Genomic DNA, 288358 nt, shown 5'->3' on the forward strand with positions numbered 1-288358 from the left:
CACCTTTAAAGTACTCTTTATTTGAGGCAATACACCTATAGAGATGTTTTTTCCACTGCTCAAAACAGTGCTTGAGCTCCTTGGTTTTGATGTCTTTTAGTGCTTCTCCCATTTTTTGTTTCACCTCTTGCACATCAAAGAACAAAAAAATTGTTTGAGGTGAGATCAGGTGAGATCAGGTGGGTCAGGGGGCCATGCTGTTTTTGGTCGAAACCGCTGAACACTCAGTGTGATGTGGGCAGGTGCGCTCCTAAATCACCCATCATAAAATGTGCAAATGTGTTGAGTCTTCAAAAAAATTCCCTGAAGTTGAGTGCAGCATCTCAAAACAACACCAAATGCTACTGATACAGATGGGTTCCTAGAACACTCACCTAGCCGAGGAAGCCTGTACTGCAAGGGGCCTGCCCTCCAGAAGATAATTCCAGTTTTGTTTTGTCTTTGTTTTTGCATCCCAGTCACATGCCCAGGCTGCCTGCTGCAGGGCACTTTTTGTAAATCAAACCATTAGCTTCTGCCAGGTTCTGCCTTCTCTGCAGGAACACCTGATATGCTTAGATATGGGGACTAGCCGTTTTCCAGCTCCTGTAACCCAGAGCCTGTTAAGGGATGGCATTTTGCTTGTGTGTGTGTATGTGTACCGGTGCATGCTATTATTCTGTCAGAAGGACACACTGCTTAGAGCAATTTCTCCTGATCCAGGTGGGCAAAATGGTGTGAGAGGCAGTCACAGTTCTTCTGTATGATAATAAGTCCTTTACTGCAAGAGGGCTTTGGGAATAAAAAGGCCCTTGAGTCCAGGCCCATATCAGCACTTCTCTGTGACTGGCTGAGGCAGATCTAGAGCCTCATATGCGTTTGCTTGGCAGCCCTGGGGAGTCTGACCTCGCTCCCCGTGATTCTTCGGGGGCACTGTCACCACTCTCCCTCACACGGACTGTAAGGCGTACAGGTAAGGCTGCACCATCAATATTCATTCACTCTTGAAGCCAGTGTGATTTTCATGACTCCTTTGGTGGCAAGTGACAGAATCACAACTCAAAGCAGTGCAAACAAAAATGAAATTTCCTTGCTCCAAAGGTTAACAGGGAAATGGAAGGGGTGAAGTTGGTTTTAAGGCCAGCTCAGACCCCTGGGAATGCAAACTGAGCAGTCGCTACTTTCTCTCAATCTCCCGCCCTTCTCTGTTGAGTCTTCACCTTCACATGGTCTCTTCCTATCCAGCAGAGAAGGCCTTTGCTGCTCCAGGCCTGCACACCTTTGTAGCAGAGGTTCCAGGTGACAAAAGCAGGCCTCTCTCCCTGTGGTCCCCACCAGCCCAGAGCGGGCACTGACAGCCTGGGTAACCACCCGATCTAAGAATGAGGAAGATGCCGAGGGGTCAAGTGCATATCGCCTCTGCAGCTGGGTGCTGTCGCTGAGGCATATCATTCCTTCCTTGCCACCCTATGAAATGAGTGCTCTTATTTCCATTTTGTAAGTCTAATTTTACATGGTGTGTTAATTTGCTAGGGTTGTATAATAGAATACCACAGTCTGGGTGGCTTAAACAATGGACATTTATTTTCTGACAGTTCTGAAGGCTGGAAGTCCAAGAGCAAGGGGTGAGTAGGGTTGGTTTTCTTTGAGGCACTTCTCCTTGGCTTGCAGATGGCTGCCCTCTTGTTGCCTCTTCATGTGGTCTTCCCTCTGTGCACGCATTCCTAGTGTGGCTCCCTGTGTCCTAACCTCCTGCTTTTACAAGGACACCAGTCAGATTGGGTTATGGCTCACCTGAGCAGCCAAATGTAACTTAATCATATCTTTAAAGACCCTACTTCCAAGAACAGCCACATTCTGAAGGAGTGGGGGTTAGGGCTTAAACATAGGGATTTTTGGGCGGGGGGCACAATTCAGCCTATAACCTGTGCCTTGGTAAAGGGTGAGGCTGAGTCTGGCCATGGTGCTAAAATGTCCCTGAAGAAGCTCATGGAGGTGCCCACAAAGGCAAAGACTTTATAACCCAGAGCAGCAAGGGAAGGCATGGTACCCAGTGCAAACCTTAGGAAGGCCCAGGGACTTTTTGTCACATGGTGCGGGGACCCAACTGGTGGTGCAGGGCAGTCCAGGCTCCCTGAGGTGGGTGGGGTCAACCCGGCCCTGATGGATCATCGGAGTGGCTGTGTTCTCTCTCTGGGGCATCTTCCGCTACTGTTCTCTTGGGCTCCCCAAAGACGTCAGGAGGAAATTGAGAGAATCCATGTCTTGTCCATCTCCATTCTCATCAAAGACAGCAGTGTTTCCCAAAGTGTGGCATTCAGACTACTGGTGAAGATGTGAGTTGCACCAAGATGTTACGTAGGCCAAAATATTTAAAGACTTGATGAATGTGTCTGAATTTATGTTTAAAACACATAACCAGTCCTTATAAACTTAAAATTTTAATGCTATTACTTAAAATAGAAACATTAGGTATAAATTAATTGAAAGAAAAATATTCTCTAAGTAGCACTGAATAAATCAATGACCTTATGAAAATCTTGAGGGTGGTATTTGAATGACTGAAAATTGCCTGAGAAGGAAATACGTTTGGTTGCGGGCATAGATGTCGCTTGACTTTTGTGGCCTGGTCTGTCTGCACACTTGGCCCTAATTTGCACTGAGGGCCAGTCTCGGGGGTGACTGCAGGCCTTTGGTTCCTCCTGCCTGTGTCCCTCCCTGTCAGTTGGACCAGACCCAGTGAAGAGGCAAGTGGGCTCTTGGGTTCTGGATTTTACTTACTTTTAAAAAGAGTCTCACTTTGGGGCTCTGAATGGCTTGGAAGGAGCTCATCGCTGTGTATATAAAAGCAGGTGTTCATCACTGCGTTGTCAAAGCTTTTAGCAACTCAGAGTCTGATATGGAATGGAGTATTTAAAACTTAATTCCACATGGAGGATTAGCAGAGTTGGCATAATTTTGCCATGTTAATTGCTATGAACTTTAGCAGTGCTTTGTTCTCCTTAAGCTGCCCTTCTGCTTCATGCTTGGCTCTGTTTGGTGGCCAGCTGCAGCTGCTGACACTGTTCACAGGTGGTCCTCATTTTTTGCACCAGGTGCCCGATGAGGATGAGCATTTCCAGGTGCAGTGGCACTGGCTGCTGTTCGAATGCTCAGTGGGCCTGTTTCCTTGGGTGCAAAAGGTGGCTGTTGTATTGACATTATGCTCTAACCTATGATTTCTATCCACCCCCATGTATTTTGCTTTATTAATGTAAGATTGCCCCCCAGTGTCCAAAAAAGTTATGTGCATGGGGAAAGGGTACCTTTCTAGAACTTAGAAAGTCCGACACAAAACGGTGTTGTGTTTGGCCATGAAAGGATGGTTGTTTGGAGCAGTGCTTCTCAAACTTCACTGGGTGTGTGAATCATTAAAGAATTAATGATTATTATCTTATTAAAATACGGAGGTGGGGCAGACTGAATAGGTCGGGAAGGAGACAAAGCACTTCTCACAAGCGCCCCGGCGACTCCAGTGCTGCGGGATGGGGAGCACACTTCAGGAGCGAGGCTCGGAGTGCTCCTCTCCGTACCTGTGTCCAGGATGTTACAACCACAGTGCAAGCCCGGCAATCTACACAAAGTCTGAATGCGTAAGAGGTGTCGTTCTATACCCTCTGCACGTTCTGGCCCCTCCTCACCTTCCTTCCTCTTCTAATCTCACTCTCCTCTTCACTTGCTTCCCTTGGCACTTTCAGATTCCCTAACCCATCAAGCTCATCCCACCCCGGTGCCATTGCAGATGCTGTTCTCAGAGCCTAGAGTGCTTCTCACCCCACCTTCCCCCCTTCATCCTTCAGTAAATATGCCGAGTGAGGTCCTTTCTGCTCCTCTCTCCAGCACCCTGTCTGTTGTCGCTGGACCATTACCTTCATGTACTATCTCTTGTTTTATTTACTCAGTTATGGCCTGTGTTCTCCTCTGGACCAGAGCTCACACTGCCTTGCACGTTGCAGGATCCTCAGTGCTTCTGCCTGGCAGCTGTACTCCATAAGTAAACATGTGTTGAGTGCAGGCATAGGTGGGGAGTGAAGGAACACCCTTGAGCACCTTTTGTACATTGGAGTTGGCTGTCTGGAGGTGCTGGGGTCAGGTGATACTTAGAAGACTCATAGAATGAGAGGTCAGGAAAAGAGCCACTTTTGAGCCATATTTCTTCTTCAGAGATATCAAAGTATAAAAAAGTGTCTCTCTTAGACTAGATGAAATATAGTAAGTCTTACATTTCTTAAGCAGAGTTTTGCGAAAGTAGTATATGAATCACTGAATTAAACAAAGGAATGCAGGACTTTTGGCTGTATGCATTGTGAGTCTGTAAGGGGAGGTACAGTGGCTGTGGCAGAGACTCTGTGATGAACTTACCTGCAGGCTGTTCCTTGTCTCTGTCCTGTTTCTCTTCTTTGTCAGCAGGATGCCTGCCCCCCACTAGAGAGGCTGGAAATGCCCAATGCTCAGTTTCCCAGCCTTCTCTGCAGCAAGGTCGCAGGTCTATGTCCTAGTTCTGGCCAGTGGGAGCTGCGGAGAAGTCTACTGAGGAGTTCTGGGAAAGTAAAATTTCTTTCCTTTTTTTTTGATGTGGCTGTGTGAGGACATGATGGCTACAGTTACAGCAGCTTTTTGTAAACATGAGGGGTCACACTGGAGGACACAGTGAAGAGATGCAAAAGAAAACTTGGGCTCCTGGTGGAATCACTCGGCTACTTAATCCACTAACTCTGCACCTTGGACTTCTGTTTGTGCAAGACAATCTATTTTCTCATTGTTTAAGTCACTTTTAAGAAGGCATTCTTTACTTGGAGCTGAAAACATCCTGACTGATAAGAGTGGACAAGCTGGTCCCTCCAGTTGGGCCGACTGGACTTGGTTCCTGGCTTTACCATGGTAATTATGTATCCTCGTCAAAACTGTTTCCTCATCTGTGAGCTAGAGAGAAGAGTAATGACTATCTCTTGGGCTGCTACAGAGGCTTAAATGAGATGGTGGATGTAAATCCCTCCACACAGAACTTGGCTCATTGTTGGTACTTAATAATGAGGAACTATTACTATTATCGTTATTATTTTTTTATTATAGACTCTTATTTGTCATTGGAACATCCTCTACCATCTCACAGGACTCCATGTTCTGTAGGAATCAATCTGGGTGATGCTAACCATGTTGAGTTTTCTTATTCTACAGAAGGAGAAACTAAGGCCAAGGGAAAGCTGTTCTCTGGACTCTTTTATTTTGAAAAAATGTTCATGGTTCAGCCTCATCCCTTGTCACTTATTTCCACTCCCACTACAAACAACAGAAGGACACAGGTCTGGGGTTGAAATCATGTGCCTTTATGGGAAACAAAAATACCCACAACAATAACAAAAGCCCTTCAAATCGTGCCAAGTTCTCAACCAGTGATAATGAGGCAGTTTCAATGATTGCATCTGGCTGGGGACGTTTCTAAAGGGTCAAGAGAATTAAAAGACATTGACCATAAAGAGAAGTAACAGAGAGGGTTGATATTTTAAATGAGAGCATATTAGACCTCCTTTCTGGCTCCACATCCTTTTGCCCTTTTGTTATGGTCTCCTCCCAGCTTACAAAGTCATTTCCCGAACTTTGCTCAAATGCAGTCTCTTCCGAAAGCTCTCCTTCATCTGCACCAACTGCAATGCCTTTTCAGTAATGCCACAACCATTTTCTCATGCCATCTCCTATCACTTCCGCCTCACATCCATCGTGTCTGAGCACATGCCTTATGATACCTAGTGTTGGTAGGCATGTCCCCCAGACCAGGGCCCATGTTGAGCATCTCAGGGCTCCCACCGCCCTCTCCCACTCAGAGCTCAGTATACAACAAGTGCTCGGCATCAGCAGTGAGTGTTTGTTGAAGTCAGTTCTACCTTTGCCATGTTACATCACCAGCCTCTTGAGAGTCCTTATTGTCATTTTCACTTAGTATTCCTTCCTCCAAGACCTCAAAACTGCCTAACTCAAGGTATCTCCAGGAAGGTACAGCCCCCACTGAACATCACCAACTCAGGGTAGAAGGTCTGGAAAGGGGAGGAGAGAAGGCTAAGCATTCACCCCTGTTCCAGGAGGCAAGGAAGCAGGAAAAGCAGCCCCTGGGGAAATCCAGGATGATTGTGAGTGGTGTTGACCAATGCTTCATTCTGGAATCTCATTAAGCAGTCATTCTTCAGAAAGTTTCTGCAGTGAAACTTGGCCAGCTTTGCAGTGGGCATCAGGGACTGGTTGGGTTACCTTGCCAAACCCAGGACCAGCAGGCACAGACCAGGAACCTCTCTTTGAAACATGACCTATGTTACCTTGAGAGGGATGTTAGAGGTTGTCTGTCTAGTTGTTCGGTTAGAGCTATGGGGGGAACGTTAGCCCTGCGGTGTGTTGAGTTGTCAGGCACATAGATCGTAGTAAGGCTGAAGAATACAGCGGCAGTGTGGACCTCCCCTCCAAAGTGGGAAGGGTTGGGAGGTGCTAGAAGCAGTAAGGGAGAGAGGAGGGTCTCAAGAGGTCCTGCAGCTCCGGTTCTAACAGGTGCCTGCTCTATCTTCTGCTCCTGGCTCCTACTCCTTTTCTCTGGTTCTCCAGCGCCAGACAAAGGGGCCAGTTAGAAGTGGTGGAAGAAAAGGAAGTGGCTTTTCTTTTTCTACTGTGAGTCATAGACTTGGATCAGGGAGAGGTTAGGGTCAAGGACAGAAGAAGGATTGAAGAGCTGAGGCCCTGCCCACTTCTGTTTACTGCCGTGAGGAGTTGGTCTGAGCTCCACACTTCTAACTGCATCCCCCTCAGAGAGCACTGAGCTCTGAATTGTGGGTGATGAGAACATTCTACGAGGGCTCTGCAAGGTGCTCAGTGTCTTTGGGAGGGGGCTGTGGATCCTCCCATGGGAGGGCCCCTCTGGGGCCAATAAGATGTGAAAACCAGAAGGTCAGCATCCACCCTGGAGACTGGGGAATAGAGCCAAATAACAGACAGAAGAGACTTCTTCAGGCACCTCCATTAGGAAAGAGGGTTGGACCTTGGGGGACTCAAGTTAGATGTTAGATGTTTCAGTATAAAAAGGATCCCCATTAAAAGGATGGGCATCCCTTCACAAACCCCATTGCATTAGAAAAGAGAAAGTAAGGAGCATAAAAATATCTTGATGATGCGGGCTTGCCTGACAGTCCAGAAAAGCGAGTCTCATGGCAGGCAGTGTGTCCCATTACACAAGGGGATTATACAGAGCTTCAGTATAGAGATTTTACATATATCTTTATATAAACACATATATATTTATAGAGCCTCTGTCTAGAACAGCCGGGCTTGCTTCTTCAGTTCATTCCTCTTCCAGAGGGCCAGCCGGTCAAACTCAGAGATGGTCATGCCAAAGACTTGGTAGAACTCTTCCTGGGATAGGTGGCGCTAAAATGAAGTGGGAGGGGACAGAGAAAAAATCAGCTTGAGGATGTGAGATGCAGGCTGGGGGCAGGTGAGGCAGGAGGGGTCGTGGTGCCTGGCATAGTGTCTGACCCACAGCAGGTGTGTGACGAATATTTGTTGAGTGGATAAATGCACAAATGAATGTTTCTTCGGAGGGACCTCTGGAGCTGGTCTGACTGCAGAGGCTGCTCCTGCTTCAGATTCAGGTGCGACTATGCTTCACCTAAGTGCCCTAGCTGCATCCTGGTTGACCTCACCTTTCTGCATCCCTACTCCATGCACTCATTCTGTGTTCAGGAGTGTGTATGGATTAATGTAACACCTCTGTCCTTTGGAAGAAAAGGGAGGTATAGCCAAGATTTTAGGGTGAATTTCCTCTTATTAATATTTTTATAAATGATCTGGATGGCTGTTCCTCAGGCTGGTCAATGAAACAATACTACTGTTCATATTTCTCCACCCACTGAAATGGCCTTTCATCTCTTTCTTATGTGAAAACAAACAGGCCATAAAACGAAACAATGTTCTGAATTCCAGGCCAGTTCCCCCACCCCCACTTCCTGACTGCTCTGCCTATTCTCTCCCACTTCCGCTCAGTCTAAAAAGTTGGTCTATTGTTAAAAGCTTTGAGATTTAGAAATACACGGCACTTAACATTTGGCAAAATGTTAACAATTGGTGCATTTAAGTGAAGGGTAGATGGATGTTCATTTTACTATTGAAACTTTTCTGAAGTTCTGAAATTTTCAAAATAAAATTTAAAATTATGTTTCAGGAGAGAAATAGATGGCATATATCCTGCCTGAAAACTTGCTGGAATTGCTGAGATGACCTGTGGGTAGCAATTATATTAGCTAATTGACTCAGTGCAGTCCGCTGGTGCAGGGGCCAGGGCAGTGTCCTTTGCCCAGTGATCTCAACTCGGGCAACAAGCTAGACATTCCTGTGAGCATCTGAAAAACACTGATGCCTGAGCTCCTTCCCCAGGCTGCAGTTTAATTGGTCTAGGGTGGAGCCCTGTGTTGGTATTTTTAAAAAGCACCAGAATTGGTGATTCTGAAGCTTAGGGAAGTTGTGCTTCCCAGGTCTGAGCTTCTGGGAGTCCTGGAGGGTGTAGGAGAATAATTGGTCTTCCAGGATGAACATTTCCATCCCTTAACGCTGCCGCTCCCCTGAGCTGCCACGGGAGCTGTCCCCTTCAGCACTGCCAGACTCTCTCACTGCCAGACCCTAGAAGGAGGCCCCAGTTCCACATGTGGGCTGAATCATCTGCTTCCTTGCTGTTACCCCAGCACGCTAGAGCAGGAAGGACTCATGCAGCTTTCCGAGCCACTGACATCCCCCTCCTACTGCCCCAACCCTCCCTCTAGGCTGGGTGAATTCCTTGGCTGTCAGGTTAAGGTGGTGCTTGTCCTGCCCCAAGGAGCACTGAGCCTCCTCTCAGAACGAAGCCTGCATTTGAGTTTGCAAACATTTCCTGACGCCTTTCCCAGTCCAGGCCATGTGGAAGATGACAGACGATCTTTGGCAGGCAGAGGAAATGGATCTGCACGCTAGACAGACGGCCGGGGGAGGCTGGACGACAGGCGAGTGACACATCCTGGGGCAGGCGCAGGGAGGTTTGGGGCACAGGCATCACTAACTGGAAGGCAGCCCTGAGGAGGGAGGAGGCTGGCGAGATGGGAAGGGCGTTTGGGGGAGAGGCAGGAAGAGGCCCTTGTGTGGAAAGGACAGAGTGTGCTCCTGCGTCAGAAATGACCAGGCACTGGAACTACACACCAAATATACTGGGCAGTTCAAAAGCCCAGTGCCACCACTGTGCCTTCATGTATGCTGTTCCCCCTGCATGATGTCTTCCCCTTCTCCATCCATCCAACCAAACCTTCCTGCCTGCAAGTCCAGCTAAATCCTTCCTTTTGGCAGAAGCTGGTCATCTGGCCCAGCCTTAGTGGTCTTCTCTGAATCAGAGCGATCACACATCGGCAGGGTGTTTACTCCCCAGGACACTGCCTGACTCAATGCCAAGGGCTCTTTGAATATTGTTTCATTATGTTACTAGGCTATTGAGGGAAGCACGACCATCACCCCACTTTGTAGAGGAGAGAACTAAGGTTTAGAGAGGTTGTCACTTGGCCAAGCTGCCCACCTAGGGGTGGCAGGATCAGGGTGGGAAGCGAGGGTGTCTGCCTCGGGACCTTCTTATAGTTTTACCTCTGCACAGTGCTGCACCCACCCACCTCATCCCAGCACTGGTTTTCTATACAATGCTGCCTAAAACCAGTGCTGAATTTCTTATCAATGAGACGACAGGCCTCTGAGCAGGGACCAAATGTAGCTCTCCTCCTATGTCTTCAGAAGAGTCACCTCAGGCGGGACACACTGAACCTGTGTAGCACAGATGCTAACCGAATTGAGGAGGCAGCACAGAGCACCATGGGACAGTCCTGGGCTAAGTACACTGGGGTGGAGCCTCTGCTTTTTCAACAAGCTGTGTGACCTTAAAGCCACGCATGTCACTGGCCCTTCCTGAGCTGGGTTAGACCAGGCAAGGGCTGGAGTCCCTTTGAACCCAAAGGCTCCTGATCAGTTTTCTCCACTGACCTCCAAACGTGTCCGGTCCACATCCTTGGGCAGCCGGTTTCTCCCTCTCGTGGTCACCAGCAGTAGTTCGTAAGGGTAGATCTAGGGAGAAAGGAAGCGGTGGGGTTTGCTGGTTGGGCAAGGGTGGTGGGCTCGTCCCTTTGACCAGATTTTATGTCTGGCCTCCCTCCTCTACCCAAAAAGGGCCGGTGGTTAAAGACTGGAGGGACGGTCGGGTTTGCCTTTTTGGGGTGGCCTGGCAGCCTCAAGTTGCCTTTTCCCAAAAGGCAAGGCCCCAGAGTCCCTTGATCTGCTAGGGATAAGCTTGGTGGCATTTGGTATGAATGTGGACACAAGTCTTCCTGAATGCAAATATCTTAAATGGTGATTTGGAAGCCTCCAGAAAGTCTTTGAGGTCTATATGGAACTGTCTGATTTTAGGAGGCAAGAGTCATGGGGAAGGACTTAGGGAAAGTGGGCCTGGGAACTGGATATGCTGGCCTTGAGAGGAACCCTGGGGCTGTATATTGATGTCCCCGTTCCCAAATAGACAGTGCTGTTATTCTCCTGCTGGTCCCCAGTGTGGCAGCTCCTAGTGTCTCAGAGACCTCCTGGGTCTGTGGGCTCCTTTACCTTGTACTCTGCAAGGAGAAAAGACACACACACACAAATGGAAACATATTGGTCTTTGCTTTGCATCACTGTACTGGCCTCTGTCTTAGAGACCCTGTCCTTGCTGAATTCATTCCAAATCAAGTCTGGTAGGAGTACCATGGGTGGCTGGAGAGAGGGGTTGGGCTGATCCAGAGATATAGTTTTAGGGGAAAAATGACCTTTGAGATATTTAGAGGGGAAATAAGATGAATCTAAACCACATGGGCAAGACCCTCCATCTTCTGGGGGTGGTCCTCCAAGGTTTTAGGTGAGCTGCCCTGCCACCCCAGCCTGCTTGTTGGAGCTGGGGGAGGCTGGCGGGAGACCATCCCTGGCAGACAGTCCAAAGCTCACGGAGTGTTTGCTGGGAACAATGTGCATTGGGCTCTGAGTGTTTCCCCGCACCCAGAGCAGACGGGCAACTCTATCTCAGCAGTCCTGGGACGCAGTGCTCTGGATGGTTCTGGGAACCCAGATGGGGCAGCTGGCCTGGAGATCATCCAAGGCCAGGGATTTGAAAGGATGAGGGGTGAGCAGTGGAAAAGGGAGGGGCTGGGAAGTGAAAGGGAGTGGGAACTTGGGATTTGGATGGACCCCAGCACAGAGCCTGAATGTGTAGCAGGCATTTGTTGAGGGTCATGCTGCAGCCACGAGCAGAGTACCCACCCCTGCGAGTTCCAGGGCGCCCCCCCTGCCCCCCGGCACTCACCTCGCATGCCCCAGTTGACGGCATTCATGCTGTCGTAGTGGAAGAGGTCTGCGCTGGGCGTCTGCAGGGGAGACAGAGCCAGGGCTGGCCTGAAGCAGGCTCACCGCTGCCTCCTGGGAGTACTCACCTATCCCCAGAAAACGGACCAGGGCACCTGGGACGGGGGCCCTCGCAGAAGCCTCAGTCTCAAGTTGGGGTAATTTACCTCGCTGCCAAATCTCTAGTGCCCAGGACCAGCACATAATAAGCACTCAGTAAGTGTTCACTTATTGGCAAATTACATCTCATGCTTTCTTTCATGAGACCTGCCCTGGCAACCCTGTTTAAAAATGCAGGTTGCCCTCTCCTCAAATTCCCAATCTCCTTTATTCAGCTCAACATTTTCCTCCTTGTCCCCATAGCACTTATTACTTTCTACATCCTGTTAAATTTGACTTGTTTGCTATTTACCACTTGTTTTCTGTTTTTCCTACAAAAGTGGAAGCTCTAAGGGGCAGGAGTTTTTGTCTTGCTTGGTCACCGATGTATTCCAGGCACCTGGAGTGCTGCCTGGTGCGTATAAAATACTGATGATAAATACCTACTGCGTGAATGAGTGTTCAGGCTCGGAGTGTGCAGAGGACAGGGCCTGTGTGTGCTCCGGCAGGGCAGGCTTATTAACGCCAGCTGCCATTCCCCAGTGGTGCTCATATCCCTTTGTGTGCTTGACGCTCCCACAGAATAACGGGTCTCCGGCTTCCACCTCTGTCCTTCTGCAGTCTCTAGTCCGTACAGCAGTGGATGGACCCACTACACCTCTGAGTCAGGTCAGGCACAGTTACTGGAAACCCTCTGAAGTCCTTACTGGTGTGCAGGGCCCTACTGACCCTCCTGTCAGGCTCCATCCCCATGCTCACTCCGTGCCGGCCACACGTCCTCCCCATCCAGGGCCTTTGACACTGTCCTACCCTCTGTCTGAATGGCTCTTGCTGGTATTCAAGCAGTGAGGTCCCTCTGAGTCCTTAGGACTTGCTTAGATCCACCCCCTGCTGACTGCCTTCTCTCTCTGCCCCGAGGCTTTGAGTTCCATCTCAGCACTACGATTACCTGACTGCAAACCACACCTTTTCTTGCTGGTTGCCTGTCTCCCCAACTAGAACTGAAGCTCCCTGGGAACAGCAGCTTTATTTACTGCAGGACCCCCAGCACCTAGAACAGTGCCTGGCACTTAGTAGGTGCTCAGTTAATAAACATCTACCTCAATGTTCCTGCTTTCCCCCATCATCTGTCTAGTCACGCAGCTCCTCCTCTTGCTAATAAGATATTTTTTTATTCCATTTTGGTCCTGAAGCCAGCTCACTGTTTCTGTGAAGGTTTTATACAGCAGGCCACTGAAGAGCTTAGAGGGCTCCAAGCCATGACAGGCAAGTGGAGCAGGCAGTCGGGTGTGGCTGTGAACTTGGGTCCTGGCTCTTTACCTACTGGGTGTGAGACTGAGCAAGCCACCCCCCCCACACTCCGCTCCATGCCTCCATAGTAACTGCTTTGTAGGGTAAATGAGTTAGCACTTGTACAGTGCTTAGCACAGTGCCAGGCATCCGCCAACCCCTCCCATGGGGGCACCTTAACACTACAGGGAGGACAGCCATCACTGCCTTGGGTCCCTTCAGTTAGTCCACCTCTAGCCCCAAGGCCTTTGCCAGGGTTCCACCCTTAGTAATCACTGTAATCACCGCAGCAGCGAACTAATCCTGGAATTGCCAACACTGTGGGGGCAATGGCCCTGCACGGCCTCTCTTACCCTGTGCAGCCCATTTCTTCTGTAGGCAGGCAGGGAGGCAGACTTGGAGATGAGGGGATCTGAAGAGAAGGAGCAAAACAGTCACTAGGGGCCCCAGGCTGGGGGACCCTCTCCCTAAGCTCATCTGGCTGCAAATGGCCAGTATTACCCCCTAACTCCGAGGTGAAGTGGCCGTAGCCGGGGGCCTCCAGACCCTTCCATTGCTCTCCAGGTTATAACTGATCATCTTAGGGGTCCCTCCCCTGGCAGATTTCTAGGCCCACCCCAAGCACCCATTCACACGGTCTTCTGCCTTGTCTTGCACATATCTGGCCTTTTATGAGGCACTCCTCTCCTGCCCAGAGGGTGGCTCTGGACGAAGGCTCTGGAATTGGAGTTGAGCTTGAAACCCAGATGGGTGAGTTCTCACATGGGCGGAAGAAGCGCACCCTCTTTCTTTCCTGCTGGGAGCTACTGGGCATGTCAACCCTGGTTCTAGAACCAAAAGTTGAGGCCTACCAACTGACAAACACAATGGGGTGGACTGTTTGAGAGGAGGACTGTGCTGGCACATCCTCACTATCTGCTTATCGTAACTATGAGAGACCTGCACAGGCTCAGTTTGTCCCTCACAGGACACCCTGGGCTGAAGGTGGGGCAGGCAGAACATACCACTGTCAGCCAGGTAGTGGGACCGAGGGGCTGCAAGAGAGAAGAGCCAGAGATCAGTGTTCATGGGGACAGACAGGCATGTGGATAGTTAATGGGGCAAACAGGCATGACTCCGACACCTGGGCCACCCTGGCTGGAGGGGCCTCTTTCATTACCTCCTTTCCCACTGGTCAGTTTCCAATCATTGTATTGCACCTCATCCTTGTGCCCCCTCCCAGCTCCTAGCCCGGCACCTGGTACATAGCAGGAGCGCTGCGGTATCTGCTGCACCGATGCCGCTCAGTGGTGCTGCATTTTGAGCAGCACTGGTAGTGTACTGCACAGAGCCCAGAGGCAGGGGTAGAAAACAGCGCCTCAGTGGTCAAAGGGGGAACCAGGCCCCTCAGTTCATCCTGGCTCTGCTTTTAGTAGATACCTAACTTCTACAAGTTTCTTAATCATGCTTCCGTTTCCTCATCTATAAAGTGGGGAGGGAAGATGTCTCCTTTATAAGGTGTTCGTGAAGAATATATGACATAGTACAGAAAGGTACTAGGACAGTGTCTGGCACATAGGAAACATTGAATAAAACTGGATTTATCATCATTACAGCCCCATCATCTTTAATCTCACCCAGAGTCAAGGTGATTATCCTTGATTAAGTTACTATCCATCAACTATTGGTCTGCATCCATCAAGTATTGACAAGTGTGTCAAGGTGATTTTATTCTTGACCAGGTTATTATCCCCCAAGTATTGACTTGAGACAGGATTTCCTGGCAGGACTGGCTCCCACAGGGGTAGGGACAGGAGGAAGATGGCACATGTATGTGCCCAGGAACAGGGAGGAGATTACAGTGAGAGACTCTCAGGGCAAAGTGCTTGACCCAATGCTCTGCTTGTGTACCTCTAGTGATAGGAGAATCACTATCTCAAGAGTAGTAGTAGTACCTTATATCTTTGAGCCATTCAAACGATTAGAAGATCATTGGAAGTCACTGCTTCAGATACCCAACAAGCAGAATCGACTGCTCAGGGCAGAGCATGGTCTTACTTAGTGTTCCACACAGCCCCTTGCCAAGTCTGTATTCTAGAACCCAGTGAGACTGTAGGAGTCAGATTCATTGACGGAGTGGGGAGGTAAAAGCCCACATCCAGTGGCACTTACAGCCATTGAGGGACATGTCATAGCCAGCCGTGTGCAGGGCCTCCCGGCTGCTGGTGGAGCTCCTGGGCGGGGTCCAGGGATCTGCGTAGGAGCTGGACCGGGCCTTCATCTCCTCTTTCAGAATCAGGCGGCCAATTCCACTCTGCAGCTGGGCAGTGAAGGAGAAGTAAGATGAAGTCAGGAGGAAGCAGAGAGCACTGAGGTGGAACATGCTTAGGAAAGGCTGAGTGACTGGACTCTCTCTGGTGACTCTCTGTCGTTTTTGCTTCCCAATGTCCCTCCCTCCTTGCAGCACCCATGTTTCTTTTTGGGAGTTCATCTTTCTTTCACAAGTGGCCCTCTGGCCTGGCTGGGACTCTGACAGTGGGCACAAAAAGCAGGTCTGGCCAGCGACAAAACTGCATTGCCTTGGCCACAGTGATAGGTGGAGTGATGGGCAGGCGGCTCCAGCTGGGCCAGGAGCGCCTTCCCTGGGACTCTGGTTGGAATCGCTAGCACCCGTCTTTCAAAAGAAGTTTTTTTAGAGAGGTGAAATTCATATAATATAAAGTTAACTATTTTAAAATGAATAATTCAGTGGCATTTAGTACAACTACCATCTCTCTAGTTCCAAAACTTTTTTATCACCTGCAAAAAGACCCTGAACCCATTAAGCAGTCACTTCTTATTTCCCTCTCCTCCTGGTCCCTGGTCATCACCAATCTAGGTTCCGTTTTTACAGATTTACCTAATCTGGATATTTCATGTGAATGAGATTGTACAATACATAGGCTTTCGTGTCTGGGTTCTTTTACTAAGCATAATGTTTTTGAGGTTTATCCACATTGTGGTACGTACCAGGACTTCATTCCTTTTTATGGCTGAATAATATTCCATTATATGGATATACCACACTTAAAATCCATTTGTGAGCTGATGGGCATTCAGGTTACTCCCACCTTTTGGCTGGTGTTATGAACAGGTGTGCACATATGCTGGAGAACCAGTTTCCAGTTCTTCTGGGTATATACCTAGAGGTGAAGTTGCTGGATCACATGGTAACTCTACATTTAACTTTTTGAGGAGCCACCAGAACTCTCCCCAGCAGTGGCACCACCTTCCACTCATGGTAGCCATGCATAAGAGCTGCTGGCACCCACTTGCCACGATGTGGAAAGAACTTGCCTGAGCACGAGGCCAATGCAGAGGCAAACCTGCACAAGCGCAGAGAGAGACAATGTCCCTATGGCAGTTTCTTGAGCAGCTGGATCTAGTTATACCTGAAGATAATCTGACCATTTGACTTTTCAGTCCTGCCATTTCTTCTTTCCATCAAAGAGTGAGTTTGAATTTGATTTCTGTCACTTGCAAATGAAAATGTCCTCAGTAATGAACCCTTTAAGCATCTTATTCAGCAGTGTGGCTGGCTCACCTTGTGCATGCTGCGGTCAAAGTCGTCCTCCTCTCCTCCAGATGAGAACCTTCGGGCTCGGGGCACTGCCGAAAGACAGCTGGGGTCAGCTCCTGCATGTGTGCCCCTCTCAGCCTGCTCCGGAGGGAGGGCCAAGGGGCAGCAGAGGAGCTGGGACAGGTGGGGTTTCCTCCACGCACCACCACTTTCCAGCTGAGTGACCCTGCATAGGTGCACTTAGTGAATGACCTGCCACTCCCTGACCACGGGCCTCCCTGAATGGAGATGCCCAGCACCCCTTTCCATTCTTGGGCCATGAGGTGCACATGAAGCTGCTGCCCAAACAGAGCTAACCAGCCACCATGCTGGGACTCTGCCTATGCTGGTGGGAGAGAGAAGTCCTTTTTCTGCCCAGTAGGAGGTAAGCCCGGACCTGCTGGAGCTCACTGTGCTGTGATGAGGGCAAAGTCAGCCTGAGAATGGAGCAACCCAATGCAGGGGACAGGACAAGTCCTGAAGATATCCACTCACTTCTAGATCCTGTTGTGCCACAAAAACTTTCAGTCACATGATCAAGAAAATCCCTAATTTGGCCTCAGCCATTTGGAATTGGTTTTTCTTTCTTTCTTTTGTTTGTCCAGTGGACACTTGTCACTGTCCACTTTGGGTTACCGTTGGGCTGCTGTCTCATCCCCTTTCTAAATGCAGACTTCCTTGAGAGTAGGGAAGGGGTAGTGTCATCTCAACTCCTCGGAAGCTTTGCTTAGAATGGACAGTCAATTAGTAAAGGTATGTATGAATCAAAATGGCACTTGATAAAAATGCCTCACCATACTGGAAAGAAATAGCTTGGGATGCCTGATTGGTGGGGGTTGCACCTTAAGGACCACTAGGACCTCTTGTCAGGGTTCCTACAAGCACCTCCCATCTGCTACACCCTCCCCTTTCAGTCCTCTAAACCAGTGTCCACCCCACGGCCCGAGTGGCATCTTACAAACACAAGTCTGATCGTGCTGTCACTTTGAATGGCTTCTTGCTGTTTAGGGTGAGGACCAAAATCCACAAGGCCTGCTGGGATCTGGCCCCTCATCACCTCCCCCACCCCACTCTAAGCTCGAGGTTAAGCTGACAGCCTTTTCTTTCCTTGGTGGAACTCACCCTCCCGTCCTGGATCTTCGCAGATGCGTTTCTACACTCGGTGGGCTTGCCTCCTCTTTACTCTTCCTGTAGCAGCAGAGTCTGCATCTGAGCAGGCTTTGTTATCTCTGGGCTGGACCGCATGCCCCTGTCATGAGCTCTCCTACCTCCTGTTTATCCCCCCTATATATCGCCTTCCTCTCTAGTTAGGACCCAGTTTTCTCCACAAGGGCAAGGACATGGCCTAGTCTGTTTGTCAGTGCTTACTTAGGGCCCATGGCGGGCCCTCAAAACATATTTGCTGAATGAATAAATGACTGATCAAGTTAAGGAGTGGGTGACTGTCCTGGCCCCTTGCATCCCTGGTGTAGGTGACAGGGCTCTGGCCTTGTCCCCCCCGTGGGGCACACTACCTTTTGGGGAGCCATGGTAGGTCCAATACTCAGACTCTGTAGCATAGTAGGGGTCTGGAGAGTAGGCTGGACTATACTTAGAGGCCTGGCTGATGTCTTCACTTGTTTTGCTCTTGGTTGCTGTTGACAAATCACCTGCAAAGGACCAAAAAGAGAAAGCTTCAGGGAGGCAGAGCATTCTAGACTAGTGTCCTCTACACTCTATCCCATGTCTCAGCCAGCCTGCAGCCCAGGGGAGTGAGGCCACTTTGAGGCCAGGGTCTGGGGTGTGGAGAGCACTGGAGCTGGAAAAGTACTGAGTCTGAGGCTCGCATTTGCCACTCGGAAAGCTGAATACCAGAGAGGGGAAGGCACTTGCTCAGGACCACAGAGCAAGTGAGACTAGAACTGGATCAGACCCTAGCTTAGGACTCCTTCTACCACATTCCATGGACTCCCCAGTGTGCTCCTAAGTGAACAAATACTAAGGCCACGGCTTCTTCAAGGAAGACTAGACATGTCCCAGCTGAGCCCTTGCCCTAGGCTTCCTTCCCCTCCAGAAGCCTGCCTTGTTGTGGACAGGAGCCACATATCTATGGTGGGAGTTGGCCAGCAGGGCCTTGCGGCATGTTGAGTCAGATTGGCCTTCTCACCCCGAAATGCCAAATCCTTCCTGGGGAGATTATGTGGGTCGAAGGAGGGAGCACCGGACAGGGAGTCAGCAACACTAGGTTCTGCTCCCAGCTCTGCCACTTAACTCACTTGTAACGCTGGGAATATCCTGCCCCTCTCTGCCTCAGTTTCCCCTTCTGTGAGCATTAGAATTGGTCTGTTGGCTCAGGTGCCATCCAACTTCAAGCTTCCACGTGAATTCTACAGCATGGGGTGAACACCAAAGTTTTATTGCAGCCATAAAACCTTCTGGATGGTGACTTTAGCATGTGCCAAAGACTGGCTAGAGGCTGACCTGGGCAGAGAGAGGCCTGGGGAAATGAGCTTGGCTTCAAGGTAATTCCTCAGGGGAGAAGCTATAGGGACAAACTCGACACTCTGGGCAGCCAGGGTTGCAGAGGTCCTGGGATTGCCCTCAGCCAGCTCCAGGCTCTGTGCTGCACCCCGCCCCCCTCCGCCTCCCTCCTACTGCACCAGCAGCACTTGCTCCCAAAGCTCCAGTTCTTTTCGATGTGGGTCCCACCCCAGTTAATCTCATTCAGCTCTTTCATCTGCCCTCTAATTCACTCAAACCACCTCCACCCCAGACCCCATACTTTTGTGCTGCCCCTCAGGGTCATCTGGGAAGTTCCACGCAATCCTGAAGGTTTTGGATCTGGGGGCCTTTTTTGGATATAAAGTCAAACTAACTTTGTCAGGGTTGGTGACTCTCTGTTTCCACTTGGGGCACATGGTATGACCTCTACACCCACACATAGATATGCACGTGCTCACAGACCCCCCCTTGATCCCTGCCCAGCCCCTCCAAAATAGAGGACATTTGTTTAAATTATTAGTACTCAGAGCCACTATTAATACTTGTATTTCCCATTCTACCAGCTTGGTGAGTTCAGATCTAAACACAGCCACTTCTGATGGCTCATGCTCCACTAACTGTTATCCAGTAGACCCATAGGCACATAAAGGTGACAGGGTGGCAGCTGTGCCTCTGCATCCTCCACTAAGAGATTCGCTTATTCAGATGAGGCTCAATAATTGCTTCTGTAAGAGCCGCCAGTTCTCAGTGCTGAGTGACTGGGTGTCAGTGTCCTGGGTGCACCTCTCCCAGGGGTTTGCTGACAGGGGTGGGGGGTTGGGAAAATGGTAGCAAAGGATTTAGGGAATATGAGGCCTTCCTTGCCCTTTTAAAATGTCACCAAACTCTTCTCCAATGTCACCTGGAGCGATGGGAGGGCAGTCAACCCAGCCTTGCATGTGTCCCTCCTGGTGACCCATGCAGAGCCATCTGCGCGGACGTTAACTGCCCCACACCCCTTGCCTGGCCATGCCCTCTCTGCCTTCGACCGTACCATGCCGTTTGTAGATCGGAGGTTTCCGGTAGATGTTACTTTCTCCAGCTGCCGGACAAACCCAGAAGAGACAGTAGGGAGGAGAGAGAGAGAGACAGGAAAAAAGAAGACAGCAGTTGGTCAGTGGATCTCAGAAGAGAGAGATGGACAGCAAGATTTCCCAAGTGTCCACCATCTTTTCCCTGGTGGACTTCCTCTTCCAAAGCTGAACTTCCAACCTCATACCATCGGGTTCCAAGAACAGGGAGGGGAAAGGAATGGGTGGATTCGAATGGTCCTGGGGAAGGGACTTGGGGCTTGAATGGTGGGCATGCAGGCAAAAGGTAGGCATGTGCTCAGCAGGGCCCCATGCAGGAAGGTGTCCACTGCCTCCACCCGGCGACCACGCCTCATTCCACGTGAAAGTGCCCAGAATGCGGCAGCCGCGGTTCAGAATGATCCCCCTCACTTCCTCAAAAACAGACAGGATGGGACCTCTCTGGGGCAGCTGAGAAAGGTGTAGATGAAACAGCAGGACGAGCTCCTGGGGAAAAGTGGGAGAGGAGGGAAAACCTGGGCCCAGAGTTGGGAGACTAGTCTAGGCCCAGCTGTGCCATAATTTAGAATGAGATCTTGTCTAAATCACACTTGCAGGGTCACCTATCACTGTCCCTCATGCTCACTACCTCTAGCTACACTGGCCTGCAGCCAGTTCAGTGTTTCAGGGCCTTTGTCCTTGCTGTTTGCTCCACTGGATGTTTTTCCCTGGGATCTTCACAAAAATGCTTCTTCCTCATCTCTTGGCTTCAATGTCACTGCCTCCAAGAAGCCCCTCCTGACTATCCCACCTAGCCCAGCCTCCCCCACCCCAGTCTCTCTGTCACACACCCTGTTTTGTTATGTTTCTAGCACCTACCATTGCCTGAAATCACCCTTTTACTCATTTGTTTACTCATTGATGACCTCCCTCCCCACACCGAGACATAAATACCATGAAGGCAGGATCTGGGCTTGTTTAAGCACAACTGCAGCCTCAGGTGCCAGAGGAGTGCCTGGCTGTAGAGGAGAAGTAACAGGCTCACAGAAACTGAGTAACTGGCCTGAGGTCACCAGCTTACACATAAGAAGCAGGATGGAGATTTGGTCCCAAGAGTTTTGATGCAGAAGTCCCTATTTTCAGCCTGATCCCAGCTGTGTCCCACCATGGCCCCTAGACATCTCAGGCACTTCCCTGGGATGCTCCCTGGCAGCTTCCTGACCAAGGCTGATTCTCTCAAGTGAGTGGACTAAAGACTGGGTATGTTGGGGCCGGAGGGTGGATTACTCAGAGTGACTGGTTAGGGAGGGTCCCTAGGAGCCAGATTCTCCTCGGTGCCAGTGCAGGGTGCCTGGCGATCCCGGGAAGCATGCATCCATGCCGGGCATTCTGGGCTGGCAGCCTACCTGGGATGTGAAAGTGCTTGGGAGCCTGGTAAGAGGTTGGAGTGGAGGACCTCACATCTAACTGGCTATGGTATGGAGAGCTCCGGCCGCTCTCAGGCCCTGGAGCACACAGGCAGCGGTCCCCAGAGAGAAGAGAGGCAGAGAAAACAGGCATTAACATGGTAGTGGTTCAGGCAGCAGTGAGGTGATGACGGCCAGGACGGCGGGGAGGCGGCTGTGCGCTCATGCACTATTGGCGGGAACAGGCTTAGCACTGTTTTCTAGCTCCGCCCCAAAGTCAGAATTTGTGGGTCGTTAGAGTCAACTCCACCAAGCTTCAAGAAGGCATTTCACCCCACCCTCCCCACCTACCTCCTCCCTTAATTGCTCTACTTGCTTCACCTGCAACCTCAGGTCTGGCTGTGGACAACCTGACTGGCCTCGGTGGGGCTGGGCTGTTGAGCGAAGGCCAGGGCACAAACCCATTTCTGGTCCTCTGGTTCCATCCTCTGGATGGACGGGCCTAAGGATGAGGGCTGTGTCTTCTTCCAGATAGGGGCATTGGGCTGCCTGCCACTCCCCTCTCCTAGAAGCTCACCACCCATTTTCCCACAGCCTGTCTTCCTTTCCCCTGCCAAGGGCATCTGCAGGGGCTCAGTGAGGCCCAGCTGGTCACCAACCAGGGCGGCCACAGGCCTGTGGAGGCCATTCTGTGATGGGGATCTCGAGGAAGCCCTGTTCTGTCTCTGCAGCTGGGGACATCAAGCCACTGTGTTGTCTCCCTGGCTCTTCCTGTCCCTTTGGGGACTTCCCCCTTCCTTACCAGAGCGGTAGTAGTGGTGAGGTGAGCGGGAAAAGGTGGGGGACATGCCCTGGCGGCTGTAGGTGGGGGAATCGATGTATCCTGGGCTGGAGGCCCGCCTCTGCCGGAGGTCCAGGTTCTCGTAGATGTCCTGGGGGAGGAAGTGGGGCTGTGAGCAAGGCCACCAATGAGGCGGGCCTACGGCCCAAGGTTCTGTTAGGCAGATGGGGGAGTGACAGGGAATCCAGGATTCTTGGTACTGCCCTTCTGAATACAGAGGTCCCCACCCTGGGTTACAAGCACAGCCCAAGGAAGGGTGCAGAGAATTTTCAGGGTCTTCACCCATCACTCAGAGGCTCTTGAATGGAACCTGTGGGTCAGGTCCCTGGAACCCTGGCCAAGGTTCTCAGAAGCATTGGGGGTCATCTCCGGGTAGAAAGGGCCCATAAGGTTTGCTCCCAATTGTTTCTGCCCTTTATGCCACCACCACTTCCTCCAGATTGTACTTCTGTCTGCATATCACTGCCTGGTTGGGTCAAGGGCTCATGTCCCTTGGGAGGGTTAAGGAGGGGTGAATCAGGGGCCTATTTGGTCAGCATAAAGGGACACCATTATATAAAAGGTCTCCCCATACTGGCTTAATTACCTGAGAGTAGGGAGATAATGTTCCCAGCGACTTAGAAGTGAAAAGTTTGAAGGCAGTCATGAAAGAAGAGAGAAGAGGGTGGGAGAGAGGGACAGACAGCAGTTAAATGGTTCAGCAAAGAGAGGTCCTCTGCCACCCCTTGGCCTCCCTCTCCAGGTAACACCCTCACTTAGAGTTCCAGGATATTGGCTGTGCTGACAGGTAGCAGGAAACCTTGAGACTGTGCCTTCCTTTTGCAAATGGGAAACCCACGGCCCAGAGGGGGAATGGAATAGCTCAGGGCCCCTCAGGAAGTGGCACAGTCTTTTCCCAGACTCAGGCTTCCCCACTGCAAGCTCAGTCATTTCCCAACATTTTGTCTCTTTACCAGTTCATGCCCCTCTGTGGTTCATGAGGGTAGTGCCCAGGGCAGGGGATACAAAGGCAGGGCCAAGCAAGGGCCAGCATGGCACCCTCGGCATGGGAGTCGGGCCAGTGGGTGGTGCGGCAAGCTGGAGATGGAACATCCCATCTATAGAGGGCAGCTCAGCCCCAGCACCTCAGGGCCAGGCTGGGATGCCAGCCCTATGTTAATAAAGCTTCTTAAGTTTCCAAGACAGGTTGGAAAGGCAAATTCTTATGTGAAATCTCCCAATGTTTAAATGTTGGAAACCAATTTACATTTTTAAAAGGTATTTTGTGAGTGAAACAAAACAAATTTCAGGGCTGGGTGGGGCTTTGGGGCCTAATGTGCCAATCTCTGCCCTCAGGAGAATCAGCTTCTACCAAACGTGTGGTCCCCTTTCCTGGTCCATTTCAGGGGCTAGAACCCAGAGAGTCTCAGTACTGGCTCTCAAACCAGATGGAAGCCAATTCCTTTAGAGAGGAAGGGGATTGGGGGGGGACGACACAGTGGTGGAACAGGGACAGGAACCCGGGTCTGTGCCCCCAGGCCTGGGGTCCTTCTGAATGTTCTTTCATTCAGCAACCACTTATTTATTTCAAAATCCAGCTGACGCTGAGATTTTATGAGTTTCTCTTGTGTTCTGAGCACAGGGACTTATGGCCAGGTGAAAAAACCAGAGAACCTACTAACCAGGGATCACCAACCCAAATAATCACTAAGTGTGGCAGAGGACAAGAGCCACGGGCTGTGTGTGAAATTTCTCCAGTGTAAAAAAAACAATTGTTCCAATGAAAAGCAGTCACAGGTTCTCAGCTTCAATGCCAGGGCTCTTGGGGAGTGGTGGGGACTCGGGAGAACTGGAAGCCCACCTCCAGTCTACATAGCAGGCACTGCTTCCCACCTCTGGATGGTGGAAATACTGGTGTGGTGTCACCACCTCTAATTTTTCAAGAAAAGCCCCATTTTTGGATGAAATCACCTGATTTTTAAATGTTGACTGTAAACTCCAGCTTAAAAGAGTCTCAGGAGCAACATTGTGGAAAGCAAGGTGTCTGTGACAGCGGGGACCGGGGACCCCATGGGCCCTCCTCTCCTCTGACGGCCCCAGAGAGAGGGGCAAGATGCCGTACCTCTCCATAGCCACATCTCTCCAGCATCTCATCGGACGTGTATCTGGAATGAGGTTCGTAGGAAATGAGGTCGGGGCGTTGTACCTCGTAGATGGATTTAACCTTGGGGAGAGCTGCCAGGTCTTTGTAATTAAGGATCTCATTATCCACTTTAGCCTGGGGAAGAAGGAAATGGACAGGAAAGAAGCAGAAAGATAAGAGGGAAAGGAGAGAGGAAACAAAACCCAGGCATAGGGAGAAGGAGCTTCTCCAGTTTCCACTAAAAACAAAGCTTTAGGATGGAAGACTCACAGGATGTTAGAATAAGACAGGTCTGAGAGGCCATCCATTCCAACACTGCTTGTGTGCATATGATGTGTGACTCTGTGAAGTGTCAGTATTATTCCTATTTTCCAGATGGGGAAACTGAGGCTCCAAAGATTCTGCAGCTCTCAGCACTTAGCCAGTAGGTTCAAATCTAGTCTGATCTACACAGCCTAGGCACTGACAGTCTTCTGACCCCCCAGAGTGAAGATACCCCATTCACAGCTTCCTTGGTGAAGATAGTGAAGATGGTAAACACAGAAACAATCATGACAGAAAACACTAGCTAACATTTGGTGAGAACTTACTATGAGCCAGACACTGTTCTGAGTCCCTTGTATGGACTAACCATTAGTTCATACAACTCACAACTCTAATAGTAGGACTAATATTAGCTGCACTTTTGAACAAGGAAACAGGCACAGAGAAATCAATGAACTTGCCTAAGGTCACATAGCTAATAACTAGCCAAACCAGAATTCAAACCCAGCCAGTCTAACCTGAGAACCGGCCCTCTTTGGTGGCCTCTTTTAGTTCTCCAGGGTGGGGAGTTCACTGGCTTACAGCTGTCAAGGGGCTGCACCCAGAAAGCTGCTCCTTACGCTGAACTGAACTGAGCCTCTAACTACTTCCTGACTTTGCCTGAGTTCAGTTCTCTAGAACTGCATGGATGAAGAGACCACTTCCTCTTGCATGGGTCAGCCTGTGTCTCATGGTTCCTAAATCTGTGTTCTTTCCATGTTTGTATCCTCCAGTGGTTCCTTCTGTGGCCTGGTTTCCTCTGTGGTTAATGAGGGTCTGTCCCCCCCATAACTACTATGGCTCCTAAGGTCCTGAGGTGAGGAAAGTTAAGAGAGGCCATGACACAGGGAATCCAAGGGCATTATGTTGTCCTCATAACGTTCTCCCGATGCTTTGAGAGACAGGTAAGTCTCAGGGCCAAGACTACTGTAGAGAACAATTTTTATAAAGACCTTAGAAACATTGGTATTTCAAACACTTCCCAAAGCCCTTCACTATTTCATCCCTGTCCCATCCCACTGCTGTTTGGGCACTGTGCCATTCACTCCCCTTTGCCCCAGGCTTCCTCCTCGCCCCAATCTAGACTCTGAGGCCCTGTGGATTGTATCACAGGCTCCTTTTGTTCAATTGGGTTTGGCCCAAATGGGGCGTCTGCAGAGTGGGAGGTGAATGAAGAGGCTGTGTACCTGTCTTCTTTGCACCTGCTCTGCCTGGTGGTGACTGGGCACAACTCCTTCTGGACTGCTCTTCCACAGCTCCAGCTGTTACCCACCTTTCCCTTTGCACTGAGGGTGGTGACAGCTCCCCACTCCTGCGATCCCTGATGCTGCCCTCTGTGGGCATCTGCTGCAAATGCATCTGTGCCAGTTTGGGGTGTGGGTGTGGAGGGCACCTTATTAGGAGAGTCTACTGGCTGAAGTAGCTGCTGCCTTTCATTCTGGGATGTAGATCTTGACCTTGAGAGCTCTTGGCGTCTTGCAAACTTGTTTCAACCCATCAATATTTATCTGAGCACTTTACTACAAACCTCAGAACCATTAAATTTATATTTCCTTCTACAGCTGCCTTGCTGACAGGTTATAAATGAGTTTACGGTGATTGGACAGAGGCGTCCTAACATAATTGGCCAGAAAGGAAGGAAGAGACCAGTGGAGCTGGTCCAAGTCTAGTCACCTGGAGATGATTCTAGTAGTCAGTGGGGCGGGTATAGAGCCAAGTTTGAAAGAACCTGTCCCCTCCAGATACATTAATAATCCTATTTTAACACCAAACCTCTGTATCTGTAAAAGTTAAACCAATACTCTATCTTTATGCCTGCTATTACCTGTCCCAAAAGTGGTTGGATGGCTTCTTCTCTAAATTTGGAAGCCATATTTGGAATGGTCTGACTTAAAACATGGCTCACATGACATGCACACTCATTCCCCAGGGTAGCTGAAGGTGAGGTGCCATTAAGGGGAGAGCAGGAGAATATAGAAGGGCAAACACATGCCTATGCTCAGATGTGGGGGTGACTGATCTCAATGTATAAGCCCCCAGCTGGAGGGCACAGTGGCAGGTGTCCCTGTTGCTGTTGTTCATCTGGAGTGGAGCTGCTTCTCTCAGGGGCAGCCCTACGAGCTCTCTTCAGGCTGCCAAGGTGAACAGCATCAGTGCTGAAGTTACTTCACAAAAGTTAGCAAGGCTCCTCAGCAGCCCAGGGGAGACCAGCTAGGGATGCAAGGCATTATCGTGCAGCCTCGGCATATCCTGAGCTCCCATACCTTAGTAACTCTCCTGGAGACAGCCCCACTTTGGTCAATAACCTTCTCATGGTGGAGGACCTGAAACTAAGCCCATTAATCCTGACGTAGTCTGGCCCCATTCATAGCACCAGGGGGGACGATCATCTCTCCTGTTCTGGACAGGAATCTTCAGTGAGGACAGCCCATGATCATAATCACTTGTCTTTGTGGGAGCCGCATGGCAGCACTGACCCATATTGAAGTTACAGTCAATGATCACTGTTACATCTTTTTCTTTCTTTCATTTGAACAGAGGAAGAAAGGAAACAGTTCCATCACTGGCATTATCCAGTGATGAAGGAGGACACTGGATGTGCATTTGGAGCAAAACAATGATCTCCCAATGATGGGCAGGGCCCACCCGGGGCTGGCTGTGTCTCCAGACCCTCATTAGGGTTTCCTGCTCTAGGTACCTCCCTGCCCACATTCTGGTCTTCTTAGTTCCTTTGGCTTGAGAAGGGCTGAAACAGTCTGGCGTCAGCCATACCGAGGTTCGTGTACCATCAGGACCCTCCTCTGCTCTTCGTGGTCCTCTGGCTCTGCCTCCTCCACCTCCTTTATCTTACTTCTATTCATCCCTCAGGTTTGAGCTTAAATGTTTCTTCTTCCGATTCTTCTCCCAACTGGTCCTAGATTGTCAGGTCTCCCTGTTCATCTGCAGCATCGTCAGAGCACCCTGCACTTTTTCTTCCTAGCACTTTATCGGAACTGCCCCTGATTATCCATGGAATTAGGAACTCAGTTGTTATGCTGCAGGTTGGTGCGGTTCACCACCATCTCCTCAGTGCAGAGCACAGCACGTAGGGGAGTAGATGCTCACTCAGCATACATTTGCTGAATGAATGAAGAAAAAGTGAGTGAATAAATTACATATCCAAGGGACCTCTAAGGTCCTCTGACTCAACTCTTGCCCCTTTTGCCACATCTGTGGCAATGAGAGTGTCTCTGTGTTTGAATGCCTCTAGAGATGACAGCTCAGACTCATGGCTGAGGCTGACTCCATCCCTGGACTTCTTACATGATTAGGAAGCTCTTCTTTTTGTTTGCAAATCCTCCCCAGCCATGTTTCCACATCCATGTGGCTTCTTCCTCCTTTCTGCCTCTTTATCACACACCACTGTCTCCACATTGACATCCCATGTAATACCTGCTCTAGTTAGAGCCCTGATCCTAAATTTTCATTTTGCCCTTCTGTCAGGCAAGTAATGGGGGAAGGATGTGCTGTTTCAGAGCTTGTCAGGGCTCCTGCTTTTGCTGCAATTATTCGTGTTCCTACTGATCCCAGCATTATCCCTGTAAGTCTGTCTTTACTAAGCCGCACGCCCCCTAAAGGCAGGAGTTGTGTCTCTCCCTGTCCCCCACTGTATCCTCAGGACCCAGCGCAGAGCCCAGCATGTGACAGTCCACACTAGATAACAGTAGATATCACTGGGATGAAAACTTGACAGCTGCCCTTGGAACCTCTTTTAGATTCCAGGCTGAGGGATAAGGAAGTCCTTTCAGTGGCTGCAAAGTGATACCTACACAGATGACTCGGTTGGGTGACCCAATGCTGGATCCAGGGGGTGAGATGGAAGTTTCAGACGTCCGTCGGTGCTGCGGGAGAGACGGGGACAGAGGGTGAGAAGCTGTGCTCTGATTCGGGGGGAAGGGGGAGACAGGGTGTATGCGTGCAGCTTTCAGGGGATGTTAGCAACACTATTGAAAGCACTCTCTGGCTATTTCTGCACTTTTTCTTTCTTTTCTGCCTTTTAAAGTGATGTCTGTGTGAATATAACCAGAAGTGCACAAGATTTTAGGCTGTCGGACTGAATATGAATTTGTTTATATATATATATATGTCATCAGCCTCTTAGATAGTAAGTTACTCATAAAACTTTTTATATGGGTTAATCCCAGTCAATAGTGTATTTACTTTAAATGAATAAAGTTTGTTAGTTCTCATTCCTTAACAGTTTGCTTATATTGCACAAAATATAAAAGTAGGTTAAACTTCATGTAATTGCATAATATACTGATTATTTATCATATATTCACTGCAAATTTACATTGACCTAAGTGATAAGCTTAAAAAATCTCTCTCTAAACAATGGAAATGAGGGACTGATGGCTTTTTTAGCAGAACAATGCTATGTCAATCTTAGTGCATCTCAGAGAGTGGCAGCCTATTGTGGTTAAACAGTAAACAGATCGGACAGCAATAAGGACCAGTAAGATACTGTGTGATTTTAGGAGTCTCGAATTCCTGGCCTGTCCAGTGAAGGGGTTGGTCTCGGATTGCTAAACTCCTTTTCAGGTCTCTGGTCCTACCATTCAAAGCATTCTAAGCAGGGCTATACAGCAATGGTTCCCAAAGTGTGGACTGTGAACAAGTGTATCTCTGGGGAGATACATTTAGGTGGAACATTCCATAATACAGAGTCCTAGAGTGAGAGAATAAAATTTAAAATTCTCTTCAAGCCTCTCAGATCAAGAAGGCAGTCTTAGTTTGATGCTAATACATTTCAGAACTGCCTTGACCATTGCTAGCTCCCCAGCGTGCCACCCTTTTCTTTTTTAAACAAAGAGATTTCAGGCAACATTATGTAGCCAGACTTTCCAAGATGTGTTCTTAAGAATTGTTTCATTTTCATTGAATTTATTTTATGGTTACCTTCTATTTACAACAAGTAATACTGGTTTTCCACTTGGTGATATAAAGCTGTGTTTTAAAATAAATTTAGTTAAGTAACAATTAGTGAATTGATTTAAAGAACAAGAAAAATATTAAGCACATAATGATGCAGGTGGCACATAGATACGGCAAAAAGCATCAGGGCTGTAGAAGGATGACTGAAATTTGAGAAATGTCACCAAAAAGGAGGAAATTGAGGAAGAAAGGGATAATTAGGACTTCTTACACCTTGAAAGGGAGAGAAGCCTTAGAAGAAACAAGAAAAAAACCTCATGGTTCAAAAAATTATCTATCAGTTAACTGGCTCTTTCCCCAAACTACGTTAGACGGATGAGATGGCAAAGGAGACGACACTATATGCATGTGGACTTAGCTGAGACTCTAGCAGGGAACTTTAAATGCAGTCCCAAGGGACCGAGTTGATATCTGGTGGCCAGAGTGTAGGGACATTCTAGAGGTCTCTGAGTGGCCTCCCAGCCCCACCACACCCCAGGTATCTCCTCCACAGCACCAAGGACCAGGAACTCGGTGAGCCCTGCTCTGCAGTTATTAGATCATGAATCCAAAGTCACAGGACCCTCTGGTGCTTTTCAGAGCAGAGTAATTCCGAGGGATGCGGGACCTCCGCTGGCCCGGCGTATGCCTGGAGACTCTGGCTGTGTTTCTGCCTGGTTGTATTACTGTGGGCAAATCGCTGCCTTCCTTAGACCTTGGTTTTCTCAAGTAAAGCAAAGATAAAATGCCTTGCCCCACCCATCCCACAGGGTTAAAGAAATGAAATCAGACAGTGACTTTGAAGATCTTTTGCAGACTCTCAATCTCTGAGACAATATTAACTACTATTGTTAATAAATGACCTTAGGTTGGGGTATATCGGGGAGGCTGCCATCTTCGGAAGCCATGGTTAGGGTATAGGCTCGCCCCAGGAATACTTAAAAACTCACATTAAGACATTGCTGTATAGTTTTCACAGTGTTATCATGTCCATATTAACCCCTCCAAAGCCCCCTGAGGTGGATGTTACCATTAAGGAAATCCGAGGATACAGGCACACATTTTGGGAGTGTGCACACAAAGAATGAGTTCCTAGTAAAGCACGGTGCCCCCGAACCATTGCAAAAAGTAGGCAGGCTTGCTTACCTTTAACTTCTTCTCTGCCCGGGCTGCCTGTTTGCAGATTGGGTGCCAAACCTCAGAACCTAGGGGCCAGGAAAATAACAAAGGCTCAGACCTGTCACGCCTATCAGCACTGAAGTCTCTCCTCACCTCCCCCACCTCTGTTTACTCCCTCAACAGCCTGTGTGCCCTACACAGCAACCAGGAGGGTCCCTGGTTTTCCTGGCTCTCTGCTGCTGCACAGATCCAACCACCCATGCAGTTTTTCTGCCCTTGAAAATCCTACTCATTCCTTAGGGGTCAAGTCTCACATGACATCTTCTTGCAAACTTTCTTACCTGCCAGCTGAGAGTGACTTCTCTCTCCTCTGTGATCCATAGTTCTTTTGTATCTCTCTCAACACAGCTGGCCTTAAATCATAGTAGCCTGTGGATTTATTACCCCCACTAAATTAAGAGCTCCTTCCAGGCAGGAGCTGGGCTTTACTCATTAAAGCTATCTAGCTGCTGGGTCTCCCACAGCATCCAGCACAGGACATCGCTGATAGAGGAGTCTATGTAAGTGTTTGTGGGGGAATAGATGAGTGGAAGATCGGCAGTGAGTGACACATAGCAGGTGGTCAATAAATGTATGCTGAATAAATGAATGGCAGTAGAGGTGAAATAAAGTGATAGACTGTGGTGAATTCCAGCCTGCTTTCCTCTTCAAAGACTTATGACAGTCTCCCAGAGCTATCAAATTTAAGGGGAAGAAGTGTCAGGATGTATAGTCTGCTTAAGAGCATTGTCTTGACCTTCTAATTCCTAAGAGACTCCAGACTCTTCCAATTTAGTATATTGCATTTTATTGTGGGTGAGAAGCCAGTTGGCCAGCCCCAAACTGAGAGGCCAATTTGGGAAGGCATGAACAACAGGTGGCCAGTCACATGTTGGGAAGGAGCCCCAAATATTACACATTCCCCAAAGAAGGAACAGGTGTCCTGGCTTAGAAGAAAAAAATAGGAACATATTATCCCATTGGTGCCATTCCTTTTCTAACCAGCCCTAGAAGGAAAGGAGCCAGCAAATGGCTAGATTCCTGAGCACCCAGATGGCATTTGTTTGTCTGACTTTTTTAAAAAAAATATTTTATTTATTTATTTTTTGAGACAGGGGAAGGGAAGGAGAAAGAGTAGGAGAGAAATATCAATGTATGGTTGCCTCTCATGTGTCCCCCGCTGGGAACTGGCCTGCAACCCAGGCATGTGCCCTGACTGGGAATTGAACCGCAATACTCTGGTTCGCAGGCCCGCGCTCAATCCACTGAGCTACGCCAGCCAGGGCTGTCTGACTTTTTTAGGGTATACTCACCACTGTAGTTTGTTGCCTGGAGCCCCAGGGCTGTAGTACTGGCTGAGTGACAGGGGGTGGTTTAAGGTTGCACAATCAGACCCCAGAGTGCAGTGCAGGGAAGATGGGCCTGGAGTGGGGAGCCCTGGTTCTTGTTTCTGCTCTGCCCCAACACCTCCTCCTTACGGGTCCCTGGTTTTTCATTTGAATAACGACGAGGTGGGGTTTGGATGGTCTTGGAGATTATCTTTATCTCCAAAATTCTAATTTTAGGGCCATTTTGTCATTTGTGAGATAGGGATCTTAGATTCTTGTTTGCTAATCTTCTTGGATGTTCCCTAATGATTCAACATGAGTTTAATTCCTTCTACGTGAAATGCAGTGGCTCTCAAAGCCCAGTAGGGGGACTCTGAGTCTGCAGCTCCATCCAGAACCTCAGGGTGTGTCTACTACAAAGGGGTGGGTGGGGACCCTTGCTTCGGGGAGTTATTAGAGAGAGCATTTCCGGGCCCTGTCTGAGTTGCGGCTGAAACCAGGAGGAGTTGTTTACACTGGGGCTCTGGCAGGAAGCACATGTTTCAGGTCACTGTAGGAAGAGGATGAGGTGGACACAGATGTCTAAGGTCATGGGATTCAGTGAAAGAGGCATAGGAAAGGTAAAGGGTCAGGCACAAGTCCTCATGGGGGGAAATCATGTGGAAAGAAAGGGAGGGGGTCAGATGAAATGGTCTCTCTGCATCACTGGTATATCTGTTCTGAAACAAAGCTGAGCCACAGTTGGCTTCAGCTCTCCACACACAGGAAAGCAGGTTTATAAGATGTGAGGGCTGAGAATTGAAAGAGAAAAAGAAAATATAATAGAATATGAAAAAAAAGAAGTTTGCAAATTAATTTTGGCAGACTATCATTTAAATTAAAGAGGGGAGAAATTTGTTGGTAGTTAGCAATAAACTTCAATAAGTGAAGGTAAGAAAAGATGATTTGTTCACGAAGACTCCTATGAATTGTAGTCTGCGGACTTCTGCCTTTGGTTAATAGCTCTCCAGTGTGGCACTGACAGAAAGGGAACACCCGGGGTGAAGGGGAGGTTATTCTCTTCACTGGGCTTTATCCCCACAGCCTAAAATAGTGTCTGGCTCACACGGGTTTAATGAAGAAACAGAGGAATGACTGATTGGTTCCCACCTTTGTGTTTTAAAAAAAGACAGTGAAATGCACCCAGAAGATGATGTAACCATAACAGAAGAGTTAAAAGAATTAAAAAAAATATTTTAATGCTTCTCTGTGGGAAGAGGGATGAATTCATTCACCATGTCTTGTAAAGGAGAGCAAGGAGCAAAGGCAAAAGTTTTGGGGAAAGAAAATTTAACATCTGAAGTTTGAGTGGGCTTATGCTGCAAGTGGGCTTCCTGCCCCTGGAAGTACTTAAGCTCGCACTGGGTGTGTGAATGCTTAGCAGGGATGTTGTTGAAGAGATGCATCAGGTGGTGCTCACACTCACAGACGTTTACAATCCCTCCCAACCACGGATATTTTATGTTTCCATCTTAACAGACTTCTCTGTATAGAAAGATAATTATTTACCCCTACCCCATGACCTTGACTAGACTATAAGTTCTATAAGCAGCAGGATTCATATCTGTCTTATCTACAGATATTCCTGCAGGGACAGCAGATCCTTAACTAACAGACACTGAGTGAATGAATACACAAACGTGCTATGCTGTTTTAGGCCAGTTGAATTCTCTAAGCTGGGCTCAGAGATTTGGACAAGTGGTAGAATCTGGACTCTGCTTTGACAGCTACGATTTCAGACTGGGTATCTATAAGAATATTCACTAGCTTGGGGTGTGTTGCAGTGTGACTCATGGACCACCTGTCTGGCAGCCTGGAAACATGCAGATTCCTGGGCCTGCAGAGGTGCCCCTATAGCCAATTTTCTGAAGGTGGGCCCTGGGAATATGTGACTTTGAACAAGCTCCCCAGAGGATTTATGACTGTAAATTGGAGAACTGCAGGGTTACATAGTGGCTAACACTCCACATTTGTTCCCGTGGAATGTCATGGAATAAAGAAATAAATTTTACAAGGTAGGACTCTTTAACTTCCTGTAAAAACTTGACACTTTGCTTGTCCAACTTCTGGTTCCATGAGTCACTGAAACTGTCACTCACATTTCCAGGTTCTGCAGTTACAACCTCTGTAAAGGTTATGGATGTGAAGCATTAGCCATTTCTGCACCAGCTGAATCGAAGATAGAGATCTCATTCCCTAAGGCCGTGCCTGCGCCAGGAACTCAGGCTGTTCACGATCCCCAGCAGCGTCAGCACGCAGTCTTATCTGACTGGCTATGGCGCCTGTGGCATTTGGGACTGACTTCATGTTTGGTAACCCACTCACCTCTCTGTTGGACGCTGAAATTCCATTTGCCAACTCTTTCATTTTTTTTTTTTTTTTTGCATTAGTGGGTATTTCATGACCAAACTGAAGCTGGGTGCCATAGTTTCCCAGAATGCCTCTCTGGGGTTACACACAGAACAGCGACTGGAGCTGGCCCACTGAGGGTTCTGTTTGGGCCACACAGTGTTTTCTTAAGTATTTTTTAGTGTAAATGCTCTGAGATCCTGCAGGTGGCCAGGGACCCTCTCTGCTGGCTGTCTTCCGGCTCTGCTCCCTCACTTAAGTAGTTTAAAGCAGGTGGTTGAATTTTCAACCCCTAATCCATGTCAGCTTGTTCTCTTACAGCAGGTTTCCGCTCTGGATTTCTCTTGGCCGTAGTACGGTGAAATTTCCGAGTTCTGCCTTATGTGGGCAGCACTCCCTTGGTGCATAGACTTGCTAGGACTTTGGGACGGCTCCTTTAAAAGCCCTGCCTCTAGATAAACAAGTGTGGTGTATCCATAGAGTGAAATATTATTCCACCATAAAATGGAATGAAACATTGAGACATGCTACAATGTGGATGAACTGAGAAAGTATCATGCGAAGTAAAAGACACCAGATATGAAAGGCCACGTATTATACGATTCCATCGATATGAAATAACCATAATAGGTAAATCTATAGAAGCAGAAAGCAGATTGGTGGTTGCCAGGAGTTAGGGTGAAAGGATATGAGGAGCAATTGCATAATGGGTATGGGTTTTCTTTTGGGGTGAGGAAAATGTTTTTGGGACTAGCTAACGGTGGTAGTTCACAGCACTGTGAAGGTACTAAATATCACTGACCTGTATGCTTAAAAATGGTTAATTGTATGTCATGTGAATTCTTCATAGGTATGTATGCACAGGAAAAATAGTACATATAGGTTTCCACATTATCCGTGGTTTCAGACATCCACAGGGGTCTGGAACGTGTGCCTGGCGGATAAGAGCGGACACTGTACATGCAGAGCACTTAGAATGGTGGCTGCCTTTTGGGGGGCACAGTGGAAGAGATAGTGGTTTTTGTTATTATTACTTTCTCTCCCCTACTGAAAATCTGTTTGCCAGGATCCAGTGTGGGTAAGGGGAAAGCAGTAAGGAAAGACTGCTTTCCTGGTGGTGGGTAGTGTTTACTCTCCGACTCCCGGAGCTGGGGCCTGGGTGAGCGAGGGCCTTGCAGCAAGCTGTGCAGGTGGAGTCACTAAGCAGAAGCCTGACTTGGCTGCCAGCATGCCCTTCTGGGAGGTTGGGCTCGTGCCCAGGGATGAGGGCACCTCAGGAGAAGTGGAGAAGACCAACTTGCCTGCAGCTGACATGATCAAGAGGGCTTGAAGCTTAATGAAGAGGTTGAGGGGCAAACCTGCTTAGGTACAATGAAGCTGGTCACCATGGAAGATATGAAGTGGGATGAGGAAAGGAGAATGGCAGTACCGAGCAATTTACAGGAAATAGTAATTGCTGCAAATACCCATTAGGACAGTCAATAAAATGTATTGAGTGCTTAGTATGGTCAGGCACTCAGTATTTTTGTTACTCTTATTGTTACTATTATAACTAATATTTAGAGAGAGCCTATGCCAGCCCTTATGCTATACATTTTATAACAACAGTACTTAATTTAAAAATAATGTTAACTAATATGATAGTAATGATAAAAATAATCTTGAAAAATAATAATAACATTTATGAGCACATATGCTTAGCACTTTTAATAATGGTGATACTATTAAAAAGCCAGCATTTATTAGTGCATGGCACCATGGGGAACCACCATTTCGGTATTCCTGGGTGTTGATCATGAGCTCGGACTGGCAGGGCTGGTGGGGCCGGGCTCTGTGCTAAGCCTCCACTGTGCATTCACTCCTTTAACCCTCACAACAGTTCGGTGACACGGGGCCTGGGATTACTCCTGTTCTCAGATGGGCAAATTGGGGTTCAGGGAGCTTAGATGCCTGGCCACCCTGTCCCTTGCTTTTTCCCTGCCCTACCTGGGTGTGCATGTATGACTGAAGTCAGGCTTCTTGGAGCCTCTCTGGTGTGTCTCCGTTGAAGCTTTCAGGGAACGCTGCCCCTCTGCACCCACTGTGGCTGGGGCTGGCCATGCCATCCGTCCCCTGCATGGAGGCAGCCAGTCTGGGGCAGGAGACTGTGAGGCCACACACAGAAAGCAGCAGGGAGAGCCACCACCTGCTGACACCACGGGCCTCTGGACCCAGCTGTGCCGCTGCTTGGGGCTTCTCAGTTCTGTGAGCTGTTTAGTCCTCCGTTTCCTAATGTCGATTGCGCTGGGTTTCTGCCGCCCAAGAAGTCCAGACTAATAAAACATCTCATTGAGCCAAAACGCCAGTATCTGACAGGCTCTTGACTTGCCCAGCAGGCAATTTTGTTCCCCAGAAAATAGAGGCGGCCACCGGGGAAATTGCTCCTCTGGACCTAATTTCGATCAACACGGACAAACTGGCTGGTGAAGTGGATGTGACGTGTAACTGGTGAGAAAACAGTCACATTGTCCTGAGTCAGTGGCAACTCGGGAGGGGCAAGTTGAAAACAGATGTTAAAATACAAACTTAAAACTACTGTGCTATAATATTATAGGATTCAACATGTTTGGTAACCCTAAAAATAAAAAATGCAGCTCATTAAAAATTAAAACATACCCTGTTTAAAATGAAATATGCTTAATTAGTAGAGTCAGACTTTAGGAAATATTACTTTAGCATAGTAGCAGGATATATTTGAATAATCTTAAATTATAGCAGGATTGGGAAAACAAAAGATTTAAAGTGTTTAAGCATAACTCCTACAACCTAAGCTGTCAGTAGGGAGATCCGATTCAAAATAACAATGCTAAATTAGTAAATTATTGCAGCCAATATTACGTCAGTGCCTTTTGAAGTGTGGTGGGATGAGACACGTAGGTTACAACTGAGGGCCGGCATCTCACAACCCCTAACAATGGGCGACACTGCTCCCGAACGCCTGGCAGCTCCATGAGCCTCCTCTGTTGTGCTTGTCAGAGGACAATGAGGCCCCGGCAAACCACTGATCCAACTGTGCCAGAGACACATCTCCTGGTGCCAGGACCTTGCACTTTCTGGACTATTAAAAAAACCTGCGATCTCAAACAGACTCAGTTCTACAAGAGCAGAGTTTTGTGCACTTATCAAAGAAGACTTTCAGAGCACCGTTTGGGATCCGCATTAACACGGAACTAAGGCCCTTCACTTTATTTTGGGCTGTGGACACCCCCAAATTGGATGAAAGCTAGAACCCTCTGCTTAAAGAAACATGTCTACATGCAAACTTTGGCAAGTTATTTCAGAGGATTCATCAAGTTCAGAAGGCCAACTACGAAACAGGTTAAGAATTTTAATAATAAATAAAAGAAAACCGACTTAAACAAACCCTAACAAGATAAGCTAGCTAACCTTGGCCCAGGGACATAAACCTCTCCAAACTTTCTTATTCTCTAAAATGCAGATACTACTGTTTGGTTCACACAGTTGAGATGATAAAATGGGATATTGCATTTAAAAGTTAGTGTGGTGCATAGTAAGTGCTTGGCAAATATCAGCTGATGGCATTTTACCTATTATTATTCTTAGCAGGACCTATAATTTGTTATAACACTTTCCTTAGCAGAGCACAGTTTGTCCTTGGATTTCATAAATGACTTTCTGGCTGGTGTGATGAATGAACTACACAAATGGTAACAGGGACCTGTTCAAATGGGCAGCTGACCACGCCTTTCCAGTGTTACTGTTTCCTCAGGTCCCTAGAACAGGGACATTTAGTGTAGACAGGAGGAGAGAAAAAAGCTCTACCTTCCCTTTCACCTGTGTATCAGCACATTTAGAACGGGAGCAGAGTCTCTGATGAACCACGCTTTGGGTTTCGAGAAACTGCCACTGGCCTAGACGCTGTAACCTTTGGGACGTCCGTGTAAGCGTTGCCCTGAACCCGCGGCATTCGGCTGTTATTTTGCCGTACCAAATCAGGGACCTGATTCCCTGGTAAAGCCCAAATGAAGGGTTTGGACAACAAACAGATTAGAAATTTGGCATCTTTACAAAAACAGTTAAAAGACTGAATAAACAACAGAATGTAAATAAGGGAAAACTTGCTCTTGTCTCCTGGGTCCTTGGAGGTTCTTGCCCAGACAAATGTCAGACTTTTCCCAATTAGAGTCCTTCAGAAAGCCATCGCACATCAAGCAGAGCACAGATAAAGTGGCCGAGAGCATCTCCCGAGGCCCAGTTGCTAGCACCGCGCATTCGGTGTCTGGCTGTAGAACCAGCGGACGTGGCTGGGTTTATGCCCCTGCACACTTCCTCCCTCGGCCTCTCCCACACCAGCGCTCTGACAGTCATCTCCCTGAATATTCACGAGGGCTCTGTGGAGTGTGCCTATTCTCGGAGCACTGGGCCTGCCTCAGTTTCTCCACTATGCAATACTTCCTCCCACCGTGGGCCTTTGCACCTGCTATTCTCTCTGTCTCTACAATCTTCCTTCCCCTCTTCACCATTCCACCTCCTACTCACTTTCGAGATCTTGACTGGATTAGGAGCCTTAAAACACGCTCCATTGTTCCCAAATTCCCCCTTCACAGCACTTGTCACAGCTTGTCACTGAATATTTGCACTTCTGTTTGAGTCAAGTCTGTCTCCCTTCCTGACAGTACACTGCACCCTGGAAGCAAGTACACCTGCCTTGTTCACCTCTCAGCCCCCAGCATGTCGTGGAGAGCTTGTCACATAGCAGGGCCTCAGTATGAATGAAAGACAGTATAATTATCCTCATTTTATAGGTGAAGGAAGGGACCCAGAGAAAGAAGTTATCTCTTAAGGTCACAGGCCATTAGCAAAAGGACTGACCCTTGAACCCAACAATCGTGGCTCTAAGCCAGTTCACACCACTCCTGTGCTGCCTAGGAGGGCAGTTTTCTTGCCATTTCTGGGGAATATCATTTCAGGTTTCAGTGCCACCATCAAGGGAGAGTGTCCAAGCCAATCACAGGCCCAGCTCTCAGGAGCAGCAGAACCTGCCCTGCCCACTCCCTTGCCTGTGGCTGACATCCCTCCCCCAAACGCCCACAGCCCAAGTAGCATGACTCTAGCATTGGACAGCCTCGTCCCCCTCATTCCAGGACCACTCAGCATCTCTCAAATCAGGTCCTTGAGGGCCCTGCAATTACTCCCACTCTCCCCAGAGCCAGGAGGGTAGGGATGGAGATAATTAAGGGGGAGGGTGACAGGCCTTCTTCCTCACCAAGAATATCTCCTGCCTTCTGGAGGCATTTATGTCCAAGGCTTAATTGTACATTCTCTCTCATGATCACAAAGCTTTTCACTGCACCACTTAACTCTTTCAGCATTCTGTGACACTCTGGTTAGAAGCAGGGCTTGGAAGAAGCTGATTCGTGAAGCCGGGAGCTCAGGAGTACAGGGACCTCGACTGACTTGCTCACTGCTGCAGTGCTGGGCACTCAGGCGATGCTCTATAGGTGTTTGTTCCATGAATGAACTGAGAGGTTACCACATGTCAGGAACTTAGCAGACCTCTATATGCAGGGACTGTTAAAAGCTGATTTGACAGGCTAGGAAGCCTAGGTTCAGAAAGTTAAGAGACTCGCTGAAGGTCAAGACTTAGGAAGCAGTGGAACTGGGATTGAAAGCAGCAAATAGGGAAAGATTAGGATTGGAAATTCAGGCAGGAAGGTGAGAGAGCAGATGATGTTAATTACTCTGCAGGTGTGAATGTGGAGGCAATCTCAACTCTAGGAAGTGCGTTCACCAGGGAAGGGGGAGAGGAATATCAGGCAACAAATTTTTGAGCCAAGTGCAAAGTCCAGATTCCCAAGGTGGACAGGGTACATAAAGATATCATGCTGTTTTTGGAGACTCAGGTGGGCTTCCTAGCATGTAGCACAGGGTCCTGCTGCAGAAACCACTCAGGGACCCAGGCACTGAGGGATGGATGCTAATGGGAAGGGGGAGGTCTAGTCCTTGCAGGGACCTGAGAGAGCAGACAGGACCTGGGTCCCAGGAAGGGAAGTTATAAGGCCAATCCTGTTCTTCCCCTGCGTGGTCTGGTTCTCACACAGCTGTCTTCCTCCCTTGGGGTCTCACTTTCCCATCTAAATAATGGGGGTTATTACCTTACAGTCTCAAGTGACCTCTTGGATCCTCCCACATTTATCACCTGTGCGACTATACATACAAGTACTGGTAATCTGTAGTCACAGCATCCTAGGGATGGCCACCTAGCCCGATTCAACACAGGAATTTCTGCTCCAGCCTTTGAGCAGGTGGTAAGAGATTCTGTTGAATAGCTCTAGGCCTGCAGTTCGTAACAGGACAATTTTGCCTCTGGGGGACACTTAGCAACAATATCTGAGATGTTTGTGGTTCTCACAGTGGGAAGGAGGTACGTTATTGGCATCTCATCGGAAGAGGCCAGGGGTGCTACAAAATACCCTGCAATACACAGGACAGTCCCCATACCAAAGAATTATCTGGCCTAAAAGGTCAACTGTGCCATGGTTGAGAAACCCTGCCCTAGGCAAAGGGACTGTCATTCCATCTCGCAGGACTCCTGGACCTGGGTGCTTGCGGCTATAAGCGGCTTGGTAGGAAGACACACTCTGCAGTTGCCTGCCTGGCCTCAGATCTGCACTGCAGGGAAACAGCAAGGAGGGGCCCTCACTCCTTTCCAAGACGGCTGGCTACTCACACATCTGGAGATGGCTAATCGTAGCGGTTCAGCCAACAGTGAATACCTGGAGAGCTTGTGGGGCCCATGTCCGGAGCAAGGACCCTGGGGAAGCAGGCCAAGACTCTAGGGCAAGCGGGAGGGGACCGGGTGTGAACAAAGGGGTTTGGGGAGTCAGGAAGGAGGGAGTGTGTTAGGTTATGGGTGGAGTCGGAGGCACCTGGGGGTTTATGAAGTACATGGTGACTAAACTGGGTCTAGAATGGTAGGGTTCTCAAAAGGGGCATGGAAAGACAATTGTTCTATTGAAGACAAGGCATGCAAGCACAGCCCAGAGGCATGAAGGCCGTGAGTTCATTGAGGGGCGGAACTCCAGGTCAGCCACAGAGACAGGCCTGGTGCACCCCCGCCCACCCACCTTTGCACCCCAGCCACGCTGGCTCCCCTAGGTCTCCAACACTTGCCGTTTCTTTACCCACCTCAGAGCCTGGAGGATTCTGTCCCCGCAGGTTGGCGCACCCCATCCCTCCCCTCTTTGCCTAGTTAATACCCACTCATCCTTCCGGCCCCAGCTCTTCCTCTGGCAGCCTTTCCGGATGCCCCTCCTCACTCCCGTGCTGTGCTCTCCTTCATAACACTTTTCCAGGGTGACACTTACTTGTGTGATGATGGACTGTGACCTACCCCCACCAGACTGTAGGGCAGTGGGTGCAGGGCTGTGGTTGGAACTCACTATGCACCTAGCACAGAGCCTGCACATGGTGGGGGCTCAGGAAATGGTTGTCGAATGGATGAAGAAACTATTGAAATTTGGCAGCTTAACTGCTGGATTAGTTCAAGGCTAGACAGGTAGTTTGAGACCTCATAAGAGGGCCCTAAATGCTAGGTTAAACTGGTGGGTAAGGAGGGGCCCCACTGACCTTTGGACAGGGCAGGGCAAAGAACACTGTGATATCCTCCAATGATAGACTGGGCACAGGATAGAGGGTTGAACAGAGTCTGGAGACTCGTTAGGAGACTGTTGCAAGAATCCTGGAGCCAGAGGGCTGGACTCTGGGAAGGGGTGGAGGGAAAGCAGCCCCAATTTACTTCTAAGAGACTACTTTTTTCTTCCATTCCTTTCTGTACGTCCTGAGAGTCCATGGGAAGAGCAGGCAGCAGCCTGGTGTGCGACACTCAGAAGTGTGGGGAGAAGGGAGGGGACATGCTGCAGGCGCTCTGCAACTCAGGCATCCCTCTGAGGTTTTCTGACCCCTTGGCCTTGTTTAGTGCAACCTCCCACCCCCAGACAGAGCCAGGGGAGCCTGCTCAGAGCACTGCCAGGGAAGCAGGCCAGCCAAGCAGCTGGTGGAGGCACACAGCAATGGAAGGCAGATTACATGTCACTTCATATTAGCCACACCGGCAACTTTCCCAAACCACCCAGAGAGGGGTGAGTTAATCGCAAATTTGAGTATAAGCCAAAAGCAAAGGTAACACTGAAATAAAAGGAGATTGTATCTCCTTTCCAGTCATGTGTGGATTGGAACACCTTACAGAGTGTCAGGTTTGCTTACCCGTGAGGTACATCTCCTCCCCTTCAGTGAACATTTGGTGGCAGCGTACGCATCTGGCACAGGTTGGGTGGTAGTGCTTCCCTCCTGCCTATGGAAGTAAAAAGGAGAAATAGGAGTTCAGACCTGGGGCTGTTGCCTGCTGGGCCAGGTTGGGTTTGAACATTTCCTGGGCAGGTTAGTGTGGTGTTTTCATGGCTCCGTGATTGGACGGGAGTCTGCCCAGGGGAGTCCAGCACTATCTAAAAGTCCACCCTGGAAACTTAGTAATTCTACCCCATGGGTCCCTTATGGCAGTTCAGAGGACTTCCCTGGATGCCCGCAGTACTGTTCTTGTGGTAGAAAGGCCCTTTGGAGGCCATTGGTCACACCTCCTTTCCAGATAAGGAAACAATCTTGCTTTGAGGACATCCCAGCATAGGGCCCTTCTTTGGGGCCCTTACCACTAGTGGGACAGCAGATGATTTTAAACAGTACACAGACCCAGGATTTAATAACATTGGATCAATGGAAAACAAACACCTCTTTTTTTTCCCCAAGGAGAAAGTACCAGTTTGGTACAGTATGCCTTTAACATCTATCCCAAACTTATTAATCTACCTTTTTAAAAATGAGAACAGGTGTGAGACTTGCAGTCTCCACAGCAATAGAAACTAGCTAGAACTACATTTGTTTTTTTTTGGTTACAAGCAATATGGTAAGTGATCCTAGTTTTCCTGTCATGCTATATAAGTTCAAGTGTTCTGACATGTAAGGAGCCAACTTAAAGACAAGTTGAAGTGTTAGTGAAGCAAGAGTACCTGAGGTTCACAGGCATGACATAAATTGTGACAGTGGCGTGAGAAGGACAGACTCTTAGCATGCAGTGGACAAATAAAGGGACCTGCAAACTCAGGGCCTCCTGGGAGCCTCTGACCCACAGGCCACTCCTGTGATCCTTGTGCCTGGGTGCCTCCGCCCCCATCCTCCACGCACCCCAGGCCAGCCTTGGGCGAGCCCCCTTCCCTATTCCCACTTTCCTTCTCTGCTATTATTTAAAGCAAAAATGAAAATGACTCGCAGGTGCAGATTCTCCTATAGGAGAAGGAATAGCTTCAGAGCAAGTTGTGACTCGAGGTCTCCCTGAAGCCAGTGTTGGAGCTGGACTCTTCGGGTCCAGTCACCAGCTCAGCCCTCACTTCCAGCTGACGGTTGTGACACTGCTGTCCCAGCCAAGAGGGCTGGGTGGGCCCAGGGCCCTTCAGGGGCAGCTCCAGGATTTCCACACAGGAGGGGCTCGGTGCTGTGACTGGGTTAGAAGGTGGGGCATGTTTTGAAGGTATGTTTTGCATGTTGGGGCGGGGTTTTTGGGGGGAGTATACCTGGGGAAAATTGATGGATACTGGGGGAGGTCCTTAAGTCACCTCCCTAACATCCAAGACATCACTTGGTCTGATACTAATGAGTTCTTCCAATTCAAAAATTATAATTGCATAAGGCTGAATTGAAGGCCTATTTCCAAACCTTTCTTTGGTGGGGCGCTTGGGCATAGGCTTGCCTATTTTGGAAATGCTTGGTTTAGTCTAAATACTTAGCAGGAATGTGAAAAGGGCAGATTTTTTAAAAACGAAAAAACCCCCTCCAATATTCCTTGTTTTAGTTTCAGTGCTTTGTGTGGCTCTGCCAGTGATAGAATGTCTCCACTGTCATCACAGCAGACTGAGTGCAAGCTCTGCAAGGAGCCTGCTGCTTCCCTAAGCTGAGACGTCACTGCCCTGGTTCCCCCCGCACTGCACCACGACAGGGGTAATCGGCTTAATTAGTGGCCTCTTCCTACTTTGTGTCTCTTTTTCACTTGAATAATAGACCTGTTTCTCCAGGGTGGCAAGAGCACATTGGCAAAACTGAAGCTTGGCATCTTCTTAAATATCATGCCCCACCACCCAGCCTCCGCTGAAAGAGGCTTTGCGCCCATCTCAGCACCCTGGCTGTGGATGGCATGAAAACAACTTGAGGTGGGGGAGGGAGGGCTTTGGTGTGGGGAAAGGGAGGCTGCCAGAGCAGCAGGCACCAGCACAGGGAGACCAAGTTGGTGAGACAAGGTGAGATATTCTGTCTGTTAACAAACTGAAGTCATGAAAACAGTGAAGAAATAGGGCGAAGATCTAGTCCCTGAAAAATGGGGCCATGTCAGAGAGGATGAAGAACCACATATAAAGTTAGAAAAAGCAGTGCAAGGGCACAGGTGTGTGGTTCTCCTTGGCGAGGGCACAGACTAGGAAGGAACAAGTGTGACAGGTGCTCAGCACACGCAGCTCTGTAACTGAGGAAGGGATTGTGGGGGTGGACTGGGGAGGGAATGGGAAGGGGAAATGGAATTTAATTAAGTGCCTATTGTGTACCTGGCAAAGTGCTGGGCCCTGTAGTGGGCAACTGTTGTTTTTTCCTGGCCAACATCCTTCCTCCTTCCAGAAATAGCATCAGGCCTTTCCTGGATGGGACTTCCCATTCTCTATGTCAGCCCCTGTAATTAAGTAGGGCTGACCCTACCAAGAGTCTATTCCAACTCTGGTCCCAGATACTGGCTCAGGGATGAGCCTGGGATTATCTAAAAGGAGTCAGTCCCAGGGTGTTTGTCGAGCTATTAGGAAAGAGAAGCTCTCTTTCCATTGGGGATGCTGGCTAATAGGAAGGACGTAAGCCTGAGTGACTGAGTGCTGCTCCAACTTCCCCATCATGAAGGAGTGCCTTCCTGAGAATAAAGCCAACATGGAAGGAAGTGGAGTCAAGATGGGGAGATAGTTCAAATGCATTTGTTTGAGCCCTGGATCCAGCTGTGCCTGAAGTCAGTCAGAACTACTCCTGGACTCTTTATTATGGGAGCTGATGAATTTTCTTTTTGGCCTGAACCATTTGAGTATAATTTCTGCACTTGCAACCAAAAAAAGTCCTGAGTATCTATACAGGAAAACACACTTGTATGTGTCTCCTTTACTCTCACACTATGACCACACTTATAGATGTGTGAGGTATTTTTTCCCTCCACTGAGCAATTCTTTGTGACATCAGCTGGGTGTCCTACAATTAAACTCAATTTGACACTATCTACCTGGAGAGAGAATGAGACCCTACAGGTTAAGGGCTCAGTCCCACAAGCCTGACCCCCTGCCCCTGACACACACTTCTGATACCATTCTCAAGTCCCCGGCCATCCCGTGTACTTTTGACTATAAATAGGGGTGCTTACAACCCCTGACTTGGGTTTTATAATTTGCTGGTATGGCTCACAGAAGTGATGTTTATGTTCAGCAATCTATTATATGCTTATGTTTACCATCTATTATAAAAGGATAGGATAAAGGATGCAGGTGAACATTCAGATGGAAGAGATACATGGGGCAAGGTCTGTGAAAGAGCTTCAGTGCCCTCTGTGGGCCCCACTCGCCCAGAAACTCCACGTGGTCACTGCCTGTGGGACGCTGGAGGCTTCATTGCTCAGGCAAGGCCACTGAGTTAAGGATGATTAACTCCATCTCCAGACCCTTTCTCCTTCTGGGAGGACGTGGGGTGGAGCTGAAAGTTCCAAGTGTCAAATCATGGGTTAGTCTTTCTGGTGACTGGACCCCATCTAGGGGCCCACCAAGAGTCACCTCGTTAGAACAAAGGCCCTCCCATCTCCCAGGGAATTACAAGGGAGTTAGGAGTTTGGTGTCAGGAATCAAAGACCAAATATTAGAACAAAAGCTGCTCCTAGTGCTCTTATCACTTAGGAAATAACAAGGGTTTTAGGTGTTCTGTGCCAGGAACCAGAAGCAGAGACACATATATTTCCTGCTATTTCACACTAGCATATCCATTATGTTAATGTGAAATAAACATATATATATATATATTGTCATTAAGAATTAAATAACGGTAGTATTCTCCATGGATAGATAAAGGCTCTAAGACTCAGAGAATGACTTGCTAAAGGTTTCATGACTATATGTGGTAAAATTGGGATCCTACTCTGTTTTACTCCAACAATGCATTTTTCATGACATAACGTTACTTCAGAGACCCCCAAGAGGCTGAGAGCTGTGGGCAGCAGTATGGGATATGGGAGCCTGGGGTGCCAGATTTTGCTCTCTCTCTACCAGAAATACTACCTATGACCTTGGAAAAGCATCACATGTCTTGGGGCTCACTTTTCTCATCTGTAAAACGAAGAGGGTGAACTGTTGACTGCTAAAAGTCTGTTCCAGCTCTAAGAAAAGAAATCAATATGTCCAAGATGCTAATGGAGCCTCGGGTGAGTGGAATCAATTGAAACGCAGTCACAGCCACTTCCTGAGAAGAGGAGGCTGCCACGATGCTGAAAGACGGCCATAGGCAGGGAAGGAGCTACCACTGACAGTTTCGGAGCAGCTTGGAAATGCTGGGACAAACTCCCACGGTGGCCCCGAGTGTAATCAAGGTTTTCTTCCTCCTGGAAAGGAAAGCCTGCTTTGATGGTCTCCCATCCCACTGACCCTTGACCCCACTACCATCCGGATGCCTCTCCTCCACCACCCTGCACACCCAGCACATGGTGCTCCCACAGGCAGCTTTCCCCACAGCCACAGCTTTTCTCAGCTCGTACAGCCCTTCACTGATCTGTAGAATCTGACCACCACGCAGAATGACCTCGAGTGGCCTCTCACTGCCCCTGCCCAGTTCTCTGCCCCCAACCCCTGACTTCTCTCCCTCTTTGCCTAATAACTCCCCAGTCTCCTTCTTCCACCTGTAAGCTGCTAACCCCCACGGCTGCCTTTAGCACCCTCCCTCTCTCTCCAAAATCCTGATGACTACTGTGGTGCAAATCCAAGCTGGCCTGAACTTTTTCTCTGAGCTCTCATCCGCATTTCTGACTGTCTTCTTGAAACCCTCTTGGAATTTCTATCACAACCTGTCCCAAATGGACTCAGCTTCTGCCCAGATTGGCTTCCTTCCCTGCTGCTCCCCCAGTTCTGCAGAGAGAAAACCATACTTCCTCTCATCCAGGCTTGATGCTTCGGGGCAACTATTGGCCTTTCTCTTTCAATCTTCATGTCTACCAATTGCCTCACAGTTGCAAAGTTATTGGAATTCAACTTCCATCATCTTGGAGGCAGGGTGGTTGGCCTTTTCACCGTCACTGTACCTCCTGAGTCTTTCCTGTGGGATCATGGCCTTCTCACTGGTCTCCCATATCCGGTGGGGTGACTTAACACATGTCCCTCCTCTCTAAGGTGCAGCTCTAAGTAGGTCACTTCTGTTAGGCCTTCCCACAGTCCCCTGTTGCCAAGTGAATTACCCACAACCTCCCCACCCTGGTACTGAGCCCTGGTACTGAGCCCTCAGAAATCTGTGCTCCTGTTTCACGGCTTATCTTCCATGTTGCGCTCCTATGCCCCTTAGAAATGCTTACTAGTTTATTAGCTCTGTGCATTTGTTTATGTCATGCTCTCTGACTCCCTAAAATCTTTAAAAACATAATCTTACCATGTTGCTCCTCCATTTAACACTCTCCCAGTGGCTTTCCATAGCACACTGTCCATTCTCCCTGTTCTCTGAATGGGCCAAGCTCATCCCCCCTCTAGTTTTTCACATGGTGGCCTCCTCATCCTTGGGGCTCAGCTCCAGTGCATCTCTTCAAAGAGTCCTGTCCTGGTCATCTCTCCTACTGAGCTCAGATGAGGCCGCAGAGTCCTCTCTCACACAATGCCGACTCCACATAACCACAACCAGCTGGCCACATCTGTCAGAATGCTCGCAAGGGCTGACCCAGTGTGCTGTCCCCCAGCCACTGTCAGATGAGAAAACTGAGGCCTAAAAAAACAAAGATGTTCACCCACAACCTGAGCATGAGTTAATGGCTGAATGAATATTAGAACCCAACTGTTCCTGCTATTAGGCTATTGTTTTTCCTTTACACTACACTCTTTCCTGTTTCTAATTCATTAAGGTAGGTGGTCCCAAAGCATAGATGGCGTCCTGTGCCCACAGGTATGGGGAGGAAGGCCAGGAAGGTCAGTGGACAGGAAGCTCAGGCAGGGGCTCAGAAAGGGTGATGCAGGTTGTCTCTCACTGGCAGAGCAAGCTGTGCATTGGAGGCAGAGGAGAGCTGTTGCCATGGTGATGGACCAGCCAGAGAAGGGCTTAAGGAGCAGGCTGCTAGACAAACTGGTTCTTAAATCAGCACGTTTACCAAATGCTTAAAAAAAATGCTCCCATCCTCTAGCAGAGTTGGGAAGAAAATAGTAATTTTTGCTCCATAGTAATCTACCTGTGTTTCATAGATTACTCATATTCTCATCACACTATTTTTGAACCAGGAATAATTTTGTCCAGCTTCTCATTTTGGGGATGTTCGGAGAGGTAAAGTTATCTGTTCAAGGTCAAGTAGCAAGCTAACCTGGGGCAGAGGAAGTCGGGGAGGGGGGAGAAGGGAGTGGAGTGACTTTCTTTATCCTCAGTGATGACTTTTTTGGAGCCACAGGCCATCCTGCTCAGACATCTTCACAATTACTTGTACCCACTCACCTCCAAGACCCTGCCGCTGATGTATCGGTCACATGTCTCGCATTTAATGCCAAACTGGGAGTGGTAGTCAGACTCGCAGTATGGAACTCCATCCCTGCAAGAGGAAATCCACACAAGAAGAGAAAGTTGGGGGGTCTGGGGGTGATGTGGAGATTCCAAGACCTGCAGCTGATGGGGACTGGGCCAAGATTAGAAGCACTGGAGAGCTCGTTGAGGGTGTGAACTCCCCAGACACCCCTCAGATCGATGGAATCAGATAACCAACCACGGGGACCCAAGAATCTGCATTTTGACAGCCCCCCCTGAGTGTGCCTGAGAACCACTGGTCTGCTGCTGGTCAGGTGTTCCTTTTTTACTCTCCTTCCTCCCCCTCCCCATCAGTTCTCCAGACCCATTCTCTTCTCTTGACCCCAAAGGGCTCTTCTAAAAAATTATTAAAAATTTTATTAAGAATTATTTTATTTACCATAGATAATACTTGTATTTGCCTTTGGTACATTACAAAGGCATAAAAGAAAAAGTCTTGACCCTCCTACTAGCCCCTCCCAGTTTCTCTTCCAGGAAAACCAGGAGGTAATCAATGTGATCAATATTTCGCATATCCTTAAGGGCTCCTCTTCTAATTAAGAATTTTACCTGTGATGAAAGAACTATCTGACTGCATTCCTGGGTCAGTAGGTAACGGGAACCTCTCCCAACCCCCTCCTCTGCACTCCATTTTTGCCCTGTGCTTATAACTTGTCAGGCCGTAACAAGATTGTTGTTAACTATTTCTATACGACCCCTACCACTAATAGCCACTGACGTGTATCTTTTGGTGTGTGGCAGGCCCTCCGATGGTGTTTTACAGAGGTTGTTTCATGTAATGTTTAAGGCAGCCCTGAGAGGTCGGAACTGTCAGTCCCTCCGTCGTGTGGAGGAGAAGAGCAAACTTGTTGGACCTACAGCTGGATTCATACCCAGGCAGTCTGGTTTCTCAGCCAGATTTTTGTGAGGATCAAAGGACACAACTCCAGGGTGTCCTTGGGCTTGGCATAATGCCAGCCTGTAGCGAGCACTTGGCATGTGGCAGGCAGAGGAACCCCTGTGGTGGTGACAAAAAGGGGTCTTCAAGGAGGATCCATGGGGCTCAGCTCTCAAGGGCCAAAATGGAGGTGGTTGGGCACACCTGGGCGTTCAGTTCAGTTCTGGGCCCTCCCTAGCTCCAAGGACTGGATCTGCTGACATCTCTGAAGTGCTATGAGAAGAGAGGGACACTCCCCCACTTTGGGTGTAACAGTGCTGGCTCACACAAACACTTGAGGGACAAGTGTGCCATTGTTCCATCTCCAAGTTGTTGCCCTGTCAGGATGGCTGGAAGCCTGCCCTGGAGAGCAGGGGCAGCTGGGGTTTTCCTGAAAGAGAGGCAGCAGTGAGGACAGATGTACAGCAAGGCCTGGAGGTGAGGCTGCTGTCTGTGGGTCTGTGAGATGAGCTTCCCCCTGTCCCTTCCAGCCCTTCTACTTTCTGTGGGCGTGGGAGGTGACTCTGCAGGGGATAAAGTCATTTGTCAGGAGGTAGGAACAATGAGCCAGCAAACTCTGAGTGTAAATGCCAGCACCACCTCATTTGGGTTGGTAAGGCCTTGGGGAATTTGAAATATACGTAATTCTAAAAAGAAGCAGAAAACAAAATTAATATTACTAGGTACTTATTAGGTATGAAACACAGATCTCTGAGCCTTTGCACAACACTGCCCTGTGAGGTAGGTCATCTTCTTATCTCCATTTTTTATAAATGAGGAAACTGAGACTCAAATTAAGTGTCCTGCTGAGGTCATACAGGCTGGGCTTCTAACCTGGGCATCAGTGTCATAGTCAGTGCCTCTAACTACCTGCCACTCTGCTGGCAGATGGATGAGGAGCCGGAGCTAGGCTGCAGAGGCCTGAGGTGTGGTGGGCAGTCCAGGCTGGGCCTCCTTGAGAGGAACTCTGAGAAAACCCTTACTCCCCCAGGGAATTCTGACTTAGGCTCCCGGACTCAAGGATTACCGGCTGGAGACTCACTAAGGGCACTCCTTACTTGGCAAGTACAGAGGGGAATGCTAAAATCCTACTAACATGGCATTCATATGGTCTCAGTGATGCAACCTCAGTTCACCTCTGCAGCCTCCCTACCCTTGCTTGGGCTGGGCTTCCTGCCAACAAGCTTTCTTTCTTTGCATTTTCAAATTTTATCCCCCTTTCCAAGGTTCAGCTCAGATACTACCATCTTTCATGAAGCTCTCACAGATTCTCAATTCCACTTCCTGCTAATTAGAAGTGATCCCTCCTCTCCCTGAATATTCCCAGCCCTTCCCTTGGCGCTCTGACACAGACCAGTGCTGTCTGGCCAGCATCCGTCTCCCCTTCTGCCAGTAGCAGTGCCTTGCCAACCCTCTCCACTTGCAGTTACTGGGGCCACAGAGGGGCTGCTCTCTGGCTCTAGGGGGTCACATCCTCCTGGAAAGTGATTGGTCAGAGATGAGAGTGTGACCCAAGGGTGGCCATGTAAGAGGCAGCTGTGGGACTTCTGCTGGAGTTCTTGTGAAAGAGGGCTTTCTCTCTGCTGGGTTTGCGAAACTGATAGAAAGAAAGCTTAGCGTTGCTGCTGGTCATCTTATCACTTGGGGAGGGCCTGCTTGAGAATAAATTCAACACAGAGGAAAGCAGAGGAGGGAGAGAGAGAGAGAGAGAGAGAGAGAGAGAGAATATGAATGAGTGCTAAAGTGCTGATGACATCTCACAAGCCCCTGGATTCAGCCATGCTGGAAGGTAGTATGCCTCTGGCCTTCCCATTGCTATGAGTCAGTGAACTTCAATTTTTGCTTTTAAGTGAATTAGAGTTTGGTTTCCTGTCACTTTTGAGCCAAAAGGTCACCAAGAACACAACTTCTCTTGAGTGCTCCCCACTACATATCCCCTGGGGTCATAGTTCTTTACATCTGTATTTTGTCTCCCCCATTAGACTCCAGCTCTCTGACTGCAGAAACCGGGTATGCTGTACTTGACTCACTCGCCATGTCCTGGCATGGAGCCAGAGACTGGTATCTAGGAAGTGTCTGGGCCGTAAAGTATCAAAGCTGTGAGTGTCTGTAGCCGTAATTTCTCTTAGGTACTTGAGTGTATAAATGTGGTCACTAGGCATCACAGGGAGGGGAGCTTGTCCAGTGCTGCAGGTCGCTAGGAGCTGGGCCCTCTCTCCCGAAAACCTGGTGTGCCCATCATCTCTCATCTTGATTCAATCCCTTCAACAGCTACATTATTGACTGTGGATCGGGCACCGTGCTAAAAGTGGCAGTGAACAAAACAAAGTCCCTGCCCTGGTGAGCACACACATTAAATATTATCACTGGGGTCAGTTACTCCCCTGAGCCTCAGTTTCCACAGCTTTTCAATGAGGATAAGTACCTCATAAGGGTAGATATGGGGTTTAATGTGATAATTCATCCACAGCAGTAAGTTCCCAGTACATAATAAAAACTCCATAAATGGTAGCTAGTATTATCACCATTGAGAAGTTAATGTGGATAAAAATATAATTGCAAATGAAGTTAGCCTGGATGAAGGAAACAAACAGGGTACTATAAGGGCCAATACTGGGGGGCTGGAGGTGGTAAGAGGTGGTAAGAGACCACCTCTGAGGAGAAGGTGGGTCCTGAGACCAGAGGGAAGGAAGGAACATGTGAAGAAGGGAGAAGAGCATCTCAGGCAAAGAAAACATGGTGGGAGGGCCCAAAGGTGGGTGAGATGCTGTTTGTGGTTGAAATGCAGTAGCTGGATGGAAATGAAGGGGGTTATTACTGGAGATTCAGACAAGGGCCAGATGGGGCAGCCTGGTGGGCTGTGGAGGCCCAGGAAGCCAGGTGGGGCAGGGGAGAGAGACCCACTTGCTGATGTACTCCCCGGTGAGGATCACGCTGCAGGTCTGGCATTTGAAACAGCTGACGTGCCACTGCTTATCCAGTGCCAGGAGTGACTGGCCGTGCTTGATCTCCTCCTTGCATCCAGCACAGTCTGCAAACACAAGAGGAAGCTGCTGAGCAAAGCATCCCGGGCTCCTTGGCCACTGCCATCATCTAAGCCCAAGTCAAGGACACCTCTCCATGAACACGTTTTCCCATGACACTCCCACCCTGGCACCAGCACCTGTCCATAGCTCCCTTGGGCGAGAGAAAAGGCCCCTGGAGCCCTGGCCTCTCTACAGTAGTATGAGGGTTCCTCCAGAAAGTTCCCTGCTTGTCATCCTGACCTCTGTTCATCCAAAGAGAACCCTGTGCTTCTTCTGGCCTGCTCTTATGTAGCTAACTAAGCTCCTGCTGCTGCCCGGGCCCTGGGGCCCTGGGGCCCTGGAGCACCTGCAGCACCTGGGAGCTTGCAAACATGCAGCAGTGAAGGCCCACCCAGATTTGCTGCCTCTCGTCAAGATCCCAGTTCACAATAAAGTCTGAGAAGCACTGCTCCAGGAGACAAGCTTAGCATCTTTTTTTTCTTCTTTAGGTTGGATGTTCAATGGCAAGGACTCTAAGTTTTGTAGTTAAATCTATTCTCTTGCCTAGCACCATTCTCAGCATGAGGATAAATGAGCAGGGCTTACAGTACCCAGGCAAAGGATAGGATTTACCATGCTGCCCCTCTCCCATGTACTTCCAAATACCATACATTTGTCTCCCCAAGCAGCAAAGATGAAAAAGTCTGATGAGACTGTCTCAAAACAGACAGGTACCTCTACCCTTCATTCCCATCACCCTGGAACATGTACTGGGGCCAAAGAATGTGGGGAGCCCAGTGACTGCCTGTTGATTAACCAATGTCTGGGGAGGGGCAGGAAATGGAGCTAGCATCCAGGGTACTTGGGAGATGCTGGGAATTGGGGCCTAGTCAATTAGATGGTCCACTCTGGAGGAGGAAAGGGTCATGTGGCAAAGTTTACCAGAGGACAAGCCTTCCTTTTGGCACCACAAGACAAGAGTGCACTTCGGAGCAGTGGGGAGAAGGACTGCACACACGTTGGGAGAGCCTGGCTGGAAGCCTCACATCCAGCTGGGAGCCAGTCCTGGGAGAGGGTGATGAGTCAGCATGTCCAGGAAGGGGGGTGTGCTGCTGCAGGCTGTGGGTAAATCTGGGCCCTGATGGAGTGGTGGGTGAGGCAGCTCCCACAGTACCAGCCTTTTGGCTACTTAGCCCCTAACATTTCTTAGCGGGACCATCTTCAGTTGCAAAAGGCTTCAAGTCCCAGGCTTTCAGAGGGGGGCTGGGAAAATATTTTGGGGGTTTATTTGTTTTTCTTCTTTTTCTCCTGGGATAAGTATACCCCTCAACCCCCATTCCAGTAATTACAGGTTTCAGAATGTAAGAGTTTAAAGAGGTTGGGCATCCCTTCCTCTTTTAAAGACACACAGGAGTCTAAAGTGACTTGCCCACACTTGGCGTAGAAGAACCTGAGGGTTCAGGTGTCTGGTCTAGCTTTCTAGGCCCCAAATTCGATACTTGTGTCTCCAGAAGCTCCTCAATAGGGTAAATAATTCCACAGGGGCTCAGAGTTCATAGTCATTTGGTCATAGTTTCACCCAAGGCAGGAATCTACAGAATTCTTGACAGGTGGGTACCATCCTCTGTTTAGTCACCTCCAGGGGAGAGCAGCTCAGCCCTTTTGAGAAAGTCTACTTTGCCTCTGGACAAGCAAGATGGTCAGGACCACCTTCTACATATGGAGCTGAGATCCAACTCCTTGTGACACCCTCTATTTCATGCAACCAAGAGTAAGCTGCTTCTTTTCCCACGTGACATGTCCTTCAAATATTTAAAGACAACTATAATTCCTCTCTTATTCTTCATTTCTTACACTTCACTTTTCCTTGCTTGAAATGACCATGCACTGATCAATTCACTGGTGCATCCCATGGATGTAGGCATATTATTGGCTGATAAGACAATTCTTTCCCTCTCCCAGAAAAAAACCCCACTTAGTTGAAGAGCTCCATCATTTTATGGCCACATTCTAGCAACGAGTCCCATCTCTCTAAGCTGTAGAGATCTATCTGGGATGAATGGAGCACCTCCAGTTAAAATTTAGGAGGTAGCATAGTGTAGTGATTAGAAGTTGGGTTGAGAGTTTAGATTGATAGGTTCAACTGGCAGAGGGGGGAATCCCAGCTCCCACACTTACTAATAGTTGTATGACTGCTAGGCCCAGCTTCCTCATCTGAATGTTTTCCTTGTAACATTGGTGTGAAGGTGAGCTGAAATTAGGCTTGTAAGGGCTGAGCACAGTGTGTGGACAAATGTGCCCAGTATGTGGTTGCTCTCATTATTATTCCATGTCCTCATGTTTGTAAGCCATAGTGTCTGCCTTCTCCAACCTCTGGCCTGAGGCCAGGATCCCTGCTGCAGAGAAGGCCTGCAGACCCCACTGAGAACTCTGGGGCAGCTTTTCTGCACAGCTTTTCTTTTCATGTTAAACGACTTGTTCTCCGTTGTCTGGCTTCCTATTTATCGGAACCTTCCCCCCCCTTTTCTTTTTCCTTTTACTCTTGGCCATGGGTGGAGCCTCAGGCACCCCATCCAGGAGCCCACAAGTCTTGTGTAATCACCACACCCTCTCCCCAGCTGGGTTCTGCAGAATTGGCTGTCCACCCCTCATGTGTTAACTCCGAAATCACAGCCTCCAGCTGGCAGGAGGTGTGATGCCACCACCTGCTCTTCTCAAATCCCTCAGTTTATTGAGGTCTCTAAAGACCCCAGACAGCTATTTTTAGTTTTTTATTACTTCATTTGTTTCACTTATATCAGCAAAAATGAATGAGTTCTATGAATCATAGCAAGCTCCCCACTTTGTTTGAGGCAATGGATCCAGGGACAGACCCCTTCCCAGTTTCAAATTGTGTCTTTGGTAGAGGGTGTTAAGGGGATAGGCTCCAGGGCCAGACTGCCTGGACTCCCACCCCGCAGTTTTATTACTTACTGTCTGTGTGACTTTGGGCAAGTTACTTATGCTCTTTGAGTCTCATTTCTGTCATCTATAAAACAATTACTCTTATTTCCCTCATAGAGTTGTAATGATTAAATGAGATGTTATATGTAGAAAACTTAGTGCATTGTCTGACAATAGTAACAGTCGATTAACATTAACAGTGGGGATGGTGGTATTGGTGGTGGTGAAGGTGGTAATGGTATTGGTGGCGATGTTAGTAGTGGTGGTGGTGATGGTTGTGGTGGTGATGAGGGTGATGCTGCTATTGCTGCCGATTCTTCTCAGTGAGATCTGTGCAAGGCCCGACACAAATAACAGCCCACTGTTGTGATGACCATCATGAATGTCAGGTGACGATGTTCATGATGGTGTTGGTGATGGTGGTGATGGTGTTGACAGTTACAGTGGTGATGGTGGTTGTGGTGGATCATGATGGTTGCGATGGTGTTGGTAGTGATAGTGGTGATGCTGGTGGTGATGCTACCAACAGTGGAGTTGCTGCCATTGCTCGTTCTTATCAGTGAAGTCTGTGGAAAGTTACATGATTCTTTTCTCTTAATAGTTTTTGAGTATTCTTCTTAACAACTTTTGAGTGGACACTACTCTTGCTTTCCCAGAAAGTCTTTATTCACTTTCCAGAGAGAAGACTTCACATTCCTGTACATCAAAAATATGCCATGTTACCCTGGCTGGGATAGCTCAGTGGATTGAGCGCAGGCCTGCGAACCACATGATCGCAGTTCAAGTCCCAGTCAGAGCACATGCCTGGGTTGCAGGCCAGTTCCCGGCAGGGGACTCATGAGAGGCAACCACACATTGATGTTTCTCTCCTTCCCTTCCCCTCTAAAGATAAATAAATTAAATTAAAAAAAAGAGTGATTTCTCTTAAAAAAATATATATATACCATGTTCTTTCTCCTTCTTTTTCCTTTCCTGTGATACATTCCTTATGTTAGCACTATCTAGAATCTGATTTTTTCCTCTATCCTTTGGGAACTCAGCAGACCTCCCAACATGCCCTCTAGTCATTTGCAGCATGGACAGTGACAACTTTCAGGCAGAAAATATTTCTGTGAAGTATGTGCTCAGTAGATCCACAAATTGATGTCTCGACTTTGTGAGTAACAAGATGAGCCAGAGTCCTGGGTATTCCTCCCAGGGTAGTGGCCATAGGCTCCCTTGTCTCCCATCACTCATTCTTCTTCACCTTCCTCTACCCCCTGATTTGCAGAATTATGGTGGTGGCATTGAGTAGCCAGCATCTCCTTGAGGACACTCTCACATACAAGACTCTCACACTCAGCTGAGGCACCACCCACCTGCCTGGAATCTGATGCACACAGCAACACACAACACAAGCTGAGAGAAATAATGACAAACTCAGGAATCTTCTCAGTTCTCCTTTGACATGTTTCTAGATTAAACCTCTAACTCAACAGCATACCTCACTTTATATTTAGAGAGCATTTTATACACTATGATGTATGTTCATGTGATTCCTATATACTAACTAATACATTTGCTTTCTACAAAGCTGGGTAAACTGAGCCTCAGGGAGGCTATGTAACTGCTTTGCATCACCCAGAAGTTTGGCAGGCCCCTGGCTCCCAGCTTTCCTCTCTCTACTGCCTCACAAGTGGTTTCACTGGTCTCTAGGCACCTCAGCAGCATCAGTCACGGGCTGTGGTCCTGCCTCCCAGCATCCTGGCTTTGCTGTCATTCTGCATGATGCTTTCAAGTAGTTAAGAAACATAATAGTGTGTGCAGTCAGCCACCTTGAAATGAAAACCTGCTCAGAGCAGCACTTGCTTTGAGCGTCACCAAGGACATCAGAGGAAGGGACGGCCATATGGATTCAATCTGACTGAGAAGGAAGGGTGGGGCGGGGGCCTTCCCATGGTCTTTCTCCCCCGCTCATGACACTGGGGGGACTCCAGTGGAGTCCCCAAGGGCCAGACCTGCTGCCACAGGGTGTTCCATGCCCACCCACCACAGTAGGAGGAGGCCCCAGCATGTTGACTCTGCTGGTGCTGTGGCTGACAGCCCCCTGCACTGACACAGTGATGCAGCACAGGAGGCTAATGGGTTTTCATTGATTTTGCTGACAAGGCCAATGAATGTCATGTAACGTGGAAGAACATAAGAGCCGAGCATGGTTTACTGAGACTGGGGGCCAGGCTGTGTGTGCGCGCACAGGCACATACCATCAGCAGTCTGACAGGTATCTGGGAACAGTGATTTAGACATCTTACCGCCAGACACACTTGAGTGGAATGGACATTCCACATATTAGAATGCCTGTTCCAAGGCCCACTCCTGATCCTCAGTTTTCCCCCGAATCCCTGGTTCAGTGACAAAACATAACGTTTACCATAGCGTGGCAGATGTCCCCCTCATCCCGATATGGTGACTCTGAATCTTAGGAACAGTGAATGAATCAGCCAGGAAGCATATTAAGAATGAAGATTTCTAGGTTCTTTCCTATAAATTCAAAGTGGGCCTGGAAATCTGTCTTCTTACCAGTTGTGCAGTGAAGCTGTGCAGTGTTCCATGGAACACACTCTAAAGAGACATTAACACAGCCCTTGTGGTTTACTCCCATATTTTCTCTTTTGTAAGACATGTCTGAGTATTCTTTTACAGTGGATTTTATAAAATAGAGAATGACTGGCGGCAAAACACTTGGTCAGCTCTGTTAGGGTGCCCTTGGGCACATGGATCCAAAGGGGAGATAAGATGAGGGGCCCACCTTGTCGCAGAAAAGCCCCACCCAGTGGCACAGGCCATCACTGTTTATAGTCAGGCAGCTGCTCTCCCTGCATTTGTGCTTAGGGAAGCTTGTCAGTCTGGGCTGCATGCCAACTAGGTCATGATTCAGAAGTCCTCCAGGGTGGGAACCTCCCCCACTTCCCTCCAGGCCTGCAGGAGCTGTGAACAGTGCTGAGACAGGGAACCCTGGGAAGCAATGCCCACAGACAGGGAGGTGCTCAAGAGAGGACTCACGGCTTGGTCCACGGATCTTGATGGGCTTACTGCTGGTCATGGACTGGGAGCACGTCTGACATACACATTCCTTCCCGCTGAAGGTCACTTTGTCTCCAATGGGGAAAGGCTTCCTGCCAGGGAATGGGGGACAAATTCAATACCTCTTCTCAGGAGGGGTCCTGTGCCTACCACCAGTGACCTGATAACACATGTGCTCACTGCACCAGATAAAGTCAAGTGCAGTCATAGGCCAGACTGACTGGCCAGGACCAGGACCAGAGGCCCTCCTGGGCTGTTTGCATGGTTTTAACACTGAGAGAATCATGGCACTTAGTTGAGCTTACATTTTTCCTCAGTAGAACAAAGTGGTTAGTAGTTCCTACTAGAGCCGTTCCTTCTCCCTAGAAGGACTTTTTCTTTTTTTTTTTAATTTTTATTTTATTGATTATGCCATTACAATTGTTCTATTTCCCCCCCTTCATTCCCCTCTACCCTGCACCCCCTTACCCCTACTATTCCCCCCCCTTTAGTTTATGACCATGTGTCTCAAGTTCTTTGGATTCTATATTTCCCATACTATTCTTGCCCTCCCCCTATCTATTTTCTACCTACCGTCTATGCTTTTGTACCTTCTCCCCCCTTCTCCTCCCACTCCCCTATTGCTAACCCTCCATGAGATCTTCATTTCCATGGTTCTGCTCCTGATCTAGCTGTCCTTTTAGCTTGCTTTTGTTTTAGATGTTGTTGTTAATAACTGTGCATTTGCTGTCCTTTCACTGTTCATATTTTTATCTTCTTTTTCTTAGATAAGTCCCTTTAATATTTCATATAATAAGGGCTTGGTGATGATGAACTCCTTGAATTTGATCTTATCTGAGAAACACTTTATCTGCCCTTCCATTCTAAATGAAAGTTTTGCTGGATAGAGCAATCTTGGTTGTAGGTCTTTGGATTTCATGATTTAGAATACCTCTTTCCAGCCCCTTCTTGCCTGTAAGGTCTCTTTTGAGAAATCAGCTGACAGTCTGATGGGAACTCCTTTGTAGGTGACTGTCCTCTTATCTCTTGCTGCTTCTAGGATTCTCTCCGTTTTAATCTTGGCTAATGTAGTTACGATGTGCCTTGGTGTGTTCCTCCTTGGGTCCAACTTCTTTGGGACTCTGAGCTTTCTGGACTTCCTGGAAGTCTATTTCCTTTGCCAAATTGGGGAAATTCTCCTTCATTATTTGTTCAAATAAGTTTTCCACTGGTGGCTGTTCCTTTCCCCCTTCTGGTACCCCTATAATTCAGATGTTGGAGCGTTTAAAGATGTCCTGGAGGTTCCTAAGTCTTTCCTCATTTTTTTGAATTCTCGTTTCTTCATTTTTTTCTGTTTGGTCGTTTTTATCCTCCTTCTGGTCCACTCCTTTGATTTGAGTCCCAGTTTCCTTTCCATTACTATTGGTTTCCTGTGTATCGCCATTCATTTCAATTAGTTTAGCCTTCATATGTTCCTCTAATTTGTGACTAAAATCAACCAGTTCTGTGAGCATCCTGATCACCAGTGTTTTGAACTGTGCATCTGAAAGTTTTGCTATTTCTTCATCACTTAGATTTATGGGCTCTGGGGCTTTGAGATCTTCTTGAGCCATTTTTGGTCTGTTCGCACCCATTAAGTATGAGGAGCAGAGCCTTAGGGGTGGGGTGGGGCCTCCAGGGCGGGGTCACTGGGTTGTGACACTGTATGTGGTGGTGGGGTCAGAGTGGGGAAATGGCGTCCCCCTCTCTTGCTTCCCGCTGCTGGGTGAGAAGGGAAGCCTGAGGTGTTCACCAGGGCAGGGTCGCTCAGGTCGCTGGGTTGTGACGCTGTATGTGGGGGTAGGGTCAGAGCTGGGAAATGGTGGCCATCTCTGCTGCCTCCCGTCACTGGGACCTGCTGGGTCCCGTCTCACTGTCCACTCCCTCGCTGGTCTATTTGTGCAGGAATGCGCCAGCACAGTCAACCCGCTGCCTTTCACCCTTGCCGGATCCGCAGGTGGCTCACTGGGTCGGCCCTTTGCAACCCCACACCTGGGATCTGCACGCCTGAGTCCATCTGATCGAGTTTTCCTGTGCAACCCGGCTCCGCCAGCGGCTGGTTTCGCCCCTCTTACTGGTCAGGCTGAAGAATTCGTTGTTATTGGACTTCCGAAAAGTTCAATTTTCTGTGTTCTGGCTGTGTTTTCTGTTGCTAATATTTTGTTGTCTCTCAACTTGGTTGTGTGAGAAAGCACAGTATCTCCACCTATGCCCCCATCTTGGCGGAAGTCCCCCAGAAAGACTTTTTCCATTCCAACCTGATTTATCCATGTATGTCTAACCATTCAACTTTTGAACTTCAACAACTCATTCAACTTCTGAACTTCACACCATCCAGGAAGTTTAGAAGTTGTCAGATAACCTCTTAGCTCAGAGGTCTCAAGCTCATACATGGCCTTCCTCCCTAGCTAAGTAGAACTGCATTCAGGTTCCCCACACTGTCAGTCCCATCACTTAGCTACTCTTGCATGTGAAGTTTGGGATGCCTGTGAAACAGACTCTGAGCATAACCCCTGATATGAGCTGCCAGTAGCTCCACTGCCCCTGTGTTAGCAACATGGACCAGCAGAGGGTGAGCTGGGGGGCAGGAGTTGGGGCAGTGTTTGCATCATAGTTCAGACACTGACTCATGGTAAAAAGACATGGCATGACCTTGGGGAGTCACTGAACCTCTACAGGGCTTGACAGAATTTTATACTGTATGGACCCTACTGTGCTAACCTCCAGTGGGTCTGCGAATCCAGGATGCAGGGCCCAGGTTTTAGGAGGTGGATGGATGAATGAATGAATGAATGAATTCCACTTCTTACACACTGTGCTGTTGGGCTCAGTCAGAAACTCTAATTGATAACTAACAGGGTTATTTTATGGGGAGAATAATGAATCTATAAATTCCCTTCCCATTTAAAAATACATATTATATATATTCCAATCCTGTTTTGCTTAGGACTTATCACTTAACCAGAGCAGTACATTAAATTTTAACATATTTGTGGGTAGGATTGAGGTTCTGTTTATTTTTTTTCTCCTTAATGTGGTACTTGGCATACAGTGGACCCTTAATGTACATTAGGTAAGTTAACAAGTGACTGGGATGCTGGGGGTGGGAAGGAGGGCAGGGTTGACTGTCCTTCGCCTATCAGATACTTTGAGAGGCTGGATGATTATCATTATGATAATGAAAAGAATAATAAAAGCAGACACAAACACGTACTAGTCATTCAGCTAAGACCTTTGCATGCATCATCTTATGCATTGATCTTCAGGAAAATCCAATAAGGTCAGGATGGTTTTGATGCCCATTTTACTGATGAAAAAGCTGAGGCTTAGGGAGGTGGGATCACATGCCAGGGTCATGGAGGAAGGCTATAAATAGATGTTCATGTAGCATGCATGGCTGAGGTATGGGAGCCTGGGCCAGAGGCATGGTTTCCAGACTGAGTACTGAGAGGCCAGGCTTCTCAGTGGGCCTTTTGCTGGGAGATGGGAGGCTGAGTGTGGGGGCTCAGGTCCTCACTATGCCTTCACTGCAGGACAAGTTAGTGTTTTACATTAGATCACATTTGACAGAAAGGGTTCAGCTGTTAAAAGGTTTGAAAACCCCTGGCCTGCTGGATCCTTCTGCCCCCAAGATTCTGGAAATCCAAGTGTCCAGCATAAAGCCCTGGAAGCCCCAGAACTGCCTAGGAAAGACCATTTCTTCCCTCCCCTGGGGGCTTAGGCAGAGGACCTGGCTTGGCTGCCCACCCACTCACCTGCACAAGCTGCACACGAAGCACTTGGGGTGGTAGGTACGGCCCAGGGCAGAGATGACCTCACCCGTGATGAAGTCTCGGCAGCTGTCGCAGCGGGTGCCATAGAGTTGCTGGTAGTCCTGGGTGCAGATGTACTCCTGGTTCTTAAAGAAGAAGCCAGACTGGGCCAGGCCACAGCCACACACTGGAGGAAACAAGGAAGGAAACAAGGGCAGGCTGAGTCCAGGGACCGTCTGCAAACATGAGGTTCTTGTTAGATCAAGGTCAGTGTCTCACTTGGTCATGAGTGGCCAGAGAATGGTGGCATATCAGATTCATGGGTTTTTGGGGCCAGTGTTCCTTAAAGTATGGCCTTAAGACCACTTGTATCATTATGGCTTGGTGGGCTTCTTAAAATGCAGATGCCTGGGCCTGAATCAGACCCCTAGGGGCTGGGGCCTGTGTATCTGCATTTTGACATACTCTCCAGCTTATTCTGATACACACCGCCTGAGACCACTGATGTTGTACAGTTCTCTCAATACATGGATAAAAATTTAAGGCCAGGTGGCTCACTCAATGTGACATGGCTGGTAGTATCATGAATTGGATAAAGAATCATTCAGTTAAAAATTCCCTGGGCACTTCTTACGTGCATGACTCTGTGCTAGGTGAATGGCGGTATGGGGACCATGTACCCCGAATCCCCAACTGGACTCAATTTAAAATGGCAATGGGGTGCATGATTTGAAGATTATAATCTGTACTTGTCATAGCTACAAAGGGCACATCTGGTCCCAAACACGAATGATAAAACACAATCGCCAAAATGAGAAGAGCTAATAATGTATGTTGAGAGAAGACCGTGTTGAACATAAATCAGTGGATGACAGGCCATGGGCCAGTGCGGGCAGCAAACTCTGTGAGTGGGGAGGAGCATGGTCTGTGGGGGAGGGATCATGAGAGGATTCTTGGAGGTGGCAGCATTTGAGTTGGACTTTAAAAGAACAGAATAACCTAAGGCACAGAGGCAAGAAGTTACAAGTGATATTTGTGTGGAGACAGGGCTGGGGAAGGGCTGGTGATTTTAGGGATTGGAGGGCAGTAATATATGAAAATATCGCCTGGCCAGTTGAAGGGGGGCCCAGGTCTAGCTGAAGAAGTTTAGGCTTTGTGGGATACTGGGAAGTCATGAATGGTTTTCCACCCAGGTTTTAAAAACTTTTAAAAAATCATTAAAAAATTTTAGATGTATACAAAAGTAGAGAGGAGGGTATAATGATTCTTCATCATTTAGTTGCAAAAATGATCAACTGCCTTGACAGTTTCTGGATAGAGGCAATGTGGTTTTATGAGGTATTTCATTAGGTCTTTGGGATATCCTTGGTGGACAATGTGAAGATGTATAGGGCAGATAATAGAAGAGCAGGTGGATATAATCACAGGTGTTTGAAGAACTGAATCATGTGCCACTCTCTTCCCTGAAAGGACTTAGAAGTGTGGGAAATGAGATTTCCTCCTGAGAGTGGTGAAGAAATCAACACATTAGGAGCAGAGCAGAGAGAGGCAAAGTTTCTTTCGAGAGATTGAATGGCTCTCAGGGCCACCAGAACTACTGAATGTATTGATCTGGTAGCTAAAGTGAGGAGGGGACGGCCAGGAAGGGGCTGGTCAACAATCAAAGGAAGGCCACTGGAGAGCCCGTTGGGATCTGTGACCAGCTCTCTTTTCTGAGTGCACTCACCAAGTGGCTGTCTGATTGATAGGTTGACTTTCTACATGGATTGCCTTTGGGAGAAAAGCAGCTGGTTAGAGCAATGTGGACTAGCACAATGGAGAGTTACAGCTCTTGTTTCCATTAATAAACAGGCACTGTGGTTTTCTACATTGGTTTCCTGATGACTTTGTTAGCACGAGTCAGCTTTCTTGAGCGTGATTAATGGTGGGGAAACCAATGAGACAGAGTTTCCAAGCCTGTAACTGTGAGGATCTGGCCTGGAAAAGGTGACATCATGCCAGTAAATACCACCTCATCTTGAATAAGGAAAGTTGTTCTGCAAAAGCAGCCAGGTTAAAATAGAAGGGACTCCCAGGTGGTTGCCAGAAATCTTTTGCAAGTGTTTGTTCACCTTGCAGGCTAGAGGAAGGCTTAAAGGGCCAAGGTGAGTGAGGAGGAGGGCAGCCCCAGATGTCACAGCACTGGGGGACCATGCATCCCAGCAGGAGACATGATGGTCTGGGAGTCAGCCCATCTGGGCTTTGGTCTCATCACTGTCACTACTCTCTGGTGACAGTGAACTTGGCCTTCTCTTGTCTTGGGCCTCTGATTACTTATATGTAAAATGACCTGAGCTCATTGACACTACATCCTGTGAGTCTAGAGAGAAGGAGAGCTTCCTTCAGGGTGTACCATCTGCCTCAACATTTTAAACTCAATGTGAGGTAGAGCTGAAGGCCCCTGGTGCCCACCCCCTCAGAGAAGCAAGGCAAATGGGTGAAAGTAGTGGTAGAGGTGGGAGGTGGGGAAGGGTTCTTCTCCCATCAGCTTCATGAAAATTCCTCACATCAAACAATGCTGGGTCTGGAGGGCAGGCAAGGCCAGAGTACAGGCTGTTCTGAGGCGTGCAGGTGGTGGATCAATTGACTTCATGGCTGTGGAATTGGTTAGGTCATGGCCTACAACCTCATTGGAAACACTGCCTGTTTTTTCCCTTCTCTTCTCTCCTTTGTTTCCCCTGCCAACTCCACCCCCAAAGCCACCTCTCCGGTGGAAACCGGGAGGCCACAAGAAAACCTGGAACAGTCAGTTCCTCCTTTTCCCCCAAAGAGCTAAAGGAGGAAGTTTTTGGTAGAAAGGATGTTAAGATTGATAAGAATCTCAGGGGCTCCTGGAAATACTTTACAGTGGGGACCATGGGGATAGAAGACAAGCTGGCCTCATGACAGATGTCTCTGAGGCTGAACAGAGCCCTATATCCAAGTAATAGGAAAGGTCAGTAAAGAGTGTGCCATGTGGAAATGAGGTAGAACCAGCATACCCAGGAAAGTCATTGTTACTCTGTGAGTCAAAAACATAAAGTCTACCAATTTGAAAAAAAAGCAGGTCATATGGTTTGACAGTGGGACAGAATATGAAAAGTGCTCTGAGGAAACCCAGAATGAGTGCTCACTGTAAATAAAATGCCCACAAAGGAGACCTGCACACAGCCCTAGTGTGTTTCAGTGGAAAATGGACTGTTCTGCGGGTCACTGGACTGCCCATGTTCCTATCCTACCACTCAGGTGCCGTGTGACTTTGAAAGAGTTGCCTCACTGCTCTGGCGCTCAGTTGCCTCATTTGTAAAATGAGGGGGCTGTATGGTAACTGAGGACACATCCAGATCTGAGAGTCCAGGATTGTTATATAATTCTGTTGATTTTCAATTTTGCAAATGAGACTGAGTTTTATGAAATTTCAAAATCTAAGCATTAGAAGGGCACCTGAGGGTGATCTAGCTAGTATTTTAAATATTTAAATTGTGAACTATGTTATGCATGCAGAAAATACATAAAATATGTATGCATAGTTTAAAGAGAATAATAAAATATACTCCCAGGTATCCACTGTCAAGTTTATAAAACAGAACATTACTAGCACCTTGAAAACCTGTTTGCCTCTCCCTAAAGCAGCCCCTTCCCACATTGTTCCAAACTGTGAGTTGTCATTCCTTCACTTTTCTGTAGACTTTTACCACTTGTGATGTATCTACAAACAATATAGGGTGGATTATGGATAAACATTTTGATACAAGTTTTATTCTCCTCCACCCAGTGCTAGAGTTGGTACAGGCGTGTTTCAGTGCCATCTCCTTCTCCAGAGCCAGTTTATTTCTCATTTATCTATACTTTGAGAGGGGGTTTTTTAAGGGGAAATCTCAGGCCTCCTGTTAGAGTCCCACTTTGGCCAGGATCTCCATGATCCATATAGCCACTAAGGTAAAAGTTCAATGTCTTCAAGGTTTAGCATAAACCATCAGAATTAAAGCTGGCATTGGCAGTCACAGTGGGATTTCTGCTTTTACTTTTGATTTTCACCTCTTCAGATTTCTTCCTTTCATTTCAGCATAGTAGTACATATTAGGAGAGTTGTAAAAGACATTCATAGAGATTTTGGATTTTTCAAATGAACAGGTTATTTAGAGTAACTAATCTCTGGTACAAAATCCTCTCATCTGTTTCATCTCTAACTAAGCAAGTTGACACTGAATATAATAGTCTCTGTTTTCCCCTCCTTAAAATTCTCATTAAGAGAGATTCTACCACCTCCTTGTGATAGACTGTAAAAATGTACATACAGTACAAATTCTCCCCTTCTCTGCACTTGTACCCTTGAAATCCGGTGCCGTAGATCCTCCTAGAAAAGGCAGTTTATTTCTCTGTGATCATGAATCTGGGTTGGCCACTTGGCTTATTTTGGCCAATGGGATGTGAACAAGCTGAGTCTTGAAAAGGTTTTGCTTATGCACTTGAATTCTGAGACCACCACGCAAAGGAGTCCGAGCAGCCTGCTGGAGGGTGAAGAGCCATCTGGAGCCACTCAGGTCAACAGCCTGCCAGCCACAGCCAGCTGGCCCACCACGTCATCATAATGGGACCCAGAGAGGCAAGCGGAGCCAGCTCTGACAAGAACTGCCCAGTTAACCCAGAGAATTATAAGCTCAAAGATTGTTTTGAATTATTGAATCCTGGCATAAATAAAAGGTAGTAAATACACTCCCTTAAGACTAAAATTGCAGACTTCCGGCCAAGATGGAGGCATAGGTAGTCACACTGTGCCTCCTTGCACAACTAAAATAAGGACAACAATTTAAAAACAAAAACAACCAGAACTGACACAAAATCAAACTGTATGGAAGTCCGACAACCAAGGAGTTAAAGAAGAAACATTCATCCAGACAGGTAGGAGGGGAGGAGACGGGTGTTCAGAGAGGACTCGCAGCAAGGTGTGGCTGACAGACCCAGTGCTGAATTGTGGAGCTAGAGATGTAAGGCTACAGCTGGCCAGTGAGGCTATGGCAGTGGCTGGTGGAACAGGCGGTCCAACATTCACACACAGATAAACCAGGGGGAATAATAAGGGAGCAAGACAGACCACACAACCCAGTGCTCCAGCATTGGGAAATAAAGCCTCAAACCACTGATCAAATACCTGTGAGGGTTGAGCTGGCAGCAGGAGAAACTCCCAACCTCATAGGAGAGTTCATTGGACAGACCAACAGGGTCCTAGAATGTACACAGCTGATAGTCAGCACCAGAAGGGCCCAATTTGCTTGTGGGAAGCAGGGGAAGTTACTGAAAGCTGGTAGAGAGTGGAGCGAGTGCCGTTGTTCCCTCTCAGACCCCTTGCCCACATACAGCATCACAAAGCAGGATGTGGGCTGCCCAAAGCAGGATGTGATAAATACTTAAGGCTCTGTCCCTCACTATGTAACAGGTGCATCAAGACAAAAAAAAAATGGCCCAAATGAAAGAACAGATCAAAGCTCCAGAAAAAATACAACTAAGTGATGAAGGGATAGCCAACATACCAGATGCACTGGTAATCAGGATGCTCACAGAATTGGTTGAATTTGGTTGCAAATTAGATGAAAAAATGAAGGCTATGCTAAGTGAAATAAAGGAAAATGTACAGGGAATCAATAGTGATGGGAAGAAAACTGGTACTCAAATCAACAGTGTGAACCAGAAGGAAGAAAGAAACATCCAACCAGAAAAGAATGAAGAAACAAGAATTCAAAAAAAATGAGGAGAGGCTTAGGAACCTTCAGGACATCTTTAAACATTCCAACATCTGAATTATAAAGGTACCAGAAGGGGAAGAGGAAGAGCAACGAGTGGAAAAGTTATTTGAACAAATAATAAAGGAGAATTTCCCCAATCTGGCAAAGGAAATAGACTTCCAGGAAGTCCAGAAAGCTCAGAGTCCCAAAGAAGTTGGACCCAAGGAGGAACACACCAAGGCACATCATAATTACATTACCCAAGATTAAAATGAAGGAGAGAATTCTAGAAGCAGCAAGAGAAAAGGAGATAGTTACCTACAAAGGAGTGCCCATCAGACTGTCAGCTGATTTCTCAAAAGAGATCTTGCAGGCAAAAAGGGGCTGGAAAGAAGTATTCCAAGTCATGAAAGTCAAGGACCTACATCCAAGATTGCTCCATCCAGCAAAACTTTCATTTAGAATGGAAGGGCAGACAAAGTGCTTTTCAGATAAGGTCAAGTTAAAGGAGTGCATCATCACCAAGCCCCTATTATATGAAATGTTAAAAGGACTTATCTAAGAAAAAGAATATAAAAATATGAACAGTAAAATGACAACAAACAATTATTAACAACCACACCACACCTAAAACAAAAACAAACTAAGCAAACAACTAGAACAGGAATAGAACCACAAAATTGGAGATCACATGGAGGGTTATCAACAGGGGAGTGAGAGGGGGAGAGAGGGAGAAAAGGTACAGAGAATAAGTAGCATAGATGGTATGTACAAAATAGACAGGGGGAGGGTAAGAATAGTATGGGAAATGTAGAAGCCAAAGAACTTACATGTACGACCCATGGACATGAACTAAAGGGGGGAATGTGGGTGGGAGGGGGTGTGCAGGGTGGAGGGGAGTGAAGGGGAGAAAATTGGACAACTGTAATTGCACAATCAATAAAATATATTTAAAAAGACTAAAATTGCAGAGTCACATCTCAAACCTCCTTGTAACAATTCTGCTGTCTTTACCTTTGTTCTGACCTCAATTTTGGGTGATGTAAAAATGGTCACTCACCAAGATACTCTTGTAGGTCAGCTTGCATTAAAGAGGTTTGAAAATTCTCAATGTAAAATTTAAACCACAGCAATTAAAACATGTCCCATATTTGCTTCCACAGAAAAATTAGGGAAGCTCAGTGCTGAGTCCAGTTAGACCCCAAGGAAAGAAATTTTTCTCAATGGCAGAGGAAGTCAATCTCAGATACATGAGGCATGGCTGGGAGCAGTCACTAAAATGAAAAGACCTGGGGATTTTAATTGATCTTAAATTCAATATACATCAATGGTGCAGAGTGGTTCCTCAGGAAGTATCAGTCACATCAGTGCAGTGCTTGCTGTATGGCAGACCTTGAGTGCTGGGGTCTGTTTTGGGCAGAATGGATCAAGGAAGACTCTGGAATGATGATACAAACTGGAATCATTTCAAATGAGGAGTGATTTAAGGACATGCAACATAATGGGGCATGAGGAAGATCTAGCTACCAGTATGTGAAGGGCAGTGACAAGAAAAAGCACACACAAAGTGCTCATCAAACTTCATAAAGACAAAACTAGAACCATCAGGTGAAAGTTACAGATTTTGGGTCAAACCCACAGGACAATCCAACATCAGAATGGCTGCTCTGTGGAATAAGATGCTTGAAAATGAATTCAAGACAGGGAGGTGGAGAGTCAGGGACACTGAGGAAGGGCCAGAGGTGTCTCTGGGCTCTTCAACTGAGTCTCTCTTACTATCTACTGCTAGCTAACCCTCTTCTTTAGGAATTGTTAGCTCAGTCATGTCTAGGATTCTAGAAATTAGCCACAGGTAAGCCATAAAGATTAGAGGTAACCCAACCTCCATCCACCCCCAAATTACAAACCTTACTGAAGTCAAGATGTACCCTCTCTTCTGTTAAAGTTAACCTTTGAGGACTGTCACACTTTCATAGAACAGATGTTCACCTCAGAGCCATGTCAAATTTTAGGCAGGACCACTTAATCTTTCATTCACTCTCAAACTGATTTTTAGGCACGGGGCAGGATTCTTCTAAGAAGCGTTAGGTAAGCTTGCAGGATTGCCACTTCCACCCTGGGATCACCAGCCTCCCTCCTTCTTCCACATCCCAACACTTCCTGTCCACTTCCCTCCCTCTTCTCACCACACCACTTAAGGAAGAATTATCATAACAGGCTCAAGGAAAGTCTCTTTCACTCTTTACAAATAACTCATCTGCCTCTGTTTGTTCTGCCTTATCTCTGTGGCATGTCCCTGGGGTGGGAGCATGGTCAGGAATCTGAGAAAGGAGCTAGGAAATTGGGCCTCCTACCTTGACAGGTGAAGCATCTGATGTGGAAGTGGTTATTGTGGACACGAACCACTTCCCCTTTGCAGGTGTCTCCACATCGATAGCACTGGATGACGTTGGAGCTGCTCCGGGGATTGTAAGGACTCTGCTGATAAGGAACTGCAGAAAGAAATAAAGAGATTCACCATCCAGAAGGCCCTCATTCTTTAAAAAGTCTTCCTTAAGACATTATAATCTTAACTTGAAGAAAAATTGGAAATGGTGCAAAGGATTAGCAAAGTACCTTCACTATATCACCAGGCTGAATACACCAATCTAAGGCATCATGAGAAGGGTGATGACATTAAGATGTGAGTGCCTAAACCTCTTTAGACAGGCAGAGACTTATGAGTGAGCATATACTTTCCTTGCAATGATAGAGGCCAAATTCAAAAGTGAAGAAAAAACAGGCACTAGAACAATTCAAGGGAAATAATCCAGAAACACCATTTCTTGGGTGATCTCTGGATCAAGGCCAGGACCCCAACTTCTCACAGGGGGTTTGGGTCCTGCAATTGACCTGTGGGTTTCAAAGAACTGGATGGCTGACACTACTTCCAGTGGGCCTTTTTGTTAGGCAAGATACATCCCCCCCATACCCCAGTTTTCACATCTAGGAAAAGAGTGTGGTCAATGGTAGTGCCAGCTTCCTATGAAAGGTACAAAGGGAGGCACTCTGGTTGGAAGAAGGTTGGCAAGGGGACTCATCTTAAAGGTGCCTTTGAATGGCATTTTCCATAACATTGAGAAAATGTCAACAAGGGAAGAGGTGGCAGAAATGTGAAGGGGCTGAAGCCACAAGTGGTGGAGCTCAGTGGGCAGCATCTCACTACGTATAACAGCTCTTCTGGCCCATTGAGTCTGTTGTGCTCTTGCTTTGACCTTCTTGTGGCTGCTTTTCTAACTCTCCCTTCCCTGAGGTAATATTTTGCTTGACCATTCTAAAATCTGGTCATCTGGGATTTAATCATGGTAGGCACCTGTCTAGAACTCAAAAACCTTAGCATTGGGAGGGACATTGGCAGCTGTGTGGTTCAGCGTTGCCATGTGTAAGTTGTTGGGACAGCCATGCTGGTGAGGAATCAAGTTTTCTCTCTTGTAGGCAGACCCCAGTGGCACCATGGAGAGAATGCCTCCGTGACTCCATTCTCACTCAGAGTGGAAGTAGTAGTCTCAGAACTTCTGCTCATACTCTATTAGGGGAAGGCTCACTATTGTCCTGGCTATAAAGATGACCACCTGATCACAGGAATTGCTGTTTGCTTATTTGTTTGTTTATAGAAGAGCAAAGGCTATTTATTCAGAGCTCTCAATAACTGGGAGCTGGCCTCCACTGCTGGCATTTTGGTAGAGACCGAAAGGCAGGCGGAGGAGTGGGCAAGCTTTCTGGTGGGAAGAGGGAAGGAGCCAGGTGTTCCCTATGGGCCTGGGGAGTTCTAGGTGGCCAAATACAAGTGGGGTCCTGTGTGACTGACTGGTTAGGGGTGCACATTTGACTCTCTCTAGTTGGTCCTAAGTTGAAGCAGAGACAAAAATTAGGAATGAGACATGGGTGTTACACTGATTTTTGACATTCAATATTATTGTATATTAGTTTCAGATGTACAGCATAGTGATTATGCATTTATACAATTTACGAAGTGATCCTCCTGATAATTCTAGTTAGTACCCACCTGGCAATACAAAGTTTACAATATTATTGACTATATTCCCTATGCTGTACTTTACATTCCCATGACTATTTTGTAACTATTAATCTTTCCTTCTTAATCCCTTCATAGTGTCTACCATTTAGACATGTAGACTTACTGTCTAAACTCTCATATTGTAAGTTACTCTGGACTTATGGGAACTGTGAACTGCAAAGGAACTTAGAGATCACCTGGTTCAGGGGCTCTTGGCCTGGTGTGGTAGTTGTTATGTCTTTTCACTGAAATTTGAATCTGTTATTTTAGGCACGTGTAGCATTGCACATGGTGACTTGCCTGGCAATGAAATGTAAGCAGCAGTTGTGTGTCACGACCAATTAAAAGCCCTATGTACCAGTGTGCAATCTGTCACATTGCCTTCCCCATAGCGCGGCATCCAGTGATATCCAAGGTAGTGTGCAGGATGCATCAGCTTAGATCCCTGATTAAGGAATCAGTCTAGTCCATGATGAACATCTATCATGAGCAAGGAAACATTTCTAATTTTTTTTTTTTACTGTAGCATATCCTGACCGATACACCTGGGGTTTAATACTTCTCTTTAATTAAATATAAAATTTGGTGTTGTGTACATTTTCCTATAGCTTTCTTTAGGTTTTCAAAGATGACCTCTGTGACCAACTTAATCCATCCTCATTTTTTAAAAGACAAGAAGCAGGAAAGTAGGACTCTCCATTATCTTCCACTTATAGGGACCCTGAATCACACATGTGCTGTAGGGTGGAGAGCCACTTCCTTAGCCCTGACTGCTGCTTCTGATGCTTCTGATGACTGTGCTGTCTGAGCTGGAAGAATAATACCCACACAGTCTTTCTCTAATGGGGTTCATGCCCCTTAGTCAACTCAGTTTTCCTGTTTGAAACTTAAGACAAAAGTTAAATGAGTCAGGTAGTTAACTAAGTTGAGTTAACTTGTTAAATTGATTAATACACATAAAGCATTTCAAAACATGCTTTAAGTGGTCCCTGACCACAGGTACCCTGACCATCCTGTCCTCCCCACAGCTCAGAGCAATCTTTCCTGACTCCCCAGAATGTCCACAAGTGTTCTCTTTAGTCCTATCTCCTTTTCTTCTTTTTCTGATTCCTGCTCAACATCCTTGGAAAATATTTTATTCTCCCCTCTCCCCCTAATTTGTGAGAAAAATATGACCCTGTTTATCTGGGCAGGGCAGCGGTCTTCTATTGCTGAGGGAGACAAAGCTGCGAGTCTGAAAATAAAATAAGAACAAATAGTACAATCATCATCGGTGATCAGAGCTCTCAAAAGTATCCAAAAGTGCCCCCAGAATCACTCCACAAATTTTCATCTACCTCTTCTAACTCAACTGACTTATTGCTCAAGAACCAACCTCCAAGATCGGTTAGATTTTTTCCTGATTGATTTTCTGGGGAAATGAATTGTGATCATGGTCTTCAGTGAAAACTGAGCCTTTGAACCATGCAGATAAAAAGGCAAAAGATTAGAGTGAGGGTATGGATTGGGAAGGTGGGCTTTCTGGGGCCATTTACTGCCGGCGTCCCTGGCCTTGACTTTGTTGCATCCTCCAGGATGAGGGTACTGCTTTGGTGATGCTGACTGTGACCGGAAACCCACAAGTATCTGATGTTTGTGAAAAGTGCCAGGACAGAAATGCATGCATCATTGGTGTGATCTCTTTTGGATTGTTGATGTAAGTGGTGATTATACAAGGGCAGCAGTGTAGCAGCGTGAGCTCTCAGACATGTGAAGACCTTTTTCTCTTCAGACAGTACAGGCAGGAACTGTGGGGGTCAAGGGGAGCCATGCTGAGGTATATCACATCTGCTCCTGCTCGGAAGCCACCTCATTTCCAGTAAGATTTTGTATCCTTGGCTAATTAAATCAGCCACTTAATTCTGTGTGTGTAGGTATGTATGGAGGATGTCTTTCTTCTCACCAATCAATAACCTTCCCCTACCCTGAAACACTAGAATTTTATTGTTGGTTATCTGCTGGCTATTATTTCTACTAATTTTTAATCTCAGAAGGTGTTAAGTGATTCATCTCAGAAAGTCATATGATTTATGACATTTGTCTTATGATTCAAACATCTTTTGAATTCTAAGTTGACTTACACATGAATTTTCAAACTGCCTCATGTGTTAGGATCTGCCTATCCTTTGCAGCAATACCTGAGGGTAGCCATAGCCTCAAAGGACATTAGCTCTGCTCACCTGTGAAATAATCCATGAAGTTAGACAGCTTAGACACATGGATCCTGTGGTATATTTCTAATATGTGTGCAGGGAATCCCTGGCTTCTGTTACGTGGCCAATAAAGGGCAGCCAGGAGAGCCCCTCCGGTTGCTAGTCTGTAAGCAGTGCTGTCCAGTAGGACTTCCTGAGTTATGGAAATGTTCTACATCTGCCTTGTCCAGTGTAACAATCACTGTCACCACTGTGGCCATTGGGTACTTGAAATTTGCCTAGTGTGACTGAGGCACATAATTTTACATTTTATTTAATTTTAATTAATGTAAATTTACACTTAAGAAGCCGCATGTGGCCAGGGGCTGCCACAGCGAACACCAAAGCCTTAGAGTTTCACAGGTGGAACACCAGGCACTGAGAACAGGCAAATAAATTAAACCTGCCTGAATTCTATTTGTAGAAAAATAACAGGTACTCATTAATTTAGGTATTCCACCTCAGACTTAAATATTTTTTTAACCCCTGAAGAGTTTTAAAAAATAATTTGCAGTGGGAACCATTACACAGATATTCCCCCATCCTGAATTTGATCTGGAAACAAAAGATTCTGAGCAGTGAAATACTGATTTTTTTTAATGGCAAAATTTTAGGCACTGCAGGACTGAACAATCTTAATCTTTCCAAGAATAAAAGCAAGCAAACCAGTCAGCAATGGCTGTCAGTATAATTTTTAAGACAGAATATCAGCTGGTCAATGCCTGAGATTAAAAATTAAAGGTTTGAAACAAAGTCCTGGTTTACACGCCTATCAAATCTTTAGCATTCTAAAAGCAAATACAGTTTAATTCCATAACTGATTTGCAAGCAGAGCTCCCCCCAAATGCTACAAAGGTAATTTAAAATTGCTGGAGCACAACAACATATTGGAAGGGGAGGGCCGACGGGCCTCCTGGTGAGTGGAGCATAGCAGGAGGCGTGTGCAGCATCCAGTTCCTCCACCTGGCTCTTCCTCCCTCCCTCGGTCCTTCATCTCCTGTGTCTTTCTCATAGGTAGAGCCGGGGGTGACCTGGGTTCCAGTTCTCTCTCTGCGGTCACCTAGTTTTATAATCCTGGGCAAATCATCAAACTTCTCCTGGCCTCGATTTCCTCTGCAGTCACTGAGGGGATTGGACACAATGATTTATAAAATTCCTTCCAATTAAAAATTGATTCGGGCTCCCTGAATCCTTTTCCTGTGCTTCTTTCTCTCCTTCCACACTCTCTTCTCTCCACTAACTAATCTCACTTTTAAACTAACTGTGTTGTATGTTCAGATTTATTAGTCACTTTTAAAAGCAGATAATGGCATACTTTCTCTCTCCTAAACAATATCACCTAAGTTACATTCTCTTTACTGATGTGGTGCCTGCACAATACTTTTTCCTCCCCTGAGGGTCACTTGACCTTGAGATAAAAATGTTCCCACATTCTAATAGAGCTTTCTTTAAACTAATCTTTAAAAGGTAGAAGCATCTACACTATGCTTAATTAAAAGAGTGACGAAACAGACTTGGAGACAGTATAAAAACTGTGAATAATTGGCTCGAAGTGTAATAAAAACAGTGGGGCTTCTGGTTGAACGGCGAAAGTCAAGCAGAGAATGAACTGATTCAGCAATGAGTGCACGACAGCCTGGGGCCCAGGTAAACACACACGTGCGGCAGCTGCCACACGTCAGCTTCCCACCGCTTCATTAGAGCCCCAAGTAGGCTGGGTGTGTTCACAGGGATTTGGTAAACACAGAGGAGGAGACTGCAGTGTGAACCCAGGCATCTCACAGGTAGAAAGCTGCCAGCCAGGAAGGTTAGGGTGGGGTCTGTATATACAAGTAGTTACCCAGAGTGATCTGGCGTTTGACTTTGGAATTGAATCATGGCCCATGACCCTGATCCTGTTTGCTGTAGTAAGAACACAGAGACGTGGGACCCAGTGCTGGAGGGGTGAGAAGCACAAGCACAAAGGTTAATGGTGTGGATGCTGCAGTCAGGAGGGCTGGCTGTGTGTTCCACGCCCGCCCCTTGTGGTTATGTGACCCTGAGCAAATTAAGTGTGTAGTACCCATTTCAGTTTGCCCATGTCTGGGGTGGGAATAACTCAGGTCATTTGTGAGTATTACATTAATTAAATTATATAAAAGTGCTTGGTACACTGCCTGGCATGAGCTTGGCCTTAAATATTAGCAATAATTAAGTAGAGGACCTCTGAAGCTGTGCATTCCTACCTCCAATATAGAGCAGGAATTCTTTCCAAATTACCCCTACCACTTGCTACTGAGCGTGGCTCGAACACTGTCAAATCCATTTTTGGACCAGTCCATCTTGGGCAAAGGTTTTCTCTCCTTGATGCCTGCCAAGAAAACGCCCCTTGGCTGCAGCTCATTCACTGCCTTAAGCCACTTCTCCCCTCTCTCTGAGCGCTCTCTGTTTATAGGTTTCTGTGGGCCGCAGGGGTGGGTGGCTGACATGCTGCTGATATTCCTGCATAGAAATGTGTGATGCGGTGTTTCCTGTTGTGGGGATGACAGGCTATGATTTATGTGGTCCCAGGGTGGTGTATTTTGGGCACATCTGCTGTTTCCAGAGAGACGTGCTCGAGTGTTTGTTGGGTGTGCTTGGTTAAACTAAGTGAGTAATCTTTTCTGAAAACTCTGAGAGGGAGACACTGAGGGCTGCTTTTGGTACCCTCTAAGGGTCATGCACATGTCATCGTGTGTCATTACATCTGTGTTCATCCTGTGCATACCTAGAACCAGGCTTTTAGAGCAGTAAGGGACTGGGAGGTTCCCTACACACTGGACTGTGATCGATAGGCCAGCAGGAACCACATTTGTCTTGTTCGCTGCTGCACCCGCAGTACCAGGCATATAATAAGTGCTCAATAAATACTTGATGAGTAAACTAAAAAATAAATTAAATGAGTCCAATGGTTTCACTTAACAAATGAGAAGGCTGAGGTCCAGGAGGGAGAAGGGGTTCATCTGAGCACATGCAGAAATTTCCGTTTGCATCAGTGCATGAGGGCACCTATTCTAAACAATACAATGAAAGACAGGGCAAACCTACAGGGGCAGCTGGGCTGGTGCAGGGTCCCAAGGCCATGGAAGAGTGGGGAGAGAATCCATGAAAGACTACATCGCCATAGATATGGAGTCACATAAGGTTTAACAATAGAGTAGGCAGGTTGGGGAGTCAGCATTCCAAGATGCAGAAGCAGAGTAGGGTTTAATGGAGTCATGCATGCAGAAGTAGGAGGGGTATCTGCTTAAGGAAAGGTCTGGAAGAATAAGATGTAGTATTTAGAGAGTGGTTACTGTTGGGAACTGTGCCAAGCCATTTGCATATGTCATCTCACTGAGTGCTCATAACTCCTGAGGGGATATTATTATTATCCATATTTCACGGAAGAAACCAAGGCTCAGAGAGCTGAGGTCACTTGGGCAAGGCCCCAGTCAGTGAATGGCAGAGGTGGGATCCGAGCCCAGGCAGACTGACTCTAGAACCTGTGTTCTCATTGCTAAGCTCCACTGTCTGCCACACAAAAGTGCCTCTGGGGAGGAAGTAGGCATGGGGGAGGCTCAAGGGGGTATCTAATTTTTCTGCCAACAGTAATCCTCCATCCATTATCCAGATGATTAAAAATGTGTGTGTATATACTTCACAAAGATGTAGGATGATGATGGAGGACACTACAGTGCAGACCAGGAAACTGGGAATGGCCGTTTGGCATCTACGGCAGAGGAAGAGGCTGTGATTGCCACCCCAAGGCCCTGCCTCCAGCGGCTTCCCTGGCGCCAGCAGGTATAGCCTGATAGGCATGCATGCTGGGTCCCTGGGAGAGGTGGGCTCTGCAGGTGCTGGCAGCTGCAGCAAAGCAGAGGTAGGAGCACCCTGGGAATTCCCTGGTCCTTGCACAGATGGCCCTGGCCTGGCCATAGTTTCCTGTGTCAGCAGGTCACTAACACAGTCTGTCACCCCAAGACAACATTGTGAAACCTCTGCTGCAACAGAAGCTCCTCCACAGCCGCTGTCTGACAGGCTCATCAGCCTGTTCCACGGCATGGTGCACCGTTGGCAGCATGGCTTATGCTCCCTTCTCCAGAAGTGTGTTGTCAGGACATGTGTCAGAACGGCACGCTCTTGGCCAGACAGCCTGCTGTTGCTTGACAGCCAGCTGCCATGCTGTGGCTCCAGCGAGAAGGATCTGGGCTAGACCCAAACAGCCCTTCACCACTGCGGGCGTCACAGGCAAGGAAGCCAAGCCACCTTCCATGATAGGAGCGAGGCAGTCTTTGCTTGTGTGAATTCACTTGATAAAAGGAGAACTGCATTTTGCTGTGCAGATATAATGCCATAGAATTAATTTTTCATTTATTTCTGCATCAATCTTATGATTGTAAAAAAAAGAAAGGTATATATGATTGCATTCAATGAAAGACTTTAAGATGAAAAAAACCCGTTTCTTTCATATAACTTAACTAGTTCCTACTTCAAGACCAGCAGAAAGTAAGTTCCAGCCAGCCTGCCCCCGCCCGACCCTGCTGCGGCTCCCTGGGGGTGCGCCCGGCACAGCGCAGGGCCTCTTTCTAAGGACTCACACAGACCCGTGTTCTCATTTCCTCCCCCGAGGCTCCCCTCCCCATCTCTGGGCCAGGGAATCGTTTTTTGTTAGCGGGAGTTAAGGAGCCCTTTCTGCCTTCTCTAATTGAGGTTGTCTCCAGAATATTAGCTTTGTAATAAATCCTTCCTGTTCTCAGGGCACAGACTACTGAAACTGAAAAGCCAGGAAGCAACCCCTCTTGTTTCTATCCTCTGCTGCCCATCCTGGCCCTGAGGCCTCACTCACTGAATAGAGGGAAGGTGGCAAGAAGGGTGGGTAAAGGAAATACCAGCTAATATTTCAAAAATATCATCTTGCTACACTTCGTCATGGGGTTTAAGAATCTGATACACAGAACTGTGTAATAATGACGGAGGAATAGGCAAGATTTGACGGGGAAGCCCCCAGGGTACTCTCTGGCCTCTGTTCTCTCTTATGCCACCTTTATAAAGCCCTGGGGCAGGGGCACTGAGGAGCCGTAAAAGCAGCTAGTCGGCTAACGTGGACAGGGCAGCGACTATATGCCAGGCCCTGTGCTAAGTGCTTCCTACCTATCATCTCATTTCACTCTTACAACAACTCCAGGGGACAGACACCAAGTGACCCCTACTTAGAGACAGGGAATTGGGGTCACAGAGAGGTTAATCTATTTTCCTGGAGCCACACCTCACGCCCCGGTTAGAATTAGGGTTCAGACGGGCACCACTGGGCCTAGGAGAGGATCACTTTCCTCTCTTTCTTCTTCTTTTTTTTTCACTTTTTTTTTATTGATTATGCCATTACATTTGCTCTATTCCCCCCCTCCATTCCCCTCCACCCTGCATACCCCTCCCCCACCATTTCCCCCTTTAGTTCATGAACACGTGTCTCAAATTCTTTAGATTCTGTATTTTCCCCTACTATTCTTACCCTCCCCCCTATTTTCTATCTACTGTCTATGCTACTTATTTTCTGTACCTTCTCCCCCCTTCTCCTCCTCCCACTCCCCTGTTGCTAACCCTCCTTGAGATCTTCATTTCTATGTTTCTACTCCTGATCTAGCTGTCCTTTTAGTTTGCTTTTGTTTTAGGTGTGGTTGTTAATAACTGTGAGTTTGCTGTCCTTTCACTGTTCATCTTTTTTATCTTCTTTTTCTTAGGTAAGTCCCTTTAACATTTCATATAATAAGGGCTTGGTGATGATGAACTCCTTGAATTTGGTCTTATCTGAGAAGCACTTAATCTGTCCTTCCATTCTAAATGAAAACTGTGCTGGGTAGAGCAATCTTGGTTGTAGGTCTTTGGATTTCATGACTTGGAATACCTCTTTCCAGCCCCTTCTTGCCTGTAAGGTCTCTTTTGAGAAATCAGCTGACAGTCTGATGGGAACTCCTTTGTAGGTGACTGTCCCCTTATCTCTTGCTGCTTCTAGGATTCTCTCCTTCATTTTAATCTTGGCTAATGGAATGATGATGTGCCTTGGTGTGTTCCTTCTTGGGTCCAACTTCTTTGGTACTCTCTGAGCTTCCTAGATTTCCTGGAAGTCTATTTCCTTTGCCAGATTGGGGAAATTCTCCTTTATTATTTGTTCAAATAAGTTTTCCACTGGTGGCTGTGCCTTTCCCCCTTCTGGTACCCCTATACTTCAGATGTTAGAATGTTTAAAGATGTCCTGGAGGTTCCTAAGCTTCTCCTCATTTTTCTGAATTCTTATTTCTTCATTCTTTTCTGTTTGATCATTTTTTTCTTCCTTCTGGTCCACTCCCTTGATTTGAGTCCCAATTTTCTTTCCATTACTATTGCTTTCCTTTGTATTACCATTCATTTCAATTAGTTTAGCTTCCATATGTTTCTCTAATTTGTGACTAAAATCAACCAGTTCTGTAAGGATCCTGATAACCAGTGTTTTGAACTGTGCATCTGAAAGACTGGCTATTTCTTCATCGCTTAGATCTATCAGTTCTGGGGCTCTGAGTTGTCCTAGAGCCATTTTTGGTCTATTCGTGCTGTTAAGTAAGCGGAGCGAAGCCTTAGTTGTTTACCGGGACTTGTGACCCAGGTCGCTGGTTTGTGACGCTGTGTGTGGGGGCGTGGTCAGAGAGGGAGCAATGGCAGTCCTCTCCGCTAGCCCAGCCCGTCCAGTCACACCACTCGCCCGGGGCTTGTTTATCCGATCGGAATTGTGAGAGCCTGCTGCCCTGCCCAGGCTTCCCTTCTCACTAGTTTCTCCACACGCAGATGCGCGGGCCCGACCGCAGACAGCCCGCCGGGCCTCTTCCCTGTGCGCTCCCATAGCTAGCTCGCGATCAGCGCCTTCGGCTGCTCGCGCAAGGCGGGGAGCACCACCCGGGAATTTTTTCTTGCTAACCTGCGCTGCTGGTTTCGCTTCTCTTACCGGTTTAGCTGAGTAATTAGTTGTCTTTGGACTCCGTATTGTCGATTTTCCGTGTGGCTTGGTTGTGATTGTTGTTAAAAATAGTTGTTCTTAGATTTGGTTGTGCACAGAGGCAAGGTGGTTCCTCCACCTACGTCTCCATCTTGGCGGAAGTCCCCCCTCTCTTTCTTCTGAGGGGCCTTCCCAGCAGGTCTTCCTCTTGCCCAGCAGGTCATGAGGTAACAAAGGGGAGCTGCCCAAGCACCCCAGCAGCGAGAATAGGGCTGCCTCGCATGGGGCTTGTGGCACCCTTTCCAGTATCTCTGTAGCTTATCTGAAAAACACTCTTTGGGTTTTGTCTGGGGTCCTGGAAACCATGCTGGAAATAGAGGAACTTCAGGAAACCAGCAATTGTCTTCGTGCCGCGAGTGACTCAGTCCCTTGGCCTCTGCGCCAGAAGTTTTAATACTTATACAATGTTCGCTTCCTGAGACTGACAGGCCATCAAGCCCTGATATATCATGGGGAAATCCAAGGCCATCAGCTGTCACCAGGGCTCCCCTTGACCTACAGGTTTTCAGTACCAGAGTGGAGGGCATAGAGCAAACATCTAGAGGTTTCCACTTTTTTTTTTTTTCCAGGGCAGCCAGGTCTTCTTTCTTTTTTATTTATTTATTTATTTATTTTTTGAATTGATTATGCTGTTACAGTTGTTCTATTCCCCCCTTCATTCCCCTCCACCCTGCCCCCCCAACCCCACCATTACCCCCCTTTAGTTTATGTCCATGTGTCTCAAGTCCTTTAGGTTCTATATTTCCCATACTATTCTTGCCCCCCCCATCTATTTTCTATCTACTGTCTATGCTACTTGTTTTCTGTACCTTCTCCCCCCCCGTCTCCTCCTCCCACTCCCCTGTTGCTAACCCTCCTTGAGATCTTCATTTCTATGTTTCCACTCCTGATCTAGCTGTCCTTTTAGTTTGCTTTCGTTTTAGGTGTGGTTGTTAATAACTGTGAGTTTGTTGTCCTTTCACTGTTCATGTTTCTTTAACTTCTTTTTCTTAGATAAGTCCCTTTAACATTTCATATAATAAGGGCTTGGTGATGATGAACTCTTTGAATTTGGTCTTATCTGAGAAGCACCTTATCTGTCCTTCCGTTCTAAATGAAAGTTTTGCTGGGTAGAGCAATCTTGGTTGTAGGTCTTTAGATTTCATGACTTGGAATATTTCTTTCCAGCCCCTTCTTGCCTGTAAGGTCTCTTTTGAGAAATCTGCTGACAGCCTGATGGGGACTCCTTTGTAGGTGATTGTCCCCTTACCTCTTGCTGCTTCCAGGATTCTTTCTTTCATTTTAATTTTGGCTAATGTAATTATGATATGCCTTGGTGTGTTTCTTCTTGAGTCCAACTTTTTTGGTACTCTCTGGGCTTCTTGGATTTCTTGGAAGTCTATTTCCTTTGCCAGATTGGGGAAATTTTCTTTTATTATTTGTTCAAATAGTTTTTCCACTGGTGGTTGTGTCTTTCCCCCTTCTGGTACCCCTATAATTCGGATATTGGAGCGTTTATAGATGTCCTGGAGGTTCCTAAGCTTCTCCTCATTTTTCTGAATTCTTATTTCTTCATTCCTTTCTGTTTGATGATTTTTTTCTTCTTCCTTCTGGTCCACTCCATTGATTTGAGTCCCAGTTTTTTTTTCATCTCTATGGTTTTCCTGTGGAATTCCATTCATTTCCCTTAATTTAGCCTTCATATGTTTCTCTAATTTGTGGCTATAGTCCACCAGATCTGTGAGGAAGCTGATGACCAGTGTTTTAAACTGTGCGTCTGAGAGATTTGCTATTTCTTCGTCACTTAGATTTATCTCTGGGGCTTTGAGGTCTCCCTGCGACATTTTTGGTCTGTTCTGGCCCTTTAAGTGGGAGGAGCGGCGCCTTGGATTCCCAGGTCGCTGGGTTGTGACGCTGTATATGGGGGCGTGGTCAGAGCGGGGAAATGGCGCCGCCGCCGCCGGTCCAAGCGCTCACTCCCTCACCCGCGTGCAACCAGGCAACCACAGTCAACTCGCTGCCACCGCCTCCCCACTGACTCCTCCGTAGTCGCTCACCCGGTGGGCTGCTCGGTCGCTCACTAGGTCCAATCCTGGGTTTGGAACCCGTGCGACTGGATTCGCGGGTCTGGATTCCGCGCCCGGGTCGATAGAGCCCTCCTTTGTAACTCCTCACCCGACGCCGGTTTCACCCCTTACCGGTCAGGCCAAAGAATTTGTTGTTAGCGGACTTCCGAAAAGTTCAGTTTTCCGTGTTCTGGTTGTGTTTTCTGATGCTAATATTTAGTTGTCCCTAAACTTGGTTGTGTGAGGAGGCACGGCACATCCACCTTAAACCTCCATCTTGGCGGAAGTGGACTCCACTTTTTTTTTTTTTTTTTGGTAAAGCTACGAACTCTTTATTGAAATGATGACATGGCCTCCAGGTTACATTGATTCCACTGTGAACCGTGCATAGGATGCGAACACATGATGACGTTCAGGGAAAGCCCCTAGACTGGCTGCTTCCATTGGATGTGGCTCCCATTCTTTATTTGGGTGGCCTGGTGTTTGTTTTTAAATCCTTCCAGATCACCATGGTTCCTGCCTCTTCCTTTGGCCTCACCCCTGGCCAGCTTCTCTCCTGCACTGCCAGGTGCTCGCAGGCACTGGAGTTGTGATCCTGACATCTAGAGCCCAAAAAGCTGCAGTGGGTAGGGCCTGGCATGTCACCTACTTGTGACCCCCTCTTTCCCCAAAGTAGGGATCAAGACATGGGGCACCTTCTGCCCCATGTCATCCACATTCCTGCCTTTACAGATACAGCCCTGAGGCTCGGTGAGGGGAAGAACTCGCTCAGGGTCCCCTTCATGCTTGCCACACAAGGACCATGAGGAAACCACCTTTTCACAATAGGGGCAGCTTGCTTGAGGGCAGCCTGAAGTGAGGGGTAGGTGGCACAAGTCAGGGAATCCTCAAAGCCATCCCAAACAGCCTCAGTTCTCAGGGGCAGAGGTTTCCTGGAAGCCCCCTCCTTGGTGTCTAAAGTACTTGTCCCACTGCTCAAAGTTCTATGGGGCTCTTCTTGATGGCCTCTCCTGTCACCCACTCCCTGGAAGCTCCTACACCATGACTACAGCGTTATAGAGGCTCCCCTCCCAGCAATCTGACCTGACAGCCAGGCCCAGGCCTGAGAGGGTAGCTGACCATCATTCCGCTACATCCTGTCATCCTCCTCTCCTCCCCGCCGCCTCCCTCCCTCCCTCTTGCCTTTCCCTTCCCTTCCTTCCTTCCTTCCTCCCTTCCTTCCTTCCTTCCTTCCTTCCTTCCTTCCTTCCTTCCTTCCTTCCTTCCTTCCTTCCCCCTCTGTCCTACTAAGATTTCTATTAATATCTGGTTCTTCCTTGTTCCCCAAGAGGGAACCAGTTCCTTCTTGTCTTTACTCTGCTATCAGCTTCTTGTGAGGCCTCAGGCAGGATACTCCCTATTTTGGGGCCCCTGTTTTCTTATCTATAAAGTAAAAGGGTTGCATTCTGTGATCTTTCAATTTCCTTTCAAATCCAATAGTCTATGCATCTTAAACATGGTTGCAACACAAAATACTTTCAGGGGCCAGGCAGATAACGTCAATGGAAAATTGAGCCAAGAGGACCAAACTGGCAAGACTGGCCTACTTAAAGAAGAAGCTACTGCACCCCAGCAGATTATTGTCTTGCAAAAACATGTCAAGGTCCCCAGGAGGCCTATCTGTGGGGGCTAGATTCTGCCTGTGGGCCAGCAGTGTGCGATCTCTGCATCCAGACAGATAGATGACCACACAGTCACTTCCAATTACCATCGGAGAGAAGTCACATGTTCACCACATGCCTGTAGGATCTGGAAGAACAGAAGACTCCTGAAATGAGGTCTTGCAGAGCCCCAGGCTGGATAAGAGAGCACCATGTAAGCATGTCACTCTTAAGGCTTCGGTGCCATTACTCAGGGAGAGTGTTTTAAACTTGTTTTTGGACCATGACCCACTGGAAGAAATTAATTTTGCCAAATGGCCCTGCACACAAACATGTGAAATAGTTTTAAAAACAAAACTTACTCTAGATACACATGATATGTCCTGATATTTTTTCTATTCTACTCCATTGCAATACTTTATGCCATATCATTAAAAATGTTTGTAACCCAGAGGTGAAAAGAATGATAACAATCATTCCAAGTTCATACTGTCCGATGTGGTACCCACTAGTTATATGTGGCTATTCAAATTAAAATTAATTCACATGAAATAAAATTTAAAACCCAGTTCCTCAGTCATACTAGCCACATTTCAAGTACTCAGTAGCCACATGTGGCTAGTGGCAGCTATATTGGGTAGCACAGAAATAGAACGTTTTCATCAATGTAGAAAGTTCTAGTAGACAGCCCTAATTTACAATTTGCCAAGGAAGAAACCAAGGCCCCCAAATCCCTCAAAAAGACGTATTTGAAATTGTGAATGCATGGGTTGGGAACAAAGGGATGTAGCCTCAAAGGTGTCTACGGTGCCCCCAAGAGGAATAAGGATAGAGAATGGGCTCTTGCAGATTTATCCTCACTACAGGACTCACAGCTCAAAGTCTGTGTCCTGCATTCCGTATGCAAGGTGGTGGGTCAACCCCCACAGAAAAACAGAAACAAACTTTAATTGCACTATGGGGTATGTATGGAGTAGTTTCTGTGGGCTGGTGGGAGAACAGGATATGAAACCTGTTAGATCTGTATTCAAATCCACTCTGTTGCCTCTCACAGGCTTTATGGGGTTGAGCAAGAAGCTATGTCACTGAACTTTAGTTTCCCCACATGTAAAATTGGGATAATAATATTTACCTTCCAGAATTTTTGAAAGGATCAGAAGTTATATTCTTAAAGCACCTAGCACATAGTCTGGTATATTGTCAGTGCTATGCCAAAGATTGCTATAATAATGATAATGACAACAATAGAATGAATCAAAACATCACAGAGATATAAAGATAAACATATCTCTTACTTCAAAGGAATTCCAGAATGAAGTGGGGAGATTTTTTTATTGTATATTTAATGCTGAGCCTAGTACATGGTACTGGCAGGCAATCAATTCATACTTTCCAATAGAATGAATGATGAATATATATCCCTAAATGCAATAGTCTAAGGCAGAGTTTGGTAAAGGAACCAAAGCAGTCAAAACATGGAGTGCTAAGAGTTTCGTGAATTATTCCTGATTAGGAAGGGGGAAGAGAAAAAGAAAAAAATAGAGGAAAGCACAGTGGAGAGATGGCATTTTAATATTTTTAATAGGTTGTTGATACACAAGAAGTCGGGACACGATGTCACCAAGAAAAAGGATAAAAAGATTGAACAATAGGAAGAAAGATGAAAAATACTTCTTTTGAAATAAAAGATTTTAGAAAAACAATGATCCTCCTCCCAAAAATCAAAGGACAAAAGTTGTTATTTTTTTTATCTTTAGGAAACAAAGCATCATTCAGTTTCAGATTGAATTTGTATAGTCTGGGGGAGCAGGGGAAAATATTTACTTTCTTGTTTGGCCCATGTATGAGGCCCTGCAAACAGCTTTTTTTCATCCATAAATGCAGTAGACATCTGTTGTTTTGCTTGTTCAGCATCTGCTTTCTGCTTCTTCTGGCAAAAGAACTTCTCTTTCCCGTGGGGAAGCCATTCCATGGGGTTTGGGTGGGCTGACTTTGTTTCAACACAGCACTGGAAAGCAGCCCATGCCTAGCCAATCAGAGAACCCCAACCCCGATGTGACTGGCAGGCACGTGACCTAGTTCTCTCTGGGGTTTTTCTGCAGGAGCTTTTGGAGAAGCCTTCTGGGTTGCTAAGCCAGAAGAAGGTAGTCTGGGGTGCCCAGTGCCATATTGCCCCCCCCCCCCCCCCCACGATGAGAGAGCCTGCTACAGATGGAAAGAATGAACAGGTCCCTGAATGCAACACTTCAGTCTATGGATCCTGACTGGCCTGAAACCCTGGTGCTTATGAACTTCCCAATTATACTAATCAGTATAGTGTAGTCCCTTTCTAAAAAAATGAGTTCGTTTGACTTAGGGCTTTGTCACTTGCAACCAACTACTTACATCCTAATTAATCACAGTTTTCTATCTAAATTACACTGTATCAATTTAAATTAAACAAATGCTCATGGACCACTTTATGCTGGACCTTATGTATCTAACATGACCCAGAGCATCTGGGTGAGGACACAGCCATACATGAGGTGCACAGGTCCCTGCCTTCAAGTGACTCACACTCCATCAGTGGAGAGGGTGGGGCAAATGCTAGGAGAGAAGAAGAGGAGAAGGGCAGGGGATGCTATCCCTTCCTTTCCAGCAGACATTCATCTCTTCATCTGCTAACCTTTCTCTCCTGTGGGGAACCCACTCTTATTTATCCTCCTCTGAGCAACCGTATCTCCTGGGAAAGGCTGTGTCCTCTCCCAGACTTGGGGAGGGCATCTTGATTGGTGAAACATGTTCTAATAGTCTCATTCTTTGACAACTGTTGACTTAGGCCAAGGCATGTGATATACTCCTGGTCGGTGAGGCACAAGGAAGGGAATGGAAGGTTTTCTTTACTTTTCTTGGCTTCTGGAGATTGCTGTTCACCTGGAGTGCTATAATTGCAGCCTTACTGCAGGTCTCTAAGGGGAGCCACCTGAACTGGAAAGAATTCAGGTGCTTGAGGATGACACTGAGCCTCTGAATTAACTTTCCTTGGATCTGTCCCTATTTGGACTTTCTAATCTGTAAACTAGACATGTCTAGATTGTTTAAGCCACTTTATGTCAATTGTTGCTGTAGGCACTCTATAGAACCAAGGGTACTATGCTATGGGAGCATCCCAGAAGTTAGGGAAAGCTTCCTGGAGCCACTCTGGAGATGATGAGCAAGGTCAGACAAGCTGAGGTGGGTGAGATGGAGTGGTCGATTAGCGGAAGTTGGTGGTGGAAGTGAAATGGGAATAAACTGCTCCACAGGGGCAGTTTTTGCTGCATGAATGTTTCTCAAAGTCATTAGCTAACTATCTATTTAGCTGGTAGGGGGTGTGGATGGTCAACATGCAGGTTTCTGGGCCCCACCCCAGACCTACTGAATTGGACTTTAAATTTTAAACAAGCTCCTATGGAGGGTCTTTTGTTCACCAAAGTCTGGGAACCCTTGGGTGAGTGATCCACAAACTCACACAGTCTTTGACACCGAGATGAGAATTTTAGAAATCTTGATATCTTACACTAATGTGTGTTAAAGTGCTGTTGGAAAACATGCCAAAATCCTGAGTATTAAAGTATATTTTCACTGATGTCTTTGCCAGCCTTCAGAAATGTTTAAAAAAGTCGCCTGGCACTGAAATAATGTACTAATAAGGTAATTAAACACACATTTAATTCACTCAACCCTGGCAGATGGTTTTTGTTTTCTAAAAGTTAGTCTTTTTCTTCATCTCCACCAGCCTGGTCCCAGCCACAAGCATCTCTCACTGGGTCTACCACAATGGCCTTCCTACCACATGGCATTTCTAGCTCCCAGCAAGGGTCAATTTCCCAATCCCCTCTTGCCCCACCCACCATTTGGCAATGGCTGAAGACCTTTTGGTTGTCAAAGCAAGGTGTGTATTACTGGCACTAGTGGGTAGAGGCCAGGGATGCTACCAAACATATTAAAATGCACAAAATAGCCCCTCCCCGCTCCCTAGAAAGAACAATCTGCTCCAAGATGTCAGTGGTGCCAAGGCTGAGAATTCCTGCTTTAAATGGGTCCCTGCCTCCCACAGATCTCAGGCCAAAGGCCCTTCACAGACTCCCCTACTGTGTCTGGTTCACACAGTCCTGAGCACCATCCCTTGGTTGTATTTTTCAGTATGTACTGATGTCATCAGTTGTGATTATTTGCTGAGTCTCTATTTCCTTCATTAGACTCTAAGCTTGATAGAAGGCAGGGATAGCATCTTTGGGCTCACTTCTCTAGTCCTAATGCCAAGCATGATGTCTGGCCCATAGCAGGTCTACAATAAACATTTTAAATAAATAAAACTGTGTTGTATAAATTCCGATGCAAACATAAAACACATTAGTTAGCATAACTCCTGTCTATAAGAAAATTACAGACTTGCAGGGAATATTGGAAAAATTTATATTACGACAAAGCATTCTGTAGGACAAGAAAAGTATAGACAGTTCAGACACTGTCTGGTCTTAGGACTCCGCTACACACTGAACATTTATTGTGAACCTCAAAGAAATTTTGTTTGAGTTAGTTGCATCTATTGATATTTACCCTATTAGAAATCATATCTGAGAATTAAAAAAAAAAAAGACAAGCCCTGGCTGGTGTGGCTCAGTGGGTTGAGTGCTGGCCTGTGAACCAAAGGGTTGCTGGTTTGATTCCCACTCAGGGCACATGCCTGGGTTGGGAGCCAGGTCCCCAGTGGGGGGTGTGTGGGAGGCAAACACCCACTGATGTTTCTCTCCCTCTCTTCTCCTCTGTCTAAAAATAAATAAATAAAAGTAAAAAACAAAAAAAACCCACAAAAAACAAGATGCAGACATTCCATTAGCTGTCAGAATGATGACTTCACTATCTATCAGCTCTGGCAGACCCTGCTCTATCCTCATGAAAGAATGGGATTAAAAGAAGCAAAAAGTTGTTAGGACTGTTACAAAAATAGCACTGATCCTGTGGACCACTCAAAGGATCTCAGGGATTCTCAGAGGTCCCTGGCACAACTTTGAAAACTTTGTACTAAAGGAATCCTAATGACACAGAGATAACTTCCTACAGAGGAACCCTTGCAAGATGGGCGGCATCGGGACACCCAGCACACACACACACACTCCTGCTGGACCACTGCAGGGCTCCACAGCAGGAGTGGACAAACTATGGCTCGAGAACCAATTCTGATCCACTGCCTGTCTTTTTAAATAAAGCTTTATTAGAAAACAGCCATGGCCATTCATTAATATATTATCTATGGCTACTTTTCTGCTAAAATTACAGAGTTAAGTAGTTGACCTGCAAAGCCTAAGGTATCCACTATCTGGCCCTTTCCAGAAGTTTGTCAACTCCTACTCTTTAGAATATGTATAAATATACTTATTTCAGTAAAAAATAAACCTGATTTCAAATGACTTTTTAAAAAAGTGTACCTCCCCACTCTTCCATCAGGTGGGGTAAAAGATCATTTAGCTTGGTGAGCCATACTGACACCTTTGATTCCTAACCCTCCAACATAATGGGAGACTTAGGGCAGGCCACTTACCCATTTTGGGATGCTAAGGAGGATGGATTGTACAGGGAAAACTTTCCCAATGGTCAGGGTTACCCAGAGATGAAATGGGCTGCCTTCCTAGGTAGCAAGTTTCCCATATGTGGGAAGCTGGCTGGGGCTACATGATTGCCAGACTCACCAGAGAGGAATCAGATCCTTAGGAATCAGATGGAAACTGTATTAAACTAGGGAGTGCAAACTCAGTGCTTAAGAGGGTAGGTAGGCCATGCAAATGAGAGAGTGGGCTGGAAAAAGATGAAGGGAGTGAGAGATGTGGCCAAACAGGCAGGGACAGCCCCAACTTGGTTTCAACTGGTTCCTGTCACATGGGGACGTGAGCTCAGTGGAACCACAAATTTGGATTTTACAGTAAAATCTCCTAGTTTTTATAGCATGGCTTAAATATTAAATAAACAACCAAGAACACCATGTGAGTCAAATAAAACACATTTATAGATCATTTTGTCACCCAGATCACCAGGATGAGATGAACTTATGTGCCTTTGCCAGCTTAAATGTGCTTTGATTCTAAAATAAAAGCAATTCCCTACATTTACACTTATTGAGGGTTTTTTGATTGTCAGTGTCTTGACATCTTACCTTGTGTTTTTGTATTTAATAGCACAGTAAGGACTAGAACCCAGGACTTCTGATGCCCAATCTAGTGTTCATGTTATGGGTACAGGATCCACCACACCAAAGATCTGAACTCAGCAGAGTGTAGTGGGTGGAGTTAAATGAAATGGGCAGTGAAGGCCACAGAGATGGTCCGATTGAGTGAGCAGGAAGAGAGCTCAGAAGCACCAGGTGCAGTGGACATGATGGGAGCAGCGTGCTCAGAGAGAAGACAGCCCATTGGATCTCAGGAGCAGCTGCTCCACCCAGACTTTCCCTCAACTTCAAAGGTCCAGAAGCCAATAGATTCCTGTTTAACTTGAGTAGTTTGAACTGAGTTTTGGTCACTCGCAATTTAAGAGTTCTTTTTCTTTTTAAAGATTTTTTATTTATTTATCTTTAGATGGGGGAAGGGGAGGAGAGAGGGAGAGAAATATCAGTGTATGGTTGCCTCTTGTGTATTCCCTGCTGGGAACTGGCCTGCCTGCAACCCAGGCATGTGCCTGGGAATCGAACCTCGATCCTTTGGTTCACAGGCCCACGCTCAGTCCACTGAGCTACACCAGCTAGGGCCTAAGAGTTCTTATAAATACAAAGTCTTAAGGTGGTGATTAAAATTTTATCATTTTGTTAGTACAAATGCAGCCATAGATGATATGTAAGTGCATGTGCATGACTGTGTTCCAATAAAACTTTACTTACAAAGACAGGCAGTGGCCAAAAATTGACCTTTGAGACATAGTTTGCTCACCTGTGCCATAGAATTATTCACTGGGCTAGAAAAGAAGTGTGTGTCTATGCCAAGTGTCCTGATACCACCCAGATTTCAAGGCCAGCTCAGAGGTTATGTGGCAGAGGGTTATCAGACTAGATGATCCCTCCCTACCATGAGCTTTCAAGATGCTTTGGCCTGATTTGTCTCAGGATATAGAGGTAGACTCTCCACCTCCAATTCAAGCAATGTTTTGAATGGAACATACCCTCCAACAAAATGCCTGCAACCATAATTGCCAGTTCTATAACTGAGCATATGTTGGTGGAAGCCTCAACTCACACTGAGCCTGTTAAAATGCAAGAAGGACAGCTAGCAGATCTTTCAAGTTAGAGTCCAGGCTGTTAATTACTTTTGCAAAAGAAATATATAAACACACAGATGGCAATTCTAGTAAATATAATCATCTACATATAAATGTGAAAATCTCACCCAGTTCTCAAGGCCTATCTTCTATGAAACATACTTCTAGAAAAATTTCCAGATCCCCCTCTCCTCACTTCCCTCCAAATATGAGTTTTCTTTCTTTAAAACCTCTGGGCATGTACTTCTTATGCCTAAGCAGTGGTTCTCACACTTGAGCATGCATCTGAATCCTGGGATACCTCATCAACCAGGTTGCTGGGCCCCACCCCCAGAGTTCCTGATTCAGTAGGTTTGAGTGGTGGCTGAGCTCTCAGGTGATCCTAATGCAGCCACTGGCTTAGAGCATAGAGTACCCTTTAATATTGTCAATTTTGTGCTTGCTTTATTGCCTAGGCAGATTGTAAATTACTTCAGGAGGGATACTACCCATGTCTATATACTCTGGAGTGTCCTTTTGGGCATTAAACAAACATTTAGACACAACATGAGATGAAATGAGGGGTAAAGTTTTGGTCAGGATGAACTTGACAGCTGTTTCCTACAACAAGTATTTCTTGAGCTTACAAGGAAGGCAAATGCAGCAGACTTGTTCCTAAGACTTGTAACCAGTAACCAGTATGGGAAATTTCTGTGGCTAACCCACACTGTAATAGAAATCACAACATAGTCAAGTTCAACAATCTGGTGGAAGACCAAAACCCAAATGAAATTCATCAAGTGGTTATGTAGCTTTTCCTATCTGTAATGTGGTTACTGGGTATATGTGAGTGTGTGTATGGGGAAATAACAAAAAATAGAAATGCTAAAGGTTACCCAAATGCCCTTTGTAAGGAATCCAAGAAAAAAGTGTGTTGGGAACCGGAATGTCACTGTATTTGGAGACAAAGTCTCTTAAGAGATGACTAAGTTAAAGTAAGGGCATCAGGGTGAGCTCCAATTCCACACGACTGCTGTCTTTATAAGAAGAGGAGACGAGACATGCACAGAGGGAAAACCCTGTAAAGACACAGGGAGAAGATGGCCATCTATTCTACAAACCAAGGAGAGAGGCCTCAGAAAAAATCCAGCCCTGCTGACATCTTGTTCTCAGGCTTCCAGCCTCAAGAACTATCACAAAGTAAATTGCCGTTGTTTAAGCCACCCTTGGGTGGAATTTTGTTATGGTAGCCCTAGTAAACTGATACAGATGCCAGATTATTATTTTAAATAGTACAAAAGGTATAAAGGCTACTGGAGGATCAAGACCACAGCATACCTCTGGAGCAGAAGGTGTGCTGTACACACCATCTACTCCTGGCCTCAGCCCTATCATGTTATGTCTGGATGATCCCAACACGTCCCAACTGGCCTCTTTCCCCACCCATTCTCCACATGGGAGCCAGTGACGCTTTCAAATGCAGATCTGATGACAAAAATGCGAGATGATGCTTGATCCTGCTCCCACCTCCTCCAGCAGCATTTAACATTATTCAGTGCCTTCCCTTTGGTCTTGGGGCAAAGCCAGACTCCTTGTCAAGGTCTGTGGGGCCCTGCAAGGCCTCTCTCTGCCAGCCTCCACCGTCTTATCTCAGACCCACCTTCCCTTCAGCAAAATGACAGCCACACTGGCTTCTTTTCTTCTCCCTTGAACACATCCTGCTCCCTCTCAACACTGGGAGATTCCCACTTCAAAATGTACACATGTGTTACACCTGGAAAATGCATGTTGAGGCAGATGGCTTTGGCAGGAAGAAGTCCTGGGGGCTCCTGTCCCACTGCCTCTGCCACATTAGTCACTGGTAGAAACTGTCTAAGGGGCAGCTGAAGTGTCAGAGCATTGAACTGGGGGAGCAGTAAGGAGCGAGGCCCACCAAGCTGTGTGCAGGCTGTTCTCCCCAAACTAGACCTGGCAGGTCTTGGTGACAGGCACCATTCACCTGGGAATTGTAAAAGGAGCTGAGGGGTGAAATCCTGGGCCTGTCGGCCAGAACGAGTCACCTGCTCTGATGGGCATGATGAAAGGGCTCTTTCTTTCTGTCTGGGTTGCTTACTGTCCTTCCAGACTCGAAGGGAGGAGAAAAGCCTCTATCCTGTGCTCACTGTCCTACATGTCTTTTATCACCATTTAATTATAGAGACAACACTTTCTGGGTGAGATACTGAAATACATGGTTGAACACATGACCTCACAATGGGGTGAAATACTTAAAATGAGGACAGCTGTATGTAAGGATACTCGATTAACAATGAATTGACACTTTTTACCTCGCCCCACTGACCTATAACCCAAATAAAGCTGGATTTGCCTTGTGCTCAATTTTTTTGCCTAGAGTTATATTAACTTTTAATGAAGAAACATAGCCAGCAACCAAAAGCAATGAAAAAAACCAATTCAAATCTATGCTGACTTCTCTTTCAAACAATAACCGAGTGAAGAAGACATCTACTTAATAACTAGCAAAACAGAGGCTAACTCAAAGTCTTTTTAACTTATTGCCTCATTCAATTATCATTAAACATAGGAGTCAGACAAGATAATATTCATCCTGTTTTACAGATGAGAAAACTGAGGCTTAGGGAAGAGAAGAGAAGTATCCAGACTCCAACCCATGCCTTCTAACACCCAGGTCAGGGAGCTTCCCTTCCTACACTTATATACACACACATGCCCCACTGGACTTCCCACCATTCTGCATCCTAAAATATTGGTTCTATTTCCTGGAATGAATGTCAGCCAAAAAAATTATTGCCAATATAAGTTCACAAAATCCTAAGAGAGTCATTAATATTTTGATTTTCAAGCCCTAGTTAAGAGCTCAGAAAAGAAGGGGCAAACATCAATGAAGCATATAAGCATTTTCGCTCTCTTAGCCTCTCTAAGCTAGATTAATGATTCAAAAAAAAGCTACCAGAATACCACCCTCCTAGCCAAAGAGGCGTTCTGTCCCCATTCGACTCCTGGAACCCTGGTATAATAATTAACATGGGCCAGCGGCCCAAACTCATTGGCACAGGGCAAATTCTCAGATGAGAAACAGACTAGCCCCAAATCCCACTCACATAAAGGACTTATTGACATTATCTATTGAAAAGAATACCTATTTAAAGGGAGACAGCAAGGCAGAGAGAAAACAGAAGTTTGGCTATGGAGGAAGGAGGAGGGGGAAGGGGTGCCTGTCTCACTCGTCTCAAAGCCCCTACATTTTCACCAGAGCATTCCCTAAGCTCATACCCTCAAGTGGACTTCGCTGCCACCAAAGAGCATTTCCCCATTGTGCTGACGTCATGGAAGTCAAAATGATCCAGGTCAGCCAGCACATTCCAGTTTTAAAACAGAAGGTTTCAGAGAGTTCCTGCAGGCAGATTAGCTGTGGGTGATGCCCAGGAGCCCTGGACTCAGGGGCAGCTGCTTGGCCTAGGGCTGACTCCATGGAGAGAAGCAGCCTCAGTGAGGGCAACAGCTTTCAGATCCAGAACCTCCTCCCCAAAAGGTGGTGTGATTATTAGAGGGAGAGAAAGGGAGGGGATTAGGCCAAAAAGCTCCCCAAGGTGGGTCAGAGGTCTGCAAAGTGCTGAATAAGAAGGTGGATGTGGACACAGGCATTCATTCCATTTGCTCCTGGGCCCATGCTGGGCATGGGTGTGGAGGGCCCTAGAGGTGGAAGAGACTCTTGTCTGTTAGATAGCCAGCCTGTTTGTGCTACAGATTCTCCTTGACCTAGAGAAAGATAAAGAACCCCAGAGGAGCCGTACAGTGTAGCTACACAAGGTGTCCCTGCCTTCCTAAGGACAGGGTACCCTAAAGTTTCCCTGAGTCCCTGGACACAAAGGCTCTTCCTGAGTGAGCACATTACCTGAAACTAGCAGTACCCGGGTGTCACTTTTCTGGTACCCACCAAGCCCCAGGCGAGACCTGGCTGCAAGCGGAAAGTACCAAGTCAGCACAAACAGGTAAAATCCATGCACTAAAGCTTCTGCCTGGTGGCACAGTTATTTATTCGGCAATGTTTACTGGCTAATTTCTATGTGCTAAGGACTGGGGATGTGTATTATTTGTTGAAAAGAATATGGATTTCAAGGGAGACAGCAAGGCAGAGAGGAAGCAGAAGTTTGGCTATGGAGAAAGTAGGTGGGAGAAGAGGTGTACATCTCTCTATTTCAAATAAAACAAGCATGTTTCCTCTCTGGGAGTTTACAATTCTGTGGGAAAGATCCATAGTAACTATATAAACAAATAAATAGGTAATTACAAACTGTGACAAGTACAATGAAGGAACAGAGTAAGGGCTGGGGACAGGCAATCTGAAAGTAAAACATTTCAGCTGAAATGTTAGTTTTGCAAGGAAACTATGGAAGACCAGTGGCAAGAATGGTGTAGGCAAAGAAAGAGCATGTGCAAGGGTCCTGAGGCTAGAAGGCACAGGGTGAATTCAAGGAGGCCAGGGTAGCTGGAGTTTCAGGGCCCAGGAGACACCTGAACAAAATAGGTTGAAGAGGAATCTCTTGAACAATGATTAAATGTTTACCAAGCTTTCCCCCAGGTGTTATTATAGTTGAAATAGCCATTTGAGGTGAGGAAGGTGAATCAGATGGGCCCCTAGAATTGATGAGGTTACTAGCAGATGTCACAGAGCTGGTAGGAGAGCTGAGACTTAAATGGAGTCAGTTCTTCTGTGTCTATCCCTAGGAGTCTCTTAAAAGCCCCCCTCCCCACCATCTCTGTGTATGTGTACATTTAATTTATGAATAATGAAATATATAGATAATTACAGTGAGTTCTGACAAATATAAAAACCCATGTAAACAGCATCTCAATCAAGATAGGATACATTTCCATCACTCCAGATAATTTGCTGCCATCTTTTGCAATCAATCACTCCTCCCTCAACCAGATTGGGTGTCTATCTACATATTAGTTTTGTCCGTTCTTGAACTTCATACAATGGAATCATACAGTATGTGCTCTTTTATGTCTGGCTCCTTTCACTCAGCATGCTTTGGGGACTCATTCATGCTGTGGCGTGTACCAACAGTTGGTTCATAGTATTCCATTGTGTAAATGCATCACAATTGATTTATCCATTTGCCTATAGAGGAACATCTGGGTTGTTTCCAGCTGTGGGATATTATGAGTTAAGCTGCAAGGGACATTCTTGCACAGATCTTTTTGCGGGATCTATATTTTCATTTCTCATGGGTAAATAGCCTAAGGGGATAGTCGCTGGATCATAGGTAGGTTTGTGTTGCGTTGTGAAGAGACTCATGGTTTCTCACAGTTGTTGTGCCACTTTCCATTCCCACCACAGTGTATGAGGAATTTTAGCCCTTTTGGTGGGTGTAAAAAGGTGCTTCTAATTTGCATTTCCCTGATGACTAATGACATGGAGCACTTTCTGTGTGCTTATTGAGTATTTGCTTGTGTTCTTTTGTGAAGTAGCCATTAGAATTTCTCATCCATTTTTGGTGCTTTAAGTGTGCTAATAAGTCATTGCCTCCCTTAAGGTCCTAAGATATTCTGTAGTTTTTTCTAGAAGCTGTATAGTTTTGCTTTAGTTTACTTAGGTCTATGATCTGTCTCAAATGAATGTTTCTGCATTGACACAAGGGACAGACTTGTCAAGGATGAGGACTCCTTTATTTTTATTTTAGTTTTTACTTTTTATTGTGGCATAACTTGCATAGAGTCAAGTATGCAAATCTTAAGGGTAAAATTCAAAATTTTTTACATAGGCACAAATCCATTGAGCCACATTCGTGTCATTTGAAGACTCCTTCTTAATGTCATAGATATTTGTTAACCTCTCTATATTGTTGTTACATTTAAGTCATAGTTATGGCAGCTTTTTGCGGTGTTGAATTTTCTCAAGCCTATGCATTTGACAGAATATTATGCATTTGAACTTGGTGCACATGTGGACTTGTAAGCTCCAGCAATAATTCTCTGGCTCTCTAGTGGTCTGTGGCTTGCAGGTGGGGAGCAAATACAGTATACCTTGTGCTAGGAAAGCACATGAATAAAGCATATTGACTTATAGCAAATGACCTTAACCATTAGAATGTTTTCAATGAGGGCCAGGGACTGCAGAAGAGGAAATAAAATGACTTCAGGAGTGGATATGAGAAAGCTGGAGTAGAAGCATCTTTTAGCTGGAAGATGGCTAGGACTTTGATAAATGCGGGTGATTATAGGAGGTAATTGCCTACAAGAAGAATAGCCTTACTTAGAATCCAGCTGAAACCAGTTTAAACAAAAAGAAAATTTTTTTAGTTCTTGCAGCCAGGAGGTCTTAGGGTGGGATGTGGTGGGTAGTGTCTGGCCTCAGGTCTGGCTGGTTGCAGGGGCTTTACTGTTGGAGACCGCTCTGCCTGGTTTCAGGAATTGTAACCCTACCCCCTGTGGCTAAGGATGAGTGAGTGACCTCCAGAATGCAAGCCACAGGAGACAAAGCTTGTCTCTGGGTAGCAAAAGCTGCCTCAGTTTCCTCTCCCTGCTCCCAAAGCTTGGTCTGTGTTGTTGACCAGTAAGTCTCCTCACAGTGGGGAGCAACTTAAGCCAGACATGATCACTTGGGAGGCCTTCATAGAAGATCTCAGGGGGCTGCTGCAAAGAGCAAGCAATAAACCCTTGCCTCCCAGCTATGTGACATAGACCGGGTCCCCATGTCCTCTGGGAGAAGCGCTTCCTGGCTCTAATCCTCTTAAGCCAGAATCCCCGATGGGGAGAGGTACAGCTCCTTGCCTTGCCAGAGCAGATCCAGGGGGAAAATCTGGCATCACAAAGACTTCCTGATAAACCTGTGAAATCTGCTCTGCTAAAAGTGCTGTCATTCATATGTTAAGGGTCCAAGGAGGAAACCCTAAAAGTTTCTGCAAAACTCCCTTCCTGACAGACACTGACTCAGACTAAGCCCTCAGATTTCTTTGAAGTGTTATCTACTGTTTGATCCTTGCCGCCATGTATTCCTGTGGATTACAACCCAATAAAAGCCCCTGGAGGAAGGGGCTCAAGGCCTTTTTCCTCTGAGAAACTGGCCACTGCTCACGGCTGTTCCCCTTTGAGGGATCAGCCACCTCTCCTCCCCAAGCAGGTCATGTCATGTCTTGTTTATTTTCATTCATGGCAGAAGGGGGGACTTGTAGGAAAAGTTGCCCCCATGTTTTACTATATTATCAGAGATACGATTTTCTCTACTTTCAGACAGTTTCTTCTCACATATTGGACAGGTATGGTCACTAGTATCCCCCAACCCTCATCTTCTCAGCTCAACAACCTTAATCGAATGAATACTACTCCTTCCCAGTATCTCCCCATCCAATTTCAGGACATACTCTGGTGGGTCTTTCTCGGGCCAAATGTCCACTAATGAACAAATCCTTGTGGCTAAGGTAAATAGGAAGCATGGATTGGCTAGTCTAGGTCATATGCTACCCCCCTGGGGGAGGCGCAGAACACCACAAGTGACAGCACATTAGGAGTACATGAAAGTGGGGGGGAGCACGTTCTTGCAGAGAACCAGAAGGAGGGTTGATAAAACATGCTGGACAGACAATATGGCTACTGTCTTTCATTACAAGGGAATGCAGGCTTCGAGCAGGAAATGTGAATGGGGAGCAAAGCAGGAGGAGGCTTTGCTCTGGACATTGAGGCACTAGCTTAGAATGTCTGTACTTTCCCAGTTGGGAGAATTTTAGGCCTGAGTATCATTCTCTGTAGTCCAAGCACTGTCTACTGAACAGATCGATCCCAGGGCAGCCTGCATAGCCTGGCATTTAGTGACCACTTGAGAAGAGTCATGTAACACCAGAGTGTGAATTATGGGTGTGCTGAACGTGAGGGCAGCAGACACAGAAACACAGACAGCTCTGCACAGGCCTTTCTGCGTCTGTATTTCCAGCGTACCTTCTCTATCATATTTGAGGTAGACTCCCCTTGTAGTTACAAAGGTGAACTAAATAAGAATTAGGCATTTCCATGTCATCATTTTGGACTGGAATGTCAGAACTGCAAGAGATCTCAGGGGCCATCTAGCATAGGGCTCAGCAAATTTGGGCTCATGGGCCAAATCATTCTCCATCTTTATTTTTGTGAGTAAATTCTGTTAAGATTGCAGCTTCCTCCATTTGAGGACACACTGTCTACGGCTGCTTTCATTCTATGGAGACTGTATGGCCTACAAGGCTCAAAATACTCACTACCTGGCCCTTTACTGAAAAAGCATGTCAGCTCTGGTCTAGTATAACATGCTTCCTATTCAGTTAAAAATGTCCTCTACAACATGAATTTCACCTCTTACTCATGCCTAGGACCAAAAGAGGCAATTCATGGAAAGTTTAGAAGATAGTCTGATGTATAATAAGTACTTCTTAATACATACCTCTGTTCCCCTCTCCCAATGGAATGCTCAAGAAGTGACTGTTTCCTATGTGCCAAGTATTGAGCTAAGCATTTTATGTCCAGCCCCTCACTCAGGGGCCCCCTAATAATACCCCCTTGAGAAAAACTGAAGCTCTGGGGGTATGGCGAGTCTCTGAAGGCTGCACAGCTCATACGTGGCTGAGCTGGAATTTGAACCCAGGCAGTCTGACTCCACAGCTCTAGGGCTTATCAAACACACTATGTAGGGGACTCAATTTGGTCAGTAACCTATTTTTCAAAGTATCAGTTTGCACAGTCCCAGAAATCAGAATCAGATAACAGGCCCACCTGGGGGCATGCGCAGTAGTACAGACATTAATGCGCAGTGGGCTATGGAACCACTGCCATCCTCTCCGCAGGCCACGCCTTTCCCTCTTCCACTCACACCTGCACCACTGCACTTAGCCTGCCTTTCCCTGCCTCTGGGCTCTCTCATCCATCAGGTATGTGTTGCCGGGGAGATGGTCCTAAATAATGCACAGCTCTGGTCGGGTCACTGCTCAGCTCAAAACCTCTCATGGCTCCTCATTGGCCATAGACTGTAACAAATACTCTCTAGCCTGGCATTTAAAACTCTCAACGATTTGATCCTCCCCAACTCCCCAGCCTTATTTCCTCACTCTCCAGCTACTCATACCCCATAGAGTGTAGGCAAGCTGGACTTCCTGACATTTCCCCAAACACTCTGTGTCTGTTTATTTCACCTTCCACCCAAGCCAAGAGCCCAGGATATAGAAGTTGTGCAACAAGGGGTTGTGGAATGCTTGTTGGGAGAACGAGTGAGTAAACCCATCTGGAATGCTCCTTCCTGCCTTTCTACTCCGCCTACTGGGAGTTTATTCACTTCCCAAGGTCTTCTCCATGCAGCATCCTGCAGGCTTCCCAGAGGCATTTGGCTTGTCTTCTTCTTCACTCTCCCCTCACAGCAGCCAGGATGGTTCCCTCTGTCCCTCGGGGATGCTGGAAGGAGGCAGTCTGAGGTCACGCCCCCTGTCCTGGGCATCTCTCATTCTACAGTGCCTGGCACATTGTCATACATGGGGCAGGGATTTGTGTCATCACACCAGTGAATGGGAGAGCAGTGCTGGGACACCCAAGAGCCACCTCCATTCACAGCAAAATGGGGAAATACAGTGAAAAGGAGGAAGCAGGACGGTATGAAAGGAGGCCTTGGAGTCAGATCCACACAGTTGCAGTCACCATCCTCATCACTTCCTAGCTCATGTGACCAGGGCCAGGTGACTTCACCTTTGAATCTCATTTCCCTTTTATGCAAAATGGGGATATAAACATTCCTCATTAAGTTTATCTAGTCATATATTCATTCAGGGCTTCATTACTTATTAAATGTGAGATTTGGAACCAATGATCTCTTCTCTGAGCCTCAGTTTCTTCTTTTGTAAAATGAGATTAATATTAGTGTCTACCCCCTAGGACTTTTGTGAAGGTTAAGTGAGTTTATGTCTGTGAAAAGATTAGCAGGGCGTTGGATACACAGTAAATGCTCAACAAACATAAACTCTTATTAGCAATCATTACTGCGTCAAGTGCTGTAATGCGTTTGGAGGACTCAGCAACGAACAAAAACAACAGGCCTGTCACAGAGTCATTATGTGGCTTATTATCAAATGGGGATAATAGACAGAAATGAACAAAACAAGCTATTGGATAAAACAGTTACTGACTGTGGAAGATTCTTTGAAGGATGGTGCAAAACAACATAACATAGGGACCTTCCTTAGGTACGGAATGTGGGCAATGCCTAGGTAGGATTGTTGGAAGCATTTAAAAAAGTATGTCAAACATTTACACTCAGACAGGTTACAGCTGGAAAAGAATGTCTTCTGATTAGGAGGAGGAGAAAAAATTGATCTGAGGCTAAGACATCCCGGATGTGGGTTGGGCTTCTCTTTGTTCCTAAAATGCTCCCTCCCATGTCTCTTCTCTCTACACATAATGGGCCCAAGCTCTGTCTTTGCCTTTGAAAGAGGGATTTATGGCCACTTGAGGTTCTTGTGCCATATAATCCTGGCATCACAGGCAATTCTCCTTTCAGAACAGCACACACTGACTGTGAAAATATCTATTTTTATGTTTGCCTTAGATTGTCCTTGGACAGGCAGGGTCTAGATCCCTGGGCTGTTTCCCCAGATTTCAAAATGTAGACACAGGCCTCTGGCAGCCCCTGCTCCTGCATGCTGTGAGTAACCTGCTGGGGGAAGACTGGCACTCAATGGAGGGTGCTTCAGGTGCTTAAAATAGATCAACTGTGTCATTTGACTATTGCAATGCAGTTGTTTCATTGGTGCTGCTGGTGCTGGTGAGGGCAAGAGATGACAGCCCATGAAGAAAGACCTGTGCTTTGCACAAAATTAAACAGATGTGAGGAAGAAGCTTTGGGTATGATACAGGCAGTAGCGTGTGGAATTCTTCCAGGAGAGGGAGTGGGGCCGTTACAGGAGCACACGGCAGTAACCACAGCACTGGGACCAACAGGGTGGCCAAGTGGAGCCAGTCTGGACCCCTTGTCTGCCTGGTGATACACTTACAAAGGAGGTTAGAGACTTCGGGGTTGCAGGACTCAGTCCAATGGCATCATGCGGAATTGTCACGATGCCATTGGACTCTCAGGCAAACACAAAACCAATGTGAGGGGATGACTCTGGCATCTCCCTACTGCTCGCTCCTTCAATGCCCTATGCCTGCCATGTTCAAGTCCTTCCACCATCCTGGCCACTCTTTCCTGGGCATGCTCCACTTGATCACTGTCTGCTCTGAACACAATGCTTCAGATGCACCATAATCAGGGTTCTGTGGAGCAGTGCTACAGCCCCTTCCTGTCCATGCAGCCTGGAATCACATTGTACAGCAGCCCACATGGCTCTGTTCCTTCCTACTGAACTTGAGATCAACCCACCCCTCCCCCACCCACACTTTTACTCCATTGGCCGCCACGCCTGTTTTCACAGGCACGTGACAGTGAGAAGTCACAGCAGGTGTGACCAGACGTGGACACATACTGAACATGGGAGAGTGAAGGAAAGGAAATTTAGACAAGGATTATTTTCTAATTACTAACTTAGGTGACTGGGTAGATGGAGGTTCTAGCAATCAAGTAGAATCAGAAAGTTGAAGCAGTTTTTTCCTTCTTTATTCTCTTTAAAGAGAATGAGTTTATGAAATTGTAGGTTTGCTTAAGTTTATTACAATTTAGGGTGAAATGCCTTGGAATATCCAGGTGGGAGACTTAGCAGGTGGTCAAGAAAACAAACCTGGAGCTTAGTAGGGAGGTCTGATTGTAGAGAAAAAGAGAGTGAGCTTTTCATGAATAAATTAACTCATAAAACATCTTTTGAGCACCTACTATGTGCCAGGCACTTTCTATGAATATTTGGTACCCTGGTTTCGTCCAGAGGAGTGAAGAAAACCTGCCCTCTACTGAAGTAATGATGTTGGCATTATTCACCTTCTCACCTCTCTCTCTCAACAGGAGAATGCCACACTGACAGAGAAGAGGGCTTGAGTGGCTGTAAGAGGTCAATATGTGGCTTTTCAGTAACCACTCCTTAGCTGGGTGGGTATAGAAACTGACTTCACTGTTATGGAGCTCATGCTGCTGACTAGATGTCCTCAACTGAACTAGGCTGTCTTATACCAGAACAATCTCTGGAACAGTTCAGCCTCCCACGTTACCTTCCTTTGGGCTAGAAAAGGAGTCCAGAGCTAGAACCAGTTATCCAGAATTTCCTTCCTTTGGTCTGCGCCTAACCCCACCTCCCACCAGCTTCCCCTGGAAATAAAACTGACCTCTAGGACATGGGGTGGGACATTGTTTGCCCAACTGTATCCAACAGGATATGATATCTCCCTTCTGGAAATAGCTCAGCTGGGGAAATACGGACATGCAGTACGGCTTTGCGTGCTTCAAGAGGACTTTAATAACATGACACTGTTAATCAATTGCTAACTCCAGGCAGGACTTTCTTTTATAATAATTAACAGATATGCTGAAGTTTCCACTTCTCTATATAAAGAATCACTTCTCCATGTTTGATTTTATATGGATCATCTACTAGACAGGGTTTTAAAAATTCAAATGCTTACAGTAGCAAGGTAACATAAAAATATGAAGCTGTTCTTGTGCAACTTAATAGGCAGTGGTGGCAACTATGGCACACGAGAGACCAGTACAAGCCCCACTGAGAACAATCCTACTGACTTCTGTCACACAGCAAAATAGGGCCAGAGATGCGAGATCCTCCAGCTGTTTCTTTACGAGAAGCTATAAATCCTAATTTTGGTTTCCCAATATCCCAATGTTGGCAAATGATTCAAATTCATTGAAAAACTGAAAACATGTTTTGGGGCAGATAAAATATGTCCTGTCATGCTCTTCACCAGCTGGACTGTTTAATCCATGAAGGCAACATGTCTGCTACATTCACTGCTGTGTGCCCAGCATCAGGTCCAGGATAGAGTTTGGGAGCAGTAAATACTTGTCGAGGGAACACATGAGCAATCCAATTCTTACTCCACATGTTGGGCTGGGCAGATTGAAAACCAATACCATGACTGTAAGTTCTGTTACACTATTAAAAAGTGACAGTTGCGTATAATGACCTGAATGGGGGCTCCGGTGGGGAGTGTGGATGACTAAGCCACTGCACTCCTGCCTTCCGGGGACCTCCCGCATGTGAACTCTTCCCCTCAGGTTCTCAGAGGTGGTGAAATTAGGGTTTAAACATCAAAACTAGGCAGATAACCTTTGTGACTTGCATGTTTAATAATCAACTATCGGCACCCTACACTAGCCCTGGGGAATGGCTGAAATTCAGGGGAAACCAATCCACAGCAAAGTCTTCTCCTGGGAAAAGACTTCTCCTGGGGTCATTTACTTAAGAAATGCTATGTTATGGATTGAATTGTGTTCCCCCAAATTTATATGTTGGAGTCCTGACCCCAGGTGCTCCAGAATGTGACCTCATTTGGAAATTGGGTCTTTACAGAAGTAAGCGAGTTAAAATGAGTTCATTAGAGTGGGCCCTACTCCAGTACCACTGGTATCCTACTCTAAAGGGGAAATATGGACATAGACACACACTTGGAAGGAAGGCAGTGTGAACAGACAAAGGGGCAAGACTGAGGAAGGGGCCTGAGGGCCAGAGGGAGCAGATGGAATGAGGGAGGATGGATCTTGGCACCACTGTACATTGTGTGTGTGATGTCCCTAACCTCGAGGATGAACCAGCTCTGGGTTTTGTGCCTAGGAAAGCCATAGCCTTCCAGAACTCTGGGAGTTCTGACCCAAGTGAGGAGCCCAGCATTTATGGGACACAGAACTGACCTTGGTGCTCAGGACCTCTGGCACTCTGGGGTCAACTGAGTCTCCCATGGACCAAGGAGAAAGGCCTGGAACAGATGTTTCCTCATGGCCCTCAGAGGGAACTGAACCTGCTGAAACCTGGATTTTGGACTTTTAGTTTTCAGAACTGTGAGACAATACATTTCTGTTACTTAAGCCACCCAGTTTGCGGTACCTTGTTATGGCGGCTCTGGCAAACTAATACACACTATTTTATTTGTTTTATAGATACTTGCTATATGCCAGGCACTGTTTAAAAACTCACAACTATTAACTTATTTGAGAGAGCCTATGAGAACTCTATGAGAGAGCCTCTATTATTATATCCCCTGTGATTATTATTAGCGCTGAGGAGCTGAGGTACAGACAGAGAAGGTAAGTGACTTGCCCAAGGGCACACAGCAAGTAAAGGGCAGAGCTGGAATTTGAATCCAGCTACTTAGTCCCACTCTGTGCCCTTAAGAACTACAGGAGAACAATTTAATTGGCAAAGGTGCTCACGTACTTCTGGTTGTTTTCTGTTCTTTTACAATGATATCTGGCTAATGTTGGGTATCAGCCAGGTGCTGGCCGTTCACCACAGCAGATGTTATCTGAGTGAGATAAAGCTTTGGCCAGACAGGAAAATTGGAGTTCAGAATTGATATCACTTCCTCTATGCGACACGAGCATCTCGAAATCACATTGTGATTTGCAGAGCTGTGTTATAGTCATCATGCCGTTACATGGTTTTTCAATTGTTCCTTACATTATTCCTCTAACCCCCCCTTAGCCTCAAGTAATCATTAGTCAACAACTGCTTCATTTGGGAAGCACTGTTTTTTGTTTTTTTTTTTTAAAAAAAAACCTCTGTCCTTATAAAGTATACAATCATCTCTATTTTATCAGTTTTGCAAATTTAGAATTTCTTTAGAGGGCATCGTCCTGTGCTCATGTTTATAATAGTACCTTTCCTCAAAAGTCCCCACCTGGTAATGACATTAGCAGAGGAAGGTCATCGTGCTCCTTGAGCTGCTGTGTGTCTTCAGTTCTTAACTCCCTGCCTCTCCAGACCCACTTTGCTCCCTTCCCTGCCCTGCAGGGTCCCATAGGAGGCTGACCACGATGGACCCACCAACTGCCTTCCTTGCTCTCTGACTCTGGGTTGGATTGAGCCAATGGGGAGCACTGTATGAGACCCAAGAGGTCAGGGTATTGATTCCCCTGCCTCCTTCCTTGGGGTTGTCATTGGCTGGTTGCCTTTCTGGGGCCAGGGGCCATAGCCTGTAACAGGCAGTCCTTGTACTACAGCTTGTTGGGTCTCTGGGGTTTTTGTTTTTTCTTTTACCCATCAGCCCTGAGGATAATTGTGGTATGAATAGTAATGGGCTGCTTTACTAGCCTCCTAGTATTGGACCATCCTTGCTTCTCCCTGTTTGTTTCTCTATGCCCTTCTCGCACACTTGCAAAGACTCCTTCTACTGAGCTCCCCTCAAATTGCCCATCTGTTCCCTGCCAGGACCCTAACTGATAGACTCCTCTTCTCCTTCACCCTATAACTTAGTCAGGTGCTAGGCCATTGGGCTTTATTTTCCATAGGATCTTTCCCCTTATTTCTACTCTTACAACCATCAAAATCCTGGCCCTCAGACCTTTTCTCAACTAAGGTAGTTGTGTATCCTAGGATCCTACCTTCCTGTATTGCCCTTTCAACCCATGACAGATACAACACTAGGTTAATAGTCTTCCCCAAAACTATGGCTTTTCTATGTACAGAACCTGGTGCTGGCTACAATGACAGCAAAAGAGGCTAATTTTCAACCAGAGGGTTTGGCCTTTACGATACCATCACTACAGAACTTTGCTCTACTCAGTGGCCAGCTCAACTTTGGGCTCAATTCCATTCCCTGAGATATGATACTAGTGAGTTTCTCATGTTATTTCACTTAATCCTCACAACAACCCCATTCACTGGCATTGCTGCTCACATTTTACATATGATAAAATCCAGGCTCAGAGACGTGATCTACCCTGTCCAAGATCACAGACAGAGTACACCACAGGTGTTGCATTTGAACTCAGGAATCCATACCCCACAGCTCGGGTTTTTACTGGTCCAGTATGGTGTTGCTTATCTCATGACATCTTTGCAGGGGTTGTATGACCCCCACCCCTGGTACTCTCTCCAACAAAGCTTGTTGGCAAGCTTGTCCATGGTAGAGACCCAGGAAGGGGCCCAAGGGCAGAAGGAAGCTGATGAGTTGAGGGAGGATGGCTCTAGGCATCATTGTACATGGTATGCATGATGCTTCAACCCTAAGAATAAGCAGCACTGGGTCTTATACCAAGAAAAGCCATAGCTTTCAGAGCTCTGGGAGGTCCAACCCAAGTAAGGAACATAGCAGTTTATGGAATACACTGCTAGTGTATTCCATACTAGCACAGAATTGACTCTGGTGCTCAATGCCTCTGGCACTGTGGGTCAACAGTCTCCCCTGGCTTTGGACCCAGAGGCTTGGGAAATGCTGGGGCCAACACAGGAATGGAAGACAGAGGAAGTAACTGAAAATGTATTGTTGCCCGTGCACTTTTCAGGTGGTGGGGTCCCCATGGCTCTGGGGATTGTGGGAGAGAAAGTGATCTGGGGGAAGCTCCTTCCTTGCTATGTGGGTTCAGGGAAATGACCTGTGGTCACATGGATGAGTGCGTGATGACAGAGATGAGGCTCTGAAGGAACAGGGTCAAGGTGCATGGAGAGCATACATCAGGGGCATGTTTGCTGGGCTGGGGAACTGAGAGGCATCTGCTGCTCTGGCAGGAGAGGAGGCCAGCCTGGTTGCCAGGGGTGGGAGTGGGCAGAGGGGCCAGTGCTGGAGGGGGAGGACTTTCCAGGTGGAAGTAACAGCACATGCCAAGTTGGCAGGAGCAGGAGCTTAGAGGGAATGGAAAGAGGCAAATGGGATGGGCACATGGAGAATGGTGCAGTGTGGATGAGACAGGGCTGTGAGCAAGGTCAGGCCAGACCAGGCCACACCACTGGGGACCCCGCACGTCTCACTGAGGGGTTTCCTCTCACATCTGAGGAGCGATAGGCTCTGCATTGTTAAGCAGAGTGTGATGCAGAGGGTGGATGGGGAGAAGGGAGGGGGCTGGAGTGGAATGATGGGAAGCCAGTTAGCAGGCTGCCTCAGTAGGCCAGGAGACAAATGCCAGATCCTTGGAATTGAGTTGGGCACAGGCCAGGGGAGGAAAAGCTGGACGGGAGACCCTCCCAACAGAGGTGGAGGTAGAGACAGCTGCCCTTTTCCCTTCCATTCCCTGAAGCTCTTCGCCAGAGGGAGAACATCGTCTCAGCATTAGCCTGGGGTTCCTGAGCCCGGGCATCCTGCTCATGCCTCGGGTGTTTTGTTCTCCCCACAAGGAGGCCTCTTTCCCTCCCTTACTGGCTCCGAGGGCCAAGCACCACCTGTTACATTCCACCAAGTCTGAACCACCAGCGCATTCCGTCATCTCCAAAATTACATCTTTCTCCCAAATTTCTGTTTTGTGGTGTCCTGGAGCTCAGCTAGATTTCAGAGGGAAGGATTCTGATGAAACAAATATGTGCACTGAAGTGTCTCTGACCACAAGCACTCTGCTGTTTTTGCCATCTGAGACCCATGTTTCTTATTAATAAAAACAATATACACATGTTTGTAAAGCATCTTCCCATAATCCAGTTTAATCCTGAAAATCACAATTCTGGAATTCCTCTCAATTTATGATGAAGGCATGACATTCAAGAGGTTAGGTGGTGTCCTAATAACATAATACTTGCTGGTGTCATAAAATCAACAGCCAAACAATAACTGCAGTGAAGATGATGGTCTGACTACCATTGGCGACATGATGCCAGCTATATCCTAGGTGCCACATTCCGAATTTCACTCAGCGCATCACATGTATCTCCCTTCCACACTGAGGGAGGTCCCATCATTCCCATTTTGCAGATGGGACAACTGCTGAAGACCACACAGCTAATAAATGGGAAAAGGAGAACTAGAACCCAGGACCACCTAATTCCAGGGACCAAGCTCTGTCTACTCTTACAGGCCATCCCAAGACTTCAGCCCCTTGCTCCTCTCCTCCAGAGGAAGTGATTAGTAACTCAGTAATAAGCTCATGCTTTGCCCCCACTTCAAAGGTGACATTTGAACCATAGACTAGGAATGGTATGCACTGTCAAAACATTACACATCCAAGAACCTTTCATAATCCAACTATTAATTCCATGACTTGAAGAAGTTATTGTAAACCTTTAGACAAATTCGCCTCTAAAACTGGAGTATTCAACACCCATCTCACAGGTTGGGTGTGAGAGTTTGGGATGATTGTGCAGGTGGAAGGCTTAGCACGGTGGCTGGTGGAGAGTGAGGACTCAGTCAAGGAAAGTAAAAGAAAAACTAAGTAAGAGGCTCAATTTCAGGCATGAAGATTAAGTTAAGAAATTCACATCCCAAAGGGGAGAGCAGTTTTGCTTAGATCAGGTCACCTCAGAGATGTGACCTGATCACACACTGTTCCCACACCCTTCCGACCTGTCACACCCTCACTGCAGTGAGGTCTGATTTCCACTCCATCCGTCTGCAGGGACTCAGGGTCTGGAGCAGGCTCAGTGATGATGGAGCCCACCCCTGAGCCCCAAGAGAGCCTCTCCGATGTTGCCCCAGGCAGCCCTTCCTCTAATGGGGACCACAGGGTACCCCATTCTATTCTACTTATTTCCCACCATTCCTGGAAAATAAACACATTCCCCCTACTTAGAAAAAGTATATGAGGCTGGAATGTTTTATCTTTTGTCATGCATTTTTGTCCAAGCCCAACTTCTGCAGTATTCAATTCTATTGGTTGTTATTTCTTTTTAGATTTTATTTATTTATCTTTAGAGGGAAAGGGAAGGAGAGAGGGAGAGAAACATCAATGTATGGTTGCCTTTCATGAGCCCCCTGCTGGGAATTGGCCTGCAGGGAACTGGCCTACAACCCAGGAATGTGCCCTGACCGGGAATCGAACCGTGATTGTCTGGTTCGCAAGCCCCTGCTCAATCCACTGAACTATACCAGCCAGGTGGTTGTTATTTCTTTTTAAAAAAAAAAGGTAAAAATCTATCTTGTTCTTTCAAGAATACCCAGTGTTGCTAACAGAATGAGAATTACGTACAAGTCCAGAGAGAGAAAAGGGCAGGGCAGTGGCTTGTTACCTTATTTCTTATCTCCTTAGAAAAAAAGATAAACCGCCCTTCTCTTCCGTCATTTAGTGAGAAAGGACTCCAATAAACACAGTTTTTGCTAAAGACAGTGAGAAGTGGTAGGCTGCCCCCATCTTTATGTGTCTGAAAGCACCAGATGCAAACATGTGGCCCACTAAGCAATCGGGTCGGCAGAATTTTGCTCTTTGCCTGAGCCTGGTGTGGAGCCAAAACACTGTGCCAGACTGGCAAAATCAAGAGGCAAATTCTTTGGCTAAAAGAGGCAAAGGGAGTCCAGCTTGCTTAGCAGAGCTGTGTACTACACAAAGGAAGGCACCGAGAGAAGTCACACAAATATGTAGTGAGTAAATACAGTTCATTGCCATGTCAGTGGCTTTCATTCTGTTTCCTGTTCTCCATGCCTTGAAATGGAGGGAAGGTGAGGAAAGAGTGGGTTTGGCCTGGACGCAGCCTCAGCAGGTGCTGATTTTTCTGGTCTTGCTGCTCAGCTCTAGCTACCCCCACCCTGGAAGTAACTTGTAGATTCTTAGATTAGAAAGGTCTCTAATCAATCCCTCTCATTTTACAGAGGAGCAATCTGGGATCCAGAAAGCAGACTGATAGGAAAGTCACAGACCCAAGGAAGTGATGTTCCTAGAGGTCCCCCAGTTCAGTGACCCCATCTGCTCCTGAATGACCCAGTCGAGCTCAGCTGATGAGGGAACAGGAGGGGGCACTTGACCCAGACCTCCGGTTCAGGATGATGCCACCGCAGGTGCCCACGGTCAAAGGGACTACATCGACAAGAAATGGATGGGGCCTCCTTGTATTTCTGACTGCCTTTCTCCACAGCTGGGGCCCAGCCTAGTAGCAAAATGTCTGGTCCTGGCTCTGCAAAGCAGTAGTTGTTTCTGGCATGTTAGAGACCTTGGCCAAAGGGCTTGTCTCTTTTTCTTTCCTGGGGATGGCTGAACAGCCTATAGCTATGTTGCTAAATTAGCTCAGGCCCATGGGGCTGTGAGAACTCAAGAGAAGGATATATTACAGTCCCCAGATCCACCCACCGAGAGCCAGTCTCCCTGCTCCTCCCAGCTCCAGGACAAGTGGAGCTCTCTTTGGCTTTCCAGCTGTGTGCAGAGAGGTCTCCTCAGAGCCCCTGCAGCCAGACAATGGCCACACTACTGCTTCTGAGGCCTTCCCAGGCATTGCTGGAAGGAGACAGGCAGCCTTTCCTTATAGAGGCAAGTGGCGCTGCCGATAAAACATTAGCAAAATTATCATGAAAAGCCAGACCCCTAGTCCTCTGCCGGTGAGCACAGAAAGGACCGAGCAGGAGTCTGGGGGCCATGTGTCCACGCAGATGCCAGGTTTCCTTCCTCCTTCCAGCAGCCCTGGCGCAGGCTCCTGCACCTCCCGCCCCCACCCTGTTCCCATGGCAAAGGAGAAGAGGACCCACTTACTGCTCGTGTTCATGGTGATGCCTTTGCACTGGGTCTTTCATTCAATACGGAGGCTCTGGTTGCTTGTAAAATCTTTCGATCTTCCGACCTCACTCATCACCTGGGGGGTGGAAAGGAAGTCCAGCGCCAGCTCTGTATCCTCAGGTGCTCGCTCTCTCTCTCTGCATTCCTCTCTGAGTCTGGGCTGTAGCTACTGGCCTTGAAGGCGAGTGGACTAATAAGCGCAGGTGAGAGCAAGGAGGAGGAGGAGGCGGGGAGAACACGGGCGTCCGGGTCTTGCTCCCCTTGGACTTGAATCAGAGGCAGAAGCGGGGTTGGCAGCGCCTGCTCGCGCGCACCCCCAGCTACTCCAGCCCAGCGGCTCTGGAGCCCAAAGGGGGTGTGGACCACAGGGAGGCAGGGCGGGGGCAGCGCGCAGGGCGCCAGCTCCTCTGGGCAGCGCGTCCCCGCCCGGCTTCGGAGAGCAGTGACCCGCCCTGGGACCCACCTCTCGGCCGGCGTCTGGAGCCAGAGGCCCCTGCCAGGGCCCCTGCGACCGGTTCATGAATCCTGGTCCTCGTCTGGGGACTCGAGTACCAAGGCGAGCAAAGCGAAATAGGAGAGCTCGACATCCATGATGCGGGCTCGCCGGGTAGCAGCGCGAGGGGGCGCGGCTGCTCCCTGCTGCCATCTGCTGGACGCGGCGGTGCGCGTCCAGGCCCCGCCCCACCCTGACTTCTCCCTGGGTCCTAAGGTGTGATGGGGGTGGTGGTGGTGGTGGTGGTGAGGGCACCCTTGTGCGTTGGGGACAACAAGCGGGTGTTTGGGCTCTAGTTTCCCTCCCTTGGTCTTAGGGTTTAAGGGCTAGACGATGACAGGGAAATAAAGTAGTACTGGGATAGGCTGTGAGGAAAGGATTGGCTTTGTAGGAAGACCGTTTTCACTTCCAACTCTGCTTCTAACCAGCGTGGTCTTGACCAGGTCACTGCTGTCTCTGGCTCATCTTCCTCATGTATAGGAAGGAGGGGGCAGCTGGGCAAGCTGGTGAGACACTGGGGGATTCTCCCAGCCTCCTAACTTATGGTCCTAACTCCCCCTTGGGCCCATCTCCCCCTTGGGCCCCTCACTACTGATTCATTTGTTACAATTGTATATTATCTATCTTCCCCACTTGAAGTGGGGAAGTATGGGTCTTGTCACATAGTAGGGTTCACTGTGGGAGCCCCCAATACCTAGAACAGTGCCTGGCACACAGTAGGTATCAATAAATATTTGTTGACAGAACACTCCAGGTCTTTTCTAGATCTAATATTGTGCAGCCCTCAGAGCAGAAGGTCAAGGAATCCCTACCTTGAAACAGTTCCCCGTCTGCGGAAAACAGCAGGCATGTGGCCTCATGACTCAGTCTCACAGGTCCACCCAGCTTGGGTATGGCCAACGAGCTCTTGTCCAAAGTGTTTTGTTTTCGAAATTAGTTCTCTTGGGTGTGTATTATAGAAACCTATGATCTGATTTTTAGGGTTGTAATTAATTCAGTGGGGTGGGGTTCCTTACATTCCCCTGACTACTTGCCTTGTCCTCTGAACCTAATTCATGATCACAGAAGCATGACTTTTGAGTCCAGAAAAACAAGACTGAGAAGACCCATGATCACTGTCTGTGGAATGACTCTGGTTAGAGCATGTGTCTATTCACAAAGCTGTGAACACTCACACCCACAACTTACAAGGCAACAATAGGTCAGAGAGGCTGAGATACCTGCCCTAGGACTCACAGCAACTTGTGGTAGAATTGGACTAGGTCTTCTCATTTCCAGCTTGGTCCTGTGAGAGAGTGACTCCGTGTGAACCAGAGTCTAGGATGACAGACAGGGTAGGGGTAGGTAGCTACCCCAAACTTGGAAAGAACACCTTTTGGGTAAATAGAAGGTTTCTAATTTCCATAGAAAACCAAACCAAACAAACAAAAAACCTCATGTGGCCATGACCCCAAGATATGATTGTGATTAAATACTCTTCATTGAAACTGAAATGTCAATGGATTTGAAATACACTGTGATAGCTTAATAGGATTTTTTTCCAGTGGAGGGGGAATAAGCCTGAACTTCCTGACAGTGGTTCTTTTTTTTTTTTAAATTTATTTTTTATTGATTATGCCATTACATTTGCTCTATTCCCCCCTCCCTTCCCCTCCACCCTGCATACCCCTCCCCCACCATTTCCCCCTTTAGTTCATGAACATGTGTCTCAAATTCTTTAGATTCTGTATTTCCCCTACTATTCTTACCCTCCCCCTATCTATTTTCTATCTACTGTCTATACTACTTATTTTCTATACCTTCTCCCCCCTTCCCCTCCTCCCACTCCCCTGTTGCTAACCCTCCCTGTGATCTTCATTTCTATGGTTCTGCTCCTGATCTAGCTATCCTCTTAGTTTGCTTTTGTTTTAGGTGTGGTTCTTAATAACTGTGAGTTTGCTGTCCTTTCACTGTTCATCTTTTTTATCTTCTTTTTCTTAGGTAAGTCCCTTTAACATTTCATATAGTAAGGGCTTGGTGATGATGAACTCCTTGAATTTGACCTTATCTGAGAAGCACTTTATCTGTCCTTCCATTCTAAATGAAAGTTTTGCTGGGTAGAGCAATCTTGGTTGTAGATCTTTGGTTTTCATGACTTGGAATACCTCTGTCTAGCCCCTTCTTGCCTGTAAGGTCTCTTTTGAGAAATCAGCTGACAGTCTGATGGGAACTCCTTTGTAGGTGACTGTCCCCTTAGCTCTTGCTGCTTCTAGGATTCTCTCCTTCATTTTAATCTTGGCTAATGTAATTATGATGTGCCTTGGTGTGTTCCTTCCCCGGGTCCAACTTCCTCGGGACTCTCCGAGCTTCCTGGATCTCTCGGAAGTCGATTTCCTTTGCCATCTTGGGGAAATTCTCCTTTATTATTTGTTCAAATAATTTTTCAACTGGTGGTTGTGCCTTTCCCCCTTCTGGTACCCCTATAATTCGGATGTTGGAACGTTTAAAGATGTCTTGGAGGTTCCCAAGCCTCTCCTCATTTTTCTGAATTCTTATTTCTTCATTCCTTTCTGCTTGATCATCTTTTTCTTCTGTCTGGTCCTCTCCCTTGATTTGAGTCCCAATTTTCTTTCCATCACTATTGGTATCTTTTGTATCAGCATTCATTTCAATTAATTTAGCTTCCATATGTTTCTCTAATTTGTGACTAAAATCCACCAGTTCTGTAAGGATCTTTATAACCAGTGTTTTGAACTGTGCATCTGAAAGACTGGCTATTTCTTCATCACTTAGGTCTATCGGTTCTGGGGCTCTGAGTTGTTCTAGAGCCATTTTTGGTTTATTCGTGCTGTTTAGTGAGCGGAGCGAAGCCTTAGTTGTTTACCAGGACGGGGCGACCCAGGTCACTGGTTTGTGACGCTGTGTGTGGGGGCGGGGTCAGAGAGGGAGCGATGGCGTTCCTCTCCGCTAGCCCAGCGCATCCAGTCACTCAAACGCCTCGGGTTTGCTTATCCGATCCTAATTTTGCGAGCCTGTTGCACCGCGTGGGTTTCCCTTCTCACTGGTTTCTCCGCACGTAAATGTGCGCGCGACCTACCGACCCACCGCGCCTATTCCCTGTGCGCTCCGGCAGCCAGCTCGCTGGCAATCAGCCCTCGGTTGCCTGCGCGCCCCGCGCACCGCCCCGGGGATTTTTTCTTGCTAACCTGCTCTGCTTCTGGCCTCGCTCCTCGTACCGGTCCAGCCGAGTATCTAGTTGTCCTTTGGACTCCGTATTGTCGATTTTCCGTGTGGCTTGGTTGTGACTGCTGTTAAAAATAGTTGTTCTTAGATTTGGTTGTGCACAGAGGTGAGGTGGACCCTCCACCTACTTCTCCATCTTGGCGGAAGTCCCCCTGACAGTGGTTCTAAAAATTGTGTTTGTGCGACAACCCCTGAGATATCTGCAAAAATGCAGATTCCCCAGCTCTGATTACTTGCTCTGCATTTTAAACAAGCAGCTGAGGTGATTCACAGACCACTGTTTGCTACTGAAGAGGGCAGAGGCCTAGAATAGTTTTGAGAACAGAATAAGTAATTAATATTAATATTTATTAATCACTCCAAAAGATTTCTTCAGAGACCCCATAGATTTGCAGATTGGGATTCCTCACTTGATTCTCCTGTTGAATGCAACTTGCTAGGTTCTAATGCTTGGAAAAAGATAGTGTTTTTTTTTTTATTCTGGGAGAAAGTTTAGGTAAGTTGTACATAAATATGTAAAATTAACAAGATCGTTCAGTGAACATGTTTAGTTGTTACCCAAAGCTTCAGGGCCCAGAAATTTTCCAGTCATAGTCAAATAAGAGCATGGTATTCATTTATTAGTTCATTCACTCAACAATCACTTACTGAAGATCTACTTTGTGCTAAGCCCCTTGGTAGCTACTGGGGATATAGTGGTGAATGGGACATGCCCTCCTGGAGCATAAATTTTGTTTTGGAGGGGGGTAGACAGTAGCTAACTAAGTGAAGCGTGAGTATTAGGCAAACCCGATAATGGCTTGGTTGAGGTCAGGCACTGATTTTCAGTCCCAACTACATCACTTGCTAGCTCTGTGACCTTGGATGAGATACTCAGCCTCTATGAGCCTCAAATTCTTCATCTATAACATGTGTCAAAATGATACCTACCTCAAGAGTTGTTGGGTGTATTAAAATTGTTGGGTGTCATGGGGAATGACAGTGTGCGTGGGAACTGTAAGTACCCTCAGAGATGTCCTGTCATCCTCCACTCACGTACACCATGGGTCTTTCCATAGAGTGGAGGCCATGAAAATATGCCTCAGGATTTTCCAACTACAGGGAGCATAACTGACTAGTTCTTTTTGTCTAGTGTGCTTTTTAAGTGGTAAATCCATCTGGCTCTTGATGAATTCAGCTCTGTGGAGAGACCTTTGAGCCTTGGACCACTCTAAATGCCCCCAATAGCTTCTGTTGGGGAAACTCTCTGCATAATTATACAGGTAGAAAGAAAAGGGTTAAAAGAAGCTAAAAAAAACCCTATACCGGTGAGGATGTGCACAACAATGGGAGGCGAGTGGGAAAGACGCATGAGGAAGCTGAGGGTGGGAATCTCGGTGCAATCGCCTGTGAAAGTCATCAGGACAGCAGAACCCCGGCTCTGTCCTTGCAGGAGAACAGTGCTCAGAGCAGCGGGGCCCTTTGTTCGGAAGTTTGTTTTAAACTTCAAGACACCAGAGTGCAGATAAACAAGTCTCACTTGGAAACAGGCAAATAGACCAGGTGGCAAAACCATCTGGAGGCAAATCTTCCACCTTCTTCAAGGGGAAAGAAGGAACCTTTGAGGGCCAGCTTTACCCAGGGCTGACCCCATGATGCTTCTCTTCTTCTTCCTTCCTGACTTCTTGTCCCTACCTGGGTCATCTCTAGAGCCCCTCCCCACATTCTGCCCCTCATTGCTATGATTTACTAACACAGGCCTAGGTGCCCAACTTTTCTTTCTATTTGCCTTTCTCTGGTCCCACACAGCTCCCTTCTGTGCTCTGTTCCCCACACCGCCTGCTCCTCACTCACCCTGCTCTGCACTGCCCTGCCCGTTTGTGAACCTGCTTTCTTGCTCCCTCACCTTCAGCACAGAAGCCCCGGGCCTAGGAAGCATGGGCATGGTGGAAGAGGCACTTGCGTCCCCACACTTCTACCGGCCATCCCTACACTATTGAATATACTATCAAGGCTGAATACTTTTATTTCTGAAAAATGATATGAAGTGGTTAACATGAGACAGAACTACATGTGGTAGTTGGGGGGAGATTTTCGTGGTATGTGATTAAATAAGAAAAAAAATTCCAGAAAAATATGTATAGTATGTTCTTCAGGATCGTGTACATTTGTGGGCATACATATTTATGCAACATAATCCATTTAATATACGATATGTGGAACCTATAGAATATACACAGTGTAATATATAAAACAGTTAAATTTCTTTTTCATAAAGGGGACCCCTGTATATAGATACATGGGCACTACACACACAGATAACTGTAGTGCATGGAAGGGGGTCTGGTAGGGCACACCTCTGACGACCTTGAATTAGTGTAGACTTTTGGATTATGTAGGTTTAACAAAATCAGTTGGACAAGGTCAATATGTGAGAGATTTTGGCAGACATTTATTTGAAGAATTAAAGTTTTTTAGGTCATTCTTTCATTGATCCATTTATTGAAAGACTTTTAATTGGATGTTTATTCCCTGCCAAATTCGGTGTCTTGCAGAAACATGGGGGAGGAAACCATACAGAAATAAACACACAGATAGATATTTGATTACAATCTGGAAAGTTAGTGAAAAGAGAGCAGTAATAGACACTAAAAGAGGGATGTTTCACTGAACAGGTGACCTATGAGTTAAGGCTGAAGAAGAAGGAACAGCCAGCCTGAGCTGGTGCAGGATCAGAGAGTCGGGGTGGAGGGAGCACAGGACTAAGTGGAGAAAGGAAGAACCACAGCCACAAGTGTGAGGGCAAGCAAGACTGGCTGCCAGTGGTGGGCGTCATGGTTTCTTTGTGGAGGAGCTCAGTGGGGTCCAGATGACGGCAGGGGCGGGGGAAGTGGTGTACTGGGCTGGGAGGCCGTACTGCTTACAGTCTTGATGCAGCAGGATGTGAAGTAGCCCAGGGGCTCTGGGATAAAATGGTCTTGATCAGAGACCTGGCTCTACTCTTCATAGCTGTGTGACCTTAGGCAAGAGACTTAACCTTTCTGGGCCATAGGTTTCTGATGTACAGCAGGAACCATAGCAGTACCCACCTCGCTATGAGTGTCAGCAGCAATGACGGAGACAGCAGCTTAGCACAGCACCTAGTAAGTGCTCACACCTTTTCGCTATCACATGCTTTGGAACAACCTGACAGACATGTAAGGTGAGCCTCTCTGGGCCAGAGTTTCCACCTTTACAGGGGAGGATGAGACCAGACGACTCTCAAGGTTCCTTCTACTTTAATGCTCTTGGTTCTGAGTGTCCTGAGGTTGGAGTTTGGCAGAAGGTCTGACCACCACAGCTGGGCTGGTGTGGGGTCTTTGATCCCTCAGGGGCACCACTGGTTTGTGCTGAGACCCAGGTCCTGGGCAAGGAGCGGACTTCCCTCTAGGAGATGGAGTTTCACGTGACACTCCCTAACCCTAGGCCTGCACCCGTGCCCTCCCGGGAGAGCCCTGACACCTACATGGAGTTAGCAGGACTCACTCCTGTTTTTCTTACTGTAGTGGCTTTGTGATGGGGCCCTGCTTTTCCTCCTGTTCCTCACATTGTTCTGTGGAGAAAGGTTTTTAAAAAAAATCAAAGGGGTTCCTGAGGTCTTTGGGAAGCTTCTGGGGGAACAGAGGAAGTGGCTCTAAGATCAGAGTGCTGGGGGCTGCATGGGAACTCCGGGCAGACAGTGCCACCGGCGGGGTTCTGCTGGGGCCTTGCGCTCACACTGCACCCACAGCCCCAGCCTCCTTCCTGACAGTAAGCAGGGAGGGGGGTGGGGTGGAGGGTGGGGGGCTTGGAGCCAGCTCCAGCTGGGAATCTGGGAAGTCTGGGAGCCTTCCATTGGCCAAGACAGGCTGCTCCTGGCTCAGTTTCTGTACTGGTATTTAAACAGGACCTCAGGGAGCCAGCTTTCCTGTTCTTCCATTTTGCAGAGGAGTAGACTGAGTCTTACTCATTAAGCACCAATAATTTCCCTTCTGCCTACAGTTCTGCTGGTAGCACCCTTGTTTGCTGTGCCTCTGAGTAAAGCCAGTCTTTTCTGTGGCTTCCTGGATCACCTCAAGTTCCAGCCTCTCCTGGGAGCCATTCTCTGAGCTCCTCTAACGCCCGCCCAGTCCAGTCATTAGGGGCCACCCTTTCTCATGTCCCCTTTCCTGCTGGCTCCCTGCACACAGGGATTCCCTGGCCTCCCAGTGAGTTTGCCCCTCTTTGGAATTCTATACACGCTGCTCCCCACACCAGGTTGCTCTTCTTTGTAAAGCTGGGATCGCCTATTAAGCTCCAGGTGTAGCTTAATTGCCAGCTCCCTGGAGAGGCCTCCTATGACCCGCTGACTAAAGTATCCCAGGGAGTATATTTAATTGATGGCTGGAGTGCCCCCCTTTCAGACACCACGGATTTCTTCCTCTCCTCTTAGAGGTCAGTTAAATGAGCCCCCATGCCCTCTTCCCCCAAACTTGGCTCTCTTCCCTCTTTATTCATTGGCTCTTTTCTAAGTTTTATCTCTGAATCTGGTCCTCCACCAAATACTTTAGAATCAGCTGAGAATTCATGTCTCTCTCAGTCGTTGAGCCACACAGCTGGGAAGCCCAGTGTTGCCGTGTGCAAGAGGAAAGGACTGGGGATCTGAAGACCTGGGTACCAGGTTTGACCTCACTTCCTTGCTATGTGACCTTGGGCAGTCAATCAATTCCTGTGTCTCAGTCTCCTCAGCTGTAATGAATAACAGTGTCTATTAAGCATCATTATAATATGTTTTACAATTACCCCTTTTCTGTTTGTATCTTGGGGTTGTTCCAGGAATGAAATGAGAAACTGTGCGCTCTGTAAAATTAAAGTCTTTGCAAAGTAGGAGGTAATTATTTTCTCTCATCTCATTATAAGCTAGAGATCCAAACGCAGGCATTTACACAGCATCCACAGAAGGTGACATCATATCCCCGATACCCAGGAAGGCCACGGAGAAGGGCAGACACAGGGCAGCAGTGGTTACAGGATGGGAGGCCTGCACGGCACAGTTGACACAGAGCCTTAAACACTGTGGGCCGGGGGCCCCAGTCTGAACCTCAGCCCTGCTTCCACCTTCCAGGGGCCCGGGCAAGTGCCTGGCTACAACCTCCTCAGCTTTGCGTCTCCCTCTTGCCCGCTCTGGTCCGACCACGCAGGCTTCCTTTCTCTTCGTTCTGCCTCCTGCATGTGCCTTGGGTGTTCATGGTTGCTATTCCTTCTGACCTGAACCCTCTTTCCTTGATGTCCGTGGGACTGGCTACTTCTCAGTGTGCAGATCTCATCTCTAGTGAGTGTTGCCTCTTAGCGAGGCCTTCAAAGTTGTCCTTCCCCGATCAGTCCCTCTGTGTCACAGGGACTGTTTTATCCCACCTAGACCAGGGGACACCTCCAGAAGTCACGTGGTACAATTTGTGCGCTTTTATGGCCTGTGTGGCCCGCTGGGTGGTACGTACATTACTAGTGAACATGGGTACACTTGGAAAAGGACTCCAAGTTTCCTGCCAGGTCCTTACAGTCAGGGCTTAAATCCTGGAGGCAGGCAGGATTGGATGAAGAAACGAGCCCCAAGGTGCCTCTTCCCAAGCTGGGCACCATGCGGCTGAAGGTGTGCGACCTGTCCAGGTGCCCACTCAATTCCCAGCTGCTCCAGTTTGCTCATCTCAAAGGTGAAAGGATTGGACTAGATGCTTCTTTTCTGCTCTGAGCTTTCACTGTGTTACAAAATATAAATGGCGTGGGTCCACGTGCGCAAGTCACGATATTTGCTTGAATGCACTTTCTTTCCTATGCTCCTCACATCAGCTCCCCCTCCTCCGTTTTCCTCTCTCATAAAAAAACGGAATGAGGAGGGTGAGGCACTTCGTTCTCCGCTGCACTGTGACACAGCGCCATAATGCAGAATTCATTACTGAACCAAAGGCTGTGCTTTCCTCTCATTCGTTTCTTTGCTCTCCAAACAACTTTCAGCTTTGACATCTTTATTGGAGTCTTTTGGCCCTTTAGCAGAATGAGAATGCTGTGCACTAGTCACTGGGACTGGATTCTGGATGGGACTGAGCGGGCACGTAGGAGAGTGTGGAACACTCATTCCAGCTCTCCTTGTTCAGGCACATGGAGTGGGAAGCAAGAGCGGAGCTGCTGATCTTCCACCCAGCAGAAGGGAGCTGGTCAGCTTGGTCTCTGGGGCCAGGTTCTGATTTCAGAGCTGTGTCTTGACTTCTTTTTGCAGCGGTAACAGAGCAGGTGCCCTTGATTTGGAGGCTTAAGGCCAAAAGCATAATAAAGCCTCTTTTTACCGTGAGCTTGCTGTGTGCCAGGCACTCTGCTAAGGACTTTGCACCCATCATCTCATTCAACCTGAATTCCTCCAACAGCCCTGTAAGGTAAAAATTGTTATTGCCTTTGTTTAGCAAATGAAGAAAGTAGGCTTAGAGAGAGTAAGTCAAATATCTAAGCTCACATGGCCGTGGGATAACATTGAAACCCTGGTGGTCCGATACTACAGCCCACAGTTTTCATGCTACCAGTACTGTCCACGTGCAGTAAAGGGCACTGGCATAGCCTGGAGTGAGGGTCCGGCTCTGCCAGGGCAAGGTACAGCTGATAATAGCAGTCCCTAACACTCAAGTCGCTGATCCGATTTTAACAGTAGTAACCAATGCTGGAATAAAAAAGATTGTTATAAGGCAGTAAGGTCCTATTCATTTCTTCAATAAACACACAAGCATTCACTATGTGCCAAGAGAATGCATATACTTCGCTGCTCAAACGGAGATTGTCTCTGTTCTCTTGGGACTTACGGCCATTTGATGTCTGAGGAAGTTAAAGTTGAGAGGTTTGGTATAGTCTGTCTAGTCCACCTAGCTTGGCAGTAGTGGAATGGGCATTCACACCCCACCACGGGACCCCTCAGCCACTAACCTTCCCCGCCCGAGGGAAAGGTGTCCGATTTGAATGGCTACCTTCATTATTTTTTCTTTCCTCTGATCTGTTCAAATGATTATTCAGTAAATTGCCAAAGATTTAGATCTTTATGAGTCGCACAGAGTAGAATTTCTTGACAGCAGTGCCACTGAAATTCTGGGCTGGGCAGTTCTTTGCTGTGGGCACTGCCCTGGGCAGTGGGGGTGCTGAGCAGCACCTCTGGCCTCCACCCACTAGATGATAGTAGGTGCTCTGACAACTGAAAATGTCTCCAGATATTGTCAAATGTCCCCATAGGGGCAAATTGCCCCTGGTTGAAAACTACTGGAATTGAGTGATAAAAAAAACTAAAGTAAAATACCCACAAAAAAATTCCTTTGCCACTATAGTGTTGTGTGCATGGGACTCACATCATATCAGAGCTTAACGCCTCAGAACCTCACTTAGTTGGGAAACTATACCCATAGTGTCCTCAGAGGAGTTCAAGGTTAATTGATGGGCTTAGTTTAGGGACCACATATGAACAATATGCGTCTTTCAACACTAGAGTTAACTCTCGGTGGGGACAGATGCTCACACAGTGAAAGGCAAGGAGCTCGGAGGGTGGCAGTTCCACCACTCCCGTCTGGTGCTGGCCGTGGGTATCATCGGCTCCTACGGCTTAATGTGGGGTTCATGCACCAGCAGCCACTGCATCCCCTGGGAGCTTGCTAGAAAATGCAAAACTCAGGCTCTACCTCAGTCCCATGGAATCACAACACGCAACTTGATAAGGTTTCCAGGTGGCTTGTTTTTACCTTAATGATTGAGATGTAGCAGGGCATGGCATTAAAGTATGCTTTAAGGATTTTAGAACTAGCCTGTGCATTTAAATGATTCTCTCTCACTCACTCTTACTTCGGTTGACTGTGCATATATAAGTATGGGGATGAGTTTGCTCCACTCATTTGTTTAACTGCCAGAGGAATGTGGTTTGTGTAGTTTAGAAGCACCTGGACTTTATCATCAGGCAGAATCTCTGAAGGTGGAGCTGAGGTTTGGGAGCGAAGGTTGTGCTGTGTGTGGGGGTGTTTTTCTGGTACATGTTCTCCTATACGTTTTATATGATGAACCTACTGTCTATGATTCTGTCCCTTTCATCCCCCTTTCCCCCAGTGAATGTGTGAGAAAATCCATCCTACCAATTAGAAATAAGGCCTTAGAGAAGCCACCTGACTTCTCCGACACAAAAGCCTGCTGCTTCATGGGCATGGAAAAGGACTTAAGGAGTTAATGACTTTGGAGGAGTTTCCTAAACAGAAACTTCCTGAGCAATTATAGGTTGTTATTTGTGATCATTGTACCAGTGAAGAATCAAAAAGGTTACTGCAGATTTTCTCTGTAGCTCCAATACCCTACCCGTGCTGCCCCCTGCTGGTTGAGGCTTAAATTCATTTTTTGTGGGACTCTAACTAAGAAAGGAGAACTGGGCATTGAAGACCCTCGGAGTCTACACCCTGTTCCTCATCCCTGTGAAAGGAACGCCTGGCACAGATTTGGCCAAAATTTCACCTAATCAGAGTTGCCTTAGTAAGTATGTAAAACAGGGGCCCTCTTTCCAGAGTCTTTGATGATTCACTGGATAGGGCAAGGTGTGGAATCTGCATTTTGATAAATGTGTCCGAGTCAGAAGAATAGCCACATGTGCAGCTGGGTTGCTGAGGCACCGGTCTGTGCCATGCCTCTCAAAGTGTGACTCTAGAGCCATCTTCTGAGTCACAGACCGGTGTAAAGTGGGCTACAACAGCAGGACAATAGTGACAGGAGGAAGGGGCCAGTGCCTCCAGGCTGCTTATCAGACAGGACACGTGGGGACTCCAAGATGCAGATTTAGGAATGCCTTTTCCAGGTTTTGACCCCGGGTTTGCAGTGGGACCAAGAACGGGAAACTGATGTGTTGGAAAGAAAAGTCAGCTCTTCCGGGTGAGGTCAGAGCCAGCAACCTGGTGACCTCTTCCCGGTTCAGCAGGTCAGCAGCCCCACCCCCCCTCTCTGGAGCTGCTGGGCCAGTTCCTCTGCTGACCCTTGGTGAGGGCGTGAGTCCCCTCCCTTGCTGAGGAAAGTCTGGGGAACGCCTGGCCTGTGGCCAGGTCACCCGCACCTTCTGCTGGCTGCTGGGGCCTCTGCCCTAGACACTGGCTGGATGTGCCTGACAGGATGTCAGGCACAGCCAGTTTTCCAGGTAGACATGGCCAAAGTCCCCAGGAACACGGTCAGCGTAGTGTGGGGACTTAGCTATGTCATGTAAGGTCCAGGGGAAGGGACTGAAAGGGGAAATTTTTCATTCACTCAAGGTCACCCTCTGAAATGTATCAATAACAACATTCAGGGAAAGAACAGGACAGAGCCGCTTATATTTTCCTCGTCACTAAAGTAGATCCACTAGTCTGTGAAGTCAAAAACCATAATGATGAAAATTACTGAATTCATTCTTTATTTTTGAAGTAAATAGCTTTCAAAACTGAAGTCTATTGAAGAGGCCAGCCAGTTGAAGATCAAGGGGAGAGGAATGCAGTCAGGGTGCGCTTGCTCTGAGGCAGAGGAACGGGACCTTCCTGATCCGAAGACAGGCGGGTCTGGTTTTGCTTGGAGGCGTTTCCTTGCAGCTTTCGGGCTGGAACTGAGATTTTATCTCCGTCATGACCTCCAGGCACCCAGTACTCACTGGGGCACCTCTGCCTCGAGCCCTGCACGTTCCACACGCAAGGAAAGCAGCAGAACCAGGACTGAGGCATTCATGCACACACGTGTGTGAGTAAGCTTTGCACATGTAAAAAGCTCAAACACCTTAAATACCTCTTCTAACCTGCACAGCTATTCTGTGAGGTAGGCCTTTTTATCACCACATTGAATAATACTATTAATAGCACTAATTTTTTTACATAAGAGTAAATATGCCCAAGAGAATATAGCTTAAAGCTGACAAAGCCAGATCCAAACGGAGGGCTCTGACTCCTAGTCTGGTCCTGATCCAATGTAGTAATGAGAAGTACGAGGGCATCAAACTGGGAGCAACATTAAAAAAACAAAACCGAAAACTGGGAGCAACAGTTTCACTGTCCATTGGCTAATACACGACTAGTTGCTTTTTTCTGTGTAGACCAGAAAACAAGTGCAAGGACAGAGTTGGGGTCAGGGTGGCGGGGTTTGTCCCTCTGTGAATCCGTGCCACTCTCTGCAGTCTGCTCCTGACCATCCCGCGTGGGCGGCAGAGCACACCTCCAGGAGGGGAGGGCGGGGAAGCGGTTCTCTGCTGAGGACAGGGGCCGGAAGGAGACACAGGATCAGGGAGAGGACAGTGTAGAGACCATGTCCGAGGGGAGCATGTTCACAGAAGACAATGTGAGTGTCATGAGAGGGGCCCACAGAGCCCCCCGAGGCTGTCACTGGCTACAGGCAGCATTCTGTGAGGGCCTCTGGAACCCCCACGAGCTGTGGAGTCTTCGGTTACTGAATGCTGCCTGTTGCAGAGCATACAACATTGCTTCCTTTGCTTCCTGCCCCTTTCAAGACACCCTGGACCTCGTGGTTGGGAATCCGTGTTGCCCGTGGTGACGTAACAGTCGAAGGAGTCAGCCCAGGCCTCCTCATGATGTGTACACAGACACACAAAATCAGCCATGAATTTTTCCTCCTTCTCTCCTCACTCCTTCTTTTGTTTATGTATTTACTTTTTTATAAGGACACATTAACAATAAATTACTGTTAAAAATGTCAGATAATACAGAGAACTTTAAAAAAGAGGTAGCTCTCTTTTCCCCTTACCTCTTCCCCACCCCCACACTCACCCAGCTACCCGAGGAGCTCGGGTGCTGCCTGCTCTGCTCTCTGCTGATCCCCAGGCCCCGCCCAGTGCTGGCAGCCTGGAGAGGGCGCTGGGCTGTGGGGGGAAGAATCGGGTCTCCACCATCAGGTTGATGGGATCCTTTTCCTCCACAGTCAAACTCACAGATGTGGTTCGGTTCTGTACAAAAATGCAGCCATGCTGTATGGACTGTACGCAAGCTGCTTTAGGTTTCGCTTCATGACACATTTCAGCCCTCCCTGGACTCTCTATCTAGACCTGCTTCCTTCGTTTTCACTGCTGACTAAATACACCATCGTGACTGGACCCCTCCCACACTGCTGAGCGTTTCCCTTTCTGCCCTTTCCCACTGTTTGCAGCCCTGCTGCCTGCCCAGGCCTCCTGTGGCCCAGGTGAGAGGAAAGACTGCTGAGGTGGACTCCTCCTGCCTGTCCCTCTCACTGGGTCAGATGCCTGAAAACCTGAATTTCCCAGAAAGATAGGCTGGGCTGGGAGAAATTCCTTTCCCTGGGAGTGGTGGGCAGAGTCAGCCCTGGGCTTGCATCCTGCACTCGGGGTGCATGCACACCCTGCCCCCCACCCCCACCTCTCCCCAGGGACCTGATGTTTAGAACACAAGCTGCTTCGTGTTAGCATGGTTTGTGGAAGCACGCAGACCCGAGAGTCCTGGGGTTTGAGTTCTAATGCAGGCTTTTCCACAAAATCGCCTGAAAGTGTTGAACAAACATTTTCATCTTCGTGACCCTGTTTCTTTATCTTTAAAACAGGTTGGGGCAAGAAGAAGTCATAGAGGAGCAAACAGATCACTGTTTCAGGACACGTTCCCTCCTAACTTCCCAGGTGGAGGCTTTGGTTGCCTGCCCTTGACCCTGGGTTTGCCGTGGGACCAAGAACGGGAAACTGATGTGTTGGAAAGAAAAGTCAGCTCTTCCGGGTGAGGTCAGAGCCAGCAGCCTGGTGACCTCTTCCTGGTTCAGCAGGTCAGCAGCCCCACCCCCCCTCTCTGGAGCTGCTAGGCCAGTTCCTCTGCTGACCCTTGGTGAGGGCATGAGTCCCCTCCCTTGCTGAGGAAAGTCTGGGGAACGCCTGGCCTGTGGCCAGGTCACCCGCACCTTCTGCTGCTGCTGGGGCCTCTGCCCTAGACACTGGCTGGATGTTCCTGACAGGGCGTCAGGCAGCAACAAGTGGCAAGGACCAGGCCCTGGAATCACACTGCCCCACCTTGAACCCTGACTCCACTGTGTCAGCTGAGGGAGCTGGGGTAGATCACCAGACTGAGTCTCCTTATCTTTAAACTGGGGATAACTTTAGTATGACTGCTATGGGGTGTTATAAAGATTAAATGAATTTCTTTTTTTTTTGTAGTTTGTTGACAGAATATTTATTCCAGAGATGTAAAAATATTCATTATAAAATATAAAATTTGGAATAAAGCATTAGTTATTAAAAACCAAATAATTTGCATTTGGGAGTCTTGAGGCAGAGGGTGGAGCAGAAGCAGGGTGAGAGTCAGAGCCTCTTGGGCTGGGGTGGCAGCTGAGTCTCGAGGAAGGAAGCCGACCCTCCAGGTGAGTCTTTGCCAAGCTGGAAAAATGTCCTTCTGAAAGGTCTGGGAGAGCAGGAGCCCCACTGTCTCCCTCATCGTTCTGTGTCTGGGGCAACGACACGCACAAAGCAGGTGTTTACAGATATTCGTCTTTTGGGGGGAGGGGTGTTCACTGTTCTTATATTTTTTATCTTTTCTATCACTTTTCTTTCCAGTTTTATTGAGATATAATTGACATTGTATTAGCTTAAGGTGTACAACATAATTATTTGATATGTGTAAATGTTGCCACATGATTACCACAGTGAGTCTAGTTGACACCATCATCTTACATAATTGATTTTTTCTTGTGATGAGAACTTTTAATATCTATTATTTTAGCAAGTTTCAAATATACAATTGTGAACAATACAGTATTGTGAACTATAGTCTCCATGCTGTACATTACATTCCTGTGACTAGTTTATTTTAACTGTGAGTTCCTACTTTTTGACTACCTTCACCCATTTCATGCAGTGCCATCCCCTACCTCTGGCCACCACCAATCTGTTTCTTCGAATTTGGGTTTTTTTTTTAGATTCCACATATGAGGGAGATCATGTGGTATTTGTTTGACTTATTTCACTTAGCATAATACCCTCAAAGCTCATCCATATTATTATCACAGAACAGACCGGGGGATGGGGCTGAACAATATAAAAGACCCCCCCACCGGCTTTTTCTCCGGAGATTCCTCCCCCATTAGTTTCACTTTGCCCACTGCCAGAGGAAAGATGTCTCTCAATACCAGAGATCAGTGAAGAGGAAAGGAATTATTTATTTAAAAGTTATACAGACTGAAGTTCTTTAAAATACCCACAAACACACACAGTCTTTTCTTCTCCCCTCGCCCAGTCTGGGGTACTGTATCTCAGGAAAGAGGTAGCAGTCGGTGATTCAGACTCCCAGTACCGTTCATGTGGCAAAAAGGGAGCACTCTCAAAACTGTGCGGTCACTGAAAAGAACGGTGGTAACAAAAAGAGATGCGGAATGGCTGCCTCGCCTGGGCTTAAATCCCAGTGCCAGTCTTCCTCTGCAGCCCCATTTCTGGCTCCTCCAATAATTGACCACAGCTGCCAGCATCCTGGGCAGGTGTAGCCCTGAGGTGGGGAGCCATTGTCTCCAAGCTCTTCTGGACCTAATTACAAATCCCTATTTGGGGCCCCCCTCTTGACTGTAACCCCGTTACATTATCACAAATGGCAGGGTTTTATTCTTTTTTGTGGCTGAATAATATTCTATTATAGTTATATTCCACAACTTCTTTATCCATTCATCTGTCAGTGGGCATTTAAGCTTTTTCAATGCCTTGGTGGTGGTAGGTAATGCTGCAATGAACCTGGGAAATACTGATTTCATTTACTTCAGATGTGTACACAGAAGTAGAACTGATGAATCACATGGTAGTTCTGATTTTAATCGAGGGACCTCCCATACAGATTTCCATAGTGGCTGGACCAATATACATTCCCACCAACAGTGCAAAAGGTTCCCTTTTCTCCACATCCTTGCCAATACTTACCTCCTATCTTTTTGCTGACAGCCATTCCAGCAGGTGCGTGTGTGCTGATATTTCATAGTGGTTTGGTTTTCATTTCCCTGATGATTATTGGTGTTGAACACCCTTTCAGGTACATGTTGTCCCTTTGTATGCCTTCTTTGAAAAAATGTCTATTCAGTTCCTCTGCAAATTTTTTGAAAAATACATTTTATTGATTATACTATTATAGTTGTCCCATTTCCCCCTCTTTATTCCCCTTTGCCCTGCACACTCCCTCCCACCTGCATTCCCCTGCTTTAGTTCATGTCCATGTGTCGTACGTATAAGTTCTGTGGCTCTACATTTTCTATACTATTCTTAACCTATCTTTGTCTATTTTCTACCTACCATTTATGCTACTTATTCTCTGTACCTTCCCTGCCCCCCTCCCCGATAACCCTCCATGTGATCTCCATTTCTGTATTCTGTTCCTGTTCTAGTTGTTTGCTTAGTTTGTTTTAGGTTTGGTTGTTAATAGCTCTGAGTTTGTTGTCATTTTACTGTTAATATTTTTGATCTTCTTTCTCTTAGATAAGTCTCTTTAACACTTCATATAATAAGGGGTGGGTGATGATCAATTCCTTTAACTTGACCTTATCTGGAAAGCATTTTATCTGCCCTTCTATTATAAATGATAGCTTTGCTGGGTAGAATAATCTTGGATGTAGGTCCTTGCCTTTCATGATTGGAATACTTCTTTCCAACCCCTTCTTGCCTGTAAGGTTTCTTTTGAGAAATCAACTGATAGTCTAATGGGAACTCTGTAGGTAACTGTCTCCTTTTCTCTTGCTGCTTTTAAGATTCTCTCCTTATCTTTAATCTTGGGTAATGTAATTATGCTGTTAAGGACTTTTCTTTTTCTTTAAAAATTTTTTTAATTTAATTTAATTTAATTTTATTTTTTAATTAATTTTATTTAGTTATTTTTCAAGTACAGTTTTTTGTCTATTTCTCCCATCCCAGCCTCCCCCACCCCTTACTCCCCACCTCCCTCCCATTTCCACCCCCCTTAGTTCTCGTCCTCGTTCTGTCCCTGTGTCCTTCCTATTTGTTCCTCCAAATCCCTCCCCCTTTTTCCCCTTAACTTCCCTTCCTTCTCCCCTCTGGTCACTGTCCCCTTGTTCTCTATTTCAGTGTCTTTTTTTTTCCTGCTTGCTTGTTTGTTTTGTTGTTTAGCTTCCTGTTAAAGGTGAGATCATATGGTATTTGTCTTTCAGCACCTGGCCTATTTCACTCAGCATAATGCTTTCCAGTTCCATCCATGTTGTTGCAAATGGTAGGAGCTCCTTCTTTCTCTCTGCAGCATAGAATTCCATTGCGTATATGTACCACAATTTTTTGATCCATTCATTTACTGATGGGTACCTAGGTTGCTTCCAACTCTTGGCTATTGTAAATTGTGCTGCTGTGAACATTGTGGTACATAGGTTCTTTGATATTGATGTTTTAGGATTCTTATGATATAATCCTAGTGCCCCACCCAACTCAACTGATCTTGGTGTATGCTTCCTTGGGTCCAAGTTCTTTGGGACTCTCTGAGCTTCTTGGACTTCCTGAAAGTCTATTTCCTTTGCCAGATAGGCAAAATTCTCTCATTATTTTTTCGAATAAGTTTTATAAATTTGTTGCTCTTCCTCCTCTCCTTCTGGCAACCCTATGATTCAGATGTTGGAACGTTTAAAGATGTCCTGGAGGTTTCTGGGCCTCTCCTCATTTTTTTTGAATTCTTGCTTCTCCATTCTGTTCTTGTTGACTGTTTATTTCTTCCTTCTTCTCCAAACCATTGATTTGAGTCCTGGTTTTCTTCCTGTCACTATTGGTTCCCTGTAAATTTTTTGTAGTGAGTTCCTAGAGCATCTTGATAACCAGTGTTTTGAACTGTGCATCTGATATGTTGGCGATCTCTTTGTCACTTAGTTGTATTTTTTCTGGTGCTTTGATCTGTTTTTTCATTTGGGCCTTTTTTTTTTCTGTCCAGCTTGCCTGTTACATACTAAGGGAAGGGGTCTTAGGTGTTCATCAGGATGGGACAACCCACATGGTTGCGTTGTGATGCTGTATGTGGGGGAGGGGTCCAAGAAAGAACAGTGCCACTTGCTCCTCTCTCTGTTGGTTTTCAGTCACTTCCTCTGCTACCCACCAGCAAATTGGGCCCTTCTGGTGCTGAATCCCAGGTGGGTGGGTTTGTGTATGTTCCAGGACCCCGTGGGTCTCTCTAATGAACTCTCCTGTGAGGATGGGAGTTTCTCCCATTGCTGCCTGAACCCCCAAAGGAATTTTTGGTCAGAGGTTTTGAGACTTCATTTCCCCTGGGACCCTGGGTTGCACGGTCTGTCTAGCTCCCTAGTTGTTCCTCCTGGTTTATCTGCACATGAATGTGGGACCACCCAGTCCACCAGCTGCTGCATTGTCGTGAGTCCTCTCTGTCCAGCTGCTCATCTCTGCTCCTCCTACTGGTCTGGATGAATGTTTCTTCTTTAACTCCTTGGTTGTCGGACTTCTATACAGTTCGATTTTCTGTCAGTTCTGGTTGTTTTTTGTTTTTAAATTTGTTGTTGTCTTTCTTTTGGTTGTGTGAGGAGGCACAGCGTGTCTGCCTATGCCTTCATCTTGGCCAGAAGTCTTTCCTCTGCGCGTTTTAATTGGATTGTTGTGGGTTTTTTTTCACTATTGAGTTGTATGTGTTCTTTATATATTTTGGATGTTAACCCCTTATCGGATACACAATTTGCAAATATTTTCTTTCTGAAAATTTCTTTTTCAACTGAAAAAGTTGCTTTTTCAGTTTGTTGATGGTGAAGTTTTTTTCATTGAGTGCATAATTATCACTCAATAAGTGTTTTTTAAATCTTTTTTATTTTTTAAGTTTTTATTTATTTCTTAGAGAGATGAAGGGAGGGAGAGGGAGAGGGAGAGAATTAGAAATATTGATTGGTTGCCTTTTGCACGCTCCCATCTAGGAACTTGGTCCACTACCCAGCATGTGCCCAGACTGGAAGTTGAACTGGTGACCTTTGGGTGCACAGGCTGGTGCTCAAACCACTGAGCCACACTATCCAGGGCTCAATAAGTGTTTTTATTATTAATATTCAGACCATAGCATAGCCCTTAGGCCAAGTAGGAGGTTAAAAAATATTTGATGAGTAGATGACAAATGCATGAGTGAACTGAAAGCAAGGAACCACATTCTAATTTCATTTCTGCCTCTGACTTTCCTTAACAGCAAGCCCACAGCCCCACCCAACTCAACTGATCTTCTCCAACTCCTCTCTACTTTCCTACCCCTGCATTTGTACCAGTGACTTTCCCTCCATCTGAGTGCTCTTCTCACATTTCTGCTGTTAAATTCTGTCTTTCAACATGCAAATTATGTGCCACCTCCTCCATGGGGCTTTCTACGTTTCCCCACTTGGAAGCACTTCTTCCTTTTCATATTTCAAATATATTTCTCTGTTGATGATTAGTCCTAATCTTATGAAATCCAAACTAGTACATCCAACACTCTATCTACTCAGTATCTCCATTTGGACATTTAGTAGACTGAAATGTAATGTCTCCACTATCCACCCACTCAAGATTGGCTCCACTTGTGGGCTTTCTCATTTCAGCTAAAGGCAATTTCCTTTTTCCCTATGCTGACAACAAAGCATTAGTCATCCATGATGCTTCTCTTTCTCTAACATCCTGCCCTTCATCTATCCAGGAATCCTCTAGCATCTGGTTGGATGGATCCAGAATCAAAACATCTCTTGCCACCTCCATTACTGCCATAGTGGTCCCTGCCCTTGTCTCATTCACAGTCCATTTCTGCAGGGGAGCCAGAGTGATACTTTATAAAATATAGGTCAAATCCTGTTAATCTTCTGCTAAAAATCCTTCAGTGGCTCCATATTTCACCTAGAGTGAAAGTCAGTGTTCTTAGAACGGTCAAGTAGGTCTTAAAAACTGCATGCCTCTCTGCCCTTACGTCCCACTACTCTCTCTGTCCTGGCATCCCCATTTTGTCCTTGCAGAATCTTCTCCACCCTGCTCCTTTCCCCAGGAGCCTGGCTACAGGAATCTTCAAGCATGCTCCTCTGCCTTTTGTCCTGTAAGTTGAATTAGTAGATGACAGGTACAGTGTGGGGTGGGGAGCTGGGAGCTGAGAGAAGCTTAGGCACATAGTCCTCTGCTTTCTTCCCTGCTCAGCCTGCTGGTGGCCAAGGGTGTGTTCCTTCACGGAGCACCACACCTTCCCGCCAGCAGCTGCCTTTCCTTCAGCCAGCTCACTCCAGGCTTCCCTAACCCTGCTCTCTGCTGGCCCCTGCTGGCTCGAGCCTGCTCAAGACAGCTCAAGACAGCTAGCTCTCTCAACCTCTCCCGAGCCTGACCTTGCTGGTTTACCTAACTCTGTCCACAGCTTTGTTAATAGGCTCTTTTACACACTTCAGTTACTCATTTTTAAGGTACTCTTCGCTTCCTGCCCAACCTTGATGGCTTCCTTACCCTGGCCTACTGAGTTCCAGCAATACTTGGCACTCTAATTGCCCTATGACATGCTGGGCACCCTCCGCCTCAGGGCCGCTGCTCTGGTCTCCACTCCTCCTGGCATGCTCATCTCCTGGATGTCCTGGTTTCCTCCCTGAAATATGCCCTCAGCTGTCGTGTTCTTAGTGACCACATTGCTCTCTCCCTTAATAAAAATTGTAGCTCCTCTACCCTCCCTGGCAATTTCAATCTTTAAAAAAAATAGTACTTATCATCTTTATAACTTACTATATTATTAATTTATTTGTGATTTTCAGTATCTTTATTCCCTCACTAGACTATAAGATTCTTGAGGGCAAGGGTTTCATCTGTTTTTCTCATTATGAATCTCTACTACCTAAAATGATCCTGGCATGTGGTAGCGGATCAACATATATTTGTTGAATGAATAAATGTTTGAGTATATCCCACTTTGTTCTTATTTCTCAATGGATCCCATCACATTTTCCCTTGAAATATATAACCCAGGTGCATGTCTTATTACTCCAACTGAAGTGTGAGATTTCCAAGAGGAAAAATTAGTATTTACACCTAAAGTTACAAAGCAGAAGCTCTCGGAATGCACTTGGCCTGAAGGCAGGGTTTTTTGGCACTAACTGTAGTGGCCTGCACTACTTTATTATTTTGAATTACCTTTGCAACATAAAAATATGGTGATATTTCACTTGAAGATGCCAAATCAAAAGGTCTGGTCATAGTTGACATCAGGCTTCTCATTCTCTGACCGCTGAGCAGGGCCTTGCCCCTCCCGTGCACCAGAGCTCACCTCTTCCTGCTGCTCCCCTGGCCCCGTCTAAGGCTGGGAGTTAGCCAACTCCACCACAAGGGCCCTGCAGGTGTTCTCACCTGAGGGCCCTCGTAGACTTAGTAATTTGCAACCTCTGATGCTCAAGAGTGTATCAGGAAAGCAATAAATTTTTTATGATGATGATATGATACTGATGATGAAGAAATATGGATTGAATTTCTATTGTACTTCTTGTATTCCTTTCTCTCATAACTTCTTTATCTACTTGATCTATCAATTAGTCTTGATATCTCCAAAAATAATTATGGATTGGGTTTTTCATTTTAAAGTTATATTGGTTTTGCTTTGTGCACTCTCAAATTCTATTATTAGGTGCACACGTGGTTATATTGGCATGATTCCAGAAGAAGACTAGACGGACACTCACTGAAGGACACTACCAACCAACCGGAGGCTGAAACCTGAAGGACACTACCAACCATGTTGTCTTACTTAGCATGCACGGAGCTTTCCACTTACTGATAGGAAAACAGACATCCTTTTCAAACACATACAGAACATGCACCAAAATATGTCACATTCCAGTCTGAAAAACTGATCCCTGCAAATTTATAAGGACCAAAATGATACAAAGCATGTTCTCTGACCACAATATCATTAAACTAGAAATGAATAAGAGGAAACATAACAAATATTCAAAATAACTAGAAAAGCAAAAAATATATATACTGGATCAAAGAAGGAATCATAAAGGAAATTTTTTTGAATAAAAACACAACATATAAAAGTATGCCTTCAGTAGTGAAAGAGATGCTTAGAGGAAAATATATAGCATTAATTACTTACAAAAGGAGAAAAATCTCATGACAATGATCTTAGCCATCTTTTTAAGAAATTATGAAGAGGAAAGCAAGTTAGACATAAAGCAAGCAGAAGGAAGGAAATAAAATAAGAGCAGAAATCAATAAAATAGAAAACAAAAGCAATAGAGGGAAATTAATGAAATATAATTTATAAATTTCTAGCTATTCTGATAAAGAAAAGGGAGATGCAGTCAATTATCAATATTAGAAATGAAAGAAAAGACTTTACTACAGATTCTACAGAATTAAAAGGCTAATAAGGGAATATTATAAACAACTTATGCCAATAAATTTGAGAATCTACATGAAGTAAATTGTTTGAAAGACCCAAACTCCAAAAGCTCACTCAAGATAAAGATCGTTCAAGCAATGCTATATCTCTTGACAAATTAAATTTGTAGCTAATAACTTTTGAACAAAGAAAGCTCCTAGATCATATAAGTTCACTGGTGAATTTTACCAAACACTTTATTAGAAAGAATATAAATTCTATGGGAAATTTTTCAAATAATGGGAGCAGGTGAGTACTTTCTAATTCCTTTATTAAGGACAGTATTAACCTGTTACCAAAATCAGACAAAGATATTATATAAAAAGGAATCTGTAGCCCAAGTATCTCTCATGGACATAGATGTAAAAGTCCTTAGCAAAATATTAGCAAATCAAATCCAGCAATATATAAAAAGGACAAGCACATAATAAATAAGTGGGTTTATCCTAGGAATACAAGGTTAGTTCAATTTTTAAAAACCAATTAATGTAATTCATCATACCAATATATGTAGAAAAACATTTTAGTAAAACTCAATAACTATTAATAATAAAATCTCTCAAGAAACTAGAAACGATAGGGAGCTTCTTTAACTTGATAAAAGGTCAAATATGAAAATATTATGTTGAAAAACTGCTTTATCTCTAAGATCAGAAATAAGGCAAGGATAGCTATTCTCACTGTTGTTCAAAATTATACCGAAGAAAGGAGCAGGAACTAAAGAGTGTACCGACTGGAAAGGGAAAAATAAAAAATGATCTTTATTTGCAGATGATACGATTATATATATAGAAAATCCTGAAGGATCTACAAACAACACATTACAACAGCACTGAAAACATAGAAGTAAGTCTAACAAAATACGTGCAAGAATTGTATGTTCATGTTTACAAAACGTTGACAAGAGAAATCAAACTAGATCTAAATATATGGAAAGAGGAAGGCTTCCTAAATAGGTAGGAAGACTCAATATTGTCAAGATGTCAATTCTCTCCAAATTCATCGATAGATTCAATGCAATTCCAATCAAAGTATCAGCACCTGGATATGAGCTGGTGGCTGCTGTGGACACTCCTGACCACTATGCTGAGGCCAACGCCCAGGCTACCCTCAACATCAGAGAGCTCCTCCTAGAAGATACACCAAGCCAGGCCTCTGTCCTCCTTAAAGTGCTCATGGGCTTCCACACAGCTTTGAGGATCAAGTCTAGTCCCCAAGCAGCCGGAAATGCGGGCCCTGTGTTTCATGACCTGGCCCTGACTTCTCTTGGCCTTCATCTGTTACTCTCACCAAGGAAGGCTCCAAGCTGGCTGAGACTTCTATTTTGGGAGAGATTGATTTAGAAAACGCTTTCCGTCACTGAGTGGAAATTTTTGTCCCTGTAACACCCGCAATGGATTAGGCTCCCATAGACCATAGAAGTACAATCTCTCACTCTCCTGAGAGCCTTGAAACACTTAAGTGTGACTGTTTCCTCTGAGTTTTGTCACGTGTTTGATAAATGTCCTCTGTTAACTCATATATTCCTTTACATACTTTCTTTACTGTGTTATCAGTTGCCCTTTTCTCGGTGAGTTCTAGTCAATATATCTACTGTCTACTTAATACTTGTCACCTAGAGCTGAATGCATGGTTCCATCAGCCAGGCCAGAGGCCAGCTGGATTTGCCCTCTGTTATCTTGCACAGAAATTCTCCTGGTGGGGCCTACACTGCATCAGCATGTGGCAGCCTCATTTATGGATCTAGAAGGTGACTAAAACTCCAAGTTTCTTACATGCATTATTTTCAGCCATTTTCCCTACTTTCACTTGTGCCACTGTATTTTTTAGTGTGTTTTGAGTTGATTTTTACATTTATTTAATTCACTTGTTAACTTACTGTGGCATTTCCTTTAAGCGTTTTGAGATTAAGTGAGTTCGGGTTCTATTTTCCTATGTACCCTCTGGGCTCCCTCACCGAGGACTCGGATCGGTTTGTGTCCAGGAATCCCTCACCACGTCCCTTAAACATCTCTCAACACTCCTCACTTTGCTCTTTCTGCAGTACCAGAGCTTAGTTTGAGTTGTCTTCATCCGAAAAAGAAACACTTAGCTGGTCCCCCATATTTATTCCTGTCCCCTCCAGCATTTTCACTATACTGATGCCAAGCTAGTCTCTACGAAACAGAGCAATCTCTTTGCAACATTCCATTATCTAAAACCCTTCAAAATGTCTATTGTTCACATCCCTCTATGTACTCTTAATTCATATATCATATTCATTCATTCATTCATTCAATATTTCTGAATATCTACTATGTGCTGGGCACAGCTGTAGGCACTGGGGACACAGCTGCAAGCAAAGTAATGAAAATTCCCTGCCCTTGCGGAGTTTACATTCTAGCAGATGAATGCAGCTCCCCATGGCTTCCTGCACTCTCTGGTCATTGGCCTTTTGTTCCCTCTCACTAGCCATAGTCACCCCTGACACAGGGTCTCTAAGGGCCATGTGGACCTCTTTCTCTGGAATTTTTTCCCTCCCATGTTTGGCTATGAAACTCTTGCTCACCTTTCAGAGTTTAGCTTACGAGTCACTTCCATAGTGGAGCTTTCCTGATTTCCCTGCCTAGATGAAATGCTCCTTTATATGCTTCAATAGTACTTACCTCCTCCCTGTCACAACTATTACTGCACAGTCATTGATATGACACTTTGACGGACACCTGACTCCCCAGTGCATTTGTGGGTTCTGTGGGGGCAGGCCTCTGTTTTCATTCACAGTGTTTTCATTCACTACTCTAGTGCTTACTACAGAATAGATGCTCATTCAATGTTATTTAAAGGAGTGAATTTGTGACTTCATTCAAGACTTCAATAAATTTTGGCCTGAATTGGACTGAGAACTGAGACTGCTCAGAAAATAAGAACCTGCTCAGAAAATGGCATCCAAGGAAGCATTAATGACCATATTCTCAGTCAAGTTCAGTCATCCATCTGTCTAACCTTATTTGCATTCAGCACATATTTTTCCCCATCTCCTTTGGGAAATCTAAAGGTCAGCTCACTGTGTCAACTGTGCTGCCCTGCTCTGCTGATTATCCAAAATGGAAAAGCATTGGTCTTTGTGGACAGTTTTGTGTGTATACTTGTAGCCTTCACATAACTTGTCCTCCATCCTGTCACCTGCAAGACCAACCTTGAATCAAGCTCTTTTGTGTCCTCTTTCCCACTAGGCCCCAACCATGGGCTCTGCCCCTGGAGTGCTCAGCCCAGTTTTAGCAATAATACTGATAAGTCAGCACAGCAAAATTTCTCCATTCAGTGTCTGGTCATCTCAAATTCCTCATCCCCTATCCTTAACATGTGGTCACCCTTGCTTGCCTTCAGCAAGAATCCTCCTAAGCAAGTCTAGCAAGAAACCTACTATCCCTGAAGTGTCCTCTGTGCAATTTCCCATTTCCTGATGCCCACCCTGCTCACTGGTCATAATCTTCACTTGTCCTGTGTTTGGAGCTGAGTGTGATCTCTCTACCCTATTGAAACCCACCCCCGCCACAATAATAGTCTCTACTTGGATAAAGTCTTCCTCATCATCTTTAGCAAGGACATGAGTAGTTCTTCTTAAGAAAATCAATTTCAAATATTTTTGACTTCTCATCACAAGCCTTGGGGGCCAGAAGACTGTAAAATTACACTTTAATTAAAAGGAAGAGATTGTCAGAATTGATTTTAAAAAATAATGAGGCCCAATTAGAGGCTTATTTGTCAGATATATAGTTTAAAGGTAGGTTGAAAGGAAATGGATTGAAAAAGATGTGAAAACTAAGCACAAAAAGGGCGAGGCGGCTATATTGATGCACAAAAAGACATGCATGCATCTGTGTGTGTGCTGAGTGATAGATCTTTAAAATATACACAGAATCGCTGGAGAGAATTAGAGGGAGAAACAGAAATTCTGCAGTCACAGCTGGGGATTTTAATGCCCTCTCTCAACAACTAAAGGAACAAACAAAGATCACATGCAATTGGAAGAACAAAAAAGTCAGTAAAAATAAAGAGGATCTAAAAACACTTAACCATCTTGACACAGTTGATATTTATAGAACACTATACCCTACAATTATAGAAATTTTTTAATGCATGTGGCACATTTACCAAGATAGCCTGAATTTATGCAAGAATATGACCCAAGCTCAAACATATACCTTGTCTGGACACCACAGCAAACACATCTCTGTAAGGACATTGACCTTGACTATGACGTTAACTTGCTTACAAATCTTCCATCACTCTCTGTTACCTACAAGGGCAATTTAAATCTCTTCAGACTGACATAAAAAGGCTTCATAATCCAGCTGCCATGCACCCCTCTGCCCCCATCATCATGGCTCACAGTACTCCATTCCCTATAATTGGGCCGGTACAGGGCGGGGCACAGTTAGATATGGGTATTGTATTATCTGCCAAACACACATAGGTTTGACTGCCAAGTCTTCATCTATCTCTTCCCCACTACTTGCCTAACCTCTATCCCTCCATCAAGTCTTCACTCAGGATCTTCTGTGTCCTCCAAAGCCCAGCTCAGTGATCTTTCCCTTCGTGGTAGTGTTGGGACTAGAGGCCTCTACTCTCTCTCTCTCTCTCTCTCTCTCCTGAGCTCCACTGAACTGCATTTCTATGTCACCTACCACATGCTGGTTTTATTAGCTGATTCTCGATGAAGTGATCTGGCCTTGAGGAGAAAGGACATTCGGGCCACGTCTAGTGACAGTCAAAAACAGAAATTTGGGAAAGCATGGAGTGGGCAGGCAGAGAGACAGCCCCTTCCCAGCTCAGCCGATCTGTAGCACTTGACTTTGAGGAATTAATCTGGCTCTAAAATTGCAAGAAGTAAATCCCTGAAGAGGATGTGGATGGTTGGCTTCTGAAATATCTCAAATTACCCATAAATAAATCTAAAGCAAATATTAACCATTCCTCCGAAATGCCATGTGAAAAATTTGACTTCTTTGTCTCCAGGGAGACCCTTCTTTATTAGAAAATCAGGACTTCCACCAAGATGGAGGCATAGGTGGAGATACCGTGCTTTCTCACACAACCAAGTTTAGAGACAATAAAATATTAGCAACAGAAAACACAGCCAGAACACAGAAAATTGAACTTTTCGGAAGTCCAATAACAACGAATTCTTCAGCCTGACAGGTAAGAGGGGCAAAACCAGCAGCTGGTGGAGCGGGGTTGCACAGGAAAACTCGGTCAGACGGACTCAGGCACTCGGATCCCAGGCGTGGGGTTGCAAAGGGCCGACCCAGTGAGCGACCCAGTGAGGTGACCCAGTGAGCGACCAGCGGATCCGGCGAGGGTGAAGGGCAGCAGGTTGACTATGCTGGCGCATTCCTGCGCAGATAGACCAGCGAGGGAGTGGGCAGTGAGACGGACCTAGTGGGTCCCAGCGACGGGAGGCCGCAGAGACGGCTGCCATTTCCCAGCTCTGACCCCACCCCCACATACAGCGTCACAACCCAGCGACCTGAGCGACCCTACCCTGGTGAACACCTCAGGCTTCACTTCTCACCCAGCAGCGGGAAGCAGGAGAGGGGGACGCCATTTCCCCACTCTGACCCCGCCACCACATACAGTGTCACAACCCAGCGACCCCGCCCTGGAGGCCTTGCCCCGTCCCTAAGGCTCTGCTCCTCATACTTAACGGGTGCGAACAGACCAAAAATGGCTCAAGAAGATCTCAAAGCCCCAGAGCCCATAAATCTAAGTGACGAAGAAATAGCCAAACTTTCAGATGCACAGTTCAAAACACTGGTGATGAGGTTGCTCACAGAACTGGTTGATTTTAGTCACAAATTAGAGGAACATATGAAGGCTAAACTAATTGAAGTAAATGGCAATGCACAGGAAACCAATAGTAATGGAAAGGAAACTGGGACTCAAATCAAAGGAGTGGACCAGAAGGAGGATAAAAATGACCAACCAGAAAAGAATGAAGAAACAAGAATTCAAAAAAAAAAATGAGGAAAGACTTAGGAACCTCCAGGACATCTTTAAATGCTCCAACATCCGAATTATAGGGGTACCAGAAGGGGGAAAGGAACAGCCACCAGTGGAAAACTTATTTGAACAAATAATGAAGGAGAATTTCCCCAATTTGGCAAAGGCAATAGACTTCCAGGAAATCCAGGAAGCTCAGAGAGTCCCAAAGAAGTTGGACCCAAGAAGAAACACACCAAGGCACATCATCATTACATTAGCCAAGATTAAAATGAAGGAGAGAATCCTAGAAGCAGCAAGAGCTAAGGGGACAGTCACCTACAAAGGAGTTCCCATCAGACTGTCAGCTGATTTCTCAAAAGAGACCTTACAGGCAAGAAGGGGCTGGAAAGAGGTATTCCAAGTCATGAAATCCAAAGACCTACAACCAAGATTACTCTATCCAGCAAAACTTTCATTTAGAATGGAAGGGCAGATAAAGTGCTTCTCAGATAAGATCAAATTCAAGGAGTTCATCATCACCAAGCCCTTATTATATGAAATGTTAAAGGGACTTACCTAAGAAAAAGAAGATAAAAAAGATGAACGGTGAAAGGACAGCAAATGCACAATTATTAACAACCACATCTAAAACAAAAGCAAACTAAAAGGACAGCTAGATCAGGAGCAGAACCATAGAAATGAAGATCACATGGAGGGTTAGCAATAAGGGAGTGGGAAGAGAAGGGGGAAGAAGGTACAGAAAATAAATAGCATAGATGGTAGGTAGAAAATAGATAGGGGGAGGGCAAGAATAGTATGGGAAATATAGAATCCAAAGAACTTGAGACACGTGGTCATAAACTAAAGGGGGGAATGGTGGGGGCAGGGAGGTGCAGGGTGGAGGGGAATGAAGGGGGGAATAGAACAACTGTAATGGCATAATAAATAAAATTAAAATTTAAAACAATCAAACAAAACTGGCAAACAGTTATCAATTACCTACTAAATGTGGGGCACTAAGACCCCCATGTACAATTGATGGATTTTTTAAAGTAATGAACTAGTTCTGAATAAGAGCAAAGAAGTGATCCAAAATATAAAAGTTCCAGATCCCTGTGCCCTGGCTTTGGGGAGGAGATGGGGGAATTGTCTGTACTGCAGGCTTGTGATGCAGGGCTTATCTACAGAGGTCTTGGGGCGCGGGTTGCACACAGCCGAGTACTGCTGCAGTGGGAAATGGGTCGCCTACCTTCTCCAACTTATCAATGGCCTCCATTAACTAAGTTAACTTATCCCATTTCAGTTGCTTAGTTGCAGGGGGTGCACTCTCACCCTGAAGAACATCAGCCCCCACACCACAGTGGCGGCCTGAGCCCTCCTTATTTCCACAGTACCGTCGCTTGTCCTGCACCTGGTCGGCTGTGAGACCTGAGAGATTGCACACTTGGCAGGGAAGGCGAAAGTGAGCCAGGACACAGGGAAGGGTGGACGAAGGAGAGGAGAAGGGAATGGGCTCAGTGCCTCCTCACAAAGCACTTTCTAGATTACAAACACCCTGGGACACAGCAGTTGGGAAAACTCGAGAACCCACAAACATCCTGGATCCAAGCAGCAGCCAGGGTTTGGAAATCCTGGGGATCATTCTTGTGTGCTGTGCTGGTGGTTGGCCACTGGGTGTCACACTTAGTCCATGTTTGGTCACAGGTTTCTGCAGCTGGTCCCGCATTTGCTTAAATCTCCTTCCTCTGCCAACAGGATCCCCCACCCTCTGGGATGTATCCCCTGGAAGGCTTTATTGACTGAGACTGAAGTCACCCCAGAAGCAGAGTTCTGATCTGCACACGGGAAAGTTGCCTCTTTGCCATGGAAACAAGCAGAGGCCAGCATCAGTAACTAATTCCACAGCAGCAACTTGAAAACAAGCTCTTAATGCATAGAGCTTTCATTGATTTTACCATTCAGCATGATTTCGTTCTTTCTGTCGATTCTGTTTTTCTATTTTTTAGATGTATGTCCTTAATATTTATTTATTTTTTTCATTCTACAAAATTGAATATTTAGATGAAGTAGAAATTAAACTCAGAAAGGATTAGGAGAAAAACCTGAACAGACGAAACCTTTAAAGAAATGAGAATCACTTTCTAAAAAATTTATTATTTTATTTTAGCTTCTTCTTAACTTGGTGTGTTTTTAAATCCGAACATCAGTGCCGTCATGTATGGAACAGTCTCAGCTCTCTCCCTGTGAATGCCAACCCCTGGTCCCTCCTTCTGGAAGCTCCATTGGGTTATGTCGGGGCATCTCTCTCGAACTCCCATCTTGGCTAATTCTTTCATGGTTTCTGCCTGTTCCCCAAATTTTGTGTGATTTTTGCAGGTCCGTGTTCAGGTTCACTATTATTTTTTTCCTCTGCTGTGTTGAATCTTTTGTTTAATCTATCCAGCGAGTCCTTAACTACAATGCCTTTGTTTTCCTTTTTGTTGGCTTTCAGAAGTTTTACTTGGTTATTGGACAAATTTGTCTATAATACTCTATTCCTTCATTTATGGTTCTTAAATTCTCTTAAGTCACTTTACCTTGCTTGTTCTAGTTCTATTTTATCCTCAGGTCTTTCATTTCCCACTGTCTCCAGGCTAACTCCCTGGCTGGTGGCATCTGCTAGTTCGCTCTCTCAGTAATTACTTTTGTTGTGTAATTTGTATTTCTTTACCTATAAACTACTCTGAACTACTCTTTAAAGTTTAAAAAAGGGGAGCTTCTCATGAGCCCTGCACTGTGCAAGTAACCTCAGAGAGTAGTTTTGTGATTGTTTCTATCGTTTTCCTAGAGAGGTGACGTTCCTGCCTCCCTGACTGGGATTCCTGCGGAATGCACAGTAGATTCAGGTCCTGTTCCTTCTCAGGCAGCAGGCCTGGGTGTTCGAATCTGCACACAAGGCCTCAGACAGATGCCTGCCTTCTTCAGGGTGTCCTGGGAAGGCCGAAGGAGGCTTTCTAATGCTTTTTCCATAGAATAAGCAGCACTTCCAGGCTACGGGCTTTACGCAGGAAGCAAATTTCCCACTTCCCTGCTGTACAGAGGCCCAAGGTCATCTGTAGCAAGGAGACGGGCATTAGAGAGCCAGCCCAGCTCTACGGACCAATATTCCAACTCCAACCTGGGGGATCTCCATGGCACCTGCTCCCACTTACCCACAGAACTTCGGTTTCTGTGCTGGTTTTTGGACCCCAGGAATTTCCTGTTCTTTCTTTAAATCTAAATATATATTAAAATATTTATCTTTGTCACATTTTATCCTACCTTGGCCTTGAGTGATTCAGTTTACCTCCTAGTTTTTGTATCAGAGGTTTTCAAACAAGGTCATCTGGGATGAGGGGGAGAAGGCCAGGCGAGAGGGCTCCTGGCCCCAGCCCCACGGTGAACCTTGCCCTCTGCTCTGCAGCCGCCTGGCTGTGCAGCCTGGACTTCACCTCGCTGTGCCTGTGTCTCCACTTGTAAAAAGGGGGCCAGTAATAGTGCTCCCTCCCGGGACTATCTGAGGCTTAAATGGGAGAATGCACACAAAGCGCCCAGGTCAGTGCCTGGTTCAAAATACACGTTCAGCAAATGATTTTTGTTGTGAATTATTGAGCTCCATGTGATATTTATTTTTTAAAATGGTTCAGAATGGGGGATTTCGTAACTCTCTAGACACTGTATACTTTCTAAAAGAACTTCTAGTTAGAGAAAATTCTATGTCATCCTACAGTAGGAAAGTGAGTTTTAGCCAAGCTTGGCTTATCCCTAGCAGGGTGGGCATAAAGATCTCAATTGTTTATGATGTTTTCCTACCAGCCCCTGACATTCCTTCAACCCCACCTCCCATCCTTTGGCAATTCCATTCTTTTCTTAAGGACTCACAATGGGCTTGTCATCAGAGGATGACAAGGCTGTGATAGCCCGTGCAAGCTTCCTTCTGCCTGGGGTCAGACTTGCTTCATGATTTCTCAGTGTTGTGTCTTCTGATCCTAGATGTTTTGCTGAAATCTCCTAACTGTAAAGACATTTTATTTAATGGCCCCTGTCTCACTTTGACATCTGTGGTGACATCGTCTACATTTTCCATGGCAATGGGGACCATGTGGTCTTAAAGAAAGGATGGGGCCGGGGAAGGGCTGTGCTTGGTTCACGAGACGAGGTGCTATGAGGGGGGCATGTCTAGGCCCACTTTGCTCAGCCCGGTTCTGCATGGATAAGCCCGCGACAGCTCTTCCTCCTTGTGAGTGTGGCTGCATGGTGAACCAACAAGATGACAGTCAGGACTCAGCCACTGTCAACGAGGGTCGAGGGTCGAGTATCCCCCACCAGGTCCAGGGAGGTGTGGGACGTGGCAGGTGTGCACTCATGCGCTGACTCTGTGTGCCCCTGCTGTCTTCTGAAGGCATGTGAGGGTCGGCATGAACATGCTTTCCCTTGATTTCAGGTTGAGATCAATTTTCCTTTTTGTGACCAAACGTTTCCCCCGTTTGTGGTGGCTTAACTTTGTGGGACACACCCAGTGCCTCCTGGCACCTCACAATTAACAAAATTCTCGCAGCAATATTTCTCATTTCCACCTCATGTCCACCCTAGAAGTTGCATTCCCATCTCATGACAGCTGATGAGCCTGCTGTTGGGCCAGCAGCCCAGCCCCTCCCCTGACATGGAGGCAGAGGCAGCAGCAGGCTTGAATGTGGGGCCCCTTGTCCTTCTTTGTCTAGGAGCCTTGTCCAGCTGATGCAGGTGAATTAGGCTCCTAGGAGAGACACGGAAACTTGGGACATTTAAAAGCCTCAAATAACTTCTATTGGGGAAAACAGTCTTCTTTTCCCTGTACAATTATGAGGACATGAAGACAGGGGCCAATAGAAATAAAACGCTACACGCAGGAGGATGTCCACAACAATCGGTGGCTGCCAGCAACGTGCAGGAGGAAGCCCGGTGTGGGACTCGGCTGGAAAAGTCGTCAGCATGCTGGGACCTCGGCCCACTCCTCTGTGGGGAAAGGCGCTGAGACCTGGGGAGCAAAGGAGCCCTTTGTTTAGAAGCTTGTTTTGAACTTTGTTTAGATTCCAGGAAGGAAGATGAATGACTCTCACCCAGAAACAGGAAAAGATTTCTAGATGTTGGAAAACCATGTGGCAAAACTTGTTCTGCCTTTGCCGCGGGGCCAGGGGAGACGCCCGTGGGCCAGCTTCACCGTGGCAGCTCTTGGCCCTCCGTGGATGACCGCAGCGGGGCTGCCCTCACCGGGGCGCTCCTCTCCGAGGGAGCCCCTCCTGCTTTGCTTGAAGGTGGAGCCACAAGTCAAGTGCATGGGGCCAAGTCAGAGCTGCCATTTTCACACTGTGGGGCAATTCTCACACTGTGGGGCAAGCGTGAAGCAGTATAATTACATATATACAGATTCATATACATAACATGACCCTTTTTAGGAATATATACAGGGGAGGTCAAAAGTAGGTTTACTGTTGTTCCTATGGGAAATAATACAATCATTAATAAATAATAATACAAGAATAAAGTGTGTTTCCCATACTGACAGCTGGAAACCTACTTTTTCCCACCCCTGTATATAGGTATACATAATTCATGTCTATAACACACAGACCCATACATGTGCATATGTAACATTTTTCTAACAGAAATGGGGTCACAAATACACGTGTCAGATTGCCAGTGGTTACCTTCAGAGGGGGCTGAGCTTTGGTTAGGAGTGAAGTGGTTTGATGGCTTATGTTTTTATTCAGTATATGGTTGGAAGCTCATGCATATAATTTCACTGTAATGTCACAGTTCTAAGCAGAATACCCGGCTTTCCAGAAAGACAGTACTTCTCTCTTTACCCTCTTCTTCACCCTCCACCGTTGTAAACACCATTGTTCCGGAAACTCCCTTCTGCACCCTCTACCTTGCGGCCCTCCACTCCCTGAGTCCTCCCGAATTTGCTGGACACTCTTGTCATGACTTGGTGTCGTGGCCTGCCCTCTTCTCACAGCCGTTTCCGCCCCAGCCCGCTGTTGGCCTCCTCACCCAGCTTGACCCTCAGGTCCCTCGTTTCAGTGGCTCTCTCACCAGCCCTTGGGGTCTCTCGTTCTGGGGTCCTCCGGCCCCACTCGCTTTGCCAGCTCCGAACTGTCTGCTGTCCTGCTCCATTCCACACTCTACTGGAAGAAAGACATTAACTCCCCCCGCTGGGCCTTTGCAAACTCCTAACAGCCAGTCCAGCCGGGCCTTCACTGTGTCCAGCAGTGTTCTTATTCTTCTCTGATTGGCTTCTTATTATGCCACCCTCATGTACACCTTTCCCTTTTTCCCTGTTTATATTGTAGCCTTTGCCCACAAATTGCCCCAGGCGCACACCTCCTTCCTCTGTCCTCTCAACGCTTTCACGCATCCCGTTCTCTCAATGCCCCATCTCGTTTCCCAGACAGGCTGTCTGTGTACGCCCCCCGCTCCTCTCAATTTTCCTTTCTCTGGACTCCTCTATACCAGCATTCTTCTCTCTTGCATCATTAGTCCATTCCACCTTAGTTCATATTGGTGTGACCCAGAGCTCTGACCTGGGCTTAGTCCGCTTTAATAGTTTCTTCTCTACCAGTGACTGAGGAAACTAAAGGCATGCCTGGAGTCTGCCTGGACTCCCACCTATCACGATCATACCACTCCTTTCCCTAGTAGCTGGAAGCTTTCCAGTGGACATCTCTCAGCCGAGTCCTCTTGTGGGGCCTGCCTAGGACTGAAGAGTGCTACCCCCAAGTCTGCTCCCCTCTGAGCCAGTCTGCCCTCAATGACTGGTCATTGCAGAGATGTAACCAGTCCAGTGACTGGTTGTTACCTGATGCCCTTGCTCCCAGACAGCTCTCAAGGGCCAGGCCTAGCCCTGAACCCCCTGCAGGAAACAGCTGAGGACTCTCCTGGGTCTGCACCCTGGCCCACCCCTCCCCCCGCCCACTCCTGTTCCCTCACTCCCCACCTGAGTGGGTCCTGCGAGCGCATCTCATAAGCCTACTGCTTGCAGATCTTTGTCTCAGAGTCTGCTTCTTGGGAATTGACCTGCTTCAGCAGGCTTTTCAAATTTGGGGAGAAATCTTGAATGTGGATGGGAAAGATTAATCAATTTTCAGATTGATTTCACCTGCTGGGAACATGGAGCCCAGTCTGAGAGGATGAAGCTCCTTGGATCAATGTAAACTTTTGGATTATGTAGCTTAAAAGAATTCAACTGTACAAATACAAGATGGGAGAGGTTTTGGCAGATGTTGATTTGAAAAAGAACGAAGAGGTTCCTTAAATTTCTAGTTCATTCATTCACTCACATAGGAGTGCCCACTCTGTGCCAGGCACTGTGCCACGCATGGCCAGTGGGGGTGGGGCAGCGGAAACTTAAGGAGAAGGACAGTAAACAGACACTTAGTGTGACAATCTGTGAAGTAAACAAACAGGGCAGAGGCAGGGAATTAAAGGTGTACCTCTCAGAAGAGGGGACATTGGAAGTAAGACTGATGAGAAGAGATCTCCACCATTTTTGTGGGACAGATGCTTGGTGCAGTCAGAGGCAGGGAGCTCAGAGGTTGTGCACACACCCACGCTCGCCCGAGGCCTCCAGATGTTGAAGGAATGTGTGGGGGCACTGCTGATGGCCACAATGCTCAACGTGTGGTTCAGGGGCCAGCCCCAGGCAGCCCCAGCCGGCTCCGAGGAGAGCTGTCCCTCCTAATCCTAGACCCAGCTTGGGGTCTGCATCTCGCTGGTTCCCAGGTACATCGGTTTCCCACAGCTGCTGTAACAGTTGATAAACTCACTGGCCAAAGACAACACCAATGTATTATTTTATAGTTCTGGGTGTTGGAAGTGTGAAGTGGTTCTTACTGGGTTTAGGCAAGGCATTGGCAGGGCTGAGTGCCTTTGGAAAGTCCTAGGGCAGAATTTGCTCCTTGCTTTTTCTGACTTTTAGAGGTTTCCTACATTCCTTGGCTCATGGTCCCCTCTTCCATCTAAAGCCAAGATCACAGCAGCATCTTCAAACTGCTTTCTCAGACCCTGACCTCTGCTTCTAGCTTAGTCATTGTATCTTCTGACTGGACTCTCCTGCCTCCTGTTTGTAGGACCCCTGGGGTTACATCTGGATGACCCCCCCAGATCTCCCCTTCTCAAATCTCTTCGTTACCTCAACTAAGTTTCTTTAGCCACATTAAGTAACATGCTCACAGGTTCTGGGGATGAGGACATACTTGGGCGGCCACATTCTGCCCACCACACTAGATCATGCACATCCAAGTTACAGTTTGAAAAGCCCTGGCCTCAGTATTTAAATGGTTTTTCTTTCCTACTCCCCCCCAGATGCTCGTCTATTGTTGCAACATCATAGGTTCCTGTACAATAATCTTGTTTTGCTCATTTGCTTGATCCCTGTACATATGTGGTTATGTATAGTTTAAAGTAATCCTGATTTTTAATATTACACACATGTTGCTTGAGGAAGGAGCTGAGGGCTGGGGCCCTGTGTGTGTCTGGTTCCTGTCCTCCTGGATGTTTTAAGTGGTGAAAGCTGTTGTATGTGCTGATGCAGGCTTGAATGTTCAAGGAAATCCACCTTTGCCAGTTCCTAGCAAATAGGACCTTAGAGAAGTCACCCGACTTCTCTCAGGCCACCCTTTCATCACCTACTAAACAGCAGGTCCGCCCCCTATGTCATGGATATGGTGTGAGGACAGTGAGATGAAGGATTTCATCTGTAGGGAACTCCTGTATAATTATGTCATTATTTCATTATTTGCTGAACCTTGAGGAAGTCAAGGGAACCTCTCAGATTCTTTTCCCTGAGATGGGCTGTCCCTGCATGTGCTGCCCCCCTGTGGTTAAAGTTCTTAATTACCTTTGACATGGATCAGAAGATGAAGAAAGGTGTGCTGGGCATTTAGATCCCTCATCCCTGTGAAGGAAACCACTGGGACATTATTTGCAGAAATCTGTATACATATTAGAGTCACCCGGACTGGGTCTAAAAGCAAACCTCCAAGGATTCTGCTTCCAGAGGTTCTGACTCACTGGGGCCGAGTGCCATGTAGGCATCTAATGTTGATGAATCTCTCCAGGTGACTAAGGTGTGAGCTATTTCCTGACTCAGCAGGCTGATACAAGCTTGGGGTCTGTCGCTACAAGTACAGTAAGTGGAACAAAGGAAGGGACAGTGGGTCAGAGCTGTGAACAAATTACAGAGCAGTACTGGACGGCGGGAAGGAGATCTGGCGCCCCACCTCCAGATGGACCTGAACACAATCTTCACAGCGGCAAGACCCAGCTGGTGTGGGGATCCAAAGCTTCGTTACATAAGGAAGAGTGGGAGGCCCTGAAGGCAAGTGGCTGGCCCGTGACATTTATTAAGGAAAACAGCTAGAAGAGAAGAGAGACACGACATTTCCTTTTGCTTTAAAACAGTTTATTTGATCGCACAGCCTAATACTATAACAATGAAAATGGTTGAGCACCAGATTCTGTCTTTCTTTCTTGAGTACACCGCTTGCAGATCCTGTCTTCCAAAGGGTGGCCCGTCGAGCAGTAAGGACAGGGACGCAGTGAGGTGGCGTCAGCTGAGTGCCTCCGCCGAGTCACCTCGAGGAGTCTGCCTGTCTGTCTCCGAGGACACGTGGGTCGGCTGGAACTAAGGTCGGGTCTCTGACTGTCACAGGCACATCTGCGTGCCCGTCCCCCTCAGAACCCTTCGAGCTCTAGAAGGTTAGTGACTGAACACACATACACACATAAAAGATTTGCATAAGAGGAAAACGAACACCTATAAACACTTCTACATTGAAGCCTATATAATTTTATTCACCAATGTCACCTCAATGAATTCTAGAACTTTAAAAATATTTATAATATGTTAAATATTTAAAAATCTTCACAACCATTTTGTGAAGTAGGACTCTTTTTGTTATCTTCATTGAATTATTATTATTAGTAGTAGTAGTACTACTACTAGTACTTACAAAGGGGGAAATATGTGTAACAGTTCACAACTTGAAAATGGCAGAAGCAGGATTTGAACTCTGGTCTGCTGATCACAAATCTAGGCCCAGACTGACCACAAGCCTACCTCTCAGAGTGGTGGCAAGATTTCTGTTACCTTATTGGCCAATAGCTAGCTTTGCTGATTCTTTTGCCTGGAGAAAAAGGAAGACAAACCCAGGACTGGGAGGTGCCAGGGTAGGAAAGGGTGTGTCCTTCGGTGTAATCCATCAGACATTCTAGCTGGAAAACTTCCCAAAACACAGAAGTATATAACATAAAAGGACATCATGTCCCTTCCCCTTCCCCACCCCACTACCCTCCCTCACCTACAGGAGCTCGGGTGCTGCCTGCTCTGCTCTCTGCTGATCCCCAGGCCCCGCCCAGTGCTGGCAGCCTGGAGAGGGCGCTCGGCTGTGGGGGGAAGAATCGGGTCTCCACCATCAGGTTGATGGGATCCTTTTCCTCCACAGTCAAACTCACAGATGTGGTTCGGTTCTGTACAAAAATGCAGCCATGCTGTATGGACTGTATGCAAGCTGCTTTAGGTTTCGCTTCATGACACATTTCAGCCCTCCCTGGACTCTCTATCTAGACCTGCTTCCTTTGTTTTCACTGCTGACTAAATACACCATCGTGACTGGACCCCTCCCACACTGCTGAGCATTTCCCTTTCTGCCCTTTCTCACTGTTTGCAGCCCTGCTGCCTGCCCAGGCCTCCTGTGGCCCAGGTGAGAGGAAAGGCTGCTGAGGTGGACTCCTCCTGCCTGTCCCTCTCACTGGGTCAGATGCCTGAAAACCTGAATTTCCCAGAAAGATAGGCTGGGCTGGGAGAAATTCCTTTCCCTGGGAGTGGTGGGCAGAGTCAGCCCTGGGCTTGCATCCTGCACTCGGGGTGCATGCACACCCTGCCCCCCACCCCCACCTCTCCCCAGGGACCTGATGTTTAGAACACAAGCTGCTTCGTGTTAGCATGGTTTGTGGAAGCATGCAGACCCGAGAGTCCTGGGGTTTGAGTTCTAATGCAGGCTTTTCCACAAAATCACCTGAAAGTGTTGAACAAACATTTTCATCTTCATGACCCTGTTTCTTTATCTTTAAAACAGGTTGGGGCAAGAAGAAGTCATAGAGGAGCAAACAGATCACTGTTTCAGGACACGTTCCCTCCTAACCTCCCAGGTGGAGGCTTTGGTTGCCTGCCCTTGACCCTGGGTTTGCTGTGGGACCAAGAACGGGAGGGAAACTGATGTGTTGGAAAGAAAAGTCAGCTCTTCCGGGTGAGGTCAGAGCCAGCAGCCTGGTGACCTCTTCCTGGTTCAGCAGGTCAGCAGCCCCACCCCCCCTCTCTGGAGCTGCTGGACCAGTTCCTCTGCTGACCCTTGGTGAGGGCGTGAGTCCCCTCCCTTGCTGGGGAAAGTCTGGGGAACGCCTGGCCTGTGGCCAGGTCACCCGCACCTTCTGCTGGCTGCTGGGGCCTCTGCCCTAGAACTGGCTGGATGGTCCTGACAGGGCGTCAGGCAGCAACAAGTGGCAAGGACCAGGCCCTGGAATCACGCTGCCCCACCTTGAACCCTGACTCCACTGTGTCAGCTGAGGAAGCTGGGGTAGATCACCAGACTGAGTCTCCTTATCTTTTAAGTAAGTGGGAGAAGGTTAAATGTGGACTTTTCACATGAGCATATAATAAAAACTCAGTAAGAATTTATTATTATAGTTGTATTATTAATGTTTGATGAAAAATGGACAAATAATTAGTGAACCAGAAGTTAAGAGGCTTACATTTCTGCCCTTGGTTCCACCTAGCATCTTTCTACAGCTCATTCAGATGGAATGACTCTTCCCTAAACTTGTCTCCCCTGCCATCATAGCATCTTTGCTAATGGCTTTTTCTCAATCCGGGGTGCCCTTCCCACTGCCTGTCAAAGTTCCATGTTTCAAGGCCCTAGTCACATGCCACCTCCTCCATGAAGATTTCTTTGCTTTTTCCTTTGGGATGTACTAACTTCCTCCTCATATTGCCAATATTATCTCTGTATACTGATGCTTTCCAAGTTTATATTTCCAGTAGAGGATGAATAGGTGACATGTCTCCTTATCTCTCATGGGGTCTGCATTTGTCTCCTAGAGATGCCCTTACTGGGTGGCTTAAGACAACAGAAGTTTATTGTGTCATAATTCTGGAGGCTCGAAGTCCAATACGAAGGTGCTTGTGCATGGCCACACTCCCTAAGACACAAGGCAGGAGCCTTCCTTGCCTGTCCCCAGCGTCTGAGGGTTTGCAGGCAGCTGGCTCGCAGCCACGCCATTCTGCTCTCTCTCTCTTCACTGTCCAGTGAGCTTCTTCTGTGTGTCTGTCTCTCTTCACAAGGTGTTTTTTTAAAAAAAATAAGGACATGTCATATTGGTTTAGGGGCCTGCCTTACTCCAGTATGAACTTATTTTAACTTAATGACATACAACTCTACTTTTAAATAGAGTCACATTCAGAGGCACTGGGTATTAAGTCTTCAATATATTATTTTGTGGGGGCACAATTTCACCCATAACATGATGCCTCAGTTTTTATTTTGAATTATAATGCCCAAGAACATATCTTATTTTCTCGGGAAGATTATAAATTTTTCCAAGGAAAACAATCCAATTTTACACCTGAAGTGGGAAGCAGGCTGCTCTTTGGCCGAATCTGGCCGGCAGGCATGTTTGTCTGCCCCGGAGTGTTGGCTCACCACAGTGCTTGGGAAGATATTCAGAGTTAGTTTGAAAATATGAATATCTGGTTTCCATGACAAATCAGACTGTCTAGTCACATGCCAGGGTATAGGGAACATTCCAGCATATTCCTCATTGCCTGAAGCCTAGCAGGGGCTTCTCTTTAGAATGGGCAGTGCCCTCCTTGCACCACAGACATATGAGTATATTCTATTGGTTCTGCTTCTCTGGAGAACCTTGACCAAGATACTCTTCATTGGAAAATATGTTCAATACCTAAGGTGCTGTGACCACTCCCACTGACATCCCCCCTGTTAGACCGATCATCTCCTCTCTCCTGGATGTTATAGTTGCTGCATACCTGGAATCCCAGTTGTAGCCTGTGATCCACGGACCAGCCAGGGTGACCCTTTAAGACTCCAGGCCAGTCATGTGGCTCCTCCATTTCATGTTCTCCGTTGGCTCCCATCTCACTCAGAGTAAAAGCTGAAGTCCTATACAACCTGACCTCCTGCTGCTTTCTCTGACCTCATTTCTGTACTATGTCCTGCCTCCTGGGTTCCAATCACACATGCTTTTCCTTTAACATGCCATGCATATTCCAGCCTCCGGCCACACATGTGTGGCCTTCTAGATGACCTTCATACCTTCACCCCCTGATCGAGTGCCTCTGTCTGCCTCAGGGCCTTTGGACCTGTTGCTATCTCTGTATGAAAAGCTCTTTGATCTGCTCAACTCCTCTGAGCTACCTGGAGCAGAACAACACCAATTTCTTTCTTTTTTTTTCTCAATAATTTTATTTAGTTATTTTTCAAGTACAGTTTTTTGCCTGTTTCTCCCATCCCAGCCTCACCCACCCCGTGTTCCCCACCTCCCTTCCATTTCCACACCCCCCCCAGTTCTCATCCCTGTGTCCTTCATATTTGCTTCTCCAAATCCCTCCCCTTTTTCCCCATTAAATTCCCTTCCCTCTTCCCTCTGGTCACTGTCCCCTTGTCCTCTATTTCGGTGTCTTGGTTTTTATTCTGCTTGCTTGTTTGTTTCGTTGTTTAGCTTCCTGTTAAAGGTGAGATCATATGGTATTTGTCTGTCAACCCCTGGCCTATTCCACTCAGCATAATGCTTTCCAGTTCCGTCCATGTTAGAACAACACTAATTTCTTGTATCTCACGAGAAGCAATGACTTTATCCAGAATGGATCATTCATTTCAGATTTGACAAAACATCTGTCTCAGTCCATTGCTCTAGGGTGTCATCTATGACAGATGACCTTCCATTTGTTGGTCTCTATCATTTACAATTTCTGATCTCCATTATTGCGCCTGTATAACAATGGTGTGCAGGCAAGTAAAGGGGAAATGGCAAGTCTGAGATTTGCTGTCCTCTGCAAGTTAGACCATGGTTTCTCTTGTCTGATTCTCATGTACCTCCTCGAGTTTCAGATGGTTGCTTTCTGAAGAAACCCTTGCCCTTTTATCTTGGGCCCAAGAAAACATCCTAATTCATACTTAGCCTATACCCTGGCGAGGAGAAAGGCATGGGACACATTATGGGAAGTGGATACTTCAAACATCCTGCCTGGTGGCAGTGTGATCGGAGATCCTGTGCCTCCTGTACTCCCTGCCCCTGCCCCAGCCTAGTCCTCCCTCAGTGTGCTTGTGGAAAGAACCTGTAAGCAGAAAGGTGCAGCTGCTGGCAGGTCCTGAATCTGACAGTCCTACATGGTAGGGCCTGAGACAAGTTACACAGCCCTGCTCGTCGGCTTCCTCCCTTACGAGCAGGGACAACAATGCCGACCCCACGGGATTTAAGTGAAGTGTGCGCACTGAGTGCCTGCTCTGTAGGACCTGGGAGTCAGGCAGAGTCAGTCTGCACCTGGAGTCAGACTTCAGACCTGTGGTCGAGGTGCTGTCTCCTGGGTTTGAGCTGGTATATGAGGTGGACACTCCGGACCACTCCAGTGAGATTGACTCCTGGGTCACCCTTCACGTTGTCACCCCAGTCCTACTTCCAGAATTTGACTTGACCTGGCCACCTCCCTCCTTCAAATGCTTGTGAGAGGGACCCCAAGTCCATCCTTCTGGCAGTCGGGACCCTGCTTTCTCTTGGCCTACATCTCCTCATTCTTTAGACCACTCACCACTGACCTTTGCTCTTGGTGTTAAACAAACACTAAGGGATGAGCGATCCTTGCGTGTGGTTGTTAGATCACCTGTGTCCCTGTCCAACCTGGCTGGCAGTCAGCCCTATTTTCTCCATTTCCTTTGGGCGATGTCAGGGGAGGTTTGCTGAGACTCAGCCACACCGAGTCAGTTGCATTCCCCTGCTCTGCTGATTTTCCAAAATGGAAAAGAGGTTGGTCTGTGTGACCAGTATTTTGTGCATACTTGTAGACTTCACCTACCCGGTCCTCCACCTTCTCGCCTGCGAGATGCTGGGCCACATCAGGCGACTTCCCAGATTCCCTCTGACCAAGGCCTTGGGCACCAGGGCTGGGGTGTGGCACCTTTGCCAGCAGGCGGTTGTCTCACTGATGCCCCTGGGGTGGAGGTGAAATGCCTCGCCCAAAGCTCCCGCTTCAGTTTCACGAGTATAGCCAAGACTGGTGTTTGCAGAGAGCCCGGGTGGGGAATCCTTTTCCCGAGGCAGACAATTCAGTGCAGGCCAAGTCAGTCCAGGAGGGAGCAAGACCAGCAGCCTGGTTCCTGGGGTGCTCTCTGCCCTCCTCCTCCACCCTGGCTACCCCCACAGGAACCGAACTGTGTATCTCAATCTTAGAATGCCAGGAATGTGCCACAGCCTGCTAGGCATGAAGCAGTCTGCAGAGAGTCAGGGAGGAGCTCTGCTCCCAGGCAGAGGCCTGGCAGTGCGAGGGCGAGGGCGATGAGGCCTGAGGGACGGCGGCCCCTCCCATCCTCCCTGGGCCTCCTGCTGCAGCCAGGATATCAAAGGCTGCATTGTGCACTGAGCTGGGGCCTTGGTCCCTCGTGTGCTGGGGTGGAGGCGGGAGGAGGAACACCGTGGGGAGGCTGTCCCCTCCCCGTGCAGTTCTGGCTGGTGTTCCCAGGGTCCTCGGCCCCAGGAGGATGGTGAACACATGGGTGGCTGCTTCTGCATCCCCAGGGAGCCGACTCTGTCCTGGGGCCCAGGTGAGTTTTCTGGGGGGCCCCGGCTTGTGTCTTAGCTGAGGTGGTTGGTCCAGTGAAGGTTCGGGGGTCTGCTGGGTTGGGGAAGCTGATCTTCTAAAGAACAGGGAGGTGGTTGTGCCTTCTGGCTCCCTGCTCCCTCCCTCTGTCAGTATTTGCCATTTTGGCTTTGTGAAAAGAGTGCAAAGCCTGGGAAGCCTCTACCTTTCCTGAAGAAAGAGGCTGTGAGCTGGCTCTGTGAGGAGCCAGTGCTGTTTTTGGCTGCCACTCTCAGGGTGTGACTAAGCCCTTCCTTCCTTTCTTCCCAAGATTCTCTAGGTCAGGAAAAGAGCTCAGGCTGTGAGTTCCTCTGGGGCCCATGGGTGGTCAGAAACTTGGCCTCCATCCCTCAAACCGTACATTCATCAGGGTTGCTGTTACTGAAGAAAAACAGGCAGTTTCCTGCCTCCAGCCTATTACAGTGTGATATATCATTTCGGTATGTCAGAGAGTTGTTCTAAGAAACTGTCAAGCCACCAAGACCTGACATTGGGTGACCAACCACCCTGGTTTGCCTGGGACAGGGTGGGTTTCCCTGGATAGAGTCAAGGCTAAAATTGGGACGGTCCCAGGATACCAGGATGATGGGTTACCCTAATGCAAACTCCTTGCTTCTCTTCAGACCAGGACCACAGGGTGAGGCCCTGTGGTCTCACAAATGGCGTTTATCAGGGTGAGTGGCAGCTTTGGGGGTGGGGGTGGTTGAATTGAGACCAGTGAGGAGCTAGAAGAGCATCATATCGAGGAGCCATTCCTAACCCTGGTTAGCACCGTGTCGGCCTGGAGCACTGCCGTGGTTCCTCAGAGGAGGAGCCCAGGAGAGCCCCCAGACCAGGCTTTCTAGTCTCTGACAGAGGATTTCCCCTGTGAGTCTTGCTAGTTGGGCTCAGCAATGTCAAGGTGAATGGGAAGTAGCCATGTTCTGCTTCCTTTGCTTGAAGTTCTAGCCTAGGCCCTTGGCACCTCTAGCAGGATGAAGCTCCCAGATCAAGGCCACCCCAGACTGAGAAAGTATAAGCAAACCTGCAAACAAGGCCACCAAGGCAGGCATCATCACTGTTGATCAGCTGGCCTTTGAGGCCAGAATGCCTGGGTGAGATCTTGGTTCTTTGACCTGCATTGTACAATTTGCAAGTCAAACCTGACAAACCTCTCTGTGGTTCAGTGTTCTCATCTGTAGATCTTATGATATCACTGTGTCCGCCTCCTAGGGTTGTGGTGGGGTTAAGACTACATGTGCAACACTTAAGACAATCTGGTACACAGTTAATTAAGCACAATAAACGTTAGCCACATTAATTACATTTCTATGGCCTTAGCACATCACACTCTCTCCCCAGGCTTCCGTTTGCTCATCTATAAAATGAGGGGCTCATAAACTCAGCCTGTGCAGGTTTCTTGGGACCCCTCCTCCTGCACCCTGCCCTTTAGCTTCAGATCTTGTCTTTCAACCAGGATTTCATGGAAGAGCATTATGTAGCTCAGACAAACAAACCAATATTGAAGAAACATCCTCCAAGTTCTTCAATACTATTATTCAGTTATTTTATTGGTTTTCCTGACTTTGTTATTAATAATTGGTTGGCATCCCAGATTCACTGTTTCACCAAGAGTCAGCTTGCTGTTTATTTCTGTTGAGGCTTTTCAATGACATCATTTCATATTGTCCCCTATCCTTGCCAGGGCCTCTTCCTAGGGTGGTTGATGGAAGTGTTGTAGGTCTGAGGCCAGTTGTTATAAACATCACCTTCTAGGTGCCTTTATTTGTCCTAGAAAAATGGAACGAAATAGGAAACCATCTTGGAGCAACTTCATAATCATGTGATGCTGGTCAAGTCTCTTATATTCTTTGAACCTGTTGAATGAGCATCAATGCAACAGGAGGCTGTGGCTAGAAGTAAAAGATAAAGATTTATTTGAGGGTCTTAGGGTTTCCAAATTGAAAACACAACTAGGTGATACCCAGAGTGGTTGGAAGAAGGAAAAGCTGAGGCTTCTTACAGTAAGGGGTATGTTCTGGAGAGGAATCAGGCCTGCATTCTCGGCCTCTGGGTTAGTCCGTGATGGAAATCCTCTAGGTGACCAGTGGCCTGGGTGATGGATGTCAGGTGGTCTGGCTGTGTGAGCATTCTCTCCTTAGTCCTTCAGGGGTCATTTGGGGTTTATCTGGAGGCTTGATGGATACCATGTATCGACACAAGACTGTAAAGGTCAAAGGTTTAGGTTCCCAGGCTCATGAAAACAAGAACAGGATTGCTTCCTCATACTTCAACCTACTTGATTTTAGTAGTTTAGTATCTTGAGTTTAGGGACTTCATTGTATTTCTTCACTCTATTCTTCAGACCTCAGTTTTCCTGTCTATAAACTGCATCTAATGGTAGTATCTATTACTTGGAGCATTTGTGTGGGTTAAATGGGATAATTCATCTCATGGATGGAGCACAGGGTCTGGCTTCAGATAGCCCCTCAGTGATTGTGGGCTGTGTTATCTGTAGCTGGTAAGGAGTGCCCCAGAGTTCCTTCTTCCTCATACATAGATGCTCTGGAGCAGGCTCTGTGCTCATGTTTCTTTGGCTGCCTCTGCCATTGTGTCTGCTTAAGTGGGAGTAAACACCGAGGACCAACAGTGCTCAGGGGAAAGGGAGGCAGCAGAGGGCAAGGTTCTTGAGCCCTGACATCAGAACTGAGCCCTGGACAGCTGCCCAACTGGTTTGCTGCTGTGTGACAGGATGACTAATGTTGGTTCTGATGGCCACAGGCATGCCACCTTCTCATGCCGGGATGCTGCCTGCAACATATGTTTCCTGTGATGTCTCTCATTTGCTCATATAAACCTCCTGATTGCACATGGTGAGCAATTGCCATCAATTCTAACTTCTGGGACCCTTCAGTGTTCTTGCCATTGTTTAATAAACTACAGTTGCTCACTTAGGATTACAGAGTAAGCCATGTCCAAGTTTGTGGGTCCAAAACCTCTTAGCACTTCCCCCTTATCTTCAACACATTCTCGAAGGAATTTGGCAGATGTATACCCTTAAACAGTTGATGTGAGAGAGATACATTTGCCTATATTGATTGTTAGTGTTTGTAACTTCCTTTCCAACCTTTGTGGTCAGTAGTAACTGTCAGTATGATAATAGGAGACCAAAGGTGAATGCGGACAGGAGTAAATGATGCTTCACATTTGAACTTTAAAAAACTTGTGAGGCACTTTGAACATCCTGATGATAGAGAATATTAGAATAATAAGCCCACCATCTAACTTTAGTAAGTTTCTACTTCATGCCGTATTAGCTTCAGACTGTTTTAATCTTTCTCATACTTTTTGAAAAAATGAAACATTGCAGACACAATTAGGGTCCCCTTGTAGTTTTCCCAATCACGTTCGCCTTTTTGCTCCCCAAAGCTAATTGCTTTTATGAATTCAGTGGTTTTTTGCTTTTTTACATTTTTACATATTCATTGCAAAAAAAACAATTTTGAAGATTTAAAAACTTGAGCAAAATTCTATCATTAAGCCCTACTCCACATTATTGTCTAAGCTACACCTGATGTAGCTGTAGCTCTAATCTGACCATTATCCCTATAAGGACAGGGGGCTTACATCATGAAACTGCTGATCGTATGCTTGTCAGGTCAAAGGAGGAAGAAAAATATGTGAGTGGGGAAAAAAGTCATTCAGGGAAATGTTTACTATCTAGTTTTTTCCTTACAGTTGAGGGTGAGGGAGGAGAGCCAGAGGAGGAATCGGAGTGGATTCTCATTCGCAGCAAGTGTCTGTGAGTTAGATGTTTCCCGGATTAGAGACTTTGGAAATCAGATTTTTGAGGTCAGGGTACTGTGGTGGAAACAGCAAGGCCCACACCCGCACTCTGTGGCTGACTTTCTGTGTGGCCTTGGACAAGTCACCATCACTCTCTGGGGCTCAGGCTCCGAAGCAGCAAAATCAGGGGTGAAACTGAACGACTCTTCTAACATTCATTTTCTGTAATTATTACCCCATTAAAACGGAACAAAATGTTTGTATAGACACTTTCATTCAGAAAATACGGAATGGCAAATGAGCACATGAAAAAAATGTGCAGCATTAGTAGTTATTAGGGAAATACACATTAAAACAATGAAATAAAACTGTACTTATAGAATAGCTAAAATAAAAAAAAACCAGTACTCGTAAGTATTGGTGAGGATGTGGAGCAACTGGAACTCTCATACAAAGCTGATGGGAGTGTAAAACCATACAGGCACTTTGGAAAGTAGTTTGACAGCTTTTAAATAAATCTCAGGGTTTTCTGAATTAAGTCAGTAACTTTTTCTAACCAAAAATAATAACAAAGCAACTAGCTTCTAGAAGGTAATTTAGTGACCCATACATGAAAAGTCCAGAGGTTATTTGCTTCAGGAGTGGCTTGATCAAGAAATCCATGATGTTACCAGGAAATTATCTTTCCGGGGCTCTGTTTGTACTGGGTTGGCCTCAAGCTCAGGCAGGCGTCTCTGTAGCTGGGCCCCACAGCTCCAAGTTCACAGCTTCAAGTCCAGGGGAAGAAATCCGCTCTTCTCTAAGAGTGCTGATGAGGATCCTACGATTACTTTTCAGTGGTTTAATCTGGTTGTAAGTCTGTGGCGCTGCATAAAGTGATTCACTTTTGCTTCAGTCATGTGACCACTTTTGCAGCCAGGGATGAATGGGGTCAGCCCCACCTGAACCACATAGACTGGTTCACATAGGTCACGTGGCTAAAGAAGAAGCTGGGGTTCGCATCCTGGACCATCCGATTGCAGACTCTTTGTTCCTAGACACTTCTTCACCTGCCTCTAGTGTTAGAGAGCAAAGGCATGCTGATTGCAGAATGCTTGGAAAGTAGACAAAAGTACAGGAAAGTCATTCAAAATGACTCAGCAATCACCACCATGGACCTTTTGGGTTATTTCCTTTCGGTCATGAAAAAAATCATATATTTTTCCTAAAGTACTTTATTTCTACATGATAGGTTTTTTTGTTCCTAAAAAGTTAAAATTTACCATTCGTACAGATTTGTGTGTGAAATTAGATGTACTCAACGTGTTATATTTTCACGAGAAGAGCATGTCCATCTGCACTGCTCCCTGGGGCGGTAACTCATTTATTCTCATTGCTGCATTGTATTTATTGTACGCATACCTTTCACTTGTCCATTGTAGTGTAGATGGACCTTTGCATCATCACCAGTTTTTGTCTGTTATTGACACTGCTGCTCTGAATATTTCAGTATATGCGTTTTGGTGAACATATGTATGTACTATTTTGGATGTATACCTAGGAGTGGAATTGCTGAATCTTATGTATATGTATACATGGATATGTTCAGCTTGATCTGATACTGTCAACAATTTTCTAAAGTGGAAATTTTCAAAACTTATTCTCACACTTGCCATATATGGAGTTCTAGTATCTGTGTATTCTTGCAAACACTTGGCTTTATCTGCCTTTTTCATTTAAGCTATGTAGTGGTGTTTCATTGTGATTGTAACTTTTACTTGCCTGATGAGCTTGAAAGAGTTTTTATATATTCATTGGCCATGTAGATATTGTCTTTGATAAAATGCCTATTCAGGCCTGTTGCCCAATATTCTAGAAGGTTCCCTACTTATTAAAGATCTGTTAGCATTCTTTGTATATTCCGGATTTGAGGTCTCTGATGAATATACATATTGTCTATATTTACTTCTACTCTGTCACTTACCTTTCACTGTCTTAATTGTGTCTTTTGATTAACACAGTTTCTAATTTTAATGGATTCTAATTTATCCATTATTTATTTTGTGCATAGTGTTCTTTCCATCATATTTAGGAAATCACTGGCTACTTCAAGTCATGCAGATATTCTGTATTTTTCTATAAGTTTTTTTTTGTACAGGTACCTTTTAGAAAACCAGCATGTTGTGTAAAAACTCTGTGATTTTCTGCTCTGCACCTCACACATCTTTATGAGCTGTGCACTCCTCCCTCTCTGCCCCCCACAACCAGGGCCACCCTCCTGGACTTCCTTCTTCAGGGTGGACTCACCTCATGGGTCCTCATCCTCAGGCTGTTGTCCCTGCTCACGCAGCCCTACAGCATGCATGCACTCTCCGACCCAGCCAAGGCCGAGTGTGAATGAGTGGCCCGTCTGTGTGGGGACTGCAAGTGCTCAGCAGAGGACTTGCAACCACACAGCCTCAGCTGACGCCTGCCACATAGAGCGAGGGCTTTGGGCTGCAGGTCTTCAGACTCAAAGCGAAGCCAAGCATCCAAGTTACGCAAAACATCCTGATTTCTAAATGATGTCAGCCATTCATTCACACTTTAAAAGTTCACTGTGTGGGGAAAAGAAAAGAAAAAGAAAAAAATGTTTGTGGGTTTTCTCTGGCCTGTGGCTTCTGGTTTACCAGTTTCCAAACTTTGTCCTGGAGCAGGAAAGCAGGCTCCAAGTGTGGTCCTGGGACCACATTAGAGATGCAGAACCTCAGGCTTTCAGCTATGGAGGCAGAATCTGCATTTGATCAATATCCCCAGGTGATTCCCAGCACATTAAAGTTTGAGAACCGCCAGTGTAGGCACGTGGTTCTTCACACTGAGTCAAATCAGAAGCATTGAGGAAATTAAAAAAAATACCTGTGGCTGGGCTACACAACAAACCACATAAATGAGCATTCATAGAAATGAGACTAGGCACTGGTATTTTCAAAAAGCAGGCTGGCTGTTTCAAATAGGCAGCCAGTGTTGAGAAGCTCTCTTTTAGATCAGTTCCTCACTTAGGGGTGCTAAAAGTGAAATCTCAAAATATGGACACATGAAATGTCTTGGCCAATGTCATTTAACTAGGTAGGGGAGAATCTGATTGAGCTGAACCTCGGATCTCATGATTCCCAAGCCAGTCACTGTCTTTTTGCTACAGTTACTTTTGGTTGCTGAGGGCAGAGCTATGAAATGATCCCATTCAACCAGAAAGTGTAGCATCCACCAACGCGAGCAACAAATGGTCGGAAACTTTCAGGAGTTTAAGATGAAACTTTATTGGCCAAAGCTTTACCTGCGCAGGGGCAAACTCTCGAGGCGTCCGGAGACATGGTGCCCAGAGGGCTGCAAATGAGAGTCGCGCCTGGCGCTTACAGCCTGGGGTTTTTATTGGGGTGAGCAAGCAAGCAAATACAGAAGCAGATGTAGCCGTTAGCGATTGGCTATCTTGAGGGAACACACATGGCAATGCTTTCTGCTTGCAGCAGTGGATACTTTTCTGCAAAGACAAGGTCATACACAGGCGGTTATCTTATTCAGCACTCTTTGTACTTTCTGTATTTTCTATCTTCCTTGCTGAGTCTGGAGCCTGCCTCAGGTTCCTTGTTCCTCTTGGCTACTTTTATCTAATTCCGGGCCTAACAAAAGCATTACTGCCAGCTGTCCACCTAAGTTGCTTAGCTTCGGCACTGAACCCTACTGAGACTTACAGAATGAAGAGCTGTGAGCTGATGGGCCCCCTTCTGCCTATTCAAGCCAAAATCCATTTCATTCTCCCTGTTCACCACACACACAAAAGTGCTAACTGTCTCACCATGAACAAGTGGAAGGTCCTTCACCTGGATCTCAAAGTCCTGCTTGTGTGGGCACAGAAGGCAGCATCGCCTCTTCACTGCAAGGTGTGGATGTGGGTCCCACACTCACCAGCAGTGACTGGATGGAACACAGTCCCTCTGTCACATATCAGGCTTGGGCTGCATCAATAGCAGCAAAGGTCTAGGAAGGGACCCTGGTGGGCCTGCTTGGCTTTGACCCACCACCATTTCACAAGTGAAGAAATGGAGAGGAATAAGCGAGGGGCTCAAACAGTGATTGTCAGAGTGGCTGACCCTCTATCCAGGACCAGGGAACATAATACTCAGACCCCATGCTACATATAGTCCTTGAGTAGTGTCATGGTCAAAAGAACAGAGTGACCAAAAGTAATGTGTTAAGGACTTGAGTTCTCTTGTGTTTTGGGAATACTGTGAAGGAGGCCCACATTCTGTAGCCATACTTGTGAAACCCCCTTTAATTTAAAAAATATCAACTGCCTCATGCTGTGCCTCATGCTTTTTAGCTGCACTCTCTTCTCTTCTCAACCCTCTGCCATCAAAACAGCCTCCTCCCTAACCCTAGATTTTGCCACAATATTCTTTTTTTTCTACTTCTCACTCTAATTCTACAGCTGCAAAGATGGGCGTTTTGGAGAGCTGGAGACGAGAGAGATGTCCCATACAGGATGCTATTTAGTGGGCAGATGGAAAGACAGTCTGGAGACAATCATACTTTTCAGGGCTGTTACAACCTTGCCCCAGCCATCTCCCCAATGACACCCTTCTCTCTTGTTCTGCTCCAGCACCTCTGCTGTAGTCCTGTCTGTGCTGACCTTGTTGGCTCAACACGCATCAAGCACCTTCAGCATCCTATGCCAGGGACTCAGTTTGACCAGGGGGTGGAAATTTGTTTTTATTTTAATAAAACAGGGACACCCCAACCGTTGCATGATCAAGATGGCACATATGACAGTTTTTTTGGATAACAGGTAAGTACTAAATGATTATAGCGTAATGGTGATAGAATTCTTCCATGCTGCCAGCCCTGGAGAAAAATTGTCACTCGGCAAAAACTTGCAGTCTTTGTTTGTAACTTGCTTACATTCTCACAAATGGCCTTTCATTTGATCTCCAGGTAAAGAAACTCCTTCCCAGGATCTAGCCTCATCGAGCGAGTGTAGATCTGCACCCAAAGACAAGGAAAAATGTTTCCCGCTACAGAACATGACTCCAGGTATCCAAACGCCAAAGACAAGCCCTATTTTTGAAAAAATGGTTTGCTTGTAGAATGTTGCAGTAAGCTCCTTGTCTGTCCCATCAGCAGGTTCCCTCCCTCTGATCCCTTTCAGGACCTTTGACAAATGCATCTTTGAAGGCATGACCTTGACAATGACATTCACTTGCTCACAAATCTTCCGATACTTTCCCTTGTCTATGAGATTAAGTTAAACCTTTTCAGGTTTAACGCCCAAAGCTCTTCACAATCTGGCACATATCAGGAGCTCCACACATATTTGCTGTATTAACAAAAGCACATCATTGCTTAGAGTTTTAGGTGCTGCAGATCAGGACTGATGTTTTTGAATAATGATGTGCTCTACACGGTATCTAGAAGAATTACTTGCACGTAGCTGGTGCTCCAGAAAGTCTGGTAAATAAATTCAGGTCTAGTTGAATAAATAGGTAGAGGTCACATTTGCACTCTATACAGTACCTAACAGTGCCCCGTACAAAGTAGGCTCTCAATAAGTATTCGTTCAAGTAATGAGTGAGTGAATAAAGTGTTGAACATGTGAGGTGGGCTTGGCTGAGCAGAAGGGCATCTGTGTGAATCTTTCAGAAGCAGGAAAAGATTTTGAAATTCTGAGAAAATTCTGATTCTCCATACAAGCCTCTCACAAGTTTCCCCGTAAGGGCCCTCGGTGAAGCTCGCAAAGGCGGGTCGCCCTCAGAGAGAGCTGCACTGGAGTGAGTGAGCCTTGTACCAGAAACTCTGAGGATAAGCCCGCAGAAGACTCAGTTTCCGTCGTATAGAAACTGGGACCATTGTTGACGGCAAACCTTGTGCTGAGCAAGTGCTAAGTGACCCTCACATGTTCTTCCTATCTACATGTGCTCACCTGTGGCAGATGGCACCATACTCCCCATTTTGAAGGTGGCAGAGAGCGCCTCAGAGAGGGGGTTACTTCCCCACAGCCACAGTTAGTCTGTGATGAGAAAGGGATTCAAACCCCAGTCTTTGTTCATAACCATGATGCTCCTGGCTCCCCCAAACATACACTTCTCTCCAGCAGATGAAATACAGATTTGTAAAAAAGGTTTACATTATGCATGTTTCAAAGAACATAAATAATGTAAATTGACATTGTGTAAGTGTTATACTAGATTCTTTCTTTTCCTAATTTCAAATTCTGCCAAACTGCTTGGCTGACAATAAGCAAAACCTTGTCCATCATTTCTTATTATTGTGTCAATCTGCTTACCTGCCTGTCAGCTTCGGCCATCGGTCAAAAGCTGAACCACCATCTGTTCTTTCAAGAGCACAGTGGAGTCAGCATTTTCCCTTATCTGTGCACGAAGACCAATGAGCAAGGGGACAAGGGGTATGTGTAGGTGAAAATCCACTGAAGCTGAGCTTGTTCATCTTTCAGCGTTTTCTGCCACGGGGCTGTTTTAAGGAAGGCCACGGAGAGAGAAGGGGAGGCTCGGCTCCTGCTGCCAACCTCTCCTTTATAAGAAATATTTGAAGACAGAATCAGTCAGATATATTATCATGAATAAAAACTGGTTTTCAGAAGGACTAAAAAAAACGACAAAATGCCGAACTTGACTCGCCCCTCTGCGTAGTGTCTCAGAGGGTACTGTGGGCTCCTCAGTGGGCCCAGAGGCTGCGCTCGGAGTGTCAGTGCTCACTGGTTTAGGTCTCAAAGGCAGTTTGCTTATTTAAGTCCACGTCTTTCGAGTTCCATATCCAGGGATTCATGTGCACGTGTAACAAGGAGATTTACATTGAAGGGGCTGTCATTCATCAGGGGCTAATGGAGAGAGATTCTAGGGGGAGTTTGGATCAGGTTTTGCAAGGACAGAAGAGACAAGTTTGGTGAAATCACCAAATGAAGGTTAACCACAGGTGTGGCAAGATGTGGGCAGGGAGAGGAGCAATTGCTGGAGTACTGGGTGAGGGTGGGGGATTTGCGAGGGTCAACAGTTCATGCTTTATGTTGTTTAGTGAACACTGAGCGTGTACCAGGCACCAAACAAAATCTTTACATGCATAATCTCATTTAGTAAGCCTCTGGAAACCCCTGTGGAATGGGAACTCAAAGCCATTTGCTAATGAGAAAAGTCAAGCACAGAGAGGTAATTAACTGCTCAGGGGGTACATCTGGCAAGAAGAGCTAAGCCTTGAGCCCAGGTCTGTGTGAAGCCTGCCCTGGATTTCCCCTCCTCCTTGAGACTGGTGTGCAGAGAGCCTACCAGATGGAGGCGTGGAGCTGGACTGCTGAGGATGGAGGGCTTGGATGAGAATAGAACACAGGTCAGAGAGGAAAGGAAGGGAACAAACATGGAGCCCGAGTTCACAGCAATGTCAGCTCAGTGGGCCGCACTGGAGCTGGTCTACAGCCACAGCATTTTCAGGCCTTCCAGGTTAAAGTCAGGCCTTTCAAAAGTAGGGGTCCAGGGCTGCCCTGTGGACCCCAGGCCAGGGTGATAGGGGCCGTCTCTCAGGAATTCGCGAAGCCCCTGGCAAGTTGAGGTTAGAAGAGAGACTTCTGATTATCCAGTCCAACATCTTCTTGGCTTATTGTGTTTGGTAATTCTACTTAACATCTGAAGAAGACCCAGGACAAAGTGCGATTGTGAGATAAACTTCCTAAGTGTGACGTTTCCTGACAGTGCAATCCAAAGGCCTACCCACCCTCCAGGGGCTCCATCACTGTCTCTCTACTCTGTTGCACTTTTCCACAGCACCTTCTTCATTCAAAATTACTGTGTTCGGAACTGGTTAGTTGCCAAGAATACAAACTACATGAGAATAGGGACCATGTCTGTTTTGTTCTCTGCTGCATTGTAGCATTTAAAACAGCTCCTGTTCACTATATTGGATGAGTGAATGTGCATTTTGAAGAAATTAAAGATAGATGTTAATACATTAATTAACCAGTTACCCTGACAAATATTAGTAAATGCATTATCAGAAAGAAGCAAGTTAGAGACAAACTGTATGTGTGTATGTATAATGCATAAGGTATAAAATATATGTTATATATTATAATTTGATATGTAAATACATTAATGAATATGTAAACAGTTTGAAACTTTCACAAATTACCCACAGGAGGAAATACATATCCTAGCTGGCTCTACAGCCAATGCTTAATGTGTTTAGTGAACGTTTAGTGACATTGTCAGCACTATCATCTAGTGCCAGGCAGTCTGGGAATCAACCTTGCTCACAGCAGAAATAGCCAACCCAAGTACACTGAGTCTTGGGCTTCCAGAGCATATTTGGACTTGAGCATTTTTTTTTCTGGGAGACAGTTTAGAGGATTGTTAAATCACCAGTAATCTCTGAGAAAGGAGCATACCTGCTCAGGGTTTAGGTATGAGAAACACTGGTGCTTTTCTTTCTTCCCCTGCACTGCATATACCTCATCCTTCCCCTGTCCCCTTGCAGACCTGATGCTCTCCTTCAGTGTGAAGAGCCGCTCCAGGAGGTGTGTAAATGGCCCCTTGCAGGAAGCGGCCAGGAGGCGGCTCTGGGCGCTGGAGAATGAGGACCAGGAGGTGCGTGCGCTGTTTAAGGTGAGCTCCGGTGGAGTGTTCAGACTCCCAGCCTGTGTTTCCGTCTGCTGTGGGCTCCTGGCACCTCAGACAGTGCAGGGAACAGAGGAGGCCCTGGGAGAACATCTGACAGAAAATGAGTGAAGGGAATGCACACATTCTCCGCTCTGCCAGAGGCAGGAACTCAGAAGAGGGGGAGTCTGTGGAATCTCAGAGTCAGAGCAACTTTGTCTCAAATCTGCCACTCTCAGTGGCATGTCCTTCTGAAAGTTAACCTCTGTAGGATGGGAGTTATTATAATACTTACCTCGTTAAGTATATGCATTTAAATTTGGTGAATTTGAATTTTATTGGTTTTTTATTGCGATAAATGTGTATAAAACAGAAGTTTTCAAGTTTAACCACTTGAAGTGTACAATTCAATGGCATCGAGTGCATTCACAGTGTTGTATGACTATGACCCCTCTCCATTTTCAGAACTTTTTCATAATCTTGCACCAAAACTCCACACCCGCTAGACCATCCGTCCCCTTCCCTCAGCCACTGGTAACCACTAGCATACCAAGCTTGCTGATCAAAAATTAATTACTATGAATATTAGAATGAGAGAATAGTGGGAAGATGTTATCTTCAGTTGTTAAACCAAAGAAGAGTAGGATCCAACTGTTCACAGTTTAGGAGGTATTTCCCAGGAGAACCGAAGTCAAAGTTGGTTGAAAGTTGTTGCAATAGAGGTGGGGGAAGGAGACTATCACTTTATATAACAAACTATTATGTTCTGGTTATTTTTACCATCTCCACATTCATTTGATACAAATTAAAAAGAGTAGGGAGGACTGGGAGTGTGGGCTGGGATGGGAGTAAAAGACAGAAAACTGTATTTGAACAACAATTAAAATAAAAAAAATAAATTAAAAAAAATAAAAAGAGAAACGAGCTCTGTTAACCTGTCATGTAACCAAACACGATCATCTGTGTTTTGTGGGAAGGCGTGTGTGGGGTGGTGTCAGCAGAGAGCTTGCATGTGCTGGGGTGGTGGTGTATGGCCCACACATAGGAGATCAGTGATAGCAATGGAGTGTTTTGGGTTTTGTTTTGGAATTTCTGGAATTCAGGCACTTGGAGGCATTAGTTGCTAACTGGCATCATAGTTTCTTTTTCATCTCTTTTCCTTTTTAAACATGTAACACTCACAGATCTGCGTGTCACCCTTGCTCAGGGGCCATGCTAACCTTCTCGGCATCGTCCCGGTGTCACTGTCAGTGCTGCCGAAGAGAGCACAGGGTTGTCTTTCATTGGAGTCCCTTTTATCCTGGGCAAGGGCTGCTGCGTTCAGTTGAGGAGCTGGTCTGCTGGGCCAAGCCCCGGAGTCTGCTGGATCCAGCTAGGGTGCCACCGAGTCCTCTTGGGTGACCTTGGGCAGGTTGTTTAACCTGTCTCTGCTTGGGTCTCCTTGACTGTAAGATAGAGACAATCCCATTTTCTATGAACTCTGAAACGCTATTTGATTATACGCCATTAGTTTGTTTACCTCCAAGAAAGAAAATAAATGCTGCCAATCAACTATGATGTCTTGCTTCCTTATTTTTTGTTTCAGAAATTGCTAAAATGATGAAAGTGCATTTTAGAATGGATGAAGTGCTGTGATTGTGCTCTTTCCACAGGATGATTGTGAGAGTTAAATGAGGCGTTGCTCATAAAGCTCTTGGTGAAGGGCTCGACAATCAGTAAATTCTCTGTAAATCAATTTCTGCCTAGAAGGACTTCCCTGATTACTGGGACCTTCATCCTTCAGGAGCTGGGGCCTCCTGGGGCCTGGTATGGCGAACACTGGAGGGAACTCTGACTTTGCTGAACTGGGGGCTGGCTCCTCGTCCGGACCCTTGTGTCTTCTTCTTTCCCCAGGTTTCTCCCAGATCAGGGTCACAGGAGTTGATCTTTGATGGCGGGACCTGGCCTGGGGTGACAGGGACTTTCTGATTGTCCCTCATGACAGTCAACTCCAGGGGCTTGGGCAAGCAAGAGAGGATTCTAGGGGAAAACCAGGTTTGGGCAGTGACTCAGGTCTGTTTTTTCAGGCATTGAAAAAGGGGGTGGGGCTCGCAGGCCCCCTCTGGCTCTGCTTGCGAGCTTGTACATGACACCATCTTCAGAGGGCACTGCAGCTCCTGCATCACAGGACTGAAGCGTGTTTATCCTTCCATCCCAACGCCACTTCTCAAAATTACAGTCCAGGATGTGCACAAAGGTTTGGGTGGAGGACGCTTATCACAGTGCTGTTTAGGATGTTGAAAAAAATTAAAACAACTCAAATGTCTAGCCCTAAGGAAATGTTAAGAATTAATTATGTTAATGCAACAATGGCACATGTAACCATTCAAAATAATGTGGATTAGTCAATGACGTGGAAAATGGTTCACAAAATATTGTTTAGCAATAAAAGATCACAAAACAATGTAAGTGATGTGATGCTATTTATATTAATATAGTTACATAGAGACTCATGTATAGGAAAAAGGACTCAGTTAATCAATTTTATTTTTGCGTGCTTTTTCTGTTTGCCAGCTTTATAAAAATAATCAGTATACATAGATTCACAATCAAAGTGCCTTCCATGATTTATCATCCACTTTCCCCCACAGAACTTATTTACACAACAGGTACTATTCACTGCTCATCTATACCTGTTTTTTTTTTTCTTTTGGTTACTACCATTGTTCCTTTTAGCAGAGTTTATTTAGAGGCTAATGGAGTTTCTCCATTCTTTTTTATGGCTGCATGATATCATAATATTCCATTGTCTGATGAACCGTAATTCATTTTAACCAGTCTCCTATGATGGGCATTTAGGTTGTTTTCTTTTTGTGTGTCTTTGATATGAAACTCAGTGCCACAATCAAGAAATTCATACCGAGGGTTTGGTACCGATATGGGCTGGTTCACCAGGCACTGAGCCAGACTGACTCACTGTTCTCTTTGCTCAGGACCTCTCAGCCAGGCTGGTGGGCATCCAGTCCCAGAAGTCCCAGTTCCTCATCACCTTCAAGACCATGGAGGAAATCTGGAAGTTTTCCACCTACCTGAACTTAGGTACGACATGGAGCAGGCAGGTGGACACATCAGCCAATTTGGAGGGTTTGACATTAAGGAACTGGTCTGGCTCAGATAATTAAGAGGTAGAGCCCTAACATGGGTAGTTAACTACAAAATGCCTGAAATGAAATGTAAAGCAGATATTAACTATGACTTTAAAATGATGCATGCAACACTTCTTTTTATTCAGGGAGAGACTTCTTTATTAGAGAATCAATCAGTTGGCAAAGAGTTATTATTGGTCAAGACTAAAATTCAAAGTACCAAGATAGATGTGAACTTGATGGTTTGAAAAAAAAAAAAAAGAACCAGTCTTGAGCAAGGTCAGAGTAGCTGCTTAAAACAGTGAAGTTCTATATTTCCATTTTCCTGAGAGAGCCAAAGCATGAGATGGAGGAGTTATCTGCTAAAGGGGCCTTGGTTGCAAGGTTTTCTGGAAGGTAAAGGAGGATTTGGATGCACAGCATTGCACTGCTGTGGTGGGAGATGGTCCCCCTACCTTCCTCATGGAGGGTTACTCGTGACAGGGAAGTGACAAAGCGAGAGGAGGCCACTTGAGTTGACACACATTGTACATGTCCCAGAAGACGCTGGTCTCCGTGTGGACTGACACAGGAAGCAGCCTTGTGCAGGGACTTGTGTTCTCTATAGTCGCGGTGATTTTCTTCTCTCTCCACCACACATGTCCTTCTGCGACCACTAGAGACCCTCTGTCTTCCGAGTGTGCTCCGTGGACCAGCATCACATGGCTAGTGTTAGAAAGGTGGACTCCCAGGCCCCACCCCAGACCTACTGCCCAGCACCTGTATTTCACTGAGGCCCCCAGGTGACTTGTGTGCCCACTAGAGAACGCGAAGCACCATGAAAGGAGATACATGAGGCCTGAGTCAGTACCACACAGAGTCAGAATGCAAAGAGACGTACTTCGCCACTTTTGAAAAGAGAAAGTCTCAAAAGGAGCAAAATTTTAATACAAATACATTCCATTTACTGGCATGTTTAAAGTACTGTCCATAATTGTTAGAATTCTACGATTTGTATAGTTCCTAGTCTGATTTTAACAAAGGAGAGCTTGCTGGGCGTGGGTGAGGTGGAAGGGCAGAGTGGGGACGTAGAAGTAGATCCCAGCTCCTTTGTGGGCCATGGAGAACCCCGACCTCTGCTGCCGCATCACCTGGGTACAGGAGTTTGAGCCTCCTGTCATGTTACTGGGAGCAGGAATGAACCAACATTGTCATTGTGGAGATTTCTCCACGGATATATTTGAAAAAGGTAGCGGGGTTTGCTTATTTCATTCTGCACTCATGGAGACCCACAACTATGTTAGACAAGGTAAAAAACATTTAAAATGACTTGCATTTCCCCACAGATATCGACAAAAATCAATTCATTCTAGAAATTTCTAAGCTACCCCTCTCATGCTCTTCTAATTCCAGTTAAATGGGAACAAATTGGGGATCAAAGTTGGGGAGGGGACTTCAGGCAGGAACTTGCTCACCCTGCTCTGGCTGCTCAGGAACCTTGTCGGCTTGACTTCTCAGGCTACGTGTCTGCCTGTCTGGAGCATCTTCTCTTTGACCACAAGTACTGGCTCAACTGCAGGTTGGTGGAGGATACAGAGATCCAAGTGTCAGTAGATGATAAACACCTGGAAACAATGTACCTGGCGCTCCTGACACAGGAAGGTGAGCATGGAGTAGGGGTGGGGATGAAGGTCTTATCTGGATACTTATTATCAGAGTCCCTGAAATAATCAGGTTACAAAGGAGGCAAAAATCATTTAAATGTGATAATATTCACAAATGAACCCACCTGTTATAATATTACTCCAAATATTTCTCTCAGTTTCACATTGACATCACAGGAACAGCTCTGCTGGCCAGTCTCACTGATTGTCTGAGGTTTGAACCAGCTGGGGATTTTTCAGAAGGTGCTTTTGCCAGGGCTCACCCAGGCAGGTTAGCTCTCCAGAGGTGGGGGACCAGGCTTTGGTGTATATTGAAAGTTGCTCAGGTAATTCCAATATACACCCAAGATTGAGAATCACTTTTCTAAACATATTATATAATTTGATTATAAAATAAAATTGCAAATCTTGCAAAACTTAAAAAATTTCATGAGATCGAGGAAAGGGATGTTAGAGAACCACATGAAACTCCCAGGAAATCTGTTCACCAGGAAGGGCCTGACCAGTGACAAATGATGACGCCATAGACACTTAGTAAGATTCTCATCCAATCTTCTGCAAAATGATTTAGTTTGTGCCTGTATTGCACAAACAATATAAGAAGGAAAGAATTTCATAGTATGTTACTATGAAATTTACTTGGAGAAATTATATTCATTCGAATCAATGTAACTCATTCTTTGTTGGTCCTAAGATTGAGCATGAAGTTACAATTATAACTGAAGTTCTGTTAAGATATATGTTCATAAGTTTTTGTTTCATTCTTTTTCAAGGTGAAGTCCCAAATAAACCTAAGACTCACAAATTGCTCAGAATTTTTGGTGTCTATTTTAAGTGAATTCCCTCTTAGTGGCTTCTTTCCTGCTACCAGTTTTCCAGGGTCTCAAAGACCTCCCGTCATACCTCCCTGCCCCCAACCTTGACCAACTGTGTACTTTTCTCGCAGAAAGAAAAGTGTCTGGGCCGCGGAGAGACTTTGCATTTTGTGATAATCCCCTTCACTTCCTGCTACTCCTTGGGAGGGCTTTTCTTATTATCTGCAGGCCACTTCTTCTGCAGAGCCACATGCCCTGTGGCTCAGCCGGCTGAGAAGGACGGGGAGTGCCTGACACTCTGCAAGAACGAGTTAATCTCAGTGAAAATAGCTGAAGGTGAAAGCGAGTCTGAGTGGGAAGGCATGTCCTTGGTGACGGGTCAGCGGGGCCTGGTGCCAGTGTCAGCCCTGGAACCTCTGCCACTCCCTTTCCACCAGTGAGTAGCCACCTGCCTCCCGGGAGAGGGGCCCGGACGGAGGTCTGGGCTGAACGGAGTGGGCATGCTGGATGCCAGGGAGGGAACAAAGTCGGGGTGGCTTTTTTTCTTTTGTCATTTTTATGTTTAACAACCAAGATTTGCACAATTTGGTGAAATTGGAGACAACACTAAATTTTGGGTGGGCAGTGTACCTCAGTGGTAGTACACCGCCTGGTCTCCAGTGTAGTGTTTCTCAGTGTAGGGACCGGGCACTGTGGCTATCCTGGCCACCCAGGACTGTACTACAGATTTAGACCCTGGCCCTCAGACTCTTCTGGGGTTGGATTCAGGAACCTGCATTTTACGTAAGCTCCCCTTAAACATAAGGGGATGTTTTTCACACTAGAACGTGAGAATCTTGGCTGGAAGATATTTAAACTCATCCATTATGGCAATAAACATTACCCAGCCATGGGCTGTGTGTGGCTGTGGCAGAGAAGCGGACAGAATGGAAAGGGATCCTTCGTTGGTGACTTAACTGACAGACTAATAGCAGAGGCAGCCGACAGGCCCCACACGCTGGCCTCCTCTCCTTTTCCCAGTGCCCAAGCCCAAGTGAGTTCTCAGTAAGCTCCTCGTTATACTAAGTCAGCAACAGCACTTACCCTCATCACCACCACTGTTATTGTAATGGGCTAGTCTGCTCACTGCTCTGATTTTTCGAGACCCGCTTTTGCAAACCCTGTGTTTCCATTGACAGATGGTTCCTGAAGAATTATCCAGGAACCTGTGGCCTTTCCAGAAAGAGGGACTGGATGGGCTCCGATCAGATTGGTACGGCCTAGTTGGAAACAGTGTGGTGTTGTTAGGGAGATAACATTGTCCCACCTCCGAATTTTGTCTGCATGTTTGGAGTTGGTGGATGTGAATTCCTGTCCACCCCAGCTACTGACTGGCTGTGGGGAAGCCAGTTTCTGTCTGTGCATGTGGGTTTGCTTGCCTGTGAAGTGAGAGTCCCCAGCCCAGGGCCCTGGGGGAGATGCTGCAGGAGCGGGCAGCGCACACACGCACGAGGGCCTGGAAGTGAGATGCTAGGGAATGAGGAGGACCACAGGGATTTAGAGACGTAGGGGGAAAGCAGGCTGCCTGGTCCAAACATTTTTAATTTCCCTTAGAGTTTTGTGAAATTAATCTTGAATTTGGGAAGAGTAAGACGTCCTGGCACATAGAGTACCTAGAAAATAATTTTTGAATAAGTGAATGAAATACACACACATATACATACACACATAATTAAAATATAGATTTATCTAGTGGATAACAAACTTCATAGGTGTCTAGAATATATATTCCTCTTATCTTCATCCTTAGAGTCCCCTGCTCCCAGCACAAAGTAAAATTTTATAAGTTCTAAGCCTGAATAACATTTAAGAAAAAAAGGAGTAGCAGGAACCATGGAACCCAGAAATTAAATCTAATCGACAATTCACCATAAACAAGATTTTTAACTCCCTGAGCCAGTAGAGCCCTGTGGTTAGAACACGGGGCTATGACATCTGTTCTAGCTCAGATTCTGACTCCACAACTGAAAACCAGTGTGACCTTGGCCAGCTACGTGCTCTCGCTACACTGCAGTTCCTCATTAGTGAGCTGCACCATAGAGCCGACTTTAAATGTCCTGAGAACTGAACCGAATGAGCGCCGTAGGTCACCCAGGGCAGCTTTCCCACACTGCCTGTGTTCACCACACTGTGTGTCCTACTAGCCCACAAAGGAGTGGGAATTTCTGGTCTTAAAAACATGGTCCATGGAAATTTGACCAAAAATGTCAGAAAAAAAGCTAGTAGCTTTAGCAGAGGAGCTAAAGCAAATATGGAAACCAAGGCACATAAAACATCGTTAACTGAATCAGAGGAGAATCAGGAAAAAGAAGAGTCACCAACAGTGGAGAGATCCAGCTTTGCCGCACAGGGTTCCTCAGACAAATCACACACCCTCCCTGTGCCTCCTGCTCTCTACTCTATAAAACGAGGATGCTGGTAGTTGGCTCTACGAACCCTGGGGGGTCTTGGAGAAATCTGAGAAAACAGACATAAGTGTGCTGTGTAAACTGGAGTGCAATGCTCATAAATATACCACGGCTAGACTTCCGCCAAGATGGAGGCATAGGTGGATAAGCCGTGCCTTCTCACACAACCAAGTTTAGAGACAACTAAATATTAGCAACAGAAAACACAGCCAGAACACAGAAAATCGAACTTTTCGGAAGTCTGTTAAGAACAAATTCTTCAGCCTGACCGGTAAGGGGCGAAACCAGCAGCTGGTGGAGCGGGGTTAGGAAAACTCGGACAGACGGACTCAGGCGTGGAATCCAGGTGCAGGGTTGGACTTAGTGAGCGACCGAGCAAGAGACCGAGCAAGCGACCAAGCCAGCAACCAAGCGAGCAACTGCGGGGAAACAGCGAGGGAGCAGGGCTGCAGGTTGACTGTGGTCGTGCACTGGTGCACGGATAGACAAGCGAGGGAGTGGGCGATTGGACCGGGACCCAGCGGGTCCCCGCGGCAAGCGGCAGGGAGGGCGCCGCCATTTCCCTGCTCTGACCCCACCTCCACATGCAGCGTCATAACCCAGTGACTCTGAGTGGCCAGGCCCAGGTGAACCACCTAAGGCGCTACTCCTCACCCAGCGGCCTGAAACAGCAGAGGGTGCCGCCATTTCCCCGCTCTGACCACGCCGCCACATACAGCGTCACAACCCAGCGACCTGGTAGTCCAAGGCTCCTCTCCTCACACTTAAAGGGCACGAACAGACCAAAAATGGCTCAAGAAGATCTCAAAGCCCCAGAGCCTATAAATCTAAGCGATGAAGAAATAGCAAAACTCTGACACACAGTTTAAAACACTGGTGATCAGGATCCTCATAGAACTGGTTGATTGTAGCCACAAATTAGACAAACATATGAAGGCGAAACTAATTGAAATGAATGGAATTGCACAGGAAACCAATAGCAATGAAAAGGAAACTGGGACTCAAATCAATGGAGTGGACCAGAAGAAAGCAAATAATGGCCAAACAGAAAAGAGTCAAGAAGCAAGAATTCAAAGAAATGAGGAGAGTCTTAGGAACCTCCAGGACATCTTTAAACGCTCCAACATCCGAATTATAGGGGTACCAGAAGGGGGAAAGGCACAGCCACCAGTAGAAAACTTATTTGAACAAATAATAAAGGAGAATTTCCCCAATCTGGCAAAGGAAATAGACTTCCAGGAAATCCAGGAAGCTCAGAGAGTCCCAAAGAAGTTGGACCCAAGAAGAAACACACCAAGGCACATCATCATTACATTAGCCAAGATTAAAATGAAAGCAGCAAGAGCTAAGGGGACAATCACCTACAAAGGAGTTCCCATCAGACTGTCAGCTGATTTCTCAAAAGAGACCTTACAGGCAAGAAGGGGCTGGAAAGAGGTATTCCAAGTCATGAAATCCAAAGACCTACAACCAAGATTGCTCTACCCAGCAAAACTTTCACTTAGAATGGAAGGACAGATAAAGTGCTTCTCAGATAAGATCAAATTCAAGGAGTTCATCATCACCAAGCCCTTATTATATGAAGTATTAAAGGGACTTATCGAAGAAAAAGAAGTTAAAGAAACATGAATAGAGAAAGGACAACAAACTCACAGTTATTAACATCCACACCTAAAACAAAAGCAAACTAAAAGGACAGCTAGATCAGGAGCAGAAACATAGAAATGAAGATCTCATGGAGGGTTAGCAACAGGGGAGTGGGAGGAGGAGAAGGGGGGAGAAGGTACAGAAAATAAGTAGCATAGACAGTAGAGAGAAAATAGATGGGGGGGGGCAAGAATAGCATGGGAAATATAGAATCTAAAGAACTTGAGACACATGGACATAAACTAAAGGGGGGGTAATGGTGGGGACAGGGGGGTAGGGTGGAGGGGAATGAAGGGGGGAATAGAACAACTGTAACAGCATAATCGATTAAAAAAACTAAAAACAAACAAACAAACAAAAACATATATACCACGGCTAGATCTTAGCTAGGCAATTTGTCAAGCTGGGCAATGACCACAGCGTGGAGACTTCAAGATGCCTCTGGGTCACAGCAGTTTTCTGTTCATCGGTGCTATGAGGCTACCACTTACTGAAGGTTGGCTAGGTAGTGGTCACATGACTCTCCCTACTATTTATAAGAGACAGGTACTCTTGTTATCCCCATTTTATAGTAGGGGAGACTGAGTGGCCGAAGGAGCTGGGAGGGAATGAAGAGATCCTGCAGCAGATCTTGCTCTGCTCTGTGGGCTTGTGTCAGCCACGATGGGGTGTTCGCATGATAGTGGAAGATGAGCCTCAGTGTGACGGCACGGGGGGCTTTCCGGTTCTCCGTGCACACTAACTGTATCCAGTCTAAGGCAGATCCAGTATTCTGAGATTACCTTTTCTACATGTGTTCAGATACCTTTTCTCTTATGAAATGATGGCGGAAGTGGTTGGTAGTTCCTTTTATTGAATGTTCTCGTTTGGCAAAATGAAAAGCCAATTCTCCTATGTCATTTTGTGAAGGTCTTCTCTGGGGGGCAGAATTTACTGGTCCTTGGTATTCAGAAGGGTGGGACCCCTCTCCGCTGTGAAATCCAGTGGAAAGCTCCACTGTTTCTGCCCTGTTCAGGGGACCCGTGTGCTCTCTTCACAGCCAGTGGGAAATGTAAGGCCTGGAAGGGCTACGAGAGGGAAGAGCAGGATGAACTGAACTTCTGCCAGGGAGACAGCATCGAGATCATCGGCTTCGTCATACCTGGGCTCCGGTGGTTCATCGGGAGGTCGACGTGCTCCGGAGAAGTGGGCTTTGTCCCCACCAGGAACATAGATCCTAGTTCTTATTCCCCAATGTGAGTATGGCAGAGAGACCTTTGGATTTGTCCTGAGCCTGGGCCACCTCCCTTAGGAGTCCCACCCTGTTCTGAATGGGTTTGCAAATGAACTTCAGGTTCCCTGGGAACACAGGGCCAGAGGGGCACATTCTGGCCAGCAAGGCTGACACAGCAGTGACAGGAAGGACAGGCTGAGTGACTGAGGAAGGGGTCAGTTTAGGTCCTTTGGACAGATGGCCACAGAGGCTTTCCTCTGTGCAAGGAAAGGAGTGCGACCCCGTAACAAAGGCTGCTGCTGGGCACCTGGGGAGTGGCAAGTGTCCTCGTACCCTGCCACTAATCCTGTGTGATCAAGAGGCCCCACCAAAAGAGTGGCACATGCGGGGGCTATAGATTTCAGCTTAGTCAGCGAGAGTCCCTCCCATGCATGTCTGTCAGCTGAAAACTTAATGTGTACGGCTGTGCTGGCCAGGATGAGTGAGTGCATCTTCTCTGTCTGGAGTCCAGAAGGGCTGCTTCTGAGGCACAGACGGCCAGCCTGCTCCATCACCGTGCCGCAGAGGCACAGAGCCCATGAGAACTGCCCTGCTGGCTTTGGGCTGGGCTTCCTGCACAGGGCTAGCAAATGGTAGGAAGCCTGGGCCCAGGAAGGACGAGAGCGAATGCAGATCTGGCTGATAACACAGACACTCGAGATCTCCACACCAGAAAAATGTGGCCCCTGGGTGTCAGGCTCTGAACACTGGGCCTGGAAACTTCTCTTGTGGGAAAGAGCCAGTAAGGAGAGTGGACCAAGGGCAGACCCCTCTTGAAGCCCTGCCTTTTGTAAGGAGAGTAGACAGAAGTTCATTTTCCATACACAGAAATGGGGAACCTAAGGAACTCTAAACAAGAAAGATCACTCCCTGAGCTCCTGGGGGGCATGGGGTGCAATGGGGTTTGTAAAGAAGAAGAGTATCAAGAGAACTTTCACAAACAAGGTGAGATTTGAGTTCAGTTCTGCGTGATGTAAGATGTTTCAACATATGCACACAGGGAGAAGAGGTGACAGGTGGGAAAGCGAGGGGATGTTGAGGAACAACTCGTGTCCTTTGAGACGCAGGTCACCTGGAGGGCCCTGGTCTAGTACAGGTTTAAGGGGCCACGATGTACAAGACTAAAAGTGCCCATGCCGAGGCCTGTCTTTGACCTGGGGAGCCACTGAATGTGTCTGAGCAAGGACTGGACGTGACTGGAACTTCTCTTTGGGAAGCTGACCTTGGCTTTGTGTGAGGCATACATGGGCAAGGGAGAACCTATAGCAGGAGACTAGTGCAAAGGCCCAGGCCAGTGGCACTTGGGGAGCAGAGGGGGTTGGAGAGGAGAGGGCACCGCTCTGGACCGACTGTGTTCGACCTTGGAGGTTCCTCCATCTTATTGGTCTGGGTGGGCCGGGGCAGTGATGGGTATGGCAGCTCTCTGAGGGGCAGCGTGCGGCCAGGGGGAGACTGCAGGGGGAAGGGAGGGCCTAGGAGTGAGGGAGCTGGACTCAGCCCCTTGGGCCTGGAGCCCCGGAATCCTGCCATTAAATTCAGTAAGTGCCATAATGAGTCCTGGAGAAAGGGAGAAAGAATACAGAAGATGGGGCCGCGGTGGGGAAGAACCCTTTCCAGGGCAGAGGAACGCAGCCAAGGAGACCAAGGAGCCCGCGAGAGGGCAGGACCAGCCACAGGGGAGTGGGGGGCGCCCAACACTGTTGAAGGCCTTTGGGACTGGTGGCTAGGAAGTCACCGGTCATGGGGGGCAGCGTAGCTTAGTTATTAAGAGTTTCAGAGCCCACTTCCAGAAAGGCGCTGATGGCCATGGGCGCACAGTCCGTGTTCCCCTCAGCTCCCAGCTGTGGCTGTGGGCGTGTTCATTTGTCTCTCTGTGCCTCAGTGTCATCATCTGCAAAATGCTCACTGTATTTATACATTCCCATAGGACTGTCATGAGCTGCAATGAGCGAATACAAGCAAAGCACTTAGGATTGCTGCCTGACACAGTGTGTGCACGTGTGCGTGTGATAAACACGTGTTAGCTCTCACTGTCGCTGTTACCACTGGTCACCTCTGAGAGACAGTTTAACAGGATGTGATGGGCAGATGTCAGGTTTCATAAATTGTGTTTAGACTTCACCTCATACCTTGCCCCAAATGACAATAACACAGTACCACTAAATTTATCCCATTTCAGCTGCTTAGTTGCAGGGGGTGCACTCTCACCCTGAAGAACATCAGCTCCCACACCACAGTGGCGGCCTGAGCCCTCCTTATTTCCACAGTACCGTCGCTTGTCCTGCACCTGGTCAGCTGTGGGACCCGAGAGATTGCACACTTGGCAGGGAGGGGGAAAGTGAGCCAGGACACAGGGAAGGGTGGAAGAAGGAGAGGAGAAGGGAATGGGCTCGGTGCCTCCTCACAAAGCACTTTCTAGATTACAAACACCCTGGGATACAGCAGTTGGGAAAACTCACAAACCCACAAACATCCTGGATCCAAGCAGCAGCCAGGGTTTGGAAATCCTGGGGATCATTCCTGTGTGCTGTGCTGGTGGGTGGCCACTGGGTGTCACACTTAGTCCGTTTGGTCACAGGTTTCTGCAGCTGGTCCCGCATTCGCTGGTCTCCAGCCTTTTCCAACACATTCCCTCACAGTGTGGGATACTACTCCTTAAAGTGTATGTATGTATGTGTATATGTATGTGTTAGTTAGCTAATTAATTAAGAACTAAATTGGTAGGGTATTGAAAGGGAAATTTTTCAGAAGCTGTTTTCTTACTCATTTATTCCGTGTCTCTGACACATGGGGAAGGGATCCTGCTTGTCCAAGTGAGCAAATGTGTAGGTTCCACTTTTCTGGAGCACAGGTCCACCGTCAGCTCCCTGGTTTCACAGCCACGGCAGCTGAAAAACCAGGTCGCATAACCAGGCATTCTGTCCTTGCAGTCAGCCACAGTGACCTCAGGGATCTTAGAGCTTTTGAGAATGACAGACTCCACACTCTTCCTTTGAAAAATAATCAGTCCGTGTGTGTGTGTGTGTGTGTGTGTGTGTGTTAAAGGAATACATGTCTTCAGATGGAACTGAAGATGCCTTCCCCCCTCCATCCTGATTCCCACCCCAGAGGTGAATGCAAGTTGAAGATATTATGTATGTTTCCAATCATTATTCTGATACATTTTAAAAATAAATATTTGTTCACAAACAAAAAATACTATACAGGTCTGTGTATTTAAAATTTTATATCACTTTTTTCTTCAGCTGGCCTTTTTCTCAATTGACTTTATATATATATATATAGGATTTACTCCCATTGTAGTAGACATAGGTCTTTTTCATAGTGTTACTTAAAAGGCATTTATATACTTAAATGCCTAAATTTAAAAATAAGCAAGATTTAAAAAATCGATGCACTCAAAACCAGAAGAAAGAATATAGATGAAAAGTTACTATTTCATTGCATGAAACATTGTTAGAAATATCTTTCTTGCATCCCCTCTTTTATTCTTTATACTGTTTGGCTGTGTCTTCTTTATGATTCCTTTTCTTGTGGCATCTATTTTTGCTGATGAGAAGTTTGCTGCTAGTCTCATAGCCATTTCTTTGAAGGTAAGTAGCATTTTCCCAAATATGGATAAAAGTATCTATATCACGAGGTTGTTACAAAGAGTAAATGAAATAGTAAACTCAGAAATGCTTTGTAAAATGTAAGACTTGTACTGAAATTTGGAATTGCGCAATTCTTTTTATCTCAGGTGAGTTTAGTTGTAGGTTTCAATCAATTATATTTTGGAGTATAGATGCTGTTGTGGACAGTCAGGGTGTCAGGCCAGGGAGGTGGGGTTCAGTACGTCACTGGCCCCTGGGGTTCAGGTGCTGTGGAAGGAACCCTGGGCCAGCTGTCAGGACGCAGCTTTAGTAGCAATTCTGCCAACAATCAGTGGTGTGACCTTGAGCAGTTCATATCAGCTGCTAGCATTCTCATTATTGGCTTTTAAACAGCATTTTTCTGAGTTCTGGGAACAGAGGATAGGTGCCTCATAAAGTACTTGTGTATATTAAATGATAATATAGTATCTAATTGATAAAAATCCCCCCAAAGTATTAGCTGTTATTAACTCTTGGGATTCCAAGATATTTTTTTGTTCAAAAACAAATTTATAAGCAAAAGAGATCTTGAAAATTGTTTAGATGGATGCTAGATCGAACACTTTCTAAGGCGCCTCTAGTTTTCAAATTCTTCGAGTCTAAAGCAAGTCTCTAGTAAGCAGTTAGTTTTCACAGTTTATGAAACGGGGTGAATACAAAGGTCCTTGCTTTTTGTAATCCAGGCCCCCAGTCCTCTCCTCACCCACTGCTCATCCTCAGCGTTTATTTCCCTCGATGAAATGACACTGCTGTTCGTGTTATGGAGTCTGGTGTCAGGCAGTCGTGAAAGGGCCCCCATGACCACAGTCACACTTTCTTCATTGTGTCATTTGTCCCCAGAATTTTCTTGCAACAATCCAACAAAGAAACTTCTTTTAATGGCCCTTTTCCAACCCTTACATTTAGGGCAGCCAGTTCCTGTTTCTCCCATTAAAAACGGGCACCACGTGGTCTCGAAGACTATGTAGAAATTGAGAGAAGGGGCGATGTTTGTCTTGGGGGAAGGAGTCTGAACACGAGGGGTGTGTTCCTTGTCACCTCGTCCAGTTCAGTAGCACGCAGCTCGGTTCGCTGTGGCAGCAGTGCTGATCACTCTCCTCCTTGGCAGTGTAAGCAAATACGTTACACAAGGGGGAGACAGAGTCTGATTTCAGCTCCGGGCACAGGGGCCGATGGCTTCTCTAGGTCCTTCCCTACCTCCTCGGGTAGAGGGAGAGGGGGCTGTATCTGGAACCTTTAACTGACCTGTGTCACCATCTTTTCTCTCAATGCAGGAGCAAGAACTCCGCCTTTTTCAGTGAGGAGGAAAGATGCTCTCTGTGGGCCCTGGGGAGCGACAGGACGGCGGAGTATGCCAGCTACCTCCGCACGCTTGCTCACACCGACATCACATCTGTCTACCGGCTTAGTGAGTGTTTGTCCTCAGGCCCCTTGGAAAGCCCAGGCTCCTCAAGATTAAGAGTGTGTCTAACCAAGAATAGAATACCTTTTTTTAAAAAAGATTTTATTTATCATTTATTTTTTAAAGAAAGGGGAAAGGAGGGGGAAAGAGGGGAAGAGAAGCCCTGATATGTGTGAGAAATACTGACCGGTTGCCTTTCTCACACCACCAGCCTGGGACCTGACCTGCAGCCCAGGAATGTGCCCTGACTGGCACTGGAACCGATGACCTTTCAGTTCACAGGCCGATGCTCAACCCACTGAGCCACACCAGCCTGGGTGGGAATAGAATATCCTTAAATTCTAATCCCACCCATGAATTTGGGGCTATGGCCACTATTCAGTGATGACCTGAGTTGACCATATTGGATTAGCAGCACTTGTACTTCAGATTTCAGCCAATTCTGGAGCTTGTTGCCTAGAAACTGAGAGATACTTTGAGGTCAACTCAACTATCACTTGGGAGGCCAGCCCTGCCCTCTTTGACCCTAGAGGAGAAAAGCTTCCTGAGCTGTGGCCGTGGTCCCTTCTTCTAGGACAGAAGTAGTCCAGGTTCCCAGTGATGAGGCTCGGGGCACAGAATGTTACAGCTGGAAAGACCCTAAGAGATGACCTCTCCTCCCATTTCACAGATCAGGAAACTGAGGCCCAAGTGAGTTAGTGCCTGAGCCTGTATAAGAACTACCCACCCCCATTTTCTAGTTAGTACAGTGCCTGCTTCTCATGCTGACCCTGACACAAATGGCAGTAGACGGCTGGGCACGTCAGACCTGGGCGGGCAAGGGGCCTTAGCAGCGTCGGGATGACTGACTGAGGGAATGAATGGCGCTCCTTTCTCTTACTTTGGGAAGGGCCCATCGCCCTATGTCCGGAAGCACATTCTCCCTGTGACAGCAGTTTGAGGAAGGGTTCTTGTTTCTCCTGTCCCTTCAGCAGTGGTGCTGTTGTGTCCACTTTTCGTGTGGCGAGGTTAGTTGGGGCATGTTCCATGGTGCAGCAGAGACTCAGCAGGAGGGAACCCCGGTCAGAACCTGGGAGCGGAGGTGGGGGCCGGCGTCTTTCTCTAGCACAAGGAGCATTTGTGGGGAGCCCCTGGAGTGGACATCTGTACCAGCCCTGGCAATTACACTGAGACTGGGATCAGAAACTATGGGCGCTGGCCGGGGGGACTGGAGCCTTGAAATCCAGCACTACTCGGGCTGTATCATGGGACAGGGCGGGCCACACAGTTGAATCCAAGGTGTCTACCAGCTATTGACCCCAGGCTTGGGAGAGATCCAGGCACTGGGCTGCCTCTTACCTAAAGACCAGAAGAACAGCTCAGCTGGCCACAGAGCTGTGCCTGTGGCTGGACCAGCCACCCTGGTGCCAGGGCTACTGGCAGAGGGAGTGGCCTCTCGGTGAGTCCCAGCTCTCCCAGGGCCTATCCCCTGGGGAAGAAGCGCCCCTCTGCAATTCCTCCTCTGGAGAGGACGGCCCTCTGCAATTCCTCCTCTGGAGAGGACACCACTTTGTAGCTCTGGGCTCTGTGCTCTCGGTGTCTGCGCCCTCTCCGTCTCCTTCCATGGCTCCCACTGCCTTCCTCCCACCAGTTCCATTTCATTCTCTGCCAACAGAATAGCTAGAACTGGGTTCAAGGCTGCCCTTTCACCTGCCTCATCCCACTATGTTACTGGTGAGAACAAAACTGTGACTCACACTTCTTTGGCTTCTTTCCTTTGCCACTCGTGTTTGGTCACCTGGTACACGTAGTGGAACTAAATCAGGGCCTTTTGAGTGGTGGGTGATGGACAGAAGAGGAGGGATCTGGGACGTGCAGGCGCGGAGGCACTGCCGGGTGCTGCACAGCGCCCAGCGCACAGTGCTTGGGGTTTTGTTCACGGCTCGGTCGTAAAATTGCTGAGAGGTTTGGAGCTTCCAAGTGCATCATCTCCCCTCCCCACACCTCTTGGCATAGAGCTCATGCCTTCAGCTTTTTTTCTGGCTCTGGGTCTCATTTCTACCTCAGTTCCCAGCTGCAAAGCGAGTGGGTTGAGTAAGATAATCCCCAGATTCCAGCAAGTCTAAACGGACAATAAAGGGGACTATTCTCCCCAGTCCCTTAAAGACGGCCGATGGTCTGAAATGTAAACAAAAAGTTTCCTAAGAGACCCCTGGTCTGGGACATACTGGCAGGCACAGACATGGTGGCCCATGGTGACCTAACACAGGTCTGTCCTTCATCTCTTTCCAGGTGGCTTTGAATCCATCCAGGATCTGCCAAACGATCTCAGCGGTGAGTAGAGATCCTGCTGAACCTGACCTCCAGACCCTCGGGACAGCATCCTGTCCTCCTGCCAAGAGCCAGCCACTGCAGTTTCAGGCGCTTAGGGTCGCTCAGCTCTGCCTCTCCCTTACAGTGTCCCAGCCCGAAGGCTTCAGGGAGGCCCGGCCTGGTGTAGCCTGGGAGGAGCATCGGGCCACAGGTTCCAGATGGTCCAGCAGTTCTGAGGACTCCAGCCTGGAAGAGGAGCTCCTCTCAGCTGCCTCTGACAGTTACCACCTGCCAGAACCAGATGACCTCGATGACCCGGAGCTGCTCATGGACCTGCACGCTGGTCAGGAGGAGGAGGAAGCTGAGAGCTTCATCCCCATATTGGCTTTCCTGGATCACGAAGGTTATGCCGACCACTTTAAAAGCCTCTATGACTCCTCCTTCTCTTTCTTCACGTCTTCCTTTTATGGCTACTCTGAGGAGGATGAGCTGGTGGTCTACCTGGAGGCCTCCAGGAAGTGGGCCAAGCAGAGCCACAGGACCTGGGCCCATGCCCGGCTCTGCTTCCTTCTGGGCCGGCTGAGTGTCAGGAAGGTCAAGCTCTCTCAGGCCAGGGTGTACTTTGAGGAGGCCATCCACATTCTTGATGGGGCGTTTGAGGACCTGCCCTTGGTGGCTGCTCTCTACATCAACCTGGCGGCCATCTACCTGAGGCAGAGGCTGAGGCATAAAGGCCCGGCCCTGCTGGAAAAGGCGGGTGCCTTGTTGGCCTGCCTGCCCGACCGTGAGTCCAGCGCCAGGAACGAGCTCGACGTGGTGGCCTACGTGCTGCGCCAGGGCATTGCGTCGGGGAGCCGCCCCCTGGAGGCCAGGGCCTGCTTCCTGGCCATCCGGTTGCTCCTCAACCTCGGCCGGCATGAGGAGGTCCTGCCCTTTGCTGAACGGCTGCAGCTTCTCTCTGGACACCCTCCTGCCTCAGACACTGTGGCCACTGTCCTGAGTTTCCTCTATGATAAGAAATATCTTCCACACCTTGCAGTGGCCTCTGTCCGGCGGCGCAGTCTCCAGAGTGCCCAAGGGATGTCCCTCCCTATTTGGCAGGTCCACCTGGCCCTCCAGAATGCCAGCAAGCTCCTTGTCGTTCCCTCCTCAAGCTGGAATGAAATCTCCACCCTGGCCTGTCCGGCCCTCAGGCAGGCACTGGCTGCCTGCGAGGAGCAGGCTGACTGGGGCACCCAGAGGGCCCTGTGTCTCATCATGTCCAAAGTGCACCTCCAACACAGGTCTCCCGATGGGGCCATCTACTACCTGAGCCAAGCCTTGATGCTAGGGCAGCTGCTGGGTGAACAGGAAGCCTTTGAGTCTTCCCTCTGCCTGGCATGGGCCTATCTTTTGGCCAGCCGGGTGAAGAAGGCTTTGGACATCCTCTATCCACTCTTATACTCCCTGAAGGAGACAGAGAGTGTTACCCAAATGGGGGTAGTTTATAACCTTCTGGGACTTGCACTTCAAGGTGAAGGCCTCGTGAACAGGGCAGCCAAGAAGTATCTCCAGGCCTTGAACAGTGCTCAGGAGATGGGCAATGTGCGTAATCAGGCAGTGACTTTGGCCAATCTTGGCCACCTGTCCCTTAAGTCCTGGGCTCAGCAGACAGCCAGAGACTACATCTTTCAGGCTGTCCGACTCTATTGTCAACTGCAGGCCAGCGTGGAGACAGACATGGAGCTAGTACAGGTGTTTCTCTGGTTGGCCCAGGTCCTGGTGTATGGACGCCAGCTGGCCAGGGCCCGCCTTTGGTATGAAATGGCACTGCTCTTTGGCTTGAGGCACCGACACCTAAAGAGTGAGTATGCCCCCCTGCTGCTGGGAAGCTCAGAGAAAACTGTTAGAGCACGGCTTTGTCCTTGTCCTCTCTCAGGTTGTCTCATTCGTGTCCCTGCTTTATGTTCAGGTCAGCTTCAGGTCACCAAATTCCTCTGCCATTTCTACAGCTCTGTGTCCCCAAACCCTGAGGCATGCATCACCTACCACGAGCACTGGCTGACACTGGCACAGCAACTCAGGGACCGGGAGATGGAGGGGCAGCTGCTGGAGTCCCTCGGGCAGCTGTATCGGAACCTGAACACAGCCAGGTGAGTCTGGGCCTAGGGACAGTCCCAGAAACATCTTTCTTCCCTAAGCAGAAACAATATTCTTTCCCTCAGGAAGTCAGGCCCAAATGCCTGTGTTGTGTGTATGGCATCGAGGAGGCGAGCATGGGCTTTGCAGCTACCACACAGTGCCAGCCCAGGGCCATCCGTCATTTACTAGCTGTGTGGCTTTGGACAAGTCATTCACTTTTTCTATGCCCCGGTCTCTTCCTCAGTCAAAGGAGAAAAATGATGGCATCTCTCTTATAGCATTTTTGTGAAGAATAAAAGAGTTAATGCACATGGAACACTTGGAACAGTACCTGATACAAAGAAACGGTTCAGAAATGTTGCCTATGTTACCACTAGTTGTGTGTTTCCATAGCAACCCATCATGTGACCATGACTTAAGATGCATAATTCAGAAAGGTAGTGGCTATTCCCAGGATGGTGGGACCCTCAGGTCTTCCTTACCTGGAGATAATCGGTATCAGAGGAAGAACACTGAAAGCAGGGGTATAAAACTTCATGGTAAAGAAAGTTTGTTTGGACCCTTACCTTTAACATGAAACTGGAAATTATAAAACTAAGTTTACGTCACTTCTTAGTTAAGAATATTTAGGTTGTAACTGCAACTATGCAGTAAGTCTTGGGATAAATAAAAGAAATACTGACTTTTAGCTCGTGTTGAGTACAATGAAACATCCTTTGTTTTGTGATTGACTTCTCAGTAATCTCTTTAAAAAGGTTCACTTTTGCAGAAATATACCAAAACCTAACTATTTACCCCAAGGCTTCTTTTAACCCATTAGTGCTTAAATAATAATTTAAACATTAGTGTTTAAATTATTCTCAAAGGGCCCTGTCATCTCCTGTGGTTTTTCCCTCCCCCGTCCCCTCACTGGCCTCATCTGCTCCATCTCGTTTGCCAGTGGTGTGTGGCCTGCTACTCCTCTGTCTAACAAGCCTTTAATGCATTCTACTAAATTCTCCATGGCTTCCAAGATGTTCAACTTTGTTTTGCAACAGATTAGCATTGTAGCATTGAATTCCTCATTATGAATGGATTCCGAAATAGAGCAAAGATAATGACTAGTGTTGATCAGAGAGAGGTGGCCGAGGAGAAGCTAATTAAATTATAATTCTGCTTTTCTAGGCAATATAGTAATCTGGTGACCGTAAACCCCTGACAGTTGGATTAGGAACAATCAGATAATGATCTCTCTCTCCGTGTCCTCCTTTCCCTCACCCTTTTCCTTTCTTATGAGAATCAGGTACCCTGCAGATCTCCCTCCATCTATGCCTCAGTCCCAGGAAGGGAGTTTTTGATCCTTGCTGCATGTGAGGGGACAGGGAGCCTAACCCCACCTCTGTCCTTGCTTTCATCTGAGCACCCCAGCAGCTAGGATAAGTCAGGAGCAGATCCAGAAGTCAGGCTTGAATTGACCTCACAGACAAACCAGTCAGGGACAAACACCCCAAGGAAGGGGATTCTAACTGAGTGAGCTCTGAGTCAGGTTAAATAAAAACAAGCCCTGTGGGGTGGGGGGGCTCTCAGGGAACTTCCAGGCGTGTCAGGTAGTGCCAGTTCCCTGGGGATGAAGCACTGGGGAATTCCAAACTCACTGCCCCCCTTCCAGTGGCTGCTAGGCCACTGGTTTCCCAGCTTCCGTGGCTGCGAAGTGTTTGGTTCTTAAGGCCGCCACAGAGCTGCGGAGAGGAGATGTCTGTAGTCTAGAGCAAGTGAAAAAGCAACAAAACTCACTGTCTTTAACAGGATTCAGCTGTCTTCTTGAATACACTCTCCTCAAACTGTTGCAAGCTTTCGGTTAACTTTGGAAGTCCTGAAAAAACGGATTGTGACCATTTGTGCCAGTGTTCTCATTGGTTTTATGCGGGAGTGGATTTTTGGAGGTCTTTACTCCATGGTTCTGAAGTTGATACAGATTCGAATTTTTAATCCTAACATTCTGTAATTCTAAGATCTGAGACTCTTATTTGTATAATTGGAAGGAAACGAACATCCACTTCTTCTTCACCATCAATATGAGTGATGCTGAGAAGAAGACCATGAAGTAGGTGACAGATGCGAGGCCTGTATAGAATGCCCAGGTGACCGAGGAGAACATGTGATAAGGTCATATTTATTTAGCATGTGTAAATCGTCCACTTCTATGAGCACTCAAGGAAAAAAGAGAACAAAACCAGTTAGCAGATATAGAAAAACAGGTGTTCCCATGCACCTGGGTGAGACTATAAGTTAGGGCTGAGCTTCCCAGTGGCTGAGGTAAAAGGGGAAAGCCATGCACAGCCCCACTGTCTGATAAAGGGACATAAGCAAATGCATCTGTTGGAGCAATGTTTCCCTTGGCACTGATTTTTAGAAGGAATTATTAAGTGGGTTTTGATGTAATGGACACATTTCTCCCACTGAACTTCTCCGAAGGCATTTCCATTCCCCCAAAGCCACAGCAGGCAAGGGTAGGATGCGTCACAAGTGATGGCAGGCTTCTGCAAGCCTAGGTTTGAAGGGACAGGAAGGAACTGAGGGTCCAGGAGGACTTTGTGAAGCTGGTAGCATTTGAGGATGCCCTTGAAGGATAAGTAAGATTTTGTGAGTGAAGAAGGATAAAAGAATGGAATTTTGGGTAGAAAGAATAGCGGTAGCAATGGAAATATGGGGAAGGCGGGGTCGCATTTAAAAGACAGAGTTTGATGTTCATCTGGAGGTGGGTACAAAGGGAGAGAGGATTCTAGCTTGTTCCCTAGGCAGGGATGCGGAGATTGGGGATGGGGGCGGGATTCGCACCGGGGCTCCAGATCTGCCCAGTGAGCACCCACTGGGAAAGGGGTTGTCATAAGAGTAATGGAAGGCGTTCAATGCAATGCACTGCTTGCCAAGCAATGCGTGATCTCGGGATACCCACACGAGGTAGAAAGGGTTACAGCAGCGGAGAGCTGAAGAAGCCTGACTCGCAACTGTGATGCTTCTGACTGAGCCAGTCTGAGGTGGTTCTGGGAGGCTGTGTTTTTAATAAGCTCCCTAGGTAATGCTGAATCAGGTGGGCTGTGAATCGAGCTTTGAGGAATGTGGGTGTTATGGGACAAGTCCTGGGCTGGGACTCAGGAGAAGGGGTTCTAGCCTTGAGTCTTCCCCTAATGTGCTGTGCACCCTCGTATAGTCACTTCCCATCTCTGGGTTGGTTTCCTCTACAAAATCAAGGGCTTGGACTAAGTCTGCAAGTCTCAACCCAAGCTCTGCAATGGACTCACTATTGGAGAGCTGAGATGGAGTGCTGGTGCCCAGGCCACACTCCCTGAGTGTCCCAGTTTAGCATGGCATGTCAACACATTGAGGTGAGTTTGCCTGTGTGTGTAGGTTTAAAAGACTTCCAGGTTATTCCAATTGCTCCTAGACGATGACCAGTGCTCCCTCTTGTTCTAGAATTTTCAATCTGTGCAATACTACATCACCTATGCCTTGTTTCTTTAATCCCTATCATGGGGGAAGACTATCCTACATAAGACATTTTTTCCAGATAATTAAAGAGTACTCTGTTGAGCACCAACCTTTTAAAACTTTTACTCTTCTTTGATCCTTCTTCTTACAACATCAAAATGTTTTTGCTCATTGAAATTCATTGCTGTGGTCATTCATTTGTGCATTTATTCAATCAACAGGCATTTGGCATCTACTGTGTGTTAGGTGCTCATGAAAAAAGTGTTATAGTGCAGCAGAAGGATGGGTAGATGGGCAATGGGACAGTGATGGTAATGGCTGCTAACATTTAAATATTTACCAGGTGCTCGCTCTGTGGTAGGCACTGTTCTAAGCACTCTAGTTCCATTATTACATTTAATCCTACAACAATCCTCCAAGGCAGGGACAATTATATCCTCATAATACAGATGTGGAAACTGAGATACAGAGAAGTCCTGTACTTTCTCAAGGTCATGTTGCTGTCTAAGGCAGAGCCAAGGTTCAGATCACATCTGGACCTCCCCATGTGACCTGAAACAATGTTGTCCCCTCTCAGAGCCTCAGTGTCCTCCCATGATAAGGGACTTGGAGGCCCCTTTGAACCCTCATGCCTTATGAGTCCGTGTCTACCCCTCAGGTCCCTCAGGAGGTCCCTCACCTGCATCAAAGAGAGCCTGCGCATCTTCATCGACCTAGGGGAGGAAGACAAGGCTGCCGAGGCCTGGCTCGGGGCTGGGCGACTCCACTACCTCATGCAGGAAGACGAGCTGGTAGAGCTGTACTTGCAGGTAGGCCTCCTGCAGGGCTTACCTGCTGACCTGGGCCGTTCAGGGAGGCAGCTGTACCCTCCGAAGTGACTATCTGGAGCTGGAGAGAGGTGATGTCCTCTCCTTGGAGGGCAGGTCAATGCTGGGCTGCTCCCTGGACGCAAGATGGAAACTAAGGCTGTCTGGCAGGCTGCAGACAGGTGGCGAGGGGCCAGTGTCCGAGTCCACACACATAGGTACGCTCCCCAGGAACGTGCTGGGAGACTCCCTCAGCTGTCCTGTCAAGTGTGTCTATCTTTCCAAAGCTTGACACAAGCTTCAACTTCAGGGTTCGGCTGCAATTTGAGGCAAGATTGTTGTGTATGGGGTGTTAACAGTATTGTTCTCAAACTGTGTAATCTTGCACTTGTTAGCTGAGCTCTCTAGGCCTCTAAAAAGGATCAGGTATATCACTTGTGTAGCAAATGCAAATGCATAGTAAGCAGTTCCTAGTAAATGCTCAGCAAATGCTATTTCATTATCATCACTGTTATCTGCATATGCTGACATTATGATGATATATAAGATCTGTTCCATCAAAAATGTGCTTATGATCTTTTCTTCCTTCCCATTTCATATCGTCTTCCTTTTCCCTCCCCTTTACTCCATTACTTAAACTTGCATGAATTCACTTGCGTGGGGACTGAATGGTAACACTGACTGAATGCTTATTGTGCACAGGAAACTTTGGTGAACACATCACGTGGATGATGTAGTTTAATCTTCATTACAAATACAGCAGGAGTTTCTACTGAAATTCCCATTTTAAAGATGAGGCTCATTGAGGCTGAGAAACTTACTCAAGGTGATAACAGCTGTAAGTGGTGAAAACGACCCACTGGCAGCGTGACTTAAAGTTTTCACTCTCACACTATTCTGCCAAGGCATTTTGGTGCTGGCAGGAGTCTCAAAGAGCAGATAATGCCATCTTGCCACTCATTGTCCAGGAGATGGAGGCTATTTGGGTTGTTCAAGGCTTGGTGGCAGAGCCTCCTGCTCGGGGACTGCATCTCTCCACAGCTCTCTGTGCAGCTGCACACGCAGTGACAATAACTGTGGCAGTTCACTGGCCACCCCACCCGACTACCATCCAACATGAAGTTCTGCAGGTCATTCCCACAGAAGTGAACCCTTCTCTGAGGCCATGGGATGCCCTGCGGCTGCGCTGCTGATGCAGTCCTGTGTTCTTCACTCTGCAACTTCCTCACCATGTTTTATTTCAATGCAGTATAAAATAGCTCGTGGGGGGGGGAAGCAGTCATGGGGGCTGGGAGAAGGGTATCAGGGTGGAAGACACCAGCATCTGTTTGCCACTAATGGGCGATGTAAACATGGAGAGGTTTCGTGATATTCCTGGGCCTCGGTCCCTCCATCTGGAAGGTGCAAGTGTCGGTGAGATCAACGCTTTCCAAAGTTCAGCCATTCAGATGTTGAGTTCATGGTTTTGCCATATCCGTGTGCCACTTATATCACTATTTACTTATTTTTCTTTGACTTAGCTTCAAGTCACCTTAGCTTTTTACGCTAAGTAATACTATCTGAAATCACAGGTATTACTAATCTTTTTTCTTAAAACACATTAAAACAATTACTTGGCTATTAAAACATAAAATATTTGTACTGCTGAAAATTATTCTAGGGCCATCCAGTGTATCTGTCATACAACGATGGGGACATGCTGGACTAGGGACTCCCAAAGGCTTCCAACCAGCTCTGTGAGTGTGGGGACAGTTGGGAATTCCGGGGACTCTAGCAGAGGGCTAAACCAGGTGGTCAGAGTCCACGTCTGCCAGTCCTATGAGCCTTTGAAGTCCTGTTCTCTCTTTGACAGTCATCTCTGTCCCACCCAGGCAGCCATCCAGAAGGCCCTGAGGTTGGGGGAGCCCGCACTGGCCCTCAAGCTCTACGAGGAAGCCGGCGACGTGTTCTTCAATGGGACCCGCCACAGGCAGCGTGCGGTGGAGTATTACCGGGTAAGTCCCATGCCGTCCAGCGTGCCCCACCGGGCCCTGCAGGACACAGATGTGGGTGGGGCCATGTGGACTTCGGCCTGGGCCCTCCTTCCCCCCTTTTGCTGGTAATTCTTTTTCTTCCATTTGTCAGTGTAAGAAATGTCCACACCTGGAGAGAATTTTTATGAGTTTATGGTGCCAAACTGATGACAATTCCTGAGAAGCAAATCTCAACAGATTGACAAAATGCTCCAGAGAATGACAATGTTGCAGCTTATTTTACATGTTAGAATCAGAGGAGGAGATGCAAGGAGGGTTACCTGAAGTCCATTGGTAGTAGATTAAAGGGATGGGAGAAGGCAAAGCAAGAAAATCTCTGGGATTGGATAAAAGGTAAAACAGAGAGACATATTGTTTTTACTTTGGTGGGCACAGGATAGTTAACAGTGAACATTTACAGCATGTGGAGACAATATGAGGGGAACAAGACAACAGTGAGGGGTCCTGTGGCCTCCTGGTTTGTGGGTGCACGCCGAGGGGTCTGGAAATGGGAATTACTCTAACATTTCAAAGGCGTGTCATTTTAGATGCAAAAAGGCACTAGACAGGCTTATTTAAGGTGAAGACTGATCTTTGCCAAGGAAGCCACAGGCCCAGGATGTGCCTACCTGTCATGACCCACTTTTAGTGAGGAATTTTTATGTTGAGACCATCCTATGTGGTCACTTTCAGTCTCTGAGTTTGTAGGACCCACCGTGCAGGCCTCCCCTGAGCTCACAGGTTTAGTAAGTGGATCCTTTTTCGTCCCAGGCCTACAAGCCTTCTCTCTCTTCAATCTGTCAGGCTCCCAAAGAAGGAGCTGATACACTCCATCATTCTCAGGCTTGATAACTTACTCTTCCGGGAGAACAAACTATAATAATTATGTCTCTTGGGTGCATGGTTTGCAGCACACTCTGTGTCTACCAGAATGCGTAGACACATTGAGTCACTGGCACCATGGTGGGAGATGACTGGTCTTGCATGAACACTCCTGTTTAATGTATTTTTATTAAGTGTAACACCAGCTCATCAGACCCCTGAGTTCACCAGTATTACTACAAAGGGTGAGGCAAGATAATACAAGGGGGGGGGTGATTTAAAAAATAATATTAGTTAAGTAAATGTCTAGATGTTAAACAGATATGTCAAAAATCATAATTTTTATCAGAGACTGAGGTTGGAAATATTATCTGATCCTAAAATCTCACTTATTCAGATATTCATTTGCTTGTTCAATTGATTATTCAGTCATCAAGCATTTGTCAGTCACCTACTATGTGCCAGGTGCTGGACAAGAGACACATCTGCGACTATTGAGGTGCTTGTTGTCATACGCATTTTTACAGTCTCAGAGAGGTGAAGTGACCTGCCTAACATTCTATTTATGGGGCACTCTTGTACAGTGATGCATGTGTGTGCTTTGGAGATGAATGCTATGGGTGCTGAGGGAGCACATGAGTGGGAGGCAAATAACTTTCCTGCTCTCAGTTTTCCCAAACTCAGGAGGCCCAACGTCCTCCAGTGCTCCCACCTCTAAGATCTGGGCAGAGAAACCAAGAGGAAGGACCAAGAGAGCGAGCTGAGGAAACCCGTGTGTGGAATCATGGCGGATTCCCGGGTTGTACTCCCTGCCATCCGCCAACCGGCCAGTAGAATGTGAGCCTCGTAGAGCAGTGATTTCCAGCTGTTTTCATCTCATGGAGTACATAAACTAATGCCTAAAATTCTGCAGCACATAAAAAATATTATATACTTTTTGCTGATTGACAAAAAATAGGTATAATTTTGATTCATTCAGAACCAGACAGCTATTGTTGTGTTGGCTGTTGTCATTTTTTCAGTTCGACAATCTAAGAGAACAGAGGCTGGTGCCCCTGACTAAAAAGTTAGGTGCTGCATGTTTTAAAAATTCTTGCAATGCACCAACTGAAAATAGAAAATCATTCTCCTAGAGTATGGTATATCCTGGAAGTTCTTGGGAGTCTAAGATTCCTTGTGCCTCTCTTCTCAGGCTGGGGCTGTTCCTTTAGCAAGGAGGATGAAGGCGGTAAGAACTGAACTCCGGATTTTCAACAAGCTGACAGAGCTGCAGATCAGTCTGGAAGGCTACGACAGGGCTTTGGAATTTGCCACCCTGGCAGCCAGACTCAGCACAGTCACAGGTGGGTTGTCCCCCTTGAGTTGAAGGGGCCAACACTCCCCAAGGAGACAGAGCAAAGCAGTCCCAGCACAGGCTCTGGACACCAACTGCAAGGGTTTGAGTTCTAGGTCCAACTGCAGGGAGACCTTAATTAAGCAAGCTCCTTGAGTCTTGAGTTTGTCTTTGGCAAGTGAGGGTTAAAACTAGTACCCATCACATGTAGCTGTTATGAAGACCACTGAGAATCCATGTAAACCTATAGCACAGCACTGGGTACATAATACATCCTTGATAACTGTTACCTGTGCTAGTCTAATAACTATATTGCTGTTGGTGTTGTTCTATGAGGACAAGGCAAGTGGTATTTCATTCTATGCACAGGCAACACCCTGTTACAAAAAGACTATGCCCTAAATTTTTAATTGGTTGATTGTTAGTCAAATGCATATTTTCCCCATGGAACTGAAATGTCAGTGAAAGTCAGATTATTAACTAACTCAGTATGTAGCCAAAATAGTTTGCATTTACCACAAAAGCTAGTGGAGAACAAAGCAAGTCATTAAAACAGAAAGAAGGTAGAATAGAAAACAATAAAAAAAACCCCTCATTTTGAAAGCTGATGCTTGAAGGAAAGCAGGTTCGATTAGAGGAGCCTTGATTAGATGTGGAGGCAAATGGAGTCTCCTGTGATGACCGTGGAAGGGACTCTGGGCATACTCAGCAGCCTGAGATGTGGACGTTACTGGACTTTATTGTGTCTAATTGCACTTCAGAGCTCTTTACCTGTCTTTTTCTTTACTGCAAAAACCCTCTGAGCGACTGTCTGCTGATCTCGGGAGACCTTCCCCCTTGTCGCCCATGGCAGCTGCCCCGACGCAGCTGTCTGTGGGAGCAGGCTTTATCCCTCCCTGGACAGAGCTGAACACTCAGTGGAGGCTATTTCCACCCTTTTCATAACTTTTCTGTGACCGAATTTGACCAATATCAGAGACTTTTTTCTCCTTTGGATTTTCTATTTTAATTTGGGCTTTTGGCCCTTCGAAGCTCAAAAGTGAGGTTTTTAGATTGTATCAAACAGCCACCTAGCAAATATTAAAAAACAAAACAAAACATTGGAAGCCTTTGTACTCTTTAGAAGTCCACTTTGTATTAAAGCAGTTGCAACCACCCACCAAGACCCAAAACCATGGGACCGGATTTGAGAGAATGACGGGTCTGTGGTTTGGGTCTTGGAAGCTCGCCTGAGCCCCCAGCTGGTGAGGGAGCCAGTGCTGGGGCAGCCCCAGGGCTCTCTGCCCAGGGAGCTTTTTGTGCAGGAGACATTTGTTATGTGGAGTCATCTCATGGTAAAGAATTCTTAGTTATCCCATCAAGCTGGTCGCGTCACCATGTCCCATCACAGGAATTGGGAAATAATTATTTCCCAGAATCTTGAGTTAAAGTGACACCTGTAAAGAGGAGAAATTTTCCCTCAGCACTCATCCCAGAAAATCTTGACCAGCACACTCTCAGGGAACTCTGTGCTTTCTTGTGCAGCACTTACCCCGGGCGGACACACTCTTACTTTTGTTTGTGGGCTTATTTAAGACAGGAACCCTCAGCTGGGCAGGGACTGCTTCCGCTTTGTCCCTTCTGTCCCGAGCACAGCCTCTGGCACCTAATAGACCTTCAGAGAATTGCAAAGAATGAGTCAGGGAACTAATGAGGTGAGGGGGTGGCTGCCGGGTGTTACTCTCCATCTTCCAATTCCTAGGAGATCAGAAGCAGGAGCTGGTGGCCTTTCACCGTCTGGCCACGGTGTACTATTCCCTGCAAATGTACGAGATGGCTGAGGACTGCTACCTGAGGACGCTCTCCCTCTGCCCAGCCTGGCTGCAGAGTCCCAAGGAAGCTCTGTACTATGCAAAGGTGTATGACCGCCTGGGCCGACTCACCTTCCACCAGCTGAAGGTAAGAGCCAGGCTTCTAAGGTCACGTGAAAGCTGCCATTCAACTCTACCCTTCCCTGACCCTGATCCTTCAGGAGAGACTTGAGATGGCCCAGATGGGGAGTGATTGGGCAGGGAGTGACTCCACTGGGGACCCAATGGCTCTTTCCACTCAGCCTCTTTGGAGACCTCAAAGATGTCTCTGAGGACAGAGCCTCGCTCCCCTTTCCCCTTGCTCTGCTTTGACTGCTGCAACCACTTTGTTTGTCAGGGGCTGTGGGCACAGTGTCCTGCCTGAGAGCATCTCACTGACCTGTGAAAATGTACAGTAGGAGACCCAGATCAAAAGAACTATAAGCTCCAAAATTAAAATCAAAATTAATGCTGAACCATTACAGGTAAAAGCTTAAATGTTATAGACAAACTAGTCAATGATAAAGTTACATGAAACTGTATTTTAGGAGAAATCTGAGTGTTTGAGGTGATGAGGCGTAGGGTCTGCGAATGTCCACACGCCTAGATTCTCAGAAGGTGTTTGTCCTGACTGTCCTGTTTTCTCGGCTGGGACTGAACCCAGAGCTCATTTTCCCAGCCACTTCTAGGCAGAACTGTGTTGGTGACCTGAAATCCCCTGGTATAATCCTGGCCCTCAACTCTTGTCCCCAGACGTTGGCTCCCCTTGGCCAGAGCTTCCTGTCTGCAGCATAAGACTTAATCTCTTAATGCTGGGGCTTCTGAGTTGCACGCCTGTGTTTGGCCCTTAGGGGATCCTCAGGCAACTCTGCTGTGTGTTTCTTATTCGCCAGATGTTGTTTCTGGCCTGAAATAATTACTGAGTTACAGGGGTTAATGGGAACCAGACATCCCTTTCTGAGTCTCACCCAAAGCAGCCTCTGTTTCCCTCCCTACCATGTGGGGAGGGACGACAGGTGTGAAGGACTCCCCTGCCATCCTGCTGCTTAGGCAGGTGGTTCAGGAACAAAGTGTGTGACCTGACTGTGTGAACCAAAGGCTCCGGGGGTTGCCAGGGGAAGAACTCACTCAAACTAGCTTATGCAAAAAAAAAAAAAAAAAAAGAAGAAAGAAAGAAAGAAAGAAAGAAAGAAAGAAAGAAAGAAAGAAAGAAAGAAAGAAAGAAAGAAAGAAAGAAAGAAAGATAAGGCAATCTGTTGGCTTAAACAAGGGGAAAGTTCAGGAGTAATTTCAGTTTCCAGTAGCTCTGGATGCTGGCACTCAAACGCCATCATGCCCTTCCCCACCTCTCTCTGCATCTCTCAGCTCTGTTGTCTCTACTTCCCTGTGTTTCTTGGTCTCCTTCCCCTCCCACTATTAGCAGGCTTCAGCCCATATCTAAGAAGGTAAGGGACCGTTTTCTCCGCTAGGTCACACCGCAAGGCCCCAGGGTGGGACTAGGATAGGTCAGCTTGAATCATTTATGCATCCCCGAAGCACTGTGTCCAGGGGTATGCTGCTTTGTGGTTTGCTGGCCCTGGGTAAGGTGCCGCCCCTGTGCCTGGGCAGGAGGGTACTAGGGTTAGCAAAGTCCCAGGCTGCAGTGGAGTAGGGAAGGGGCCCCCTCTGCACCTCCAACCAAGAGACGGGATGGGATGGGCCGGGCACACAATGGCTAGGGCTCCCAGCACTGCCTCCCATCCTGTCCTGGAAATGTTGCTAATGCTGTCTTTTCTTTGTCCCCATGTCATGGGGATAGGATGCCCATGATGCCACTGAGTACTTCTGGCTGGCCCTGGCAGCAGCAGTCCTGCTGGGTGACAAGGAGCTGCAGGACAACTTTAGGAGCAGTCTGGACAGCATCTGCCAGAGCCCCCTGTGGCTCAGCAGCCCCTGTGGGCGTTCCTCAGAGAGGGCACGGTGGCTGAGTGGCGGGGGCCTGGCCCTCTGAGGAGCACTGCCCCATCTCTGACCAGTTGCCATAGCTGGAAGTTGCCTTCCTGCCTTAGGCTCCTGGACACTAATTGGAGGGTCTGAGTCCTCACCTGGCCCAGCCCCCTCATTTTACAATGGGAAGACCACAGTCCCAAGGGAGAGGGGCTCTCTGGGCCGGCCACACAAGCAGCAGATGACGGGCCCGGGATTAGGAACTTTATCAGTAGACAATGGCCCTTCTGCTCAGGTAGCCTCGGAAATGTACTTTCTTGACACACAAATCTCCTTGAGAAAATGAAAAACTGTGTCCCTAGGAAAACTAGCTCCTTCCCCAGGGAAATCAGGAACTGCCCTGGGGAGAAGGCAAGCTGAATGGACTTGGTTTCTTCACTGACTTTGCTCAGGGAAAGCCCCCTCCCCCTGCTGGTGGAGAGACATGGGAACTGGCGTGGCAAATTCACCACCCTCAGCCCAGAAGACGCAGCCTCCAAATGGCCCTTGAAAGCACAGGGCATGAGGTCTAACATGGATGCTCTGTGTCCATTCTGCTCAAGGAACCCCACCTAAGGCTTCCCAAGGGCCAGGGCATAAAAACTGAGCACTAAGAAAGCTATGCTGTAAAGTACATGTAAATTGTATATATTATTAAATATTGCCCATTTACATTTACATGGACTTTTGTCTCCTTTATAATATGGGGAGATGGAATGGGAGACCTGAAGAGTGGGTGTTGTAATGGTTTCAGGGTAGCTCCTTTTCAAACCATTTCTATTGGTTATTCATCACAGCATAGCACATGTCATGGCTGGAAATTTATTATCTCACAACTTCTGGAGGAAGGCAGGAACCTGGGGTGACTTAGCCGGGTCCTCTGGCTCAGGGAGGCTCATAAGCTAAGATCAAGGTGTCAGCCATAGCTGCAGCCTCCTCAGGCTCGGCTAGGGAAGACTCCACTTTCAAACTCACTCACTGCACATTAGCAGGAGTTGGTGCCTGGCTTGCCATTGGCCTGAGTCTGCCAAGTTCCCTGCTTCATCAGAATGAGCGAATGAGAAGAGAGAGAGGAGGAAGTCAGGGGCTTCTCATAACCTTATCTCAGAAGTAACATCCAATTAGTTTTGCCTATACTCTGGTTTCTCTTCAGATCGCATAAATCTTTCACCTTTTACCAATTAGTTTTGCCTATTCTATTCATCATAAATGAGTCACTTGGTCCAGCCCACACAAAAAGGGTATGAATATCAGGAGGTGGGGACAATTGGGGGTCATTCAGAAGCTGCCTACCCCAATAATTCGTATTCACTGGGTCTGGGAGACACCCTTGGCACCTGTGTTTTTAACAAGCACCTCGAATGCCCCTGAGGCAGGTGCTGAACCCTTCCTCTGCCATAGGGCTCACCGCCTCCAGCCCAGCAGCTTTGATTTTACTGTCATACCCTCTGACCTTGATTTCTAGCTTCTCGGGCCAACCAGATGGTTGGCGGTGTGTCGGGATGGAAAGCGGGTGGTGAACTGAGTCCACATTGCATCTGTTAGTCACCAAGCCTGTCTGCATGTCAGTACGTCTTATTTTCTCTGAGGGGCTTGGTTGGGTGTCAACACAGCCTCTACAGAATACTCTTCTCCAGGAAGGAACTGAAGTGAGCTAATCACTACCATGTAAAATGGATGTGGTTTTGCTCCCGCCACAAACCAGTAAATCCTGAGCAGGGAGGGATGTGGTGGGGTCTCACCTCTTAGGCAAAGAGAGCCCTTTCGGCAACCTTCCTGGGAGCTGATAAGGGGCATATGCATTGCAGAAACGTTACGCGTCTTACATCTGAAGGTTTGCTTGGCCTGTGAGCAGGGCCATGACCCGTTCTTCATGTGACTCCAGTGACAGACCCTCTCCCTTTGCCACTGACCTATTACTCTCCTGGACAGATGCCAATATCTGTCGCTCTGATGGATCTCATTACTGCACCAGGCTTTGGGTACTGGCTGGCGGGCACAGAGTACAGAGAGGTGTTACCGTACTCAATGTTATTTAACATTGTGTTTTAATGTCACACCAAGATTTTTCTTTTCTCCAGCAGATACCTTACCATTGGCTCACAGTGAGCTTCTGGTCAATTGAAACATCTCCCATGAGCTTCTGTTTGACCAGATCTATCTCAATTGCCACATGTAATTTACATATACACATACTCATACATTTGTGTGAAGGGCATTACATCTACCCATGTTACATTTCATTGGGAATTTTGGTTAACATTTTCTGATTCTGTGCACTTTGGTTCTTCTGTAATTGTGGTGAATCTGCCTTTAACCAGATCAGTTGTGAAGATGTTAAGCACACTTGGAAAGACAAGGGTAGAGCTTTGTTTTAGTTTGTTTTTTTAATGAGGAAAACACTGTGCTGTATCATTGTGAGGACTATATCCTATAAGCAAAGTGCTCTGCTGAAATAGTTTTAACAGTGTTTAAAATTCCATTTTAAAAATAGGGGTGTCTGTTCCCCTTCAAATCTTGTTGAAGTGCTTTTTCATGATGCACAGAGTGTGAAGCAGCATCTGGCTCTGGGCTCCGTTGAGGCAGGTTTTACGGCACGTAGCCCAGGATGGTCCAGTGAAGCTTGTGTGGCTGCCTGCCCCCTGGCTGCTGGTACTGAACCCAAACAAGGAAGAAGGAAGGAATCGCTACATTGTGGAAAGCCCTCTAATATATTTTCTCAGCTTCTAGGTACATTACTTCCCTATTTAACATTGTTAATGCTCTGAAACCCAGTATCGCCTCAATCTTTTTCTTACTTGCTTTTCCATTATTTCAAGATGTGTTTATGTTGTGTGTGTGTGTGTTTTGTAAGGTGGTGGGGAGTTTCAGAATGGGGAGAGAAACAGATTATCAGGGAGTAGGAAAACCTGGATTTGGATCTTGAATGGGATACTAAATTGCAGTGTGACCTCATGTAAATCACTTAGCCTCTATGAACCTCAGATCGCTGGTCTCCAATATGAAAAGTGTGCTCCCCTCGGGGGTCTCCTGCGGCAAAGTTACTTCCATAGTGTTTGGGCGGGAAGAGAGATTTGGATCTGGGAGATGAAATCATTTACGGCCCAGTTTTGTTCTCTTCTTTTCACAGGGGGATAAACTAAGAAATGTAAACATAATTTTCTCCCAGTCTCATGGGTAGTTGGTGATGAAGACAGCAGACCAGTATCTCCTAACACAAGGACTCGGCTGCACTAGTGACAGGTTCTCTCATGCACAGTGAGCATCACAATTGCACGCTTGTCTGTGGATGCACACGCTTCTCACCATGCATGCCACCTGAATAGCTATTTACTGACCTTCTTCTAAATAGATTTACTTCCTTTACTCATATCAATTAATTTTATAAAAGATGACTGGTCTAAGTAGTAGAAGATCTTGCACTGCTACCCATACAAAGTATTTCATAAACAAAAACAAATACAGTGAAGGCAAAACAAGTCAGTAAACTCCAGCTAGATGCTGTTGCCCAGGGCAAGTGGCCAGTCATGGCTTGATCTGGTATTATTTGAAAATAAAAAGATTAACAAGTGGCAGGGAGTGTTGAAGACAGACTAACATTGTCCTCCTTGTGCAACCCGAGAAATGGAGTAAGCTGTGTGAAGGACTAACCTCCCCACCCGGCAGTCAGGGGTGTTCCGTGCAGTGTCTGGGCATGCACACCCCACTTGAGGAAATGGGGACTCACTTGTGTGAGAGGGAAGGGGCACATTATATAATATGAATATGACTCAGGTGAGAAGCACTGTGATGGGAGCTGATGACTGAGTGTGATGAGAGCTTGGGGAAGGGATTTTACTCAGGCATGGGAGTGAGGGCATCAGGGAGGGCTTCCTGGAAAAAGTGACGTCTAAGCTGAGTCCTGAGAAAGAGATCTACAATTCTAACTGTAGGCCAGGGGGTATGGAGTTGACAGGGCATGTATCAAGCAAAGGTCCAGAGGGTGGAGAGGGCCTGGCATTTTCTGAGAACAGCTGCAAGTCTAGGAGGTAGGGAGGGGAGGTGGGCCCTGTGCTCACCCAGGCAGTGGTTCTGGGTGGGCAGTAGGCATGCCTGTGTCAGAATCTGTCTTAGTGTCCGTGTGACTGTCAGCAAATTAACTAAGTTCTTTGAGCCTATCATTGTCAGAATTATATCCGACGTCACATGTAAAAAGTACTGAGCACACGCAGTGCCTGGCACGTTGTATAAGCAAAAGCGCTAGATGACCTGGTAGATTTGCTCACCTCTTCACTTTATCAAGGAGGAAATACTGAAGCACTCCTGCCTGTCTCCGAGGCCGGCCCTCCCCCCAGGGGAGAGTAAAGGCTGACTCAAGGCATGAAACAAATGAGGGAGTTTCTGAAGGGAGTTTCTCTAATGGTTTACGTCCTAAAAATGCCTACTATAATCCCTCTGATCAGTTTATTTATTTTAAAGTTCAGATTTAGAGTCTTTTTCAAACTCGACTTTATTCACTACTTAGCAGTTCAGCACCATTTTGTTTATTTCCTGGTGTACACCTTGAAGTTAGCTGCAGCCCAACCTAGTGTGGCAGCCAGGAATAATGTCCCTGTCCTCGGGGACACTGGGTCTGAAGCCAGCCTCCCCCTCTTCTCTCCTGAGTGACCTGGTCAGGTTTCTGTAGCCCCTTAGGGCTTGATTTTAACTCTGCTTGGAGTTTCGCTTGAGACCTCGTGTGTGGGTGACTAGCCATGAACACTCAGTCCCTGGTAGCTGTCATCATGAAGCAGGATTAAGCAGATTCTTTTTTTATAAGATTTTATTTATTTATTTTTAGAGAGAGAGGGAAGGAGAGAAGGAGAGAAACATCAATGTGTGGTTGCCTCTCGTGAGTCCCCTGCTGGGAACTGGCCTGCAACCCAGGCATATGCCCCGACTGGGAATTGAACCGTGATCGCGTGGTTCGCAGGCCCGTGCTCAATCCACTGAGCTACACCAGCCAGGGCGGATTAAGCAGATTCTTAGTAAGCGAATCCTGTTCTGGGCCCCACATCTTATGAAGGGGTGTGTGTTAGGGGCGCTGTTTTCTCTGGGCCCTTACCTCTCAGTGAGACCTCCCGGGTGGAACAGACTATGGCTCCAGTGTGTACCTCTCCGCTCCCCAGCCCATTGGTTATTTCAGACCTTGGGGGCATTGCAGGATGGAGGCTGCTGGCAATCTTGGCCCTGAGAACATGCAGCTGGCGTGCATTCCTGTAAGGGGTGTTGTCTTTCCAGAGAAGCAGAGACAGGTGGCTGCGTAGGGGCTGGGCGGCTTTGCCCAGCTGGGACGTGGGTAGAGGCTGAGGAGGGACCAGGATAACAAGCGTGGCTGCACCTCAGTCATGGGGATGCCCTGCTTGGTTTCCCAGGAGAGGCTGTGAGAGGCGGGTGGGAGGGAAGAATGCTGTGCTTTAAAATTAGTTTAAAGGTGAGGTCGCCAGCTCCTACTTTAGAGCTGCCTTTGATTCATTGTTGGGGCATCAAGGTAGCTTAAGGGGTGAGTCCCCTCCAAGTGAGCTTCCAGACAGGTAGGGGAGGATGGTCGAGGTCACATGGGCATGACGAGGGAGGCCTTTGCTAATCTATGGTGTCCAATCTTTGTGAGATATCAAGAATAGTTCCAGTAGGGGGCAGTAATGTCTCTCCTAAACAGAATATCAATACTAAAGAAAATATTTAATAGTTCTGGATCAGCTTACAGACGTGGCTTTCAAGCCCTTTTTTTCCCACTGCGACACAGTAAGATATGCTTTTACATTGTATCCTAGTACGCACATCACCATGTAGTTCCTACGACACAAAGTGTACTATGATACATTCTATTCCATTCTGATTTTTTTTACCTTCTACTCTAATTTAAAATGTCTGGCCAATGATTTTTTAGATTCACCAAGCTGCAGTTAGAGAAGCACTGACATCTGTTCCTAAAATAAAAATAACAGTTGACATTGTTGAATCAATATTATGCACCAGACCCTGTGGGAAATCTTTCTGAGGACTCTCTCGTGTAACCCAATGATATTTTGAAGAAGATAATATTGTTTTTATCTCCACTGAAGTTTAAAGAATGGAAATGACTTGTTTAAGTCCACCACTAGTAAGAGCTCAAGGTGCGATTTGAACTTACGTCTCCCTGATGTTGGCACTAGAGCTCTAACCCATGCGTATTGTGGGCCTTTGTCAGCTGCACATCTCTAGGACGGATGCTATTACTGGTGTGATCATAACAGAAGCAAGATTAAAATGGTTTCGGCAGCCTGGAATATTGGGTTGAAATCAGCACTGTGGTTCTAGTGGGTTAAAGAACGAATTACTCCAGAACGAAATTGGAGAGACCTGATATTTCTAGGAGGACTTAAGAGAAACATGGGGGTTACATTGACCACAGTCAGGTATCTGAGTCTAGAAAAAAATGATAAACCATCTTTTCCAAATGGAAAAATGAAAGGAGGAACAGAAAGTTTATATGGTGGCATAGTGGTGATAGGTCACAGCAAATTATAAATTGGATTTTGAAGATTCCGGGTGTGGCCCATGGTGAGTGAAGGGAATTTGCAAGAGATCCAGAGGCAGTAACAGAAAACCGTGGATGCTTGATCAAGCAAGGAGGCCAGGTAGAGCCCCGAGTCTCACTCACCCTGGTCATGTGGCTCGAATGGCAGCGGCAGAAAGGGGGTCACAGACCTGAGAGGATTACCTACTTCTGATATCGTGGGAAAGCTGGTAGGGACACCGTCACACTCCAGATGTGTCTGCGGAACCAAATAGCCTGGGAGAAGCCCATGCTCATGTCGAGGTGCCTTAAAAAATCCTTATGCATAAATACTGTAAGAAACTGTGTTTTACCTCTAGTATGTAGGAATGCATGCTTATTGTCTTAATTTTCCATTTTATTTTTATTTGAGATTATAAATTTTTACCACTTCCTATGGAAAGGATTTTTAAAATAGGTTCTCTCTTCCGTGTTTGATTCTAGCAGTTTAGGCCTAGAGTATGATATTTAAATATGATGTAAGTAAGTCTCAACTACTTCACCTTTCCAGCATGGGCCAAATATTGTGTGCGAAGGAGATATTTTTGTACTTGAACTTTCTTGTAAATTGAGAACCTTTGATGTTTGTTCATCTGGGGATATATTGGACATCTGCTTCACAGAGATGCTCCGTGGAGTGTCCTGGCTTCCTTGTGCTTGTACCAGAGAGCAGCGGCATTGGCTACCTCTGTTTTCCTCCCCGGGGGAATGGCCATGGGCCAGGGTGAAATAACAGCTGCATGGTAATCCTGGTGACCAAACAGCCACCTATTCATGAAATAAAACAAAACAGACTTTTGTCTGTCACAGCACATGTAGCTTTGGGACTCTAGTGGGTGGATGGAAGGTGACCTAAGCAGAGGGATGACCTGGAGGGTTTATATTTTTGGTGGTTTGAAAGTCCTAGGGGATTATGGAGACTGATATATAATGACCCCCTTCCAAACCCTGTGACATTCTTTTTTTTTCTTTCCAGTTATATAAAGAGTCTGTTTGTCTTTCTCCTTGTGCTTATAGATCCCTCTTAGGGCACTTGTCACAGTTCATAATTGTACTGTCTACATGTGATTGTTTTAGTAAGGTAGTTCCTGTCCACCACCTAGATTGGAAACTCCATGAGAACAGGGGCCTTGTCTAGGCCACTTACTTCTGTATTTCCAGAGTCCAGCCCAGAATCTGACACATGGTAGGATCTCAGCAAAGATTTGGTGAATGGGTTAATTAAAAAAATGAATGACTGAAACTATGGATTCAGCTTGTGACCCCTTTTATCACTTATGAGAGGGAGAAAGTACTAAAGCCATACTCTACCTGCTTTTTGCTCATGTGTGATTGGGAAATTGGGTAATAGGCTACTCACACTCACGGCAGCTGCTCAGTTAAAGTCTATTAAGAATAATACGCATGATTTTCATTTGTTTAGATTGGGTTGCCATAGCTGCACTGGGCACTTCCTAATTTTCAGAGAAGTAGTGGTTGTGAGCAGTTGTGCACCGTTACGACTCAGTGTTTTACGGAGTGCCCGCCTTGCACTGGGCATTGTGCTGAGTAATCCGCATGACCTGACCCTTCAATGTCCCTACACAAAAGGTGTTATTATCCTCACTTTCTAGATGAAGGGACCAAGGTTCAAGGTAATTGAAACACTTTCAGAGATTCAAAACCAGGTCTATCTGACTTGAAAATCAGTGCTTTTAATAAGTATGCAATTCTGGTTTCATACTTTCTCTTTTAGAATTTAGTATGTTAAGAAGAAGAAATAGTTCCCTTGATAATATTTGATGATTCTCCTTTGTCTTAAGGGTTGGGTGGGAGGATGACCAGGAATCCTAAGGGTAGGAACCTTGGTTTACACAAGCATTATTTCACCAAATGTCACAGAAAATCCCTTCAGTGTGGAAGGCTCTGTGTAATAAAGAGTACCTGGAAACAGGTGACACCTTCAGGGTATTTCTGGGCCTAAGTGGGAAGAGTGTTGCTTCAGAATCCCAATGCTCCTTCCATGGAAAATTATAATTGGTGATGTGGTGAGATACAGGACAAAAGACTTTGTCTCTGCTTTTGAGCATCTGTTGGTTGCTTGGAGCACACTAGATACATACATGGAAAGCTCTAGGAGAGAGAGAGTCTGAGTCGTGGGGAAGCTCTTGTGGACAGAGGAGGTAGAGAGCCATCCATCCACCCATCTATCCATCTAGCCATCCATCCATCCACCCATCCATCCAACCCTCATTCGTCCATCCACCCATACATCTAACCAATATTCAACACCTCTATATGTGAGTCTTACCCACCAGTGAGCCAGGTAGTCACAGTCCCTGACCTCATGGAGCCTGTGGGCTCCTGTGTGGACCAGGGTCCTCTGACAAACTTTTCACTGTTCTCACCATCCCAGCTGAGCTGGAGCCCTTACACTTCAGACGCCGCACTGCAGGTGTGCTGTGATGAACCGGGATCCTGTGAACCAGAGGATCCCAGTTCATCAGGTCGCTGTGACTCCTCTTCAGTCTCTCCCTGCCCAGGAAGTGACTGCGCATTACAGTTATCCATACAGCACACACGAGGAAACAAGTTCAGAGAGGTTAAGAGATTAACCCTCAGTCAAAGTCTCGCAGGTAGAAAGGGCAGAGACAGGCTACCAATATAGGCTGCGTTCATTGCCAAGTGTTGCCCCAAACTGGAGGTAGACTTCTGCTGAGTTTCCTGGAACTTCAGCTGGACTGGCCTCGTTGACCTGAACATCCCACCCAGGACTTAGCAGTTCCACTGCTTATCAAATGTGGGACCGCAGACAAGCTTTTTTTTTTTTTTTTTTTAAATTCTCATCTGAGGATATTTTCATTGATTTTAGAGAGAGAGGAAGGGAGAGGGAAAGGTCAGTCGGTTGCCTCTGGCACATGCCTTGACCAAGGATCAAACAAGAAAACCAAGTATGTGCCCTGACCAGGGATCGAACCCGCAACCTTTTGGTGTATGGGGCAGTACTCCAACCAACCAAGCCCCTGGCCAGGGCATGACCTCAGAGAAGGTCCCCCGCCCCAAGATTTTATTTACTTATCTTTAGAGGGGAAGGAAAGGAGAGAGGGAGAGAAATATCAATGTGTGGTTGCCTTTCGTGCATCCCCTGCTGGGGACTGGCCTGCAACCCAGGCATGTACCCTGACTGGGAACCGAACCGGGATCCTCTGGTTCACAGGTCTGCACTCAATCCACTGAGCTACACCAGCCAGGACCTCAGAGAAGTTTTTAAGCTCTCGGTGCTTTACTGTCCTTATTGCTAAACTGATAGTGTTGAATACTCACTCATGGGGTTGCTGCGAAGGTGAATGAGTTAATATATGTAAAGTGCTTAGACCGGTGCCTGGTGTGTGATATCCTAGTGATGGCTCTGACTGATGTTCCTCCATGGACAGACATTTCAGCAGAGTACTTGTTTGGGTGAAGAAGATAATCGGTTCTGCCTGGAATGTGTGGAGCAAGCATGCAGAGATTCCATCCAATTGTGTGGAAACCCACTTCTATGTCCGCATTGCCCACTTGACCTTATAGGCCATGAGGTCAGAGATCATCTGGGTCACCACTGTGCTCACAGCAGGGGAACAGTGCCTGATCCAGTGAAGGCGCTCAGTGTCAACTTGTTGGTTAAAAGGACAAACAAAACATGAATGGACTGTTGGTGCAATTTAGGGTGCAGCTGATACATGGATAAAATAATGAAATAAATAAGTACGTCCCCTGTTGGACAGCAGCAGGACTCAGCATAGAGAGGTACCTGAACAAGGGTGGGCGGGCTTCCTGCAAAGAGTCAGTGGGATGCGCGGCCTGCAGGGAGAAGGGGGGTTCATTCTCTCCCCAGTCCTAATGTGAACTGTCATTCCCTGGCTCTGGGATGACCCAGGCCGGACCTTCGCAGCATCCCTAAGTTCTCTCTCCAAACTACGTGGTCAATCTCTATGGAAAAAAAGAATCTTTCTTCCTGTTCTTTGACTTCAAACTGGGGTCCAAGGCCTTAGGCTGGTGTGAAAATAAATAAAGTTCCCGAGCAGACAAAGGCTGTTCTGAAGCCAACCCTCACTATAAACACTGGCCTTCCTGCCCTCTGGCCTGCAGCGCAGGGTACTTCCCTGGGCCCATCGTGACCTTGAGTGGCCTGAAGTCCTGGTGGCTACCACAGGGCCTGGTGGTCTTGTAGAAAGAGATGAGGCGGCTTCTGAGGGAAGTCAGAGGTGAGTGTTAACCTCTTTAGATTCTCTGAAAAAGAAAATGTGTGCACGTCTATGCCCCCGGTAGGACCGCTTGAGCACATGCTTCCTCAGGTTCATCATCGATTTTACTTTTATAAAGGGCGTGCAGCCCACAATTTACAAATGACAATAAAGTAGAAATACTTTTGCTGCAAATTTCCTATAGCTAATTGATTCTCAGACAAGGCACTCATTGATTTATGTGGAACTCGTGTGTAGAGCCAACTCTGGTTACAACTGGGTAACAAGCATAGTTTTGACATGAACACTGGTTGATTTTTTTCATGACCAAGTACATGAAAGTGAAACAAAAAAGAAATGAGAAAGCCACTCCTTCGTCACTGGTGTGAGTGGCTCGTCTGCTGAACCCCGCAGAATAGCCCCTGTTTGGTGCTCATCCCAGTGCACCAGCTGTGGGCTCGACACCGTGGGAAGCAGCATCAGCATCATTCGCATCGCTTCCAAGTCTGTACCATCAGCAAGGCCATAAACGAAGCCTTCATTTTAGAACATTGACAAACTTCTGTGTTATAAATACTGTCGCCTTGGTGGGCTTCAAGCTACTAGGGCGAGGTCACTGAATAAGGGGCTGAGGAAAACGTGCGCACCTTTATACAGTAATTACTCCCCCCAGGTGTGAACAACCTGGGGAGCACAGACACCAGCAACATCTACTAAACAAATTAGAAAGTGATGAGTTTTGAGTATTTATTACCTCTTTTTAATGTGATGTATTTAATTGTAAGTTTATGTTCTTTATATAATTTAACTTTTAATAATGACTGTGTTTAACAACCAGCTTACAAAATTCCTGAAATTCACCAGTTGGCTCTCAGCGGCAGGTTCGAGCCAGCGGTAGTGCACCACTGACCCCAGCCCGGTCAAAGGAGATGAGGTTGAGAGAGTGAGTGGACATGTGGCCCTCAGGGCTGGCGGATGAGCCAACGGAAGGCAAAGAGGTGAGAGACCCCTCTTGTCCAGGAAGTAAGGAGCCTTCTCCAGGAGCTTCTCAGCTGTTCCCCTGAACTTTGCAGAGGTGGTGACTGCTTACCCACCTTGTCAGAGCATGGCCTGGAAAGGACCACAGCCTCCACAGAGAGCAGTGAAGCCATTGCTACTCTTTTGCTATTTCCCTTTTTATTTTATCAAAATCATTTTTGTATAGGTGAATTCTTCTGCACATGAATTTTTACAAAACAAGGCTGGTTCTACCAGAGTGGGTTTTCTACTGTGGCTCTATTTCTACCAAGTCCAATTTCCTGACTCACATTTGGTTGACCTCAGCTTTGTTGGGACAATTAGATTCCTCTATCAATGTTTAGTCCTTAACACATTTTTCTTTATGCAGTACAGCTATTGTCAGTTTTATTTTGGACTAGTTATTTTAACCCAGATAGTGAGATACAGGGTGCCTGACTGACTACCTGAAGCATTTGTGGCAGCCAAGTACAGGTAAGAGGCAGACAGGACCAGATCTGAGTGAAACACCATGAGCTGAGTTTTCATCTACAATGGATGAGCAGATGGCAGATCAATGGTCATTATCAATGATAATAACTGTAGAAAAAAGGAGGGATGCAGAGGCCGAGGGTTAAACTCAAAAGACATACACAAAGCACAAGGATTTCCTAAACCATGCCCCCAGCCTGTGAGCCACACAGATAATCCTGCTGCAGCATCTTGACCCTGGAAGGCCCTCAGTGTGTGATGGAGGGGACTGAGTTAGATCAGTGAGATGCAGCCAAAGGCCTCTGGGCTCTGGGTGAGCTGATCTGAACCTAGCTCTGTTATTCCTTGCTGAGTGTGCTTGGGCAAACCCATTTCCCCAGTCCTAGGTTTCAGTTTTCCCAGCTGTCAAAAGAAGGGTTGGTCTCTGAAAGTTCATAGATCCCCTTTGAAAATCTGAAGAAATCTATGAAATCTACCCTCAGAATTTTTCACACACTCACATTTTGCATGTAACTTCAGAGTTCATGGACCCTTTAATGCCCACACAAGGATGATGAGTCACAAAAATCAACATAGGTGGTATACCAGGGTTGAGGCGCTGGGGTTTAGGTAGGTGATATCTATCTCTACATCTCCACATATCTGTCTCTGTCCCCGTCTCCGTCTCTGTCTCTGTCTCCGTCTCTGTCTCTATCTTTACCTATCTATATCTATATCTGTATCTATATCTGTATCTATATCTATCTATCTATATCGTCATCTCCTAAGTGATTCCTGAGAGCTGACACACACATTCCTTATAGATAAAAATGGAGAAATCCAGAAAAGAAGGATCTGGAACCCTTAGTAGACATAACTGCTTCATTAACATTTTCATTAATATTATTATTGGTTAAAGCATAGGCCTTGGAGTTACACTGCCTGGCTAATCCCAGTTTCACACATGGTCTTGGGCAAGACACTTTAGTTTCTGCATCTGTAATATGGGAATATTAATGGTACCCATGTCATAGGCTTTTGGGTGAAATAGCTAGATTTTCAATTACATCACCTCCTCTTACCTCTCAAATGAACAAATGCCCAGAGAATTTTATATTTTGCAGGTGGTAACTATTACAGCCAGTGGGCTTTGGAGACCATCTAGTTCAATTCTTTCATTTTTTTCCTTTTCTAAAAATTTAATTTAATTTAACTTAATTTTATCTTTGATTCTAGTTCAATTCTTGCATCTTAGAAAGGAAGAAGAAGAAAAGGGAAGGGTCTCCCCTGAGGTTGTCCCACTTACCGGTGTTAGGGCTGGTCTCTGACATGTTCCTTAGACACTGGGAAAATTTTACCACTAATGTGATGTCATTGGCATGCTACTTTCCAATGTCTGTGCCCTTGGGTCTGGTCCCATGTGATTAGTTACTGTGTTTGTGGAGCTCTCTGACACCAGCTGTTTCTGTGTGTGAGCACAGAGTGAATTGGTGTAGGCTGGACACCCATGGGGATGATTTCTACAAAAGCAATTTGCAAAAGCCTCTGATTCTACCTGGAAGTTAGTCACCCTAATTCTAATGACAAGGCTTCCCAGATACCTGCCTCCATGACTGGCGGCCCCTCCCTGATCAGGCATTTCAACCGCCCAGTTGCAGGGCCAGAGAGGGCTGCTTACTGTCACTACTAAACAAAGAACAAAAGTCACTGGGAGAGACTCTTCTGAGTTAATTACTTTCTTTTTATTTTAAATATATTTTATTGATTATGCTATTACAGTTGTCCAATTTTTTTCTCCCCTTTATTTCCCCAGGCCCTGTACTCCCCCACCATCAGCATTCCCATCCCACTCTTAGTTCAAGTCCATGGGTTGTACATATAAGTTGTTTGGCTTCTCCATTTCCCATACTATTTTTTAACATTTTAACATCTCCCTGTCTGTATCTTTTTCTGTACCTACCATTTACACTTCTTATTTCCTGTACTTTTTCCCCCTATTCTCCCCATTCCCTCTCCCCTGCTGCTAAACCTCCATGTGATCTCCATTTCTGTGAATCTGTTCCTGTTCTAGCTGTTTTCTTAGTTTGTTTTTGTATTTTTTAGTTTCAGTTGTTGATAGTTGTGAATTTGTTGTCATTTTACTCTTCATATTTTTATCTTCTTTGTCTTAGATAAATCCTTTTAACATTTCATATAAAAAGGGCTTGGTAATGATGAACTCCTTTAACTTGACCTTATCTGAGAAGCTCTTTACCTGCCCTTCCATTCTAAATGATAGCTTTGCTGGATAGAGCAAACTTGGAGGTAGGCCCTTGCCTTTCATGACTTTGAATACTTCTTTCCAGCCCCTTCTTGCCTGCAAGGTCTCTTTGGAAAAATCAGCTGATAGTCTTATGGGAACTCCTTTGTAGGTAACTGTCTCCTTTTCTCTTGATGCTTTTAAGATTCTCTCGTTATGTTTAAATTTGGGTAATATAATTATGATGTGCCTTGGTGTGTGCCTCCTTGAGTTCAAGTTCTTTGGGAGTCGCTGAGCTTCCTGGACTTCCTGGTAGTCTATTTCCTTTGCCAGTTTAGGAAAGTTTTTCTTCATTGTATTTTCAAGTAAGTTTTCAATTTCTTTCTCTTCCTCTTCTTTTTCTGGCACTTCTATAATTCAGATGTTGGAACTATTAAAGTTGTCTCAGAGGTTCCTAAGCCTCTTCTCATTTTTTTTTTTTAATTCTTATTTCTTTCTTCTGTTCTAGTTGAATGTTTATTTCTTCTTTCTGCTCCAAACCATTGATTTGAGCCCTGGTTTCCTTCTTTTCATTGTTGGTTCCCTGTACATTTTTTTAAATTTCACTATTCATAGCTTTCACTTTTTTCCCCCTATTTTGCAACCATACTCAACCATTTCTATGAGCATCCTGATTACTAGTGTTTGAATTCTGCATCTGATAGGATGGATAGCTCTTCATTGCTTAGTTGTATTTTTTCTGGAGCTTTGATCTGTTCTTTCATTTGGGCCATATTTCTTTGTCTTGGTGCACCTGATATGTAGTAAGGGGCAGAGCCTTTGGTATTTGCCAGGGTGGGGCAACCCGCATCACTGCATTGTGGAGCTCAGTGTGGGGGAGGGTTCTAATTAGGAACAGTGCTGCTTGCTTAGCTCTCAGCAGGCTTTCCGTGACTTCCCTTGATGACCACAAGCAAACTGGGCCCTTCTGGTACTGATTCTTGGGTGGGTGGGTTTGTGTACATTCTAGGACCCTGTGGATCTCTCCAACAAACTCCCCTGTGAGGTTGGGAGTTTCTCCCACTGCCTCAACCTGCACAGTTTTTTCAATTAGAGGTTTTGAGGCTCTATTTTTCTGCATGGGAACCCTGGGTTGCATGGTCTATTTCTCTCCCCAGTTGTTCCTCTGGGTTTATCCACATGCAAATGTGGGACCTCCTGCTCTGCCACCCACCACCTTGCTGCATGTCCTCTCCATCCAAGCTGCCTGTCTCCACCCCTCCTACTGGTCTGGATGAATGTTTCTTGGTTGTTGGACTTCCATACAGCTCGATTTTCTGGCAGCTTTAGTTATTTTTTTGTTTTTAAATGTGTTGTCCTTCTTTTGGTTGTGCAAGGAGGCAAAGTGTATCTACCTATGCCTCCATCATGGCTGGTGACTTAATCACTTTCTTATTAGACCAGGGTGGAAGCCCTTTCAAGAAACTTCTGAATTCTACCAGCACTGGGGAACACAGGGGGACCCTGTAAGGACAGGGGTTAGCTTTGCTGCTGAAGGAACTGTGGATTTTAGAACTGGTGGGATGGCTTGAGCTACCACTCTCCTAAAAGGGGAGCGTGTAGCATGTGTGCACTGTCATAAATAACAGCTGCCACTATTCACTGGCACTTTCGGTATACCAGGCACTGGGTTAAGCACCTTGCCTGCTATTTGATTTCATGCTTACAACAACCTCAGGGTAGGTCCTATGAACACCTCCATTTTACAGATGAGGAAACCAGGGCCTGGAGCCATTCAATACTTGGCCTAAGATCTCACAACTTGTGAATAACAAAGGGCCCATGACTCCAGGTCCCATGCCCCTCACCCCCAGGCTGTCCTTATCCCTGTTGCTCCTTATCTGGTTTCCAAAGCAGTCTTGTCTCCAAGTAAACATGTTACACTCAAATCTCCACCTTCCAGCCAGCAGACAGCATGTTGTTGTTGTTGTTGTTGTTGTGTGTGTGTGTGTGTGTGTGTGTACATGTGTCTGCATAAGGGCTGACCCACTTGTGAGGGGAAGTATGGACCTTACAGATGGGGAAACCAAGGTGCAGAGAGTCACATATTTATATTTCCGAAGGGAAACTGTTGGTCATCTTAATGAATATATTTTATTGATCATCAATGGTGGATATATTTTAAATGGCCAGTGTCCTAAGGGGACTGCAGGTGTAACTAGAGTCAGGGGAAAGGAGCAAACAGAGCCATCTACCCCTCCCCTGAGCATTCTGCCACAAAGTCTCATTTCAAGGGTGTCTCAGGTTCCCCAGGGTGGTTTGTCCATGAGAGGTGCAGAGAAAGCTGGTTTGAAGGAGGCACAGACTGAGTGAGAGAAAAGTTTGTTTGGAAATGGCACAGAGAGGAAAAGCAGCCCATGTCCAATCCAACACACACACATTCCCACAAACCAACCCAAGGAACCCATTTCTTTTCATTCTCACCTGAGGACCTTTTATTTTTTATTGCTTTTAGAGAGAGAGGAAGGGAGTGAGGAAGGGGAAGAGAGAAATGTTTATGTGAGAGAGAAGCATTGATTAACGCCCCCATATGTGCCTGGGCCTGGGATTGAACTTGCAACCTAGGTATGTGCCCTGACCAGGAATTAAATTCGCAACCTTTCAGTGATGGGACGATGCTCCAACCAACTGAGCCACATTGCCCAGGGCCCATTTTTTTCTGTGATATGTACCATCTTTACCCAGTGTGCATGGATTGACCCATAGCAATGGTTCCTAAGTATCCTGAGTGCTTCTTAGCTCTTCCATTGTAGCCTATTCCAGCTGCTTCCGATTGTTGAATCTCTTGGTTCTCTGAGACAGCCTGTTGGGCCCCTGCCTAAAGCCCCATGATGGAGTAATCCCCAGCATTCATGCACTGGAGGAGGGCACAAAATCTCATCCGACAGGGAAACCACCAGGGTGATCTGGACAATACAGAATGGTGCCAACGGCTGCACTGATATCGACATGCAGCACTTTGCCATCCCCCAAGCTTGGATTAAGTCTTTCCCTCAGGATGATCCCCAAGTGTACACAGTTCCATTGGCCAAGCTCTAGATCCTGCCTAATGATTCAATGACTGAGGCATGATTTCTGGACATGCGGGAATTCCCAGCTACGTCTCTGCTGCTGGAGAGGCCTGTCTAGGGGCAGCTCTCAGCTTTGGGTACTGAGCATCTGCGAGGCATTAACACATGAAAAAAGCCACATCCCTGTTTTGAGCCATGGTTCTTTCAACTGTAAAGTGGGGATAATAAATATCTATATCACTTGGTCATGGTGTATGATCTTTTTGATATATTGTTGGATGCGATTTGCCAATATTTTGTTGAGGATTTTAGCGTCTATGTTCATCAGCGATATTGGCCTGAAGTTTTCTTTCTTTGTTGTGTCTCTATCTGGTTTTGGAATTGGGATGATGCTGGCTTCATAAAAAGAATTTGGGAGTTTTCCATCCTTCTGGATTTTTTGGAATAGTCTGTGAAGAATAGGGGTTAGCTCTTCCTTAAATTCTTCATAGAATTCTCCTGTGAAACCATCTGGTCCAGGGCTTTTGTCTGATGGGAGGTTTTTTTTTTTATTACTGCTTCAATTTCATTCGCTATTATTGGTCTGTTCAGATTTTCTGCTTCTTTTTCATTGAGTTTTGGAAGATTATATTTTTCTAGAAATGTGTCCATTTCCCCTAGGTTTTCAAATTTCTTGGCCAACAGTTCTTCATAGTAATTTCTTACAATCCCTTCTATTTCTGTGGTATCAGTTGTAATCTCTCCTCTTTCATTTCTGGTTGTGTTTATTTGTGTCCTCTCTCCTCTTTTCTTGATGAGCCTACTTAAAGGCTTCTGTATTTTGTTTATTTTTTCAAAGAACCAACTCCTGGATTCATTGATCCTTAGAAGTGTGCTTTTAGTCTCTGTGTCATTTAGTTCTGCTCTGATCTTGATTATTTCCTTCCTTCTACTTGCTTTGGGCTGTCTTTGTTGTTGTTCCTGGAGTTCTTGCAGGTGTAGGGTTAGGTTGTTTGTTTGCAATGTTTCTATATTCTTTAGGTAGGCCTGTATTGCTATAAACTTCCCTCTCAGGACTGCCTTGGCTGTGTCCCATAAGTTTTGGGTTGTTGTGAGTTCATTTTCATTTGTTTCCAGAAACTTTTTGATTTCTTCCCTAATTTCATTCTTGACCCATTCGTTGTTTAATAGCATACCATTCAGTCTCCATGATTTTGGGTGCTTTGGGTTTTTTTCTTTGGGGTTGGTTTCCAATTTCAGTCCCTTGTGGTCAGAGAAAATGCTTGGTATGATTTCAATTTTCTTGAATTTGTTGAGGCTCATTTTATGACCAAGTGGGATTCATCCCAGGGATGCAAGGATGGTTCAATATTCGCAAATCGGTAAATGTAATACATCACAGAAACAGAAGCAAAGACAAAAACCACATGATCATATCAATAGATGCAGGAAAAGCTTTTGATAAGGTACAACACCCATTTATGATAAAAACACTCAGCAAAGTGGGAATAGAGGGAGCATTCCTCAATATAATAAAGGCCATATATGAGAGACCCACAGCCAACATCATACTCAATGGGCAAAAACTAAAATCTTTTTTTTCCACTAAGATCAGGAACAAGACAAGGATGTCCACTTTCATCACTTCTATTTAATATAGTATTGGAAGTTTTAGCCACAGTGATCAGGCAAGAAAATAAAATAAAAGGCATCCAAATAGGAAAGGAGGAAACAAAACTGTCATTGTTTGCAGATGACGATAGTGTACATGGAAAATCCTATAGACGCTACCAAAAAGCTGCTTAAACTAATTAATGAATTTGGCAGAACAGCGGGTTACAAAGTCAATATCCAGAAATCAAAGGCATTTTTGTATATCAATAATGCATCAGCAGAAGCAGAAATCAAGGAAAAAATCCCATTCAATATAGCAAAAACAAAAATAAAATATCTTGAAATAAAACTAACTAAGGAGGTAAAAGACCTGTATGCAGAAAACTACACAACACTGAAGAAAGAAATCAAGGAAGACACAAACAAATGGAAACATATACCTTGTTCATGGATTGGAAGAATTAACATCATCAAAATGTCCATACTACCCAAAGCAATTTATAGATTCAATGCAATACCTATTAAAGTACCAAGAGCATATTTCACAGACATAGAACAAACACTTTGAAAATTTATATGGAACCATAAACGACCCTGAATAGCAGCTGCAATTTTGAGAAAGAAGAACAAAGTAGGAGGAATCACAATATCTGATATCAAACTGTATTATAAGGCCACTGTAATCAAAACAGCCTGGTACTGACATAAAAACAGGCACATAGACCAATGGAACAGAACAGAGAGCCCAGAAATCAACCCAACTCTCTACAGTCAATTAATATTCGACAAAGGGGGCAGTAACATAAAATGGAGTAAAGACAGCCTCTTCAACAAATGGTGTTGGGAGAACTGGACAGCTACATGCAAAAAAATGAAACTTGAGCACAGACTTACACCATACACCAAAATAAATTCAAGGTGGATAAAAGACTTAAATATAAGCCTTGAAACCATTAAAGTCCTAGAGGAGAACATTGGCAGGAAAATCTCAGATATTTCACGCAGCAGCATTTTTACTGATATGTCCTCTAGAGCAAGGAATATAAAGGAAAGAATAAACAAATGGGATCTCATCAAAATAAAAAGCTTCTGCATGGCTAAAGAAAACAGTATTAAATTTAAAAGACAACGAACTGTATGGGAAAACATATTTGCTGATGATACCTCAGACAAAGTATTAATCTCCAAAATATACAAAGAACTCACATGACTGCACTCAACCCAATTAAAAAATGGGAAAAGGACTTGAACAGACACTTCTCCAAGGAGGACATACAGAAGATCCAGAGACACATGAAGAGATGCTCAATATCGCTAGCTATCAGAGAGATGCAAATTAAAACCACAATGAGATACCACTTTACACTGATCAGGATGGCTATTGTAAACAAAACAACAAACAACAAGTGTTGGAGAGGTTGTGGGGAAAAGGGGACCTTAGTTCACTATTGGTAGGATTGCAGACTGGTACAACCATTACAGAAAACAGTATGGAATTTTCTCAGAAAACTAAAAATGGACCTGCCTTTTGACCCAGCAATTCCACTGCTAGGATTATATCCTAAGAACCCTAAAACACCAATTTCAAAAAACCTATGCACCACAATGTTCATAGCAGCACAATTTACGATAGCCAAGAGTTGGAAGCAACCTAGGTGCCCATCAGTAAATGAATGGATCAAAAAATGATGGTACATATACACAATGGAATTCTATGCAGCAGAGAGAAAGAAGGAGCTACTATCCTTTGCAACAACATGGATGGAACTGGAAAGCATTATGCTGAGTGAAATAGGCCAGGTGTTGAAAGACAAATACCATATGATCTCACCTTTAACAGGAGGCTAAGCAACAAAACAAACAAGCAAGCAAGCAAAATAAAAACAAAGACATTGAAATAGAGAACAAGGGGACAGGGACCAGAGGGGAGAGGGGAGGGGATTTAAAGGGGAAAAGGGGGAGGGATCCAGAGGAACAAGTATAAAGGACACAGGGACAATAACTAAGGGGGGTGGAAATGGGAGGGAGGTGGGGAGCACGGGGTGGGGGGGCTGGGATGGGAGAAATAGAAAACTGTACTTGAAAAATAACTAAATAAAAAAATAAATATCTATATCACAAGATGGTTGTAAAATTAAGGGCTGAGCCCAGTGCCTGGAATATAGGAGATACTAAGTCAGTCACGGCTGTGTTGGAGGCTATGACTGCATCCACAGGCAGCCTGGAAAAACAGGCTTTTTCATAAGGTGACTTCAGTGACTCCAAAAGGAACCTAGAGAAGTTCAAGAAAAATCTTAGGAAACAACAACAGCACCAAATTCTTCCACAACCCAAGACATTGTTTTGTGTGTGCTGTGTGTATGGTTAGGGTTATTTTCACTCCCTTACATTTTGGCTCAGTGGGGCACAATAGACCAGATAAATCAGCACCCCAAATCCAAAGACAAAAGCAAAGTGAGACCCCATGAAAATTAGTAATGGAGATTATATTTTTTGAACTTTAAGAGGGAATATGTGATCTGTGCTCTTCTTTGGTATGAGAGGCAGCTTGCAAGATGTGGTTTGGATGCCAAACTGTAATTTCTAAAAGATGTCTGTCATTTACGGGACAGATTACAGTGATCTCCCTTTGTCTGTGGAGGATATGTTCTAAAACACCAGTGGATGCCTGAGACTGCGGATAGTAACAAATACTATGTACAGTTGTCTCTTGCTATCAGCAGGGCATTGGTTCCAGAGCCTCCGACAGATACTGAAATCAGCAGATGCCAAGTACCTTATATGGGTTAGTGTAGTATTTGCATGTAACCCACGCACACCCTCCCATATAATTTAATTCATCTCTAGGTTACTTACAGTACCTAATGCTATGTAGATGTCATGTGAATAGTCATTGTTAACTGTATTGTTTAGGAAATAATGACAAGAAGTCTGTACATGTTCCTAGGCCTAACTACATAGTACATGTCAGCAACAATGTAACATTTTGTTTTCTAATATTTTCAATCCATGAATGTGGAACTGCCATATGAAGGCTAACTGTATACTATGTTTTTGCTTCTACATACTTACCTATGATAAAGTTTAATTTATCGACTAAGCACAGAAAGAGAGTAACAACAATGACACAATAAAATAGAACAATTATAGCATTATGCTGTAATAAAATTAATGGGAACGTGATCTCCCTCTCAAAATATCTTTTGTACTGTATGTACAGCATGGAGACACTGGATGAAGGGATGATTCGTGTCCCTGGTGGGACAGAATGGGACATTGCAAGATTTTATCTTGTTACTCAGAATGGCATGTAATTTAAAACTCACGAATTGTTTATTTCTGGAATTTTGTTGAGTAATTTCTGGCTGCTGTTGACTATGGGGAACTGAAACTGCAAAAAATGAAACTGCAGAGAAAATGGCACTGCTGTACTTGAAATCAGAATAACTATGAAAAATATGGTAACTGGAGCTACAAACCCATAGTCACTGACCTGTATTTGGAGCCAAGTTTATAAAACTAATTTTAAAACATGTTTTAAAAAACTTAACCATATTATTTTACATCCAGGCAAACCCTTACAAATTCAATAGAAAAAATATCCTAACTTCAGAGTTTAATTTTGAGGTGTTTGAAACAAAATCCAGCTACTTGTGAACCTTTGCTAGCAAAGGGCAAAGTCCTGTGGCAGTAAGCGTAAACGGCTTGTGAGAGCCGCTGGAGGTCAATGACACTCATCAAGGAACCCGATTCAGTGTTCCAGGTTTTAATCGTGCATAAATTAAATCACTCCAAAACTTGTGACACTGCCTCATTATCTCTCTTCGTCTGCTGGGTTGACTGGTTGCATCTGGGCAGTTCTCTCTTGGGGACTCTCATGTGGGAACAGTTCATGGTGGCTGGGGCTGGAGGAATCCAAGGGCTCATCTGGGCTAGGCATCCAAGATAGAACCTTGGGGCTGGCAGCTGACACTGGCTGTTAGCTGGGAGCTCAGCTGGGGCTGTGGTCAGCTGCAGTGTCAAGACATGGCTTCTTCTCTGTGTGGCACGGGCTTCTTACAGCAAGGTGGCTGGGATCCAAGAGTGAGCATTCCAAAAACTAGATTCCAGGAGATTAAAGTAGAAGCTGCAAGACTTCTTAAGACCCCCCTTCAGAAGTCACACAGTGTCACCCTGCTGCAATCTGTTGGTCACACAGGTCTATCCTATATCTGGTGTGGGAGAGGACTGCTCAGGAACATGAATAGTAGGGCGGGTGGTTCATTGGGGGTCATCTTTGAAGCCTAGAAACCAAGTGGGCTTTATGAGACCAGATAGCACTTCCATCTAGGGTCGAATTTTTGAAAATTATTTTCATTTCCATGGAAAAAGGAAAAAGATGCTTTGTTCTCCATTTTCATAAAATCTAGTTGGTTTTCTTGAACCTTCTATCAAGTAACTAACTCCTAGCATGCACAGGTTTCTCATCTAAGTAGGGCTGAAAGACATCAGCCCTACTCAGAGATGAGAGGGTTTTATCTCTCAGAGATGCTGAAAGGGTATGAGGAGAGTCCCCAGGTGGGCGTGCATGGCCTAGGCCTTGCTTGTAGGCGTCTGCAGTAGTGTCAGAAGTGGACAGGGGCTCCCCTTTGGGTGCACTCAGTATAAAAACTCACTCTAGTCCACAGAGTGGAGATTTTAGATAAGAAAACCATGATCTGAAGAAACCCCTCAGTTGTTAGTTGAGGGCTAGACTGAGGATGTGACGTGGTGAGCTTCACATGCTAGTTGACTATGTGGGAGTGACCAGAATGTTGTTCATTTAAGTCTTAACCTCATGATTCTCCCTCTGTCACTCCACCTCCTTTGCTGTAAGGCTGCCCTTTGTTTCTGTAGTGGTTCCTGGCATCCAGTTGGTTCAGTGCTCATATAGTGAAGTGCTGAGCAAAGAACCGTGAATGAGCCTGAGACCACAGGCATGAAGGCCACACAGGTCTATACTGGGACGGAGCTGAGAGCTGGGCATCCAGTCTGATCTCTCCCGGAGTAAGTCATGGTGAGCTTTCAATTTGGGTAAATAATCCCATGTTAATTTATGCACTCAGCAAATATTTATTAGTTTCCTCCAATAAGCAAAATTCCTAAAGTCCCTGACCTCTCACAATTTACAGTCCAGTGAGAAGATTCCTGAACATTCCCAACTGTGGCAAGCAAAAACAATCTTCATTCAGAACAAAGATGGTTGGCAATTATGTATTTTTTCCTCCACATAGACAAATTACAATAATTCAAATTAAATTTAAATTTAATTTGGAGGCATTTGCTTCACATGTTTTCTTCTAAAAAGGGAGACTAATAAAGTGATAATAGAATGGGAATGAATGTAAAATGAAGAATTTTACACTGGAGAATTAAGTATAATGAATTCTAATGAAAGAAACTAGTTACTGCATTAATTCTTCATTTTCCAAAAATCATTTTATAAACAATAGTTCCCTGGCATAAAGCTAGAGTCTTTGAAAACCCTGCCTCTCCTCCAAATTCTTGATATGACCTCATCTTATTGCATTGTTAAATAATCTCAACCCTTTTGGGTGTAACTGATTTAACAAGTTAATGCTTGATGCTGTTTAGACAACGTGTGCTTTAGAAGAGCAAGACAGAGCAGGACCAGTGATTACGGCATGGGAATGGGATGTATGCCCCTCAAGTCTGGGTGCCAGAGCCGTTCCTGCTTTTTGGTTTGGCATATGCCATGTACCAGTCATCCAAACACATGGCTTAACAATGTGTCAAACAAGAGATCTGTCATTTAGTCAAAACTGATGTAAGCATGAATAATTTGATGAAAGTCTTTTTTTTCTAATCATCATTCAACAAACATTTATTGAAGACTTAGGATGGGCAGGCAATGTGCCATGTTATGGCTAATAGAGGCCCATAGTCTGACAGAGCTTGGCTTCCACTGGGGCAGAGACACATACACAAAATGAGTGGAGGTGGGAATTAGGCACATGTGGTAGGGAGTGATTGGGGGTCACTTTCAGCCAGATGATTTCTGCATCACAGTGGGGACTGGCCTTTGATAGGTTGGCTGTGTCTGGCCATAGCTCCCACCAGCCCATAGAAGAGGGCTGTGCAGGGTAATGAGTACACAGGCACCAGGTCAGAAGTTCTGGATTCTCCAGCGAGCTTTGCAACTAGTCACTTTGCATGGCCTTGGCCTTTCTGGGCCCCCATTTCCTGTCATTAAGAGCTAGGACTTGGGGGGAAGATCTTGAAGTGTCTTTTACTTCTAACATTTAATAATCGTGTGATCCATGCTATTAGGTTTAAAGAGCACTGGGGCTTGATAAGGTTGCCCGTAGAAATTTAATCTCATTAGTCATGTCAGAATTCTTATTAACACAATGTGTTATTGTTTCATGATTCCAGAGCTCTTCCCCATACATGGTTCTCTTCATCCTTACAAAACCTTGTAGAGATGAAGGTACTGAGGATTAAAGCAACTAAGCAACATACCCAGTTTCACATGGGTATATTGGCTATGACTGGCTCAGAACACCCCACTCAAATGGCAAGAGTTCCTTCCTTTTAAAGGCTGACTGATATTCTTCCCTGGCTGGTTTAGCTCAGTGGATTGAGCATGGGCCTGTGAAACAAAGGGTTCCTTGTTCGATTCCCAGTCCGGGCACATGCCTGCGTTGCAGGCCAGGTCCCCAGTAGGGGGCGTGTGATAGGCAACCACACATTAATGTTTCTCTCCCACTCTTTCTCCTTCCCTTCCCCTCTCTCTAAAAATAAATAAATAAACTATTTTTTTAAAAAGGCTGACTGATGTTCTGCTGTGTGTTTACACATGTACAACCTCACAGTTTCGTTGGTGGTGGACACTTCAGTTGTTTCTACATCTTGGCTGTTGTGAATAAGGCCACAGCGAACCCACAGAAAAATCTGCTATTTGCAACAGGGGAGGACATGATGCTAAGTGAAATAAACAAGACGCAGGAACACAAGTACTGTGTGATGTCACTTACATGTGGAACCTAAAAAATGTCAAACCTTTAAAAGCAGAGAGAATAGTGGTTGCTAGCAGTTGGGGGTGTGGGAATGAGGAAATGTTGATCAAAGGGTGTGTGAAGTTTTATACATAAAGGATGAATAAGTTCTGGAGATCCCACATGCAGTGTGGCGACTACAGTTAACAACATCACATTGTATACTTGAAATTTGCTAAGAGAATAAATCTTAATTATCTTGCTGTATGTGAATTATACCTTCATAAGACTCAAATATCTGCCTCAAAAGAGTTATAACATCTATTGTGTGTTTTGATTTTAAAATGTTTTGAGTGAATTGCTTTCTGTCAAAAAGACACCCTATTCTTTTGCACTATTTTCTGAGAATGTCAAATGGGGTAAAAATTAATAATAGTTCCATCAAGAATTTCTGTTAATCAGATCAGCCTGCCCAAGTCAGGGAAACATGATACACAGTTCACAAATAATCAATGAGTAACTTCATGGTCCTGTCTCTAGGACTCACTTTCTCTACTCTGTTTTGTAAGCTTTTAAAATGCTACCTCTATAATAATCCATTGTGATTTTCACATCCTCCCTCATTCTGATCACATATGGATGAAGGCCATATATGGAAGTGAGTGGAATGCAAAGCATGCAAGGTCCCACAGGAAGTAGGTATTTCCTTCAGAGTGGAAGTTGTTTGAGGGCACATATCAGGAATAAATTGACTTACAGCACCAAGCATGGTTCTTTGAGGGCAGGAATACCCACAAAACCTCTGAGAAAATGTGGCTATTTACCTTCCAGGGACTCTGGCTGACAAATTCCTTTCCACAGTCCAACCTGAAAGACCAAGCCTTTGGAAAAAGTGTGAAACGTTGCCCAGTCAAGATGAGGCAGAGGACTGAGTCAGGAGCTGCATCTTAGTCAGAGGAACGCACCAATTCACGGATCTTCTTTTCTCTTAGCACCCTGGCACACCTTCCTCACGAGTCATGAGCCCGGGGCAGGGCCCCAGGACTCTTCCCCGTAAGTTGTAGTTCTCAGGCAGTGCCCGCACTCCACTGCAGCTGGCGTGTGTCCCAGGTCCTCCAGACTGTGAAAAATAGAAGGTGACATAGAAACTGGCTTAAAGAACAATAACAAAATAGAGAATGTGTTGGTTCATGTGACTTAAGAACCAGGCCGGTTCCAAGAGCTGGTTGAGAGTCGCTCTAAGGTGTCGCCATCTCCTGCCTCTGCTTCCCTCTGCTCCTGAGCCTCATGCAGTTTCAGCGTGGTGATCAGCAGTTCCTTATCTTACGTTCCTCCTCCCCCAAGTTTGATGGTGGTAACAAAGGGAGCATTTTATTTCCCAACGCTTTGCGCCAAAGCCTGAGGTCTGACGATCATCGAGACAGGGTAGAATTCCGCTGGTGGGCCAGCCTGGGATGCCCGGGAGTCCCGGACCCAGGGCTGCAGCACGTGGACTGGGGATGCTGGGGAGGGGCAGGAAACTCCGCAAATAGGGAAGCAGAGTGTTGTTACGGGAAGGGTGACACTGACTGCAGTGTGATGAGACCGGAGTCTCTTACCTCATCTGGAGTCTGGTTACTCAGAGTGGTTTAACTCACAGGTACAGGAAAGTAGGGGGTAGGGAGCTACATTTGCTTTCTTGTAACATCCAGTTGGGTAAACTGAGTCCACGGGTTCAGCCTGCATTTGAGTTTGTTTCTTGGCGCTCCTTGCTCTCTGCCTCTTGTGGGTCATATGCCACTCAGGACCTGGTCTGTCCCCCCCACCACTGTATCCCAGGTCATGGTCATGTTCATGGCCTAGGTCACCCTCTTTAGCAGAAACAAGGTGGGAGCTTCTCAAAAAGAACTCTTACCAAAAAAGGTAAGTGGCAATTAAAAAAAAAAAGGAAACCAATGAAGCAAATTAAAACAAAATGCAGTACTCAAAATGCCTTAACAGGACGTAGCATATAGAGAGCATGTGGCTGTGTTCACATGAAGTACAGCCTTGCCCTCGATCAGATTCCAAGTGTCAGAGTAAAAAGGGACCTTTGAAAGTTCCCTAGTTTGCCCTCCTTATTGCACAGATGTGGGCACTGAGGGGAGGGAACGACTTCCCCAGAGTTCACATCAGCCCCGATGCTACTTTCCGCATACCAGTGGGCCCAGCTCTGACACCTCACTCTGCTGCAGATGCCAGGCTCTGGCTGCTCCAACCTTCAAAATGGTGCGTATGGCCCACACATGGTAAAATAGGTCACTGTTATTTAAAAATTTATTTAGCAATTTTTATGACCAGATGATGCATTCTCGTGGTTCCCGAATCAAAAATTAAATAAGAAACGACATAAAAGACTTTTGTCTTCCCTGCCCCCATTTCCGACTTTTTATTAGTTTCTGGTTTATTCTCCCAGGAACATTTTGTGCATAAACAAACAGCTCAGTGACGCACCCACTCCCCATTAAAAAAATTATAGCACACAATACGCTCTCTTTTGCACTTGCTCCCCTCTCCCCACTGGAGTACTCACTTTGGAAAACTTTCCACATGGGTATGTAATGTGCATCCTGATTTATCTTTACAGCAATTTTGATGATTTCCAACATTTTGCTTTATAAACAACACCGCAACAAATAACTTTATACACGTGTCATTTCATGTGCTTATGATCACGATAAATTTCACAAAAAGGAAACAGCAGAATCTCAAGTGTAGGTGTATATTTATTGTTTCAATAGCTGTCGCTGCGTGCATGGTAGACCCTCGTCGTATCTGAGAATGCCTCTTTCTCGGGCCCTCGCCCTCATGGCCTGTTACTGAGTGGTCCGTCTTCGTGTGTTTGATAGCAATGAGATGGTATCTCAGTGTTTTTCAATTCCAACCACAGAAGTAGGGACATTAATAACTGAATCTGCCTTCTCCATTTCTCCCGAATCCTATTTCCAGGATAATTCCCATTACCGCTCTGATGATAGTGATCTCGTTGGGTGTATTTGCACCCTTCCTTCACTCAAAAGACACCACTGATGTTGGCAAGCTACACATCTGCCTCATTCATTCATACAGCAGATATTGCCTGAGTACTTATCAGATGAAGGCCTTGGAGATGAAGCCATAAATAAGACAGACACATTCCCTGTCTGGAGAGGCTTGCATTCCAGTTGGGAAAACTATCCTTGAAGAGAATTTAAGTGCCCTGAGGAATAATACAGGGTGATGTGGTAGAGTGTCTGAAATAGGGACAGAATGATCTGCTCCTCCCCCACCTCACCAAGATTGTTAAGAGCAAACAGTACTCTCACACACTCAGTACGAATAGTAGCAATTTGTCTACAGCCATACCACCCTGAACGTGCCCAATCTCCTCTGAATAGTAGCATTTTTTTGTTAGTTTTGGCCTGAACTGACCTGTTCCTTGGTGTTATGTAGACAGAACTATCAGATCACCATTAACACTGGTCCAGATGCTCTTGAGCTAGAGACAGAAAAAGCCACTGTGGGTCCCCTGTGAGCCAGTTCTAAAAGCCCAAGCATCTGTCTAATTCCCATTGACACGAGCCAGGACTCGCTTAGGTTAAGAGACTCTCCTGTCCCCTTTCCACCAAACTCAGTAACCTCACCTTTAGAAAGCCTTCTCTGGATTTGGGGTCTAGCTCGGTTACATCGCAGGTGCTCAGAGGACCAGGTCAAGGGAGCTGTGTTTCTGCTTCCTCCCCTCTGTGTCTGTGACTTTGCACCAGCCTTCATCTCACTTAGTCTGGAGACCTAAAGACTCCAGACAGACAGCTTGAGTCAAAGCAGAGTCAGCTTGCTGCAGTTCTGACCCTGACCTTAGCTGTGGGTCATGGTTCCCCTTTCGGAAGCCAACCAGACCCCCAGCTTGGGCTTTAGTTCTGATATGAGTCTTGTCTCTTTGTATTTAGGTCCCAGTTTCTCCCGGGGGAGGGGCCTTGCCTAGCCCCCCCCCCCCATCCCATCTCTCCCTCAGGCCTTGGTCCTCTTACCTGATCTTAGAACTCCCAGAAAATTCTCTGGCCATTGCCAGCTACCAGGTATACTGTTCCACATCCCCAAGGCCTGGGGAGTGCTTGTCTCCACCTTACACTGCTGAACATCGGGTTGCTCCTTCTTTGGCTAGCACTCCTCACTGCATTTCCTCAAGTGTGCTCCCATCGCCTCCTCTGCCCCCACCCTGGAGGCTGCTTCCTTTTCCCACCCTGGCCCGTGCCAGGGCCAGAGAAAGGCTGGACCAGGGAAGTGGCTTCCAACCAGCTTTTTCTTTGGCAATGGAACTTATTTTATACATGAACCTTCAAGTGGGATCCCTAAGTAGAAAACAGAACAACAAAAAAGAGGCTTACTTAAGCTAATTCAATCTTCCTTAAGAGAAACACATCATTGTTTGCTGAATTCAGGAAGCACTAAAGAATCTCAGAATTCCTCAAAATTTAGTTTGAAATTGTGGACTATGTGATCTAGTTGATCCCCTTCTATTTTCTGTGCAGCCCAGAAGATTCAGTGGCTTGCTAAGGTCACACAGGGAGACTGGCAGCATCCAGTCTTCAGAAGGTGTTGCCCCAATAAAATGGGAACTCTACCCTCCAGAGGTATAGACTTCGCTGCCGGGGTCAGTGTACCGTGGGTGGCTGGGCACCTTGTGGGCCTTGGTCAATAGTGGTGAATGAATGAACAAGTCTTGTGGGGGAGCTTTTTTGGCATAGTCTCCCTGCCCTTAGCTCTGGCAGTAGAGCTGAGAATAAGGCTGACCAATGTGGCTCCTTCTCTTAGGGACCTTAGATGTAAATGAGGACTTGGACCTGAAATAGTGATCAAAGGAAATTAATGAAATAATTACAACTATCTGGCCATTTACAGACAAGAGGACAGGAGCTCGGCAAGCCTCAGAGCTGTCCACTGGAAGGAGGAGGGTCAACGCTCAGGCCCACCTGGTCCCTCTTAATGTCTTGTCTTGCTTCAGAGAGCTGGGCTCTGTCACCTTGGCTAAGGGTGTGGCCGGGGCATGCCGAAGGAGGCAGTGACCTCAGTTTCTCAGAGGCAGGATCCTGTCAGGCTCTGTCACATCTATAGTGAAGCTGTCTCTGCCTGTGTCCTGGGCCAGGCAGGGGTGGGCCAGGTAGTGGGTCTCCACCCATCAGCTGTGTACTATGTTCTCTGAGCCCTTCCCCCAGCCCCCGATCCTCATACTGTTCATCTCTGCCCAAGATGTTCTTTCTGTCCGGATAGCCATTTCTGCCTTTCATTCCCTGTCAAAGTCCTTTCCACCCGTCAAGGTGAAGTTTAAATGCTTCAGGGAGTCTACCCTGATTACCACCTCCGCTTCCTTATCCAGGAAGAAGTGATGGCTCTTTCTTCTGGCCTCATATATTGTTAAGTCTCTCCCTCCCTTGTTGCAAAAATAGGAGCAAATTTTGAGTTTCTTGGGGTGTATTGAATCATTCATCCATTCATTCCACAATTATTATTGAGCACCTATTTGCAGGTTGATAAGGGCTAATGAAAACAAAAGCACGAGAGAGAGTTTCAGGGTGGGGTGCGTGTGCGCCAGGTCAGTCAGGGACAGCCGCTGAGGAGGTGAAATCCGAGCTGAGGTATGAATGACAGGACAAACCAGCTATGGGGAGAGCTGGAGGAAGGTCATGCGAGGTCACAAGGAGGGCAGGTGCCAAGACCCTGAGGCAAGCAAAAAAGCTCGGTGTGCTTGAGAAACAAGAAAAAGACTGGTGTGAAAATGAGTATGTATGTGTGCATGGGGGAGGGGGCGCAGATAAGAAGGAGTCGGGGGAGTGGCAGGACCCAGGTCAGAGCTGGCCTGTGGGCCGTGGAGAGCCTTGGTGAGTTTCCTAGACGTAGGAGGGCACTGGACAGTGTCAAGCAGGGGAGAGGTGAGAACTTACTGATACCCATTCATTCATTCATTCATTTAGCTATGGCTGGGCCTCTTTGTCGCACAGAACTAGGTGCTGAGATCACGGGAGGACTAGAGGCGCCACCCGCCCTCTAGACAGGTTCGTGGGGTGGAGGTGCCTCCTCAATAGTCATTCCATGTACCAGGTCTGCTCTTCCTCTTTGCTGACTCAGGCAGCTGATCTGTCAGGTTTCTCTTGCCCCTGTCATGGAGAGCGAGCTCCATGAACCCCTGCTGTGTTTCTGGGAGTATTTTAGAAATGCAGACTCCAGGAACCCACCCCAGACCCATGGAGTTGGAATGTGTATCCCTAGTCACTGTGAATCCCCGTGAAAGTTGGAGAAGGACTGCTTGGCAGAAATCAGGGTGTGGAGTACCAGACTTAGTGACCAGAGAAGACAGGCATGAGTCAGGTGCCAGCTATACAATTAATAGCCAAGCCTAATAACCTCTTGCATGTCAAAACTTTGAGGTACATGCACATCACCAAGGAGTCTTGTCAAAATGCAAATCCTGATTCAGGAAGTTTGGAGCTGGATCCCAAGGTCTGCGTTTCCACAGACATGTTTAGGGTGAAGCTGCCGCTGCCGGCCCAAGGAGTACAGAGCCTCGTGCGACACCCACCAAGTCAGCCCACCTGATTTTCATAATCACCCCATTGCGAGATGTTTGTCTGCATTGCACGGATCGGGAAACGCAATTTATAGAGCTTAAACTGGAGCTGTGGAACCTCAGCTTGTTTTTCTTGTCTCCGGACGGAGGCTGAGGATATTCCTGCCTACATCAGAGGAATTCTTGGAAGAGTAAATGAAACAAAACATGTCATGTGCTCAGCATAATGCTTGGCACACAGCAGGGGCTCAATATCTGGAAGCTTTTAAACATGTCCTGGAACTTGAGTCCAGCTTTTCTGACTCCAAAGTGGGGGTTCTTTCCACCAGGTTGCTCAGGGGGAGGAGGGCAGCAGAGCCTGGAGCCAAGCTGGAGAGGCTGGCAGGGCCAGACCGCACTGCCTCTCTGCATCCCCCACAGGCTTTCACAGGAACTCTGTGAAGTCCTTTCCATGCTTGGGTATAACTAGGGCATTGGGGACTGGGCTTTGTCATGTCTGCAGTCCCAGAACAGTGCCTGGGCCAATCTGGGGCAGGGAGGGGGAGTGTGGGAACAGAGTCTCAATGAGGCAGCCTGTCTCAGGTGGTCTCTGCTGAATCAGCACCCTCAATGCATGTTTCCCCAACTAATTCTGGTAGGAACTGGGCCTGCACCCCAGTTTGAAAATGGCTTTGGAAGAAGCCCTGCCTCTGGTTGAGAGAAACACAATAAATCACCATCTCTCCCAGGTGGAGGCAGTGCTGGATGGGAGATGTTCTGGAAAGGAACATGCGTGGTTGATCAAGACCTAATACATTTCAAAATAGAATCTGGAACTAAGTACAAATGACCTAAGAGGAAGAACAGAGGCGTGGCCTCCCCAGGAAATCAAACAGGCAGGCAGACAATGAGCACTGGCAACGAGGGGACCTGAAGGCTGAGCGTGATCTCTGGAACGCAGTCAGACCCAGCCAGGATGCGCGCACCCAGCAGCGAGGGCCTGAGTCACCCCGAGTGAAACATTAGCCACGCTCAGCCGTGTCTGCCCGCCTAGTCAAACCGTTTGTTCAAATCCTGTTCTATTTCAGGAAACGCCAGCTGCCTCATAGGAAGTCCTGCAACTTTCCACATTAGGAGCGAGAGTCGCTTCTCTCCACTTTGGGTGCTCACTCGGCACCTGGGGGGCTCAGGGGTTCTTATGCTGCTCCCATAATGAGGCTTCCTTCATCCCTCAGGCAGAGGAAAGCTGAACTCGAGACTGGCCACCATAAGTCATGGATTTCAGTCCCTCAGAGGAGTCTTATTATATTCCAGCTTCAAAGCAAAGAGGAAAACATGGCCAGGCCTCATGACTGCCATATCCCCCTTTCCTGACCTCCTGTCCTGGGAGAGGAGCTTGGAAAGCCCGGCCTCCCCTTCCCGGTGCGGCAGACGGTGCTTCTGTGTGCTCCGCCATCCTGTGACTTCCCCGGGGTCCACCGCTGAAAACTGCTCTTGAAGGTGGATCAGGGGCAGGCAACTTGCAGGGGACCTTCTCGGTGGAAAGAGGATGTTTTGCTCCTGTCTCTCCAAGGCCTGATTTAAACCATTATTATGGTCACTGTGTGGCAAAGGCTGCTGAGGCCAGAAGGCCCACACCTGAGGGTTTTATAGGACAAAGAGTCTTCACCAGGCAGGGCTGCGGGTTTCCCACCTGAATTCCTTATCATAGCAGGCTGTCTAAGGATCCTATTTAAACTCTCGGGCCCTGGCTGGTCGGGCTCAGTGAATTGAGTGTTGGCCTATTAACTGAAAGATCACTGGTTCAATTCTCAGTGAGGGCATATGCCTGGGTTGTGGACCAGGTACCCAGTTGGGGGTGTGAGAGAGGCAACCAGTTGATGTTTCTCTCACACACTGATGTATCTCTTCTTCTCTTGCTCCCTCCTCCTCCTCCTCTCTTTAAAAAAAAAAAAAGAACAAATAAAATCTTTTAAAAAACCTTTCGGATGTTCAGAAGTCTCTATAAACTTTCTGGGTTTATGTGGGATCTCAGTAGATATTTCTATTACAAGAACTTCTATAATACATGGCAAATGAGTGGTTGGGGAAAACAAGAAAAATGAAACATTTCTAAGCGTGCTAATGAGAGGGATTGCCACGTCTGCCAGTTTGAAATGAATTTTGGTTTCTTCTCATGCCAAATAAAGTGGCTCAGGAAAGATCTTCAATCATGGTGATGAGCAAACATAAGTGTGGCAACCTGCAGTCCCCTGTTCACAGGACAGATATTGGGGCTCAGGATGGGCCCTGCCATTGGCTTGCTGTGTGACCTTGGGCAAGTTGCTACCTGTCTCTGGGCCCCAGCTTTCTCTGGAAATGACAGGGCTACATTAGACCATGATTTTTCTTTAATCCCATGACTCAGTATCATAACACTAAAAACAATTAAGTGACACTGTGGAAAACTGTGCACAGTGTAACCCTTCTGAACAGGGAAGGCGAATGTCTCAGAGCAGCACTGAGACACCCTCACCGCCTTCTATCACCCCCAGTCTTACTTTTCCACAAAGCGAGAGCAGACTTCAGGCTCATTCCTCCTTAAACTGTGGGCGTCCTCCTCCATAAGAACTTCATACCATTGTTTTGTTGTCATTTTATCGATTTTTAAAGTTATCTTTTTTACAGTGAGTCATCCTGGTTTGCCATGCACAGCAGCGATGCAATGTTTTCTCTTAAAATAAATGTTTCTGTGGATGAGAACATTTCAGAATGTGGACGAAGGTGGCATTGTCAGGTGGCACAAACTGCGAGATGGGTGCCTGTGGTTTGGAAAACCCCGGGCTGGCCGACCCCTGCATGCTCTCCAGCTCTGGGGCCATGGCTGGAAGCCCCAGAGCTCACCCTGCTGGTCTCCACAGCCTTAAATGTGAGCTCTGTGTGAGCGGCTGTGGGTGGCTTTTGGCCACTGAATCTGAAACGTCTGCGTAGCACATGGTGAGTGGTTGAAAAACAAACATGTGGCTTAGGAGTAACATACGGGGTTGTGACATCTTTTTTGGTTTGCAGTGAAATGGAGGGAAGCCCTGCAGAGGAGCAGGGCTTCCCTCCTGGCGGAGTGGGGAGCAGACCCGGCGGAGTGGGGAGCAGGCATAGATGGGCGGGCACACACCCACTCGAGCACACTATGTTTTGCTTTGTAACTCAATTTGAATTTTTATGATAACATTAAAATTTGAAGAGCATGTATATATTTTTTTAAAAAATAATTTGGCTCTTGACATGTTAGATACTTCCTGGAAAAAGGCAAAGTTTAGTGAACAAATGAATGAATGAATGAACAAATGAATGAATACATTTACCTTCTACTTTCAGTTTTCCTTGTTTCCAAATTTCATTGGCTCTCTGTTTGGAGTATTTTTAAATTGACTGGCTGTTTGGTTCAAATTCTATTTTTAAAAAGTTTTGGCGCGGGCTGCAGACCTGGAGTGTTTGCTGGGTTGGGGTTTGGGCATGCCACCAAGCTGCTTTGGCTGGGTGACAGTTCAAACACTGCCAAACAGCTGGTCCCGCTGGGAGAGTCACCAGTGGGTGGATTCCACAGAAACAAGGTCCCGGGCCCTGCAGGGGCATCGGAGGGGCCGGGTGGTTCCCCTTCATCCAGGGGAGACCACTGGATTCAGGGGAGTCATTGCTGACCCTTACCCACTTCTACTTCCTATTTTCTCTTGCCCAGTAGCTGCCGTTGGCTCTGACTTCCAGCAGCCACCTGGAACTGCTTCCTCTGGACCAGAGTGAGTGGAGAAGAAAGACAGGGACGGAATGCCCTCCTTGGTCTGCCTCCTATCTCTGGTGGAGCCTGGCCCTTCCACGGGGAAGAGCAGGGGGTCTGAAACCGCCTTCTAGACCACCTTTTCAGACCCTCCAGACCTGCTCTTGAGCCCAGTTCCAGCCCCTTGGTTTCACTGGTTAGTCTTTCCTGAGGGCAGGAGCATCACCGGGAAGGAAAATGGAAGCGGAACTGTGGCAGTGTGCTGACAAACTTCCTAGTTGCTCAAGCAGCACCAATAGTTATTACAAAAAGAATAAAGTGCCAGACTCTGCAGGTTGCTGTGGTGATGGACTGGAACAATGTGGAGAAAGCATCTCAACCATGCCCTGCTCCCCAGTGGCCCTCCATAAATAATAGCTAGGACTATTCCTTAACTCTCCAAGTGGCTCCTAGCGGATTTCAGTATATATTTGTTGAATGAGCAAATGATGTAACTGGCCACCTTAGAGGGAGAAAGCTAAAGCTAAAGCTAAAGCTTAGAGGTGGCCAAAATGAAGATGGGTGTTACTGACTTATGATCCTGATATTCCCATCATACATCAAAACAGAAGTGGAAGTGAGCTCAGAGACAGCGCTCAGGTTCTGCACCCATCAGCCCAGACAATGGCCTTCAGGGCAGGGTGGCTTTGACTGGCCAGACAACTACAGAATGACATTGTATTTACCCTTCTCTTTCTGCATAACTGATTTACAGTTCAAATAAGCCTCCAATTAAGCCAATGGGCTTCAGACAGCAGGGTTTTACAGTCCTTTAATAGGGCAGTAGTTGGGAGCAGAGAAGCAGGTGGGCGTTCCCAATCTGGCAAAAGCTGTTAGAGTTTTTGAGGTCTGGCATGAGCAACCAAGGAGTCTGCTGCTTACTTAGAATATTAAAGAGGAGATAAGGTCTCTAAGTCTGTCTTCTGCTAAGAGTTTCTGTTTCTCCTCTCCTGACCTAAGAGTGTGACGCCGCTAAGCTGCCAGAGCCCCAAACTTTACTCAGACTGATTGGAGCAGACGGGACAGCAGATAGGACATTATCAGAATAATGAGAACAGAATCCACATTACAGTCTCTGTCTGGGCCATCTGGTTACTGTTGGACTCCAATGACATGAGATGTATTTGTGGTCAGTAAATCTGCTGAAGGTCCCCAGCCAAATGACCTCTACATTCAAGGTAGCTTAGGACCACAATTCCCGAGGTGCAGAGGCCTCCCCTAGAGGTAACTACTGTATAGGCACACCATGGAGGATGTCCTGCGGAGCCTGAAGGCACTGTTGTTTATGCAGGGCTTTCTGTGTGCCAGGTAGCATGCTTAGCTCTTTATGTGGGCCATCTCTGCCGGTCCTCAGAGCACACAGAGGTACATGCTCATAGAGATGTCCCTTGTTGCTTGTCCCAGGTAACATTCCTGCTTCCCAAGGGCCCCTGATTTTCTTCTGGGGGTTCTCTCCCTCTCAGCGTTCATTGTCTTGGTGTGATGGGAAATCAGATATCTTCCTCTCCTACTACAGAGCTTGAAACTTTCTCCAAATCACCCTGGTGAGGCAAAGTAAAGTTCAACTGAAATTTCTCTCTTCCAGGGCTTGGAGTCCTGAACTTATCACCAGAGAGCAGAAATCCTCAGGGCTTGTTGATCACAGCTCCAGTTCAGGGCCTGGTTGCCAGGTAACTTCTGCTGTCTGCTCAGAGTTCATCCTTAACCTTCTCTTCCCTTCCCTTTTGGGAGCTGCCCCACTCCTTCCAGTAAACTTCCTTTTAGCCAGAGCCTTTGAGGCTTTATGCAACATCGAAACCTCTCTGTTTCCTCCTAGGCTTGAGGTTCTAAGAGGCTTTGCTTCCGAGAGTCCAAGAATGTCTGATTCTAAAATGATCTGATTAATTCCGGCTCTGTTCTTTCAGAGCCCGTCAGGGTTCACACCTGCAAATCCAGACAGTGTGAGCTATGGGCTGAGTCAGCAGAAGGGTGTGTGAGGGCTTTCCGACTTGAGTTGAGCTGACAGACGCATCCCTTTACTCACGCTGCTTCTCTCTGTGGGCTCCACATTGGAAGGCCTGCCCACCCAGTTCCTTTGCTAGTCCGTGGACCTGGGGTTTACCATCCCCTAGGAGAGATGTGCAGACCCCACAGGAGGAAGCTGAAACTGGGTGACAAGAGTTTTTGCCCTGCAGATAATCCCCTGGGGTTCCCGAGGGGTGGTCTATCCTAAAGCAGCGGTGAGCAGGGCCTCACAGCAGCTTCAAGAAATGCTTTGCCATCTCCTTGCAGTGTGGATTAGAAATGTGCCCCCTGCCCCCTGAATTGCCACTAGGCAGGTAGGAACAGATATTTATATTTAGTGGCTGAGATGTTGTCCTCATTTCCTTGATATTATTCTTTATTCAACAAAGCAGATCATTTGAATTGTGTGGACAAGTGTTTCCCATATGAAAATCAGTAAAGCTATTCTTATTTTGAACAAAAACTTAGTCAAGTTGCCTTTTGCCAAATAATATCTCTTCCCTCAAGCCAACCTGTTGGCTTCTTCATGTAGGAGCTTCGATCTGGGGATAGTGGCTAGCACAGGAGTTTTTCAACTTTCTTTTAAAGCAATGGAATCTTCCGCCAAGATGGAGGCATACATGGAAACATTGTGCCTTCTCGCACAACCAAGTTTAAAGACAATAAAGTTTTAGTAACAAAAAACACAGCCAAAACACAGAAAATTGAACTATACGGAAGTCCAACAACAATGGAACCGTTCAGCCAGACCAGTAAGAGGGTCAGAGCCAGCAGCTGTGGAGTGGGTCTGACAGAAAAGATCCCCCAACCCAGGTGCACAGGCAGCCGTGGGTAGGTCCCAGGTGTGGAGTAGCAATGGGCAGACCCAGTGAGGGCGCAAGGTGGCAGGCTGACCGCGGTCACACATTCTCACGCAGATAAACCAGTGAAGGAGCGAGCAGTGAGACAGACTGTGCAGGCCCCAGCAGTGAGCGGGAAGAAGCAGAGGGAACCGCTATTGCCCCTCTTTGACCCCGCCCCCACATAAGCCTCACAACACAGCGACCTGGGTGGCCCCACCCTGGTGAACATCTAAGGCTCTGCTCCTCATACGTAACAGGCACGAACAGACCAAAACATGGCTCAAGAACAACTCAAAGCCCCAGAGTCCATAACTCTAAGCCACCAAGAAATAGCCAAACTTCCAGATGCACAGTTCAAAACACTGGTGATCAGGATGCTCACAGAACTGGCTGATTTTAGTCACAAATTAGAGGAACAAATGAAATCTGAACTAATTGAAATGACGGGAAATGCACAGGGAACCAATAGTGGTGGAAAGGAAACTGGGACTCAAATCAAGGGAGTGGACCAGAAGGAAGAAAAAAATGACCAAACAGGAAAATATGAAGAAACAAGAGTTAAAAAAAAATGAGGAGAAGCTTAGGAACCTCCAGGATATCTTTAAACACTCCAACATCCGAATTATAGGGGTACCAGAAGGGGGAAGAGGAGTAGCCACCAGTGGAAAACTTATTTGAACAAATAATAAAGGAGAATTTCCCCAATCTGGCAAAGGAAATAGACTTCCAGGAAATCCAGGAAGCTCAGAGAGTCCCAAAGAACTTGGACCCAAGAAGGAACACACCAAGACGCATCATAATTACATTAGCCAAGATGAAAATGAAGGAGAGAATCCTAGAAGCAGCAAGAGATAAGGGGACAGTCACCTACAAAGGACTCCCCATCTGACTGTCAGCTGATTTCTCGAAAGAGACCTTACAGGCAAGAAGGGGCTGGAAAGAGGTATTCCAAGTCATGAAATCCAAAGACCTACAACCAAGATTGCTCTATCCAGCAAAGCTTTCATTTAGAATGGAAGGACAGATAAAGTGCTTCTCAGATAAGATCAAATTCAAGAAGTTCATCATCACCAAGCCCTTATTATATGAAATGTTTAAAGGGACTTATCTAAGAAAAAGAAGACAAAAAATATGAACAGTGAAAAGACAGCAAACTCACAGTTATTAACAACCACACCTAAAACAAAGCAAATGAAGAGGACAGCTAGATCAGGAGTGGAACCATAGAAATGAAGATCACATGGAGGGCTAGCAACAGGGGAGTGGGAAGAGGAGAAGGGGGGAGAAGGTACATAGAATAAGTAGCATAGACGGTAGGTAGAAAATAGATAGGGGGAGGGCAAGAACAGTATGGAAAATATAGAATCTAAAGAACTTGAGACATGTGGTCATAAACTAAAGGGGGGAATGGTGAGGGAGGGGGTGTGCAGGGTGGAGGGGAATGAAGGAGGGGAATAGGACAACTGTAATGGCATAATCAATAAAATATATTTTTAAAAAGAAAATAAATAAATGAAGCAATGGAATAATTTTTTCCATTGCAGTTTTATGTGGGAGTATAATATACAAAACAGATAAGATGGGGCTACTCTGTTGAAGTCACCTCTGCCAGTGGCATCCCCCTCCACTGTCCTCCCTGAATCCCTGAGGCAGCTCTGAGGAAGCTCAGGCAGTGAGGAAGGATCAGAAAACTGCTGGCCCAACAGCTAATTTTAACTGAATCTGATTCAGTGGACATGGGGCTGAACAATGTCTGACCTATAATGCTTGCTCTATTTCTCTCTCTCTCTCTGTTTTGTCTCATCTGCCCACTCACCCACCTCAACCCTGCCAAGATATGGCTAAAGGGATTGAGAGGGTGGTTTACCGAGAGATGAGCAAAGGCAAGTCAATCTATCCTCCAAAGGTCAGATTGCAGGCAGCAGATGGAAGAAGATGGAGAACTCAGCTGGGCAAGAGAGTTGCTCTCGGCAAAGTACTCAGGATGCCTCAGATTTACAGGAGCTGGTGGGAAGAGCAAGGAAGTCACTGAATAGGTGAGCAGCTGGAAGACAGCCAAGGATAGGGTGCCACACACTGAGCTGTCTGTGGCCCTGGGCATTAAGGTGGTGTCCAGGCTCCCTCAGAGCAGTTGCAGGCACAGTGGGGAGGGCCTTTTGTACCAGCAGGAAAGCTGGGTGAGTCCTTTGGCTGTGTGTTCATCCCGTTTGCCATGGGACCAGGGGTTTTGACCTCCCTCTAAAGAACATACTCATGGTAGCAGCCTCTGAGGTAGTGTTTGGGGTTGTGGGAGCCCCAAACCTGTCCAGGTGTCATGTATGTAGTTTGATGGTTTGCACAGGCCTTTTGTAGCCATGACCCCAGGGCTCCTCCAAGGTATGTCGGGAGGGTGTGTATGAGGAAGCTTCCACACTGCTGGATGTCACAGAACACTGCTGATGCCACTACTGTGTAGAGAAAGCAGGACATTCATGGGGTTGGAAGGGAACTATGAAACAGACAGGCTAATGGCTGTACTCACTGTGTCTGGCCTCCCATAGGTACCTGGCCACTGGGCAGGACAGGGATGCATCCCCAATAGGTAAAACTGGCTTTGTGTTAAGTTTCCTGGACCATGTCACTCAGATGTGTCATGTGTACTTGGTTGTCATGGTACATTGCTCAGAAAGGATGACCTTGCAGGCCAAAGTTCACAAACTGGCTGCCCGCAAGCTGTGCTAGCCTCACATGGATTTTGTTGGGTCTGCATTGGGTTTAGATTGGTTGTAACATTTAAAAATTGGGAACTATCTGCTTTTCTGGTTTTCTTGATAAAAATGGAGGGTTACAACAACATTGGTTTTTGCAACTGCCCAGTTCTATGAGTCATATGTTCACCACATTGCCTCAGACTCGGCCCAGCCTGCTTTCCGTCTCTGCATTACCTTCATGGCCCCGTGTGCACTTGAGTTTGACACTGCTGGCATAGGCTGTCGTCTTATATAACTTGCCATGTGGAATAGGGGTTGGCAAACTGTGGCCTGTGGGCAAAATCTGGTCCTTTCCTGCTTGTATAAATAAAGTTTTATTGGCACACAGCCACTCTCATTTGTTGTCATATGGTCCACAACTGCTTCCGAACTGCTCAGAGAGCAGCAGTTGCTAGAGAGGCCCATCCCCAAACATTCACTATCTGGACTTCTATAGGAAAGGTTAGCTGGTCCCTGATGTAGACCATGGCCAGAGGGCCGACTTTTCACTACAAAATGGCCCATCCAAGTGTTTTCTAAATAAAAGTTTTTTCTCCTAGAGGACTTCTACCTCATTTTCTTTCTCTAGAGACTTTATTTATAACATACTAAACTGAGAAGGAAAGTTGGTGACCAACTGTTTGCTGGGTCTGGGTTATTATGAGGTTGTAAAATGTCAGTTCTAGTGGCTAAGTCTATTGGGCAGCTGGCTTCTTTTTTGTTTTCCCCTTGTCTGCCTTGTCCATGGGGAAATACCGAGAATTGCTGGTATGCTACTTCTCTGTAGACTGTGCCTCTAACCCACAGGGACTAGAATTTCCATTGTCATTGTCATTTATGAGAACAATACCTTATGTATGTGTAGTGGAAGTGGCTAACTCTCTCACAGTATTCCTGTAATTTTTCTCACATTTTCTTCTCAAGACTATCCTATAAAGCAGGTTGGCTGCCCACTGAACGGCTCTTCTTCCCATCTTTCTTGTTGTGGGACCCAGCTCTAATAGTGATTGAAAATGCTAGAATCTAGCTTTTCTATCCTTCTATAATGGCTGGGGTGATCACATGGTCTTATTCTGGCTACTAAAACATAAGGGAAGTCTTCTGGGAGGTATCTAGGAAATATTTTCCTCCCTTATAAGAAAGCAATATGCTCAAGAGAGATTCCTGTGTCCCTTTCTTTTTGTTTCTGTGTGTGGCTTTGTGAGGATGTGATGATTAGAGCTGTTGCAGCAATCTTGGGACACAATGTAAGGCATCCATGATGTTCAGAGGTTATTGGGAGGAGGGTTGAGAAAATCCTGAGCTCCTGGGAACAGCCGTGAGCCTGGAACCATTGCCCTTCAGATGATTCTAGTTATGGGAGTTGCTAATTATGCTTTCTCATTAAAGCCACTTTGGGTCAGGTATGCTGTTATTTTATAGCCAAAAGCTATATTTGAATCATAATTCAAATATGATTTGAATCATAATTAAAATATGATTTTAATAGGTAACAAAAATGTATACAGTGTTTACTATGTATTAGGTAATGTTCTGAATGCTTTCCAAATAGTAACTCATTTACTCTTCATAATAACACTAGAAAATAGGTATTATCATCCCAGTTTCACAGGGGTAAAAAGTGACATTCAGTAAATAAGAAAACCTCATGAATTCATGTCACACACCTGGTAAGAGTCAGGGCTAGGATTTAACCCTGGGCAGAGGGCCATGGGCTCAGTCACTGTGCTGTGCTCCCTTTCTAGAAGAGAGGAAATGGTTCGCTCCATGCCACACGACACACATTATCTCACCACATGTAGTGCCACCCAGAGCCTGGGATGGGCACTGGAACAGTCTGTCCAGGTCCATCCATCTCCCCACCAGGCAGTGAGCTCTCTATCACTCCATCTTCACTGTCCTTGAGCTGGTCAAAGTCCTGTATCTCAGTGGGTGCTCAATTCTAGGACTAGATTTCAAGCCTCTCCACTGCTCATCTGCTGCTCTTCCTTCTTTCCTCCTGGCTGCGTGCATTAAACCATCACTGGCCTGGATGAGCTCAGGAGGAGCCTGAGGCGGCTCTAGTATGCCACACCCTGTGTCTTGCTGAGGGACATGGCCTAGTGGCCACAAGTCTGAGGTCTGAAGTCTGGCAGAGTTAAACTTAATTATGGCTCTGCAACTTCTAGCCATGTTATCATGGGAAAACGCCTTCCCCTCTCTGAGCTTCAGCATCCTCTTCTATACAATGGAGTAATAATGACCTACACCATGGGATAATTTCGCGTATAAATTGATAGACATATAAAATGCTTAACAAAGTACCCATCACCAGGTAATCGCCTAGTAAATGGTAAATACTGTTATTAGTGAGGAGGCTTTTTTATTCTTATGGTGTGTTCTTCTGTGTGAGGCCATCTGTGGGCTAAACTGTCTTGGGGACCCTCTATTCTGTATGAAATGGACCTAAAACCCTGGGTGTAAGGGAGGGGACTCTGGTGATGGAGGAGCCAGGAGAGCAGGATGCCAATCCAGCTTTTCAATCTCAGCAGCAACTTTTCTCTGTCTGGGCTCCTGCTTCCCCACCCATCAATTGCATGTGTTGGCTGAGATGACCCCTGAGCTTCCCCAGCTTGGACATGCCATGCAGTGGGAGGCACCTGACACACGTGCCTCTGTTCTCTCTGGGGCTGGGCACAGCCCGGGAGCAGTGACCATCTTTTTGGGCTCTGATGCAGTTTCTTCCCTGATCGACCAAGGGGCATGCCCATGGGTTTCTATCCTATCAGACACCAGTCTGCCTGGCATGAGGCACATGGTCAATAATTCTGGGCTGGTTAAATGAATAAATTCCACAGAGTGAGTGCCCCTGTGAACCTGGGAGGCTGGGCAGGTTTGGTTTCTTCTAGTATAAATATTTAGAATATGACCTTGATTATACTGTTTGGCAAGGAGAATCACTTACTCATGGTTGTGGCCTTGGAACTAAGCAAACTGTGAGCCAGAACCAGAATAAACTGCACTGAACTGCCAGCCTCAGCGCCAAAGGGAGACGGCCTTTCCATTGACCCATGAGCCAGGTCTGGGTTTTTAAAAAGAATTTTACAAACATTCCAATTTCTAGAAAACCTGTTAAACCACATGTATCTTTGCATTTACTTCTAAAGCCCTGAACTGGAACAAAATTAGACTCCAAACAATCCTTGTTTATAATATTGCATAATATATGCAAATAGTAATATTAGCTAACAATTGCGGGGCACTTTGTGCTGAGCGCATTATTTCATTTACGCCTCAGCCACACCTATGAAGTTGGTACTATTTTTATTCCTGTCTTACAAGTGAGGGAGGTTTGACAGCTAAGTAGTTTTTGCCAAAGTCACTTGACCATTAGGAGGCTGTTGGGTTCCTCAGCATCAATGACAGCTACAGTGCGCTGAGCCCACTTACGGGGCAGTCTCTGGGAAAAGCGCCTTGCGTGCATGGACTCGACTAATCCCTGTGACAGTACCGTGTGGAAGGCGCTGTTATGCACTCTCTTTTGGAGATGAGGAAACAGCTTCTGAGAGATGATGTCACCTGCCCACAGCATTGGGTAATAGAGCCCAGCTGTCCTCATAGAATGACAGAGCTCTGGAAACCCTCAAGGGCCACAAAGGCTGGGGGACTTTGCCAAGGTCACACAGGGACTCTGAACTGAGACAGGGCTTCATTGAAGACCTTTTCTATTTACTGCTTGGAGGAGGTGACATAGGGCTGATCCGCCATCTCCCTTGCCCTAGTGACAGGAAAGAGAGCTCTGTGGGTTATAGTACAGGCTTGGGAATCACAGACTCCAGCTCCAAAACTAACCTGCCAGGTGACCTTGAAAGACACTTCTTCTCCCTGAGTCTCTGCTTCCTCTTCTGCAAAATGGGATGCTAAGCATGGCCACCTCCTGGGGTAGCTGGAGGAATGAAGGAGAGAGCACACTTTATGTGACTGGCACAGTGACATCTGGACAGTTAACACAGAGTAGCTGTTACTGTTATTGAAATGATCCACCAGCTGAAAGACGCCTGAGAACCATGCTCATTGCTCTGTGCAGAGAAGCCCTGAGGTCTGCTTCATCGTGATGACTTGTGGGAAGGACACCCAGGGGCTAAGGAATGTCAGACTCTACAAGTGGCACACATGCACTTGGGACACATATATGCACCTGTACACATGGCCGCAACACACTAGTGGCACACAGATGTATACACATGTGCATGCACATACAACATATGAGGCATATACCCACTTACCCATGTTTGCACACACCCACAGGTATATGCTCACACGCCCACATTGCATATGCACACTCCCTCCCCTTCTTTGCCTATCCCAACCCCTGCTTGTCCTTCAGCTCTCATGCCAAAAGTCACAGCCTCAGGGCAGCAGCTCTGACCTTCCACGTGACTCCAGGTCACTCAGGCCGAGCTCTCCTGATACCTTGCACTTTTCCTCTTCTGCTTACCTCTCATTTGTCATTGAATAATCATGTCATAAGTTGCTTGATTCTGTATTTCCTGCTAGAATGTTAGCTCTGCCGAGGGCAAGAACAGAGCCTGACTTCTCTATGGACCCAGAGCACCTAATGTGGCCTGGCACATAGTAGGCCTTTGATACACTCATGCCCCTGATTGACCAGAACCAGCAGGCCCGCTTTTCATGAATACTGGGAAATAAGCTGATTCAGAGTGGGGCTACTTTGTACAGGATTTTTGGCCATTGGGTCTGTGATGGTTTGGAGACTCACCCTGAGAGATCCAAGCCTCAGAATGCTGTGGAAGTTGGCAGGAAACACTTGCCAGGAAAATAAGTATTGGTGGTGGATTGAATGTACAAGTCTGACATGCAGACAGCCCCTTATTGCTTCTCACTCTGCTTTCCCCCGGGAGGCTAGAGGACACCAGCAGCTGCCACAAGTAATAAGGTTGACAAGTCATTTCTGGGACTGGAATGAAACTCTTTTCTTTCTCTCAGTTCAGATGATGGCAGTAGGCAAGCTCCTGTAGACATAAAGAGGACAGAAGATGATGGACTGTTGGAAATGAGGACCTCAGTGCAGGGCGGTGAAAAGCAGGTGATTCAGGTTACAGTCCAGACAGTCCCCAGTTTACAATGGTTCCACTCAACAAATTTTTGACTCCCCCAAAATGTGAAAGCAATACACATTCAATAGAAATCGTACTTTGAATTTTGAAGTCTGATCTTTTCCTGGGCTAGTGGTATGCAGCATGATTCTCTCCCATGATGCTGGGCAGACTTCGCAGTCATGGGAATAAACAACCAATTCTCTACGGTGTACCGTGTTGCCAGCACTTTTTGCACATTGTGTTTTGTTTGTACAACCCATCGTGTCTACAGAACACCCAGCTGTGCCTCCTGCTTCTGGTGAGAACAATAAGGTGGCAATTACAGATGTTTCTTGGCTTATGATGCAGTTATGTCTCAATAATTTGCGTTCTGAGCACGATTAAGGTGGGCTAGGCTAAGCTATGGAGTGTGGTAGGTTAGGTGTCGTAAACCATGGTAGTCAAACCATGATTTTGACTTTATCATGGGTTGATGCAAATTTAACTCTATTGTTAGTTGAGGAGCAACTGTGACTAGTTTTTCTTCATTTATTTATTTATTTAAGGGACAGTGCTGGGCACCTCCTAGCTGCTGGCTCTGGGGATACAGGAGAAATGAGATCTCTGTAGTCCATGACCTCTGAGTGCTCAGATCTGCTGGAGAGATGGACAAGAACACAGGCCATCACAGTGCAGAGTGGTCAGTGTTCCGTGGGAACGTGCAGGAGAGAAGCTCTTGGAGGGATTCAGGGGCATGCGGATGGCTTCTGGAGAGAAGGCATCTAAGCGAAGTCCTGAGAGTGAGTGGCAGTTGGGTAGGCTAGGAGAAGGGCACAGAGGGACCTGTTGTGGGCAGGCCCCAAGGGAAGAGAGGGCCGCCAAGAGACATGGCAGGAATTTGGCATGGTAGCAGCTGTGGGTCTGGATGCAGTGGCATGGGGGGCAGGGTACAGGGGGGTGCGTGGCTCGTCCATGTGGCCCCCAAAGCTTCTGCCCCCAGGGTGATGGTAGATGGATCCCAGGACTGAAGTACTCACAGTCTGAGAGAGGACTGGTCCCTCACGGACCTGGAACTTTGTCTGTGTCTGGGTGGGGGCAGCAGTGGGCAGGCTGCTGCATCTCAGGGACAGTGGGCTCATCCAGACCAGAATGTACTGGCTAAGGGAGAAGGAGCTGTGTCTCTCATGGCTTTGTGGCCCGTCATCCTCTGGGACTGTGCTCTTTCCTGTCAAGTGCACGGGGAGGCCTCAGTGACCTTTCGCACACTTCCTGAGCTCTCCTTGGGCAGGGCGGGCTGTGTGCTGCCCTCTCCCCCACAGGCTGCTCTGTGCTTCTGCCTCATGTCAGTCCCCACAGCTCTGTCTGTCCTGCGGTGTCCCCCTGGCCACTGGCCTCACTGCCTCTGCCACTACCCAGAAGCTTTCACCACAAACAGCTCATGTCCCATTTCTGGGCTTCGGTTTCCACATGAATGGGAAAGTGATGGGGATGATAATATCACGTACTTCTCCAGTCTCTCCTTGTGCTCTTCTCCATGCTGGGCATCTGGCCTTCTCTCTCTTCCTCAAGCTCACAGCTCTCTTTCCTGCCTGGAGGTCTTTGCCTCCTCCTTTCCTCCCTCACTCTCCTCACTTCTGCCTGGCGAATTCATCCTTTCCTTTCATCCCCAAGCTTAAGCATGGAGAGAGGCCTTCCTGAAGTGGGTCGTATTCTCTAGTAACACTCTGTACACTTCCCCCAGTGTTGTGTGATCACTGACCGCCCCACCCCTGTAAGACATGCTGCAGAGGCAGGCGATACAGCCGACATGCTCACTGCTCTGTCTTCTCACCTGGCACTGTCCTGGGCACATATCAGGACTGAGTGATTAGTTGTTTAATGGCTAAATATCTAATGGATTTAATGCATTTCATCTGTGAGTTATTAATCACACTCAAGCCAGGCCTACAAACTAAAGCTCAGTTTTACAAATATCATAAACATATCCTGGGCACTAGAGGGCGATGTGAAACTATAAAGCTGGGTGGCCGCAGGACCCCCGGGCCCCTTTTGGAAAAGTGGAAGTCTAATGTTGTGTCACTTTTATTCTCGGCAGGCCCTAGAGTCGTCAACTAAAATTTAAAAATATATAGGCCGCTGTGAGTGGGGAGGCTTGCCAGAGCCTGTTTGGTCCAACCCTGGACTCTGACCTGGGCGAGTCTCCTCTGGCTTCACTGGCTTCACAGCACAGACTTGTTCCCAGCCGTTGGGCAACCCCTTCTTCTCAATATTTGTGTTTTCTCTTATGTGAGGCAGATCATTGTCACTTCTGCCTGTCCATCCATCCAGTACATATTTACTGACTTTCCACTATGTGCTGGGCACGGGGGGGGGGGGGTGCTAGAAGAGCCTCTGTCTCACGGGGTCGACTGTGCTCTGTGCGATTACCCACCGTGCTCTGTGTGAAGGAGAAAGGTGGGATCTGAGGACAGGATAGAACTGGACCCTGCTTCTTTCTCGAACGATCCTTTGGCAGAAACCCGGAGGCTGAGCAGGCCCAGGGCGAGCAGAGGGATCTGAAGACCAGGCCTCTGCCCACGTGCCCCTGTGGGCTGCCAGGTGTTGTCCGGCAGGTTTTTTCTGCTTCCTGTTTTCTGTTCTCCCATCCACATAATTGGAGAAACTCTCAGAACCTGAGTATTGACTAGGAAGGGCTCATATGTTAGATATCTGGGGTACTCTGCAGGTTTTGCAGTCACAGGAAGCAGGGGTCCAACTCTTGGGTGAAGAGGGGCATCTGCCCTGATGGCCTCCTACTTGGCAGTGGTCAGGCACCGAACCTCAGGGCTTCGGAAGCTCTGGGACAGGAGGATGGCTGCCTCAAAACCTAGCACCTGCCTCCTGAGTGGCTCAGCCTGCCTGCTTCCAAGCACCCTGAGCTGGTCAAGGAAACAGATCCCTGGGCCACACCCACGAATATGGTGGGATCGGAAGAAGGACCTCGAAACTGTGTAAACTTGAGCCCTCCCGGTCATTCTGATGCACATTAAAGTCTGAAAATTATTACCCTTGACCTTGCTTCTGAGTGGCCTTGATTTGTATTCTATTATGTATATTCCCAAAAAGTTGTGGCAAAACTCAATTTTTGTGAATCAGATTGTATCCTCAGTGCACATAAAGCTAAAGAGTCAACCGTTTAGGATGTGAATTTTCACTCTATTGGAGTTCTTTCATATCTTCTCCTAAGTGACAGTCACGCCTATTTATGTTTCACAGACTAATTTTGTTAGTTAATTAGAAACACCTGAATTCAATTTTGTGGAAGATTGGCAGTCTTAATTTCTAGAAGATGAGGGTGGTGGGTGGTGGGGAAGATTTGTGGCAGGAGGCACAAAGAATTAAAGTTCAAAGTCTAGAGTTAAGCTCTTCCAGGTTAAAGCATTCCTTTATTGTCAGATTTACAATCACTGCCCACCTGGGGCAGGTGGGCCCTGACTCAGTGTTCCCTGAATGCAGCTAAGAACCTGATGCCCTTGAGTTTGCCGAGGAGGTGGCAGTCCCATGGCTTCTTCCAGGACAGCCATCCGTGGTGGGTAGGGAACACTCTGATCCCCTCATTTGGGACTGAAAATGGGCTCAGGCCGAGATATCACACATCATGCAAACGTCTTGGCTCTTGACAAGGAATATTTTGATCAGAGCCTTTACCTTGGCCTGTTGCTCTCCTCCTTGGCTTGTCCATAATTTTCTCTTTCGTGGGGGCAGTTGGAGTAGGTACTAGGCTTCCAAGGGCAGCAGTTCTCAGAGTTGCTGTAATGGAGCTGTCATATATCCCAGGCTGGTCAGACCTCCCTGGGGAAGAGATAGGCGGATGGTGAGGGACAACACAATGTACATAAGCCCCAAGGCTGCAGGTCTGCTCAGGCTGGTGGCTAATTAGCAGCCCAGGCTGTTGGATCAGAAAGGACAATGAATTGGACTTAGGGGCCAAAGACCTCCCCCTATGATTTGCATTGATGCAGAGAGAGAGCATGGCGTCTGGAGAGACTGGGAAGATGAAATAAAAATAGCATGAACAGATTAGCCTTAGAGGAAGCCAGGACCTATGAAAGGGAGGAGAGAAGAAAAAGTGGGTTCAAATGCTAGATAGAGGCATTGATTTTAATCATAATCCCTCACATAGGTTGGTTGACACATTCACTTCATGGATATTTCATATGTGTACATGAGGATTATCTACAGACTCTCTTTGGATCCCTGCCACTGCAGTAAGACAAACTGGTCACTTCCACATTGCCAATGAGGAGACAGAGGCCCAGAGACAGTTCCGTAGTGGCATGGCCCAGAGAAAGCCTGAGTCTCCCAACTGTGCTCGGTGCCGCTCTGTTAGTAAGTTTCCTAAGGTTAGTCTCATTCAAATGACACTTTATGCAGGGAACAATTGTGTCATAAAGGTGAGGCCGACCCAGCCTTTTGGATGATCTCTCCTGAGGTGCCACCTTAGAACTCTGTTTGGAGGCTACCAGGTTTACTGGTGTTTGTGGCATAGGTCAACCAGAGCCACTATCCCTCTTTGAAGAGAAGGGGTGCTGAATTGCTGCAACACGATGATGATGAAGGCAGTGCTCAGGGTCATTTAATCTGGTGATGCATGCAGGAAAGATCAGAAAGAAAAAGATAGGAAGGGGGACGATGTCATGAGCATAGGTTCATGATGTAGTCTCTCCTATAAGTCAGCCAGGCAACTGCTCGGCTAGCTGCCTGCTGAGCAGCTTGGCACCAAGGAATAAACAAGTGTCACACCAAAACTATGCTGTTCACCCAGATTTTATTGAGTGCAGGATCACTCAGAATAGACCATCAACATACATTAATATCCTACTCACACTCTAACAATCTAAGAGAATAATAACACACACATACACACAGCCATCAACAGGGGATGATGAACCCAAGTCCCAGAATCTTGGTCTGCAGGTCTTGGAGACTGCAGTGGGCAAGGGAGTTGTCAGAGTCCTGCAAGGAAGGGTCTCCAGAGCCAGGTGGACATCAGGACAGATGAAGTGCTCAGTCCAGCAGGGCAGAACCTCTGGTAGCCGATGCCAAGTGAGGCATGGAGGAGCACTCTGGTGTGTGGAGCTTGGCTGTCTCAGCAGTGGTCTGGAACCTGCCTCAGTTATACCTTGAAAGTGGTGCACTCCACCCTTCTGGGTCTTTTCAATAAGTGTCTTGGCACCCCTGGTGCCAAGTGGGGAGTGTGCTCAGGAGCCTCTGGGTGGTACATGGCTATTGTGCTTGACATCCCTGCTGGCAATTGTGACGTTTCCCCAGGAGCCTATCTATGGGTGGTCCCACTCTGCAGACATCACTGTTCCAATCACATGTGGGGATCTTAGGAGTGTCTCCTTGACAGATGGGTCTGTTCTTACCATGTGGGCAGATATCTTAAGTGTGACTTAGGTAGTTCCCTCTTGAACCAATGTGTCAAGACTGATAGCCATTTTGGTTGACATGAGTGACTACTTCGTTTTATATACTTCATGCTATCTTGATGGGACCAATGCAATTTTGTTGGTCCTGCTCTCCACAGACGACTCAAAAGGAAGTTGACAGTTGCAAAAGAGATTTCATGGGCTGCAGTGTCTTATCAGGAATTGTACTTAATTGGTCCTGAGACAAGCAACAGAGCCTATGGGGAGAGTGGGTGGTCAGCTTGGGCCTGGAGGAGTAGTGACCGTGACGTCTGGCTCAGGAACTCTGCCCCCTGTGGGCAGGAACATGCACCCTGGAGTCAGACAGACTCAAGTTCTGGTCTCTGCCGCTTTGTAGGTGTGTCCTTGGGTGAGACAGGTAATCTCACTGAACCTTAATTTCTTCATCTGTAAAGTGGGAATGATAATGATTGTGAAGATGAAATGAAATCATGCTTGAAAAGCATGGAAAAGCATAGCAACCACTAAATGAGTATCAGCTGTGGCCATCATGATTCTATTGAATAACATGAATGGAGGAAATTATATTGAAAAAAGTGACCATGCCCATGTCTCTCCCAATGACAGATTTTTCCTTAATTTCAACTCTCTGGGCTCCCATCTTAACAGATTCCCTTAACAGTTTCTTTTTCAAGATTTCATTCAGTGAAGAAAAATTAACCTCATTCTGAGAATAAAGAAACTGAGTCTTGGAGACGTGAAGTGACAGCGTTAATAAGGTGACAAGGCTGACACAGTCTCGCAACCCATGGGCTCAGCCACTGCCTCTGAGCAGGGAACACAGAGTGTCTGATTGCCACAGAAAGGCTCCATTAGCACTGCCACAAGGGTGAGCAGAGGGAACCAGCCTAACCTCAGGACTTCAGAGGTCTAAGGTCTGAAGTATGGGAAACTGATTTTGTACTACCTTTTCTCTCTAATAGAAAGAGAAAACTGAGGCTCAGAAATACTGAATGACTTGCTCTATGTCACAGAACAAGTTTGTGATCGAGTTCAGTCATATGAAAATGTATTTCATTTCCCCTAAATCCTAAGATAGCAAGAAAACTGATACATCAGGTTGGAGTTCCAGGTGACATTTGACAAATGATTCTCGGTGCTACTGGTGGCCACCTTCTCTGAGTAGAATCTTGCTGATGCTTCTGGTTTTCCTCAAGGCAATGTCTCTTTCTAGTCTTCATCTCTCTCCCAGATGCTCTGCTGTGGTGCGAAGGCTTGGCTTCAGAACGATGGTTTGCAACTGAGTCATTTGGCTCTCCTGGTGCCTGAATCCTTAGGTTAAGTCCTGACTATGAGCTGGGCTTACTTGGTGTTGGGGAGGGACAGACCCTGGATTTCAAGTCCAGACAGGGTTGGAGCTGGCCTCTACTTTGGTGTGTGGCCACAAGTTTAACCCCTTCTCCCTGGGCTGCTGACTGACCTCATGGGGTTGTTAGAAAGAGAAAATGAGACCAAGCACTCAGGGCTGAGATAACTCTGCCATTGAATGGCTGTTAGGGCCCTGTCAGGAGCTATAAGGCATGCGAGTGGTGACCATGAACCATGCTGGCCAACCCCAGAGTGCTACCTAGGGCTGATCCTGCCCTGACGTGGAGCCCATGCCCTGCTCACATTTACTCAATGGACACCTGTCTCTTTCTGAGAATGAAGAACTGCTGCCCATAAAATAATAGCACATATGGGATTTCAAATAGATTTTTGCAATGATCCTCAATGATTATTATCATTACTATTTTGGTGAGGAGGCAACTAAAGCTGGGACCCATGAAAGAGATCTGCCCCCAGTCACCCAGCTGGTAGGTGAGTAGTGCCCTTGGGACCAGCGCAGTGCACAGGATTTCTGGCTTCCAGATGGGGCGCCTCCCCTGTCACCACCTGCACTGGCTTTAGAAGTGGCAAAGGGAGGACCCTGACTGGCAGGGGTTTTCTCCATTCATCCCTGTACTTGTCATGAAGGTGTCAAGAGGCCCTCGTTTTATGGATGGGAGAAGAGGATGGTCAGAACTAGGATTAATCGCTAGCTAATTTCTAACCAAATTAGGAAAATCAGCTCTTTTCATATAAGTAGAGATGCTTTTGGCAATTATAGGCTGTCTTCTTCACTAGGAGCTGAATTTCTGAAAGAATTCAAGCAGTTTTTGTTCTTTCCTCTAATATAGACCTTCCCAGCTTTCAGCTGCTTGTCCAATTATTGTCATTATTCAGTCTCTGTAGTAGCCAGACTTCTCCAGAGAAACAGAACCAATGGGATGTGATATATATAGAGAGTGTGTATGGAGAAAAAGAGACAGAGAGTTATTTTAAGAAATTGGCCCATGTGATTATGCTGGTTGCCAATTCCAAAATCTGCAGGGCAGGCCGGCAGGATAAAGATCCAGGTCAAAGTTGACATTGCAGCCTGAGCCCCAAGGCCATCTAGAGGCAGAGCTCCCTCTCCCTTAGGGGAGGTCAGTCTTGTTCTATTCAGGCCTGCAACTGATTGCCTGAGGCCCACCCACCATGGAGGGTAATCTGCTTTCCTTGGTCTCCTGAAACACACGTTAACCTAATCTGCAAAATAGCCTTCATGGTAATATCCAGATGTGTCTAACCAACTACCTGGGTACTGTGGCCTAGCCAAGTTGGCACATAACATTAACTCGCACAGTATAGAAACAGGCAATACATAGAATAATACAGCTCATATTTACTGTTTCTTATGGGCCAGGCAACGTCAAGTCCTTGAATTATTCCTAATGCTGATTATAGTGCAGTATTTGACACATAGATAGAAATACATTATAGTTTCAAATTTAGAAGACAGTTTAGACTAGAGGTAATGAAGGAGGGTTTTGGCATCAGGCAGGCCTGAGTTCAAGTTCTAATGCTGCCAGTATCTGAGTTGGTCAAATCACTTAATCTTTCCAAGTCTCTTTCCTCATCTGTAAGACAGAATTAGAAACAGTATTTAGCTCATCAGCATAGCAGGAGCTTCATAACTATCTACTGACCACATGAATGCTGAAGGAACCTCCAGGGTTGTTATGAGAACTAAAGGAGATAATTTACCTGAAGCCCCTAACACAGTCCCTGGCACATAGTAAGAACATGATGAATTTAGCTGCCTTAACCTATGACTATTTTTTCCTCTTGCCACCTGCACACATAGAGTCATAGCTGGCAGCTGTTGGGAACCATCTAACAAGACCTGGTAGGATGTGGCTTCCAGGAAGATCTTGCCCCTCAAGGACAAGGCAAGACAGAAATGTCTTGCCTCACCCAGAGGCTGCCTTCTCTTACTTCCTTGGCATCCTCCTGTGGCAGCCAGTCCTCTGATGGTCCTAGAGTTCCTTTCTCAAACTCTGGCCATGACTGGCCTTGGTAGGGAATGTTCTCTAAGGAACCAGGTAGTGTGGTCTGGAGCTGGGTGAGCTCCCCGTGTCTCTGCCACTGCACCCTGCCCCTCGTTTGCAGCCCTGCCATCACTCCCATCACATAGAGCTTAGATGCCTGCCTCTCGATGAACAATAGCTGTCCTCTCCTCCTGGGGGCTCAGACCTCCCCACAACACTGCCCATTGGACTAGTCATTCTCATTTATTCTAAAGCAAATTGCACTATTTACACTTGGTATATCAGGACATCAGGATTTCCACCAACCAGCATTTTATGAATTAATTCATCCTCAATAAGATATGGTCAGATACTAAAGGATGGATCCAAGCTCTGACACTTACCAGATGTGTGACCTTGGTCAAGTTTCTTAAGCTCTCTTATGCCTCAGTTTCTTCATCTACAAAATGGGGATGTTATTAAAATCTACTCAAAAGGCTTATTATGACATTTGAATGAGTTAATGTACATAAAGCATGTCAACAAAAACCTGGTATCTAGTAAGTGCTCAGTAAATAATGGCTATTACTATTATCATCACTACCACTGCTTCTTTCTCTATATTATGTTAAGGACTCTACTGGGCACTGGGGAAACAGCAGTGAACACAACACAGTCTGTCTCTGCCTTTGTGACTTTTATATACTTGTGAGCAAGCAGAAAAGTAATTAATAGGAAAAAATTTAAAACCCCCACAGATGTAATGGTAAATTGTGATGAGTGTTCTGAAGAAGTCCAATAGGATGCTTTGACAGAGACACATGTGGTGGGCTGGGGAATGACTCAGAGGGACAGGTCAGCAAAGTGTTACTGAGCTGCTAATATTTAGGCTGATCTCTGAAGGATGAGAAGGGGAAGAAAGGAAGGGAGGGAGGGGAGAAGGGAAGAAATATAAGAATAAGAAAGAGCACATATGAGAACCTTGAAACAGAAAGAACATGGCTTGTTCATGAGAACAGCCAGGGTGGAAAGAAGGGATTGGTAGCAGCCAACCCTTACAAGGCTCTCACTGGACATCAGATGCTCTTCTGGGCACTTTATGTCCATCTGCTCCTCCAGGCCCTGTGCCTGCCCTCGGAGGAGGTGCTATTCCTGCCCAGAATGGCCCCGTCATGACCATTCACACATCTCCCTTAGCTTCTTGCTGCCATAGCATGAAGCACAACCTCTTACCTTGATATCTGAGATGCTTCCAGATAGAGTGCCAACACAATTTTCCAGTTTCACTTCCTTTTTTCAATTTGCTGTTCACCTCAAAAGCAATTTTTATTTATATAACATATGAATATTGTTTCCTCATGAAAACCTCAAACAATACAGGTAAATTTAAAGTTCTTTTTTTTTTTTATCATGGTGCCCCCTTCTCCAACTGAATCTCAGATGTTTCCTTGGAGGTAATACTACAGTAAGTTTGCTATGAATCCTTCCATACATCTCTAGAATCTATGATTTATGGCTACATCTGAAGAATGTATATAAAACTATAGGAAATAGATAGAATCACTTTGTGTTTATTTGATAAACACACATCTTAGTGGTTACCAGAGGAGAAGGGGGTTGGGGGTAGGCCAAATGGGTGGATGGAGTTAACAGTATGGTGAAGGATGGTAACTAGACTGTGGTGGTGATCACTCTGTAGTGTCTACGGATGTCAAATTAGAATACTATACACCTGAAACCTATGTAAAAGAAAATAAAATATTGAATAGAAATAAAAATAATCACACATCACTTCCTCCACAATCCACAGGTCAGAAACATCATGAGGCTCCTTCCTGCTCAAGGGAGTGTGTGCGGTGGGGGTGGTGTGCGGGGCTACTGTTTTCCCAGGTGCCTGGAAAAAGATGAGGGCTGAAAGGGTGAGCCCTACAAGTTTCTACCACAGACAGTGATAAAAAATGTCCTTTAGGAAATAAATCTCTTGAAGGAAAAAGTGGAGTCATTGAAAGAAAAAGTGAATGCAAAGAATGGTGTAGACAGCATATACTAACGGCAAAAATAGAGAAGGTGGAATGAGAACGGACCTTCCAGCCTGAGAGGTCTGCCCCCCTGTGCTGCAACGGAACTGTCAGATTTGGTGACAAAGGCTAGACTGTATCTTTGTGCAGAGCTCTCTGAGCCTGCTGTTACCAGGGCCCCCACCCGAGTTTCCAGGAGATCCCTCTTGGAGAGATGCTGGCCCCGTGTCCCCTTCCCTTTCTGCCCAGACATCTCAGTTACCCATTCTTCTTCCAGAAGTTCCCCCTTCCCAGCTGCCCACATTAAGACTTCCCCATTCCCCCCCCCCCCCAATGCCTGGAGACCTTGGTCCCAGGTAATGGCCTCTTGCTTGTCACCAGCAGCCTCCACACCTGGCTGATTCCTTCCCACTCAACTCTCCCACGGCTCCAGAAAATATGATATGAAACTATGCTCTGGACTGAAGAGTCCCCTGTGTTGTTTTGGCAGGGCTCTGTTTCAAGAAGTTTGGGAATGTGGCCAGAATCTGGAGCAGCTGTGGGGGGATGGCGGGGAGAGAGACAGAGACAAGGAGAATGGGGGAGGTGAATCCCTGTCTCTCCCTTTCAATACTTCATATTGCTTCTCATTCATCATATACTAAAATAAATGGTGACTTTGGACCTATGTCTGTCAAACAGCCCAAACAGGGTAGCTCTAGCAGGGACTGGTGGTGTGAGGATCAATGTATGGGTGTTCTATTCCTCTGTTGTCTCCAGACCCGCTGAGCTGCCGTCAGTCTGAGCAGGGGCTGCTGGGGGGGGGGCTCCACTTGCTGGGGTTGGGGGGGGTCAAGGAGGGCAATAGGTGGGGGTAGATAGGTGAGAGCTGAGACTCTGGCCCTGGGCTTGTTCCTTGTTATGTTCCAGTGACAAGCACTTCTGCCACTTATTCCTATGCTCCGTCTCCTGCTTCTTTAAAAGCTGTTTATGAGTACAGAGCTGCAGTTCAGAGGGTGTCAGGGGCAGGATAGCCTCAGAAATCACTTGCAGCCCAACCCCTCCACAAACAGGTACATGGCACTTTTGCCACTATTGCTGCTGCTGTAATGCAGCACCACAAACTTAGTGGCTTATCAACATTACAAATTTATCATCTTATAGCTCTGTAGCTTCGAAGTCCAACATGGGCCTCACTGGACTAAAATCAAGATGTCAGCCCAGCTGCATTTCTCTCCAGAGGCTGGTCTGCATTCCTTGGCTTGTGGCCCCCTTTTTCATCTTCCAAGTTAGCAAAGCAGGTTGAGTGTGGGGGTGACTTTCCTTCCAAGTCTCCCTGTGTGCCACGGGTGAGACATGATGTGATCTGCTTAGGGAGGAGAGGTGGCCAGTTTTCCAGAGGAAAAGGCCTTGAGCCCCTTCCTCCAGGGGCTTATATTGGGTTGTAATACACAGGAATACAGGGTAGCAAGAATCAAACAGTAGATAACATTTCAAAGAGATCTGAGGGCTTAGTCTGAGTCAGAGTCTGTCAGGAACAGAGTTTTAGGTTTTCCTGCTTGAACCCTTAAGGGTGTGGAGCAGATTTCACAGGTTTATCAGGAAGTCTCTGTGATGCCAGATTGTTCCCTAGGACACGCTCTAGCAAGGAAAGGAGCTGCACCCCTCCCCATCAGGTATTCAGGCTTAAGGGGATTAGAGCCAGGAAGTTCTTCTCCCAGAGGACATGGGGACTCAGGCTATGTCAAAGCAGGGGGGTGAGAGTCCATTGCTCCTTGTTGCAGCCCTCCCAGTCCTTCCATGATAGCCTCCCAAGTGGTTGTGTCTGGCCTATATTGCCCCTCTGAGGGGTCTTACTCGTCAAGGACTTCTGATCATGCTTTGGGAGCAGGGAGGAAACTGAGGCAGCATTTGCTACCAGAGACAAGTTTTGTCTCCGGTGGCTCACATTCCAAAGGTTACTGACTCATCCTTAGCCACAGGGGGTAGAGTTACAATTCCTAGAACCAGGCAGAGCGGTCCACAACGGTTGAGTCCTTCTCAAGTGGCATCAGTCTAACCTCCTTATCTCTCTTTTCCACTTTTAAGGAGAATAAGACTACTCAGCGAGATGCACCCCACTCACCCCATCTTGGCATGGAAATCTAAAGACAACTACCTCTTGGTCTGCTGGCCAAGCCAAAAAGCCTGTGTGGAGGTGAGATTGGACGCACCCAAGTGAAATCAGGGACTTCAAACCAGCCAGACGGGAAAAGGAAAATTCCCTTCAATTGTTTTGGGGAGAAGAAGACCAAGGACAATATTATCTTTCACCAGCCACTTCCTGTGGGTGAATGAGCTTTCCACAGAGTATGGTCTTCTCTTAGTGGGGCGGGGGGAAGCTGCCTCATCTTCGCTAAAAAGCCTAGAGATAATCAGCTATCTCATCTGAGATAGCTGGGACCACCTGAGATCAAATCAAAGCCACACTCAGGGCCTTGACATTGAAGACTCTGTCCTGTCTCTGTGTGTGGGACTTTAGATTTATGCTGTAAGAGCTTCTCCAGGTTAGTAAGGAATCCTGGTTTCTGTGCTGTGGGCTGGGAATGTGCACAAGATTATGAGCCAGTTTCTATTTCTAAGGAGTCATGCTCTTAACCCCCATGGACAGGGCTAAGACAATTCAGTGTAATGGGACAGGGCTCTGAGCCCAGTAGAGAAGAGAGAAAAAGCCAGTGGGTGTCAGAATTCAATGCCAATTTCTAACTGGGAAAAAATGAGGCACAGAAGAAAAAGATGGGAAGAAGGTCAGGGCTCAGCTGAGAGTCCTGGCATTGCAGGTTGGGAGGGGACTTTGGGGAGAGTTTCCCAGATATTAAAAGAACAGCTTAAGATGACCAGAATCCATCTTTCTCCCCTTTTAGCAAAGATGGGCAATATAATATTTATCCCCTCCTAGTCCTTGGGGACTTGAGCTCTCTTATACTTCTTCCAAATAAGGGCCAATGGCTCCACAAATGTATGTGCAAGTCCTAGAAGTACCCCAAAGTCAAACACGAGGCCTCTCCTTCTGGTGAATTTTGGCCAGGCAGCCGCTGCCTCCCGCCCTAGACCTGTGTCTGCCTCTGCCAGCAGAGCCTTTCGGGAGCCAGTGTGGGAGCAAACTCCCATGACTCATGGCTGGGGAAGCAGTCAGGGGGAAGGGAGGCAGGGCACCTGAGGGCAAGGGAAGGAAAAGAGGGGAAGAAGAAAAGTTTGAATGAAAGGGAAGAGAAGAAAGTATTAGAATAGGGAAGAAGGGAGCAAGATAGGGGAGGAGGGAGGAAGACAATATGGGGAATAGTAACAATAATCAATACTTTCTGAGTATTGACAATTTTCTTCAATTGTATGAAGTCCTTAAAATCAAATCACCTTTAATCCTGAAAACAACCCTATGGCATAGTTTCTTCTTTCAGGTTCCTTTAGTGAACAAAGAAGAAAATCCAAGTCACGGAGATTTTAACCTATCTTAGATTATTCTATTTTATCCATTCTTATCTTAAGGATAGGATAAGATTAACCTATGTTATCCTATCTTTAGGACTAACAAGTGGGAAGTGGTAGATTCAGATGTGAAGAAAGGGGTGAAAGAGCTGGTGGGGTGATTGGGGTGGAGGAGGTGAGGACAGTGGGAAGGACATGGGTGAGGTCCTCCCAGGGTGTGGGGGCAGACAGAGGGGACCTGGAAGCTGGAAGTTGGAAGTTGGCCCATAGTCTATAAGCAGAGGTGAGAGCCCTGCCTGCTCTCCTGGGATCTAGGATCAGCCCAAGGAGGCTGTTGGCCTGGATAGGCTTCCATGACAGGTCGTACCAGAAATTACCAGGCGACACGAGAGTCCAGGAGAAATGCAATGGCATCATTACGTATGACTATTTCCTTCTTAATGCTAAATATACTGGAGACACAAAAATAATCTTGTTTCATCATGCTTGGGGGCAAGGAAAACATAAAAACAAACAAAGGAAATTATTGACATAAATACGAATGGCTTCTCTGTGTGTCAACATCTACAGGCTTTCACATGTTGTATCAATCTCTATTCCTGTTTTGTGATAAAAAGCATTTGGAGAGAGGAAGTTCAATTAGTAAAAATCTAGGATCCAAACTTAGGTCTTTTCCAGATCTTGAGCTCTTTCCTGTGCACCATATTCAGAGTCATGCTCAGGTTCTCTTAAATGCAATTAATTTTTTTCAAATGAACTTCCCAGAATGAAAAGTTCTGTGGAACAAGACCCTGACCTATTTGTTGCTCATGAAGAGAAGATTAATGCTGGGTCAGTTTAAAATCATAGTGCCTATGTCACTTGTCCCTTGATAATTGTTCATAGAAGAGCTCATTTGGAACAAGCAAACAAATGAATAAAATTGGTTCCCCCAAAAGTAGAGTGTGTCCCTATTCTCCTAGGAGCAAGTTAATAGAAGCAAACAAGAATGTTCTTGGAAAACCCTTGGATAAATACTTTGGTACAGGCTGTTCCCTTTCGTCCCACCTCACCTGAGGCTACACCCTTGCCCCTCTCTTGAATGGAACTTGCTGAAGTCTTATCTTGTTCTATGTACTCTGGTTGCCTTCCCTTCCCCCATGCCAATGCCCCCACCCTCATGTCCTGTGTTCCTTCCTTTCTATGCAATTCCTGTAGCCTTTCCTATCCGTACCCCTTAGAAAGCAAGCTCCACAGGGGTAGAAACAAGTTTTTCTTCGTTATTGCTGCTCCTCGGCAGGCTGCCTGGTTCATAGTAGTTGCACAATAAATATTTGTTGGATGAATGTCTGCCTGGGTCACCAGCCGCTAAACACAGACTGGTTGGCATCATTAATGTGAGTTCTTTCTTCCCATTACTTGTCTCTTCTATTTATATTCCTAGCACCAACCCTGGTACACAGAATGGGAGCTCTGTAAACGCTTGTCAAAGGAATCAAGGACTGAAAGAAATATTGAAATAATCTCTTATAATACTCAGCTTCCAATAGAAACAGAACTTTTCCATCTTGTGAAGTTACATCATATCTCTTCTTACTTCCATGAAGGCAGCGGTGGTGGGATAGTGGGTGGGGGAATAATTTATAGTTCCTATACACAGGTGCATTGGTCTGGTGCATCTCACAATCATGGATTCCAACATACACCATAACAATCAAGTGGCAGTAGTAATAATTCTGATGCCTAACCATCACTGAGCACTTACTATAGTCTAGGCACTGTGCCAAGGGCTCTGTGAATTCATTTAATTCCCACCACCAACCCTGTGAGAAGAACTAATTATTGTCCCCATTCAAAAGGGGAGAAAACTGAGGCACCAACAGTTATGTAGGCAGGGCTTTATGATGCCTGTGGGTGTGAGCCAGGGCTTCTCAGCTGCCCTGGGGGTGAGGGAAGGGGGTAAGACTATGTGACATCCAGGAAGTCTATTTGGCAAGAAGAGCTCGAAAAAAAAAATATATATATATATAATATAGATATATTCTCCCACCTATATCCAGAGCAATTATTTTGTTAAATATTTTATATATCGGGCTTCTGCAAAAGATTTCTTAGAGTAATATATTTTTGTCTAGCTAGAAAAATGCTTATACATTTTTAAAAAATACATGTTTTAATGTCATGAATAAGAAGACCAAGATTTTGGGGATATGAAATTGCCATTGTGATTAGTGACCAAGCCAAGTCTAAAGATCTCATCTTCAAACAGTCCCCAAATCTCTTTCCTACAGTGTTACTCGATGCCAAGTGTCTCCAAAACGACACTTGCATTTGGTAGATGAATTGACCAAGACTTCTTTGCCCAGAACTTTTGTTTCCAGAGGTATGTCCTGAGCAAGACTGAGTAAACCAAAGTAAATTATGAGGTAAATTGAGAAATATTTGTCTTGCAGGGTTGCTAGAGAGGAAAACAGGAAGGACAGAGCAAGACAAGGCAGAAAGTGGAAAGAAAACTCGGGGAATGGGGTGAAGACCAGGGTGTGTGTGGAGGTGGGTGGAGGCAGGATCTGCCCACACAGGCTGGCTTCTGGCCCTGGAATAGAAATGACAACGGCAATAACAGTAACATTATTTTTTGAATGCTTAATGTGAGACATGATTACAAAGCTAAATGCTTTTTATTCATCATCACATTTAATACTGAGGCCAGTCAACTCCATTTCCCTGAGGAGGGAAGAGAAGCTTACAGAGCTGGGAAACAGCTGAAACTCCACTGAGGCCCAGGTGCCAACAAAGCACATGCTCTGAACTGCTCAGCGATGTTGGGACTTCAAAGCCCCATGATCACGGGGACCCAGGTGGCCTTCCAGCAGCATGTCTTTGGAATAGGTTTGGCTTAGCCCTAGAGCCCCTGACCCCAACTCAGGGGCACCGTGGAGGACTTGCATTAGACCTACCTTTATGGCCAGCTGAACTGGTGGTCTAGGGTGATTCAACCACCTGCTGTTCAGATGCTGGGAGATTCTTTAACCTGAGGACTAAGAGAAAATGCTGACTCTAGGGTGGCCCGGGTGGGGGGTGGGGCGCATTTTAGTCAGAAACCAAGCAGGAAATAATGGTCAATAGTAATCCCTGCATCTGTGTAGCTCTTTGAGGTTTTCAAAGTACTTCCCCTCTGTGTGTTTGCAAGGTCATTAGCACAGATGTCAGAACCCCTATTTGACAGAGATAAAAAGCTTGAATCAGAGGGAAGGAAACATTTGTGGAAGGTTCCACACATCTCAGAAGTGGCTGACCCTGGATTCAACCTTTTGTCTTCTTGGGTCATTTCGTCTATGCAAAGCACTAGGACACTGAAGGGACTAGAAAGGATTAGAAAAGCCTGAGGGTGGGAGAGAAGCCCCACAGAGGGGTCCAGAGCTCACCGAAAATCCAGGCCCCTGGTTCTGCAGAGGGCACAGTGCTGGCCGGCCCTGCTTCTCCCAGGCTGGGTGGGGGCCCAGAGGAGCTGTGCCCAGAGGTATTTTTGTCTTATTGCTTTCACCCAGGCAGCTCCACTTGCCATGATTTATGATGATTTGGGTTTGTTTTGTAAACATAGCCCAAACCAGGGAGGGAGTTACATTCCCAGCGTCTTCTTTCATGGAGGGGATTGCTCTAAAATTATCTTGCTAGTACTACATTGTAAGAGTTCTGAAGTTGTTGGACCTAGAACAGGAGAAGGGTGAGAGGCCTCAGAAGTGACCCAGCTTACCTGCCTCATTTTATAGTTGGTGAAACTGAGGGAACAAGTGGTCTGCAACCAGCCAGGCCCACCGCCCGGGCTAGAACACCTCCATACCTCCAGACCCACATCGTGGAAGAACTGTAGCTCTGAGGAGAGACTGTGACACAGCAGATACAGTCTGTGGCTTCATAGAGCTTAGGCCCTATCACAGGAGATCAATTTTAAATGAATAATTTAAAGTATGCAGTGAAGGATTAGAGGTACTTTTAGGGTTTAGAATAACAGGTGCAACCTGGATGAGGGTTGAGTGACGGCTGCCTCCAGGGCCTGAGGTCTCAAGGGAGGAGGAAAGCTGGTCCATGGAGCAGTAGAAGACAGCTTGTCTGGGCAGAGGAGCTAGCATGTGCTGGAGACGGGCAAGAGCACAGGTTTAAGACCAAACACTGGTCAGTGCGGGGGCTGGGGGGGGCGTCTGGGAGAAGGAGATGGGGCTGGGGATCGGGGCAGGAGATTTGGTGGGCCCCGTGGCAGTTTAGTGTGTATTCTAAACACAGCATGGGGCCACGAGTTTCAAGCAGAGGAACAGGGAAGGGATGAGGTTTGGGTTGCTCTGGAAGTCAGGCCTCTCCACTGCATTGGAGGGAATGAGCTGGAGAGCGCTTGATACAGAGACTGGATCATACCCTGTGCAAAGTGGCCTCCCTGTCTCAGCATCCTCCATCAGCCTATTCATAGCTGGGATAGGGGATTCCAGCTGTGATTTCTTTTAGGGAAGGTGTTAAGAACAAAGCTGGGTATAGGACACATTCTCAATAAAACCCTTGTGACCTAAATTGGGACAAAAGCCAGACAAAATGCTGTCCTTGCTGGTGTGTGAGGGACAGAGTAGAACAGGCAAGGCCTGGAGGAAATGAATGGATGAAGTAGGGATGCCAAGGAGCTGGGTACAACCTGGTGGACTTTGGTGGCTGGCTTGGCTGAGGTCTTTGGACTCAGATGGGGGCAAAGCTGTGTTTGCCAACCTGCAGGCAGAGAAAGAGGTGAGTGTCTTCAAGTGTCTGTGAATGCAGGGAGCTCCAGCACTAGGAAAACTCTGCCCCACACAGTTTCTGCATGCCAAGCAGGAACATCAGAATCTGGAATTTTCCAGCCCTGATTTCTCACACTGCTTCCTTTTACAGAGAGGTACACAGTTCACAAGGCTGTTTAATGTGCTCTTACTTTTTCCAGTCTCTTTGTCTTCCTACCACCCCCCTGACTGTCTGTCTTTCCCTTTTTGCCTTCAAAGGAAGGATGTTGCAGTTAGAAGAGTAGGTGCACAAGAAGCTCCCTCATTTGTTCAGTGTTCATCTAGTAGCTTCTGTGGCCAAGCCCTGGGCTTGGCACTGGTGTCATAATGCCGATTCCTAAAACACCCATTTCAAGTCCTGATCAGGGATCCGTGTCCCTGTGTCCCAAGTGCACCATGTGGGACAAATGGCTCTTCCCCAGAAGGGTCTGGAAAATGGCCCCTGATCTGGAGCTGGATTTAGATGCTGTCTAAGCAACATTGTGAAGAATGCAATCTCCATTTTTTACCATATTTTCCTCTTGCAGTTTCCCTGTTCAGTTCCATTCAAATAATCAGTCACATTGTGCCTGTTCTCACATGGCAGGACCTGAGCAGGTTCTACACCAGACACCTAGGTAAACTGTGGGCCTTGGACAGTCTGATAAAGCTGGCAGGATGGTGACTGAGACAGTGATGGGACAAGACCTGCCCCAAGAGGAATGTCTGCAGGAGCCAGTCTCTGGTTTGGTGGTAGAAGAAGACTCAGTGCTTCTCCTAATTTCTAAAGGCTGTCATAGAAAAGGGGGTCACATGTCATTTGGGGGTCCCGAGGAGGCAGAATCAGGGCCCATGGCAGAATCAGGGCCCATCACCATCAGGCATATTTGGGCTCATTAAGAGGAATGGAACTTTCTATTATCTTCTGGTGTCCAGCAATGGACAAGGCTATCTGATAAGCAGAGCAAGCCCCAGCTCTGGCAATGCTCAGGCAAGGCTGCATAAACACCCATAGGGGGGCTGTAAAGGAAATTCCTGCTTTGGGTGGGAGGTTTAATATGATGACCTTTAGGCTTCCAAGGAGCTGGGAGTTGCAAGGCGTCTAAGTTTTCATGGTCAGGGTCAGACCACCTTCCTTTGGATGCTTGCCAGCTTCCTCCCTCCAGGGAATCACCCTGCAGCTTCATTTCTTCCTGAACCCAGCCCTGAAACCTTCCTACCACCTTGGCAACTACCAACCCTGGGCCCAGCACGTCAGGCTGCTGGGGCATGTGCAATACAGTTTCCAGTCTATGTTCTCACTGGAAATTCAATTTTGTTATGGCATCATTTAAAAATCTTCCCTCTTTAGGTATATGTGTTTTCTTTCTTAGATTTCTCTTTCACACGCATTTCATATCATCAGCATCTGTTACTATACTCTTAAAGTTGGTATTTTGAAAAATCCACCAATGGTAGAGTCAGGATTCAAATCCCAGCACCCCTTACTACAATGTTGTCCCAAGTCAAACCCCTTAATCTGGGCATGAGATTCATATCTTAATATCAGTAAAACAAGGTAATAATAACATCTAGCTCACAGCAATGCTGTAAGACTACATAGATAGTAACATGCAAAGAACTTAGAACAAAATTCAACCGAATAAATGTGAAGATCTAATGGCTTTATTGAGCCATTCCGGAACACAGCAGCTTCCCCCCGAGCAGCTAGAAGGGATCTCCAAGGGCCTGACTGGAAGGAAAGGTTTTTGTAGATAGGAGGGTGGGGCGTGGGAGTTATTAAGGATTCTTTTTAGGCCAGGTCCTCTTCTTTTAGGGGGAAGGCAGGGGTTTTATCCTATCTGTTATCTCACCAGTATTGATCAGAAGACTCCAGACTGATGGATTTAAAATGCACTCCTGGAAAAGGCTGAATCTGCAATCAAGTTAGTTAATTAGGCTAATAAGTTTTGGTTTGGGACCTGGCTTAGACAAAGTGACTCCATTTTGACCTTTTGTTTCTTTATTTTCTTTCCTTTCTTTTTTAACAGTTCACAATGCTTCATTTACTTTCTATGTATTAATTTTAGAACTACTTCTTGCACCCTTTAGAAATCAGAATCACATCAGTATTGAAAAGGTTCTAGAAGTTTTCTAATTCAACTCAGCTTTTTAGTGCTAAGGGAAATGAGCCTCAGAGGGATGAAGCTACGTGCTTATCTAGTAGCAGAGCCAGGAAGAGGATCCAGAGGCGTCTGTGCTCCTGACTGATATCCTTTCATGCATCATAATTTTGTTAATGAGAATTAATTAAGGGTTACCATAATTTTCTGGTACGTTGCTTTAAAAAATAACAAATCACAAACATGTAATTAAATAAGTAAACATCAAAACCCTTTCCATAAAATTTCCTATTTCAATCATTGGAAAGTGGAAAATTGGATTGTGCACACACAAAAAAGGCTGCACGCTAAACCTGACAAGCTCAGGGGACGCCAGCATGCCTGCAGACTCAGGGACCGAAAGTGACCACATAGGACATAAAAACTCCTCACTGAAAGTGGCTCATGGCAGGGAGTCACGTCCTAGGCTCGTTGCTTCCCTGGCAAAGGTCAATCTTCACTATAAGTGAGTCTGTTTTTAGTCTTTTTATATCTAAGATAACACCTCTGACATATCAGAGTCATCTTTTGCAGACCCCTCAGGGCACAGCAGCAGGCACCCTCTCACCGACAGCAGAGCCCCTCGTTGTCATCTGGTTTTGCCCACAGAACCAACAGCAGGAGCTGTGAATGTTCACTGTCCAGTATCACTGATGTAAAAGAAGACAGTGTGGCTTGATTTTGCCTTTCTATCCAATCCCAGAAGGTCCCTGCTTTGCTTTCTCCTTCCCCTTAGTCTACTAGCAGTAGATTTCAGGTAATTCTCCTTGGGTCTCCTCCTTAATTCTACTGTATAAAATAAGTGGGAAAACTGCTGTTTTCCAGACCAATCTGTTGAGATTTTGCTTCCCAGTACTTCATTAGTTTGGCTCAAATAAATTCATAAAAATTCTCTGCAGATTTGGATATGTTTTATGTTAATAGGATCTTTATGCTATTCTCCGTTTCTGTGTTTCAGAGGGTGTCAGCCACTAGCTTCAGGGGCCCAGCAGCCTTGCGCAGCCCCCCATGCCTCTGAGAAGCAAAGGCCAGCCTGAGATACTCTCACATGAATGCCTTTTCTTAACAGTTCCCCTAGATTACTTCTTGGAATACCACTTCTAGGGCCGGGGCTCCCAGCCTGCGCTGTTGAAAATGTGTGTGGATGTGCTACTAAACTTCTTTCATGGGCATGCAACACTTCTTGCTTCAGCTGCCTAGAACACAACACTCTTTATGGTAATGATGCCTGGTGCGGAGAACTTTGAGCCAGGTGAATGGCATGAGTGGGGTAAACTGGCTGCAAAGAGGTGTGGGGTGATGCCAAGGCATTTCAAGGAAGACTTTTCTGGAATAGGTGGGGCTTGGTTTTGGGAATATATAAGAAAGCATTACCAGGGCAGGGCCAAGTTCAAATCCACCTTCAGCTCAGGACTGAGGGTCACGGAGTGAACCATGCAGTTCCGACTGTCCCACGGAGAGACTGTGTTAAAACCAGACATGCCCACGCACATTGCCCATATTGCCGATTTCGAATGTGCTGCCCCAAATTCCAGAATTTGAAAGTGTACTGTGAACAAAAAAGCCTAAGAGCCATTGTCCTAAGCATGCCATGGAACAAAGTGTTCCCTGGTGACATAATTATGTGCAATACTGAGTTGGACAAAGCTCAGCCTGACCCCTTGCTATAGGATTTCTCAGTGCCTTTAATGCACTAATGAATATAGCCACTTCCCAGAACAGGTTAGAATGTTGCCTTTAGTCATCTTTCTTGGTTACAGAGAAAAATCTTCTCAAGAACATATGTGGGCGCTAGTGTTTCCGGGCAAACACATTGGCAGGTCATCTTCCAGGAGGACTTCACCTTTCTCTTTCTGAGCAATGTTTGAAGGGTGTTTATACAAAGGGTTAATTCAGAGATGGACCCCTTCATCGTCCCTGGTACCCAACCCAGAAACTCACCTGGACACCTCACTCTATTTCAGATACTTTCTGAATGTATTTGAGAAAATTCAAAGGATCACTCACTCACCTGGGGTGGAGATGGGCCACTTCTCAAAGCAAAAGGAAAGCTGGTACCTCATCTACTCTACTTTAGGTTTAGAGCATCTTTTGGGGACTTGCCTCCTTAGCTGGATACTCTTGTAAACCTCGTTTGCTAGTAAGGTTGTTTTCACAGTGTAGCTGCCAGCCTGCCCTGCACAGGATGTACAGTGTGTTGGAACTAATTTATTTCTCCCCAGCTCACTGTGCACTTCGAAGAGCCTTCATGTTTTGGCCTGAACACTATAGCCTGGAGCTAAACCCTTGGCCAGCATGTCGTTCGCCTGAGCAAGCTTGGAATGTCTCTCCAGCTTTCTGGACTCATTTTTTTCACATCAGGAAATGAGGCAGTAAGACTAGGTGAAACAAACACTGACACACATTCAGTGAATCTACCCCCAGCTAGATGCCTTGCTTTGGCAGTACAACATAGGGTGGTTTGGGTGTTTGTTTGTTTGTTTGTTTTTTTTTTGTGGAAATATGCCAGTGAATTATAATATAGCATGCTGTCTGCAAGGAGTGCTCCAGAGACAGGGAAGAGGGAGGGATGAATTCTGTCTGGATGATCTTTATGATTCTTTCTGATGCTGGTGTTTTTACATATTGTACCTCCTGGGTCTTTTCCTCTTGTTCTGGTTGGCCCAGAGGCTTCTGGTTCTCAAAATAGCTGTTGGGGGCTAGATGCCTGTTGGCTGCTCTCTCTCTCACTAAACTTGATCTGGTACAGGTTTTGACTTGGTGCAGCCCAGCAGGTCTATCCTGCCCCACTCCTCCAAGTAGGAGTGGACACTTCTCCTGACCACGAGTCTACTTTAGACATGGAGCAGAAAATGTGAGCCTGTCACTCACCCCTTCAGAGCCTCCAAGTATGAGAGAACGAGAATGGGTCCCTGCATGGACACTTCAGGATTCTAGAGAAAGTGACTGCCGTTCCTCACCCAGTCTCCCAAACCCTCCTGGTGGGCTGCAGGGAGGGCACCCATTCTGCTTTGGCCCCTACCCCTCTTTGCCTCCTGAGATTTAGAGACTCACTGTCTCCTCTGGTCTTATTTTTATTCTCCTCCTCTTTTCCTTCCTCTTCTTTCCTTTCACACTCCAAGGGCCATTTGCTGAGGATGATTTCAGAAGTAATGCAATTATTAATACTAATGAGTTGCTGGTCAGTCTCAGACAGAGAAATCAGGACACATGGTTTGCTAATCCCCAGCTGACCCAGGGTGAAAGGGAAACCTTTGGCTCTGAGAACCTTTAGGCACTACCAGAATACTCCAGAAAGCCTTGACCATTCTCCCTCCCTTAACAACAACAACAAAAAATCCTATTCCACTAGGGACAAAATACCCGGAAGCAGCATTGTTAGTAGCTGTAGCCACAGGCCACCCACCCTCTGCCCTTCCTCACCTTCACATCCCCAGGGAGGCCAGAGAAAACAAAGAGTGGGGGCCCAGAGAGCCGAGGGTGGGCTGGCAGCAGGAAGCCAGGAAACCTGGAATGTGGAGTTCAGGAATGGGAGGGCCACCTGGCTCTACCAGCTGGGGGCTTCTTAGCAGGGAGTGATGATGAGGAGGAACTCCTTGCTTACCCTCTGAGTATCCTCAGAATTGGGTCCTCTAATCTCCGGCCTCCAACCTGAGCTCATGCTGCCCTACTCCATCCTACCTCTCTTACTTCGCTGGTAAGTCTGAGGCCATCCAACATTTTCTTAGAACTTTTAAGAGTGTCAACCACCGTCTCCCTCCCTGACTTCTTTCCTCCTTTCCTTCCTTCCTTCCCTTCCTCCCCTCTCCTCCCCTCCCCTTCCCTTCCCCACTAAATGTATCCCTTTTACTGGATTGATATTATCTTTCACTTGTCCCTCCCTGGACCTTCCTTCAGGGCTTCTGCAACACCCTCAGCTTCTTTTCTCTGGCTCCTTCTCCTCCATCTGACATACAGGCAAAGAAACGCGGCCACTTGCTGACCCCACTTTTCGCCCTGCTCCTTTGTTAACCTCTTCACACCACCACTCTGCCCAGAGCCCACTTTTTCATGAGTAACCAATGATCTACCATTAGCCTCTGTTCTTTTTTTATCCTATTCCGTTCCTTTGGGGCATTAAAATTTAATAAAATTTTTATTATACAAATGATACCCCCAAATAATACTTCTTATTCTAGAGTAGAAAGTGAAACATCACCCACCTCATGCCATTCCCCAGAGGCAACCACTATACATATAACTTGGTAAAACTTCCTCTGTTCTGTAGCCTATGAATTTACAAATTAAAAAAAAATTATTGCTGTTTTATTAGAGTTGTCCCAGTGTTTTTCCCCTTTGCCCTCCTCTGCCCAGACTGCCCCCTGCTCCCACAGTCGCTCCTCATACTGTTATCCATGTGAATTTACAAATTTGAGATCATTTCAACATACCCTTCTGCAATTGATATTTTCCTTTCACACTACGATACAGATATCTTTCCTTGTAAGTACATATAGATAAGTATCATTTTAAAAGTGTATGGCTATAGCATAATTTATTTACTTAATCTTCTTTTGATAGACACTGAGGTGGTTTCTACTTATTTATTAGTTTATTAACTTACTGGTGTACTCACTCAGGCAAACATTTCATTCCCTTCAAAAACAAGGCTGCCATGAACTCCTTGTATGTTCGTTTTTGCAACCTTATGCTCAGAGTATTGGTCACAGCTGATCACTCTTTCTTGACACTGTGTGCACCTCCAGCTTCTTGATTCTCTTTGCCTTAGCAAACTTTTCTTTCCCCTGAGCATCCAATGCACATTCACCTCTTTTTGCTTTCATCCAAAATCTCTCCTGAGATAATCACTTCAGACTCACCCTTTCTGCCCAAGTCTCATGAAGAACCATCTCTGGTGCTCTGGACCAGTCTTTTCTAATGGCTCTGCTTAAGCAGCACTTACAATATGCTGGCCCATGTGCTGGAACAGACATATATTATTCCATTATGGAATAGTGGGGGCAGGTATGGACCCTATTGTTGTTGGCATTTTAAAGGTGATAAAAACAGAAACTTAGAGAGTTAAAGAACTTGTCCAGAGCATGCAAATTATTAAATGGAGGAGGAGCCGAGATTCGATCTCAGGCCTCTTGTACTGTATAACCCATGAACTTACACAACTACCACATCACTGTGCCTTGGGCTCTGGGACTCATGGGACCTCTTGCATGCATCTGCTATGGCACCTACCAGATGTAATCGTGGCATTTATTATAGGTCTGTGTCCTTCCAGTACACTTGGGGCAGACCCTGGGTCTCTTCTTTCTGCATGTCCCACGTCAGGTACAGAACCTGTCATGTCACAGGTGCTGACATGGATTTGAATGAATGAATCCGGTGTTCACTAAATGAAGCATCCCAGCCCTCCTGGAACCAGGTCAAAGTCAAACTTCAGCCCTTTATAACACATGTTGAGCTTGAAGTCTGTATCCTGCTAATTGATGAAAAGAAAATACCTTCTTCCCAGGGCTCTAATTAACTAAATTATAAGAAGCTCTTTGGATTGGCAGACCATAGCACATAATGATTTAAGAAATAGGCTCTGAAGTAAGATGACCTATGCTCCGATTCCAGCTCTGCCACTTATTAGGCAAGTTCTTCAACTTCCATAATCCTCAGTTACCCAACCAGTAAAATGGAGCAAATGACAGTTACTTGCTAATTGGATTATCATGAGGATTAAATGAGGGAATTCATATGAAATGCATGGCACTGTGCCTGTACTCAGAAGGCACACCATGAGTGTTAGTGGCACTGTGGTCATTTGGACCAGTATTAGCCCCTCAAAGTGAAATAGATCAAGCATGCATTTCCCTGACCATTCCCCAAACCTTTGAATAGGCTGATGTTTTTTTCTTAACTTTCAATTTCCACAAAAGTTCTCTTTCTTGACCTTACTTGCAAAAGAGACATTTATTGAGCACATTGTGTTTACCAGACTCCTGCCTGGTTGATTCTCCACCTGTAGGGGAGTCTGTAGTATGGATGTAAGCATTGCCCAGCTTAGCAGCCCAGGGGAAGGTCAAATGCCCCTTTTTTTCCATTTGAGAACTTTATTTGATTCTTTAGAAAAGATACCTGTTTTTCTTTTCACACTATTTTCTCATGAAAATCTCAAGGTTTTGTACCTTGATGTACCAAAGTAGTTTCTAGACTGATTCATACAGGTGCCTATGCTGTCTTTGTTCTTTGAGACAAAAAAAGTCTTCCTGTATCAGCAGCTCCTGAAAATGACTTCAGGACCACCGTTTGTTTTATGGCTCTGTACACTGATCCTACTCACATCCAAGCATTAATTATTTGGGGGGTTTGTTGCTTTGCTTGTGTTTTGTTTTGTCTTTCCAAGTACTGTATTTGGGAAGGACCCTACCCTTGATAACAGGAACCAAAACAAATGAAGAAGAGTGTTCCCCAACCCAAGCTCAAATCCCGGCAATAGCTAATGACTCAGTATAAGCTTTCTAGACTTAATCTGCAGATCATTCAATTCTGGAACCATATGTTCTCAGAGAGCCATGCCTACTGTTTAGTTATCTGAAAAGGAGAAAATTCTTTAGTAATGCCACTCATCTCTGAAACTTGGGATTGTCTTTCCTTGCATCTAACTTACATGCCTCCTATTGCAAACTAGGATGTCCTTTCTCCAGGTGATACACCTGTTCAGGAAATCTAGCTTCAGGGATATAGGGAGACAGACATGAAGGGGGAAAGGCTCGCTTCTCTGGTAAGTGTCTACAGTAGGTGTGGCTTCATGTTATGCAAACACCTGGCTTCATGCCCTCAGATACCTGGCTGTCAGGGGATACGCCTTCCTCACTGCCAAGTGCTCCTAGCAGCTTATTCGCTTGGGGTCTGTGAGGTGCATCCTTGTTTCTTGCTGCCCTGGTGCCCTGTCTGGGTTCTTTGTCAGATACTCTGTCATCTGAACTGCTCAGGCAACTGTGATCAGGTCAAAGAAGGCTGCGGGCCAAATAGCTGAAACTCTCACCTTGAGCCCATGGTGTAACCTCGGGCAAACCCTTTCTCTCTAGGCCTCAGTTCCTTCAACTGAGATGTAAAGAATTTCTTCTGAGCATGTCTGAGCTGCCATTCCAGAATCCGTTGCCCAGCCAGGCCCATGACCTAGTTGTGAAGGATGGTAAGAATAGAGACCGTTGTTTGGAATTCATGGGTGGGGTGGGTGGGGCACCTCCTAATAATGAACTTGCTAGGGATTGGAGCAACCTGTTTGTCCAAACCTCTGGTGTGGCTAAGTGAGGCCCGCCACTCCTTTGGCGTTGCTGTGAGGACATATGAAATGCACTTATCAGAGACCATCAGGCTCATAAACCTGACATTTCACCATCCAACACCATCCAAGCACCAAAAAAGATAAAAATTGCACAAGAGGTGGAGCCCATGTGATGACTGAGCAAATCATATCTCAACACTTTCTCTTAGGAGCTCCTGGTGGAGGGGTACACCCTGCTCTACCATTTCAAAGACTTCTTAATACACTTTTCTCCCTGAGTGATTTTGTCCTCAAGAGGAACCATGTGGGAGGGCCCGTGGGGATTTTGAAAGCTTAGTGCTGAATGAGCTCTGTGCTCTAATGATTTTGAAAGCCAGCCATGCAATTAGAAGCTTGGTGGTTAGAGTCAGGGACTGGGAGTCAGGAGACTGGGGTTCCAGTCCTGGCTTTGCCACTACCTGGCTGTGTGGTCTGGAGCAAGTTGCTCCAACTGTCTGGGCCTCAGTGTTCTCATGATGCACCTCTCTGTGGTCTCTTTGTGCTGTGGCACACGATGGCTCTCAGCCCCAAAGACAGAAATGTTCCATTTTGGGTGTAGAATGGGGCTGGGTCCACCCCAATTGCTTTCTAGCCCATTTTTTCCCTGGTGTAGAGACGTTCCTGCAGTTAGAGGTTTAACCCCCCTCCCAAGCTCCTCCTCTTGGAAGGTATCCAGGAAAGCACGGGAACAACATGGGAGTTTCAGGTGTGGAAGGAGCACCCCCAACTGTTGTGATAATGACTTTTTCTCTGGTTGTCTGGTGGGAGGTGCATGGCATGTTTGGGCCTCATAAAGGTTAAGAGCCCTGGCTTCAGACTTTGCCTGTCTTCTTTCATGCCCCAACCTTGACAATTGTTTCAGTTCGTTATTCAGCAATTTTTAAATAGTGCCTATTTTTGCCAGGCACTGTGCTAAACTAAGATATCTTGCATACATGGTTGCTTTTAATCCCTTGTGGCCCTGTCAAACAAAGGTTAACTTTATCCTCACTTTGCAGATGAGAAAACTGATGGAACTTACCCATGGTTGCTCAACTAGAAAGTGGCAAACCTGGTGGTCTACTGACTCCAAAACCTGGCTCTTGGCCCCTATACTGTGCTGTCACCCAAACTTTATTTTACTGAACCCTCATTTAAATCCTTGTTTGCTTTATTTCAAAGCTTCCATTTCAGTGCTTCGGAAGAGTCAGGGCCACTGCATGGATTAATAAACATGTCCACTTCTGAAGGAGAATGGAGTTGACAGACACTGGACGGTGGGGTGGGAAAAGGCCTGCAGTGTGTCCAACTCCAACGGTTCAGCTTCTAGAACTTCCTGACCCACATCAGTACAACGTGCCAGCCTTGCTTTCCTTGCGAGGATATCTTAAGAATCAGTTGAGAGCATGGCTATGACAGGACTGAATAAATTAAAAAGTGATGAGAGTAGCCTTACCATTATCGTGGTCCTACGGCTCTGTGTCACTCACCAAACTGATCCAGAAGTGGCACGTTGTCTTCAAAAATCTTCAGATGTGCCATCTAATGGTGTGAACCTGGGGGTCCCATGATGAGGTGGTAGGAGTCAGTTTTTGCTCTCAAACACCATACACTCCTTCCTGCCTGACTCATTCAGAAATGCCACATTCTGGGATGTGTGGCATTCTGACAGTTGGCACTGTGACATGTGGTCGGCCCAGAAAGGCTGGAATGCAGCATTCCTCAACAGATTCAGGCATGAGAAGAGAGAAGAACAACTTTTATAAACAGACAGTCTGGGGTATAGGAGAGGTACACTTCTTTGGGAAGTCTGTAGAGGGGTAGCTACCTGTCTGTCCCTGGGTCTGGTGGTCCCTCAGGGAGAGTGCATTGTCATCCGGCACCCTGGGGCCTCACACTCTCAGACACTGATTCCAGTCAGGTTGGGTAGGGGAATAGCTTGCCTGCTTAAGTGCTCAGCCCTCCAGGGACTGAGAGGAGATGATACCCAAAGGGGCCATCTGCAGTTCCCTTTGTCACTGAGTTTTTCCCTTTGTGCATGAATCTCTCTCCTTTCACCCATCTGTGTGTTAAGAATGGATCTGGGAAAGGATTTCATTCCTTTGGAGATTCCGTGTATAGGTGGGGACCCAAGGGGAAGAGAGAAGCAGACCCACGGGTCCAGGCTTAGGACAAGAGCATTTCTTTACTTAGAGGACAGAGGCTCCCAGAGGTCAAGTCAAAGGAGTTCTGCAAACACTGCATGCCTCTGTAGGGCAGAGGAAGTATGGGGTACACAGTGACTCTCGCAGAGGTCTCCTCACTCTGACCCCTTTCCCTTCATGGGGACAGGAGTGTGGAGCGGGTGACATCCCTGACGTCTAACACTAGCAGTTGCATAGCTGCTGGATGGTCCCCTGCAGAGGGTGGCATCAAGTATGTAGCTATAGTCATGGAAGTGAAGAAGGCAACTGGCCAGAGGATGCTGACAGCAATGGCCATAGAGGAAAGGCTTGCAGAGTGAGTGGGAGACCTGGGCTGCAGGCCCAGCACCCTCTCTGGGACTACTTTATGAAAGAGGGTTAGGCAATAATTTCAAAAGTCCCTTCCAACTAGGCTGACCAACCATCCCAGTTTTCTCAGGACTGTCCTGGTTATACTACTGAACAATTCACATCCAGGAATCCCAGCTTCCAACTAAAATTTCTGCAACTTGATTGTTCTTATGACTTTCCTCTGAGCTTCCAGAGTCTTGTCTCTGGATTAAAAAATCACTGGGATAGATCCTTCTCTTAAAAGCACGTGGGCAGAGACAATACTCAAAACATGTAACACCCTTGGTGGCAAGGAATCCACCCAGCAGACTAGACTGTGTCAGAAGGTTCAGGCTGTCCTGGCCAGCTGCTCCTGTTCCTAGGGTTGGCAACCCCACACCAAAACCGAGCTTCCGTCTCCAGGGCTGTGATAATTCCACCTCACTTTGTAGTCTCACCAGTGACTTTGGGACCTGCAGATTTGAAGGATTAATGACCCAGCTTCTCTTTTGATTCCTGTTCTCCCACAAAAGGTGGTAATTTCCCAGTTCACTGGTCTGATAGGGCTTAGTCCTGCTTCCAGTGTACAGTCTGTTAAAGGTGAGAGTGCTGTGGGCATTGCTGACTAAACCCAGAGAAGTTCTACCTTTCTGGGTGGCCAATTGTTTTTTCATTCAGAGAGGAGTCCTCACAGCATTTGGGATTGAGGAAGCTGGAAGTTTTGAATAATGGCTACCATTCCTGTGGCAGAGAGAGTGACCATCACATGACCTCTGACTCTCACTCACTCCACACCTGTTGAGCCCATCACATGGGGCCTCCATTAGGCTCAATGCTAAAGGGAAGTGAAAAAGGAGTTGAGTACAACTCCTAAGGTGATGCTACAGTGTGGTGGGCAGACCACTACACAAGCAGCTGCCCTGAGATGTGCTCCTGTGCTCCGACCCCTCTGAGTGCCAGGGCAGCCCACTGGAGGGGAATTTATTCTGCAGGGGAAGGCATCTATACCAGGCCTGGAAGAGGAGGAGGAGCTACAGGTGATTACTAGTGGGAGGAAGGTGGTGTGCCAGGCACAGAAAATAGCATCCAGATGCCTGAGCTTTGTCCCACCCCCTCTGGCATTGTAGGTGGTGCTGTGGGTGACAGTGGGTCAAGGACTGCTGGGCCAGAGGCCAAGGTGGGCAGAGCCAGCCCTTGGGACACCACGAGCCTAGGCTTCCCAGGCACACCCAGGAGCCCACATCCTATTTCCCAGAGCAAACGAGGACCCCAGACACCAGCTTCCTCCCTTTTCTTTTCGTTCCTCAGAATACCCTCCTCTGTGTCAAAGCACCGGCTCTGACCCTGTCTTCACTGCCCCCTGCTCCCTGCACCAGGCTCCTCCCCAGTCTGCCACCAGTCACTGTGCATCCCTTCCTAGTCCTCTGGTCTCCACTCTCTTTTCGAGTTCTGCAGCTGCCATAACATTTCAAATCCCTGTCATCTCCCACCTGCTTGGGGGCAACAGCCGCCTCGTGCATCCCATGGTTTAGGCTGCTCTGTCCCTCATGTCCTGTGTGTGCTGCCCAGAGGGATCTTTCCACAACAGTGCTTGGTTGACCGCATGTCCCTTTTCTGAAACCTTCGTGAGCACATTTCCTCAGACCTCACCATCCACTGTGTGCAAACAAGGCCACATGCATCATCTTTGGCTCCTGCCTGTCTGCTCACATGGGACCTCAGTCTCTCCCCAAGCAGTTCTGGAAGCCCTCGGGGCAGTGTCCAGCATCTGTCTGCACCAGCCCCTGCATGTTTGCTAGGTCTACGAGCAGGCCAGCACACACACAGGGGAGACTTTCATAGTGACCTGGCATACTGTGACTTCTAGAATATGTAATTTTTAAAATTTTAATAAAACAAACAAACAGGCAACAGCAACAACAAAAAGAGCTAGTCTTTCACCAGATAATTTGAGAAGTGCGGGCCTAGGGTGTCTGTTTCATCCACAAATAAGTCTGGCCCCTCCAACATTCCTCGTTGGCTCCCTGTTACCCATTGGCAGCTCTGGGGTTGCTTTCCCAATCAATCAATCAATCAATCAAGGACTCAGATCAACTGATTTGATTTTTTAAATCAGTCCTGACTACTTCCCTTTCCAGTGTGCTCATGGAAGAAGCAGCTTGTTTTAGGACAAGTACCTGCAGTTCAGGACATCTGTGCTTTGAACATTGAATTGGGATTCCTATTTCAAACCACCACTCATCTTCTTTCTCTAAAGCACTTTTTCTGTTTAGCTTGGTAATTAAAAAAACAAACAAACCCTGTAAAATCAACGTTATTAAAATGTAAGTTCCACACAATAAAGTGTGCTTGTTTTTAGCGTACAGTTTGATAAATTTTGGCAATAAATACACTTGTTAGATCACTGTCCTAATTAAGGTGTAAAACAATTCCATCTAGGAAGGTGCCCTGTGCTCCTTTGCCGTTCCTCCCCACTTCCACTTGCACCCACAGCAGAACTGACCTGCTTCCTCTTGCTATAGGTTGGTTTGATGTCTAGAATATCACACAAATAAGATCATCCAGAAAATATCCCTTGGTGCTTGGCTACTTTCCCTCACCATAACATTTGTGGGGTTTATCTCTGATGTTGTAGGTATCACAGGCCAATCCTTTTACTTGCTGAGAAGCACGGTGTTGTGTGTACCACAGCCTGATGAACCCCTTTGTGATGGACATCTGGGCTCTCCCCTGTGTTTGGCCACTGAGATGAAGTTGTCTGAATATTCATATACCAGTTTTGGTGGTTTTTTTTTGTTTTGTTTTTACAAATGTCTTTATTTCCCTTGGGCAAATATGTAGCCCTTAAATTGTTGGGTTTAATGGTGAAGATTATGTTTATGAGAAACTGACATTAATCCACAGGCCTTGTCTCTTTCAACGGGCTTTACACGCTTTCTACCTGAACCCCAGATCCAGGTGCTCTGGAGAATGTTCCCTGTGCCCAGCTCTGGGGACTTACTAACTCAAATTTCAAGTGGAGTTCGTAACACTAATGATGTTATGGGCTGTTGTGAGTTGTTTCACAAGTAACCTATGGTAAAAAAAAATTAAAAGTATTGATATCTGTAAAATTTTTGCCTTAAAATATGTATGTGTAGAATGTATATGGGTGCATCAGTCATATTTAGGAGAATGTCATTTCCTACAGTTTTTAAAGGCCATACCTGCAGAAAGAAACCCTTTAGAGACCTTCGGAGAACCTTGTCAAGCATTTTCCCATCACTCTCAGGAAGCTTTGATTGTGTTTTCGTAAAAGCCACATGACTCTGGGTCTTACTTTCCCCTCATAGGATTTAGAAAGTGGGTCAATAAGTAATAACTTTCTAGGCAAGTGTTTGGGGGACACCAACCAGATCTCAGAGTCCCTGTGGGGTCCATCTCTGGTTTAGAAGTGGAACTGGGGATCAGTCAGGAGCTGTGAGCAGGGTGTGAACCTGCACCCCAACCTTGCAATACAGCAACAAGGTTTCAGCCATTCCATGAGCATTTCTCCACATTGATCTGACCTATGAGAAATGTTTCTTGGCCTACTATCTGCATGAAGCATTGACCACCCTGGACATAGCAAGATAAGCAGAACAATAACACTGACAACCGCAAACCAAACCACAAACAAAAGATCACCCACACTACCAAGGAAAGTCCCACACAACTTTGAGAAGATGTATTCTACCAGAAAAACAGACTCAAGGAGAACCTAGTGATACCACTGCCCAGATGACAGCACTGAGGTCAAGCTGAAGAGGTGCCTCCCCAAGGCCGCACAACTGAGACTGTTGCTGAGCAGGGTTCAGTGTTTGGAACTCCTAATGATTAAGCTGTGTCCTTTTAATTTGCCCCATCTGTCTCAGTAAAGGATATTTTTCGATTGTACTTATTCAATAAAGGACTATGTTCCTCTGACCTTGTCTTATAAGCCTTGGAGCCAAATGTTTTATAAGACACATAAATTAAATTGTTGACTCTATGTGCCTCTTAATTGGTTCCATAGGACCATTTGGAGACTCAGGTCAGACAAGGGTGAAAGCCCCATCAAACAACTGGGAAGTGCAGTGAAGTGGAAAACGGGACCCCCATCACAGTTCCTGTTCCCCTGGGCTTCATTTTGACTACCCCCTGGGGTAGTCAGGGACCACTCTGAAAGCTGTCATAGAATTTGGAAATGTTTGAGCCACAGGCCAACTGGAGAACAATTCCCTGTCATAGGTGGGGAAACTGAGGCATGGAGAGAGACAGGGATACCAACAGGGTTGCATTATAGATGACAGTAGTTCTCTGCAGAGGCAGATGTAGACTTGGCCTTGTGTTTTCCAGGAGCGTGTACTTCCATCTACCAACGCACACACGGGCTGCTTATAGGTCTAGCTTGCTGGTGGGCAGCTTATTCTAAAATTGTTTTCGCCACAGTGGGGCCCAGCCAAGAAAAAATGGCACAAGGGAGGAGGAATAGGGAGGACATGCTGTGGTTGGAGTCACTGGCTATGCCTTTAAGACATGAGGCCTCACTTCGGGAAGGGAGTATACATGAGCCCAGAGGACTAAAGTCCTTTTACCTGGGATTTGGCTTCAGGCCTGTTTCCTCCCCAGGTCTCACCCCTTTTGCTGAAGGGTTAAGTTTGCATTTTCTCAGAATGTGCTTGTAAGTTAGTTAGACTTGACAGCAAGTCTCAGGCTGGCTGCAGACAGCAGACTCACAGTGAAGCTGGCAGCCAGTACTGTGGGACAGGGCTCTGGGTCTCTCTCATCCTCGCTGCCAGGGGTGCCTAGCTGACACTGGTGTCTCCAAGTGCAGAAGGACAGAAAGGAAAGCTGGAAGGGCCATTTGGGGACTAGCCCAGCACTCCTCCTTTACAGACTTAGGAATAAGCCCAAGAAAGGGAAGTGACTTTCTCGTCACCAGTTAATGATAGATCTTGGAGCTGTCCTGGGCCTCTGGACTCTGAATCAAATCAGGAAATAATACATAAGTGCCTCCTGCGTGACAGGTATGGGGCCAGGAGCGTCACCATTCATTCACAGTTATTAAGCCCCTAGAATGCACCAGGCAGTATCAGCTCCTAGACCTCCAATGAACAGCACAGGCAATGAATGGCTCCTCCCTCTGCATGGCTGCAGATAGACAAGCGACTGGGCAGGTGCAATCCAAGGTGATACCTGTTATTGTAGCAGAGGTTAGAGGGCCATTAAGAGCATTCTGGATGCAAGATTGCAAGTGTAAAGCCAGTGAGGATCTGGAGGAAATTTGGTGTGGCTGAGATGCAGAGTGTGAGTAGACAGTGACCAGGACCAAGAAGCAGACAGGACCAGATCACAAATAGCTGCATGAACAGTGGATTTTGACTCTTGAAGACAGAACCCTGGGGGAAGCATTGGAAGGTGCAGTCTCAGAGCTGCCATAAACTGTAGGGCTGCCCAGCCCCCAGGGGACTGCGGGCCAGGGCATCTGACTGCTGCTTGAGAAGGTTATAGAGAGGATTTGGCTGTTGGGTTTAAAGGACCTAGATGAGCTCCTTGCAAGGCAGCAATATCAGCCATAGGTGGAAGTGAGCGCTTGAGCCTCTACTCTCCCTCAGTGGCCTTAATTCATGTCCATGAAATCCCAAGGTTGTTTGGACATTTGTTTGAGAACCACAGAGCTCAAGTGAACCTGAAGGTCTCCTCACCAGGGCTCCAAAGTCATATTTGGAGAGTAGAGGAGAAAGCTGGGATTTAGAGCACCTTATGAAACTGGGACAAATTCCCTGCCCGCCCCCCTCCCATATCCTGTAGTGGATGGATGCCCCCACCATAGCTGAGAGCTGGAGGGAATGTCAGAGAGCAGTGAGCATCTCTTCTGTCATTGATTTATCTATAGATTTCAATTCCGTGGTGAAATTCTCCAGCGTGTCGTCTACTTTCTTGAGC

The 288358-nt window shown here is 46.6% G+C and overlaps 2 protein-coding genes and 1 non-coding gene across 5 annotated transcripts; 1 reads left to right on the forward strand and 2 right to left on the reverse strand.

Annotated features, from left to right (window-relative positions):
* Window positions 1–5324: 5324 nt before the first annotated feature.
* ABLIM3 (actin binding LIM protein family member 3) lies at window positions 5325–114123 on the reverse strand. 3 transcript variants are annotated; one of them, XM_037161880.2, is made up of 22 exons: window positions 113471–114123; window positions 71080–71217; window positions 62988–63171; window positions 59194–59306; window positions 53108–53234; window positions 49201–49294; window positions 42682–42769; window positions 30689–30747; window positions 28399–28470; window positions 24266–24421; window positions 22126–22255; window positions 21324–21422; window positions 19902–19949; window positions 17902–18036; window positions 16373–16437; window positions 14962–15109; window positions 13815–13844; window positions 13164–13222; window positions 11384–11444; window positions 10654–10661; window positions 10042–10122; window positions 5325–7422 (listed from the first exon to the last, which is right to left on the reverse strand). In XM_037161880.2, the coding sequence occupies exons 1-22, from the start codon at window positions 113481–113483 to the stop codon at window positions 7309–7311; spliced, it is 2022 nt and encodes a 673-aa protein (XP_037017775.1). In that variant the 5' UTR covers window positions 113484–114123; the 3' UTR covers window positions 5325–7308. The 3 variants fall into 3 exon arrangements, 1 of the variants encoding a protein (XP_037017775.1); XR_008391759.1 differs by having other exon boundaries at window positions 7333–7422; window positions 10042–10661; window positions 113471–113570; window positions 113958–114123; XR_008391760.1 differs by lacking the exon at window positions 24266–24421 and having other exon boundaries at window positions 7333–7422; window positions 10042–10661; window positions 113471–114122.
* Window positions 114124–159203: 45080 nt separating this feature from the next.
* Window positions 159204–205054, forward strand: SH3TC2 (SH3 domain and tetratricopeptide repeats 2). Its single transcript, XM_037161953.2, has 17 exons — window positions 159204–159384; window positions 168132–168230; window positions 171675–171802; window positions 174766–174871; window positions 176416–176559; window positions 177605–177812; window positions 178555–178628; window positions 182510–182705; window positions 187629–187762; window positions 190028–190069; window positions 190194–191891; window positions 192000–192180; window positions 196296–196446; window positions 198315–198437; window positions 200470–200620; window positions 202352–202548; window positions 204238–205054. The coding sequence occupies exons 1-17, from the start codon at window positions 159333–159335 to the stop codon at window positions 204427–204429; spliced, it is 3876 nt and encodes a 1291-aa protein (XP_037017848.2). The 5' UTR covers window positions 159204–159332; the 3' UTR covers window positions 204430–205054.
* LOC119061415 (U6 spliceosomal RNA) lies at window positions 172957–173062 on the reverse strand. The gene has a single exon (XR_005084775.2). It is a non-coding gene; the product is annotated as a U6 spliceosomal RNA (small nuclear RNA).
* Window positions 205055–288358: the final 83304 nt, after the last annotated feature.

This window comes from Artibeus jamaicensis, unplaced genomic scaffold (genome assembly GCF_021234435.1).
Source record: "Artibeus jamaicensis isolate MK-2021 breed Jamaican fruit bat unplaced genomic scaffold, CSHL_Jam_final contig_432, whole genome shotgun sequence".
Classification (NCBI taxonomy): domain Eukaryota; kingdom Metazoa; phylum Chordata; class Mammalia; order Chiroptera; family Phyllostomidae; genus Artibeus; species Artibeus jamaicensis.

Coding starts and splice junctions, on each gene's coding strand:
- ABLIM3 (XM_037161880.2), bottom strand. Junction 49,295..53,107: donor ACCGGGGAGTACATCAGCAA/GTGGGTCTCTCT, acceptor TTCCTCTTGCAG/GGATGGAGTTCCATACTGCG. Junction 42,770..49,200: donor TCAGCGGCAGGGTCTTGGAG/GTGAGTGGGTAC, acceptor TTACTTCCATAG/GCAGGAGGGAAGCACTACCA.
- SH3TC2 (XM_037161953.2), top strand. CDS start 159,333: ATGGGTGGCTGCTTCTGCATCCCCAGGGAGCCGACTCTGTCCTGGGGC. Junction 187,763..190,027: donor CACATCTGTCTACCGGCTTA/GTGAGTGTTTGT, acceptor ATCTCTTTCCAG/GTGGCTTTGAATCCATCCAG. Junction 198,438..200,469: donor GTGCGGTGGAGTATTACCGG/GTAAGTCCCATG, acceptor CTCTCTTCTCAG/GCTGGGGCTGTTCCTTTAGC.